Here is a 288,358-nt window from a genome sequence, read left to right as displayed (position 1 = left end):
CCTTCTTGAATGGCCGTTCTCCACTTTGATCAGCCACAGGCTATGAGTTGGTGGGGACGTTTGACCTCTTCAGGAATGCTTTGAGGATATTTCACTATCCTCCTGGGAGACTTGGGAGTTCTGAGTAGAGCGGTTGCTTCTGTAATCTGGGGCGAAATTCTCCGGTATTGGCTGGAGGTGCCCCGCCAGCTGGCATGGAAACGACATTGCCGGGCGGCGCATGCGCGGGAGAGTTAGCGGCGCATGCGCTGTGGAGGGAGTCTCTTCCGCCTCCGCCATGGTGGAGACTGTGGCGAAGGGGGAAGGAAAAGAGTGCCCCCACGGCACAGGCCCGCCCGCGGATCGGTGGGCCCCGATCGTGCGCCAGGCCACCGTGGGGGCACCCCCCGGGGCCAGATCGCCCCGTGCCCCCCCCCCAGGACCCCAGAGCCCGCCCGCACCGCCTTGTCCTGCCGGTAAGAGAGGTGGTTTAATCCACGCCGGCGGGACAGGCATTCTAGCTGCGGGACTTCGGTCCATCCAGGCCGGAGAATCGCGGGGAGGGGGGGGCCCGTCAACCGACGCGGCGCGATTCCCGCCCCCGCCGAATCTCCGGTGCCAGAGAATTCGGCAACCGGCGGGGGAGGGATTCATGCCGGGTCGGAGAATCTCGCCCCTGGTGTCAGACATATGAATTTCATGTCCCTCCTGGGAGAGCTGGTTTTGAGGCATTAGTGCCTCCATACTAGGAATGTTGCCTTGGGAGAAGACACTGCTGTTTCATTGCCACTTTCATTGCCACTGAATTTGGAGGATCTTGCAAAGGTACCGTTGGTGGTACTTCTCCATTGCTTTGAGGTGTCTGCTGTAGCTTGTCCAAGTCTATGAAGCATACAGGAGCGCAGGGATAAGTGCAGCCTGTTAAACCATGACCATAGTCTCAGGTTCAAGATCCTGGTCCTCAAATACTCTTTTCCTCAGTCATTTGAAGGCTGAGCTGGTACGTTGGAGGTAATGATGAATTTTGTCATCTATGTCTGTCTTCATCAAGAGGAGGCTCCCAAGTTATGGAAAATTGGCCACATGTTGATCTTGATCAATGAGGGGTCATGTTTTGCTGTGTGGACTGGTTTGAAGAGGCCCTTGATTTTCAGCGTGTTCAAAGAAAGGCTCATTTTCTCTTGTGCTTCGGAGAACGAATAACACTGACCTGGAGCTCAACTTCTAAAGTGGGTGCACATCTGCACTCTGAAGTTGGAATTATTTTGGTTTTGGATTGAAAGTGGCGTAGATTGAATAGTTTCCCATTTGTTCTATAAATTATATCCACATCTGTGGGTAGTTTTCTGGAGGAGAGGTGCAATGTTGCAATGAGGTAGATGAGTCTAAAGTAGTAGTACATTATATACAACATTGCATTAATCTCTACCTAGAATATTCCTTGTTAGACAACCAATTCTAGACTTCCCGCATCCTATGTATACAATAATTGAATTTGAACTCCATGCACTTTCCTTCTTCTGAGTCTGAACCAATCATCCCTGTCACAAGACTAGCACATTATTAGGATTACATTTTTATATTCATTTAAGATTCAAGAACACTTGGATAATTTCTCCTCTTAGCCTTCTTTTGCTAAAGTTTTTTCAACCTATCCGCATAGCTGAAATAAACTAGGTATCCGTTTATGTCTGCACTCACTTCAATGCCTGAATACCTTGCTACATTATGGCAACCTGCACTGTGTAGCTGCGGAATATAGTTCCCTACAGATTTGTGATTATCTACTACGGTCTGTGGCTTCAAGGTAGAGCTGGAAGCGTTCTTTGAATATCTTCTAGTTGGCCCCTAGGTTACCGGTGATGCGGAGCGGCGGCGGCGGGCGGACGCTGTCCATTTTGCAGGATGACTGTATGCTGGTGGAAGGCAGGTCCCTTGAAGGTAGGTCTAAGAAGTTCTAACATCCCTCAACTACTGGTACCATGATGTGTTGGGTGCTCTGGATCCATGGAACACATACAGGTCACCAACACATAAAATAGTACAACACTATTTTATTAAGTTAGAAACTGTTGAACATAGTTTCACTGTGGGTTAACACAATGTTAGATTAAACTAAAGACCTATGCCTGTCTGAACCAGTCTATGCACTCAGCACATGGTGAAGATCTGTGCTGTAAGCTGTAAGCTCTGTCCTTCTGAGAGGCTGCATCCCGAATGAGCGGGAACTCTGATGCCCTCTGTCTTTAGTGAGTGTGCTCTAACTGGTGATTGGCTGCGGTGTTGTGTGTGTTGATTGGTCTTGCTGTGTGTCCATCAGTGTGTGTGGCTGCACCATGATATACTGGTGTATATTATGACAGACAACATCCACTGCCCTTCCTTCATCAACCATAGGCTGGATTTTCCGATCCCCCGCCGGGTCGGAGAATCGCCGGGGGCTGGCGTGAATCCCGCCCCTGCCGGTTGCCGAATTCTCTGGCACCAGATATTCGGCGGGGGCAGGAATCGCGGCGCGCCGGTTGGCGGGCCCCCCCAGGCGATTCTCCGGCCCGCAATGGGCCGAGGTCCCGCTGCTGTCAACCCACGCCAGCCAGCATGGATTGAACCACCTTTGGGACGGCGGGACACGATGGTGTGGGCGGGCTCCGGGGTCCTGAGGGGGGGCACGGGGCGATCTGGCCCCGGGGGGTGCCCCCACGGTGGCCTGGCCCACGATCGGGGCCCACCGATCCACGGGCGGGCCTGTGCCGTGGGGACATTCTTTTCCTTCCGCCTTCGCCATGGTCTCCACCATGGCGGAGGCGGAAGAGACCCCCTCCACTGCGCATGCGCGGGGATGCCGTGAGCGGCCGCTGATGCTCCAGCGCATGTGCCGTCCGGCAATGTCAGTTTCGCGCCAGCTGGCGGGGCACCAAAGGCCTTTCCCGCCAGCTGGCGGGGCGGAAATCAGTCTGGCTCGGGCCTCGCCCCTCAAGGTGAGGGCTCGGCCGCTCAAGATGCGGGCCTGTGCCGTGGGGGCACTCTTTCCCTCCGCACCGGCTGCTGTCAACCTCCGTGATGGTCGGTGCGGGGAAGAACCCCCCTGCGCATGCGCTGGGATGACGCCAGTACACACTGGCGCTCCCGCGCATGCGCCAACTTGCGCCGGCCGGCGGAGGCCGTTCGGCACCAGTTGGCGTGGCGCCAAACACTCCGGCGTCAGCCTAGCCCTTGAAGGTGCGGAGGATTCCGCACCTACGGGGCGGCCCGAAGCCGGAGTGGTGCACGCCACTCCTCGGCGCCGGAGTAGCCAGCCCCGCCGGTTCGCAGAGAATCCCACCCCATCTTCCTCATTTTCTCAAAAAACTTGATCAAATTAGTGAGACACGACCACCCCTTCACAAAACCATGCTGCCTCTCGCTAATTTGTCTACTTGCTTCCAAATGGGAGTAAATCCTATCTAGAAGAATCCTTTCCAATGATTTTCCTACCACTGACGTAAGGCTCATAGGCCTGTAATTTCCTGGATTATCCATGCTACCCTTCTTAAACAAAGGAATATCATTAGCTAATCTCCAGCCCTCTGGGACCTCATCAGACAGCCGAGGCCAGATTCTCCGTGTCTGAGGCTAAGTGCGGAGGATCTGTGGCATTTTACGTGGAAAGAAATTGGCGCCGCTCCCTCAACGATCCTGCAGCCGGTGAGGGGCCCGCAGCTGCGCCGCATAAAACGCCCGGTCTCCACGAAATAAATGGCTGGAGAATGGCCGAGTGGTTGGCTGCGCACGTGCACGGTGACGGCCTGCAGTGGTCGCGCTGTAAAACATTGCGCCGGCTGTGCGTGGACCCGACCTGCCAGATAGTGCCCCACTGGCCGCCCCCTGGTCACCCCCTGGCCACCTCCCACCAGTCCTCCCGCCCTCGTGGAAGCCCCCTCGACAGACAGCACGACTCCCACCTGACTGTGGGGGCGCTAGACACAGTCCACAGCCGCCACGCCAGGTTCCCGCATGGCTGAAATCATAAGTGAACCATGCCGGCAGGAGGTCAGCCCATCGGGGGCGGAGCATCGCGGAGGGCCTTCAGGTGGCACACTGAGGCCATCCTAATAGCATCAGCCACGCGCTGCGATGATGCAGTTTCGGAGTGGGCGGAGCATACAAAACCTGTGTCAAATAGTCACCGCCCCAATTCCGGTGTCAAAAGGGATTCTCCGCCTGATCACCAATTATGAAATCGTCGGGGAATGGAGAATTCCGCGCTCTGTGTTTCTTTCAGTGCTATGATTGAGTGATAAATATTGACCAGCAATATAGCATGCAGCGAGCAGTGCACAGGATGCTGAGATATCACAGAACAAGAACACAAGGAAATTGATGGGATTTTATGACAAATACAATGATGAGCTTCGGTTTAGAACATAGTACAACGAACTGTACAGCACAGTACAGGCCCTTCGGCCCACGATGTTGTGCTGGCCACTTATCCTCATCTAAGATCAACCTAACCTACACCCTGTCATAATATACACCAGTATATCATGGTGCAGACACACACTGATGGACACACAGTGGGACCAATCAACATACACAACACTGCAGCCAATCACCAGTGAGAGCACACGCACTATAAAGACAGGGGACATCAGAGTTCCCGCTCATTCGAGTAGCAGCTAGCTAGGAGCACAGAGCTCACAACCTGCAACACAGACATTCACCATGTGCTGAGTGCATCAACTGGTTAGGACAAGGCAAAGGTCTTTAGTTAAAGCTGGTATTGTATTTACCCACAGTGCAAGTATGTTTAAATAGTTAACCTTTTAATAAAATAGTGTTGCACTACTTCAAGTGTTGGTGACCTGTATGAAATGAATATCACTTATTGTCACAAGTAGGCTTCAAATGAAGTTACTGTGAAAAGCCCCTTGTAGCCACATTCCGGCGCCTGTTCAGGGAGGTTGGTATGTGATCCAGAACACCCAACACATCATGATACCAGGAGTGGTTGCATACTAGCACCTCTTAGACCTACCTGCAAGTGATCTGCCTTCCGCCAGCATTCCGTCATCCTGTAACATGGACAACATCAGCCCGCCGCCGCCGGTGCGCATCGCCGGCAACCTCGGGGCCAACTGGAAGATTTTCAAACAGCGCTTCCAGCTCTACCTCGAAACCACGGACAGGGAGGGCGCCTCGGACACCAGAAAGATTGCTCTTCTCCTCTCCACGGCCGGGGACCATGCCATCCATATTTTCAACTCTCTCACCTTTGCAGACGACGAAGACAAGACGAAGTTCAAGACAGTTCTCCTCAAATTTGACACTCATTGCAGTATAGCGGTGAATGAAAGTTTTGAACGTTACGTGTTCCAGCAGCGTTTGCAGGGTAAGGACGAACCTTTCCAATCCTTTTTAGCGCACCTCCGCATCCTTGCGCAATCTTGCAACTACGGGCCCACCTCCGACTCCATGATACGCGACCAGATCGTTTTCGGTGTTCAGTCGGACCCCATACATCAGCAGCTCCTCAAAATAAAGCAACTAACCCTAGCGACCGCCATCGAGACCTGTGTCCTACATGAAAATGCCACCAGTCGATTCTCCCATAGACAAGCGGCTGAAACGGGGCGGCAAGGTCCCCACGAGGCGGAATGGGTCCAAGTGATTGAACACCTCCAGGGCCTCAGCCTGGATGAGGGCAGCCATTTCGCGTGCTTTTCGTGGACTCCTGCACTTGTACGCACCAAACGAGGGGACGGCTACATGGAGGAACGTAATGCACAGGCGCGTACCACGCAGGAACGCACCGCGCATGCGCGGTGGCGCAGCGAATGTGCTGATGTCACGACGTGCGGCAACCGTGGCACCGCCCATTTAAAGCGGCAATACCCCGCAAAATCTTGACAATGCCTACGATGTGGAAGACTTGGCCACTATGCTGCCTGCTGTCGAGCAGCTCAGCCTTCCAATTCATATTGCTTCAGCCAGCCTCGCAGGAATGTTCGGGCAATTCAACCCACGGTCACCAGGTCCGATTCCGACCTCCCACACAGCAGTGACACCGAGGACCCGAAGGCACCTTTTCGAGTCGGTGTCATGACGAAAAACAGGCTGACCCCGAAGCAAAGACTCCAACCGCTGTCGGTATACAGCATCGATCCAGACGGTGAGTGGTGTGCCACCCTGACGGTCAACCGGTCCCAAATACGATTCCGCCTGGACACCGGTGCCTCCGCCAATCTCATGGCGTTGTTAAATCCTCAAGCATTAGTTATTTTATTAGACTTGCAAGTCTTTCTCAGTTCACAGCAGTACAGATCACCTCTCTGCTCTCTGTACCTCCGGAATCAAGTGAGGCTATCAGACAAAGAGCTCTGTACTGATACATTCAAATGGCATCAAGTTTCACATACTCGACGCCCATAGGTCATCCTATGTCCCTCCTGACCTGTTTGATCTATTCTGATTGGCTCACTTCCAATCCCTTCCTCTGGCCCCTATTACTCAGCATCACTCTGGTGGACACACCTCTTCCTGCTTTTCCATGCGGTCTGAAATCCTTTGTCTGTGAACTATCCAGAATTAAACTGGCCTATCTCCTACATTACATTAACTAATATCTCTAAAGTAACTATTTTATATCACATTCGTCAGCGTGGTCTGCTTTCCAAAGCTTTTGTGTCAAACCAACCATTCTCCCATCGGCCTGCCAGCTATTGGACTACAATGGCAACATCATTCCTGCTACCGGCTCATGCCAACTCGAAGTGACGCACAAGTCACAAAAAGTCTTCCTTCCTTTCGCGATCATGGGCTCCTCGAAGGACTCTCTGCTTGGCGCACAAGCGTACAAATTGCGAAACCTCGTTCAAAGAGTTCACTCTCTCTCTCCTGATGATACGCCTGCCTTCCAGGATGCTGACTTCAGGGCGCAACTCAACGCCATCATCGACTAGCACCGCAACGTCTTCGAAGGCATGGGCACGCTCCCATAAACGTACAAGATCATACTCAAACAAAACGCCATGCCTGTGGTGCATGCACCTGCGCAGAGTCCCAGCACCCCTCAAGGACCGCCTCAAGCAGCAGCTGCAGGACCTCCAAGAACAAGGAGTGATCTCCAGAGTTACGGAACCAACCGACTGGGTCAGTTCCATGGTGTGCGTAAAGAAGCCTTCCGGCGAGCTCAGAATCTGCATTGATCCAAAGGATCTGAATCGCAACATAATGAGGGAGCATTACCCAATCCCCAAGCGCGAAGAGATCACATGCGAGATGGCTCGGGCCAAGCTCTTCACCAAATTTGACGCCTCGAAAAGATTCTGGCAAATTCGACAAGACAGATCCAGCAGGAAACTGTGTACCTTTAACACCCCTTTTGGCAGGTATTGTTCCAACAGGCTGCCGATTGGGATCATATCGGTGTCAGAAGTATTCCACAAGATCATGGAACAAATGATGGAAGGCACTGAAGCTTTTCGAGTCTATGTTGACGACATAATCATTTGGTCCACCACCCCGCAGGAGCATATCAGTCGTCTCCAGCGCGTGTTCAAACGCATACAGGACCAGGGCCTACGCCTCAACAGAGCCAAATGCTCCTTCAGCCAAATGGAACTCAAGTTCCTAGGGGACCACATCTCCCAGTTGGGTGTGCGGCCGGATGCAGACAAGGTGGCTGCCATCACAGCCATGAAAAAGCCAGAGGACAAGAAGGCGGTCCTCCAATTTCTGGGCATGGTCAACTTCCTGGGGAAGTTCATCCCTAACCTCGCCTCACATACCACAGCTCTCAGGAACCTGGTCAGGAAGATGACAGACTTCCAATGGCTTCCTGCCCACGAGCGCGAGTGGAGAGAACTTAAAACCAAACTTACCATGGCCCCGGTATTGGCCTTTTTTGATCCAGCGAAAGAGACAAAGATTTCGACCAATGCCAGCCAATCTGGCATTGGGGCAGTGCTCCTGCAATGCTTGTGAGGCATAACCTGCCCCTCACAAAGCCATGCTGACTACCTTTAATCAAACTATATTTTTCTAAATAATCATAAATCCTATCTCTCAGAATTCTTTCCAATATTTTTCTCACCACAGACGTAAGACTGATGGGTCTGTAATTCCCAGGGATTTCCCTATTCACTTTCTTGAACAGGGGAACAACATTCGCCTCCCTCCAATCATCCGGTACTACTCCAGTGGAGAGTGACGACATAAAGATCAATGCTAATGGCGCAGCATTCTCCTCCCCCGCTTCCCATAGTAACCTTGGGTATATCCCGTCAGGCCCAGGGGACTTTTCTATCCTGATGCTTTTCAAAATTTCCAGCATATCCTCCTTCTTAATATCAACCGTTTCGAGCCTATTAACCTGGTTCACACTGTTCTCACGAGCAACAAGGTCCCTCTCTCTAGTGAATATTGAAGCAAAATATTCATTTCAGGCCTCCCCTACGTCCTCAGACGCTAGGCACAAGTTCCCTCCACTATCCCTGATCACCCCTACTCTCACTCTTATTTCCCACATAAATGTAGAATGCCTTGGGGTTTTCCCTAATCCTTCCCGCCAGCGCTTTTTCATGCCCCCTTATAGCTCTCCTAAGTCCAATTTTGAGTTCATTCCTGGCTACCTTGTAACCCTCTAGAGCTGTGCCAGATCCTTGCTTCCTCAACCTTACGTAAGCTTCCTTCTTCCTCTTGACTAGAAGCTCCATTTCTCTTGTCATCCAAGGCTCCTTCACCTTACCATTCCTTCCTCGTCTCAGTGGGACAAAACTATCCAGCACTCGCAGCAAGTGCTCCCTAAACAACCCCCACATTACTGTTGTGCCTGAGAACTTCTGTTCCCAATTTATGCTCCTCAGCTCCTGTCTAATAGCAGTATAATTTCCCCTCCCCCAATTAAATACCTCCCATACCATCTGTTCCTATTCCTCTCCATGACTATGGTAAAGGTCAAGGAGTTGTGGTCACTGTCACTGAAATGCTCTCCCACCGAGACATCTGACACCTGGCCTGGTTTGTTGCCAAGCACCAAATCCAATATGGCCTCCCCCTAGTCGGCCTATCTACATATTGAGTCAGGAATCCTTTCTGTACACACCTGACAAAATCTGCTCCATCCAAACCATTTGCACTAAGGAGGTTTCAGTCAATATTAGGGAAGTTGAAGTCACCCATGACAACAACTCTGTCACTTCTGCACCTTTCCAAGATCTGCCGTCCAATCTGTTCCTTCATTTCTCTGCTGCTATTGGGGGTCTGGTGCAGGAGGGAAGGCTTCAGATATGTAGATCATTGGGATACCTTCTGGGGAAGATGGGACCTGTACATGAGGGAAGGGTTGCACATAAACAGGAAGGGCACCAATATCCTGGGCGGGAGGTTTGCTAGAGATCTTTGGGAGGGTTTACACTGGAAAAGTTGTGTCAAAGACAAATGAGATCTGATCATCAAAATAGTTTGGGCTCACCATGCATTCGTCAGATGGATGTTACAATTGCCTCATCCATCAGGGACAAATGAAACCAAAACTTAGGCGAGTGCAGGTTCACAGAGCAGAGCCTTTAAACTCCATTGGAATGGTAATATTTTCTGTCAGCCTGCCTCCTTTTACTTTTCGTAGCCGCAGAACCATTTGCTGTTTTCTCCTTTGGTTTCTGCTCCTCTTCTGTCTTCCTCTTGTCAGAAGGGAATTGCTAGAAGGATCTCCTTGTGAAGACAGCAGCCCTTGAAATTTCAAGTTTGTATAGATGTTACAGACACTTTGTAAAATTATCTAAGAAATCAGAAGCCACAAGACTTCCGCTTGTGACCATGGAGTGATTGGTCACATAAAGGGTTGTTCCTATTCAAAGTCACAGAAAAGGGCTCTTTTTACCCAGATCTGGGTGGGATTTTGATGAAAAGGTGTAGGTGAATGTTGTGGGGTAGTTTGCCCCTGGAAAGATATGTCTTCTGATCACCGGACCCGGCAGGAAACAGTGAGAGGTTTGCCTGGAAAGTTGAAAGAGTCTTGTGCTTCACAGACAGTCTCTTCCAGCATGCAGGCGGGGGAGGGGCAAGCTGTAAGGCCCCAGATACAGGAACTGATGACTTTTATCAAGGAGGAATACCATAAACAGAGGAAAGAAATGCATGAGGATCATGCAAAGGCCATTACAGAAGCTGTGGCATCCCTGAAGAGTACTTTGGAGCGGATGGAGAGGTGTTTGGAGGTGCAGGAGTCGCAGATTCGGGAGATCGAAGGAGTGATCTCGGACCACAGCGATCGTGTGGTGGCTCTGGAGGCGGAGGTGGGGCTCCGAGGAGACCTTTGAAAAACGCTGAGGGCAAAGGTTGAAGAGCAGGAGAATACCTCGAGAAGACAGAACCTGCGAATAGTGCGCCTGCCTGAAGGCGTGGAAGGTGCGAGTGCCACGAGGTACGTCTCGAGGATGCTGGCGGGACTGGTGGCAGAAGGGGTGCTAGATAAGGCACCTGAAGTGGACCGAGCACATAGATCTCTGAGGCAAAAGCCTAGAGCTGGGGAGCCGCCGCAGGCGGTGATCGTGAGGCTCCATAAATTTGTGGAGAAAGAGAAAGTTCTACGGTGGGCCAGGGAGAAGCGTAGCTGCGACCTGGTGGGAAATAACGGCCGGATTTATCAGGACATTGGAGCCGAGTTGGCAAAATGGCAGGCAGGGTTCAAAAAGGCCAAGGTGGTGCTGTACCGGCGGCTGATCAGGTTTGGGGTGCTCTACCCGGCGGAATTATGGGTGACGTCCGGTGGCCGGGAGTATTATTTCAAGACCCCAGAAGCAGCCGAAGACTTCATTAAGGAGCATAAACTGGGGGAGAACTGAGTGGAAAATGGTTGGGAACCGGGGTGCTGGCACTATGTAATCGGGAGCATGTTTGAAGTGGGTGTAGGGGTTGGGGGATTTTTGCCTTTTTTTGTTGTGGGGGGGGGAGTTCTGTTCAATGTTGAGATTGTAAAGAGTTGAGGGTTGAAAAGTTTATGTGGGGATGGATGTTCCCATTCCCCCCTCCTGTTTTATGGGACTGTTTGTGTTTAACATCTGTTTGTTTGCTTTTGGAGAAGGCTACCTGGAGTTCAGGAGAAGTCCTTGTTTGGGTGGGGGAGGGTAAGGCCAGCAGGAGGCCTTCTTCTTTGAGCTGAGGAGTGGGGGGCAGCCGCGCTAGCAGGTTATGCTGGTGAACGGAAGTGAGGTGGTGGGGCAGAAGGCCAAGAGGGGTGGCTGGGGGGAGGGGGGAAAGGGAAACTGCGGGGGGAAGAAGGGGAAGGGGAAATGCTGGGGGGTGGGGGTGGTTTCTGTGACGCGGCAGGGGGTGAGAGATGACATGGTCAAGGGCGAAGAAAGGGGCCATCTGGGATGGGATAGGTACAGAGTGGAATTAAAGGGGCAGGAGTTAAGTGGGGAAGATGAGGGACGGTAGAGGGGATTGGAGGAGCAAGCGTCCGGTAAGGTTGGTAACGTGGAACATCTGGGGACTGAATGGGCCGGTTAAAATGTTGCGGGTGTTCGCGCACCTCAGGAGCTTGAAAGCGGGGGTTGCCTTTTTGCAGGAGACACACATCCGTGTGAAGGACCAGGTTAGGTTAAGGAAGGGGTGGGTCGGGCAGATTTTTCACTCGGGGTTTGATTTGAAATCGAGGGGTGTGGCGATTTTAATGAGCAAAAAAATGGGATTTGTGAATGCGAAGGAGGTGAGGGATCCAGGTGGGAGATATGTGATTGTGAGTGGGGTATTGGAAGGGGCACCAGTAGTGTTGGTAAATGTGTATGCCCCAAATTGGGATGATGTGGGTTTTATGAGGGGTTGCTGGCAGCAATCCCGGATTTGGCCACCTACCAGTTGATCATGGAAGAAGATTTTAACTGTGTCCTGGAGCCGAGGGTGGATAGATCGAGCCCCAGATCGATGGGTAGGGTACGAATGGCAAGGGAGCTGGGGGGGGGGTTATGGAGAGGATGGGTATGGTGGATCCATGGCGCTTTCAGAACCCAGGGGAAGGGAGTATTCCTTCTTTTCACACGTCTATAAGGTGTATTCGAGGATTGATTACTTTGTAGTGAGTCAGGAGATTTTGGTTGGGGTGGAGGGGGCAGAGTATGTGGGGATAGTTATCTCGGACCATGCACCCCACTGGCTGGATATTCGGTTCAGTACGGAACAAGAGCAGAGGCCGGGGTGAAGGTTTGACTCGGGGTTGTTGGCGGATGGAGGTTTTTGTGATATAAGGCGGTATTCTCCCCTACCCGGCAGGGCGGGGGGTCCTGGCGGGATGGAGTGGCGTGAACCACTCCGGTGTCCGGCCGCCCCAAAGGTGCGAATTTCTCTGCACCTTTAGGGGCCAAGCCCTCACCTGAGGGGCTAGGCCCGCGCCGGAGTGGTTGGTGCGCCGCCGACTGGCGGGAAAGGCATTTGGCGCCACGCCAGCCGGGGCCAAAAGGACTTCGCCAGGCGGCGGAAGTCTGCGCGGGAGCGTCAGCGCCTGCTGACGTCATCCCCGGGCATGCGCAAGGGGGGGTGTATCTTACACGTCGGCCATGGTGAAGGCTGTGGCCGAAGAGGAGGGAAAAGAGTGCCCCCATGGCACAGGCCCGCCCGCGGATCGGTGGGCCCTGATCGCGGGTCAGACCACCGGGGGGGCACCCAGGACCCCGGAGCCTGCCCGCGCCGCCTAGTCCCGAAGGGAAGAGAGATGGTTTGATTCTTACCGGCGGGACAGGCATTCCAGCAGCGGGACTTTGGTCCATCGCGGGCCGGAGAATCGCCAGGGAGGCTCGCCGACCGGCGCGCCGCGATTCCCGCCCCCACCGAACATCCGTGCCAGAGAATTTGGCAATCGGCAGGGGCGGGATTCACACCAGCTGCAGAGACAGGCTGCATCCAGGGAAATATTGAAGATCCGGACTGGGGCTGGGGATGTGGTGTCAAAGCCAGGGAAGATAAATGACGCATTTAGAGAGTATCACCAGGGACTTTATGAGACAGACCCAGGAGGAGAGGAGGGGGACATGGGGTGGTTTCTGGACGAGCTGGAATTTCCCCAGGTGGAGGAAGCAAAGAGGCAGGCGTTGGAGGAGCCCCTAGGGCTGAGGGAGGTGCTGGATAGTATCAGGGGTATGAAGTCGGGGAAGGCCCCTGGGCCAGATTGGTACGCGGCAGAATTTTATAAGGAATTTACAGCGGACCTGGCACCACATCTGTTGGGGGCGTTTAATGAAGCACTGGAGAAGGGGGAGGTGCCGGAGACGATGAAGCAGGCAATAATCACTCTAATCCCCCAAAAAGTGAACGATCCAGTGGAATGTGGGTCGTATAGACCCATATCATTATTGAACATGGATGTGGAAGTATTGGCTAAGTTGTTGGTGGGGAGGATGGAGGATTCTGTCCCAGGGATGGTTGCAGAAGATCAAACAGGCTTTGTGGAGGGTAGGCAGCTCGTGAGTAATATAAGACGGCTGTTGAATGTGGTGATGAATCCGTCAAGAGCTCTGGTACCGGAGGTGGTGGTGTCCATGGACGCAGAGAAGGCAATTGATTGGGTGGAGTGGCGGTACTTGTTCGAAGTTTTGGGAAGATTTGGGTTTGGGTCGAAATTTGTGGCATGGGTGCGGTTGCTTTTGTGGCATGTGGGTCGAAATTTGTGGCATGTGGCGCCAAGAGCGAGGGTCAGGACGAATGATATCAGCTCACGAAGCTTTGACTTACACAGGGGTACGAGGCAGGGGTGCCCGCTGTCGCCGCTGCTGTTTGTGCTGGCCATAGAGCCATTGGCGATGGCTCTCAGGGGGTCGGCAGAGTGGCAGGGGATAATGAGAGGACAGAGGGAGCACGGGTGTTGCTCTATGCCGATGACCTGTTGCTGTATATTTCGGATCCGCTGGAGAGTATGGGAAGGATTATGGGCCTACTGGGGAGCTTTGGAGGGTTCTCGGGATACAAGCTGAATGTAGGGAAAAGCAAGGTATTCCCGCTGAATGAGCTGGCACAGCGGGCTAATTTAGGGGGATGTCATTTACGGGAGCGAGGGATAGGTTTAGGTACTTGGGGATTCTGGTAGCGAGGGAATGGACGGGGCTCCATAAGTGGAACTTAACAAAGCTGGTGGAGGAGGCCAGAGAGGATCGTAAGAGGTGGGATACACTGCACTTAACATTGGCGGGGAGGGACCAAGTGGTGAAAATGAATATTCTGCCAAGGTTCTTGTTTATCTTTCAGGCTCTCCCGATCTTTATACCAAAGGCCCTTTTTCGGAAAGTGGACACAATCATCTCTGACTTTGTATGGGCAGGGAAGATGCCGAGGGTGGGGAGGACCCTGCTACAGAGGCAGAGGCAGCAGGGGGGGTTGGCGTTGCCAAACTTGCTTCATTATTATTGGGCGGCGAATGTGGACAAGGTGCGGCAGTGGTGGGAAGGAGAAGGGGTAGAGTGGGTTAGGATGGAGGAAGAATCTTGTAAGGGGTCTAGTTTGAGGGCTATGGTGACGGCAGCATTGCCAATGGCTCCGAGTAGGTATTCAGGGAGCCCAGTGGTGCAGTCCACAGTGAAGATATGGAATCAGCTGAGGAGGCATTTTAGGGTGGAAGGGATATCGGAGCTAACGTCGCTGTGCGAGAATCATGGGTTTGAACCGGAGGGGGGGGGATGGATAGTATATACAGGAGGTGGAGGGAAGTGGAGTTGGTCAAGGTGAGGGATTTGTATTTGGAGAAAGGATTCGCCAGTCTGGAGGAGGTAAGGGAGAGGGGAGAGCTGCCGAGTGAGTTCAGGTATCTACAGGTTAGGGACCTTGCATGAAAGGTCTGGAAGGGGTTCCCTAGATTGCCAGGATACACCCTGCTGGAGCAACTGCTGCTTCTGGATGTGGAAGGGGAGGGCAGAATTGGGGATATATATAAGTGGCTGGGGGAGCAGGGAGGCGAGCGGGTGGTGAAGATCAAGGAGAAATGGGAAGCGGAGTTGGACATGGAGATCAACCGGGGAGTATGGAGTGAGGCACTGCGAAGGGTAAACGGGACCTCCTCTTGTGCAAGGATGAGCCTGATACAGTTCAAGGTGGTGCACAGGGTGCATATGACTCGGGCGAGAATGAGTGGATTCTTTCAGGGGGTAGCAGATGAGTGTGAGAGGTGTGGGCGGGGGCCAGCAAATCATGTGCATATGTTTTGGGGTTGTGAAAAATTGGGAAGATTCTGGGCAGGAGTGTTCACGGTCTTAGCCAGGATAGTGGAGGAGGGAGTGGACCCGGACCCTTTGATGGTGATATTTGGGGTTTCAGAGAAGCCGGAGCTCATGGAGAGGAGGAAGGCCGATGTCCTGGCCTTCGCCTCTCTGATTGCACAGCGACGAATTTTGCTGGAATGGCGGTTGGCATCGCCACCAGGGGTAGCAGCATGGTTGTGTGACCTGTATGACTTCCTGCGGTTAGAGAAGATAAAGTATGAGTTAAGGGGCTCAGCAGGGGAGTTTGAGTAAAGGTGGGGGATGTTTGTGACCGTGTTTGAGGAGCTGTTCGTCGCAGGAGGATGGGGGTTGGGTGATGGGGAGGGGGGTGAAAAAGGGGAAAAATCTGTACAAACTGTGTAGTTGATTGTTGGGAAGAATGTTTCCTGGGGTGTTTATTTGCTGTAACCTCCTTTGATACAAGTTTGAATAAAATGTGTTTAAAAAAAAATCAGAAGCCACAATAAGCTACAGCTGGATTTTCCTGCTATCTTTGCAGTATTTTCAGCGAGAAACTGTAGTATCTATTCCCTTCTGACCTGTGCATGCATGGTTTGTTGGTGGGTTGAGGAAGTAGTGGAGCCGCCCTGATTGACATGAAAATGACCTGTGGTATCCTGAGAACATTAATTGAGCCCTGTTTAAGTATTACAGTTCGAACCCTACCTATTTCTGGTGGGAGCGCAAATCAGGGTATTGCTTGAAAATTAGAACAGACAGAACCCCCAAGCTAAGTTGTTGGTTTATTCCTCCTTATTTTTGTATTTTCCACCCTATTTTGGGGGCACAGTGACATGAAAATCGGCCCCACTAAGTTCAAATGACAGCCAATAGTGGGCCTTAAAACTCTGAACTCAAACCAGCGTCTTTATAATTTCCAATAGCTTCCAGGTTTTACCCTGTTGTCTCCTTTTTTCAATTTATCTGAAATTTAGAAATCTTTATTGTGTGCCTTTCCATTTTCTTTCAACAAAAGATCTTAGTCATAATCCTCTTTTACAAATTAAATGTTGAATGTAGTTGGTTTGATATGCACTACTTTTGTTCCATCTCTAATCATCATGTTAAATAAAATGTTTTTAAAAAGCTTCTACTCATTGCTGTAGGTTTAATTAAAAACGGTGCTATCTTTGCCATCAACATTCCATGATTTATTTTTCACATAAGCCTGTTCTCACTCGGTGTCTGGTTGCAAGGGTGAGGACTATTGTAAAAGTGGAAGGGTATTGACGTGACTTAATCAGGACAGTTCCTTCGGTTTGCTTGGTTAGTTAACAGGAATAATGTTTCAAAATCTGCCAGTAATGACTTCCTTTACCAGTCTAATTGTGTTTATTGACCGATGGAGAATTGTTGTGTGGCAGCTTTATGCTCATCTGTTTTCTTCTTAAGGGAAGGAAAGGGGAAGATAGGGGAATTAAGGCATGCCGAACTTTTCCTCAAAATGTTTATGCAGTTTCTGCATTTGCTTGAGCTTTAATTGTAATATTACACAATATCTATCTACTGCAAACACAAACTCTCCACCAACTCTGAAAGGTGACCACCAATATCTAACTGAGAATTTTATAGTGATAAGCTTTATAGTGATAAGTTTTATATTTTAAGCCATTTGTAGAAAATTAAGTTAATTCTTTTTGATCAATTATTATGAGACTGCATCCTGAATGTGTATAAATTTAAAAAGCACTCAATTTGGTATTGAAAACAGATTAATTCAGTAACAAAAATAGAATTTCTGTGAAAAGTGCAATGTAGATGCTTTTTGGGAGATCCAACTTGATTGGACGTTGGCAGTTTTCTGCAGATGAATTGTACATGGTTTGTTTAATTTATGCCCAGAATAACAAATCTTGCCATTTATCTTAAATTCCATTTGTACTGCTTCACAGAGGTTTAAAGTCAGGCAATGAAGAAGGAAAGACTTATTTTGGATTTGCTATCCGAGGGTCAGGTACACACAGATTCCAACTGAGCCTACTGCATTCCCTAGGTCTTACAGCGCAGACCAGATACAATTTCAGCATGAGAGATCGCTCTTGTTTTGGTAAAAGCGTGACTTATTTTCATTAGTTAATCACTTGGGGCTTGATCAGAATTCTTTATTTCTTACTCCCAGTGGTACGCGCTGAGGATGTTTAGATTTTATATGTTGTTGAGGTGCCCAAGGAAGAATCAGGGCAACTGCTAATATATATGATGAACCATCATACATGGAACGAGGAAGAAAGTGGTGACATTAACAAAACTCTTGTGGTGCTGAGAATGCTAAACAAGAATTCAACATATGGAAAATTTCAAACATTTGAAAACACCTTCATTTATTATGATAAATATATATATATATATATATTGTTCGGACAAAAGAAAATGTAGGGCAAACTTTCTGGATATTTTAGAATTGATATATAATTTTAAAAATCTGAACACACACACACACAAAGATAAATTTACATGGTTAAGGGAAAGTTCCCTGTTATTCTCTCCCCTTCATAGGGGTGGCATGGTGGCGCTGTGGTTAGCACTACTGCTTCGCGGCACCGGGGACCCGGGTTCAATCCCGGCCCCGGGTCACTATCTATGTGGAGTTTGCACATTCTCCCCATGTCTATGTGAATCTCACCCCCAAAACGCAAAAAGATGTGTAGGGTAGGTGGATTGGCCACACTAAATTGCCCCTTCATTGGAGAAAAAGAATTGGGTACTCTAAAAAAAATTTTAAAGCAAGTTTTTCTCCCCGACATACTCCACTCATACTGCAGTCAAGCAGATTGACAGGTGACATGTTTGCAGGTAGCCGCACTGCTGCTCGGAACTGATTGTGGAATGTATTTGAATGTGTCTAGAGGTGACATTCCTGTTGCTTTTCCCTTTCCAGGTGGACTGTCCATCCACCTCCGCTTGGGGACTCCTTGCATTATTCGAGTGGGATCAAATCGCCATCCCACCAGTCTATCTCCCAGCATGCTTTTTAAAAATTATAATGCTGGAAATACTCAGCAGGTCTCGCAGTATCTGTGCACAGAGAAACAGAGTTAATGTTTCAGGTCATGGCCTTTCATCAGAACTAGGAAAGTTTAGAAATATAAAAGGTTTACAGGAGGTTAAATGGGGGAGAGTGGAAAAATACGAAAGGGGCGGTCTGTCAAGGGTAGAAGATGGATGACATTAAATGACAAGAATTGTTACGGCAGAAGCCAAAAGGGAGGAGTAATGGGACAAGAAAAGAAACAAAACATGGATCCAGAGGAGGTGTGCATTGCAGAATTGTGAAGAGCTGCGTCCCAAAGCAAAAATGTCAAAACCGAGGTTGAGACTGACACTTGCAAAGAAAAAGAGACAAAATATAAGAACAGAAAAGGAGAATACATTGACATATTCAGATCTATTCTGATGTGTGTCTAACCCCAAACTCCCACAATCTATTGTTCCAAGTCCACTCCTGTGGGTCACTCCTTATTCAACGAACTGTATAGGTACACCCATCCCTTGCTATCAGTGCAACCCTCACACCACCAACTGACAATCCACAACTAACACTGAACTTAATTTGATGTCAAACCTATCACTCACAGTGCCCCTCACCAAATATTATCCATCCACCCACTAACATCCAGTAAAATGTGATACACCCCCCTCCTTGGCGGAGAAGAGAGTGCAGACCCTTTGAGATAGGCCGAGCCCCAGCCGGCCTGTCGATTAGAGATGGAGAGATGGGGGCCTTCCAGCTACAGGATTAAATATCATGCAGCCGCATGGCATAAAATACTCACTCTTGTTGATTTGATGGAAGCAGTTATTGAAATATGCTTCATAACAATTTACGCCTTGCCACTTCATACTTTGACAGTTCAAAACCATATCCTTCATCTCCCATCCTCCAAGAGTTGGTGCAGAAGGAGGAGGAAGAATCCTCAGAGGAGGTCACTCAATTTGAAGAACCAGCGTAACAGGACTTGGGAAAACAGAGCAACCAGATACATATACCTCGGTGCAAGCAGCAAAACAGGTTGTTGTGTACTCAGCTCATGGCTCACACATCACAATTGGGACAAAAGGTGGTGAACGCAGGGACAGCGCTGCCGAGGTTTCCATTGGAGTGCGACACTCCAAGCTTTACTCAGCCAGACACAGATGCTGAACATCGGGGGCACTCAACTAAAGAGGATAATTCTGGAGCAGCAGAAGAAAATGTTTGAGCTGCGGTCAGCCTTTCCATCCACACTGCACTCTGTTGGAGAGAGATTGGGGGGGTCCGACTTAAGCATGTGTGGCATGGTGTCGCAAGGTTTGTAATGCTGCCTGTATCCATGAAAAGAGTGGCCACCTGCATGGAGGTTCAACAGTGACTATCAAATGAGTGCATACCTGCTCTCATAAATTACTTGCACTCTCTGAATGCCACTTTAATCAGGATTGATAAAACCCTTCAGCACATTACCAATCTTCAGCAAAGAGTTCTCCAGCTTATTGCTAAAAGTGTGAATGGGTCATGTTGCTACCACAGTGTGTCTTTAACCCGTATGCGGTGGACAAATGACTACAAGTTGACTTTGTTTTAAATCAAATAGTATTTATTCACTCACAAAATGGTACAGTTAATCAATAACACCATCAACACTAGTTATTCTACAGAGTACTAAAAGTTATTACTGGACCTTAACTTAACTTAAAGTGACTAGCAAGTACCAGACAGATAGTGGCGCCTTTATCTGTGTGCTGACTCCTGTAGTCCTCAACATCCGGTCCATGGTCTGGTCTGGCTCTAGCTCTGGCCTTCCTTCTGTTGGTAGCGTGATGGTCCTCCTCGTGGTGGCCGGTGAAGATCACCATTGTTTCGTTTCTGCTGCAGAGAGAGATTCTAAGGTGGTGCATCTGCTTGGATTTTGTACCCTTTTGGGTGGTCTTTAGGTCATTGACAATCAATTGATCAGGGCTTGATCACCCTGATCGATCAAGTCCAATCAGGGGTTGCCACATCGAATTTGGGGTGGACACTCAGTGGCCATGCCGGCTAGTGTTGGGGGCAGATAGGTCCTTCCAAATAAGGAGTTTAGGTGCCGCTGTGTCTGATAAACAAGTGTGATTGACAGGATAGTTCTATTGTTCCTGGGATGGCCTGGAGATGGCCTTTTTCCTGTGCTTTGTGATGTCTAGGTTGCAGCTTGCTCATTGTAGCGCACAAAGACTCACGAGAGACGAATAGAGATGAAGTCGATGAGGCTTTATTGAGCGTGACTTGTTCCCCGCAGTTCAGCAACAGACTGGCCTGCGGGGGAGAACTCCTGGTTCTTATACTCCGCCTTCAGGGCGGAGCTAGAGGTCAACAGCCAACCAGGACCCGGGATCTGTCAGCCAATGACATCACGGCTTCACAGTCCCACATGACACCTAATGCATACTACCACATTCACCCCTTGTTAAAAATGAACCCGGCGGGGAAGTGCTTCGCATGGTGGTCGAGGTTTACAAGGCTGGTCCTGGGAGGAATAACTTTTGCATGTCATCACAGTATGTACAGGGTTTTTTTTGTTTTGAACTATTTGCAGTATTCGTAAGAGGGAAAAAAGGGAAAAAATTCTCGTTAAAGTCCACAACATTCTAGTGTTACACCGATGCCACAAGTCGGTCGGGCGGTCTGGTCGTCCTTGTCGATCGCCTCAGCCCCGGTGGTGGTGGTGCTTGTTCCAGTGTTGTCGCCTCCGGGAGCTTTACGGTTTCTGCTTCAGCTTCACTTCTGGTCGGACCTGGGAGGAGGACCGATCCTCCCGGGAAGGGGGCTGTCGCGGGGTGCGCCGGTGGCAGGGAGGGGGTGATTGGTGTCGGGGGGGTGTGCGTGTTGCCGGCGGGCGCCAGATCTCGCAGGGAAACCGTGTCCTGTCGGCCGGCGGGGTACTCCACGTAAGCGGACTGTGGGTTCGCGTGGAGGAGGTGAACCCTCTCGACCAACGGGTCCGACTTGTGCGCCCGCACATGTTTCCGGAGCAAGATGGGTCCTGGGGCCGCCAGCCAGGTCGGCAGCGACGTTCCAGAGGAGGACTTCCTGGGGAAGACAAGGAGGCGCTCATGAGGCGTTTGGTTAGTAGTGGTACACAGTAGCGACCGGATGGAGTGGAGGGTGTCCGGGAGGACCTCCTGCCACCGTGAAACTGGAAGATCCCTGGACCGTAGGGCCAGTAGGACGGTCTTCCAGACCGTGCCGTTCTCCCTCTCTACTTGCCCGTTCCCCCGGGGGTTGTAGCTGGTCGTCCTGCTCGAGGCTATACCCTTGCTGAGCAGGAACTGGCGCAGCTCGTCACTCATGAAGGAGGACCCCCTGTCGCTATGGACGTATGCGGGGCAACCGAACAGTGTGAATATGGTGTTAAGGGCTTTAATGACTGTGGCCGCTGTCATGTCAGGGCAGGGGATGGCGAAGGGGAAACGGGAGTACTCGTCCACCACGTTCAGGAAGTACGTGTTGCGGTCGGTGGAGGGGAGGGGCCCTTTGAAATCCAGACTGAGGCGTTCAAAGGGACGGGAGGCCTTGATCAGGTGCGCACTATCCGGCCTGAAAAAATGCGGTTTGCACTCTGCGCAGATGTGGCAGTTCCTTGTGACTGTACGGACCTCCTCCACGGAGTAGGGGAGGTTGCGGGACTTTATAAAATGGTAGAACCGAGTGACCCCCGGGTGGCAGAGATCCTCGTGGAGGGTTTGGAGACGGTTAATTTGTGCGTTGGCACATGTGCCGCGGGATAGGGCATCGGACGGCTCGTTCAGCTTTCAGGGACGGTACAAGATCTCATAGTTGAAGGTGGAGAGTTCGATCCTCCACCTTAAGATCTTGTCATTTTTAATTTTGCCCCGCTGTGCATTATCGAACATGAAAGCTACTGACCGTTGGTCAGTGAGGAGAGTGAATCTCCTGCCGGCCAGGTAATGCCTCCAATGTCGCACAGCTTCCACTATGGCTTGGGCTTCCTTTTCCACTGAGGAGTGGCGGATTTCTGAGGCGTGGAGGGTTCGGGAGAAAAAGGCCACAGGTCTGCCCGCTTGGTTAAGGGTGGCCGCTAGAGCTACATCGGAGGCATCGCTCTCGACCTGGAAGGGGAGGGACTCGTCGATGGCGCGCATCGTGGCCTTTGCGATATCCGCTTTGATGCGGCTGAAGGCCTGGCAAGCCTCTGTCGACAGAGGGAAGGTCGTGGTCTGTATTAGGGGGCGGGCCTTGTCTGCGTACTGGGGGACCCTCTGGGCGTAATATGAAAAGAACCCCAGGCAGCGTTTTAGGGCTTTTGAGCAGTGAGGGAGGGGAAATTCCATGAGGGGGCGCATACGTTCGGGGTCGGGGCCTATTATCCCATTGCGCACTACATATCCCAAGATGGCTAGCCGGTTTGTGCTAAAAACGCACTTGTCCTCGTTGTATGTGAGGTTCAAGGCTTTAGCGGTCTGGAGGAATGTTTGGAGGTTGGCGTCGTGGTCCTGCTGATCGTGGCCGCAGATGGTTACATTGTCGAGATACGGGAACGTGGCCTGCAACCCGTGTTGATCAACCATTCGGTCCATCTCTCGTTGGAAGACCGAGACCCCGTTTGTTACGCCAAATGGGACCCTTAGGAAGTGGTATAATCGCCCGTCTGCCTCGAAGGCTGTGTACTTGCGGTCACTTGGGCGGATGGGGAGCTGATGGTAGGCGGACTTGAGGTCCACGGTGGAGAAGACCTTATATTGGGCAATGCGATTGACCATGTCGGATATGCGGGGGAGAGGGTACGCATCTAGCTGTGTGTACCTGTTGATAGTCTGGCTATAGTCTATGACCATCCTTTGCTTCTCCCCTGTCTTTACTACTACCACCTGTGCTCTCCAGGGACTATTGCTGGCCTGGATTATGCCTTCCTTCAGTAGCCGCTGGACTTCGGACCGAATGAATGTCCAGTCCTGGGCGCTGTACCGTCTGTTCCTAGTGGCGACGGGTTTGCAATCCGGGGTGAGGTTTGCAAACAAGGATGGGGGCTCAACCTTGAGGGTTGCGAGGCCGCAGATAGTGAGTGGGGGTATTGGGCCGCCGAATTTGAAAGTTAGGCTCTGCAGATTGCACTGGAAGTCTAATCCCAGTAATGTGGGCGCGCAGAGTTGGGGAAGGACGTAGAGCCTGTAGTTTTTAAACTCCCTCCCTTGCACCGTTAGGGTCACTATGCAGAAGCCTTTGATCTGTACGGAGTGGGATCCTGCAGCTAGGGAAATCTTTTGCGCACTGGGACGGATGGTCAAAAAACAGCGTCTTACCGTGTCGGGGTGGATGAAGCTTTCTGTGCTCCCGGAGTCGACCAGGCATGGTGTCTCGTGCCCGTTGATCAGCACCATTGTTGTCGTCGTCTGGAGCGTCCGGGGCCGTGCTTGGTCCAGCGTCATTGAGGCCAGACGTGGTCGTAGTGCTTCAGCGTCTTCTTCGAACCCCGTGGAGCCGTCGATGCTGGGGTCCATTGTTGCCGTCCAAGATGGCGGCGGGGGTGAACAAAATGGCCGCCCCCATGCATCGCACATGGCTGGGGGGTCACAAGATGGTGGCGGGGGTGGACAAAATGGCCGCCCCATGCATCGCACGGGGCTGGGGGGTCCCAAGATGGCGGCGCCCCTCCTCCCCTCGTGGTGGCCGGGACCCAAAATGTCGCACATGGGGCGCTGGGGGGGTTGGGGAGCGTTAGAAACGCGCAGGGCTCCTTGTTCTCCGGGGACAGCGGTGGCCGGGACCCAAAAGGGCTGCGCCTGCGGGTCGTACATGGGGCGCTGGGGGGGGGGGGGGGGGGTTGGGGAGTGTTAGAAACGCGCAGGACTCCTTCTTCTCCGGGGACAGCGGCGACCTCCCGGGACCGGCACACAGCCTCGAAATGGCCCTTTTTCCCGCAGCTTTTACAAATCGCTGCGCGGGCCGGGCAGCCCTGCCGGGGGTGTTTCGCCTGGTCGCAGAAATAGCAGCGGGCTCCCCCGGGACGACTTGGCGTCTGAACCGCGCAAGCCTGTGGGGTGGGAGGGGGGGGTTTGTCGCGGTGGGGGTCCATGGAGCCCAAGGGGCTGCCACGCGGTCGGAGCCGTACGCGCGGGCGTTTCGCGCGGCCACATCTAGTGAGGCTGCAAGGGCCCGTGCCTCTGAGAGTCCTAGCAACTCTTTTTCTAAAAGTCTTTGGCGGATTTGGGGAGAGTTCATACCAGCCACAAACGCATCACGAATTAACATGTCCGTGTGTTCAATCGCGTTTACCGGCGGGCAGCTGCAGGCCCGTCCCAAAATTAGCAGCGCGGCGTAGAATTCGTCTAGCGATTCTCCGGGACTTTGCCGTCTCGTTGCGAGTTGGTAGCGTGCGTAGATCTGGTTCACTGGGCGAACATAGATGCTTTTTAGTGCTGCGAACGCCGTCTGGAAATCCTCTGCGTCTTCTATGAGAGGGAAAATTTCCGGGCTTACCCTCGAGTGCAGGACCTGTAGTTTCTGGTCTTCTGTGACCTGGCCGGGGGCCGTTCGGAGGTATGCTTCGAAACAAGTCTGCCAGTGTTTAAAAACTGCTGCTGAGTTCACTGCGTGGGGGCTGATCCTCAGGCATTCCGGGATGATCCTGAGCTCCATAGTCCTTTAAGCACGCTTAATAAATTGTAGCGCACAAAGACTCACGAGAGACGAATAGAGATGAAGTCGATGAGGCTTTATTAAGCGTGACTTGTTCCCCGCAGTTCAGCAACAGACTGGCCTGCGGGGGAGAACTCCTGGTTCTTATACTCCGCCTTCAGGGCGGAGCTAGAGGTCAACAGCCAACCAGGACCCGGGATCTGTCAGCCAATGACATCACGGCTTCACAGTCCCACATGACCCCTAATGCATACTACCACACTCATCAATGTTTATTTAAACTGCAGTCTGCTTGTCCTTCAACATGGCCAATTTTCCCAACATCCTATGCAGGACGCCATCTTAGATGGTCATTTGGCCACAGTCATGACAAGGGAAGATGGAGAAAAGGGGACATGGAAAAGGGACCTCTACTCAAAGGGCACCCATTTCTCACCACCCCAACTCCTCACCCCTGTCAATGCCCCAAGTACTGCTTCCTCTCCCAATGGCTGAGTCTGCCCCCATCACAGGTGCGGATCTATGGCGGGGCCCTCATGGGCTACAAAGCGCAGAGGATGTTCATCAAGGGCATAACTCAGGAGAGGAATCCAAATCAGCTGAAGCTACAGAAGTAGCAGAAAAGGGAAGAGTAAAAAGTTTTAGTTACACAGGGATATGCACATAGACATTTAATGCAATTTCAGATTGTTAAGTTTCTGTTTAATTTTTCCTTAAAAGTAAATTTATTTGTGGTCTCACTATCCATTTGTCCACTTTTTGCCTGTTGTCTGACAGGTGATTTTCTCACTAATGATGAATGGTAGAGTAGAAGATGAGCAATGGTGTCTGTAACAGAGATGCTTTGTTGGCTAAAGGATCAACTTGGCCTAAGGTATGGAGCGGGTCAAGTGGGTTCAGAACTTAGCTGCACGATAGCGTCACTGCTTCAATCTAACTGAACAATGCCAGAAAAAAGCCCCCCTTGCCATTCTGTGTAGCTGTGTGTGCTGCTGATGGAAGCCTTGCCACATCAAGTCCTCCTGCTCCTCGTATTTCTGCTCCCTCTGAAGAGGAAGATGTAACAGTGTGCTCAGCAGCTTCCTCCATCAGTCCTGGCTGAGGCACTATGTGGTACATGGTACAGCACACCACTACCATTTTTAATACCCAGCTGGTATGCACAGATCTATTCAGGCACTAAAATTGCATCTACAGCATCTTGATTGCTCGCTTGATGACAACATTTGTGATAAAATGGCTTGGACCATGTTCTTCCTGAGCCACATTTTCTGGGCTCCTAACGGTGTCATCAACTAAATCTTCAGTTGGTAGCCCTCGTTCAGAAGGAGCCATGCTAACACTGTTTCAAACTGTGAAGAACTCAGTGAGCCATAAGTGACGCAAGACAAAAACACAATGGCAGCTCCCTGGCAATCTTACAATTATGCACAAACATGAAGATATTTTTGTTATTGCTCCCAGGTTGCACGTGGATAAAATGGAATCCCTTGCATTTGATGAATATTCCTGAGTGATCAGGGCACCTTGACTGCCACTGTGTGGAGCTGATGACTCCCTGGACTTGTGGGCAAGATTCTACAAATATTTCCTGCAAATCGTGTGAAAGGGCAAGAGGTGGATATATTAATGTCTGTTGCGGCTTTGCCTCCACTGGCAATGCTTGCCCATCATGGCAAGGACTTGGCAGGCGGCCTTCATTCAAGAGATTGCAAATGCCAGCAACCACCTGCACAATACCGTGAGCCACATGAGGCACTGGTGCTTAGATGTGTCCAAGAATCTGATCGTCTATCTATAAATGGCACAGTGGAACAGTGGTCAGCTCTACTGCCTTACAGCGCCAGGGGTGATTTTGACCTCAGGTGACTGTCTGTGTGGAGTTTGCACTTTCTCCCCATGTCTGTGTGGGGTTCCTCCAGATGCTCTGGTTTCCTCCCGCAGTCCAAAGATGTGCAGGTTAGGTGGATTGGACATGCTAAATTGCTCCTGAGTGTCCAAAGGTTAGGTGGTGTTGCAGGGATAGGGCAGGGAAGTGGTCCTAGGTAGAGTGCTCTTTCAGAAGGTTGATGTAGACTCGATGGGCCGAATGGCCTCCTTCTGCAGTGTAGTGATTCTATGATTCTATGAAACCTGTTCTCCTGCCTCTTGCAAGCTGCATCTCTCTGTCCATCCCCTCTCCCCTGTATAGGGGTTGCTCAGTGAGGAGAAGGTTGCTGCTATTGCTGCTGCCCCTGGTGTTCTTGTTGCATCTGCTGTGAATGGTGCTGCCGAGGCCCAAGACACACCTATATAAGTGGGACCCATCCTGCATAATGGAAGGTAGATCAGATGCTCAAAACTCCACATGGTAGAAATGATCTCCAAAGCATTGGAAGCCACCTCCAAGGTAGTGATAACATGCTTTCATACGGTAACTAGACGGCCCGGTTTGGCCTGGACAGTCCCTGCTTTACATGGAAGGTCCTGGTGCCCCAACCAGGTTTCTCATAGTTGCACAAATGTCATCCATTAATTACACCTCAAGGATGTGTTTGAGTGCTTTTGTGTGGGTGTGCTGACGTAGGTGGTAATGATTCTCCCAAATCCTGAGGGGTCTGCAGTATTTATGGTGTGTGCCTCATGTATGGCACTGGACTTTGATACAAGTGCAGAACTTTAAAAGTCACCTCACTAATGTGATTTGTTTTTACATTGTGATGCACAGAGGTTTCTGAAATGTTACATTCAGTTACCATGGGCTGGATTCTCCCATCCCCCCAGCCACATGTTTCTCAGCTGCACACCGTTCGCTGGCAGAGGGATTGCATCTTCCCGCCGCTTGTCAGTGGGATTTCCCTTTGTAACCCACCGGGAAACCCGCAGGCGGAGATGCACTGCCGGCGGGAAAAGTGAATCACAATGACTGAGAATTCCGGCCTTTAATCAGCTAGTGTGGATTACTCATCCATCACTATTACTTTTCTGTGACCAACTCAGTGCTGTTGCCATTGTAAAAACATTATTGCAGAAGCAGGTCTTAATTAAAATTTTAGTGCTGTGTTGATGACCATAACAATAGAAACATAGCATTAAATCCCGAAATTAACACAGTTAATGAAGGTATCATAACCCTCATTGTCCGGAGCCACCCTGAGTGTCAGAAGTATTCTTAATTGGCATAAAGGTGTGAAACACAGGCTGGGTTTTGGAATGTCATTGGGATAAACTTCTTTGGAATGCTCCTTCTCCATGCTATAATTTTGCTGAAAGTTCCTTACAAAAGTAAATGTGATATTCATCGTAATTCTATCAAAGTTACCCTTACAGACCTGAAGACACTGCAAGGCGATTCCAGGCTATAGTATTGTAAAGTTGATGGCTAAAGAAAGGGAACTTTTATAGTGGTGTATACTTCTGGGTGGGAATTTACTGACAGGACTTTGCAGCACAAAAGGAGATAATTTAGTTTGTTACACTGATCCCTTGTCATGTGAGAGTACCTTTGAGAAATGGGTGTTTATAAATGGGTGTGTATATAAATATCTGTAGTGAGAGTACCTTTAAGAAATGGGTGTTTACTACTGCAGTGATGTCAGAGAGTGGGTGGAGCTGGGCTGTCTGTCAGCTTTTTACTTTAGTTTTTGAGCAGGCTGCATGATGTGTTTTATTTTCAGTGTTGGAGCTGAAGCCAGACCAAGCAAGCGTACTGCTGTTCTCTCTGCCATCAAAAGACTATCTCTTACTCATTTGGTAATTTTCAGAATTATAAATGTTTTCAGTAGTGACTTTAACCTGATGTGCTTCTGATAAAGGTTTTGTTTTTAAGACGTACGGATGTTAAAAAGGGAGGCTTAAAGGTTTACTTAGTGTTGTAGTCTTTGGGGGTTGTATTTGAATTGATAGTTGCTAAGATGTTCACTGAATGTTTTAAAAAGGTTAACTTGAGTTCATCGAATTAACATTGTTTTGTTTAAAAAATACTTTTCCATTTCTGCTGTACCACACCTGTAGAGTGGGCCGTGTGCTCCCCATACCACAATCTAGCAAAAGTTGTGGGTCAGGTGAACTCCATGATACACTTTGGGGTTCTCTAAACCGTGGCCCATAACAAATTGGAGGCTCGTCCGGGATAAAAGTCTATCTATTGGATTGGCTTAGTGAGCTTAAAGACAGTTGTATTTCAGTTTAAGTAGGGAGTGTGTTATGGACAATGGCTCTATCAGAGGCTCAGAGTTTTGGGGGGTGGAGAAGATCACACGCAGTGCCTTATGGACAGAGACTAAAAGCAGACTGTTAGATTTGGCAAAAACATTGCAGTTAACATTACTGACAAAATGAGAAAGGATGAGGGTCATTATGGCGGTGGCTAAGCATTTAAAGTTGCCTTAGACACAGTTTGACTCATAAGTAAATGGCAAAAATTCAGTTACAAATTAAACAAATGGAAAATGAGAAAGAATTAAAGCAGCTTAACTATGAAAGAGAGGAAAAAGAAAAAGAGAGAGAGCGGAAAAAGAAAGAGAAAGAGATAGAGTGGAGAAGAAAGAGAGAGAGGAAAAAGCAACAGAGAGAGAAGAAAGGAGAAAAGAAAGAATAGCCCTAGCAAATCACCGTGAATGAATATGATTTAGTGGCCATTACTGAAACATGGTTAAAGGATGGTCACGACTGGGAGTTAAATATCCAAGGGTATCAAACTATTCGGAAGGACAGAGTGGATGGTAAGGGAGGTGGTGTAGCTCTGTTATTTGAGGATGACATCCGGGCAACAGTAAGGGATGACATCGGTGCTATGGAGGATTATGTTGAATCCATTTGGGTGGAAATCAGGAATAGTAAGGCGAAAAAGTCACTGATAGGAGTAGTCTATAGGCCACCAAATAGTAACATTATGGTGGGGCAGGCAATAAACAAAGAAATAACTGATGCATGTAGAAATTGTACAGCAGTTATCATGGGGGATTTTAATCTACATGTCGATTGGTTTAACCAGGTCGGTCAAGGCAGCTTGAGGAGGAGTTTATAGAATGTATCCGCGATAATTTCCTAGAACAGTATGCAATGGAACCTACGAGGGAACAAGCGGTCCTAGATCTGGTCCTGTGTAATGAGACAGGATTGATTCAGGACCTCATAGTTAGGGATCCTCTCAGAAGGAGCAATCACAATATGGTGGAATTTAAAATACAGATGGAGGGTGAGAAGGTCAAATCAAGCACTTGTGTTTTGTGCTTAAACAAAGGAGATTACAATGGGATGAGAGAAGAACTAGCTATGGTGGACTGGGAGCAAAGACTTTATGGTGAAACAGTTGAGGAACAGTGGGGAATCTTCCAAGCGATTTTTCACAGTGCTCAGCAAAGGTTTATACCAACAAAAAGGAAGGATGGTAGAAAGAGGGAAAATCGACCGTGGATATCTAAGGAAATAAGGGAGAGTATCAAATTGAAGGAAAAAACATACAAAGTAGCAAAAATCAGTGGGAGACTAGAGGACTGGGAAATCTTTAGGGGGCAACAGAAAGCTACTAAAAAAGCTATAAAGAAGAGTAAGATAGATTATGAGAGTAAACTTGCTCAGAATATAAAAACAGATAGTAAAAGTTTCTACAAATATATAACAAAAAAGAGTGGCTAATGTAAATATTGGTCCTTTAGAGGATGAGAAGGGAGATTTAATAATGGGAGATGATGAAATGGCTGAGGAACTGAACAGGTTTTTTGGGTTGGTCTTCACAGTGAAAGACACAAATAACATGCCAGTGACTGATGGAAATTAGGCTATGACAGGTGAGGACCTTGAGAGGATTGTTATCACCAAGGAGGTAGTGATGGGCAAGCTAATGGGACTAAAGGTAGACACGTCTCCTGGACCTGATGGAATGCATCCCAGAGTGCTAAAAGAGATGGCTAGGGAAATTGCAAATGTACTAGTGATAATTTCCCAAAATTCACTAGACTCTGGGGTGGTCCCGACGGATTGGAAATTAGCAAATGTGACACTACTGTTTAAAAAAGGAGGTAGGCAGAAAGCGGGTAATTATAGGCCAGTGAGCTTAACTTCGGTAGTAGGGAAGATGCTGGAATCTATCATCAAGGAAGAAATAGCGAGGAATCTGGATGGAAACTGTCCCATTGGGCAGACGCAGCATGGGTTCATAAAGGGCAGGTCGTGCCTAACTAATTTAGTGGAATTTTTTGAGGACATTAACAGTGCGGTGGATAACGGGGAGTCAATGGATGTGGTATATCTGGATTTGCAGAAAGTCTTTGACAAGATGCCACACAAAAGGTTGCTGCATAAGATAAAGATGCATGGCATTAAGAGGAAAGTAGTAGCATGGATAGAGGATTGGTTAATTAATAGAAAGCAAAGAGTGGGGATTAATGGGTGTTTCTCTGGTTGGCAATCAGTAGCTAGTGGTGTCCCTCAGGGATCAGTGTTGGGCCCACAACTGTTCACAATTTACATAGATGATTTGGAGTTGGGGACTAAGGGCAATGTGTCCAAGTTTGCAGACGCCACTAAGATAAGTGGTAAAGCAAAAAGTGCAGAGGATACTGGAAGTCTGCAGAGGGATTTGGATAGGCTAAGTGAATGGGCTAGGGTCTGGCAGATGGAATACAATGTTGACAAATGTGAGGTTATCCATTTTGGTAGGAATAACAGCAAAAGGGATTATTATTTAAATGATAAAATATTAAAACATGCTGCTGTGCAGAGAGACTTGGGTGTGCTAGTGCACGAGTCGCAAAAAGTTGGTTTACAGGTGCAACAGGTGATTAAGAAGGCAAGTGGAATTTTGTCCTTCATTGCTAGAGGGATGGAGTTTCAGACTAGGGAGGTTATGCTGCAATTGGAAAGGTGTTAGTGAGGCCACACCTGGAGTATTGTGTTCAGTTTTGGTCTCCTTACTTGAGAAAGGATCCCTGCAGTCAGTGCAGGGATCCCCTGCGGTCGTTCCTCTGAGTAACAAATAGACCGCTTCGGATACTTGTGGGGGGGGGGGACTTACCAGGGGTAAGCCATGGGGTATGGGCCTCTGGCACGGAGTCTGTCCCTGTTGCTCAGAAGGGAAGGGGGGAGAGGAGCAGAGCATTAGTAATTGGGGACTCGATAGTCAGGGGCACAGATAGGAGATTTTGTGGGAGCGTGAGAGACTCACGTTTGGTATGTTGCCTCCCAGGTGCAAGGGTACGTGATGTCTCGGATCGTGTTTTCCGGGTCCTTAGGGGGAGGGGGAGCAGCCCCAAGTCGTGGTCCACATTGGCACTAACGACATAGGTAGGAAAGGGGACAAGGATGTCAGGCAGACTTTCAGGGAGCTAGGATGGAAGCTCAGAACTAGAAGAAACAGAGTTGTTATCTCTGGGTTGTTGCCCGTGCCACGTGATAGTGAGATGAGGAATAGGGAGAGAGAGCATTTAAACACGTGGCTACAGGGATGGTGCAGGCGGGAGGGATTCAGATTTCTGGATAACTGGGGCTCTTTCTGGGGAAGGTGGGACCTCTACAGACAGGATGGTCTACATCTGAACCTGAGGGGCACAAATATCCTGGGGGGGAGATTTGTTAGTGCTCTTTGGGGGGGTTTAAACTAATGCAGCAGGGGCATGGGAACCTGGATTGTAGTCTTAGGGTAAGGGAGAATGAGAGTATAGAGGTCAGGAGCACAGATTTGACATCGCAGGAGGGGGCCAGTGTTCAGGTAGGTGGTTTGAAGTGTGTCTACTTCAATGCCAGGAGTATACGAAACAAGGTAGGGGAACTGGCAGCATGGGTTGGTACCTGGGACTTCGATGTTGTGGCCATTTCGGAGACATGGATAGAGCAGGGACAGGAATGGATGTTGCAGGTTCCGGGGTTTAGGTGTTTTAGTAAGCTCAGAGAGGGAGGCAAAAGAGGGGGAGGTGTGGCGCTGCTAGTCAAGAGCAGTATTACGGTGGCGGAGAGGATGCTAGATGGGGACTCTTCTTCCGAGGTAGTATGGGCTGAAGTTAGAAACAGGAAAGGAGAGGTCACCCTGTTGGGAGTTTTATTTATAGGCCTCCTAATAGTTCTAGGGATGTAGAGGAAAGGATGGCGAAGATGATTCTGGATAAGAGCGAAAGTAACAGGGTAGTTATTATGGGAGACTTTAACTTTCCAAATATTGACTGGAAAAGATATAGTTCGAGTACAATAGATGGGTTGTTTTTTGTACAGTGTGTGCAGGAGGGTTTCCTGAAACAATATGTTGACAGGCTAACAAGAGGCGAGGCCACGTTGGATTTGGTTTTGGGTAATGAACCAGGCCAGGTGTTGGATTTGGAGGTAGGAGAGCACTTTGGGGACAGTGACCACAACTCGGTGACGTTTACGTTAATGATGGAAAGGGATAAGTATACACCACAGGGCAAGAGTTATAGCTGGGGGAAGGGCAATTATGATGCCATTAGACGTGACTTGGGGGGGATAAGGTGGAGAAGTAGGCTGCAAGTGTTGGGCACACTGGATAAGTGGGGCTTGTTCAAGGATCAGCTACTGCGTGTTCTTGATAAGTATGTACCGGTCAGACAGGGAGGAAGGCATCGAGCGAGGGAACCGTGGTTTACCAAGGAAGTGGAATCTCTTGTTAAGAAGAAGAAGGAGGCCTATGTGAAGATGAGGTGTGAAGTTTCGGTTGGGGCGATGGATAGTTACAAGGTAGCGAGGAAGGATCTAAAGAGAGAGCTAAGACGAGCAAGGAGGGGACATGAGAAGTATTTGGCAGGAAGGATCAAGAAAAACCCAAAAGCTTTCTATAGGTATGTCAGGAATAAGCGAATGACTAGGGAAAGAGTAGGACCAGTCAAGGACAGGGATGGGAAATTGTGTGTGGAGTCTGAAGAGATAGGCGAGATTCTAAATGAATATTTTTCGTCAGTATTCACTCAGGAAAAAGATAATGTTGTGGAGGAGAATGCTGAGCTCCAGGTAAATAGATTAGATGGCATTGAGGTACGTAGGGAAGAGGTGTTGGCAATTCTGGACAGGCTGAAAATAGATAAGTCCCCGGGACCTGATGGGATTTATCCTAGGATTCTCTGGGAGGCCAGGGAAGAGATTGCTGGACCATTGGCTTTGATTTTTATGTCATCATTGGCTACAGGAATAGTGCCAGAGGACTGGAGGACAGCAAATGTGGTCCCTTTGTTCAAAAAGGGGAGCAGAGACAACCCTGGCAACTATAGACCGGTGAGCCTCACGTCTGTAGTGGGTAAAGTCTTGGAGGGGATTATAAGAGACAAGATTTATAATCATCTAGATAGGAATAATACGATCAGGGATAGTCAGCATGGCTTTGTGAAGGGTAGGTCATGCCTCACAAACCTTATTGAGTTCTTTGAGAAGGTGACTGAACAGGTAGACGAGGGTAGAGCAGTTGATGTGGTGTATATGGATTTCAGCAAAGCGTTTGATAAGGTTCCCCACGGTAGGCTATTGCAAAAAATACGGAGGCTGGGGATTGAGGGTGATTTAGAGATGTGGATCAGAAATTGGCTAGCTGAAAGAAGACAGAGGGTGGTGGTTGATGGGAAATGTTCAGAATGGAGTACAGTCACAAGTGGAGTACCACAAGGATCTGTTCTGGGGCCGTTGCTGTTTGTCATTTTTATCAATGACCTAGAGGAAGGCGCAGAAGGGTGGGTGAGTAAATTTGCAGACGATACTAAAGTCGGTGGTGTTGTCGATAGTGTGGAAGGATGTAGCAGGTTACAGAGGGATATAGATAAGCTGCAGAGCTGGGCTGAGAGGTGGCAAATGGAGTTTAATGTAGAGAAGTGTGAGGTGATTCACTTTGGAAGGAATAACAGGAATGCGGAATATTTGGCTAATGGTAAAGTTCTTGAAAGTGTGGATGAGCAGAGGGATCTAGGTGTCCATGTACATAGATCCCTGAAAGTTGCCACCCAGGTTGATAGGGTTGTGAAGAAGGCCTATGGAGTGTTGGCCTTTATTGGTAGAGGGATTGAGTTCCGGAGTCGGGAGGTCATGTTGCAGCTGTACAGAACTCTGGTACGGCCACATTTGGAGTATTGCGTACAGTTCTGGTCACCGCATTATAGGAAGGACGTGGAGGCTTTGGAGCGGGTGCAGAGGAGATTTACCAGGATGTTGCCTGGTATGGAGGGAAAATCTTATGAGGAAAGGCTGATGGACTTGAGGTTGTTTTCGTTGGAGAGAAGAAGGTTAAGAGGAGACTTAATAGAGGCATACAAAATGATCAGGGGGTTGGATAGGGTGGACAGTGAGAGCCTTCTCCCGCGGATGGATATGGCTGGCACGAGGGGACATAACTTTAAACTGAGGGGTAATAGATATAGGACAGAGGTCAGAGGTAGGTTCTTTACGCAAAGAGTAGTGAGGCCGTGGAATGCCCTACCTGCTACAGTAGTGAACTCGCCAACATTGAGGGCATTTAAAAGTTTATTGGATAAACATATGGATGATAATGGCATAGTGTAGGTTTGATGGCTTTTGTTTCGGTGCAACATCGTGGGCCGAAGGGCCTGTACTGCGCTGTATTGTTCTATGTTCTATATGTTCTATGTTCTATGTACTGGCACTGGAGGGTGTGCAGAGGAGATTCACTAGGTTAATCGCAGAGCTGAAGGGCTTGGATTACGAGGAGAGGTTGAGTAGACTGGGACTGTATTCGTTGGAATTTAGAAGGATGAGGGGGGATCTTGTAGAAACATATAAGATTATGAAGGGAATAGATAGGATAGATGCGGGCAGGTTGTTTCCACTGGCGGGTGAAAGCAGAACTAGGGGGCATAGCCTCAAAATAAGGGGAAGTAGATTTAGGACTGAGTTGAGGAGGAACTTCTTCACCCAAAGGGTTGTGAATTCCTTGCCCAGTGAAGCAGTAGAGGCTCCTTCATTAAATGTTTTTAAGATAAAGATAGATAGTTTTTTGAAGAATAAAGGGATGAAGGGTTATGGTGTTCGGGCCGGAAAGTGGAGCTGAGTCCACAAAAGATCAGCCATGATCTCATTGAATGGTGGAGATGGCTCAAGGGGCCAGATGGCCTACTCCTGCTCCTAGTTCTTATGTTCTTATGTTCTAGAACTAAAAGAAAGAGAAACGGAGATACAGATCAGGGAAAAAGATAAAGAGAGAGAGTTTGAACTTCAGAAAATGGCCAGAAAACATGACAGTCAGTTAAAATTGGCAGACGTAAAGGGAAGCGTACAGTTGGATGAGAGTGATGAGGATAGTGAGAAAGAGCGTCTAGTCGAAGGCTTGGTGGGAATCTATTTAAATATGTCCAAGCATTGCCAAGGTTTGATGAGAAGGAGGTAGAAGCCTTTTTCATTTCATTTGAGAAGGTGGCTAAACAAATGAAATGGCCACAGGAGATGTGGGTATTACTGATTCAAACAAAGCTGGTAGGTAGGGCTAGTGAAGTGTATGCATCACTACCGGAGGAGGTATCTGAGATGTATAGGGAGGTGAAAAAATCCATCTTAGGTGCTTATGAACTAGTGCCTGAAGCTTACAGACAAAGGTTTAGAAATTTAAGGAAAGAATTTGGTCAAACATACATGGAGTTTGAAACAGAGTAATTTTGATAGGTGGATAAGGGCTTTGAAAATGGGCCAAACGTATGAAGCTCTCAGAGAAATTATACTTTTGGAGGAGTTTAAAAATTCAATTCCTGATGTAGTGAGAATTCATGTGGAAGAGCAGAGGGTTAAAACTGTGAGATTAGCAGCAGAAATGGCAGATGATTATGAATTAGTTCATAAATCAAAGCTTGGTTTCCGACATCAGTTTCGGCCTGTGAGGGATAGAAACTGGGGACATGAGAAATACTCAAGTGGTAAAGGTGAAAATGATCTGATGGGAGATAATAAGGAGAGTGTACCTCAGATTAAAAAAGAAATCCAGGAGGGTGGAAAAGAAATCAAAAGTTTCAAATGTTTTCACAGTAATAAACAAGGCCATGTAAAGTCACAGTGTTGGTGGTTGACGAAAAGCACTGGGAAGGCTGATGTGGTAAAACAGGATAAGACAGTAGGGTTTGTTAAAGGGGGAAAAGAAAGCCCAAGTGAAGCGAAGGAGGTGCAAAAGATTGTACAGACTGATGAAGAGGTGATTGATAAGAAGGTGCCAGATCTCTTTAAAGAATTTCCTTGTGTGAGTAGCTTACTCATGTGTATCAGGAGAAGCAGGTAAAGAAGTCACAATTTTAAGAGATACGGGAGCTAGTCAATCTTTAATGGTTAGAGATGAGGAGTTATGTAGTTTGGGAAGAATGTTGCCAGAAAAGGTGGTAATATGTGGAATTCAGGGTGAGAGGAATAGTGTTCAATTATATAAGGTAAGGTTGGAAAGTCCAGTGAAGAGTGGTGAAGTGGTAGTAGGAGTAATAGAGAAACTATCTTGTCGAGGAATACAGTTTATCTTGGCTAATGATATAGCTGGATCGCAGGTGGGAGTGATGCCTACTGTGGTTGATAAGCCAGTGGATAATCAGACAACTGAAGTGTTGAAGGACGAATATCCTGGGATTTTTCCGGATTGTGTAGTAACAAGGTCACAAAGTCACAGGTTAAGATAAGAGGAGAAATCAAAGACTGAAGATGAATTTGAAGTGCAATTATCAGAAATGATTTTTGATCAGATGGTTGAAAAAGAACAAGAACAGGTGGAGGATGAGGCAGATATTTTTAGTTCAGGAAAATTGGCGGAGTTACAACAGAAAGATGTAGAAATAAAACGGATGTATCAGAAAGCATACACGGAAGAGGAACCTGAGTGTATACCAGAGTGTTATTACCGTAACAGTGATGTTTTGATGAGAAATTGGAGACCTTTACATATGCAGGCGGATGAAAAGTGGGCAGACGTTTATCAAGTAGTATTGCCGGTATGGTATAGAAAGGAGGTGTTGCAAGTTGCACATGAGGTACCAGTGGGAGGTCATTTGAGAATAAGGAAAACTCAAGCTAAAATCCAGAAACATTTTTATTGGCCTGGACTACATAAAGATGTAGTTAAATTTTGTCAATCATGTTACACATGTCAAGTGATAGGTAAACCTCAAGCAGTGAAACCTCAAGTAAAACCAGCGCCATTAATACCCATTCCAGCATTTGAGGAACCTTTCACAAGGGTCCTAACTGATTGCGTAGGACCACTTCCTAAAATAAAAAGTGGGAATCAATATCTTTTGACGATAATTGATGTGTCTACTAGGATTCCAGAGGCCATTCCAGTCCGTAATATTACTGCTAAGAAGATTGTGGAGGAGTTGCTTTAATTCTTTACTAGATATGGAGTACCCCCAGAAATACAATCGGATCAACGATCAAATTTTACTTCAAGGCTATTCAAAAAAGTTATGGATAGCTTAGGAATAAAACTATTTAAATCAACTGCGTACCATCCAGAATCGCAGGGAGCGTAAGAAAGGTGGCATCAGACATTAAAGACAATGTTGACGGCTTATTGTCAAGATTATCCAGAGGATTGGGATAAAGGAATTCCATTCGTACTATTTGCAATTAGGGATGCACCTAATGAGTCAACCAAATTTAGCCCTTTTGAACTAATTTTTGGTCATGAGGAAAGAGGACCACTTAAATTGATGAAGGAAAAATTGGTGAGTGAGAAATCAGTAATTACATTATTGGATTTTGTGTCAAATTTAGGGAACGATTAAATAGAGCAGGTGAATTGGCGAGACAACATTTAAAGGTTTCACAAAATGTGATGAAACGGGTAGCGGACAGCAAATCCAAAGTTTGTAGATTTGCCAGTGGAGATAAAGTTTTAGTATTGTTACCAGTGGTAGGTGAGCCTCTAAAAGCTAGGTTTTGTGGACCTTATCAGATTGAAAGGAAATTCAGTGAGGTGAATTTTGTGGTAAAAACACCAGATGGAAGGAAGACTCACCGAGTGTGTCATGTGAATATGCTTAAAAGGTACTTTGAAAGGGAAGGAGAGAAAAAGGAGGAGGTTTTAATGATTCTAACTCAAAGTGACGGACCAAATCCAGATGACTGTGAATTTGACATACCACAAATTAAATTGGAAAACGAGGATGTTCTTAAAAATTGGGATCAATTGTTGAGTTACTTTCCAGAGGAAAAGCAGACTGACCTGAAAGAGTTATTTATATTACATGGGCAAGTTTGTGGAGATAGATTGGGAAGTACTAAAATGGCTATACATGATGTAGATGTGGGGAAACCTGTTCCGATCAAACAACATCCATACAGACTTAACCCTTTAAAATTGGCACAGGTTAACAAAGAGATTGAGAGTATGCTGAAAAATGGCATAATTGAAGTGGGTTGCAGCCAATGGAGCTCACCCATTGTGATGGTACCAAAACCGGACGGTACCCAACAGTTATGTGTGGACTATAGAAATGTTAATGCAGTTACAAGAAAGGACTCTTATCCTATCCCATGTTTGGAGGATTGCATTGAGAAAGTGGGACAATCAGCTTTTATTTCCAAACTGGATTTACTTAAAGGTTACTGGTTATTTATCCGAAAGGGAGAAGGAGATTTCAGCTTTTGTGATTCCAGATGGTATATACCAATTCAAAGTTATGCCATTTGGCATGAAAAACACCCCAGCCACATTTCAACAGTTAACTAACAAAATTGTTTCAGGATTATCCAATTGTCCGGTATACATTGACAATCTGGTAATTTTCAGCCAGACATGGACAGAACATTTGAAACATCTGATGCAGTTATTCAATCGACTTCATAGAACATAGAAAAATACAGCACAGAACAGGCCCTTCGGCCCACGATGTTGCGCCGAACCTTTGTCCTAGATTAATCATAGATTATCATAGAATTTACAGTGCAGAAGGAGGCCATTCGGCCCATTGAGTCTGCACCAGCTCTTGGAAAGAGCACCCTACCCAAGGTCAACACCTCCACCCAACACTAAGGGCAATTTTGGACACTAAGGGCAATTTATCATGGCCAATCCACCTGACCTGCACATCTTTGGACTGTGGGAGGAAACCGGAGCACCCAGAGGAAACCCACGCACACACGGGGAGGATGTCAGGAGGCGGGTTTGGTGATAAACCGAGCCAAAAGTGTATTTGGAAAGGCCCAAGTCACTTTCCTTGGCCATACAATCGGACAGGGTGTTGCTAACTTTCCGGTTGGTTCAATTGCTCTGTTTTACTACCTTTGCTCTCGAGTCGCCAGGTATCATTATGATGCCGCCATGAGGATCAAGTCCAAGTAATGATCAATAACCCAATACACCGATTAGTAAGATTCAAATCAAAGCACATTTATTATACACAGTAATCGCTATTCATGCACAAATTCTACGTCTAAGCTACTTCTATAACTAACAGGCCTATACTTAACTTCGGACTGGCCCACCAGGTCAGGGGAACAAATGGCCTTTCGTTCGGGTTCTGTGTCTGCGGGATTCGAAGTTGGTATGGATTGGTAGCTAGGAGCACCTATCTCATAGCGAGCGTTGAATTAAGACTTACTTCTTTCGGTGGTCACTGCACCGGTCACGGTCAAAGTTGGTTCGCGTTGCTGGGTGACCCGGGCAGGACGAAGAGAGCAAATTGAACTTGGGGGCTTAACTTTATAGTCCCCAGGGGCTTCCCGCCTTTCGGGGCGGACCATGTACATGGTTCTAGGTGATTGGACTTTGTTCCAATCGCTTGGTTCGATTTCTCCAATACTGGAGCGGTTCCCTGATCGATGGGCGGTCTTGAGGTGTTTGTTAACCTCTTTTGTGTTGGCTCCTGCTGGCGCCGGGGAGTCTGGCTTAGTTTTGTGTGCCCCAAATGTTGCTATTGTTCCCGGTGATTGCTCATTAGTATGTAGATGGCTGCTACATTATTATGCTGATGGTCGCTGGTATCGATGCTGTCTGGGCTTTTGCAGAGTTAAATACACAGCAAACCAGCACCTGCTGGTTTCTGCCTGTGTTGGCTGAATTTCCCTTCAGCCTTTGCCGTTCGCCATTTTAAATCGGGAGTTGGCCAATTTAGGTGGCTACAAGGGTCGAATGATCCCACGGGATGTGAAAACAAAAGTTATTGGGGAGTTTCCGATACCCTCAACACGACAGGAAATAATGCGATTTCTTGGTATGAGTGGATTTTACCGGAAATTTGTACTCAATTTTTGCAGTGTGGTTGCTCCACTGACGGACTTGCTCAAGAAGCGTACCAAATTCCAGTGGACAGCGGAGTGTCAACAGGCATTTGACGGCCTGAAGGCTGTGTTAACCACTGCTCCTATGTTAGCCATCCCAAATTATACGAAACCATTCAACGTGGCAGTTGATGCGAGTGATGTGGGTGTAGGTGCGGTGCTTCTACAAGACGACGACGAAGGGCTAGAGCGGCCTATTGGTTATTTTTCAAAGAAATTGAATTCTCACCAGAAAAAGTATTCCACGATTGAGAAGGAGACTTTGAGTTTGGTGCTGGCTTTGCAACATTTTCACATTTATGTGACCAGCAATCCGTCTGACGCCTTTATATATACTGATCATAATCCGTTGATGTTTTTGGAGCGATTCCGGAATAACAATGCACGGCTGTTTGGCTGGAGTTTATTGTTGCAGCCATTTCATTTAAAAATGGTACATGTTGCAGGACGAGAAAATGTGATAGCCGATGCTTTGTCATGAATGTGATGAACAGAAGCACTTTCAGTTGGAGGAAGAAAAACAAAAGAAAAATGGACTATATTATTGTACCTGTTTGCGAGTGGGTTTTTTTTAAACAAAAAAGTATATTTACTGTGTACATTTCTTCAAGTATAGTGAAAAGGTGAAAAATGAAACTATCTTGAAGTTGATAGTTTTTTTTTCTTGGAGGAGGTGTCATGTGAGAGTTAAGAAATGGGTGTTTATAAATGGGTGTGTATATAAATATCTGTAGTGAGAGTACCTTTAAGAAATGGGTGTTTACTACTGCAGTGATGTAAGAGAGTGGGTGGAGCTGGGCTGTCTGTCAGCTTTTTACTTTCATTTTTGAGCAGGCTGCAGGGTGTGTTTTAGTTTTGTTTTCAGTGTTGGAGCTGAAGCCAGACCAAGCAGGTGTACTGCTGTTCTCTCTGCCATCAAAAGACTATCTCTTAATCATTTGGTGATTTCAGAATTATAAATGTTTTCAATAGTGACTTTAACCTGATGTGTTTCTGATAAAGGTTTTGTTTTTAAGTCGTATGGATGTTAAAAAAGAAAGCTTAAAGGTTTACTTAGTGTTATCGTCTTTGGGGGTTGTATTTGAATTAATGGTTGCTAAGATGTTCACTGTATGTTTTAAAAAGGTTAACTTGAGTTCATAGAATAAACATTGTTTTGCTTTAAAAAATACTTTTCCATTTCTACTGTACCACACCTGTAGAGTGTGGGCCGTGTGCTCCCTATGCCACAATCTAGTAAAAGTTGTGGGTTAGGTGAACTCCATGATACACTTTGGGGTTCTCTAAACCATGGCCCATAACAGCCTGCTCACATAGTTTCATTCCCAGTTACCTCTTCTAATAACCTTAAATATTGTGCTTTTCAAATGTATATTCATTTCACTTTTAAAAGTTATCATGGATTCTGCCTCCTCCTCCAGTGTTTCTGGTGTAGCAGTCCTTCTGAATAAAAACATTCTGCTCACCTCTCTTTTCATTCTTTTCCAAATAATTTAAAATGTATGCTCTCTGTAGCTAACAAGTCACCAAACAGCGGGAATGTGATTCTTGATTTACCTGAAATCTCCCTCCCTTATCTCCTCCTAACCTTCAATGAAATATGTAACTCAGTAAATGTTCATACTTGTGAAAAACCACTAACTGGGGTAGGAAGTTTTAAAATCCTTGGTCAGAATGATAGGAGGTCACACTTCATTCTGGAGTGGAATTTGCAGCTACCATTCAGTGTAGTGATGGACAAGTAGCTTCAAGATGGACGAGCTGGAAACAAGGCTCAAGGTGCCATATCTCCTCAGGAATGGAGCAAATCATTTTGTTACTTTAGAAATACATAACATGGTAACTGGTATTTGAATATATCACTGTGTCGCTCGTGCACTATCTAACTAGACTCTTCATGCCTAACAGAAAAAAAGTACACTTTTTTTTAATGAAGACAGCCTCTTTAAACTATGCAGCTGCATGTTTTGTAATACTGTGCTTGGTTGGTTAACACTTTACTTGAAAGGAATGTGAACAAGCAGATACCAACACCTCAGATAATATTTAATATTAGAACTAAGATGAGGAGCAACTCTTCAATTTTGACTGATTTTATACACAATAGCCCCGAATGTGCAGCATGTGTACGTGTGTGTCTGATGTGGGGTAGGGGAATGCGCTCTTCAATTTGGTTTTGATTTTGTACATAGTAGGAATGGAGCAGGAGGAATTTAGGTTAGAATCACCTGGTTAGCGTGGGGAGGATGCATCCGACGATGACTACGATTGATCAGCGCACTTGCCATTTTGCGGTGGAGCCTTTTCACCTTCTGGTGCCGGCTCCCGCAGTGACGAGCAAAATTGGGTGGCCAATTCCAGCGAACATGAACTTTTCTCATCATGAACTGCTGGGAGGTGGGGGTTAACATTACTGGGAGGAGGAGGGTTAACATTATTTGGAAGGGGAAGGAGGTGGGGAAGGGGGAACATTGCCCTGGAGTGAGGGGGTGAACATTGCCGTGGGGAGGGGGGGGGAGGAGGGGGGGAACATTGCCGGGCAGGAGGGCGGGAGGAGGGGGTGAACATTGCAGGGGGGGGGGGGTGAACATTGCGGAGGAGGGGAGGGCGTGAATATTGCCGGTGGGTGGGGGAAGGGGTGAACATTGCGAGGGTTTCAGGAGGTGAACGATGCCGGTGGGGGAGGGGGAGGTGAACATTGCTGAGGGTGGGGAGTGGGTGAAAATTGTCGGTGGGGGGGGGAGGGGTGAACATTCCCGGGAGTGGGAGGGGAGGGATTGGGGAGGGGGTGCATTAACATTGCTATTGGGGTTACATTGCTGGGAGGGAAGGGGATAAACATTGCTGGGCGGGGGCCGGGGTGTGGTGGTGTTTGAGCATTGCCAGGGAAGGCAGAATAAACATTGCTAGGGTAAGACGGTGAAAATTGCTGGGGGTAGTGGTGAACATTGCCAGGGTGGGAGAGTGCAAATTGCCAACGGCGGGGTACATACATTGCTGGGCATGCCATTTTGTTTTGACATTCCAGCTTATTTACTGAGAGTTACATTGGTTTTATACCTGTAACTTGAGTAAATCCATGTAAAAACCGGGGTAGGTATGGTGCAAACAGTCCAAGTCTCCATGGTTCCAATCATCTGATCCCACTCTTGCAGTAATTGCAGAGCAGTCTGGCAGAGTAAAACCAGAAATTTGGGCGGGATTCTCCACTCCCACGCCGAAGTGCCCAAGCCGTTGTGAATGCTGTCGAGGTTCACGACGGCGCGAAACGGCCCCTATCCCGACCGATTCAGGGCCCGATAATGGGCTAGGAGCGGGGCCGTGTCATTTACATGCGCCAGGCCTTGGCGCCGCGTAAACGCAGTGCCGCATACTTGACGCGGCCGGCGCCGCATAACTGCCGTCACCCGCGCATGCGCGGGTGGTCCGGCGCCAACCCGCGCATGCGTGGTTGCCGTCCTCTCCGGGTCCACCCCGCAAGGAGATGGCAGACGGATCTTGCGGGGCTGCGGAAGAAAGGAGGTCCTCCTTCAGAGAGGACGGCCCGACGATCGGTGGGCACTGATCGCGGGCCACCCCACATTTGAGGTACCCCCCGGTGCAGGATCTCACTCCCCCCCCCCCCGCAGGCCGCCCCCCCAGCATTCCTGCGCTGTTCCCGACGGCAGCGACCAGGTGTGGACCGCGCCGGGGGTAACCTGCCGTTTTGGGCTGGCTGCTCGGCCCATCCGGGCCTGAGAATAGCAGGGGTGCCGGAGAATCGCCATTTTGGGTGTCTCAGGCGATTCTCTGGCCTGCGGCCCACGGAACTTGACGGGGCCGTTCCCGCCGCTTGGGAGAATCGCGGGAAGGCGTCGGGCCGGCGTCGTGGGAAAATTTGGCGGCCTAGGCGATTCTCCCAACCGGCGCGGGAGTGGAGAATCCCGCCATGGAAGTTTAAACTTCCCACATAAGGGGCGTCATTCTCCGCCGGCGGGAGTCTCCGTTTTGCCGGCGCCCGGGGGTTTCCCGACGGCGTGGGGCTGCCCCACAATGGGAAACCCCATTGACCGGCCGGTGTTACGGAGACTCCCGCCGGCCGGTCGGGGCAGAAATGTGGCGGGGCGGATCGGAGAATTTCGCCCAAGAATTCTCCCAAAACGGCGCGATGTCCGCCGACTGGCGCCCAAAACGGCGCCAATCAGACGGGCACCGCGCCGCCCGAAAGGTGCGGAATGCTCCGCATCTTTGGGGGCCGAGCCCCAACATTGAGGGGCTAGGCCGACGCCGGAGGAATTTCCGCCCGCCAGCTGGCGGAAGCGGCCTTTGTTGCCCCGCCAGCTGGCGCGGAAATGACATGTCGGGGCGGCGCATGCGCGGGAGCGTCAGCGGCCGCTGAAAGTTTCCCGTGCATGCGCAGTGGAGGGAGTCTCTTCAGCCTCCGCCATGGTGGAGACCGTGGCGGAGGCGGAAGGGAAAGAGTGCCCCCACGGCACAGGCCCGCCCGCGGATCGGTGGGCCCCGATCGCGGGCCAGGCCACCGTGGGGGCACCCCCCGGGGTCAGATCGCCCCGTGACCCCCCCGGACCCCGGAGCCCGCCCACGCCGCCTTGTCCCGCCGTTCAAAAGGTGGTTTAATCCACGCCGGCGGGACAGGCAGTTTATCGGCGGGACTTCGGCCCATCCGGGCCGGAGAATCCAGCGGGGGGGCCCGACAAACGGCGCGGCCCGATTTCCGCCCCCGCCGAATATCCGGTACCGGAGACTTCGGCAACCGGCGGGGGCGGGATTCACGGTAGCCCCCAGCGATTCTCCAACCCGGCGGGGGGTCGGAGAATGACGCCCAAGTACCGTGAATGTAAGCACTTTGGAACTTCCTCAGGATCCCAATGCACTTCAGTGATTTAAGTTGTGTCAGAGACCTCTCCACATATCAGAGGATTTGGGCCCATGCCTGTAAGGCCTTCACAGAAAAGTTCCAATGGAAAGCCTGTAGGTGCTTTATCTGGCAAACCTCGAAGCACCCCACCCCAGCCACATCATGCTATAAATTTTGGAGAAAGTCCTGACAAGATGCTGGTCTCACTGGAAATCCCAACGGATTTTAGTGTACAGACAGGAGTAGGAAGCTTGTACATTTGTCATACAAAGAACCACACACACACGTGGTGTAGTGGTTAGCACTGCAGCCTACGGCTGAGGATCCGGGTTCGAATCCCGGCCCTGGGTCACTGTCCGTGTGGAGTTTGCACATTCTCCCCGTGTCTGCGTGGGTTTCACTCCCACAATCCAAAGATGTGTAGGTTAGGTGGATTGGCTACACTAAAAAAATTGCCCTTTAATTGGAAAAACAATAATTGGGTACTCTAAATTTAAAAAAAAAAGAACCACACACAGAAGGCAATGATTCTAAGATTGATGGCAACTTGGTTAGCTACAAACCAGTGAGGGAGCAGCATGGAAGAACACCTAAACATTTTTAGACTTGTGCCAGACTGTCCTGTACAATTCTCGCCCCTGACGTTGTGGCATGCTGTTGCTTCAGGGCTCGTCTGGCCTCCTCGGATGGTAACCGCAGTAGCACTAATAATGGAAGGATATTTCCAGGAATTAAGATGGGACCAGGTCAACGATAATGTAAATATGAAAAACCTGACACACCACACTTACTGTCAAGAATGGGTTTGAAGAGAAACAGTTTCCTTTTTAGGAAAGATAAAAATTGAAATTTATTTACTGACAGGCTGTAATGCGAATAGGTTGTAAGAAAAAAGAAGGGGATTATGTAGAAGGAAAGAAAACCGGCAGACCTACAGTAGAAAGGTCACTTTTCTGTTGCTCAATGAGCAACGATTGTCGTGGTCGCATTTCACTGGAGATGCAAAGATTGGTATAGTTTTGCTCACCAGCTGTTCTGTCTTCCACATCTCCATTCCGTGCCTAACCTCCTCTGATCCAAATGCTTTCATCATCAATCATTAAGCAAATTCTCCCCAAATTATTGACAATCACATTCTTAAATTTTCAAATCCTTTAAGCAAGTAGCCCAGAGGCCAGTACGCTGGAGTTCAGCTTTGACTGTGTACTTAACTGGGGAATTTGCTGTGAGTGAATTCAACACAGTGAGGGAAATCTGCTATTCTGGTGTCTTATAAGACAAGGAGTGGCCCGGTGGAAGCTGCGAGAAACAGCAACGGCTGGAAACTGAGGGCTGGAGGCATTAATTATGTGAGCAGGTCGGTAATTGTTCGGTTGAGCTTTAAGGTTTTATTTTTTAAAAGGGAGACAGGCATTTAAACTAGTACCGATAATATGGAAACACTGTATTAAATTTACAGTTCAATTAGTTTAACTGCTTAATATAATTACAAATTATTGTTGAGTGATATTTAAAACCTTGAAACCATAATTGGGTAAACGAAATACAATAAAGTTTGCAGCACGGGTGATGTGTTGCATATATAGCATGTGGGAGCAATGTGCTGGATACAAGTGTGATTCACTGCAACCATATCTGCAGGAAGTGCCTGCAGCTTGAGGAACAGCAGCTCAGAGTTGAGTCTGAGCTTTGGACACTGTGATGTATCAGGAAGGGAGAAAATTATCTGGATTCTTTGTTTCAGGGGGCAGTCACACCCCTTTGGTTAAACATTTCAAAATCTGGCCCATAGGCATGACCCACAGTTTGGGAAGCCCTGCTCTAGATCATCCAGTCACCACGCACTTGAGCTGTGAACTCAATGTCACTCAACGGTCAACAAAATTATGGGCGCGATTGTGGTGGTATGTATTAGGGATAGTACGGTACCTGTGAAGCCGAGAGGCTATTGGCTGACAGGTCCCGGGTCCTGGTTGGATCTGCCGCCTGCAGGCTCCACCCTGAAGGCAGAGTATAAGAGCTCGACTTCTCCCAGCAGCCACACTCTGTAATTGAGCTGCTGGGGAACAAGTCTTGCTTAATAATAGCCTCGATTGATTTCATCTCTTCTCGACTTGAGTGAGTAATTGTTGCGCTACACGCGATTTACTGGATTGGATTGGATTGAATTTGTTTATTGACATGTGTACCGACGTACACCGAAAAGTATATTCCTGCGTGCAACTCAAACAGGTCATTTAGTACAATGAAAAAACCCACACCGTAATAGGGCAACACAAGGTACACAATGTAAATACATAGACACAGAGATCAGGTGAAGCAAACAGGAGCGTAGTATTAATCAGGTCAGTCCACAAGAGGGTTGTTTAGGAGTCTGGTAATAGCGGCGAAGAAACTGTTTTTGAATCTATTTGTGTGAGTTCTCAGGCTTTTGAATCTCCTGCCCGATGGAAGAAGTTGGAAGAGCGAGTGAGCCGGGTGGGAGGGGTCTTTGATTATGTTGCCCGCTTTCCCAAGGCAGCGGGAAGTGTAGATGGAGTCAATGGATGGGAGGCAGGTTCGTGTGATGGACTGGGCGGTGTTCACAACTCTTTGAAGTTTCTTGCAGTCTTGGGCCGAGCAGTTGCCATACCAGGCTGTGATGCAGCCAGATAGAATACTTTCTATGGTGCATCTGTAAAAGTTGGTAAGAGTTAATGTGGACATGCTGAATTTCCTTAGTTTCCTGAGGAAGTATAGGCTTTGTTGTGCTTTCTTGGTCGTAGCGTCGACATGGGTGGACCAGGACAGATTTTTGGTGATGTATGCCTCGGAATTTGAAGCTGTCAACCATCTCCACCTCAGTCCCGTTGATGCAGGCAGGGGCGTGTACAGTACTTTGCTTCCTGAAGTCAATGACCAGCTCTTTAGTTTTGCTGGCATTGAGGGAGAGATTGTTGTCATTTCAACACTCCACTAGGTTCTCTATCTCTCTCCTGTATTCTGACTCATCGTTGTTTGAAATCCGATCGACTACAGTTGTGTCGTCAACAAACTTGTAGATGGAGTTGGAGCCAAAATTTTGCCACACAGTCGTGTGCATATTGGGAGTTTAGTAGGATGCTAAATACGCAGCCTTGCGGGGCCCCAGTATTGAGAACTATCGTGCAGGAGGTGTTGTTTATGCTTAAAGATTGAGGTCTATGGGTCAGCAAGTCGAAATCCAGTTGCAGAGTGAGGAGCCAAGTCCTAGGTTTTGGAGCTTTCATATGAGTTTGGCTGGGATTATGGTGTTGAAGGCGGAACTGTAGTCAATAAATAGGAATCTGGGGCGGGACTCTGTGATCCCGAGGCTAAGTGTTGACGCCGTCGGAAACACCATTGAGAAACGCAACGGCATCAACACGGCCTCAGGATCAGCAATTTTGGCCCCTACAGATGGCCAGCACGGCACTGGAGTGGTTCACTGGAGCGGGATCCGCGCATGCGCAGTGGCACCGGCGCCAACGTGCGCATGCGCATTGGCTTCCTTCAATGCACCGGCCCCGACGCAACATGGCGCAGGGCTACAGGGGCTGGCGTGGAAGAAAGGAGGCCCTCAGCCAGAGAGGCCGGCTCGCCGATCGGTGGGCCCCGATCGTGGGGCAGGTCACATCGGAGGCCCCCCTGGGGTCGGACACCCCTCTCTCCCACAGGCCGCCCCCCGACCCTTCCACGCCGAGTTCCCGCCGGCTGAGAGCAGATGTGGACGGCGCAGGAGGGACTTGGCTTTTTTACGACGGCCGGTCGGCCCAACCCGGGCCGAGAATCGGCGGGCCGGCCGCGTACAGTGGCCCCCGACCAGCGCCGCGCCAACCATGCGGGCGCCAATGATGTTGGGGCAGTGTGGCACGATTCGCGCCGGTAGCGGGGATTCTCCGACCCGGCCCCGGGCTAAGAGAACCCCCCCCCTGATGTAGGAGTCCAGGGATGCACGCAGGGCCAGGGAGATGGCTGCTAAGGCAGTCGACAGCGGTTTAATGGCCACATCTCACCAGAACAGAACGGGGCACGGCCGGTAGATTCCGGGAGAGGCCTCTCCTGCAATTTCTGACTGTCATTACACTTTGTGAAATCTAAAGAGATCTCGTGAGATGTCACGATTTGGATCCCACCCACAATGGCGGGACCCAGACTCGCATAGCTAAAAGGGCATTAAACCTCACTTGGCCATGCCGCCACTGGATCGAACAGCCACCCAGCATCTATCAGCCTCGCTAAGGAGACCCCAGCCGGGCACCGTTTAGCATTGGTCCCATTAACAGGGACAAGGTGGAACGGCACTTGGGGGGTTCTCCCAGGTGAATGGAGCTCCCTGTTGTTGGTATCTGGGCTGGGTGGCACCCTTTGCTGGTGCCACCCAGGTACCTTGACACTGCCACCCTAGCAGTGCAATTCAGGTATCATTGGTGTCCAGGTGGCATTGCCAGATTGGCAGGATACTGCCAGCATGTCAGGCTGGTCGTGCCAAGGTGCCAGGCTGGCATTTTGCACATGCCAGGAATCAGGCCCGGGGATGCCCTGCCGATATGTGTTGGGGTGATTGGGAGTATTCGGAGGTTTCGGAGGTCACATCGGGGGGGGTTTGAGAGATTGGGGCACCATTTTGATTTCTTCCTGCTCATCAGAGCTCCTCAGTGCAGGACATGCGACTAAGTGTGGCCGCGGCGGGGCGCTTCCCACTGGGCGCCGAAAAAAGAGTGCCGTAGCGCCAGGAATGACCCCTTGATGCCCACCCATTTTTTTTTAGTTAAATCGCGCCCTATAACTTACATTTATATACTGTCTTAATGTACAAAAATTATCCCAGCATTCACAGGAGTGCTGTCTCAGCACTGCAAATTGTGAGCTTTCCATAACCCTGCAAACCTTGCAGAAGTGGGCACACTAAGAATGAGGTGCATTGAAGTTAATATATTAAAATGAGTTCATATGCAATGTTCCCTTTTTTCTGCTTTGTTTGACATACCTCTAGATAACAACAATAATTTTCATTTTCATAGGGCCAATAATGTGAACAAATGTTCCAAGGTGAAATCTCAATAGGGCTTTTTCATGATCAAATGAGCAGCGAGTTGCAATGAGCCTCCAGGCAGATCAGCAGCTGCATTCCTACAACCTGTAAGAACCATAACTAAACACCATTATACCTTTTTGGAGCCTTCACGACTGTAGGTCACAACCAGCAATCCCAACCAATTTCTGGATAATAGTAAATTCTGAGCATGTATTCACCAATTTCATTTCCTCTGTCTTCAAATTTTCCCTTTTAGTTGGTGATTTAATTTTTTTTACACTATTTTTAGCCTTCTCCATCATGAAACTCTTCCAGGTCAGGCTTCTAGAATTTTTCCTTTGAGCTCTATGAATTCTCCACATTGGCCTCTCTCCAAAGTATTACGATTTTATCCATCTCATTGGCTCCATCAGATTCACTATTTTAGTTGTTTCGACACAGTCCCGTTCCTTCAAACCCCAATACTAATTGTTGTTCACCGTGAGGCCCAAACCCTTCTCTCTGGTTCCCTCTCTTACCCCCGGGTGGCATCTCCCCGCCTGTTTCCATGTGGATTATCATTTCATTTATCCTCTGTTTTATTGGCCAGTGTTCATTTGATGACAATTTTTAACATCTACATTCATGAATATTTATTAATAGAATCATTTATAGTTGTGAATGATTCGCAAATGTATTTATTAATATGATCATCTGCAACAATTAATAACAAGCTTTAAAAAATTCCAAATCATTACTACTTTTTCATTTAACCATCTTTAATATTTGATTTAAAAATGCTCAATATATGAATATTTTCATATTCATATATTTAAATAAGTTCATTATTTAATTTTTTTGAATGTTCCTTAATAAAGGTAGATTTGTGTTTCCAAGATTATCTGACACCAATCACGTGACTAATAGTGTGATATCATCACTTGGGACAGAATGCAGTTAAAACATCAGCACCATCGACAGCTCCAACAGGACGTGAGCTACAAATGAATACCAGACTGCATCCTCTGCCGTTCCATGGGCAATGTTCAGGGAGATTGATTAGTCATGTGGCTGAAGAGGATTAGTAAAAGTTGTCACCAGGGAGAGTGTGAAGAATGGTATCGGTTTAGAAACAGAAGGTCACGCGACGAGGAAATGCTTGCACAATATCAAAGAAAGAGACCATGAATAAATAAGGTGGTTGCCTCAACATTAATTTGTTTGAAAAAGCTTTGCCAACTGAACAAGGGAACACTGATAATTTTGGCACTGATTTCCTCAGAAATATATAAACCAGGAATTCTATAAGGAAATGAAGTGGGTTAAAATGGAGGAGAATTATCATTGGAGTCCAGTGGGGTGAGGCAGTCCCGAGACCCTTCCTAGTGGCTGTAGATCAAAAAATCCGCAAATACTGAACAGGAAAGGAATGGTCTCAATGGAGGAGGCAGAAAACATTTGGAAAGCTAAGGATAGATTCTCTTTGAATTCACACTGGAATTTGTACAACAATAATAATAATCTTTATTATCACAAGTAGGCTTACATTGCAAAGAAGTTACTGTGAAAAGCCCCTAGTTGCCACATTCCAGCGCCTGTTCGGGAACACAGAGGGAGAATTCAGACTGTCCAAATTACATAACAGCAAGTCTTTTAGGACTTGTGGGAGGAAACCCACGCAGACATGGGGAGAACGTGCAGATGCCACCCAAGCCGGGAATCGAACCTGGGACCCTGGCACTGTGAAGCCACAGTGCTACCGTACTGCCTGTACAAGGAAGTCAGCAGGTAATTACAGGATTTTCTGTTCATTCATTTTTGAACTGAAAGTCGATTGGGACTCGATTACCTTTGTGGTCAAATGCCTGAGATGTCCTCCCAACGTATGAAACTTCTGACAAGAGAACAGGCTCATGAAATCTGCTGATACAGACCCTCCAGATTATATATTGCTATTGGCAGAAATGGAGGAAGATATGGAAATCAAGATGGTAATTATTTGCAAAATTAGACAATGGGTTAAATTGTTGTCTTTGCCACCTGGCAGTAGTCTTACAGAACAGCATGCCAGCTCTCTGGGATATAGAACCCATCAGATTTTCATTTAACTGATTTCATCACTTCTGCTCCCACTGGCCCCCATGCTGTGAATTTTTAATTTTAATTCTTAAATCCCTTTCTGTTCTTTCCACCTCCCTATCTCTGTAACCTCATCCATTCCAACACCTTCTACTTTACACTCTTCATTCCAATAATTCGGGCCTCTTGTGAATCCACCCTCCCTTCACTCCATCGATGGCGGTCGTGTCTTCAGTCATTTAGGCCTTAAGCTCTTGAATTTATTCCCTGCAACTATCCTCCTTTAAGACATTCACATATTGATCAAGCTTTTGATCACCCCTCTAATATATCTACTTCTTTTCAACTGTGAAGCACTTTCAGATGCTTGGTTATATAAAATAAATGTAATAAAGATTATTATTATTAAAAGTGCATTATCATCTTTGCGAGGGGAATTGATTACAAAAGTAGGGAGGTTATGCTTCAGTTATACAGGGAATTGGTGGGATTCTCCGTTGGCTGAAGGCCAATATCGTGAAACGCGATTGGGTGGAGAATAGATTCCGCCGCTAAAATCGTGGAGGGTGCCGATTTGACGCCAAATCGCAATTCCCTGTCATCTCGACAGCGGCATCAATGCGGTCTGGAACACACGTACAGTAGACATGTATGCATACCATTAGCGGGGCTGCCCTGGTATTCTCTGGGGCCTTCGGATGCTCCACCTCCGATGGGCAAAGTTCCCAACGGCGCAATTCACTTGTGCTTTTAAAAATCGTGAAACTGGCGTCATGGGAGGGAGAGAGAAGGGATATAGGAAGTGCCCAACATCGCCATAGTTTAGTGACAGCTACATCACTGGCTGGGGGACACTGCCAGGGCTGGGGGGGAGTAGCGGGGGGTGGCCAGGAGGTGGGCTGTGGGGTTGGGGTGGATGGACACAGAGCACCATTGCCACAGCTGGAAAGACAGCCATGCAGCTGTGCACACCGTTGACAGCCCACTGTGAACGTAGGGCCATGGGTCGTATTGGTGTCCTCCCCAGGACACCCCCCTGGGCTCCCACTGGCCCCAGCCGACCAATCAGCTGTATGGGCAAGCTCCAGCACACCCAGTGCCTTCTTGTTGTCTGGGATGAGTGTGTGTTGGGAGCGTACTGTGTATATGTGGCTGCAGCTTGACAGCCTCCTGAGTGTCAATCACAGACCCGGCAAATCCCGCATCGTTTTCCATTGGAATGGATTATGCTCCACGTGACGCCGGTGCTGCCCCTCCACAGTCGCTGAATCGGTCCAGGCGTGGTGCAGGTTTTGCTGTCGTGAAAGTTCACGAATTCTGTGTCGGCATTAACACTCAGAAACAAAGAATTCCGCCCCATATCTGGAGTATTGTGCACAGTATTGGTCTCCTTATTTAAGGAAAGATGCAAATATATTAGGAGCAGTTCAGAGAAGGTTTACTGGACTAATAGCAGGCAGGTTGATTTGAGAGGAAAGGTTGGTGAGTAGAAAATCCTGAGGGGTACTGACAGGGTGGATGTGGAGAGGATGTTTCCTCTTATTGGCAAATCTAGAACTAGGGGTCACTGTTTAAAAAAATAAGGGGCGCAATTCTCCCCCAAAATTTCAAATTTTATTTGTGGCGGGTTTTTCAGGGGGTTTCCCGCTGACCCCGGCGGCGAGTTCACCACCGCTGTGGTGTAAGTTGTTCACCTTTTCCCAAAGCTGGAGGCTAGACGTCCTGGTCCTCCTGGTGCTCACAGCCGCCGCCACCTCGTCCCAGGCAGCACTGGCTGCCCTGTGACTGACCCTCCGGGACCCTCGGGGGAGCAGCTGATTTCACCACTTCTACTGCCACTGGCCCCCATGCCTTGAATTTAAAATTTTCACCCTTAAATCCCTTTCTGTCATTTCCACCTCCCTATCTCTGTAACCTCCTCCATTTCAACACCCTCTACCTTACATTCTTCATTCCGATAATTCGGGCCTCTTGTGCATCAACCCTCTTCACTCCATCGTTGGCGGTCGTGTCCTGAGCCTATTCAACGTTAATTGGTCCACTTAACGAGGCCCCACGGGCTTCTTGCCTCAAATGAAGGCTCGCCAGCTGATTCGCCGGGATCCTGCTCGCCAGCCCCCCGCTAACAAGGTCGAGCAGCACTTAAGCTGCACTTGCTCCGCCAACCCCAGCCAGCTTGCAACAGTGGCACCCAGGAGATTTGGAAATGCAGATCTGGGCTGGCTCTTAGACATAATGGAGGCCAGGAGGGATGTCCTGTTCCCTCGAGGGTCCCGGAGGGTCAGCCATAGGGCAGCTAGTGCTGCCTGGGATTAAGGGGCACCGGCTGTGAGTGGCGAGAGTGAGACCAGGAGGACTGACCTCCAGTGCAGGAAGAAGGTCAATGACTTACGCCGGGCTGCACAAGTGAGTAGACAGCAATGCCTCACCCCAAGACCTTTCTGCCCCAACGTGAGCATCCTCCCCCAATGCCCCATGTGACCCCATCCTTCCCTCCACACCCTCTCCCTTCAACACCCCCAAAACCTTTCATGCATACCCCCTCTCCCTGCAACCCCACCAATCCTTTCTTCACATCCCACCCTCCCTTCAATTCCCCCAACCCCTCCTTCATACCCCCTCCCACCACTGTGAACACGCGTGTGGCTAACAATGCCCTCTCTATGTGTCCTCAGGAATAGCTCTCCCACAATCACCAGGAGAGGTCTCAGACTGGCGGCAGGGGGCCGGACATAAGAATCGGCACCTCCTTCGAGGAACGGCCCCTGGAGTTGACTGGGGTGGCCGAGGTCAGAGCTGTTAACAACACGCAGGCTGGCGGATGCTGAAGAGGTGAGGAACAACTGGGCCACAGCCAATGGACCTGCCAAACGTGATTTGGTATTGCCTTACTGACTGACCCATCACTCGCACTGACCACATGTCCATTCTCCCGCAGGTCCTCCAGCCGACGGCTCCGGCCCATTCCGGGTGGCCCCCTCTCCAGCCTCCCAGGAGCACACCTCGGAGGAGAGCGCTGAGGAAGACACGTTTGAGGTCTCACATCTGTCAACCCCACCCTCCACCGGCATAGTTACACACACCTTGGTGGGAAATGTTTGTGGTCAGGCGTCTGGGGCACAATCTGGTGAGCACCTCGCTGCTCCTGAGGCAGGAACCCCCAGGCGAGACAGCAGTCGGAGGTCTGCTGGATTCCAGGACCCAGCTGGGTTCCAGCTTGATGCTGAGCCTGTGGAAGAGGTCACCCCGGAGCGGATGGAGACATTAGCATGCGGATGAGGCATTTAGAGGAAGATGTCAGCTACATTCGAGCAGGTCCATAGCCACTTGGAGGACTCTCAGAGGCTACGGGCACGGGAGATGGCGCTGGCAATGCGTGGCACCGAGGCCAACACTGCTAGGGTGGCGACAGCAGTGGAGAGCTTGGTGCGTACCTTTGGCACTATTAATGAAGTGTCCAAGGCGTCGCGCAGTCAGTAATGGCCATGGCTGAAGGTCTTGGCAGAGTCACCGACTCGCTATGTGATGTGACCCAGTACCAGGCTGACATTGATGAGGTTCTGTGGGACATGTCCCGCTCTCAGATGGGAATGGCCGAGGCGCTGAGGAGCTTGTCCCAGTCGCAGGTGGGCATTGCTGACGGGCTGCAGAGCATGGCCCAGTCACTGAGGAGCATCGCCAGGGTGTCAACACGATGGTGCAGAACATGGGGAACCGCCAGGGCTGGCAGAGCCACATGATTCAGAGCAGCCGTGGCTCAAACCACCGCCCCCCGTCCAAGATAAACCCCAGGCCCTATGGGCACCTAGTGGGAGGAGGTGGTGGCGGGTGCCAACCCAGATCCATCCCATGGAATGGTGACTGTGGCCTCCAGCTCCCCTGGATTCCAGCCCTCTGATGAGGCCGCGTCTCACGGCCAGCAAATGGGATTGGGAGTGGCACGGCTGTGCATGTGCCGTTGACTAGTGAGTCGGGGTCCTCTGGCCCCAGAGCCCCCAGAGGACACCTGCCAGGGGCAACAAGGTAAGCAGCTGATGAGCATCCTGGGGAGACACCCAGACGTAGTGGTAGAGCTAGGAAGGCTAAGCAATTTGAGGATGAAGGCAATGGGTGAGAGGGGATGGGGTGGGGATGTAGATAGTGGGTGAGGGGAGAGGTGGGGGCAGGAAGGGGGCAGCACCATCAGGAGAGTGGGGAATTGTTGCGCACAATAAACACCCTTGTGCCCAACTAGTTTGATGCCTCTGTCACTTTCTTCTGCAATGTGGGCTGACGTCTGAACCCATGGCCCATCTCTCCAGGCATCCCCCCTCCCTGTGGCACTCACCCACCCTTTGGCCATTGCCATGACCCCGGGGATGTGTCCCATCCCCTGGGTGTTTAGATGTTGGCTTCTGCGTGTGTGGTGTTCCCTCCCACAGCGTTACAGCACAGTGTCCTGGCATCAAGATGCGATTGGGATGCTAGGCATTGACTCCCACATGCCACATGGCCCGCCCACCCACGGGAAACCACTTGGGATGTGTGAAGTGCTCACTAAACCACGATTGCCAATTCCCTATTATCAATAACATTTAGCCACACGGCCAAAGGCTTCGGCAGTCGATGGGGATTATGGATGGTTGGTGGTGCAGACGGCAGGTGCAAGGATTGCCCAGAACGGGTAGACACGATGCAGGGATTTGCATGGTGGTGCCGTGCACGGTTTTTCCACAGCGCCTGCTCCCCACCCTCCCATGGCGACCCATCCTGGCGAAGGGTCCCCCACCCCCAGCCGAGCACTGGGGTGGCAGGCCCAGCATTCCCGGGCTCTTTGCCTGGGAGCAAAGATGGCTCCTCGGCTCCCCACAGAAGCACTTCTGCCAGGGTCATGTTTTTCAAAAGGACTAATCAGTACCAGCGTGACCACTTGCTGGGGAGGCTGCTGAATCATGGGCAGCCATTGGATATAGGGTGGCTCCCGTTAATTGTTTGGAAATAAGGTTTAAGTGGTGATAATTGGTTTCTCGTCACGCTACGGTGAAATCCTGATTTCACCTACAGGAACGGGCAGTTTGCATGGTGGCGCCTGGCACGGTTCCCGTTCCCAACCTCTCCCGCTATTCACCAGCCTCATTTCGCTCGAGCGGGAGCGCAAAGAGGCCGGAGAATCGCGTCCAGACTTTTTTTTTAGCACTGGGGACTGAACTCAAAGATTGGGCCGCCATTTTGAAAAGGTGCCGTGACCTCTAAGTGAGCTTGTGGATCCTCCATATCCCCCACACATGGGCAATGCACCCCCCATACGTATAATAATAATAATAATCTTTATTAGTGTCACAAGTAGGCCTACAGTAACACTGCAATGAAATTGCTGTGAAAGTCCCCTAGTCGCCACACTACGCTGCCTGTTCAGGTACACAGAGGGAGAATTTAGAATGTCCAAATCACCAAACAAGCACATATTTCGGTATGTGTGGGAGGAAACTGGAGCACCCGGAGGAAACCCACGCAGACACGGGGAGAACGTGCAGACTCCACACAGACTGTGACCCAAGTTGGGAATTGAACCCGGGTCCCTGGCCCTGTGAAGCAACTGTGCTAACCACTTTGCTACCGTACCGCATATGGGCACTACCCTACAAACCCCAAAGTGAGGACACCCTGCTTTGAGGGCCCATGGAGGTCCCCCAGCTTCAGGTCCCCTCATGAACTCTTACAGGACCCACACCCGCAACCCTCCCCCCCCCACCCCCCAACCTCCCAGAGGCCCCTACTTACCTGCCCCGCACACCCCCACCCTTGAAAACCCACCACACTTCTTTAGGCCCCCCCCTCCCGAGTGCCTAAACGCTTGGCAGTGCCACTCTGGCACTTGGGTACTCTTGCCATGCCACCCTGGCACACAGGCAGTGCCACTCAGCCACCATGGCAGTACCCAGACAGTGCCCCTTCGAGCTTGGCAGTGCCACCCAGGCACCTTGGCAGTGTCATGATATGCAGACATGCAGATAATGATATACAGACAGGCACAGACAGGCAGCTAATGAACACAGAGAACAGGACATGACCAATGAGCAGGCAGGACACTCAGGGTTGGTATCTCACTATAAAAGGCACAAGGCACTCACACTCCACCTCTTTCCACTGATGAACATCTACAGAGTGAGTCAGGGTTTATGTACAGTATCACACCCCCAGCATGTGGCTAAGAGCTAGTCTGGTTCAGTCAGACAGAGTAACCACACTTAGGTTAGCAGAGTCGAAGTCATAGAGAACTGTGCTAACTGTGCTACTGGTTCAATAAATCAGATTGAACTAACTTCAAGGTCTGGAGTATCTTTTGGTTAAAGCTACATCCAGTTGCAACCTGTGTTATCCCAGAGTACATAACACATCAGGCTGTACCCAGGCAGTGCTCCTGCCAGCCTGGCAGTGCCAGAGTGGTAGTGCCAAGATGTCAGCCTGGCAGTGTCAAGGTTCCCACGTTCCAGGGAGAGGGTCAGTGAGTCATACTGCACTGTCCCTGACCCCCCCCCCCAGGGGTCTCCGATAGCCCGGCAGACCCCCCCCCACCCTCCCTGACTGCCATTCCGCCCGGTCCATGTTTGCGTGTACCACTACTGAAGGGATGTCTGCCTTCAGCCTCACTGGGGAGGCTGGTGGATCCCAGGTAAGTTCGCCGAACCACACATCTCTTGTGGCCGTGTTTCGGACTTGGACGCCTCGTGGAACTTGGGGGAATCCTGTGAGGCATGAAGACTTCCGGACAGGCAGTGAGAAGGCTCTCCTGGCATTCACCGGCTGCACTGTGCTCGAGTGAGAGTACAACACAGCCAGTGGATCGCGCATAAGGGATTGTTAATTTATTACAGAGATGAGGAGAAATGTGTTCACTCAGAGGGTCGTGAGTCTCTGGAACTCTTCCTCAAATAGCGTCAGAAGCAGAGGGTGCGAGCTGACCAACATAAAACAGAGTGAGGGGCAGCGTGGTAATGCAGTGGTTAGCACTGCTGCCTCATGGCGCAGAGGACCCGGGTTCGATCCTGTCCGTGTGGAATTTGAACATTCTCCCCGTGTCTGTGTCAATCTCATCCCACAACCCAAAAAGATGTCCATGTTTGGTGAATTGTCCACACTAAGATGCCCCTTTAATTGGAATAAAAAAGGACTGGGTACTCTAAATTTATTGAAAACAAAATAAGACAGAGAGCCGTTCTGGGCAGGATTAGCGGGGTTATTGCTGGCGCTTATAGTGCCTGCAATGACCTGCTATCTATCAACACTCTGTCTTGTTTTCATGGCTCGGTGGAGAACATAGCGGTGAGTGGAGCTCCTCAGTGAAGGAAGGGGCCAGGATGCCATTTTTAAATGGTGCCTCGATCTCACAACCCCCTGACGCAACCCACGGACCCTCCGAATCCCAACTCACCTATCAGTGGTCCTCGGGTCACCCGCACCCCACTACATCAGGGGGCCCTGATGGCACTTCCAATGTGCCAGGCTGGCAGCTCCAAGATGCCTCGGTGGCACTAGAAGTGCCAGGGTACCCCTCTGCTCGGAGGCCCTCTCTCCAGGAGCATCGATCGCCTGGGAGACCCCTAGGTACTGTTCTGCCTGGTCCCTGTCTGTGGGGACCAGTATTGAACGCCGCCCAGCTGGGGTCTCCCTGGCGAGGCTGGTAGATGCTAGGTGTCTGTTCGATCCAGCTTCTAAGCTGACTTCACACTGCAAGACTGGATCCTGCCCACTGTGACGTAACGGCTGTTGGGAAGCCCGTGGAAGGCCTCGCCCAGCATCTACCAGCCGCATTGCAACCCCGTTCGGGGCCAACGTGGCCAGTTGTTCATGCACAGAGTCTTTGGCTGAGATTTTCCAGCCTCCCTGCTGCATGCTTCCCGACGGCAGAGGTGGCTCCCCATTAGCCACTGATGGGATCTTCCATTCCCAATCAGGTCTCGAACGTTTTATATAGATCTCCCACCTTGCCACCGGGGAACTCTCCGCGGAGAGTCGGCTTCGGCTGGACCGGAATATCCTGCCGTGGAAAGGGCAGGATACTCCTGTCTTCTGAATATTTTAAAGACAGAGCTAGATAGATACTTGATGAACAAGGAGGTGAAAATTTATCAGGGACAGGGGGGAATGTGGACTGAAGTTACAATCAGATCAGCCATGATCTTATTGAGTGGCAGAGCAGACGCAAGGGGCGGAGTGGCCTACTGCTGCTCCTAATACGTATTTCTTTGCTCATATGTATCGATTGGTGCTGAGTTATCAGCGAGCATTGGCAAAGTACTTAGTGCTTTTGACAAACTAGATAGAATATGGAGAAATGTTAAATACGCCTCAAAATAGAGATCCAACTGTATAAAGATATATCTTTTTAATCCACATGTGGCACTGAAATCTATGACAAATATGGAAGAAAGTTAACACATCTGATATCAATTTATTTTCAAGTTAATCAAAATTGGTTGGATAGATGAAGTTATGAATGAGCTGGTCAGAGAAGAAAGAAAGCAGCTTTGCCAGTAAACCAACTTGTGAAGTAACAAACTTGGCAACTACATGTTACTTCACCTAATGTGAATGTTGGCAAACATTAAGGGACAATAATCCAGATCAAAATTTATTAACATTTGGAAAAATGTTGGCTGATCAATGAAAGTCAGCATGAATTTGTTAAAATCAAACATGTTTTATTAATTTGGTTGAGTTCTTTGATGAGGTGTAATGGAGATGGTTGATGAGGGAATTGTGGTTGATGTTGTGTATATTGACTTTCAAAAGGCTTTTGATAAAGTAACAGGATACAGGGTACAGGATATTTAAGAAGGACAAGGAGCAAGGAAACTATGGAGGGGTGGCTTTGTTAATTAATTATGGTATCACACAATGCAGAGGAAGGACTTAATTCAACAAACCAGGATGTGGAGATGGTTTGGGTACAGATGAAAAATGGTAAAAGCAAGGAGTCACTTGTAGGAGTCATGTACAGGCCCCCTAATGGTAACCATATGATAAAGCTGAACATAAAAGAATAAATAATTAGAGCTTGACAGAAAAATACAGCGATAATCGTGGGAGATTTTAATTTACGTATAGAGTGGCAAAGTCAGAGATGGGCAAAGCCTAAATGGGTGCAGAAGAAAAATGTTTTGAATGTTTTCTGCATAGTTTCTTCGACCAACATGTTCTGGAGCCAACCATCGAGCAGGCTATACTGGACCTGGTATTGTGAAACAAGATGGGAGTAATTAATGATCCCATAATGAAGGTGCCCCCTCGGTAGCAATGATCATAATATGATTGAATTTTACATTCAGCTTGATGGTAACAAGAGTGGATCTAAGACTAGTGCTTTAAACTTAAAATGTGCAATTTTGATGGCATAAACATCAGCTAGATAAAATGAATTGGAAACTAAGTTAAGGGATAGATCAATGGAGATTCAGTGGCAAACAGTTAAAGGGATATTTCAGAATGGATAGAATAGATACATTCCAAAGAGTAAGAATAAGTCCAAGGGATGGACTCATCACCCATGCTTAATTAGAAAGGTTAATGATAGTATTAAAGCACTAGTCCTAGACCCACTCTTGTCTCCATCAAACTGAATGTAAAAAAAAGCATATTATTGTGCAAAGACAGGTGGCAGGTCAGAAGATTGGACAGAATATAAGAAACAGCAAAGGATGACTAAAAGATTAATAAAGAGGAAAAATCTCGAGGACGAGGGAAAGCTACCCAGAAACATAAAAACAGAAAGCAAGAATTTTTGTCTATATTTTAAAAAGAAAAGAGTTCACAAAGTGAGCATTGGTCCGATAGAAAGTGAGACTGGAGAGTTGATCTTGGAAAACAAGGAGATGGCAGGTGAATTGAACAGGTATTTTGTAGTAGTCCTCACTCTCGAGAATGCAATTAACATCCCAGAAACAGTTCTAAACCAAGAAATAGAAGGCAGGGAGGAACTCAGGAAAATTGCAGTCACCAGAGTGGTACTGAGCCTGTTAAGAGCCTGGGAAACTGCAGGTCAGTTAGCCGAACCTCTGTCGTAAGAAAAATGTTAGAAGTTATTATTGAAGCAGTTCTAGCAGGGCACTTGGATAAGCTTAAGGTAATCAGACAGAGTCAACATAATTTTGTGAAAGGGAAATCATATATAATTAACTTATTCAAGTGACACATAGGGCAGGGGTGGTGTGTGTGGGGAGTGAAGTTCCTGAGACTAAGTGTTGATGCCGGCGCAGGATTCGTGTAATTCCACAACAGCAAAACATGCGCCGAACCTGAACCGATTCGGCGACTGTTGAGGGGCTAGCACTGGCACCATGTGGAACACAATCGCTTCCAATGAGAAGCAGTGCGAGATTTGCCGGATTTGGGATTGGCACTCAGGAGGCTGACAAGTTGCAGCCACATATACACACTTCACTCCCCACACACACCATCCCAGCCAACAAGGTGGCAGGAAGGCGCGCGGCCCCACAATTTATGGACACAAAGCTGAGCACCCTCTTGGATGCAGTGGAGGAGAGGCAGGCCACCCTGTAAACCGGCCCAGGAAGGAGGATGCCAGGCGCCGCCGTTCGCCATGCCTGGGCTCAGGTGGCAGAGGCGGTCAGCGCCGCCAACAATACCATCTGGCCTTCAGTGCTGTAAAACAACTGCACTACCTCCTCAGGGCAGCCAGGGTGAGGAGGCAGCACTGTGCACATAGCATTAACCCCCATCCCACACCCCCGTAACCCTACCCCCGCCCACGTGGCAGGTGGCTGAACCTCCACCCTGCACCACATGTCTGGATACCATACCGGGTACCCTGACACACTGAGGACATCAGCTACCCACCCCTTGGGCTGCATGCACCGGACAGCCTAAACTGTCATTTTCTGTTCCAACCCTGCCCCAGGAGAAGGCCACCCATTACTGCTGGGAGCAGGGCAGACTGCCAGGCCTCGACGGCCCAGACGAAAGGGAGTTCGCCAGGGTTCAGCTCAGCCACGGGCAAGGAAGTGAGACCCCGCTGAGATGTGGTTCCCCCTATCATATGACCTCACCCATCCTCACCCCCACACGACCTTCAACCTCACCCCCATGTGCACCCTCACCCCCAACCTCACCCCCCCTACCCTCACGCCCACACCACCCTCACCCTCATCCTCACCCCACACCACCCCGGCCTGCGGTCTAATCATGCGTCTTACCTTGTGTCTTGCTGGTGATGGGACAGGTCCATCTGGTGTCCCCGCCCCCAGCCAAGGCCACAGCCGGAGCCACCTCTCTCCCTCCCCTTGTGCCGAACAGTGATGAGAAGAGCAGCATGGATGGCAGCCGTCAACCAGTGACTCAGAACAATCTGGAGCTTGGGCCAGAGGATGACACTGATTTCCCATCACAGCTGTCTCCAACATCCCAGAGACACTTACCTCAGATGGGCATTTTTTATCATAGAATTTACAGTGCAGAAGGAGGCCATTCAGTCCATCGAGTCTGCACCGGCTCTTGGAAAGTGCATCCTACCCAAGCCCACACATCCACCCTATCCCCATAACCCAGTATCCCCACCCAACACTAAGGGCAATTTTGGACACTAAGGGCAATTTATCATGGCCAATCCACCTAACCTGCACATCTTTGGACTGTGGGAGGAAACCGGAGCACCCGGAGGAAACCCACGCACACACGGGGAGGATGTGCAGACTCCGCACAGACAGTGACCCAAGCCGGAATCGAACCTGGGACCCTGGAGCTGTGAAGCAATTGTTCTATCCACAATGCTACCGTGCTGCCCCGTGAAGAGGCTCCTGGGACACTATCTGGTGCGCACCTCACAGCTGATCCAGTACATCGGATGGATGGGCAGTTGGAGGACTGGCCAACCCTAGGAACTAGCTACCATCTAGACGGGTTTCGGCCTTCTGGAAGATTGTGGAGATGCAGTCGCAGAGCCAGGGGCTACATGAGGGGTTGTTGGTGAACATCCATCAGTCTCAGGTGCAGTTGGATGAGTCCAAACATATGCAGGAGCAGAAGGTGGCCCCGACCATGTATGCCACCCAGACCGGCACCGCATGGATAGCATCTGCGGGGAATGTCTTGCGTGCGAGGGTTTTGGCTATGGATCAGCATCTCCAAGGACTGGGGCATTCTGCACAGGCGCTGGCTGAGGCCCAGGACAGGGTTGCACGTCACAAGTAACCATGTGCCATGGCCACCTGGAAATTGCAGCGGCGCTTCTGAGCATGGCCCAGTCTCAACGGGCTGAGAACGTCGGCGACATTGCCCAGGCGTTGCCCGATGTGGCGCAGACACAGAGGGAGGTGGCCCAGTCCCAGAGGAAGATGGCGCAGTCACTGGCTGATGTGAGACAGATCCAGAAGGTGTGGCACAGTCAATAGGTGATATGGCGCTGTCCCAGATGGCGATGGCCCACTCCCTGTGCTCCATGGCCGCAAGCATGCAGACCCTGGTCGAGGCTAGAGCGGCCATCCAATTCTGGTAGCGCCAGATGGTGGGGCGCCTCAGGGATTAGCTCCACCAGCAACCCCATCCCACGGAGTAGCCCGGCTCCATCGGGCACCCCGAGGGATGAGAAGGTGATTGGGTCATGCTGGTGACTCCTGCAGGGGAGATGCCGGAAGACGGCAGCACCCCGGACTCCCTCCTCCTGTCCCTGATGCATCAGGTGGGCAGTGGGCAGAACAGAGCAGCACTAGGCCACCTGGAACGCCCGAGCAGCGGCTAGGCCCATCCAGGCCGGGTCGCCCTAGAAGATGCCCGCCAATGGGGACTCAGGTCACAGGGCAGGAATCACAGCAGGCCACCTCCACTCCTGATGCACTGTCTGGAGTTCCACCTAGGCATAGTGTTGGGACCTGTCAGGCCAGAATGTTCGACACCAGTTACGTTGGCATGGATGCAGGACATAGTTTAGTTGTAAGGGCTAAGGCACATATCTTTAAATATTTGTACACATTAAACAGCTGTTAATGCTGTTACAACCTGCCTTGGTGCTCTGTCAGATGGGTGTGGGAGGTGGGTAGGTCTCGTCTGGCCAGAGAGGGGGTGTGGTGTGGGGGGTTGGGAAAATGGGCAGACTTTGTGGGTGGCCTGGGCTTTCCCCCCCCCCCTCCCTCCCTCCCCCAACCGACTCCCGCAGCTGGGGGTGGGGGGGGGGGGGGGGGGGGGTGGCGTCTTGAACATGTCAGGAATCGTTGTGTGTACCAGAACAAAGGCATCGTGCACACTGCCTGGGTATCGAGTAGATGTGCGTGATGCGCATCTGATGGGTCACATATCAGCTGCAAGTTCATCGAGTAGAACCTCTTTCGGTTTGTGCAGAGCAACCTGTCATCTTCAGGTGCTCGAAGGGGGCCATGCATCCCATCGATTACCCTCTGGTCCAGGGGAATCCCATCGATGGCGGCGAACTCCGCTGCCCAGGCATCCTGGTGGACTCAGTCCACATTGAAATGGATATATTGTGCCACCTGGGCATTTCGGGTCTCCGTGATCGCACAGATGCACCTGTGCACCGAGGTCTGTGAGATTCCGGACAGGTCCTCACTCGCCGCCTGGAAGGACCCTGTTGCGTAAATGTTCAGGGCAACCATCACCTGGACGGCCACCGGGAGCGGGTGTCGTCACCCATACCCCCACGGTGCCAGGTGTGCCATCTTCTAGCAGATATGTTGCACTGTCTCCTTGCTGAGCCGGAGCCTTTGACGGCATGCCCGGTCTGGAATGACAGGTGCTGCCGGTACACACAAGGCCTTACGCAACACCTTCTTTGCACCTCCATTTCTGGTGTTTTATTTGTGTCCTCATTTGTGAAGACAGAACCAAAGTATGTATTTAGCTGCTCAGCCATTTCTTTGTCCCCATTATAAATTTCCCTGTTTCTGACTGTAAAGGACCTTACATTTGTCTTACCAATCTATTTCTCTTCACGCACCGATAGAAACCTTTACAGTCATTTTGTATGTTCCCTGCAAGCTCACTTTCGTACTCTATTTTACCCTTCTTAAACTATCCCTTGGTCCTCTTTTGCTGAATTCTAAATTGCTCCCAATCCTCAGGCCTATTGTTTTTCTTGGTTAATTTGTATGCTTCTCCCTTGGTTCGAATACCATCTCTGATTTCCCTTGTAATCCCTGGTTTGGACACCTTTCTCCTTTTCATAGCCAATTTGGACCTCGTATTGTTGTAGTTTTTTAAATTAAGATTCAGGACCCGAGTCTCAGAATCAACTACTTCACTCTCCAGCTTGATGAAAAATTCTATTATATTATGGGCATTCATCCCTTGATTGGCAATGATTCTGTTCTCATTATACAGTACCCAGACTAGGGTGACTTGTTCTCTAGTTGGTTCCTCAACATATTGGTCCAGAAAGCCATCCCACATACACACCAGGAATTCCTCCTTTACGGCATTATGAAGAATTTGATTTTGCCCAATCTATATGCAGATTACTATCACTCATAATTACAGATGTTCCTTTATTGCAGGCCTCTCTAATTTCCTGTTTATTGCCATTCCCAACATCACCACTACAGTTTGGGGTCTATATGCAGCACCCACTAACGTTTTTTTCCCCTGCTCGACCCATATAGACTCCACATTGTCGGAGCTAATATCAATATCCTTCCTCGCTATTGCATTCTTTTCCTCCTTAACCAGCAATGCAAAACCATTGCCTTTTCCTTTTTGTCTGTCTTTCCAAATAATGAATACGCCTGGATGTTCAGTTCCCATCCCTGGTTACCCTCCAGCCACGTCTCCATAATCCCAATTATATCATACCCGTTTGCATTTTCTGCGTGATTAATTCATCCGCTTTATTGCGAATGTTCCACGCAATAAGGCATAAAGCCTTACTTGTCCCGTTCCCAATATTTTTTACTGTGGTCCTGTTTGAACCTGCTTATCACATTTCTTGCTCCCCTTTCTGTCTTTTGTTTTTGTCTGTGATTCCCCCTCCTCTGACTCCTTTCTTAGGTTCCCATCACATGCTTTTTTCGCTTGAACCTTCCCCAGCCACTCTAGCAAATACTCTCCCTAGGACATTAGTCCCGGTCCTGCCCAGGTATAATCAGTCCAGTTTGTACTGGTCCCACCTACCCCAGAACCAGTCCCAATGCCCCAGGAATCAGAAACCCTCCCCCTCACACCATCGCTTCAGTCACGTATTCATCTAATATTCCTGCTATTTCTACTCTTTTTCAAAATTTAGAGTACCCAATTTTTTTTTTCCCAATTAAGGGGCAATTTTTTTTTAACATTTAGAATACCAAATTCATTTTTTACCAATTAAGGGGCAATTTTGCGTGGCCAATCCACCTACCCTGCACATTTTTTTGGGTTGTGGGGGCGGAACCCACGCAAACACGGGGAGAATGTGCAAACTCCGCACGGACTGTGACCCAGAGCCGGGAGTGAACCTGGGAACTCGGCGCCGTGTGGCCGCAGTGCTAACCACTGTGCCACCTGGCTGTCCTATTAAGGTGCAATTTAACGTTGCCAATCCACCTAACCTGCACATCTTTGGGTTCTGGGGGTGAGACCCACACAGACATGGGGAGAATGTGTAAACTCCACACGGACAGTGACACAGAGCCGGGATTCAAACCCGGGTCCTCAGCGCCGCAGTCCCAGTGCTAAACACTGCGCCACATGCTGTCCCTTGTTCTTTCTACTCTGACTAACATGTGGCACTGGTAGAAATCCTGAGATTACAAATTTTGAGGTCCGGCTTTTCAACTCTCTTTCATCTCCCTATATTTTGTTTTTAGGACCTCATCCTTTTTTTACTGATGTAGTTTGTACCAATGTGTACCACGACCACTGGCTGTTTACCCTCCCCCTCCAGAATTTCCTGCATCGCTCCGGGAATCCTTTGCCCTAGCACCAGGGAGGGAGGCAACATGCCATTCTGGAGTCTTGTTTGGTGACCACATAAACGCCTATTTATTCCCCTCACAATTGAATACCCTATAACTTTTGCATTCCCACACTTTTTACTCCTCCCCTCTGCAGCAGAACCAAACATGGTGCAATCAATTTGGCTGCTGCTGCTTTCCTCTGAGAAATAATTCTCAACAGTATCCAAAGTGGTACATCTGTTTTGCAGCGGAATGGCCTTAGCATTGAGAGGGAGGAGGTGTTAGCAATTTCAGCAGATGTAAAAGCGGTTACTGCAGTCCATGCCCAAATGCAGCTAGATCGTGACAATATCCAGGCTTGGGCTGACAAGTGGAAAGTAACATCTGCGCCACACAAATGTCAGGAAATGACAATCTCCAATAAGAGATCATCAAACCATCACCCCTTGACATTCAATGGCATTACCATCACTACTGGAGGTTACCATTGATCAGAAACGGAACTGAACTAACCACATAAATGCTGTGACTAATAATAATCTTTATTTTTGTCAAAATTAGGCTTACATTAACACTGCAATGAAGTTACTGTGAAAATCCCCTAGTCGCCATACTCCGGCACCTGTTCGGGTACACAGAGGGAGAATTCAGAATGTCCAATTCACCGAACAGCACGTCTTTCGGGACTTGTGAGAGGAAACCCACGCAGACACGGTGAGAGAATGTGCAGACTCCGCACAGACAGTGACCCAAGCCGGGAATCAAACCTGGGACCCTGCTGCTGTGAAGCAACCGTGCTAACCACTGTGCTACCATGCTGCCCTCCTTCGTGATACTTTGTCAAACATTATTTTCTCATTGACTCAATAAGCAAAATATCTGTACCAATTCACCAAAATATAGATCAGCAAAGGTTCCACAGAAAGCCACAGGGTGGAACGGTGGTACAATGGTTAGCACTGCTGCCTCACATCTCCAGGGTTCCGGGTTCAATTCTGGCCTCGGATGATGAATGTCCAATTCACCTAACAGCATGTCCTTCGGGACTTGTGGGAGGAAACCGGAGCACCCGGAGGAAACGCACGCAGACACGGGGAGAACATGCAAAATCCACACAGACTATGACCCAAGCGGGAATCAAACCCAGGACCCTGGCGCAATGAAGCAACAGTGCTAATCACTGTGCTACCGTGCTGCCCGACAAGAGCAGGTCAGAGGTTAGGAATCTTACGGTGAGTTACTCACCTTCTGACACCACAACGCCTGTCCACCACTCACCAGGCAGATGTCAGGAGTGTAATGGAATACTCCCCACTTGCCTGGCTGAATGCAGCTCCAACAACACTCAAGAAGCTCAACACCACCCAAGACAAAGCAGCCCGCTCGATTGGCACCCCTTCCACAAACATTTGCTCCCTCCACCACAGTGTGTACAATCTACAAGATGCACTCCAGGAACTCACCAAGGCTCCTTAGGTAGCACCATCTAGAAGGAGAAGAGCATCATAAAACTGGGAACTCCACCACCTGGAGGTTCCCTCCAAGTCACTCGTCACGCGACATGGAAATATATAATTGGTCCTTCACTGTCGCTGGGGCAACATCCTGGAACTCCCTCCTTAACAGCACTGTGGGTGTACCTAGACCACATGATTGCAGCAGATCAAGAAGGTGCTCACTACCACCTTCTCATGGGAAATTAGGGATGGACAATAAATGCTGGCCTAGACGCCTACATCCTGAAAAATTGAATTTTTAAAAAAATTACCAGGCCCAGATGAGATGTATCCTAGACTGCTGTGTGAGGCAAGGGAGGAGATTGCAGGGGCACACAATCAAATTTTAAAATCCTCTGGCCACAAAATAGGTGCCAGTGGACTGGAGGACAGCTAATGTGGTACCATTCATTATTCAAGGAGGGGAGTAGGAAAAAACAGGTAATTACAGGTTAGTGAGCCTAACTTCAGTAGTAGGGAAATTATTGGAAAAGATTCTGAGGGACAGAATCAATCTCCGCTTGGAGAGGCAAGGATTATTGAAGGATAATGAGCATGGGGAGATCATGTCGAATAAATTTGTTTGAATTTTTCAAAGAGGAGACTAATTGTGGTAGATGAGGGCAGTGCAGTTGATGTAGTCTACATGGACTTCAGTAAGACTTTTGACAAGGCCCCGTAAGGGAGACTGATCAAGAAGGCAAAGTCTATGTGATCAAGGGTAATTTGGCAAATTGGATACAAAATTGATTTAGTGGCAGGAGGTAGGATGTGATGGTCGAAGGATGTTTTTGTGACTGGAAGCCTATGTCCAGTGCTGTAGCGTAGGGATTGGTACTTGTGGTTTGTCGTGTACATTAATGATCTAGATGTGAATGTGTGGGGGGGGGGGGCATGATCAGATTATATCAAAATTGGTGGTGTGGTAAATAGCGATGAGTAAAGCCTTGGATTACAGGATGGTTAAGGTGGGTTGGACAGGTCGGCAGAACAGTGGCAAATGGAATTTAATCCTGAAAAGTTTGAGGTAATGGATTTCAGGAGGACCAATAAGGGAAGGGTATACACAATAAATGGTAGGATGCGAGCAAGTACAGAGGGACCTTGGGGTGCATGTCCAAAGATCCCTGAAGGCAGCAGGAAAGGTAGATAAGGTGGTTAAAAAGGCATATGGGATACTTGCCTTTATTAACTGAGTTATAGATTGTAAAAGCAGGGAGGTTATGATGGAACTGAATAAAACATCCATTAGGCTACAGCTGGGGCACTGTGTGCAATTCTGGTTTCACACTATAGGAAGGATGTGATTGTATTAGAAAGTGTGCAGAGGAGACTCACTACGATGTTGCCTGGACTGGAGCATTTGAACTATGAAGAGAGGCTGGTTAGGCTGGGGTTGGTTTCCTTCGAGCGGCAAGGCTGAGGGGGGACCTCATCGAGGTGTACAAAATTATGAGGGAGAGGGATAGGAAGAAGCTTTTCCCCTTAGCAGAGGGGTCAATAACCAGGGGCATAGACTTAAGATAAGGAGCAGCGGGGTATTTAAGGTAAAGGTTTTTCACCCAGAGAGTGTTGGAAATCTGGAACTCACTGCCTGAAGGGATGCTAGAGGCAGGAACCCTCACAATATTTAGATGAGCACTTGAAATTCAATAGCATACAAGGCGACAAACTAAGTGCTGGTAAATTGGATTAGGATAGGTGGGCATTGCAGACATGATGGGCCGAAGGGCCTCTTTTTGTGCTGTAAAATTCTATAACTGTTTAATTTATGGGAGATGTAAGGGATGTAGGAACTTGGTGAAATTGCAATCACTGGGGAAGCAGTATTGAGTAAATTGATGGCGCTGTGGACTGACAAGTCTCCAGATCCTGATGGACTTCATCCTAGGGTCTTAAAATAGGTGGTTAATGAGGTAGTAGATGCATTGGTGTTAATCTTCCAAACTTGGCTAGGTTCTGGAAATATTCCATCAGACTGGAAAGTAGGAAATATAACCTCTCTATTCAAGGAGGGAGTGTTTAGGAAAGGTGTTAGAATCGATCAGTAAAGGGATTATAGCTGGGCACTTAGAAAGCTCAAGGTAATTGGGAAGAGTTAGCATGGTTCTATGAAAGAGAAATCATGCTTAACCAATTTACTAAAGTTCTTTGAAGAAGTAACATGTGCTGTAGATAGAGGGGTGCGTGTGGACAGACTGCACTTAGATTTGTGAAGGTGCCACATCAAAGGTAGTTGCAAAAAATAAAAACTCATGGTGTACGGGATAACATATTAGCCTGGATTGAAGATTGACTGGCTGGGAGAAAAGAGAGATACATTAATGAGTCTTTGTTTGATTGACACAATATGTTGAGTGGAGTCCCTCAGGGGTCTGTGCTGGGCCTCCATTTTTTTACAATTTACAATAATGAGTTAGATGAGGGGAGTGAAGGCATGGTAGCTAAATTTGCAAACAACACAAAGATAGGTAGGAAAGAATGCTGTGTAGAAGGCATGTGGAGTGTGCAAATGGATATAGATAGGTTGAGTGAGTAGGAAAAAAAATAGTAGATGGGAGTATAATGTGGGAAAATGTGAAGTTGTTCATTTTAGTTGGGAGAATAATAAATGACTCAAACTGTTGTAGTCTTTGGATTACTCTTCTGAGTTGTGGATGCTCAGTTATTGAGCATATTCAAGAGAATGGTGGGATTTGGGGTTTTAAGAGGAATAAGGGATATGGGAATAATGAGGTCCTGTGGCATTGAGGTCAAAGATAAGCCATGGGCGGGATTCACCGCTATCCCGCGGGGCGGGCTGTACCGGCGCCGAGGAGTGGCGTGAACCACTCCAGCGTCGGGCCGCCGGGAAGGTGCGGAATCCTCCGCACCTTCAGGGGCTAGGCAGGCGCCGGTGGGGTTGGCGCCATGCCAACTGGCGCCTAAGGCCAATGCCAGCTGGTGCAAGCTGGCGCATGCGCGGGAGCGCCAGCGATGCTGGTGTCATCCCAGCGCATGCGCAGGGGGGGTCCGTCTCCGCGCCTGCCATGGCGGACCGTTACACCAGCTGGCGCGGAAGGAAAGAGTGCCCCCATGGCACAGGCCCGCCCACGGATTGGTGGGCCCCGATCGCGGGCAAGGCCACAGTGGGGCCCCCCTGGTGCCAGATCCCCCCGCGCCCCACCCGAGGACTCCACAGGCCGCCCGCATAGCCAGGTCCTGCCGGTAAGGACCTGGTGTATTTCACGCCGGTGGGACCCACCAAAAACGGGCGGCCACTCGGCCCATTGTGGGCCGGAGAATCCCCGGCAGCCGGCCGTCGGCGTGGTGGGACGGGATTCACGCCAACCCCGCCGATTCTCCGGCCCGGCGGGGTTCAGAGAATCCCGCCACATAGTCTTGCTGAATTGTGGAGCAGGATCAAAGGATCAAATGCCCCACTCCAGCTCTTATTTTTTTAATGTTCTTCCGTAGCCAAAAACTGGGAAATTGCAAAACAAATAGTGTTGGCCCTGTGCATGTAAGGCACGAAATACAAACGTTTACATAAAAAGAATGATTTTAATAAATTTTACTCCAATCTGTATTTTCCCAAAATCCAACTGTATACCAGGTTTTTAGGTTGTGCAATACAACATGAAGCAGCATATCAATTAGTTAACTTAAACACTGTAAGAGAATACCTCAGTAGAGTGATTCATCAAGAATGCTCTGAAGTGATATATCTTTTAACAATATGTGAGCTATTAAGTGAACATCTCAACATGAAGTCAATTAAAGTGATAAAAATATGGTTATTTTTTAAATCTCAAATGTGTTTTTTTTAAATATTGAAAGCAAACATTTCCTTTGGAGAGTAAGCAAAATATATCCATCCAGATTCTTTTACAGCTGACACAAATGACAAACAGATATAAACACATGGAAAACTAAAGTTGATGCGCCAAATTTCTGGCATAAGTGCTGGTGTACAATGTCATACTTGGATCGGCTGAATTAGTATTTGGGGTGAAACCAGTTACACTGAGACTGTATCCCCAAACTGCATATTTCTGTTGTGGAGGGTGGGGCAGTGGTATTGTCACTGGACTAATAATCCAGAGACCCAGGGTAATGCTCTGGGTTCAAAACCCACCACGGCAGATGGTGAAATTTAAATTCAATAATAATCTGTAATTAAAAGTCTGATGATGTGTATGAAACCATTGCTGATTGTTGTAAAAACCCATCTGGTTCACGAGTGTCGTTCTTATCTGGTTTGGCCAGGTGACTCCAGACCTACAGCAATGTGATTGATGCTGAACTGCCCTCTGAAATGGCCACTCAGTTCAAGGGCAGTTAGGAATGGGCTGCTAGCCCAGCCAGTGACTCCGATAAACAACCTTTCAAAAATCTCATATTCTGTATCAGCGAGTAGCTTTCTCAGTAATCAATGAAGTGTCACAGCGATCAGTTCCAGGACCGTATCTCTTCACAATATATACTAATTATTTGGAGGAAGGCACCCAGTGTACTATGGCCAAATTTGTAGATGATACAAAGGTGGGAGGGAAGGCAGGTTGTAAAGAGGATATAAATAGCTTACAGAAAGATATTGACAGGCTTAAGTGAGTGGACAGAAAATTGGCAAATGGAATTCAATATGGGAAAATATGAGATTATTCATTTTGGAAGAAAGAATGAGAAGACAGATTATTATTTAAATGGAGAGAGATTGCAGAAAGCAGCAGAAAGGGACGTTGGATTCATGAAACCCAGAAAGCTAGTGTACAGGTGCAGAAGAAGGAGGGCAAATGGAATGCTGGCTTTTATTTCAATGGGGCTGGAATATAAAAGTAAGAAGGTGTTGCTGCAACCATATAAAGGTACTACTGAGGCCTCATTTAGAATACTGTGTATCGTATTGCTTCCCTTATTTAAGGAAAGATATATTATTGGAGGCAGTACAGAGGAGGCTTACTAGGATGATCCCGAGAACGGAGGGACTGCTATATTACATATAAACAGGTTAGGTCTGTACTCCTTGGAGTTCAGAAGAATGAGAGGTGAATGATTGAAACATATAAAATTCTTAAGGGGGTTAGACAGGGTAAATGTTGGGATGACGTTTCCACTCATGGGAGTGTAGGACCAATAAGCATAGTCGCAGAATCAGGGAGTTCTCATTTAAAACGAATTTGAGGAAGAAATTCTTCTCTCAAAGAGTGGTGAACCTTTGGGATTATTTTACCCTCGGAAGCTGTGGAGACCCAGTCCTTGAACATTTTCAATGCTGAGATCAATAGATGTTTAACCAATAAGGGAATTAAGGGTTATGGAGAGAAGGCAGGAAAGTGGACTTAATGAGCATTAGATCGACTTCCGATGGCGGCATGTAGGAGGAGGTCGCACGTTGGCGGGCTCCTGCTCGAGACTTGATTATTTTGGAGTTTGATGCCCGGTCCCCGGGGCAATTCTTGATTAAATAAGTGCAGGAAGAGATAAAGAAGAAAGAAGTCCAAATCCCAAAGAAAAACAGCCGTGAAAAAGGGGACTAAAGAAGGTTCGCCGTTGAGTGGAAGGGTTGGCTCAGGAACTGGAAGGAAGACGGAGGCTGGGTCACTGGGTGAGGCCGCACTGCTCACGGCAGAAAGGATGACCGAAGCGATGGCTGTGGAACTTGAAAAACAGTTCACAAAACACATGGAAGCGATGAAGAAGGAGATGGTGGCGTAATTGAAAGTGTTGGTGGAGGAAGCGATTGCCCCGGTGAGGGTGGCGGTATCGAGAACATCGGCCGAGTTGCGAGAGCAGGGTGAGACACCGAAGGAAGTGGAAGGGGCATTGTCGCAACACAGTGATCAACTCACCTCGATGGGTAAGGAGTTGCGGAGGGTGATAGAGACCAACAAGGGTCTGCGAGCCAAAATGGAGGACCTGGAAAACAGGCGGCAGAATCTGAGGATCGTGGGTCTGACCGTAGGGGTGGAGGGCCCGAGGCCGACGGAGTATTTTGCCACGATATTGGCGGAGCTATTGGGGGAGGGGGAAGATCCCTCTCGGTATGAACTGGATCAGGCTCATAGGTCGTGAAGGCCTATACCAAAGGCGAGTGAGCCATCAAGAGTAGTGATATTTGTTTCTGTAGGTCCCGCGTGAAGGAGAAGGTCCTGTGCTGGGCAAAGCAGAAGCGGGTGGTGCAGTGGGCTGGAGCTGGTATACGCATATACCAGGACTTTACTGTGGAGTTGACGAGGAGGAGGGCGGCCTTTGGCCGAGTGAAGACAGCACGGTGTAACAGCACGTGCAATGCGGCATAGTGTACCCAGCTAAGTTGAGGGTAACCTACAAATCCAAAGACTTTTATTTGAGACGGTGGAAGCGGCAGAGGTGTTTGTGAAGGCAGAAGGACTGTGGCAGAATTGAGAAATGGGACCGAGGATTGGTCTTGTACTGAGGGCAGGGGGTTGGGAGGAGTGTATGTAGCTTTATTTTTTCACTGCCTGTTGTTATATGTACTAAATGAGTCGACGTTGTCTATTTGAACAAGGTAATAGTTGGGATTCTCTTTTGCAATGATGGTTCTTTGGGGCTTGTGTGTTTATGCTGGGCTTGTGTGTTAAAGGGGATTTCTTTTTTTTCCTGGGACCGGGTAGGGGGGAGGGGATGGGAGGGGAATGAGGCCCGGGCAGGGGACTCCAGATTGGCTGGTGTGAGCCGGCCAGTGAACGGGAGTGAGGTGGGGGGAGGGGCTGCGGCCATCAGAGCCTGGTAGAACAGGTTTTGTTGAGCCTAGCCGGGGTGAAAAGTTGGGGGAAGGGACTGATACTGGGTGAGGTGTTTTCGAGAGGAAGTAGAGGGGAGGAATCTGGGATGGGGGTGGGGGTTCTACAATTCATGGGCGTCATTTATTGTACACTTTCGGGGATTGGATGGCCTTGAATATTAGCGGGAGGTGCGCGGGGGGTTGGGGGGGGGGGGGTGGACTATATATGTTAATTGTGACTATGGGCGATTCCTGATTCCTTTTTTAAAGATTTGATGTTTATATTGTCATGCGGGCTTTTGTTTGAGGATTGGTGGGAGGATGGGATCGTTGTTGTTGAGAAGGGGATTGACATTGTATTAATTACCGTTTACTGTTTGTTGGTGGGTATAAATTTTGACGAAAATGTGAAAAGGGAGAATTAAACAAAAAATGAGTATGAGATCAGCCAGAATCTTATTAAATGATGGAGCAGGCTCGAAAGGCAGAATGGCCTACTCCCTGTTTCTATTTCTTATGATCTTATTTACCGGTGAGTCTTTATGTGGCGATTCTCTCTCTAGTGCAAGCAAGGTAAATTTTGTTTCAAATGCTTAAGAATTTGGTCTTTTCAGTTCGAGCACAAGCTCCCAGCTGTATTCCAATCAAATGGCCTATGGCTCTGCAGCACCAGCAGTTGTACATTTAAGTGATGCCAACTTCTGGAGCTACACCCAGTTTGTGAAGAAGAGGGCTAATGGAGGCTGGACTGAAGTTAATTCAGAAGTAGCAGCAAGGCCTGTCTGGTCGGCTCCAGCGAGGCGAGTGAGGGGATCGGGGGTGATGGGTTTGAGAGGCCAGAAAGAGGGTTAAAGGTGGGTCTGATCTCAGGGGATGGTGCCTCTAATGGGCACAGGGGACCCTCCCCTCCCCCGAAGGAGTACCTTCCCACCCTCCAGTACAAGATAAGAGCTCATGATATTGGTGATGACATATAAATAAGGATAGAGGATTGGCTAATGTGGTGAATGTATTACTGCTACCATTCACCATTGTAATTGCATTACATTGTATTGTATTATGTTGATGCCCTTGTGGGCTCCGCCTGTGGCTCCACCCCCTCGGGGGAGGTATATAGAGCTGCAGCCTGTAGGCGGCACTCAGTACAGAGCAGTCGCAGGCAGGCAGTATTCTAGCTGATTAAAACCACTGTTCACTTCAACTCTCCGTCTCGTGTGAATTGGTGGTCGCATCAATTTAATCAGCTAAGATATCGCTATGGAAGCTGCCCTCAAACCTGATCGACTGGAATTCGACCCACAGGCAGCTGAAGCCAAAGGAATTTTTTCGCACTGCCCCGCTGTTTTGAGGCCTACCTCACTGCCTCCTCCTCGCCCACTGTCACCGAGGAACAGAAACTGAGTTTCCTCCACGCCCGGGTGAGCCACAGAATCTCCGTGATCAAGGAAGCGACCACGTACGCAGACGTGGTCGCGATCCTGAAAAGGCAGTATGTGAGGCCGGTGAATGAAGTGTTCGTGCGGCATCTCCTCACCACTTGTCGTCAATTCCCGGGGAATCGCTGGAGGAACCTACGTGATCTGAAGGTACTCGCTCGAAACTGCAACTACAAGGACGTCACAGCCTCGCAGCACATAGAACTTGCCATCTGGGACACCTATGTGGCTGGAGACCGGTCCAACTACGTCAGACAGCGCTTGCTCGAAAAGGGCGGCCTCGACCTAGAAGAAACTGTGCGTTTTAGAGCCTCAATGCTTTCCCCACCGACCACGCGATCCCCTCGTGGACACCCGACCAGAGGGTGTCCCAGGCCTGTGCCGTGTGGCTGCCCGCCCAACCCGGGGGGCTGCCCTGCTATTTCTGCGGTCAGAACCAGCACCTCAGGCAACTGATCGCCAGCGGGGCGAGGTAGAAGTCCGACCCGGCAGCAGCAGCCTTGCAGAGGAGCCGCTTGGCAATGTGAACGCCCTTCTCCGCCTTTCCATTGGACTGGGGATGCAGAGGGCTGGACGTCACGTTGTGAAGTCATACGAAGCAGCAAAGGACGGCCATTCATGGCTGGCAAAACAGGGCCCATTGTCCGACATGACAGTCATCGGAATGCTGTGGTGAGCAAAGGTGTCTTTGCAGGCCCTGATGACAAATCGTGCAGGCGTATGACTTCTGGGTAGTTTGAGAAGTAGTCAACTATGATGACATAGTCCATGCCGAGCGCGTGAAATAGGTCGACACCCACCTTCGCCCAGGGGGACGTCACCAGCTCATGGGACAGAAACGTCTCAGGAGGTTGCGCCGGCTGAAACCTTTGGCAGGTTGTACAGTTGAGCACCATGTTGGCAATATCGCCAGTATACCGCCCCTCGAGCCCTCCGCCTGCACTTCTCGACCCCCAAGTGGCCTTCATGTAGTAAGTCGAGAACCAGCTGGCGCATGCTGTGCGGAATCACAATCCGGTCCAGCTTCAGAAGGACACCATCAATGATGCTAGGTCGTCTCGTACATTGTAGAATTGTGGGTACTGCCCCTTGAGCCACCCTTCAGTCATGTGGCACATCACACGTTGTAGAAGGGGGTCAGCCGCAGTCTCACGGCGAATGTGGGCCAGATGTGCATCAGTAGCTGGCAGATTGGCCGATGTGAAAGCCATCTGTGCCTCGACCTGACATACGAACCCCTCCGCATCTGGCGGCGTGCTCACTGCTCTGGATAGGGCATCCGCCACGATGAGGTCCTTCCCTGGAGTGTAGACCAGTTGGAAGTCGTACCTCCTGAGTTTAAGTAGGATGCGCTGGAGGCGAGGGGTCATCTCGTTCAGGTCCTTGTTTATTATGCTGACCTGGGGGCGGTGGTCAGTTTCAACCGTGAACCGTGGAAGACCATAAACGTAATTGTGGAACTTATCTAAACCAGTTAGCAAGCCCAGGCATTCTTTTTCGATTTGCGCGTAGCGCTGCTCTGTGGGGGTCATGGCCCGCGATGCATAGGCCACTGGGGCCCATGATGCCGTGTCATCCCTCTGCAGGAGCACTGCTTCAATGCCGGATTGGCTGGCATCAGTTGAGATTTTGGTGGCATGAGACGTGTCAAAAAACGCCAACACTGGTGCCGTAGTGAGCTTGCGTTTGAGCTCCTCCCATTCCAGCTGGTGTGTGTGTTGCCACTGGAACTCTGTGGATTTTCTGACGAGGTGGCGCAGAGTCGTCGTGTGGGAGGCAAGGTTGGGAATGAACTTCCCCAGGAAGTTGACCATGCCAAGGAAGCGTAGGACAGCCTTCTTGTCGGCCGGCTGCGGCATGGCTGTGATGACGCTCACCTTGTCTGCATCCGGACGGACCCCTGACCGGGAGATATGGTCCCCCAGGAACTTCAACTCGGTCTGGCCAAAGGAGCACTTGGCTCGGTTGAGGCGCAGGCCGTTTTCCCGTATGCGGGCAAAAACGCGTTGGAGACGATATATGTGCTCCTGCGGTGTGGTGGACCAGATGATGACATCGTCCACATGTACGCGCACCCCTTCGATGCCTTCCATCATCTGCTCCATGATTCTATGGAAGACTTCGGATGCCGAGATGATGCCAAATGGCATCCGGTTGTAGCAGAACCTGCCAAAAGGGATGTTGAAGGTACATAGCTTTCGGCTGGACGGGTCCAGTTGGATCTGCCAAAATCCTTTAGAAGCATCCAGCTTCGTGAATATCTTCGCCTGGGCCATTTCACTGGTGATCTCCTCCCGTTTGGGTATGGGATAATGTTCCCCCATAATATTATTATTGAGGTCTTTGGGGTCAATACAGATGCGGAGCTCGCCAGAGGGCTTCTTGACACACACCATGGAGCTGACCCATGGCGTGGGCTCCGTGACCCTGGATAGGACCCCTTGGTCCTGGAGATCCTGCAGCTGCTGCTTGAGGCGGTCTTTAAGTGGCACAGGAACCCTGCGAGGTGCGTGAATGACCGGGGTGGCGTCCGGTTTGAGGCGAATTCGGTAGGTTTATGGCAGTGTTCCCATGCCTTCGAATGCCGCCTGGTTGTGGGCGAGGAGGGATTGGAGCTGTGCATAGAACTCTGCATCCGGGAAGTCAGACGTGCCGTCTGGAGAGAGAGAGAGGATTTGTTGCACAAGGTAGAGTGCCTTGCATGCCTGTGCGCCCAGCAGGGAGTCCTTCGATGAGCCAACTATCTCGAACGAGAGTGTGGCCGTGTGTGTGTTGTGTGTCACCTGGAGCTGGCAGGATCCCATGGCCGGGATAACGTTCCCGTTGTAGTCGACCATCTTGCACCCGGATGGCTGGATTGGTGGTCTGACCTTTATGGCGTAGAAGGCTGAGCATGCTATGAGGTTGGCGGAGGCGCCAGTGTCCAGGCGGAAAGTGATCGGCGATCGGTTGACTGTTAGGGTGGCACTCCATTCATCGCCCGGATTGATAGTGTTGACCCGGTTCACATCAATGACCGCAACCCGGAAGGCGTCTTGGTCATCTGTGTTGTCGGTTTGGATGCCGTGATGTGGAGGCTGAATGGTCCGCACGTTCCTGCGAGGTTGTCGGAGATGTGCAAGATCAACAGGTTGAGCCGCTCGACAGTAGGCAGCGTAGTGGCCCATCTTGCCACAGCGTAGGCATTGTCGGGTTTTAGCAGGACATTGCCCTTTTAAATGTGCAGCTCCACAGTTGTCGCACGTCATGACGTCATGGCATTCATTACGTCACTGCGCATGCGCAGTTCGGTCTTGCGTCGGGCGCGCCTGCGCAGCACGTCCCTCAGTGTTGCCGTAGGTTTTGGCGCGCACAAACGCGGGAGGCCTGAAAAAGCGCGCGAAACGGTCGCCCTCGTCCGGGCCGCGGGTCGGGAGAAACTCGATTGCCTGGACGCGTTCGGCCTCGTGGGCGGCCTGGCTTGCCGATTCGATCGCGTGGGACCCTCTCCGTACCGATTCGGTCGCCTGAAATTGGGCATATCTGCTAGTCGCATTCTCATGCAGGACACAGGCTTCAACTGCAGATGCTAAGGTCAGGCCTTTAATTTTTAGAAGATGCTGGCGTAGGCCACTGGAGGCAACGCCAAAAACGATCTGGTCCCGGATCATGGACTCTGAGGTGGTGTCGTAACCGCAGGACTGTGCGAGTATGCGGAGGTGCATCAGGAAGGACTGAAAGAGCTCATCCTTACCTTGCAGGCGCTGCTGAAAGACATACCCCTCAAAGCTTTCGTTGACCTCAATGTTGAAGTGCTTGTCGAGCTTGAGGAGGACCGTGTCATACTTAGCTTTGTTCTCACCTTCCGCGAACACCAAGGAGTTGTATACATTGATGGCGGCTGACCTGCGGTAGTGAGGAGCATGGCAACCTTTGTTTCGTCCGAGGCGCCCTGTTTTTCATTGGCTTTCATGAAGAGTTTGAAGCGCTGCTTGAAGAGCTTCCAATTTGTGCCCAGGTTCCCAGCGACTTGCAATGGCTGCGGTTTGTTGCGGGTGTCCATGGCTCAGGATGGCAGCTTTGCCGGTAGGTATCGATTCACTCCTGGTATCATGAGGTGTTGGCTGCTCTGAGGTACAGACGAACCAACGCGGTTGCGATTGGTACAACGCAGTTTTATTCCATTTAACTATTTATACATCAGACTTGGTACTCAGCACGTTGTGACTGTGTGAGTGTCTTGCTATGAGGTCCTGGCCCTGTGCTGTCTCCAGATGGACTGCCCAGGAAGTGTCGTGTTTCTTGTCTTATACTGTGTCTGCTCTTGTCTGTGATTGGCTGTCGTGTTATGTGTGCTAATTGGTCCGTTGGTCTGTCTATCATTATGTATGTGTTATGATGTATATGTTTGAATATCATGACAGTCATGGTAATCAATTTCCTTTAGAATATGCAGTAAGCAGGACTTTAAGAACTGGGTTTGCCAAGCAGAGGCAGAGGAATCTGGAGAAGCTGCTAATGGAGTGGAGCAGTAAGGAATCTCTCTTTCTTAAGTTAAGTAAAGCTCTATCTCTATAGTCTAAAAATCCAGCATAAGAGATAGTGACCATCGGGATCCTCCCCCAACTGGCAGGCAGGCCGTACCGGCGCCAAAGTGTGGCGTGTACCACTCCGCCGTCGGGCCGCCCAGCCGGCGCGAATTGGCGCATGCGCGGGAGTGCCAGCATGTTCTGGCACATGGGCAGAAGCGCTGGCGTGATCCCAGCGCATGCGCAGGGGGTTTCTTCGCCGCTCCGGCCATGGCGGAGCTTTACAGAGGCCGGCGCAGAGGCAAAGAGTGCAGATCGTCCGCAGATTAGTGGACCCCGATCGCGGGTCAGGCCACTGTGGCCCCCCCCACCCCCCTCAGGGGTCGGCCCCCCGCGCCCCCCGGAGGACTCCGCAGGCCGCCCTCAGAGCCAGGTCCCGCTGGTATAGACCTTGGGTAATTGGGTAACACGGCCGAAAACGGGCGGTCGCTCGGCCCATCGGGGCCCGGAGAATCGCTGGGGGGGGGGGGGCCACTGCCAATGGCCTCCAACCGGCACAACGTGATCCCTGCCCCCCCACAAAAACTGGCGGCGGAGAATTCGGCAGCCAGCGTAGGAGCGGCAGGGCAGGATTCACACCGCCCCCCCGGTGATTCTCCGACCTGGCGGGGGGGTCGGAGAATCCCGCCCAGTAGTGAGTCTCCATCAGAAAGAACTTCAGGAGAAAGTCATCAATTTTTGGAACACGAATCATGGGTTAAAAGAAAGGAAATGTCTCCAGCAAATGCAATTACATGGGCTTCAATTCAACTCTGGGATTTTAAAGGAGCCAGCTAACTTAAACCGGACGCAATGCTTAACAATCAATGCCTCAAGGACAAGCAAAAAGGACTTATTCATATATTCTTTTAACTTTTTATTTGGACTCTAATTTTCCTTACTTCTGATGTCTGTGTAAGTAACGTTGTGTTGTTCATTATCTTTTCCCTTGGGTTTAGTAGCTATTAAACTCACTCTTCCTTTAACTCAAGAAACCCTTGAGAGTGGTTCCTTATTGTTCACTGCAAAGATTGTCATAGAAAATACGTTTGATTTAAGGGGCGGGATTCTCCGCAATCGGCGCGATGTCCGCTGACCGGCGCCAAAAACGGCGCGAATCAGTCCAGCATCACGCCGCCCCAAAGGTGCGGAATTCTCCGCATCTTGAGGGGCCGAGCCCTCACCTTGAGGGGCTAGGCCCGCGCCGGACTGATTTCCGCTCCGCCCCAGAGATTCGGCGGGGGCGGGAATCACGTTCCGCCGGTTGGCGGGCCCCCCCCCCCAGCGATTCTCCGGCCCGGATGGGCTGAAGTCACGCTGCTGGAATGCCTGTCCCGCCGGCATGGATTAAACCACCTCTTTTAACGGCGGGACAAGGCGGCGCGGACGGGCTCCGGGGTCCTGGGGGGGGGCGCGGGGCGATCTGGCCCCGGGGGGTGCCCCCACGGTGGCCTGGCCCACGATCGGGGCCCACTGATCCGCGGGCGGGCTTGTGCCGTGGGGGCACTCTTTTCCTTCCACCTTCACCATGGTCTCCACCATGGCAGAGGCGGAAGAGACCCCCTCCACTGCGCATGTGCGGGGATGCCGTGAGCGGCCGCTAACGCTCCCGCGCATGCGCCGCCCGGCAAATCCATTTCCGCGCCAGCTGGCGGGGCACCAATGGCCTTTCCCGCCAACTGGCGGGGCGGAAATCAGTCCGGCGCGGGCCTAGCCCCTCAAGGTTAGTGCTCGGCCCCCCAAGATGCGGAGGATTCCACACCTTTGGGGCGGCGCGATGCCGGACTGATTTGCGCCGTTTTTGGCGCCGGTCGGCAGACATCGCGCCGATAACGGAGAATTTCACCCCACATTTTGCAAACTTATTAGCATTTTTTGAGGATGTAACTAGCGTGGTAGATAAAGGAGAACCAGTAGATGTGGTATACTTAAATTTCTTAAAGGCATTCGATAAGGTGTCACACAACAGATTACTACACACGATAAGGGTTCATGGAATTGGAATGCAAAAGTAAGGAAGTTTTGCCACAGTTATACAGGGTGTTTATTGAAACTACACCTGGAGTACTGTGTGAAATGTTGGCCTCCATATACTTGCATTGAAGGTGGTACAGTGAATGTTCAGTAGATTGGTTTCTGGAATGAGAGAGTTGTTCTCTGATGAGAGAAGTAAATTGATTCAATATTCTTCGAAGTTTAGAAGCGTAAGTGGCGATCTTATTGAAACATACAGACCGGGATTCTCCGAAATCCCGGCCAAGTGTTGACACCGGCGTAAACACAGGAGTGGTGTACACCTGGGTCAACAGGTCTCCTTGCCCAGCAATTCAGCGTTCTTCAGCGCGCTGCTCCGGCACCGAAAGGCGGCCCTGCACGCCCAGCGCGTGTCCGTGCATGCACACACCGGCCGTGTCTGCGCCGGCGCTGAGTAACATGGCGGAAACCTACAGCGGGCCCGCGCGGAAGGAGGTAGGCCTCCTCCAGATCGCGGGCTCCCGCCAATCGGAAGCCACCGATCACGGACCTGGACCCCATGGAGGCCCCCCCCAGAGACAGATCCCCCCACTCCTCCCACCAGGACGTCCACTGCGGCTGCGGGTCTGAGCTCCTGCCAGGTGGTACCAGGTTGGAACCACGCCGGCGGGACTCGGCGGAACTCGGCGGGAGTTTGGCCGGTCGACCGTGGAGAATCGCCACGGGTGCCTTTTTCAGCAGCCCCCAACCGGAGCCACAGCTACCGCACAGACGCAATTGGCGAAGATACTCCAGTCATCGGAGAATTGCATCCCGGCGTCGGAGCGGCGTGGCGGGAATTTCCCGCATCCACGGCGATTCTCCGACCTGGTGCGGGCTCGGAGAATCCCGCCCACAATGTTTGGGATGAACTCAATAGGGTTGCTGGTTGTTTTCATTGGTTGTTTTCCCTGGCTTGGGAATCTAAAACATGAGAACACAGTCTTAGGATAAGGAGATGATCATTTAGGACTGAGATGAGGAAACATGGGCAAAATTCTCCGGAAACGGCGCGATGTCCGCCGACTGACGCCCAAAACGGCGTAAATCAGACAAACATCGCGCCGCCCCAAAGGTGCGGAATGCTCCGCATCTTTGGGGGCCGAGCCCCAACATTGAGGGGCTAGGCCGGCGCCGGACGAATTTCCGCCCCGCCAGCTGGCGGAAAAGGCCTTTGGTGCCCCGCCAGCTGGCGCGGAAATGACACCTCCGGGCGGCACATGCGCAGGAGCGTCAGCGGCCGCTGACGGCATTCCCGCGCATGCGCAGTGGAGGGAGTCTCTTCCGCCTCCGCCATGGTGGAGACCGTGGCGGAGGCGGAAGGGAAAGAGTGCCCCCACGGCACAGGCCCGCCCACGGATCGGTGGGCCCCGATCGCGGGCCAGGCCACCGTGGGGGCACTCCCCGGGGCCAGATCGCCCCGCGCCCCCCCCCCAGGACCCCGGAGCCCGCCCGCGCCGCCTTGTCCCGCCAGTAAGGTAGGTGGTTTAATTTACGCCGGCGGGTCAGGCATTTTAGCGGCGGGACTTCGGCCCATCCGGGCTGGAGAATCGAGCGGGGGGACCCGCCAACCGGCACCGGATATTCGGCGGGGGCGGGATTCACGCCAGCCCCCGGCGATTCTCCGACCTGGCGGGGGGTCGGAGAATCTCTCCCCATATCTTCATTCAAAGTTTTGTGAACCTTTGGAATTGTCTCTCAATTGTGGAATACATATAGGTTGCCATAAACAAATATTTGGACTCAAGGGATTTGGAAATCAAAGGATATGGGGCGTGTATAGGTAGGAAAGTGGGTTTGAGGCTAAAGATCAGCCATAATTGTATCGAAGAGCAGTGCAGGCTTGACCATATGGTAATAAATGGTTTGACTATTCCAGCAGGGACAAAGTTCCAAAAACTTTCCCCCCCATATCCAACCCCACCCCACAATGTTTCTTTGAATCACCTTGCTTTGATCGCCTCTTGTAGGCCTTATCTTACCGTTATATTATGAAGTTTATCTGTATGTCTCCTGAACTTTTTGAGCTTTACTAATGTTCTGTCAGGTTAAACCAAATCTGCCAACTTAAACTTCCCTCAACCAAAATCAAACGTGTTGCTCCATTCAGTAATGGCTCTTATTCTGTTCAATTGTTCAGAGCAGAGTTGATGCGTCAGCTCTCTTGAAACTCCATCAAAAATTTGTCAACCATTCCGCCTGCATCCCTGATCATCCTGGTAATTCATCTAATCATCGACATCTTTTTCTCACATTCTATCCCAAATTTCATCCAGTATCTGTATCCTCACTTCTGATCTTTTCTGATCACTGTTTTGTATTTACCTCTTGCAGAATCAAAATCAAACTCTTTAAATTAGTCCCATCTTGTTTGGCACTGTAAGTCTGCCAATTGGACAGCCGTCAAGAATTCTTTGCTGCCTTTCCCTGGTCCAACTGCTGTTTTCACTCCACTGACACTCATATGTGCCATTGGAACAGCAGTTATCTAGCTGGCATGTAACTATACCTCACATTTTCCTCTGTAAAGCCTACTAATAAATTTGACTTCTGCTCTGTTGTCTACCACTTGCACCTAGGCCAACTTTATCTCAATTATGGCTTTTGTAAATCCAAAATTTGTTTCGAAATGTAACTTTGTTGATAAGAAAAATGTGAACTCCTGTTTTACTTCCACAGCCACTTGTACTGTTCCTTGCTAAATGGGTCTTAGAAATTAAACACAATTGTTAATTAAAGATGAAACTGAACTTTATGTTGCACTTTTCTCCTCTAAAACTAACTTTTATCCCCGGTTTATTTTGGACAAAGGGGCATGGTCTAAAAATTAGAGTCTGGTCTTTGAGCAGTGATGCCGGGAAATACTTCTCTACACAAAAGGTGCCAGAACGCTGACACTCCGGGTTGGATTCTCCGCCTCGCCATGTCGGAAATGTGAATCGCGATCGGGTGGAGAATCGGGCGCCCGGCAAAAATTGAGGTTCACGCCTTGTGATGATTTGGGTGCCATGTCCCGGTCCCTCCCTGGAGGTGAGGTTTAACACCCGCGATGCTGGGGGCATGCAAAAATGTAATTTGCATGCATTTAAATGTGATTAGCGACTTGAAAACTTCATGCTCCGTCCTTCCGCGATGCTCTGTCCCTCTCAGGCGGAAGTCTCATGGGCACGAATTACTACAAGTATTTACAAGTGGAGACTGGGCGCCAAAGCTGCGGGAGTGGGAGACTAAAAAACACTGAAAAACAGTTGCAAAATGTCAGGTATGCTCTAGTTGGCTCTCCGAGTCTGGGGAAGTAGTCTAGGGAGCAACTTGATGCCGGGTCTGTGGTCTCAGCTGCCCCCTCAGGATTGGGGTGGCCTGGCTCAGACTGCCATTGTTGCAGTCTGTCTTTTAAACAGACCCCTTTAGTGCTACTTATAGGCTCCTGGCTGCTCACACTGCTGAGTGCCGCATGCATCCTTTGAATGCTAAGTAGCTTACGGCTATCTGAGAGCCTACCCAGGCCGCCCTCCTAGACACTCTCATACCCCAGCTGTATCATCAAGAGGAAGGGTATGGCTAAGCTCAATCAGCGGCCTAACAGGTGTTGGTGTGAGACGTTTTAGTTGCTTTGAAATGAAGAGTCTAAAGTTCTGTTCCTTTTTCACCAACACATTTATTTCATTCCAACAGATTTTGCACAAAACGCTAACTACACATCACCCAACAGAGGCCACCTGAAGTCCCTTTACATATCAGTGTCAATTAATGGATACTTAACATAAACGAGACAACTAATTGCAATGTCTCTTAGCCCATTACTTAACAGTCTCCCCTTCCTTGGAGAAAAAAAATAATTGGGTGGAAACAAAATTACAAGAAACTCAAAAATACACACATGATTCCCCCCCTTTTTTTCAGTTTTTTTATTTCACGAGAAAGAAAAACAAAACAGTCACAGAAAGAAGCGCCCTTCATTAACAATATCCAAAAGTTTCTGTGAACTCGCCCCTCTTTTCGTAAAACAGTCTGACAGTTGATAGCTGCTGTCGACCCATTTAATTTTTGTTATTTCCCCTCTGTCCAACATCTGCTTCAAACTTGCGATGTCTATCCGTAACCTCTTTTCATTGACACTTTTTGTAGATTGCACATTTTCCCACAGGGATTTATTGTCAATGTGACAGTCAATTGGTATATTACCCAAATCCTCTAATCCCAAAATGTTTGTCAATATCTGACTTATATAAAAGGCCATATCCACCACCTCTACAAGGCTTAATGTCTCAGCAGCCAAAGTGCTTTTTTACCACTCTTCTTATTTTCTTTGTTTCCCACCCAAGTGGGCAACATTTACGACTGTTCCCCAAAATTATAAAACCTCCTGCACTTGAAACCACATCACATAAATTTGCGTAGGACGCATCACTATAAACTATGAGTTTCAAGTGCCTAAGGTCACCTAAAACCGGGAACTTGAAAACACACTCCTGCATTTTTAGTTTGGCCAATGCTTTATTTGCTCTTATTATGTCTTCCACTTTGGGATCATTCATTTTTGTACTGAACTCTAAGACATCAAAACTCACTTCCGGTCTAGTCTGTCTACCTAACCAGTTCAGTTGCCCAATTAAACTTCGCAGTTGCTCTTTTTCTATCTTTGAAACCATCGCGTCTTTTTGTGAAACTTGGCCACGACTAATTGCTATTGCGCTAATGCTTTCCAAATAAGATTGCTGACGTAAAGTTGCCCCTAACTTAGTCTGTCCTATTTCCAGTCCAATATATTTAAATGTACCGGAAGCCTGACTTTCAACCTGAATTCTTTCCTCAAACCAGAGATTACAATAGCTTCAAAATCACTAGTCCTACCCCACATAAAATCATCGACATGCACCATAAAGATGCCAGAAAGATTTCCTATATAGTGCCAGTAAAACATTGCCGGATCTGCTTTCAACTGGCAACAGCCTAACTTTAACAAAACTGTCCTCACCGAAAAATACCAGACTCTAGATGCATCATTTAATCCATATACACATTTGTTCAACTTCCAGAATACCCCTTCTGTGTTAGCTGCTTCTTTAGGAGGACGGAGAAAAATGTCTCTCTGGAGCTGATGCCCCTGCAAAATGGCAGCTTTCATATCTATAGATTTGCATTCCCATGTCTTTGTGGCTAATAGAGCCAAGAAGATCTTTAAAATAACCTTTCTTGCTGTAGGTGACTCTACCCTTAAATCCTGATCTTCTAAGCTTTCTTCAAATCCCCTTGCCACAAGCCTGGCCTTTGCCTTATAAGTTCCATCCGGAAGAACCTTTTCCATGCAAATCCACCTGTGGGATAGAGCTCTTTGTCCCCTATCCGGTACTTCTGTGTACACCCCAAATTCACTCCAGCTATGCAGTTCTTGCTGTTTAGCATCTTTGATAACTTTTTATCTAATTTATTTGAAGCCACCAAAATCTCACGTGCATGTGGGCTTCTACTCCTGTTAGTATTCGTAGTCTTACTCATGTTCCGAGATCTTGATAAACTACGTCCCTTCTCCCGCCTGGGATCTCCTTCTGCTGTGGGATATCCTTTCAATAGTTCTCGACCTTTTCCTGCAGACCTGTTCTCTATCCGATGTACTATCTGAACTGGCACTGCGTTTCTGTGCCCTCCATTTTTGAACGTCGTTTTCCCAATCCATTGTCTTGACTCCTTCCCCTGAATGCTGTACATTCAACCAATGTTTATACTTTCCAGTGGTCTTCCCTGCTCTACTAATAACAGTTGCATCCTTCCATTGACTAGACCCTTCAGGCAAGTATGTCACTTTTGTATCAACTTTTGGCAGTTGCCCTTTCGGAAAAATGGCCTGTTCTAATTCATCAGAAGTGTTGTGTTCCTCTACAGAAACCCTATCTATATCAGTTAACTGGTCCTCATAGTTCTGTAACACATGTGTACCAGATGACTCTGGTTCCTCGTCATGTCTGTCTGCTCTGTCTAAATTTGAAAATTTGTAATCTGTACCCATTATCCTTGATGAATGTACCCTAACAGTTTGATTACCATGTTGCAAAATAATTGTTTTGCCATCTATGTATATGATCTTCCCTGGGCCTTTCCATTCATTAGAATTGTCTCTCTCATAGTATACCATGCCTCCTTGCTGAAAAATGGCATCTAATGGACATACGTTATGTCTTAAAGTTCTGCGAATTTTTTCAGAGGCTTCTGCTTCCAAAAAAGCTTTTCTACTGCTATGTAATGCATTTAAATGTTCAGCAAAACCAGAGCTAATTGTAGTCCCCTCCCAAGCTGGAGGCTGGTCATCCAAAATGGACGGGATTTTAGGATTTCTACCAAACACCAATTGATAAAGACTATAGCCCCCAACCATCTGCAATGAATTTTTTGCATGTACCGCCCATGCTAAAGCTGAATTTAGCCTGCAATTTGGTCAATCTGCCAAATTTTTCAGAAGCATGTCATCGATGACTGCATGATTTATTTCACAGACACCATTACTAATTGGGCTTTCTGCAACCGTATTCATAACTCTGATATTCACGTTTTCACACATATCCCTAAACTCATCATTAGCAAATTCTCCCCTATTGTCCATAAGGAATTTTGCCGGTGGACCCATTCTTGTCCCTATCCATTTTTCCACGATTTGATCCAGAATTACTCTCTTTTCTTTACTTCGTACAATTGCTGATTGACTAAATCTGGTTTCTAAATCTACAAAATGCAAAATAAATATATTATTTGCTTTATCCCAGATCTTAAGGTCCATGGCCACAATGTTGTTAAAATCCCTGGCCAAAGGTAGGGTTATTATCGGCCGTGCTGGTGTCCTTCTGTACTTCCTACAAACTTCACAGCGGTCACGAACCGGTTCTATCAGTTTAGTATAGTCATCATCCTTACCCCTGCGTACTTTAATAAATTTTTCAGCCTCCGAGGAGACGGATGTGCAAATTGCCTATGCAGTTTTAATACCACAAGCAGGAGATGTGCAGCCACTGTCCAATACAGCACAGTTGAAGGATTCTGCAACCAACACTCTCATTACCGGGGTAAAACTGCTTGTCAATAGGACGATGCCTTCTTTCTGGTCACTATCTTTTTCCTCTTCTGACTCTTCCATGTCATGTGTCGCTTCAAACACTCTATCATAACGAGTTGGACAGTTGAAAGCATAATGGTATTGAGAGTCACATCGAAAACATCGATTAACATACCCCGTGCATTTCTGGGGTTCATCTTCCTATTGTAGGTTCTAATTGGGTTTCAGTCTTCATAATTTCCTTGTCTCGGTCTCCTTCTATAGTCTTGAGCCCTATTCGTAGCCATACGATTTTGCCATCCTGTTAGTAGTGTATATTCCATATTCTGCCTTATTGCAGGCTGACCTATTTGGGTCATCAGAGCCATCGGAATCGAAGGGCAGCATGGTAGCATTGTGGATAGCACAATTGCTTCACAGCTCCAGGGTCCCAGGTTCGATTCCAGCTTGGGTCACTGTCTGTGCGGAGTCTGCACATCCTCCCCGTGTGTGCGTGGGTTTCCTCCAGGTGCTCTGGTTTCCTCCCACAGTCCAAAGATGTGCAGGATTGGCTATGATAAATTGCCCTTAGTGTCCAAAATTGCCCTTAGTGTTGGGTGGAGTTACTGGGTTATGGGGATAGGGTGGAGGTGTTGACCTTGGGTAGGGTGCTCTTTCCAAGAGCCGGTGCAGACTCGATGGGCCGAATTGCCCCCTTCTGCACTGTAAATTCTATGAATTTTTCCCCAGAATCTTTTGTAAAGCTTTTGCCATCTGTTCGAATAAGGTATCCTTATCAGTAAACTGAACTCCTGTCAAAACTGGGAGCCTATCCATGTTGCTCACTCTAGCACAGTCAAGTAATTTAAAGGCCAACACAGACTGTGGAAATTCCAGGTTGTGTTTCTGCAGCCTTTTATATAGTCTGCCAAATTCCATTATATAGTCTTCCATGGAGATATCCTCCATTTTCAGGAACTTATCAAAATCCGACCATGCTCATACACACTTAACAAGTCATCTTTCTTATAAATCTTATCCATATAATGTAATAAAGTCTCCAGACCTTCTCCTGAGTCTAACTCTTCCAATTCCAGCTCAGAAAGTACTTTGTTTCGGATTTTACTGCTATATGGTAGAGAAAGAGCCAATGCCATACCTTGTTTTCTCTTTCCCAAAACAGTTACCTTAGTCCACATAACGACTGCACTTCTCCATTGGTCGTACAATTCCCTTTCAGAAAATAAGGGAGGATAGTCATATCCAGTCATCTTTATCCTCGGTTCAGCCATATATCCCTTTTTTTCTTTTCTCACTCACTTCTTAGTTTGATCTGGAAAAGTTGTATCTTTCAACCCTTCACATTTACACAGCAACCATCCTCTGCTACCAATTGTTAGATGATTTAGTTGCTGTGATATGAAGAGTCTAACGTTCTGTTCCTTTTTCACCAACACATATTTATTTCATTCCAACAAACTTTGCACAAAACTCTAACTACTCATCACCCGACAGAGGCCACCTGAAGCCCTTTTACAGATCAGTGTCAATTAATGGATACTTAACATAAATGAGACAGCTAATTGCAATGTCTCTGAACCCATTACTTAACAGTTGGCACTCCTCAGAAGTGCTGCCCCCACTGCAAAGGAAGTAGGTGATCATCAGAGCTCACCCAAACAAAAGATAACTGCTCTGTGGCCTCTGGAGTCCTCCTTGTTTCTCTGCCCCTCTCAGGGCAGAGGCCTCACTAGTCACTTCCACCACCCTGGATCACCAGCTGTCTCCTCCTGGTGAGGCTGGCAGCGCTGACTGCCTCTGCCACCACCTCCCAGGTGGTGTTCCAGAGGGTGAGCTTGAGTCTGCCGCACACTCTGGAGGAGAGGGTGTCCCTTCGCTCCTCACTGGCATGGAGCTGTGGGTCCACCTCGGACTCCCGATATTGGGAGGCAGGTCTTCTCTGAGCCATCTTGGTGGCTGCAGTGAGTATGTAGCAAGTGGAGCGCTTACAAACAGCTCCAGCTACCAGGCTCTTTAGCGTTATCTCTGGCCCCAACAGTTAGAACATCCACTGGGCTGGGAATTGCTCTGAATTCATGCTGGCAGAGTGCTGGCCATTTGCATGTCCTGACTCTCTTACTGAATAGCACCCCCAACTGGAACACGAGCCACACTGAAAACACTTAAGAAGTGATTCAGCGACTCCCAAATCGTGATCTCGCGCTGAGTGGGCGTTGGTTTCACCCGGCACCCGGGTCTCACCCGCCCCAACTGGGAGGACTAGCTAGGGTACTGTTTAGTGCTGCCCCTCACCAATATAAATGAGGCGTATTGGCAACTGGGGGGATCTCCCAGGCCATTGGAGACCCCTAGGTACTCATGGGCAGGGCAGGTTGTCACCTTGGCATTCCTTGGCACCAGGTTGCCTGGCATTGCCAGCCTAGCATCATGGCAGTGCCACCCAGGCACCCAGCAGTGACATCCAGGCACCCTAGTAGTGCCACTGCACCCCATGCCACCCGGGCATCCTGGCAGTGCCACCCTGACCACACTGATGGAGTCCTCCATCTCCTTCTACTTTGGAAGTTATTTTCTGTGATACTATCTCAATGGAAGCTTCTATTCATTTTTTAATTATGTATCATTATGAAAGCTGTGGCTTAATTCGTAATCACCAATAGGATTTTAGTCATGACAGTTTCATGAATGATCTTGTTACCTGTACCATTGGAGTCTTCTTGGACATTGTGGTGAATGGTGGTCATTTCATTAGATGCTACCATAGTTAGGGTGGCCAGATCATCAAAGGTCAAAATCAAAACTGAGACACATTGAAAAATCTTGGGAAGGCAGAGCTGGTTTAGCACAGGACTAAGGAGCTGGCTTTTAAAGCAGACTTAGGCAGGCCAGCAGCACGGTTCAATTCCCTGTACCAGCCTTCCCGAACAGGCACCGGAATGTGGCGACTAGGGGCTTTTCACAGTAACTTCATTTGAAGCCGACTTGTGACAATAAGCGATTTTCATTTATTTCATTTCATTTATTCACATGATCAGTGACATGTATGGTGACCGATGGCAGGAGTTGGGAGGAGCGCAGTTAAAGGTAGGCCATTTGAAGACATCTCCCAGAATATGTCCAGTCAGAGTTGGCAATCCTATTAATTATGAAGCACTAATTACCCAATTACTGAAGTCAGGAGTAACAAATCACAGTTTCAATGACATTTCGGCCTCACTTTCTTAAAGAAACAGAACAAAAGCTTTGTTTGTCTGAGCCAGAATCGTCTGTTCCACTCAAATTTAGCATGGCCACTTCACACTGCAATGCACAATGATATGGCCAATCTCCATTTAAACCTCATCTATTTTCATTTGCACACTGGGTTCTAAGACTAGACGGTTTCAGCCAGAACCTGTATTTTAATCCAGCAAATGTGCTTCAATGGCAACACGGTGACACAATGGTTACCACTGCTGCCTCATAACACCAGGGACCCGGGTTCAATTACGGTCTCGGGTGACTGTATGTGTGGAGTTTGCACTTTCTCCCCATGTCTGCATGGGTTTCCTCCGAGTGCTTTGGATTCCTCCCACTGTCCAAAGATGCGCAGGTTAGGTGAATTGGCCATGCTAAATTGCCCCTTAGTGTCCAAAGGTTAGGTGGGTTACGGGGTTCCAGGGATGGGACGGGGGCGTGGACGTGGGTGGTGTGCTCTTTCAGAGGGTCAGTGCAGACTTGATGGGCTGAATGGCCTCCTTCTGCACTGTAGGGATTCTATGATTCTATGAAGTGTGGGAGATTTTGTTTGCGCTCAGACTGCAGGCAGGAAAGCACGTAATCTTTCAATTAGAAGTTTGGTTGAGCATGCCACAATTCAGCAGCATGGTAGCACACGTGGCTAGCACTGTGGTTTCACAACCCCAGAATCCCAGGTTCGATTCCCCACTGGGTCACTGTCTGTGCGGAGTCTTCACGTTCTCCCCGTGTCTGCGTGGGTTTCCTCCGGGTGCTCCGGTTTCCTCCCACAGTCCAAAGAAATGCAAGGTTTACGTGGATTGGCCATGGTAAATTGCCCTTAGTGTCCAAAAAGGATAGGAGGGGTTATTGAGTTACGGGGATAGGGTGGAAGTGGGGGCTTAAGTGGGTCGGTGCAGACTCGATGGGTCGAATGGCCTCCTTCTGCACTGTATGTTCTATGTATGTATCTATGTAATTCAGCCAACTTGCCTGCCACCTTCCGCAGGGCTGATTGGTGCTTTACTGATGGGCCGCCTGACTACATCAAATGCGGCTTGAAGTTGTCAGCCAGCACTGTCAATCTTCTTTCATTACCCAGATGCTGATTCTCTCCTGGCTCCAGATGCCGGTGGGAAGGTTTCTGCACATGCGAGAGTCACTTGATGGTTGGCGAGCATGTGGCATTCCGATTCCCAGCATCTGCCTACAGTAAATGGAATGTGAGGGGTGGGTTAAAGGGGAGGGAACTCAGGGGAGCTGAAAACCAGGACATTTGAGCAATTTGGAGAAAACTGCTGAGGCACTGGGACAAATTTATGGCAACTGTCCCGGCAAAACCAGGACGCATGGTCAGGCAATCTATATAGTGCCCGAAAGAGTCTAATACACACATCCTTTCCAAATTTTCTTTTACCCAGAGACCATTCATTTCCCAGATGCAAAGCAGATGAAAAAGGGCCAGTGATTTGTAATGGCCATTTCGTTGCCTTTGCACTTTATGGGATTAAACCACATGGGCCCAGGTGCATGAATTTTTAAAGGCCTGCAGCGGGACTTTAAAAGGAAGTGATGACAGCTTCAGTAGTGAAAGGTTCAGTAGTTCTGAGAAAGAAAACTTTTATAATGGTTACAGCACAGCAGCAGGCATTATTTATTGAATGCTTTCATTTCAATATCTGGCAGAAAGTGAAATAAAAGTATGTCAAACCTACTTCCAGTTCCCGGAATTGTTCATAGATATTCAAAATAGCCACCTGCTGACTATGCTAGCTATTTTGGGTGGGCAGGCGCAGCTCTTCGTAATCGATTGATTCTCCAAGTTTCTCCACCTCCGTTGCATCTGTTCTGCTGATGCCACCTTCAAAAATGACACTTCTGACATGTCTGATGTTTTTCATTAATCCAGGTTTCCCCCTGTTACGGACACTTGGTCAACTCTCAACACTGGCTAAGCGACTGCACCAGAGTCATAACTATTTTACGTTTAAGGCGGTGAATCATAGAATCATAGAATTTACAGTGCAGAAGGAGGCCATTTGGTCCATCGAGCACCGGACCTTGAAAAGAGCACCCTACTTAAACCCACCCCATCCCCGTAACCCAGTAACCCCACCTAACCTTTTTTGGACACCACCATGGCCAATCCACCTAACCTGCACATCTTTGGACTGTGGGAGGAAACCGGAGCACCCGGAGGAAACCCACGCAGACACAGGGAGAATGTGCAGATTCTGCACAGACAATGAACCAAGCCGGCAATAGAATCTGGGACACTGGAGCTGTGAAGCAACTGTGCTAACCACTGTGCTACCATGCTGCCCCGGTGCAGAAATATCAATTCATTCCAGGAATGATAATGTAAGAAATAGGGCTTGGTTATTTTATAAGCAAACTTTATTGAAACAAAAGAAAATAAAACAATATTTAAACGTTTAAACTTCGAACCTAACAATTACAGATTACATGTAGTTTATTAACCTCAACACACTAGTTCCTATTCAACAGCACTTTAACAGATCATGCAGCTCTCATGCCTCTCATACAGGCAGACAAAGGCAATTCTTGCATTTATGAAGCAATTTTTCTTCTGTTATGGAAATTCATTCTGAACCCTTTTCCCAAGCCTGCCTCGGTGGCACTTTCATGACCTCTCTAAGTCGATTTCCAAAGCCTTCTCCCTTCTACCTGTTCAAACAGGATTCTTTCTCTCTATCTCTTTAGGTTTCACCCAGCCCCTCAAACAATGTTTCTCTCAGGTTTCCAGATGTGAACATATCATCGTTATCTTGGCTGTTTGATTGCCCACTCCCATTTATACTAAAGAACAGAGCCATGCTACTGATGTGCAACTAACCTCCAATTGACGGACAAAAAAGCCATCTGTAATGAGCTAATAGCTCGTCAGACCCGAGTGTTCTGAAGAACAATGGATCTGAGGCATCCTGGGCGGGATTCTGCGGGAATCGGCGGGACGGGCAACTCCGGCGCGAACGAGTGGCGTGAACCACTCCGGCGTCGGGCCGCCCCAAAGGTGCGGAGGATTTCTCCGCACCTTCAGGGGCTAGCCCGGCGCCAGAGTGGTTTGCGCCGCGCCGGCCGGCAGGGAAGGGGATTGGCGCCACTCCAACTGGCACCGAAGGCCCTCTGCCAGCCGGCACGAGTTGGCGCATGCGCGCGAGCACCAGCGTGTGCTGGCGTCATCCCAGCGCATGTGCAGGGGGGGCTCATCTCCGCATCGGCCATCGTGGCGGACCACAGCAGCCGACGCGGAGGAATAGAGTGCCCCACGGCACAGTCCTGCCCGCGGATCAGTGGGCCCCGATCACGGGCCAGGCCACCATGAGGGCACCTCCCGGGGCCAGATCCCCCAGCGCCCCCCCGAGAACCCCGGAGGCTGCCCGGGCAGCCAGGTCCCGCCGGCAAATACCTGGTGTAATATACGCGCGACACGGGCTGGAGAATCACCAGGTGGGGGGCCGGCGCCGGAGAATTCGGCAGCCGGCGGGGGCGGGATTCACGCCGCCCCCCGGTGATTCTCCGACCCGGCGGGGGGTCAGAGACTCCCGCCCCCTGTGTATTCCGACTAACAAGTTTAAGTCTGACTGGGACTATGTAAATCAGCCAGATGTGGGCATATTTCTCTGATTCCGTGTCAACAGTTTTTTCCCCCCACAGTTCGCTTAACCCCTAAATTGCCTGCTCCATCTTAGATCTAATTTCTGGGCCCAAGATCCTAATATTTCCCTCACATAACACTCCGCTCCTGTGATTGACAGAGCACTCAAACAGGTTCAACCCATTTTCAGCACCTCTGCCCTCACCCCTTCCCTCCCATCACAGAACCATGATAGGGGCAGCATTTGACAGGGACTGCTCTCTCTGTGTCACTCTGGTCCACTCTTCCATCAACCCAAACTCCTAATCCCCTCCCCATGGCACCTTCTAATGTAATTGCAAAGGTGCAACATTTGCCCTTTACCTCCTCCCTCCTCATCATTCAAGGTTTCAACACTCCTTTCAGGTGAAGCAGCATTTCAGTTGCACCTCCTATCATTTGATCTACTGTATTCGCTGCTTCCAACATGATCTCCTTTATATCGGAGAGACTAAACGCAAACTGGATGATGGCTTTGTGCAACACTCGGCCCACAAGCATGAACCCAAACTTCCTGTCGCTTGCCACTTCAACTCAGCATCTTCTCCCATGTCCACATGTCCGTCCTTGACCCACTGCAATGCTCCAGTGAAGTCCAATGCAAACTTCAGGAGCTTCTGATGAAGCATATTCCAAAGCTTAGGACTCAACATTGAGTTAAACAACTTTAGACTGGGACCTTTCTCCTCCATGATGACGCCTTTTTTATCCCAAACACTTTTTGTCCCAACACAAATCCCCCACCTCTCCTGCCGCAATGCACCACTAGTTCTTGAGTTTTGCTTTCTTTGAGCACTGACCTTTCTTCTCCTATTAACACATTCTGATAGCTTACCTTTATGCCACTATCAACACCTCCTCTAGCGCTTCACATTGCCGTTAACACTTCTTCTGTCATGTACCCTACAAAGACTGGATTCTCCATTCCTGAGCCTAAGTGCTGATGCCATACGACGGAAAATTCGGCGCCACACCCGCACCGATTCCATTACCGGTAAGGGGCTAGCACCGGCACCGCGTGGAACACCCGCAGAACACGTGAAAAATGGTGAGGGAATCGGCGAGTCCATGATGGACACACGCAGGGCTGACAAGCTGCAGCCGAGCGTGTACTATACACCCCGCACTCTCGCGCCGATCGTGCCCGAAAAGATGAAGAAAACAAAGGGACTGTAGCTGAAGTAACCAAAAGCAGCAGCGCGGTTGAACCTTTTCTCACTATATATATATTGAATGTAGCCTAATGTGTTCCTGTTTTGAAGGTGGGTTAAATCTTTTGGATGTTAAAAGGAGAGCTGAAACGATTACTTAGTCTTTGGGGGTTATTTTTGAATTAATGAATGTTAAGATATTCAATGGTTGTTTTAAAAAGGTTAACTTGAGTTGATAGAATAAACATTGTTTTGTTTTAAAAAACACTTGTCCATTTATGCTGTATCACACCTGGAGAGTACGCCGTGTGCTCCCCACACCACAATCTATTAAAAGTTGCGGGTCAGTTGAACTCCATGCTACACTTGGGGTTCTCTAAACTCTGACCCATAACAGAGCCAAAGGTTATCAGAGGGTGGTGGGAATATCCACCATGATCCTATTGAACAGCAGGTCAAGCTTGAGGGGCCATAGCCGACCCCTGCGCCTAATTTGTATGTAAAATGGTGATTTGGATAATCAGGATCAAGTTCTGTCTCAAAATCAAAATGAGCAGCAATTCAGTAGTGTACTGAATTTAGTTAGTTGTACTGGTCTTACTAACAGCTCCTTTTTCTGGTCAATTGTGGTGTTTGGGACATGAAAATCATCTCCAAAAACTTCTAAGATGCCTGCACCAAAAACATTCTATTAGCTTTCCTAATTTCTAACTGTATCTGTATACAAGCTTTTTGTGATTCATGCACTAGGACACTCAGATTCCTCTGCACATCAGGGGCGAAATTCTCCGTAATCGGCGTGATGTCCGCCGACCGGCACCAAAAACGGCGTGAATCAGTCCGGCATCGCACCGCCCCAAAGGTGTGGAATCCTCCGCATCTTGACCGGCCGAGCCCTAACCTTGAGGGGCTAGGCCCGCTCTGGACTGATTTCCGCCCCGCCAGCTGGCGGGAAAGGCCTTTGGTGCCCCGCCAGCTGGCGCGGAAATGACATTGCCGGGCGGCGCATGAACGGGAGCATTAGCGGCCGCTCACGGCATCCCCGCGCATGCGCAGTGGAGGGAGTCTCTTCCGCCTCCGCCATGGTGGAGACCGTGGCGAAGGCGGAAGGAAAAGCATGCCCTCACGGCACAGGCCCGCCCGTGGATCGGTGGGCCCCAATCGCGGGCCAGGCCACCGTGGGGGCACCCCCCGGGGCCAGATCGCCCCGTGCCCCCCCCTGGACCCCGGAGCCCGCCCTGCTCTGCCTTGTCTCGCTGGTAAGAGAGATGGTTTAATCCATGCCGGCGGGACAGGCATTCTAGCAGCGGGACTTCGGCTCATCCGGGCCAGAGAATCATTGGGGGGGGGGGGCCCGCCAACCGGCGCGGCGCGATTCCCACCCCCGCCGAATATCCGGTGCCGGAGAATTCGGCAACCGGCGGGGGCGGGTTTCACGGCAGCCCCCAGCGATTCTCCGACCCGGCGGGGTGTCGGAAATCTCGCCCCAGAACTCTAAATCTCTCACCATGGGCGGGATTCTCCCCTACCCGGCGGGGCGGGGGGTCCCGGCGGGATGGAGTGGTGTGAACCACTCTGGCGTCGGGCCGCCCCAATGGTGCGGATTTCTCCGCACCTTTAAAGGCCAAGCCCTCACCTTGAGGAGCAAGCCACGCGCCAGAGTGGTTGGCGCGCCGCCAGCCGGGGCCGAAAGGACTTCACTGGGCGGCGGAAATTCGCACATGCGCGGGAGCGTCAGCGGCTGCTGACATCATCCCCGCGCATACGCGGGGGGGGTTCTCTTCCGCGTCGGCCATAGTGAAGGCTGTTGCCGAGGCTGAGGGAAAAGAGTGCCCCCACAGCACAGGCCCGCCCGCGGATCGGTGGGCCCTGATTGCGGGCCAGGCCACCGTGGGGCACCCCCCAGGGCCAGATCACCCCGCGCCCCCCCCCCCCCCCCCAGGACCCTGGAGTCCGCCCGCACCGCCTAGTCCCGCCGGGAAGAGAGGTAGTTTGATCCTCGCCGGCGGGACAGGCATTCCAGCAGCGGGACTTCGGCCCATCGTGGGCCGGAGAATCGGCGGGGGTGCTCACCGACCGGCGTGGCGCGATTCCCGTCCCCGCCGAATATCCGGTGCCGGAGAATTCAGCATTCGGCGGGGACGGGATTCACGCCAGCCACCGGCGATTCTCCGACCCGGCGGGGGGGTCGGAGAATCCCGCCCCTGATATTTGTGATGTGGAAATGGCTTCAGAACATTTTAGCAGACAGAAGCCATTTCCACCTGTTTTGTGCCTTTAAATCACTCACCCAATTTCTCTTCCCAGAAATTGCCTGATCTCATTGATATATATTATAGCGAGGCTGAATAGCCCTGCCGCTCTGAATTTCTTACTTTTATTCTATAAATGCACTTTGGGGAGATGTATATAGTACAGTCACCGACACAGGCAAAGTGAATGTTGTTGGAGAAGGCAGAAGTTCCAGTTTTCTCCTGGCCTCAGTTAGGCTGAGTGCTCAATCTGTCTCAACAATTTTGTGATGACCACTTTATACAGTCTTGTACAGAACTACTGGAACAGATCTAGCAACCAGTTGTGAACGATAACATTTAAATAGCTGCAGTGTGCAGTTATTTGTCTGTTGCTCCATTGCTGTGCAATTCACATGGTAAAGGAGAAGATCCCACAGTATCTACAATCGACTATATAATGACATTCATTTCTCCTTGGAATGTTACAGAAAGAGAACATCAATGGCCAGTTTTACAAAACCACACATTTCAGAAATAAAGCTTCAGTTGCCGAAAGGGCACACCTAGCTTTTGAATGTGCGTTCCCCATAATTTGTCATCAATTAATTTTAATTTCCTCATATTCCAGTGGATGAGGCACAATGCTGAGACAATAATTTGTGACACTTGCCCCTTGATATTATATCATAATCAAGAACACACGTGGCACACTCACAACGCAGAACAACACTACTGATAGCCCAACGTCACTCTCGATAAAGGGCTTGACAGAAAATAAAATTGACAAATCACATTGCGCATAAATAAGTGGATCTCTGATGCTGCCAGAAGAAAGATAAATTGGGCAGATTATTTTTAATTTTAGTTTATGGCAAGGAAATCTGCAGTCTGCTCTAATTTTTAAACAAACGTGTCTAACAGTTGTGAGCTAGGGCTGGTGCTGCGGGCCATGACTGCAGTGTGTGAAATTCAGCAAAAGAGTTAGCAGGAAGAAATCAGTATATATTAAATTGAACCATAAATAAAAACCATAAAAGGCAGTGGGCGCATTTGAATGTTTGTGAGAAGAAAGACAGCCAATGACTCCTAGGTGTCTGCAGTCAGTTCACAGTGCACTTCAAAAGGTTTTATTTTGTTTTGTCTGTGCTTCTGCACCAAACGTTAACGTAAAGCAGAGTGGAGTTGTGAAGTGATTGGTATGAGTCAGTGATCTGCATATCAAGAAGTTTGGGATGAGACTTTTCTCGCACAAATGTTAGATGTGAATAAACAATAAACTGCAGGAAGACGTGGAAACATGATTGAAGGAGAATGATAAAATTACAAGATAGCAATTGAAGACAAAGAACAGGATGAAAGAGGAAATTTATACAACCAGGAGATTCTTAAGAAATCCTTTAAACTTGACCAGCCCTGGCCAGATAGCTTTACATGTAAGGTTCTTCTTCCTTTTGTAAAAGGAGGCATACATTGCCTCATTCCACTTTTCTCCATAGTTCTCTCTAGTTTCCTAGTTTAATGTTGTTTGTACCTAAACTAGAGAGCAAGGCATTAGCATTTGAAATGTCAGTGCATTCTTAGTAGAGATGTTAATTCTCCATTTTGTTTTAAATAGGTTAACATTTTTGCTGAAGTATGAAAGCCATGCAAACATTATGAAGAATTCAGCATTTGTCTGGTGATATTGCTATCAGTAACTTCTCAGTTTATGCTTTTAATGTTGAGCCAAATTTGAATAAAAATTCTAAAGTGGGGGCTTATTCAATGCTGCAAAAGTAATAACATACACTGTCCTCTGCCACTACATGACATTACAGATTCACACTGGCTTTAATATTCTTTTGACTTTGCACCTCCAATCCTCATCAGGTTGGCCTGCAGATGCTCTGCACTTTACGTGAATAGCAATCAAACAAGTCTCCACCACCACACTGCTGCGCTGAAATTTAACAACATTTTACAGCTCATAAATAAAAAACAAAATACTGTGGCTGCTGGAAATACTTTTTAAAACCCTGGAAATACTCAGAAGATCATGGAGTAGCTGTGCAGGAAGTTAGTCCATTAATATTTCAATTTTTAAATTTCTTTCTCAGGAGTCCTCAGAGAACTGCTGTTGTTCATGGTACTATTTTCCTGATTTGTTAAAAAAGAAAAGGACATTTCATGATAGAGGTTAATGAAGAAAATGAAACTTCCCTCACTGATTTTAGTAAGCACGGCCTCCAAAAAGAATCATACTCCTTCAGTTTTTCTACCCCTTCTTTTATGACACCTTTGTTTCCTGCTTTCCCGTTCCTCTTGTCTGTCATTTAAGATCTATATTGTCTACTAACTGCCAAAACCTTATGCTGACGTTGTCTGCAAAAGGAGCCTCAACACTTATACTCATGTTAGGTTGTACAAATAGATCTTGCTGTTATAATAATTGTACAGACCCTGAAGGAAAGTCGGAGGGAAACCAACAGCATCGCGGTAGTCTGTCCCACAGCTATAACACGCTGAGCAGCGGCTGAATTGTTTAACAGTGGAATTTCCATCCCTCAGTGGGAGGAACATGACTTCCCTGAATTCTAATCAACTGTCGCTTGATACAGAGAATCAGCCATGATCATATCGAATGGTGGAGCAGGCTTGAAAGTCTGAATAACCTACTGCTGCTCCTATTTTCTATGTTTCTACAAATTCTGAAATGCATAGGGATCTAGGTGTTTTCATGCATGAGTCACACACAGTTAATATGCGGCTACAACAAGTAATTAAGAAGGCTAATGAAATGTTAACATTTATGGTGAGAGGGATTGAACATCAGAACAAGGATGTTAAGCAGGTATTGATGCAACCACATCGACAATACTGTGTGCAGTTTTGGTCTCCTTAATTAAGGAAAGATGTAAATGCATTGGAGGTGGTTCAAAGGAGGATTACTCGATTGATGCCAAGAATGAGCATGATGTCTTATGAGGAAAGTTTAGACAAATTGGACTTGTTTCTGCTAATGTTTAGAAGAGTGAGGAGTGACTTGATTTAAGCACATAAGATCCTGAACAGTCTTGACAAGGTGGGCGTGGAAAGGATGTCTCCACTTGTGGGTGAGTCCAGAACTAGGGGGCCTGTTTTAAATTAGTGGTTGCCCTTTCAGGACAGGGATGACAAGACTTTCTTTCTCTCAGAAGTTTATGCGACCTTTGAACCCTCTGCCTCAGAACGCAGTGGAGGTGGCAGTCACTGAATGTTTCTAAGGCAGAGGTAGATAGATTCCTTTTAGTCAAGGGGATCAAAGGTTATCAGGGGTAGATGGGAATGTGAAATTCAAAACACAAACAAATCAGCCATGAACAAATTGAATGAAAGAGCAGGCTCAAGGGGCTGAATGACCAGCCTCTGTTCCTATTTTGTATGTTCGTATATATGTTCATTGAGTCTATTAACCATTTTTATAAAAAGAATAAATTCTTTAAAAAAATAAAATAATAAAAATAATAATAGTACAGATGAAACAGCTGTTTCTGAAAATAGTGAGCTGGATTCTCCATTCAGGAGACTATGTTCTGATTTGCACTCACGCTGGGAACAGCGCCCAGAGATGATTTACTATCCCTTGCCATACAAATTTCTGCATGACAGGGATCACAATCGATTTTCTCATGGATCCGACTATAGGTGCAATTTGGATGTCTGGATTGTTTAATTTTATTTCCCTTCAAGCTTGAATGGGTTAGGGTTAGGGTCTCACTTCCTCTTTTTCTCAACAGAAAGCACTTCACAGCTTTTGATGTGGTCAAGACTGTCAATCATAGCATGATATTAAACATTGCAGTTAGTTTCACAGCAGGGTACTTGAGATCCATTCAAGCATGAAGGGAAATTTCATTAAGAAATCCAGACATCAGGCTGTCTGGAAACTGTCAATCACAACCTAGTGAAAGCTATTTCTCAATGATGTGAATAAAAGCCTTGTAGATCAAAGGATCTGAGGGCTCTAAACCCTGGTGATGTGGTTTTCACATTCTAGGAATTTACAGCTGCTGCTTTCTCTGCCTCAGGCACAGGGACAAATGAGTTTTAAAGCAATTTTTTTTTTTCACTGTTTCTGTCTGGACTGTTCTTTAGCTTCCAGGCAGGGGACTATTATCAAATGTTTCTGTTATGGGGTGTCTCTTTTATGGGGGTCTCTGGTGGGGGTCACTTGTGTTGGTTTCTGTTATGGGGTCTCTGGTGGGAGGATTAGATGAGTGGTCTGGTGGGGGAGTTTGGTGGGAGCGGCCTGGTGGGGATGGGATTTGCATTGTTGGGTGAAGGGGGACCGCTGATAGACTTTGAGGGCATCTACTTAAAGACTTACGCCCTTGTCCCACCACAAGATCACCCATGCCAAGGCCACCCTGACATACATCTGCACCAATCCACGTCCACCTGTATCCTGACCCAGAGGACCTGAGAATTATACAAGCATGGAGAATCCTGTGTCCAGTCCATTAACCTTAATTCTGCCACCAGTGGGGGACCGGAGCATCGGAAACGGACTGGCACCATCCCCGTTTTTTTGACGACGCTGGATTATCCTCCCGATCGCGGTTCTCTCTACCGGCGAGGATAACGGAGAATCCAGCCCAGCATATTAAACTGTAATGCTACATTCATGAGGAGAAGGATTAGGGTTGGTGGGGGAATTGTGGCAGAATGGAGTGGACAAGATACTGAATTATTGATTTTTTGGGAAAGCATCATATGCTCCAATAGCTCTTCCTAGCAAAGGTTTTTGAAGACCTGGAATGTTACACCACTAATTAAATGTAATGAGAAGGGGAAGAAGAAGTAATCTCTGACAATGAAACCTTTGGCCCTCAAATTAATAATTTTATTGCTTTACACTTTGCAACTTTCTCCCTTATTGTTGATCACAGGGTAATGGGCAGAATTTTGGGGTAGGATAAAATTGAATGGATGGAATGGCCCCCGGTCTCCAAATATAATCCAGGAATTTTCTCTGGGTGTGGTGTAGGATTGGGAGGTGGATGGGGGTGGGTCAGGGCGGTGGTGATGGTGGGGGATCACAGTAGTTTCCTCGTTTGATATCGTTTGTACTAATCTAGGGAGAAAGACATTAGCATTTGAAATACCAGTGCACTCATATGCCATTTGTCTTAGTAGAGGTGTTAATTTCCCATTTTGTTTTACATAGGTTAACATTTTGGCTAACTTCACTATAAATGCAGAGGAAAACCTATTCCTGCACATCAATAGAAGTTCCACTGCACTCTTGGTGAAGTTATGAGTACAGCCCTAAGGACATTAACTGCAGAAGGTTTCTTCTGCAGTTCTGCTTTGGCCTTTCTTCAAGACATTGAGCTGAGCCGTGATGGGGTAGGATTCCACGGACTCCAAACACCCTGCAGCACCTCATTCCGACTGAGAGGCATTTGAGGCTAACTATAATTGTGCAGGATAATAATAAGCTAAACCGCAAGGGTGCCAAGTTAGAGCTTCTATCCTCATCAATAAATAGACATGAGATTTCCCAGAAATGTAAATATTTTACAAAAGTAGTTTTGAATCATTTTGACAGGGAGCCACTTTATAAACCTACAGTCAGTGGGATCAACTAACTCTTACCACACTGGTAAAAAGATTCATTATAAAACATTGCTTTGGTTATTTTCCAACAGTTGCAATTAATTACAAAAAGAAAAACATTGTCCAATTGTCTATTTTTCATCTCAACAAATTCCTTTATTACGTACGTCATAATACGGTGACTAACCATACCCAAAAAACTGAGTCCATTCTCAATTACTGTTGTTCAAAACTTGGCATAATTCTAGAAAGTATGACATTTCTGTAACAACAGTAAGATGTATGATAACTGTGACCTTTCACTTTGCTGCTGTAAATCTCCATGCAGACTCTGAGTACTCCAGCAACTCATTTACTGTAACATTGCAAGAGGAAAGATGTTTCTGTTTTCCTTCAGCACTTCAAGTAATGCTTCACTGCTCCAGGAAGGTGAGAAAAAAAGACTCCCATTGTTGCAGAAAAATTCCACAGTGTCAGAGATCTAAAACGTTAGTTGTTCAGGTATCATTAAAGAGTTTGGGATCAGCGTGCTGAATTCTGTCAGATAGGCCCCAGGGTATGAAAATACACTGACTGCGTGGAAGAGCTTGAATACCATTAAGGTGTTGTACCATCTGTTTACACACTATCATCAGCACTTGTTCACTTTGATCATTCTAGCCAGCAAGTGTCAGGGACACAAATTGTACTACAAAAGGGCAAAGGCATTTTGCTCCAAGGGCTGTTTTTAGGTATATATGAAACCATTTTGTCTTTTGAGGATGGTGTGAAGTTGAAGAGTGTTGAAGAGTATGCTATTGTTGTTGAGACAGGAGCAGTCAATGATCAATGGTGCACTTGTTACTCGCCCACAGACTGCATTTGTGTCAAGTGTTGAATCTTTATCCTAGATAATAGTTGTATACAGGAATTCTGCAACAGACCCCCTCTCAAAGTAAGTAGCTATGCAAAGGCATTTCATTCCAGTGAAAACAAACAGGCAGCGAAACAACCTGCCTATTATGTGTCATATTGTGCACAGGGAACTAATAATGACATCCTCCAGACTCCCTGGTTTGAATTGAATCTTGAGGCAGCAGCATACAGCGGATGCTCCTTTTCGTCTTGCATGTTGAATCAGAAAAAGACTTGCTGTTCTTGGCAGGTCACTGTTTATGTTTCCAGCCCCATGCAGCTTGTGAAGGGTGCCACAGTGATCCCTAGCTACAATCACACAGGAAGAACTGTGTAATGCCACAGGATTACAGGGCATACATTTCTGCAAGAGGGATTAGTCTCAAATGGGTGTTTGGAAATTGGATGTGAATCCCTTTTCACTGGATGATCACCAAATTACAGTGCTGCAAGATCTGTTTGCTGTTTACGTGAATTTAGTTCAATTAATTTAATTCTGAATATATATGTTCATATAAATCCCTGACTAGATACGTGGTATATATTCTATGTGATTGGCTCAGTTACATTAAATGGGTGATTTAACTAAGGCACAATGTGGCTTTTCAGCAAATGATTCTTTTTTTGATAAATTTAGAGTACCCAATTCAGTTCTTCCAATTAAGAGGCAATTTAGCGTGGCCAACCCATCTACCCTGCACATCTTTGGGTTGTAGGGGCGAAAGCCACACAAACACGGGGAGAATGTGCAAACTCCACACGGACAGTGACCCAGAGCCGGGATCGAACCTGGGACCTCGACGCCGTGAGACAGCAGTGCTCGCCACTGCATCACCATGTTGCCCCACAGCAAATGAATCTTAAAGCAACATTTTGATTTTGGAATTTATCCTTCAAAGGCTGAATTAATTATGATTTCTCACTTGTTTTATTTGTCTTTGACTTGAATTTTGGTAGCAGGTTTTGGCTGCTGCTATTAAAAACCTGTTGCCATGATTTTGAGGAAAGAATGAGTTTGCATCTGAATCCTCAAAATTCACTAAATTGCTCCTTTGCATGTTTTTGAGTGTATGTCTGTGCTTCCCTTGCTCTTTAAATGATGTGCTTTCTTTCTTTATAATGTCTTATTTGTTCATTAATGTTTGAATGCTTTTGTTTACCAATTGAGTGAGAGCTGATCTGCTTCTTCATAATTCCTCTCTAGTTTCATCGGAGTTTTCTTTACTAATATATATTTTCCTCTCCCTTTTATAATTATACTGATATTCTTGTCCACCTCATATGTTTCAGTTTTGTTGAAGGGCCTGTACCTGAAATTTTAACTGATCTGTTCAATCCACAGATTCTGTCCAGCCTATCAATTGTTTCTGGGATTTTCTGTGATGTTTTCCCAGGTCTCTCGTATTTGCAGTATTTCATTTTTTGTTTATATTAGAATGTTAGTGATGTTGGGTGAGGGACAACTTGGGCTAAGATTGCTTCATCCTCTTTGAATGGAGCCACAATAAATTTTATGTCAGTTTAAATGGCCAGATGAGGGGCGTTATTCTCCGACCCCCCGCTGGGTCGGAGAATGGCCGTTGGCCGCCGTGAATCCCGCCCCCGCCGAAGTCTCCGGTACCGGAGATTGAGCGGGGGCGGGAATCGGGCCGCGCCGGTTGGCGGGTCCCCCCGCTCAATTCTCCGGCCCGGGTGGGCCGAAGTTCCGCCCAGAAATTGCCTGTCCCGCCGGCGTAAATCAAAGCTGGTATTTACCGGCGGGACCAGGCGGCGTGGGCGGGCTCCGGGGTCCTGGGGGGGGGGGGCGTGGGGCGATCTGACCCCGGGGGGTGCCCCCACGGTGGCCTGACCCGCAATCGGGGCCCACCGCTCCGCGGGCGGGCCTGTGCCGTGGGGGCACTCTTTCCCTTCCGCCTCCGCCACGGCCTCCACCATGGCGGAGGCGGAAGAGACTCTCCCCACTGTGCATGCGCGGGAAACTGTCGGCGGCCGCTGACGCTCCCGCGCATGCGCCGCATTTCCGCGCCAGCTGGCGGGGCACCAAACGCCATTTCCGCCAGCTGGCGGGGCAACAAACGCCATTTCCGCCAGCTGGCGGGGTGGAAATCCCTCCGGCGCCGGCCTAGCCCCTCAATGTTGGGGCTCGGCCCCCAAAGATGCTGAGCATTCCGCACCATTTGGCCGGCGCGATGCCCGTCTGATTGGCGCCGTTTTTGGCGCCAGTCGGCGGACATCGCGCCGTTGGGGGAGAATTTCGCCCATGACCTTGGTTTAACATCTCGGGCGACATTCTCCGACCCCCCGCCGGGTTGGAGAATCGCCAGGGGCTGGCGTGAATCCCGCCCCCGCCGGTTGCCAAAGTCTCCGGCACCGGATATTCGGCGGGGGCGGGAATCGCGCCGGTTGGCGGGCCCCCCCCGCTCGATTCTCCGGCCCGGATGGGCCGAAGTCCCGCCGATAAATTGCCTGTCCCGCCGGCGTAAATTAAATCACCTACCTTACCGGCGGGACAAGGCGGCGTGGGCGGGCTCCGGGGTCCTGGGGCAATCTGACCCCGGGGGGTGCCCCCACGGTGGCTTGGCACGTGATCGGGGCCCACCGATCTGTGGGCGGGCCTGTGCCGTGGGGGCACTCTTTCCCTTCCGCCTCCGCCACGGTCTCCACCATGGCGGAGGCTGAAGAGACTCCCTCCACTGCGCATGCACAGCAAACTGTCAGCGGCCGCTGACGCTCCCGCCCATGCGCCGCCCGGAGATGTCATTTCTGCGCCAGCTGGCGGGGCAACAAAGGCCATTTCCGCCAGCTGGCGGGGCGGAAATTCCTCTGGCGTCGCCCTAGCCCCTCAATGTTGGGGCGCGGCCCCCAAAGATGCGGACGCACCTTTGGGGCGGCGCGATGCCCATCTGATTGGCGCCGTTTTGGGCGCCAGTTGGCGGACATCGCGCCGTTTCCGGAGAATTTCGCCCCTCATTCTGAAATGCACCATCTCCAACAATGCTGCACTTTTTCAATTTATCAATTTATCTCTGAAGTGTCAACCTCAATTATATGCTCAAGTCTAATTTGAGTACGGTTGAAACCCCAAAGTTTCAAACTCAGAAGGCAGCTCTGCCATTAAATCAAGTTGATGGGCGAGATTCTCCGACCACCCGCCGGGTCGGGTCGGAATGCCGTCAGCGGCCGCTAACGCTCCCGCGCATGCGCCGCCCGGAGATGTAATTTCCGCGCCAGCTGGCGGGGCACCAAATGCCTTTCCCGCCAGCTGGCGGGGCGGAAATTAGTCCGGCGCCGACCTAGCCCCTTACGGTTGGGGCTCGGCCCCCAAAGATGCGGAGCATTCCGCACCTTTGGGGCGGTGCGATGCCCAACTGATTTGCGCCGTTTTGGGCGCCAGTCGATGGACATCGCGCTGTTTCCGGAGAATTTCGCCTGATATGTTTATATTTTTATTTGGACACAGGGAGCAGGCAAAGGGTAATGAAATATAAAACATTTTGCAGAAGAGAATATGGAGCAGAGCAAATCAACAGAAGCATAGCAATCAATTTTCATCCTGTTCACACACAATGGCAGAATTTAATGGCAGCAATGTGGGTCCCAGCGGTGGACCCAGAGTTGGTGGCATTGCTGTTTGAGATAGAAGCGGCCAGCTGAACACAATTATCTGACGGCCAGCTAATTAACAATATAGAAGTGTGGAGTTTGGCAAATCAATGGAGGCATGCAGGAGAGCACCAATCAAGGCATCATGTGGTCGGAGCACAGGTGCTGGCAACATTTGTCAATGGGAAACAAACCTGTCGGCCAATGTAAGGACCCACCACCTGAACAGACCAACAAACATCACCTCCTAGTCTGACAGTCGTCAGCTCCCAGACTGACACCATTCATCTTCCAGACTGACACCATTCATCTTCCAGACTGACACCATTCATCTTCCAGACTAAAACCTTTCATCTCCCAGAAAAACAACCTTCAACTCCCAGGCAAACAACCTCGACCACCAACAATAACAACATTCACCACCTAGACCAACATTCTTCATCCCCCAGACCAACATTCTTCATCTCCCAGACCAACAACCTACATCTCCCAGACCAACAACCTTCATCTCCCAGACCAACAACCTACATCTCCCAGACCAACAACCTTCATCTCCCTACCAACAACCTTCATCTCCCAGAACAACAACCTTCATCTCTCACACCAACAACCTTCATCTCCCAGACCAACAACCTTCATCTCCCAGACCAACAACCTTCATCTCCCAGACCAACAATCTTCATCTCCCAGACCAACAACCTTCATCTCCCAGACCAACAATCTTCATCTCCCAGACCAACAATCTTCATCTCCCAGACCAACAACCTTCATCTCCCAGACCAACAACTTTCAGCTCCCAGACCAACAACCTTCATCTCCCAGACCAACAATCTTCATCTCCCAGACCAACAACCTTCATCTCCCAGACCAACAATCTTCATCTCCCAGACCAACAACCTTCATCTCCCAGACCAACAATCTTCATCTCCCAGACGAACAATCTTCATCTCCCAGACCAACAATCTTCATCTCCCAGACCAACAACTTTCAGCTCCCAGATCAACAACCTTCATCTCCCAGACCAACAATCTTCATCGCCCAGACCAACAACCTTCATCTCCCAGACCAACAACCTACATCTCCCAGACCAACAACCTTCATCTCTCAGACCAACAACCTTCGTCTCCCAGACTAACAACCTTCATCTCCCAGACCAAAAACCTTCATCTCCTAGACCAACAACCTTCATCTCCCAGACCAACAATCTTCATCTCCCAGACCAACAACCTTCATCTCCCAGACCAACAACCTACATCTCCCAGACCAACAATCTTCATCTCCCAGACCAACAACCTACATCTCCCAGACCAACAACCTTCATCTCCCAGACCAACAACCTACATCTCCCAGACCAACAGCCTTCATCTGCCAGAGCAACAATCTTCATCTCCTAGACCAACAACCTTCATCTCCCAGACCAACAACCTACATCTCCCAGACCAACAATCTTCATCTCCCAGACCAACAATCTTCATCTCCCAGAACAACAGCCTACATCTCCCAGACCAACAACCTTCATCTCCCAGACCAACAAACTACATCTCCCAGACCAACAACCTACATCTCCCAGACCAACAACTTTCATCTCCAAGACCAACAACCTTTATCTCCCAGACCAACAACCTTCATCTCCCAGACCAACAGCCTACATCTCCCAGACGAACATCCTTCATCTCCCAGACAAACAGCCTACATCTCCCAGACCAACAACCTTCATCTCCCAGACCAACATACTACATCTCCCAGACCAACAACCTACATCTCCCAGACCGACAACCTTCATCTCCCAGACCAACAACCTTCATCTCCCAGACCAACAACCTACATCTCCCAGACCAACAACCTTCATCTCCCAGACCAACAATCTTCATCTCCCAGACCAACAACCTACATCTCCCAGACCAACAACCTACATCTCCCAGACCAACAACCTACATCTCCCAGACCAACAACCTACATCTCCCAGACCAACAACCTTCATCTCCCAGACCAACAACCTTCATCTCCCAGACCAACAATCTTCATCTCCCAGACCAACAATCTTCATCTCCCAGACCAACAACCTACATCTCCCAGACCAACAACCTTCATCTCCCAGACCAACAACCTACATCTCCCAGACCAACAACCTTCATCTCCCAGACCAACAACCTTCATCTCCCAGACCAACAACCTACATCTCCCAGACCAGCAATCTTCATCCCCCAGACCAACAACCTACATCTCCCAGACCAACAACCTACATCTCCCAGACCAACAACCTTCATCTCCCAGACCAACAATCTTCATCTCCCAGACCAACAATCTTCATCTCCCAGACCAGCAATCTTCATCTCCCAGACCAACAACCATCATCTCCCAGACCAACAACCTACATCTCCCAGACCAACAACCTACATCTCCCAGACCAACAACCTACATCTCCCAGACCAACAACCTTCATCTCCCAGACCAACAACCTTCATCTCCCAGACCAACAACCTTCATCTCCCAGACCAACAATCTTCATCTCCCAGACTCGATGGGCCGAATGGCCTCCTTCTGCACTGTAAATTCTATGATTTAAAAAAAAATTCTCATTCTAATTTGGTTAATTTGACTCTGATATGTTTTTCAACTGTGGTCTGTCTCTGCTTCTGCAAAACCTATTACATTCCCATCACCCTTGCTCTCTCCAAACTCTGCCAGCTCCGTGTCCACACAAAATTACATTGGAATTTTCATTTTCACTTTAAAATCATTTCACCTTATTTACCTCAGGAGCGATTCACCTCCTCATCGCGCCCAACTTGGTGCCGGGATGAGGCCATTTAATCTCGCGAGAGGTCTCTTGTGAACTAAACCAGGACTTTACACAAGTTCATTATAACTTCCTTACTTTTGTGGTTCACATCCCTATTTATTTATTTATTTAACTCATTTACAGGATTTGGGTATCGCTGGCAGGGCCAGCATTTATTACTCATCCCTAACTGCCCTTCATTTCAGAGGGTATTTGCTGTGGAACTGAAGTCACATGTAGGCCTCATCAGTTCATGGCAGCAGATTTCCTTCTCTAAAGGGCAGATGGATTTTTAGCCAATCGATTTAATTCCAGATTTTTTAATAGTATGCAAATGTCACCATCTGTCATGGTGGGATTTGAACTCAGGTCCCCAAATCCCGCCCTGAGCATCTGGATTACAACCACCACGCCACCGTCTCCTCTATTCTACATACACTTTATTAACTGTTTTCACTGCCTGTCCTGCCACCTCTATTGATTTGAGCATATATACCACCAAGTTCCTCTGCTACTGCACTCCCTTTAAAATTGTACTCTTTACTTTATATTGTCTCTACTTGTTCTTACTGTCAAAATGAATCACTTCACACTTGGCTGCATTAAATTTCATCTGCCATGTGGCCACCCATTCTAACAGCTTATCTATGTCCTCTTGAACTCTACCACTATCCTGCTCACATTTCACAGTACTTCCAAGTTTTGTGTCATCTGCAAATTTTGAACTTGTGCCCTGTGCACCAAAGTCTATGTCATTAATATAGATCAAGAAAGGTAGTGGTCCCAACACCCCATCCTCCTTCAATCCAAAAATCAACTGACCACCACTACTCTCAGCTTTCTGTCACTGAGACAACTTTGTGTCCATGCTGCCCCTGTCCCTTTTATTTAATTGGCTTCAATTTTATTGACAAGTGTTTATCGAATTGCCTTTGGGAAGCCCTTGCACACCTCAAAACAACATGACACTTGTCAACCTCTCTGCTACCTCATCGTAAAACCTTAAGCACCTGAACCCATAATTGAGGCTGACATACTGAGGTAACTTGTAACAGTTGCTGCTTTCAACCTCTGTCTGAGGCAGCAGAGGGGAATCCATGTTTTGGGTGGGGGGGGGGGGTGGTCTGTGTTGGGTGGGTCTCTGATGGAGGGGGTCTCTGATCTGGGGTTCTCTGATGACAGGGTCACTTAAATGGGGATCTCTGATGAGGGGACCTCTGTTGGTGGTCTGATGGGGGGGTCCGATAGGGGTGTCACTATCGGGGTGTTGGAGGTTTAATGGAGGGTCTGATTGGAGGTCTCCAATTTGAGGATCTTTGGTATTAAAAGAAAGTTGCATAGTTGGAGGTGGTTCATTTCAGAGTGAGATGCCAAACTTGTAACTTGTAACTTGTTTGGAGTCTAGACAGGAGTTTTGGGGTTCGACGCAGAGAACTTGAGATGCATTCAAGTGTAAAGGGAAATGAAAATAAACAATCCAGACACTTGGTTGCCTGGAAGCTATTATTCTGTCAAATGCAGTCTACTAAAAGCTATTTATCTTTGAAAGTGAAAAGAAGCCCTGCAGATCAAAGGATCTGAGGGGCTTTAAAACCTTGTGATATGTTTTGGCTTTCTATGAAGCCTAGGTAACTTGTAACAGTTGCTGCTTTCAACCTCTGTCTGAGGCAGCAGAGGGGAATCCATGTTTGGGGGGGGGGGATCTGTGTTGGGTGGGTCTCTGATGGAGGGGGTCTCTGATATGGGGTTCTCTGATGACAGGGTCACTTAAATGGGACCTCTGTTGGTGGTCTGATGGGGGGTCCGATAGGGGTGTCACTATCGGGGTGTTGGAGGTTTAATGGAGGGTCTGATTGGAGGTCTCCAATTTGAGGATCTTTGGTATGGGGTCTCTGTTGGTGGTTTGATGGGGGGTTCTTATGTGGGGGTCTCTGTTAGGGTTTAATGGGGGGGTCTTATTGGGTGCCTGAGGGGCTGGGAGTGGGATGGGCAGGATGTTCAATTGTGGCAGGGAAGAGGGACTCTTCGATTGGCTTTGGGGCCACCACTTACGTCCTTGACCTACAGCGGGTTCCACCATGTCAGGGCCATGCTTGAAAATACTTGCACCAATCCACGCCCTCATAAATCATGGTTGAGAGGGCCGGAGGCATGGCGGCATGGAGAATTGAACTTCCAGCCCATTCATCAGATGCAAATGGATTCAAATCACCCATTTGCATCCTCCTGCCATCATGGGGCCTGTAGCTTGATGATGCTGCCGCCGGGCGACTGGAACATTGGAACAGATTTGACGCCCTTTAACCCAATGCTTGATTCTCCACTGCACCGTGAACCCCGCTGCCAATGGTGGGCAGCAGACAATCCATCCCCTATTTACTTCAATCCACTCTGAATAGTAATCAATAGCAAGAAGAATGGTTTTCCCCTAAGTTCAAATAGGTCCATTCCCAGGCACTCCCAAGGCTTGATGGAAAAGTAGGATGGTGGTTCTTTTTGTTCTTGGCTGTTTATAGCACAAGTAAGACAGAAATATTTTTTTCTATAGAGTGAATAACGCCTGGCCACCAAACTGATTGCTGTGCTCTCGCATGGATTTTTGCTATTCCCAGATGACCTGAGTGAAGTCTTTGAAGAATATCAAGCTGTGATCTTTTCTGTATGTTAATTCTCTCGTTTTGCAGAAAAATATTAATTTCTCCCATTCTTAGTGAAACATTGGACAGTGAAGCACAAGTGACATAAAGGCAAGCTGCTCAGTACTCTCAAGCTGGGGTTTATACATGACGGGACTGCAGGTCAGGGCTAGGTTGCAATGCTGTAGCCCTAATTCTCTGACCCACGCTCCTTTCGAACACACATCCTTGTTGGGTCATGTGGTTGGTGATTTTGCTCTTTAGCCTTTTATGATGTGGGAAAAAGCTATCAAAGTACAGCATAGAGATGTTTAATTATTTCTGGATTTAATTTTACCTGAGGTAACTTATTTTTTCATTGTGCTGCACTAGACGCATCATATCAAACATACCAACATATTGAAAGTATTAAATTGACATAAGAGCCCAAAGCTCCATGTAATGAAGGCATCTCGTCTTACAGTCTGGTTGAATTTAGTTTGAATCAAAATGAAATACTGGTTTTACAATTGGAGCAGACATATTGATTGACAAGTCAGGCCTGCTGGTCATGAATGATGGGTCAAGCTTGCAGTTCATACTCAAAGCGGCCTATCTACAAAATTATGCAGAATTTTTTTCCCTTTAACGTTTTCTCAAAAAATAAGGCCTGGATTTATCTCTGTCCCAAATCTGACAGGATAGTGACAGGAGAAAATGGGGAAATGCGATTATTAGTGTCTCTCTGTTCCAACCTTAATGTTCCTCCCCCCACCCGTCCATCAATTCCATTGGGGATTATCACCAGCTGCCCTTTTGCAAGCTGGATTGTCCAAGTTACAGCAGGCAGGCAAACCATGCCTTTTCCTTACTTTAAACCTGAGGGATTTCCAGAGACACCTGGTCACAATCCTTGGGGCAGCGATGGAAGGACCTCAATGCTCTTTTTGGAAGGAAAGTTACCTCTCCCTTTCATCTGTCCTTACTCATATGCCTTAGGCTAAATTGTGAAAACTACTGATTCCTCTTTTATTTCTGAATAATTAACTTGCCCTCCTTCATCAGGTGCTGTGACAGCAGAATGTATTGTGGACAGGGTGGCACGTGGTGCAGTGGTTAGCACTGGGACTACGGCGCACACTATTCCCAATGATCTCAAGTCAACTCAGCCTGAACTTTACTCCCCCCTATACTGCCAGGCCCCCACTGTAATTTCCATCGAGCAATTTGGAAATGAGCAATCAATAACGATTCCAAGAAGGACGGAGCTGAGGAAATACAGGTTGTGGAAGGGTGATAGTATGCCTCAGCATTCAATTTGCCTGATGTCTCAACCTTTGTCATCGTTAACCTGGAGCAGAATACCAGAGGAAAATCTGGGCCCTCGTGACATCACTAATCCTGCCCCAGAATGCTTAAACCCATTTGTTAATAATTTGTAATAATTGTAACACTCCTGAAGAATCTTTTGTGTATTTAGGAGTGTATGGTGACTCCCCAAATTATGCTGTCAGCATTAGTCTGAAAAGGTATCCATGTCAGATTCAATCCGGTGCATGGTTGGCAGCATATCTGCCTGTGTAAGATTGATTTAAGAATACGTCAGTGAAATGGTTTGTCTCCTTGAAATTTAATCAGATCTTAAACAAAATTCATTGTGTATTGGATTTCAAGTTGAACTGCTATTAAATTAACCCAGTCCCACCCAGGACATTTTCTTTTACTGAGAACCAAATGACCACTTTCAGCTGAATACTATCAGCATACTTGGGTGAATAGCCCTTTTTACAGCAGGTTTGGGCAGAATTGATCTTGATTTTACATTTTCCTGAAGCACAAATAGAAAGAGTTTGTGGCAATTTGAGGTCAAAAAAGTGAGGAATGTTGGGAAAGAATCATTTTGGATGCAATTTAGTGCAAAATTTGGGGTAGTTTAGTGGATCCATTGGCCCTCGGAACTGAGTCAAAACTCCTAAAACCTATTTCAAATAGGACCTTACAATTAGCAGACTAGGAAACTTTCAACCATCAAACTGGTTCCATTATAATCAGCATAAAGGAGAATTGTGCCTATGTGACTGGGCACCATATTGTGTGGTGTAGTTCGAATTGGTCAAGGATGTGAAAAGGCTATTCAACTCCTTTACATGGGATGAATCAAAAAATTATGTTTGAAGTTAAATAAGTTAAGTTTAGGTAGTTACACGCATGTTCTGCTGCTTTCTATAATGGTTTGTTCCTGCATGCACACTATTAAACTTTTAGCTTTGCATTTGCAATGACGCTGTGAAGCCACAGTGCTATCCACTTGTGCAATGGTAGCACACCTGGATAGCACTGTGGCTTCACAGCACCAGGGTCCCAGGTTCAATTCCCTGCTGGGTCACTGTCTGTGCGGAGTCTGCACATTCTCCCCGTGTCTGCGTGAGTTTTGCCGGGTGCTCCGGTTTCCTCCCACAGTCCAAAGACGTGCAGGTTAGGTGGATTGGCCATGATAAATTGGCCTTAGTGACCAAAAAGGGTTAAGAGAGGTCATTGGGTTACGTGGATAGGGTGGAAGTGAGGGCTTAAGTTGGTCAGTGCAGACTCGATGCGCCGAATGGCCTCCTTCTGCACTGTATGTTCTATGTTCTAGTCACAGAAACACAAATGCTATTGATTATTTTGGGTGTTTTAAAAGCATAGTAGATTAAGAACGTAAGAACTAGGAGCAGGATTAGGCAATTCAGTCCCTCGAGTCCACTCCGCCATTCAATACGATCATGGCTGATCTCCTCTTGGCCTCAACTCCACTTTCCTGTCTGTTCTCCATAACCCTTCAACCCATTACTAATTAAAAATCTGTCTATCTCCTCCTTAAAAATACTCTATGTCCCAGCATGCACTATGACCTCTCATTCTACATGGCCCTACAAGAAGAAACATCCGCTCTATGTCTACTTTTGTCATCTTATATACCTCAATTAGATATCCTCTCATTCTTCTAAACTCTAGAGAGTAGAGGCCTAAACTGCTCAATCTCTCTTCATAAGACAAACCCCTCATCTCTGGAATCAATCTAATGAACCTCCTCTGAATTGCATCTAATACAACTACATCCCTCAAATAAGGGAACCAAAACTGTACACAGTACTCCAGCTGCGGTCTGACCAATATCTTGTACAGTTGCAGCAACATTTACCAACTTTTATATTCCATTCCTTTAGCTATAAAGGCCAAATTCTATTTCCCCTCCTTATTACCTGCTGAACCTGTATACTAGTTTTATGCGATTCATGCACGAGGACACCCAAACCCTCTGCACTGAAGCATCTGAGGTCTGTCTCCATTTAGATAATTTTCCTTTCCATTTTTCCAACCAAAATGGATAACCCCACAGTTATCCACGTTAAACTCTATCTGCCAAATATTGGCCCACTTACCTAACCTATCTATATCCATTTGTAAATTTCTTATTTCCTCATTATTATCCAACCTATTTTAGTGTCACCTGCAAATTTGGCTATAGTACCATCAACCCCTGCACCCAAAACGTTAATAGGTACTGTTAATAGTTGGGGCCCGAGGACTGAACCCTGTGGCACCCCACTAGTTACATCTTGTCAACCAGAAAAAGACCCATTTATCCCGACTCTCTGCCTTCTGTTCACTAGCCAGTCTTCTATCCAATCCAATAAATTACCCCTACACCCATGTGACCTTACCTTGTATTAACCTTTGGAGTGGCACCTTATCAAATGCCTTCCGTACGTTTGGATATACTACATCTACAGGATGCCGATTATCCACTTGGCTTGTTACATCTTCAAAGAACTCGAGCAAGTTAGTCAAACACGATTTACCCTTCATAAAACCACGCTGACTCTGATGGATTGCATTAAGTAACGTGATGCCATGATGGAATTATTCACCAACTAGTGTCATGGGCCAGGGTTTAGAGAACCCCAAAGTGTATCATGGAGTTCCCCTGACCAACAACTTTTAATAGATTGTGATATGGGGAGCACACGGCCCACTCTACATGTGTGGTACAGCAGAAATGGAAAAGTATTTTTCAAAAGCAAAACAATGTTTATTCTATGAACTCGAGTTAACCTTTTTAAAACATAGTGAACATCTTAGCAACCATCAATTCAAATACAACCCCCAAAGAATACAACATTAAGTAATTCTTAATAACTTCCCAAACAACATCCAGAAGACAGAAGAAACGCCTTTCAACAGAAGCACATTAGGTTTACATTCACTACTGAGAACATTTATAATTCTGAATTCACCAAATGATCAAGAGATAGTCTTTTGATGGCAGAGAGAACAGCAGTACACCTGCTTGGTCTGGCTTCAGTTCCAACACTGAAAACGAAACTAAAACACACCCTGCAGCAAACAGCCTAAAACGAAAGTAAAAAGCTGACAGACAGCCCAACTCCACCCACTCTCTGACATCACTGCAGTAGTAAACACCCATTTCTTAAAAGTACTCTCACTACAGATATTTATATACACACCCATTTATAAACACCCATTTCTTAAAGGTACTCTCACATGACACAAGAGAGCAAAACCAAGAATAATTATAAATGGTGCCCAGGATGACAACACTTCAAAAATCTGTATCAAATGTAATCTCTAAAATTAACACCACCTTCTCAAGGGCAATTAGGGATGGGAAACAAATTCTGGCCTAGCCAGCAATGCCCACAGCCCATCAAAGAACAATGGAAAAGATTCAACAGTCAAGTACATTTGCTGAAAGAATTTGACATTGATTCTGCATTGCTAGGGCTTTGAAAAGTTTTATTTTAATACACTTAATAAAACATTTTGGGCATTTTGCAATTTTGCAGTATTGAAAATGCATTGGACATCTACTTTGAGAGTACAGGTGAGCATGAAAGACTTCTGAAACAACAATTCTTGAATGCTTTGCTTTATTGATTTAATTTACTTTTAACACATTCTATAGTATTTATTGCATTAATATCTAGGCCTATCGGGCCGATGCCAATATTTTTGGTGCATAACCATTTGCTTTCAAGAGTTCAAGGTGGACTTGTTTTTTCTAAATCTGTTGCTGATTATTCCTCTGTTCATATTCAATGGGAAGCAAACTAAGCAAAATCTTCCTTTCATATCATCCTTCCATGTCCGATGACCCTTCAACATTCAAATTCTTCAAATCAGTAAAACAAGAGGTCAGCATAATTTGGAGAAGGAGGTATTAGCATAAGTAGGACAACACAAAACAAAGCAGCTCCTGTTGTAGAGCTGCATAGCAGTAACTATACCCAGCTGGCTACCAACCAGCTTTTCACCCGGCAGAAATAAATCATGCAGATAACTTACTCACACCTGGAAAATAACTCAACAGCTGAACTCCATAAGCAGTTGTCATTGCTGGATTTGTCAATAAAGCTTTTGTCAGCGCAGAATTTGCTGACCAAACATCAGTTCCATGCTAATGCACCAGGGTAATGATTTGTCCTGTTGTGTCACTAGGTGTGAACGACACCAACATCACCAACTCTATATATGAGGCTTGAATTGTAGCTTTGTAGGTCAACCGCAATAATGTTGGTGAGACCACTGGAGCAGAACTCCTACAGCTTGTGGGTTGGTGAAGCTCTGCTTTCATTTGTACCACAGTTATGTAACAGCGTTTCCACCAGAGGGAGTCTCGACTCCAGTGGCGGTGGAGCTATGGCGTAAACATGTAGAAGCGGCTTTACCTTTTCAAGGGCAGTTAGGGTGGGCAATAAATGCCAGCACTGCCAGTGACACGCATATCCCGTGAAACAATATGAAAGAAAGGTTTAATGGGAAGTTTGCATTGGTTGGCAATATAGTAGCTCTAAATTTGGTTCTTCCTTGTTTCTCCCTTATCAAATGATTGTGATAGCAGGACTGGTGGCACAATGCTTTGAGTTTAGAAAGGAGAAGTTATAGCCCTATCTTCCAGAAAGTAAAGCTTTAAAATAAGGCAGAAATTAAGCCACGTTTTGGATTCTTTGTAAAATGAGAGCCATGCCACTGCAATAAGTAAACAAAGTAACTATTTAACCAAACCGGCTTTTACCGGTTGGAAGGATTTTGATTGAATTCTCTTGAGTTCAAATATATCATTTTTCTATCTTCAGTTGTTCTGTTAGACTTGAGGGGTGCTGTTTGACGTAAATTGAAAACAAAATCTCTCCACCAGGAGATATTGGCCACAAAATTCAAGAAAAACATTTTGCTGAAGGCATTTGGTGTGAGCGTTAGGAATGTGCGCCAGGAGGCATATATGTGGGCACGTAGAGCTTGACATCAATTTGCTGCCAGTGCTGTCAAATGGCCATCTTCTGCAGCCAGAACTGCAGCCTCAGAGTACAGCTAGGACCACATTGCCAGGCACTGTGAAGGGGATCAAGGCCATGAACATTTAAGCTGGAGCTGGCAATGTTTGCAACATCTCTCAGTTTGCTGTCTATTGGAGGTCATTCAGGTTGTGTGGAGAGGTGATAGCATTTAATTCCATCTTGTCAGAGTGAAGCAGGCAGAACAGGTAGCTAAAGTAAACATTGACCCCTTAGAAGCAGAGACAGGAGAAATTATCATTGGGAAAGAGGAAATAGCAGAGGCTTTCAACAAATATTTTTTGTGTCTGTCCTCACATTCGGAGACATAAGCTAAATATCAGAAATAGAGAGTAGCATAGGGGTGAATAAGAGTGAGGAAATAAAGGTAACTCGTATCATCAAAGAAAGTATACTGGATAAACTCAAGCGGCTAAAATCTGACAAACCTGTTTGACAATTGCATTGAGTTTTTTGAGCATGCAACTTGTAGAGTCGATAAAAGGCAACCGTAGAAGTAGTTTCCTTGGATTTCCAAAAAGCATTCGAAAAGGTCCACACAAAGGCTTAATACACAAGGTAAGGGCTCATGGAGTTTTTTTGGGGGAAGGGCAGGGTGGAACGAGGTGATATATTAGCACAGGTGAAAGATTGATGAGTGGACAGGAGGCAAAAAGATGTTGGGGCATTTTTAAATTGTCAGGTTGAAAATGGTGGTGAACTGCAAGGATCAGTGCTGGAGCTTTAGCTAATTACAATTATATCAATGAACTTAGATGACGAGACAGATAATAATGTATCTAGGTTTGCTGACACTACAAAGCTCAGCAGGATTTCAAGCTGTGATGCAAACATAGAGTCTGCAAAGAGATATGGACAAGTTAAGCGAATGGGCAACAAGGTGCCAGATGTGGAGAAGTGGGAGATTGTCCACTTTGATCTTAAGAATTGAAAAACAGAATGGGTGGGATTTACTGTGCAACCCGCAGAGTGTTTCGCGGTGGCAGAAGGCTGCCCGCCATTGGCCACCGGCGGGATCTTCTGGTCCTATCGTTGTCAACGGGATGCACCCTCACTATCGTGAAACCTGGTTCCTTTTATGTCTCTCATAGATCCCATACCTGCTCCCTTACCACCACCACCCCAACCACCCCCCAACCCCCCTATTCCAACCACCACCTATTTTGGCTGTATTTGCTTCCCAGGTGTTGCAGGATGTTCTTTATGCGGTGGAGAGAGGTATATGGAAGCCAAGAATGTTGTATGTGGCACCCATTTTAAAAACTGATGGATTGGCTGGAGTGGATGATGCACAAGTTCTTTCAAAGAGTTGTTGTTACACTGTTATGGGCCCCTCATGTGAAAGATGCTTATCTACATTTGTGCTACAATATACAATGCTATCAGCATCTATAGGATTTAAAGTCTTAAATCATATGACTCGCAGGATTTTCGGTAGGGTTTGATTATGGACATGCTGGCATTTATGTGAGAGAACCAGGTTATGAATCATTCATTATCATGCGTGTTTTCAATATTATGAGGCCCATGTGAGAGTCTCGGCCAGATGAATGTGACTGATTCAAACTCATTGATGTTGATTCTCCCCCTTGTGGGGCTCGACAGTCCTTTGAGTAATTGTCGAGTCAATGTATATTGTTCTTTTGTTGGAAGTTGCTCACCAGGAACAGGCTGATGGCAATTGTGATATTGGAGGACCTTATGGGAATCCATTTTGCGAAGGAGATGTCTGGTGATGATCCTCTCCTGCACAGAGCCAGCCCTGGCGACATGGCCATGCCTCTCAGCTGGCTTACCATTGGTGGCGGCCTCACCCTCAACTGGTTCTGAATCATCAGAATGGACAGGGGCTTCCTCCTCCTCTTCATCTTCCTCGTCCTCCGAGGTTGGAGCTCTGCCCATGGCCTCATCGTCATCGATTTCGGGGCACCTCCACTGTAAAATGTTCTGCAGCATGCAGCACACCGTAAGGGGAAAATTCGGGACAACGGATCAAGACCATAAATCATGGCTGACACTGTACCGGAAACAGGCAGGCAAGGGGTTAAATCAGATGGGTAGCACAGAAAGACCACATTCAAAAAGCACAGACACAGATCCTATCAGGACAATAAAGTATTCCCAATCAATACAAAGCCTGCATTTAACACCTCGTTATGAAACCCGGAACATATCTCATCTGCCACGCAAAAGCCATCACCATTTAATCTAGTTAAAGGAAGCTCTATTGTGAACCTAAATAAATCCTATTAAAATGCATGGTATTGACGTCAGAGCCCGGAAGCCCGTGAAAAACTATGAATGAATGAGATCATGAATGAATGGGCTGTGAAGTGGGAACCGGTAATGGCCCACTGAAACAAACCTACGATAAAACCTTCATGAATAAGCCCGCCAAGAATCATGTCTGCAGGGTAAACCTGTAAATATGCATGAACCCAAAAGCCCGCCAAAACTTGTAAGAAATCTGTACTATATAAGATAAAGCCTTTCTGTATGTATTTTGAGTTCAGTGTGGACCGTGCTGTCTTTTAACGCCGGCCCGCTGTTCTTCCTGGAGCTTCAGACAATAAACCCTGTCTTGCGATTCAAACTTCTGACTCAGGCTGACTTTTTCCCTGCAACAACACCATGACTATTCTTGGTACCCTTGCTGGAGCATATTGCAGAAGTCCTCCTGAGTGAGCAAGGCACTTGAAGTACCACTTTTAAAAAACAAGGCCTGCTCGATGATTATCTTTGTGACCAGATGCCTGCTGTTGTAGTGGTACTTTGCCTGTTTGTGGTTTCTAAGGAGGGTCATTATCCAAGTTCCCCTGTCCCTGAGAAGACAACCACAGATCTGTGTCGGTGTTGAAACAGCTGAGGGAGTTGGGAATTCTTTAGTATGAAGATGTCATGGCAATTGCCAGGGAAACTTACACACACATGTGAAGGAAGATCACTAACCACCTGGACATTAAGTGAATGAAAGGTCTTCTGGTTGACAAAGCTGCTGCATGTTGAGTTGGGGGCCAACATGGGTGCAATCAATAACACCCAGTACCTAAGGGAAGTTTGGACAAAGGTTATGGTTCTTTGCATCTGATACACCGAATCTAAAGCGGCTTTAATATACTTCCTCACAGGAGCAAACAGGGCATTAGTTACAACTATTAAGTCTATATGCCACTGGCTAGGGTATGCCAGATAAGTTCAGACCTGGTCTTACCAGGCTTAGAATGCACACTTCGGGTTACACACGCTTCGGCTACCAAAACCTGATGATTTAAATGCTAAGCTGCCTCTGTGAACCATACATGCACGAAACATCACCCCAGTGAAAATATGAAGTGTTGTGTACGGTTTCCCGGCTCATCACAGATGGTGAAAATCAGGCCTGACATTTTGTTTCCCTTGAGTGGGGAATCTAGAACATGGGGGCATGGGTTCCAGATAAGGGGCTGATCATCCAGACTGAAATGAGGAGAAATTTATCCATTTAAGGGTTTGGAAATCTTTAGAATTCTTTACCCCAGAGGGTTGTAGATGCTCCATCTTTGAATATATTTAATGCTGAGATAGGCAGATTTTTGGTCTCTCAGGGAAGCAAGGAAGGAGTTCAAACCCAAGGTCAACAATAATCATCTTGAATGGCGGAGCAGGCTTAATGCGCCGTATGGTCTTCTCCTCCATGACTTTGAATGGCCTGCAGTTTTCCCTATTCCATTGACAACATAATAATAATAAAAGCAAATTACTGCAGATGCTGGGATCTGAAACCAAAGAGAAAATGCTGGAAAATCTCAGCAGGTCTGGCAGCATCTGTAGAGAGAGAAAAGAGCTAACGTTTCGAGTCCGATGACTCTTTGTCAAAGCTATAATAATAATCTTTATTGTTACAAGTAGGCTAATTTTAACACAGCAATGAAGTTACTGTGAAAAGCCCCTAGTTGCCACATTCCGGCGCCTTTTCTGGTACACTGAGGGAGAAGTCAGAATGTCCAAATTACCTAACAGCACGTCTTTCGGGACTTGTGGGAGGAAACCAGAGCACCCGGAGGAAACCCACGCAGACACGGGGAGAACGTGCAGACTCCGCACAAACAGTGACCCAAGCCGGGAATCGAACTTGGGACCCTGGCAATGTGAAGCAACTGTGCTAACCACTGTGCTACCGTGCTGCATATATGTTGCTTTGCAGGTACCATATGTCAACTCAGAGATGTATTGTAGCCCAAAGGGATTCCATGTCCAGCCTGTGTGTGCCCATGTCCAGGTCAATGTCCGTTATCATGTTTGGAATCATGATGTCTCCATTCTATGGCAGACCAAATTGCTAACTGCATTTAAGCCATCATGACACAATAGCTACTTGGTGACAAGGGATATCCACTGAGCACATGGCTCTTGCCTCCAGGCTGCAAACCACACAGCACAAATAAGATTTCCAAACCAAGTTTATAAATCAAACTATGCCACATTGCAGACAAACTAATAGCCCTTATGAATTACCTTTGTACCTGTCTTCTGTGTGGCTTTGTCTGTCCTAGTGCTTCTACCCAGTGCTACTCCAGTGGCTGCAGTATGGTGGAAGGCATCTGACTTTCATTGTGACAAAAGCCAATGGCCTTGCAGGATGGCCTCAAGCAACTCTGAGCCTAGAAACCTGGCTTCAGGCTGCACCATCTCCAGTGTGGCTGGCTGGCTGACAGGCTGGCAGGAAGGAACCAGCAGTGGCAGATTGGAAGGAGTGAGAAAGTATTGTCATCTTGAGGGAGAAAAGGAGGTTTATGCCTCATGGAGCCACTGCCTTTTTTCCGGGCCAGCACCACGGTAACTCTATCACTATGTTGGAGGATTGATTGCTGTATTGCAGTGAGGGCCCGCAAGCCCCTTTGAACGCTATTATCAACAATGACAATGGTTGCAGTCTGAGCTTGAATGGCTTCAGACTGAGCTTGCACTGCAGCACTCATGTATTGGGTGTTGTTTGTCTTGTGCTGAAGTGGAAGTTGACATCTCAGCCATTAGACACTAGATCATGGTTGGGTCTGCAATATGTGCAAAGGTTGGCTACCACCCCCTGGAAGAGATTGGCTCCAAGCTCTGTGTAAGGCCAGTGCAAGAATGGGGTTAGTTTCTTCCATGTACCTTGACATTGGCTGCAGGCGTTCTGGCAGCTCTGCCAATGTGCCAAGTATTTTAGTGTGCGTGTCGCTACAATCTGCTTGGGGACTGTTCATGTTTAAAGGAGAAATCTGAACACTAGCAATTAAACTGAAAGAATGACGCGATAAAATTTCACATTTTAAACAAAAACAAACAGTAATGTACAATCAGGTGAAAATAAACAAAGTAGCCACGATCAGCTGAACACAACATATATAAAGATTTATGAACTCAGTTCTACTTTTTTTACCCCACCCCCACAAGAGTTTCCCTATATTATGAAGTCTTGAAGATCCATTCAGTTTTCCTGGGACCATTGTACAAGATATGCCACAGCCATTTGGAATTTACTTTAATTTTCCTTATCATTTCCACTATTCTTCAAAGGTATAATTTTAGAGGAATGCTTCCATTACCTTTTTGGTTATGCGATTCTGCACAATTTCCCTTACGGAGCTCATGGGAAGAATTCTCCATCCCGCCAGCCCTACGTTTTAGCATGGCGCGTCCCCGCTGGCAGCAGGATTCTTCATTCCTGCAGCCGACTAATGGGGTTTCCCATTGTGGCCACCTTACGCCTTCGGGAACTCGGCGCGTGTGGGTGCACTGCCGACAAAGCGGAGGATCCCACTGATGGAGATCCCACAACATAACTGTGGATACCTCAGCTCCTTTTTCAGGTTGTTGGCAGTTAGCCAACTGCCTTTGCACATCTTTTAAATATACCTCTGTTGACCACTTTGGGCTCTGTGAGGACAGCTGTAGATTTCTTCCTTTAGCTGCAAACTAGAACAAATCTTCCAGCTGTTGTTGCTCATGACTTCCAAACCGAGATAGAGCCCCATCCACAGTTCATGCAGTGAACAGTGAAATTAGTATTTTGCCTGCTTGAAATGCTGAACTATCACCTCCTGTTAACTCTCTCAGCAAGGTGAGATGTATTCTACACCAAAGCTACAACTGCCTCTGTTTGTCCTCCAAGCGGAGTTGCTTGTTTCTGTCAGCAAACACACACAGATAAATAAAACAAAATAGCTTTCATAGAATCATAGAATCCTTACAGTGCAGAAGGAGACCATTTGAATCACCGAGTCTGCACCGACCCTCCAAAAGAGAACCCCACCTAGGCCTACTCCTCCATCCTACCCCATCACCCCACCTAGCCTTTGGACACTAAGGGGCAATTTAACATGTCCAATCCACCCAATCTGCACATCTTGGACTGTGGGAGGAAACTGGAGCATCTGGAGGAAACCCACACAGACATGGGGAGAAAGCGCAAACTCCACACAGACAATGACCTGGTCAGAATCAAACCAGGTCTCTGGCACAGTGAGGCAGCAGTGCTAACTACTGTACAACCATGCCACCCCAGAGCTCTACCCAAGGCTCCACCCTGAATCGTTAACTCTGTACCAACATGGCATGTTTTGGCTTGATTCCACCAGAAATACAACAAATTGTTTTACCTTTAACATAACTCTTTGATTCTGTAACCTATGTATAATTTATATTTCTAATGAAGACAGGGTAATATTTCCCAGATTTATAGCACCTTTACAAAGCCAAGATCAGGTACCTGCTGTTTATAATCATATAACTCTATCTATTGACCTCTGAAGTCAACATAATCCAACTGTTTTATGTGTAATAAACTTGAAGATTATTTGAATTGCATTAACTTCAGGGTTGCTTACCAGTTTCTAAAGCAAATGTCCATAGTTTCTACAATTAAAACTTTAATTCCTAAAACTAAAATGGATGTTCTAAACCATTATGCAATATCAGCAATTTTCTGAAGCCCACCCCATCAAAGTTCTCATCTGAATTCCCTGCAACGGTACTTGTGTGCGACCTTGCCTTTAAAGAAAATGAATACCTGTGGGATCCTTGTCCCCTGCAATGGCTGGAAGCCCCTATTTCTCAGTCTCGCAACATGTGCAGATCCCACCAGTTAATCCTGCAAACAGCTGGTGGTTGCATGAGAGCAAATTAAGCTATTTGTTCATCACTGTCTTCCTGCTCTTTCAACCCTTTCTCCTCCATTACTATCTAGCCCGATAGCAGTTCCTGGGCATCTGAAAGAAGAAAGGCATAAGGTTTTGGTTGTGGTGAGGGAAGTAGGGTGAAAGTAAGAGATACATGACTACAGTGTTTGGAATTTGTGAATGAGAAGGGATTGTGGGATGAGGGGCAGGAGGGAAATGGGAAGGAGGATTAATTGTGAGCACACTGTTATCTTCTCTGATTTTACCCTGCCACTGACTTCAGCACATGGCTATATAATATCCAGCACTGTCTCCTCCATGAGGGTAAGGGCAGAAATCCATGCCTGTCCCCCATTAGTTAGCTGCTATTGCCTCTGGTTATGCATAGCCTTTTCCTGCAAGAACACGGGAAAAACGTCAGTGAGTCTTATGCAATGTGCTGATGTGCCTGGTGCGATTGAATAGCCTATGTGCAAGTTGTGAGATGTGGGTGGGGGCCTTACAGAGTGCTACGTAGGTGATGGGAAAGTAGTGCACTTACATATATATTAGGTATGAGGCCTGTCATAATATACATCAGTACATTAGCATTGTGGTAGCATAATTGCTTCACAGCTCCAGGGTCCCAGGTTCGATTCTGGCTTGGGTCACTGTCTGTGCGGAGTCTGCACATCCTCCCCGCGTGTGCGTGGGTTTCCTCCGGGTGCTCCGGTTTCCTCCCACAGTCCAAAGATGTGCAGGGTAGGTGGATTGGCCATGATAAATTGCCCTTAGTGTCCAAAATTGCCCTTAGTGTTGGGTGGGGTTACTGGGTTATGGGGATAGGGTGGAGGTGTTGACCTTGGGTAGTGTGCTCTTTCCAAGAGCCGGTGCAGACTCGATGGGCCGAATGGCCTCCTTCTGCACTGTGAATTCTATGATTATCGTGCAATCACATACACACACTGATGGACATGCAGTAGGACCAACCAGCATACATAACACCGCAGCCAATCACCAGTGAGAGCACAAGCACTATAAAGACAGGGGACAGGAGAGTTCCCGCTCATTCTAGCAGCAGCCAGCTCAGAGCACAGAGCTCACAGCCTGCATCACAGACATTCACCATGTGCTGAGTGCATCACCATAGCTAGTGATAGGAAAGGGTCCACAGTTAAGCTGGTATTGCTTATACCCACGTTTACAGTATGTTAGCATAGTTGAACAGTTAATAAAATAGAGTTACACCACTTCCAGCGTTGTTGGCTTGTTTGTGAACCAGAACACCCAACACGACAAGGCCTGCTTGAGATAGTTGGTAGCTGAGCTTGCAGGGGCTGGGGGGCTGTAGTAACTTGAGCAGGGACTGGGGCTAGTGGCACATTTGGTGGGATGTGTCATTTGAAGATGCATTCATCGATACATTGACCAATCAAGTGGGTCGTCGAATTCTTGCAGCATTTGGGTGGTTTGCTGTCAGCCTTCACAAATGTTGGCCTGACCCCTGTGGATAGATAACACCTCTCCTCCTGTTAATCTCCTGCAACAAGGCTTTCAGTGTAGCATCTCAAAGTCTTGGAGCTCGCTCCCTGCCATACTGCACCATTCCTGTATCTTTCCCATAGCAAAGCCATGTTTTCAATGTCTTTCAGCACTTGCTCTAGCCAAAATGCATCTCCCATTTAAGATCTTCTAGCATTAAATAATTCCGGCTAGCTTGAAATTGTGCTAATATCTCATGATTTTGTGCCCCTGCTGAGGCATCAGCCACTCAATAGCCACTTAGCATTGACTGCATGCTACAATAATTTAAATTAGCACGCAGCATAAAGTCTGTCTGCTGTCTGCACGGGAAGCAACAGGTATGGTTTAATCATGCATAATCATGCTCGCACTGAATTTCTGAGGTGTCAAAGTTCCCGAACCCTTGTGGGGGTGAGACCCATGCAGACACAGGGAGAATGTGGAAACTCTACCCAGACAGTGACCTGGGGCTGGGACCGAACCGGGTCCTCAGCGCTGTGAAGCAGCAGTGCCAACCTCTGTGCCGCCCCTGTTATGAACAATTTTCAACCAGATTAAACTGTTGCCACAAAATGGAATGAACATAGCTTGCATATTATTTGTCTCATGCACTGCAATTGCAACTTCACATAATTTGAAACTGCACTAGATGCATTCCTGCAGAAAATAAATTAAAGTTTATTGCTTTTGCTCAATTCACACCTATTTTCCTTTGATTCATTGCCTTATGTAAAAGGGCTTTCAGAGTTTGGGGGCAGCTTTCCAGCAGCAGTTGGAAACACCTGTACGTATCCTCCATGGCCTTGCCTTCAGGCACCACATCACAATAGCTAGATCATTAACAGTATCACATATAGGTTAGGGAGAGGTACTTATTTTCAATGACCTTTCTGCACATCAAGCCACACTCAACCCCCTTCTGCTTTGCTGCTGTTCCACAGAAATCAGACAAGTGCTTGCAAACACTTTGGGTATCACTTGACAACATTCTTAGTGACACTCATCTGCCAAAAGGAATCTATTAATCTGTCTCCAATGCAGCATAAAGCACAAATCAATCTTACCACCGACCACCCTCATTGTTAAATGTATCATTTACAATGTACACCGCAATGAATTCCATATTTTTCTTTGAAACTTGCATGTTGCAAGAACGAGTTTGTAAGCTGTAAGTTCACTGTAAAATTAGATGGTTTTAATGTACAATATATGGGCAAAGATATATATATATCATAATAAATTTGAGACCTGGAATATTAAGTACAGATGTACAATATACATTGCAAATGTAAGAAGGTACTTGTGGGAGTGGTTTATCGGCCACTGAATAGTAACCACAATGTAGGAAAATGTATCTAGGAAGAAATAATGCAGGCTTGTGAGAAAGGTACGGCAAAAATAGTTTGTAATTTTAATATGCATGTAGATCGGATAAGTCAGATTGACAACTTGCCAGACCTAGGGTTTATCATCGAGGAGTCTCCTATTTACAAATGAACATACGAACATTGAATTAGGAGCAGCAATAGGCCACTTGGTCTCTCGAGCCTGCTCCGCCATTTTATAAAATCATCGCTCATCTGATTGTAACTTCAACTTCACATACCTGTATATCCCTAATAATCTTTCACCCTCTCGTTAATCAAGAATCTATCTAGCTCTGCCTCAAAAATGTTCAAGGACATTGCTTCCACTGCCTTTTGAGACTCACAACCCTCAGAGAAAGAATTTCTCCTCATCTCGGTCTTAAATGAGTGACTCCTTATTTTTAAACAGTGACCCCTAGTTTTAGATTCTTCGACAAGAGGAGATATCCATTTCACATCCACCCTGTCAATAACCCTCAGTATCTTAAAGGTTTTGATCAGAAACCGATGGCACAGAGGTTAGCATTGCTGCCTCGCAGTGCCAGGGACCCGGGTTTGATTCTGACCTCGATGATTGGCGGTTTGGAGTCTGCACATTCTCCCCATGTCTGCGTTGGTGCTCCAGTTTCCTCCCACAGTCCAAAGATGTGCAGGTTAGATTGATTGGCCATGCTAATTTGCCCCTTAGCATCCAAAGGTTAGGTGGGGTTACAGGGAATAGGGCAGTTGATTGGGCCTAGGTAGGGTGCTCTTTCGGAGGGTCGGCACAGAACTGATGGGCCGAATGGCCTCCTTCTGCACTGTCGGGATTCTATTCTATTCTAGTCTATATTCTATTCTAAGTTGCCTCTTATCCTGCAGAACTCTAGTGGATACAAATCGAACCTCTCCAATCTTTCCTCAGAAGACAACTCACTCATTCCTGATATTAGTCTAGTAAACCTTTTCTGAACTGTTTCCAATGCATTAACATCTTTCCTGAGGCTAGTACTGTACACAATACTCCAGATGTGGGCTGAGATTCTCCATGTGAGTCCGCCTCGCTACCGGTACCAGCTAGAACTTAGAATGTGTCACTCAGCCAAATCTCCATTCACTGCAGTGGGAACGTAAAATCCCACCGCATGAATGAATGGAGAATCCCGCCTGTGGTGTCACTGATGCCCTGCACAACTGAATCATAACCTCCCTCCTTTTGTAATTGATTCCCCTCACAATAAACAATAACATTCTATTAACTTTCTGAAATATTTGCTGTACCTCTATGCTAGCCTTTTGTGATTCATCCAATACGACACCCAGATCCCTCTGTACCGCAGAGCTCTGCAATGTCTCACCATTTAGATTAAAACCTTTGTCATTTTTCCTGCCAAAATGGATAATTTCACATTTGCCCACATTCTGTTCCATTTGCAGATTTTTGCCCACTCACTTAACCTATCTGTGTCCCTTTGTAGCCTCCTTATGTCCTCTTCACAATTTACTTTCCTACCTCTCTTTGTGTTGTCAGAAAATTTAGCAACCACACTTTTTCCACAATAACCTTTGATGTGGCACCGTATCAAATGCCTTCTGGAAATCTAAGTACAGTACACCCACTGGTTCCCTTTTAGACACAGCACATGTGACTCCTTCAAAGAACTCCAATAAATTGGGTAAACCTGAGTTTCCTTTCACAAAACCATGTTAATTCTACCTGATTGAATTTTCCAAGTGTCCTGCTATGACATCATTATGATGGTTTCTAACATTTTCCCTCTCATAGATGTTCGGCTAACTGGCTTGTAGTTTCCCACTTTGTGTCTCCCTCCGTTTTTGACTAAATGAGTGAGGCAATGCCGGGGAACACGTGGCTGAGGCCGGACATAGCCCATTTTCTGCACTGAGGAGCTCCACCCACCGGAGCTCCTCAGTGTAGCGAGAGATCGGGTTACCATTTTTAAATGGCATCCATATCTCTGGAGCCCCCAAAGTGACCCCCGGCTACCCCAAGCCCCAAATCACTATGGGGTGGTCCCCATGCTAACACCGGCGCAGGGCAGCCCCCCAGCCGGAACTCCACCATGCAAAAAATTCCAGCTTGGCACCCTAGCAGTGCCAACCTGGTATCCTGGCAATGCCCCTGCCAGCTGCCAGTCCACCTGAGCAGTTTGGCAGTGCTAGGCTGGAACCCAGATGGCACTGTCATGGTGCCCGGGTGGCAACAGCAGTGCCAGAGTACCACCCTGCCCAAAGGGCATGCACTTGAGGGCCTCTGAGTCCCCCACAAGTGCCGTTCCATCTGGTCCCCATTTCTGGAGACCAATTTTTTTTTCAAGAAAATATACTTTATTCATAAAATCTATACTAAACATTACAGAACATTTTGAATTGTCTTGACTGTACATTTCCATCAGAGTTACACATTCCCTTGACTTTCTTCCATTCAATTTTGATAACATTACACACATATCGCTCTTTACGTTACAATTCCTTCTTAAACATTTACATTGTCATGGAGACCAATACTGAATGGCATTCTCCCGAGATCTACGAGATGAAGGAGATGGATCCCATGCTTCAGGTACCTTGGGAATCAGCACATTAATGTGAGACTAACTGTCTCACTTTAATATGCAGATTTTCTAAAAGGTGATCCCGCCATCACAACTTCTCCCGAGATCACGTTAGATCTCGCGAGGCGTCATGAGCCGGATAGATCCGGGGAGCGGGGTCTGCCAGCTTCTATCAGCCATGCTGCGCCACTGTGAGCTGCTTTACGGATGCAGCGTGGCTGTAAAAGCATGCCCATAGTCATTTTTTGGGTGAATTACACCCCTGGTCTCTGCTTCCTCTGACATCTGCGGAGGTGTATCTGTGAGGTGTTCTCCAGAAAGTGATCCTGAGTCTCACGTTGAGCTATGCCCCACTGAGGTGAGTGTCTCTATACTGGTGGAGAGTGCGCATAAGGCCTGTGACGATTCTTTCAGAGTTTCCTTTACAGCTCGGACAGCTGCTCGGCTATCTTGTGGACCAGGAAGTGCTGGAGCCCAGGAAAAAGAGAACAGAGTTTCAGTTGATGAGTACGAGCTACATAAGGTTGCTGGGAGAGTCACTGTGATTGTCAGGATTTGATGAAGTGATGGAGCTGTGATCTGTACTGGATTGCTGGGAGAGGTCGATCTCCCCTTCCCCACAGGAACAATCCCGGTCCTCATAGCCAGCTCAGCTGCCGCCTTCTTCAACTCAGTGAGGGAAATGATGTCAGCTGCCCCTCCCCCGCTCTGCGATCTTTCCCACCTCTTGTGTGCCAGCCTAGTCTGTATGAACACAAAAGAAAGGCAAGTGATGAGAAGGAATGGAGCAGAGTTTGGATAAGATGCATGTATATTTATTTATTAGTTAATTTAACCAATATTTCGCTAGGAATGTCAATTGAGAACCAATTTTTATTTACAGTAATGACCTGACCAGGAAGCTAACGCTGCAGCAACAAAAAATACTCAATACAATTAATTTAAACACTAAAACCAATAAAATACTAATGGACACTACAGATAATTGACAGTTTAGCAAATACAAGTATCATTCAAGCCTTAACACTTTGGTGAAAGACATCGACGGAGATAAATTTAATTAGCTTTGTTGTTTATTCATGTTTGTTACTCGTTGGTACAATGTCACTTTAAGGACATAGAACATAGAGTGCAGAAGGAGGCCAATCGGCCCATCAAGTCTGCACCCACCCACTTAAGCCCTCACTTCCACCCTATCCCTGTAACCCAAAAACACCTCCTCACCGTTTTGGACACTCGGGGAATTTAGCATGTCCAGTCCACCTAACCTGCACGACTTTGGACTGTGGGAGGAAACCGGAGCACCCGGAAGAAACCCACGCAAACACGGGGAGAACGTGCAGATTATGCACAGACAGTGACCCAGCAGGGAATCCAACCTGGGGCCCTAGCGTTGTGAAGACACAGTGCTAACTACTGTGCTGCCCTCTGATCATATGACATATTGATGACATCATCGAAGGTTTGGTCGACGAACAGCCAGACTATCTTAACAGCATGTTGAGTAAATTCCTTTCCAATAAAGCTCATGTTTGTTTGTACCTTCATGATCTACTAGCGTATCCATTAAATACACCACAAAGAAAACTGCCGACGAGGAGGTTAATCCACAGTGTAAATACCTGGAAAAGAACCCCCAAAACCCCAAAAAGTAAGAAAAATCGACAATCAGTGCTATAGCCATTGCAAAATGATCAAGAAGATTGAAACATCGCTCCACCAAAGCACCAATGGAGGGGTGCCGAATAATAGGAGCAACCATTGAAGGAACTGATATATAAACAAAGATTCCAATGAATATAGTATCAAAAGAAGCTTGCCTCATGCTCTGCCTGGAAAGTTCTCGAATAGTGCTCTTTCTATTGTGAGTTCCAATTAAAGTAGCAATTACCTGCAACAATTAATTGAGAGCCCCTTGTAAAACAATGACAGGAACACGCTAAGCTCAGGGTTACCTTGTTTGAAAGGGAACAAAAAGAAGCGAAGCAGCGCGAAAAACATTGTGGCACATTTGTGCTAACACAAACCATTCCATCGTAAATTGGCAGGGGCTTTTGGCACATGGGATTGTATAATGAAAGCACGAAGTGCTGAAACTCATACACTGAAAGATTAAAATGTTTGATCCAAGTGAACAAATTTTGACACAACTTTCCTGAGCACAATGGGGAGGAAAACTTTTAACCACCGGCGACGTCTGGTGCTACAAGAAAAACCAGGCTCGAAAACGTATGGTGAGATTGGGGAAGCATTGCAGGGCAATTTCTCATCAAAACCCTTGGTTATTGCCAAGCGTTTCAGGTTCCACAAACGTAACCAGCAAGAAGGTGAATCAATCACACAGTTTGTAGCTACTTTGACGAAATTAGCTGAATACTGTGAATTTGGAGATGTCATGAATGACACCATTAGAGACAGACTTGTGTGTGGGTTAAGAAGTAAAGCTATCCCGAAAAGGCTCTTAAAGGAGAGTAACTTAGACCTAAAGAAGGCTTTAGAAGTCACAATCTCTATGGAACTAGCAGCTGAGGAACTGCAAAAATCAAGCTGGAGCACTAAAATTCATGAAATAACAGTTGAAACAAAGTTCAAAATTGCCATTAAAGTGCAGAAACTGGGCAACTAATTGCTGGAGTAAAGATGCAACATGAAAGAATTGTGGTAAAAAAGGGTACATTGAACATGCGTGTTGGAGAAAGAAACAACAAACTTCAAACAATAATTATAAAAATAATTATAACGAGCAAGAACCAAATACACCAAATGAAAAATTGAATCGAGGGAAGAGTATCCACCTGATACAAAAATGGTGTGAACTGTCATTGAACGTCCTAGCCACTGCAGGGACAACATACTGTTCTAGAAGTGCTGGAATCTGGAATGAAAGAGAAAATGCAGATCTGGCAGCATTTGTAGAACATAGAACATAGAACATTACAGCGCAGTACAGGCCCTTCGGCCCTCGATGTTGCGCCGACCTGTGAAACCACTCTAAAGCCCATCTACACTATTCCCTTATCGTCCATATGTCTATCCAATGACCATTTGAATGCCCTTAATGTTGGCGAGTCCACTACTGTTGCAGGCAGGGCATTCCACGCCCTTACTACTCTCTGAGTAAAGAACCTATCTCTGACATCTGTCCTATATCTATCTCCCCTCAATTTAAAGCGATGTCCCCTCGTGCTAGACATCACCATCCGAGGAAAAAGGCTCTCACTGTCCACCCTATCTAATCCTCTGATCATCTTATATGCCTCAATTAAGTCACCTCTTAACCTTCTTCTCGCTAATGAAAACAGCCTCAAGTCCCTCAGCCTTCCCTCATAAGATCTTCCCTCCATACCAGGCAACATTCTGGTAAATCTTCTCTGCACCCTTTCCAATGCTTCCACATCCTTCCTATAATGCGGCGACCAGAATTGCACACAATACTCCAAATGTGGCCGCACCAGAGTTTTGTACAGCTGCAACATGACCTCATGGCTTCGAAATTTAATCCTTCTAACAATAAAAGCTAACACACCGTACGCCTTTTTAACAACCCTCTCAACCTGGGTGGCAACTTTCAGGGATCTATGTACATGGACACCGAGATCTCTCTGCTCATCCACACTACCAAGAATCTTACCATTAGCCCAGTACTCTGTCTTCCTGTTATTCCTTCCGAAATGACTCACCTCACACTTTTCTGCATTAAACTCCACTTGCCACCTCTCAGCCCAGTTCTGCAGATTATCTATGTCCCTCTGTAACCTGTAACATCCTTCCGCACTGTCCACAACTCCACCGATTTTAGTGACATCTGCAAATTTACTCACCCATCCTTCTACACCCTCCTCCAGGTAATCTATAAAAATGACAAACAGCAGGGGCCACAAAACAGATCCTTGTGGTACACCACTAGTAACTGGACTCCAGTCTGAACATTTCCCATCAACCACGACCCTTTGTCTTCTTCCAGCTAGCCAATTTCTGATCCAAACTGCTAAATAATCCTGAATCCCAAGCCTCCGTATTTTCTGCAATAGCCTGCCGTGGGGAACCTTATCAAACGCTTTACTGAAATCCATATACACCACATCAAGTGCTTTACCCTCATCCACCTGTTTGGTCACCCTCTCAAAGAACTCAATAAGGTTTGTGAGGCACGACCTACCCTTCACAAAACCGTGTTGACTATCTCTAATCAAATTATTCCTTTCCAGATGATTATACATCCTATCTTTTATAAACCTTTCCAAGACTTTGCCGACAACAGAAGTAAGGCTCACTGGTCTATAGTAACCGGGGTTGTCTCTACTCCCCTTCTTGAACTAGGGGACAACATTTGATATCGTCCAGTCATCTGGCATTATTCCTGTAGACATAGATGACTTAAAGATGAAAGCCAAAGGCTCAGCATTCTCCTCCCTAGCTTCCCAGAGAATCCTAGGATAAATCCCATCCAGCCCAGGGGACTTATCTATTTTCACACTTTCCAGAATTGCTAACACCTCCTCCTTATGAACCTCAAGCCCTTCTTGTCTAGTCACCTGTATCTCAGTATTCTCCTCGACAACATTGTCCTTTTCCTGTGTGAATACTGGCAAAATATATTCATTTAGCACCTCTCCTATCTCCTCGGACTCCACGCACAACTTCCCACTACGGTCCTTGACTGGCCTTACTCTTACCCTAGTCATTCTTTTATTCCTGACATATCTATAGAAAGCTTTAGGGTTATCCTTGATCCAACCTGCCAAAGCCTTCTCATGTCCCCTCCTGGCTCTTCTTAGCTCTCTCTTTAGGTCCTTCCTAGCTAACTTGTAACTCTCGAGCACCCTTACTGAACCTTCATGTCTCATCTTTACATAAGCCTCCTTCTTCCTCTTGACAAGTGTTTCAACTGCTTTGGTAAACCACGGTTCTCTCGCTTTGACCACTTCCTCCCTGCCTGACAGGTACATACTTATCAAGGACATGCAGTAGCTGTTCCTTGAACAAGCTCCACATTTCCATTGTGCCCATCCCCTGCAGTTTTCCTCTCCATCCGATGCATCCTAAGTCTTGCCTCATCACATCATAATTGCCTTTCCCCCAGATATAACTCTTGCCCTCCGGTATACACCTATCCCTTTCCATCACTAAAGTAAACGTAATCGAATTGTGGTCACTATCACCAACGTGCTCACCTACCTCCAAATCTAACACCTGTCCTGGTTCATTACCCAGTACCAAATCCAATATGGCCTCGCCTCTCGTTGGCCTATCTACATACTGCGTCAGGAAACCCTCCTGCACACATTGGACAAAAACGGACCCATCTAAAGTACTTGAATTATAGCGTTTCCAGTCAATATTTGGAAAGTTAAAGTCCCCCATAACAACTACCCTGTTACTTTCGCTCCTATCCAGAATCATCTTTGCAATCCTTTCCTCTACACCACTGTTGAGGGTCCTGACCACAACTGTAGGTGGGAAATCACGGTTGAGGAAGAAGGAACACATTTTCGAAGCACCATTTTGGAAAGTGGCATCATTGGAACAAATGCGACGGAGGCGAAGGAGTTGAGCGAAAGGGATGGAGTCCCTACAGGGTGTAGGGTGCGAAGAGCTGTAGTCCAGATAGCTGTGGGAGTCAGTGGGCTTGTAATGGATATTAGTGGATAGTCTATTGCCGGAAATGGAGACAGAAAGATCAAGAAAGGGAAGGGAAGTGTCTGAGGTGGACCAGGTGAAAGTGATGGAGGGATGGAAACTGGAAGCGAAGCTGATGAATTTTTCCAGGTCCGAGCGAGAGCATGATGCGGCACCAAAATAGTCATTGTATCGGTAAAGGAGTTGTGGGAAGGGGCCCAGATAGGCCTGGAACAAGGAATGTTCCACATACCCCATAAAAAGGCAAGTGTAGCTAGGACCCATTCGGGTACCCATTGCTACACCTTTGCTATCACATATTGTTATAGGTTCATTTACTAGATGGGCAGCTGGTGAAAATGGAGGTGGGCACTGGCCTAGCTATTTCATTGGTACCAGGGAAATTATGACATTTACCAAGAGAAACTATAACATATACAAGAGAAACTATGGCATATTGGCTTAAAATTCTTAAAGATAACACCTAAAACATATACCAGGGAAGTAGTACTGTTGAGGGGCTGTATCATGTGTAATTGCGCATTTAAACAGAGAGATTGCACACTTGTCCCTACACGCCATCTGAGGTAACTATCCAGCCCTAATGGAGAGGACCTGGCTGGAGAGAATAAAGCTAAACTGGGCCGAGATGAATCTCATGTAGGAGTCCGAAGCAGGTCTACCAAAGATCTTAAAGAATCATGCCATCACCTTTACTGGAGAGTTTGGAAGCATGAAAAACATCTCAGTCAAGTTAAAGATTAAAGACAAAAACCAAGCAAGCAACTTGAAGGCTAGGTCAGTGCCGGAACCCATCAGGCGCAAGGTCTAGGTAGAATTAGAGAGGCTTTTCAAACCCATTCAAGTAAGTGATTGGGCCACCGCCAAAGTACCCGCGATGAAGAAAGATAGTTTGTTCTGACTATGTGGTGATTTTAAAGTCACTATCAATCTGGCACTCTGCCTTTAATTGATGATTTATTTCCTGGGTGACTGGAGGCCAGCATTTCAATAAAGTTAAAATGAATCAAGCTGATCTCCAGATAAATGTAGATCTAGATTCATAAACGTTTTTGACAATTGTGACCCATAATTGCCGATTCAAATATAAAAGACTTCAATTTGGCATCACGTCTGCACTTGCAATATTCCACCATCCCATGGATCATATTCTAAGCGGATTAGAAGGACTCCAGCCCGGATGTGGGTCGGCGCGGGAGAACCCTTCGGGGAGTGCAGCAGTATTTGTGTGTATGATTAAACCTTTCCTTTTGCCTCCAAACATTCGTTCCTTGTGGTCACTCTGTTCGGATTCAACACTGGCGACAAGGGTAAATTGGAGCTGCCGGTGGCGCCAATTTCTTCGAACGGCCCACTTTGCAAGGGCCTCAGGATGCCACACGTTGGAAGCTCGAAACTTTTGATGCAGGTATGGATGACTGGACCCAATATGGGAAATGAATGCAGTATTTTTTTTCGAACTAACACCATTATCGGAGTCGAGCGCCAGACAGACATCCTCCTCGCAGATTGTGGAGCCACCGCTTACACCTTATCCTCAGATTTAAGAACCTCACCTACCTCGATGCACTGGATATAGGGAGCTGGATTCTCCATTTTGGGACTAGGTCCCCACGCCGTCTTTTATGCCAGGCAAAATGGCGTCATGAGGCCACAGATTCCCCGTTTAGATGGGGGCTAGCAGGCAGCCATCGTAGAGCTCGCAGCTCCAGCTGGCGATACGGCCCCTTGCATTTCTGGGTCAGAGGCTATGCATGCGCACTGCTGCGGCCGGGCAGTGCTACATGGCGGACTCAGCCCGTGGACCTGGACCAGCAAAGGCTCACAATTAATTACGGGAAATTCATCACGAACGTGGCGACTTTGCTGGCCGCCTTACACTGACTGTTGAAGAAGGGCCAACTGTGAGAATAGTGTCATCCACATCGGGCAGCTTTTGCAGAGATGAAAAAGTGAATCTCATCCTCATGGTTGCTGACCCATTTCGACCCCGCCAAGCCGCTGATACTGACCTGCGATGCATCAGGTGATTTTGGCCCACAAAATGGATGACTGCACAGAACCGCCAATCACATTTGTTTCTCCGATGCTCGGCATCCTACTCATGGGATGACAACTTCGCACGCACCTGGCCTTGGTACTGCTGGACATTGGCGGGACGGTACGCAGCCAGGATCGGTCCGAAGAGTATTCAGGCCAGCGGGCGATTCTGCAACGTTTTTCGCTGGGCAACATGGGGCATGTCAGGAATTACAGCGATGGATTCGCATGGGTTCCAGGTGTTAAAGCAGACAGGACCGTTACAAGTGCAGGGCTGGGAGTCCAACAGACACATGGACTACCTTTGCAGTTGCTTTCCGGGGCTCGCCGACCCCCTCCCAGATGTGCCTGCTCCACCGACCCCTTCGCCCTTTGCGTTAGCACAAGCACTGGCCCTGCAGGTCCAGTACTCCCAGGACATGGAGATGACGGACGCAGCAACCTCGAATTCTGATCCTGTGATGAAGACACAGCTGATGGAGATTACCGATGACCAGTGCAAAAATGCAGGCACAACTATGGGGCATCACCTCGACGCTCAGCTCGGAAGTGACGTTCCCTCGTGAGTCACACCGGACCCTGCATGGTCAGCACCCCTGAGCATCCGCCCTGGTCAAAGCGAACCAGGATCCTTCACGGCATTCGGCCGCAGCGGACGCCACTCAGGACTTAGGGGAGAGGAGTGTTACAACTCTCACGGAGGTCACAGTGTGTGGACCATTAGGTCCCCGTGACCTCAGCGAAATATGAACTTCCCCGTTAAAGGGAAGCCTGACTGGTATAAAAACCCTGGTCCAGATGTGGGTCGGGGTGGGAGAACTCTTCGGGGAGTGGAGTAGTATTTGTCTGTGATTAAACCTTTCTTTTTGCCTCCAAACATTTGTTCTTTGTGGTCACTCTGCTCAGTTCCAGGCCTGACATAAATGAAGGCTCTGCCATCAATAGTGGGAGGAAGGGAGCAGAGATGCAGTAATGGCTAGAATTGATAGACTAAAAGGTGCAGGACAGAATATAAGGCTGGACAAGATCACAGAGGCAGGCTGCAGCAAGGTTTTGGAGGAATTAAAAATATGGACCTTTGTGTTAAAATCAGCAAGGCTAGCTCAGTTTTGGATGTTGATTGATTGATTGATATTTATTGTCACATGCACCAAGTACAGTGAAAAGTATTACTGATGCACTGTCAATTACCACGAGATGAGAATGGTGGAACAATCGAGGCTTTATTGAACAAGATGTTGTGCCTCCTGTAGCTGGAACCAGAATGGCTGCAGCACCGGAGAGCACACACATTTATACGCCACCTGCTGGGCGGAGCCAGCAGGCAGGGATTTATCATCGTACCTCTAATATACGGGCAGTGCCATAATACATATAATATTAACTAGTGGTGTTCACCACATTCACCCCCTGTTAAAAAAAGAGTCCGGCGGGGGTGGTGGAGACATTACAAATTATGTCTGTCGGGGGCCTTGACCCTCCTCTGCGATCGCCTCAGTCCTGGTGGTGATGTGGGCACCGACCTGGTCACCTGCGACTCCAGGAGCGTGTTGTCCTCATCTTCGTCACCCCTGAGTGGATCCAGTGGGAGGACGGATCCTGCTGGGGTGGGGGTTGCGGTGAGGTTCACTGGAGGGAGGGTGAGTGTGCTGGGGTGAATGAGGCAACCGGGGAGGGAGGGCGGTGTCAGGTCGGGGGTCGTGGGTCGGGACCCAGCGGGTACCAGGTCCCGGAGGGAGACTGTGTCTTGGCGTCTGTCGGGGTGTGCCACGTAGGCATACTGCAGGTTTGCATGTAGGAGGTGGACTTTTTTGACCAAGAGGTCCGATTTATGGCACCGCACATGCTTCCGGAGGAGGGCGGGTCCAGGACCTGTCAGCCATGTTGGGAGCGAGACCCCGGAGGTGGAGTTCCTGGGAAAGGCAAACACACGTTCGTAAGGGGTCTCATTAGTCGTGATGCAGAGGAGCGATCGGATGGAGTGGAGCGCGTCGGGGAGGACCTCCTGCGGGAGACCGGGAGATTTTTAGACCGCAGGGCCAGCAGGACGGCCTTCCAGACCGTTCCGTTCTCCCTCTCCATCTGCCCGTTTCCCCGGGGGTTGTAGCTGGTTGTCCTGCTCGAGGCGATGCCCTTGCTGAGCAGGAACTGATGCAGCTCATCACTCATGAAAGAGGATCCCCGATCGCTGTGGATATAGGTGGGGAAACCGAACAGAGTGAAGATGCTGTGCAGGGCTTTAATTACCGTGGCAGAAGTCATATCGGGGCATGGGATGGCAAAAAGGGACCGGGATTACTCATCAATTACGTTCAGGAAGTACGCGTTGCGGTCGGCAGAGGGGAGGGGCCCTTTGAAGTCCACGCTGAGGCGTTCAAAAGGGTGGGAGGCCTTCACCAGGTATGCTCTATCTGGCCGGTTGTATTCTGTGCAGTCTTGGCAGTCTCTGGTGACGGTCCTGACCTCCTCAATGAAGTAGGGCAGGTTGCGGGCCTTGACAAAATGGAAGAACAGGGTGACCCCCGGGTGGCAGAGGTCATAGTGGAGAGCCCGGAGTCAGTCCACTTGTGCACTGGCACATGAACCGCGGGATCGGGCATCAGGGGGTCCGTTGAGCTTCCCCGGGCGATACAGGATCTCATAGTTATAGGTGGAGAGCTCGATCCTCTACCTCAAGATCTTGTCATTTTTGATCTTGCCCCGCTGTGTATTATTAAACATAAAGGCAACCGACCGTTGGTCAGAGGAGAGTGAATCTCCTGCCTCCAATATCGCACAGCTTCCACAATGGCTTGGGTGCCGAATATCGGAGGGTGCGGGAAGAAGGTCACGGGTCTGCTCGCCTGGTTGTGGGTGGCGGCCATAACTACGTCTGATGCATCGCTCTCCACCTGAAAGGGGAGGGACTTGTCGACCGCGTGCATCGTGGCCTTGGCGATGTCCGCCTTGATGCGGTTGAAGGCCTGGCGGGCCTCAACCGTCAGGGGAAAAACTGTGGACTGAATGAGTGGGCGGGCCTTGTCCGCATAATTAGGGACCCATTGGGCGTAATAGGAGAAAAACACCAGGCATCGTTTCAGGGCCTTGGGGCAGTGGGGGAGAGGGAGTTCCAGGAGGGGGCACATGCGGTCGGGGTCGGGCCCTAGGACTCCATTTTCCACTACGTAGCCAAGGATGACTAAGCGGTTGGTGCGGAACATGCATTTCTCCTTATTGTATGTGAGGTTAAGGGGTTTGGCGGTCTGGAGGAATTTTTGGAGGTTTGCGTCGCGGTCCTGCTGATCGTGGCCACAGATGGTGACGTTATCTCGGTACGGGAAGGTGGCCCGCAGTCCGTACAGGTCAACCATTCGGCCCATCTCTCGCTGGAAGACCGAGACTCCATTAGTGACGCCGAAGGGAACCCTAAAGAAGTGATAGAGGCGGCCATCTGCTTCGAACGCAGTGTATTGGCGGTCCTCCGGGCGGATTGAGAGCTGGTGGTAGGCAGACTTCAAGTCTACTGTGGAAAAGACTTGATACTGCGCAATCTGATTGACCATATCAGATATGCGGGGGAGGGGGTACGCGTCGAGCTGCGTGTACCAATTGATGGTCTGACTGTAGTCAATGACCATCCTGTGCTTCTCCCCAATCTTCACTACCACTACTTGAGCTCTCCAGGGGCTGTTGCTGGCCTCAATTACCCCTTCCCGCGGAAGCCGTTGGACCTCCGACCTGACGAAGGTCCTGTCCTGGGCACTGTACCGTCTGCTCCTAGTGGCGACGGGTTTGCAGTCCGGGGTGAGGTCCGCAAACAAGAAAGGTGGATCGACCTTGAGGGTCGGGAGGCCGCAGACGGTGAGGGGGGGTAGGGGTCCGCCAAATTTTAAAGTCAGGCTTTGGAGATGGCTAACAGGGCAGCGCAGAGGTGTGGGAGGACGTAGAGCCGGACGTTGCTGAACTCTACGTCCTGGACGGTGAGGGTCGCAATACAGTGCCCCCGGATTTCCACAGAATGGGATCCGGAGGGCAGGGAGATTATCTGGGTGATGGGGTATACCGGGAGGGAGCAGCGCCTGACCGTGGTGGGGTGGATGAAGCTCTCTGTGCTCCCGAAGTCAAAGAAGCAGGTCGTCTCGTGCCCATCGATCTTCACTGTCTTCGTAGCAGTCGCAAGGTTGCGGGGCTGAGACTGATCCAGGATGATAGAGGCGAGCTGCGGAAGATGCTGGTAGGTCCCGGGCTGATCAGCTGTGGCGGAGGTAGCGGGGGGCGACGAACAGTCAGACGGGCAGAGGTCCTGAGGCGCGGTCCAAAATGGCACCGAAGATGGTAGCGCCCACGGGGCAAACATGGCAGGCGGCATCAAAAATGGCGGTGCCCATGGGCCGCACGTGGCTTGCGGAGGGGAAGATTGCGGCACCCCTGGGTTGCACGTGGGGGGTGTAGAAATGCCAGGCCTGGAAACAGCGGCGACCGACCGGGCCTGGCAAACAGAAACGAAGTGTCCTTTCTTCCCACACCCGTTGCAGGTCGCGCTCCGCGCCAGGCGGCGCTGCCTGGGGTATTTGTTTTGTCCGCAAAAATAACACTTGGTGCCCCCAGAGTTGGCTGGCTGTCGCACGGCGCAGGCTTGTGGTGAGCTGGAGTCGACAGCTGGTGGGGCCCACAATGCCCACGATGGTACCACGCGGTCGGGAGCGTAGGACTGAACGTTACGGGAGGCCACTTCTAACAAATAAGCGAGTTGTCTAGTCCCCGCAAGATCGAGCGTACCCCCTTCCAATAGCCACTGGTGGACGTACGCAGACTTCATGCCCGTGACATAAGCGTCTCTAATTAAAAGTTTGGTGTGCTGGACTGCCGAAACTGCCTGGTAATCATAGTTCCTACCTAGGATCTGCAGGGCACGCAAGAAATCATCCAGAGTCTCCCCGGGGAGTTGCTGTCTCGTGGCCAGGATGTGCCTGTCGTACACTTGATTCACCGGTTGAACGTAATGTTCCTTCAGGAGCGTCATCGCTTCGGAGTAGGTGTGTGCATCCGGGATGAGGGGAAAAATGTCAGGGCTCACCCTTGAATAGAGGACTTGGAGCTTCTGTGAGTCCGAGGGTTCTTCAGCGGCTGCTCTGAGGTAGCCTTCAAAGCAGGCTAGCCAGTGATCGAAGGTGGACTGGCGTTGGCTGCTTGAGGGCTCAGCTGCAGGCGATCAGGCTTGATGAGGAGATCCATCGTTTAAAAATCTTGCTTAATAAATTGATGTACCGTCAATTACCACGAGACGAGAATGGTGGAACAATCGAGGCTTTATTGAACAAGATGTTGTGTCTTCTGTAGCTGGAACCAGAATGGCTGCAGCACAGGAGAGCAAACCCTTTTATATGCCGCCTACGGGCGGAGCCAGCAGGCAGGGATTTACCCTTGTACCTCTACTATACGGGCAGTGCCATAATACATATAATATACCACTAGTGGTGTTCACCACACTTACATGGTAGACAAAAGAATAATCGACAGAGTACATTGACAGTGGTGCATCAACAAATAGTGATTGGTTACAGTGCGGAACAAGGCCAAACAAGAGCAGGATAGGGCCTAGTGAATAGTTTCTTACAGGGAGCAGATCAGTCCGAGGAGGAGTCGTTGAGGAGTCTAGTAGCTGTAGGGAAGAGTCATGCCAGGACATGCGAGGTTTGGAGGATCCTCAAACCTCTAAGAAAACATAGAAGACCGTTATTCGTAATTTTATATGAAGTGGAAAAGAGTTTTAGTAGGTCAGATAAGAGAGAGTTCGCAGTTTCTGAATAATAAAAGAGAGAAGGCTGGCATGGAGGATGTTGGAATAAGGAAGGCAGAATTTCATTGAAATGCATTTGGACAGCAAGGATTAATTACTTCGAAGAAATTGATAGAGAGAAATTGGGCAGAGAGGTTCGACCTCAAAAAAGATCTCTGTCTGTCCTCCGAGTGATTTAAATAATCCCTGCTTGATTTTCCTTTGAGTTCTGTACCAGTCGATTCTCCATTGCCAAAGTGTTATTGGAGAAAGTTTACCCTTATGAAGTAACAACATGTGGGTTGCAGCAGCAGTGGCAATATGGTAAAGATAGAGGTGAATGTAGTCATGGCAATGAGTGGTCTCAGTGCTGGATCGGATGTGGAATTTGAAGCTTTGTGTAATTTGGTATGCAGGAAATCCTGAGGGGCTACGGAGGGATCATCGAGCAGGTGGGATAGTTTTAGTAAGACCAAAAATGAGGCAATCCAACAAAATTTGTAAAATAGCTGATTCATGGAGCGGGATTCTCCATTTCTGAGATGTTGATGCTAACGCAGAATTCATGGACTTTCGCGACAGAATAACTGGCGCCACACCTGCACTGATTCCCCTACTGCGAAGGGACTAGCACTGGCGACACATGGAACACAATCGATCCTAATGAGAAACGGTGCTGTATTCGCCGGTTTCACAATTCACACTGAAAGGTTGACAAGCTGCAGCCGCAGATGCACACTGCACTCCCCACACACACCATCCCAGCCAACAAGATGGCAGCGAGGAGCGGAGCCCCGAGGTTTACCGATGCCGAGCTGGAGACCCTCTTGGACGCGGTGGAGGGGTGGCGGATGACCTTGTACCATGGCCAGGGAAGGACGCTGACAGTTGCCGCCGTTCACTGTGCCTGGGTGCAGGCGTCAGAGACCATGTAGGCAACACCGTCCGGACGGGCCAGCAGTGCTGGAAAAAACTGCACAACACCCTCAAGGAAACCAGGGTGAGTAGGCAGCATTGTGCCCCTGACAGTAACCTGCATACACACCCGTACCCCAATCCCCCCCCACCCCCACCACCCTGCCCCTCATCCCCAGCCCCCCCACCCCCACCCACCAGAATGGCCAAATCCCCACCCTGCATCGCATGCCAGCACCCATACCGGCCGCCCTGGCCGGATGCCCTTGCCATTGAAGCCACCAGCTACCCACCCGCTGGGCTGCATGAATCGGACTGCCTAACATTGTCATTTTCTGCAACCCCCCCCTCCCCCTCAGGAGAAGGATGCGCACAACTGCAGGGAGCGGGAGAAGAGGAGGGGGACCTGGGGCCCCTAACCGTGGCCGAGCAGAGGGCCCTGGTCGTGGCCGGTGGCTTGCAGGAACGGGAGGTCGCCGAGATGGAGCCCGGCCGCGGGTGAGAAAGTGAGATCCTGCTTAGTTGCGGTTACCTGTGTTAACCACCTCCCAACCCCCCCATCACCCTCACCCCCATACTACCCTCATGCCAAAACCAACACCCCCTTACCCATACACCCACCCCCACTCCCCCCCGACCCGCGGTCTAGCCATGCATATTGTGTCTTGCAGGACCTGTAGGTGATGGGGTGGGTCCATTTGGTGTATCCCGCTCTCAGCCAGTGCCACAGCCGGAGCCCCCCCTTGAGCTGAGCAGTGATGGGAGCAGCTTGGACACCAGCCCTCTGCCCAAGACTCAGGAGACCCCGGAGCTCGGGTCGAAGGATGGCACCGATTTCCCGCCACACCTGTCTCCAACACCCTCCACCATCTCAGAGACACTCACGTCGGTTGGGCAAGTTAGTGGAGAGGCTCCTGGGACTCCATCTGATGCACACCACACAGTTTACCTGGTACAGCAGGTGGAGGTAGGATCACCCAAGGGGGTGGACAGTCGGAGGGCAGGCCGACCCCCGTAACCAGCTGCCATCCAGATGGGTCTCGAGTTTCTGGAACGGACAGTCCCATCCATACTGGAGATGCAATTTCAGAGCCAGGGACTACGAGGGGTTGTCGACGAGCATCCAGTACCCGTAGGTTTAGAGTCCAACTGCGTGCCGCAGCAAGAGGTGGTGCCAAATATGCGTGGCACCCAGGCCAACACTGCATGGGTGACGTTTTCAGTGGAGGCATTGGGGGGTGGGGGGGGATGGTTTCGGCCATGGATCAGCATGACAAGGCCTGGGCATTCTGTGCAGGCACTGACCAAGGCCCAGGACGGGGTTGCCACCTCACAGGCGACCATGTCCCAGAGCCACCTGGAAATCGCAGTGTCGCTCCTGAGCATGGCCCAATCACAGCAGACGGCATTGCCCATGCACTGGCCAACGTGCGCAGACACAGAGGGAGGTGGCCTAGTCATTGGCTGATGTGACAGAAACCCATAGGGTGGTGGCACAGTCGCAGCGTGATGTGGCACAGTCCCAGACATCCCCTGGCCAGCCGCCTCCTCCATTCCCCCTCCCCCACTAGCTGGAGGCGATCGGAGCATCCCGTGCGCATTGGTGCTGCTGCACACGTCATGCGGCCTCCCGTGCCCGCCTGCACCCCATGTCCTGCCTATCCTTATCCTCCCCCACACCGTCCTCGTCGGACAAGGCCAGGCATTCCTCCTTCTCCTCCAAGACATCACCCCTCTGCTGTGCAATGTTGTGGAGGACGCAGCAGGCCCCCACAATGCTGCCGACCCTCTCAGCATCATACTGGAGGATCCCTCCAGAGCAGTCCAGGCACCTTTAGGAACCACATCTTTAGGAGGATGAAGCACTGCTCGATCACATTTTTGGTTGTTTGCTGGGCTTCATTGTAGCGGGCCTCCATGTTGGTCTGTGGCCTCCAGATAGGTGTCATCAGCCACGACCGCAGTGGATAACCCCTGTCGCCTCAGAGCCAACCCCCAGCTGGGGGATGGGGTGTTTTTCGAACATGTCAGGAATCTTCGAGAGTGCCAAGATGAAGGCGTCGTGCACACTGCCTGTCGCACACGATATGCAGCTGATGGTCACATATCAGCCGCAAGTTCATCGAGTGGAACCCCTTTCAGTTTGTGTACATTGGCCTGTCATCTGCAGGTGCCCGTAGGGGGACTAGCATCCCGTCGATCATCCCCTGGACCCAGGGCATCCTGTCGATGGCGGAGAAGAATCCCGCGGCCCTGGTGGGCTCGGTTCACATTGAAATGGATGTATTGAGGTGCCTGAGCATTTAGGGCCTCCATGACGGCATGGATGCACCTGTGCACCGAGATCTGTGAGACCTCAGACAGGTCCCCACACGGCGCCTGGAAGGACCCCATTGTGTAAATGTTCAGGGCGGACCCTTACCTTGGTGTTCTCCCCCATAGCACCCTGGTGCCAGTTGTGCCATCACCTGGAACATATGCTGCATTGTCTCTCTGCTGTCAGAGTCTTCTACAGCATGCCGGGTCCGGCATCAAATGATAGGCGGCGCCGGTACACATGCGGCACCTCCTTGGCACCTCCTCCTCCTAGGCTTGTTGGGCAGCTGGCTCTCCAATCTGGGCAGCTGCCACGTGCTCCTCTGCTGCCCACTCCGCTGCTGCAAATTCCTCCTCCTCCTCGATCTGCGCGAGCATGTACAGACGCAGGGCATCTCCCAGGGCTACGGCGAATAGCAAGAAGACCACCATTGCTGGTTGAATTCCAATATCCATTGACTGCAGGGGGTGAAAGGTCTACATGTTAGCATGGTGCGTACCCCTGCCCAATCAGGTGCACCGGGCTAAATGGTGGCCCCAGTTGGGACTGCGGGCTCCGCCACCACATGCCCCTCCCCCCTCCCCCCCCATCCCATATCGCTGGCCCCTCTGGCGGCCGACACTGTGGAACCTCTGGCCTTGTCGCCTGTCCCTGATGCCAAGGGCAACATTGGCTGGCATTGCCCCCGCCAGGGGTATGCACCACAGCCCCCATGGGGGCTACTGTGTGTTGCCCTGGGTGGACAGCCAGCGGGTGGGGGGGAGGTGTGGTGGGGGGGGCTTGTTTGGAGGGTGGGATGCAGGGGCCAGGGTGGGTGGTTCATGGGTGCGCAGCAAGATAGCTGCCTTGCAGGCCATGGTAATGGTGGTCCATGCCTGGACACCACCTCAGTGCTAAGGGGGGGTCACTCCGGCCCATCTGTCCGTTCCCCTCACCCTCCCAACTTCCGGCCCTGGTAGGGTCCCCCCATCCCAGCGAGCCCAGCCAGTGACCAGCCTGACAGCCCTCAGTCGCTCTTCTCCATGTCCTACCTCCCCTCTCTCTCCATCCCTCAGCAGCCACGACGGCGGTTTCATGATTTTTAAAAGCACAAGTGAACTGTGTTTTCAGGAACTCGGCCCATCGGAGGCGGAGTATCGCGGAGGCCCTGGAGAATACCGGGTTGGGCCCGCTAGTGATGTGCAAGCGGTGTTTACTGTGTGTGTGTACCGGAACGCATTGCCATCATTGTCGAGGCGTCAAATCGGCACCCACCACGATTTTGGCATCATTCCCCACGCAATCGCCTTTCCCGATTTTGCTGTCGGCCAATGGAGAATCCCGCCCATGCTGTTTTCGAGTAGCCTTCAAGGGACAGTTGGTTTGGCTGCCTACTGGGGAGAGCACAGCAGCGTGAGCTCCATCCCAGTGGAATGTCAAAATTGCAGCCGGATCCTACGTCTTAAGACCCCAATTTTTGCCAAGATTACTGGCTGCCGAAATTGAAACCAGCTTGAAAGTCACATCAAGCACAAAATCAGCCACAAGTTTTTTTTTAAATGTCGACCTTCTGCTCATGATGGAAAATACTCCTGGTTTTCACAAATCAGTGGAATATATGTGTGCTTGTTTACCATTCTCCTCTGCCGTACAGGTTAGTGCCTACAAATAGGTGCCAGGAGCTATGGCACTAATGCGTATCCTGCTCCTTCCCCCTGCAATTGAATCAAAGCTGGGACCCTGAACTAATGAAGGATCGGAGCAGCGTGACAACCCAACTCAGCACATTGTGAATTCCAGAAGATGCACCTACCATTAGAAATGACCCAAGTGATGTGTTGGGTGCTCTGGATCCATGGAACACAGACAGACCACTAACACTTACAATAGTGCAACACTATTTTATTAAGTTCGAAACTGTTGAACATACTTTCACTGTGGGTTAACACGATGTTAGATTAAACTAAAGACCTATGCCTGTCCTAACCAGTCTATGCACTCAGCACATGGTGAAGATCTGTGCTGTAAACTGTTAGCTCTGTCCTTCTGCATCCCGAATGAACGGGAAAACTGATGCCCTCTGTCTTTATAGTGAGTGTGCTCTAAGTGGTGATTGGCTGCGGTGTTGTGTGTGTTGATTGGTCCCGCTGTGTGTCCATCAGTATGTGTGTATCTGCACCATGATATACTGGTGTATATTATGACATCCCCCCTTTTATAAAAGAATATATGTGTGTGGCAATAAATAATGTATGGTGAGAATGTTACGTGTGGGGTGCGAAGACATATTTACAGGACTACGTACATGAGAACTAAGCGATTAACATGGGAAGGTACCTGGTGCAGAGAAGCAGTATGCAACAAGAATAACGAGATCAACACTATATACAAACCAGGGAAACGATCAAACAAAGCAACGAAACAATTCAGAGAGTCTATAAGTCCGCAAAGTTCATAAATTAAGTCTCTGAGGTGGGCGACGAATTCTGGTTGACCGCCTCAAGGGTGGGTCAAGAGCCGCCGGTTCAGGACCGGGCTGGACTGCGTCAGAGTCAGGGGAATGCAGAGTGACAGGGAGCTCTGCATAGTCCGTGGCAGGGTCAGCAAGAGGACGAGGCGACAGTGAAGGATCATGTGGCGAGCGTGGAATGAGACGAAGGGCGCATCGATTGTGGCGCAGAATACAGCCATCCAGTCGATGAACCAGGAACGAGCGGGGGGGCCACCTGCCGAAGGACAACAGCGGTTGCAGACCAGCCACCATCCGGAAGATGGACATGGACATTGTCATCTGGAGCCAGAGCAGGGAGTTCAGCTGCATGGGAGACATGAGCCGCCTTGTGCTGTGCACGAGACAGCTGCATCCGGCGAAATACCGGAACGTGGTTGAGGTCTGGGACATGGATGGACGGCACCGTCGTACTCAGGGTACGACCCATGAGTAACTGGGCTGGCAACAGGCCAGTGGGGCGGAGCAATAAGCCAGCAACGCAAGGTAGAAATTGGACCCAGCATCGGCAGCCTTGCATAGGAGCCGTTTGACTATATGTACTCCCTTCTCCGCTTTGCCTTTGGATTGCGGGTACAGGGGACTGGATGTCACATGGGCAAAATTGTACCGCCTGGCAAAGTTGGACCATTCCTGGCTGGCGAAGCAGGGGCCATTGTCCGACATAACCGTGAGCGGGATGCCGTGTCGAGCAAAGGTTTCTTTACAGGCCCGAATGACTGCAGACGAGGTGATGTCGTGCAACCGTATCACCTCCGGGTAATTCAAAAAGTAGTCCACGATCAGGACTTAGTCTCTACCCAGCGCGTGGAACAGATCGCTGCCCACTTTGGTCCATGGTGACGTGACCAACTCATGGGGCTGCAGGGTCGGCTGGAAGCGCTGACAAGTGAGGCAGTTGAGCATTGTCTTGCCTATGTCCTCATTAATGTTGGGCCAGTACACTGCCTCTCGGGCCCATCGGAAGCACTTTTCCTTGCAAAGGTGGCCCTCCTGCAGTTGTTCCAGGACAAGCTGGCGCATGCTATGCGGGATGACAATGTAGTCCTGTTTTAGAAGAACCCTGTCTACTACCGGCAGATCATCTCTGACATTATAGAACTGACAGCATTGGCCCTTGAGCCACCCGTCTGTTAGATGGCGCATGACACGCTGTAGCAAGGGGTCAGCCGCCGTCCCGCGGCAAATTTGGACGAGGCGTTCATCCATGGCAGGTAGACTGGAGGCCGCGAATGCCACATGGGCGTCAACCTGGCAGCCAAATCCCGCTGGGTCACATGGAGTGTTGAATGCCCTGGAGAGAGCGTCAGCAATGATGAGGTCTTTGCCTGGGGTGTATACCAGCTGGAAGTCATATCGCCGGAGCTTGAGCAGAATACGCTGGAGGTGAGGCGTCATGTCGTTTAAGTATTTCTGTATTATATTGACCAGCGGGCGATGGTCGGTCTCGACGGTGAATTGAGGAAGTCCATACACATAATCGTGAAACCTGACCGGTGTGGTTAAAAGGCCCAGGAACTCCTTTTCTATCTGCGCGTAGCGCTGCTCCGTGGGGGTCATCGCACGTGACGCATATGCAACGGGGGCCCATGATGAGGCCTCATCACGTTGAGGGAGCACTGCCCCAATGCCGGATTGACTGGCATCGGTCAAAATTTTGGTCTCCTTTGCTGGATCAAAGAAAGCTAAGACCAGCGGGTTCCCCCCGGCGCCTTCCACACCTGGTCGCTGCTGTCGTGAGCGGTGCGTGAACGCTGGGGGGGGGCGGCCTGTGGGGGGGCGAGGGGGGATCATGCACCGGGGGGTACCTCAGATGTGGGGTGGCCTGCGATCGGTTCCCACCGATCGTCGGGCCATCCTCTCTGAAGGAGGACCTCCTTCCTTCCGCGGCCCCCCCAGATCCGTCCGCCATCTTCTTGCGGGGCGGTCTTAGAGTGGACGGCAACCACGCATGCGCGGATGACGCCCGTTATGTGGCGCCGGCCGCGTCATCTATGCGGCGCCGCTTTTACGCGGGCGCCAAGGCCTGGCGGGTGTAGACGACGCAGCCCCGATCCTGGCCCATTATCAGGGCCTGAATCGGTCGGGACCGGGGCCGTTTCGCGCCGTCGTGAACCTCAACGGCGTTCATGACGGCGCGGCCACTTCGGCGTGGGAGTGGAGAATCGCGCCCGTGGTATGAGAGGCAAGGTTCGGGATAAATTTCCCTCAAAAATTGACGATGCCCAGAAATCGGAGGACCGCCTTCTTGTCTTCTGGTGTTTTCATAGCTGTGATGGCAGCTACCTTGTCCGCATCCGGCTGCACACCCAGTTGGGAGATGTGGTCCCCGAGGAACTTGAGTTCCGTCTGACCAAAAGAGCATTTGGCCCTGTTGACGTGGAGGCCATGCTCATGTACACGTCTGAATACGTGCTGGAGGCGACTAACATGTTCCTGCGGGGTGGTGGACCAAATGATTATGTCATCGACATAGACGCGAATACCTTCAATGCCTTCCATCATTTGTTCCATGCAGAAATGATCCCAAACGTCATCCTGTTGTAACAATATCTGCCAAAGGGGGTATTAAATGAGCAAAGTTTCCTGCTGGATTTATCGAGCTGGATTTGCCAGAATCCTTTTGAGGCGTCGAGTTTGGTGAAGAGCTTGGCGCGAGCCATCTCACATGTGAGCGCTTCGCGCTTGGGAATTGGATAATGCTCCCTCATGATATTGCGATTTAGATCCTTGGGATCAATGCAAATTCTCAATTTGCCGGAAGGCTTTTTTTACACACACCATGGAACTGACCCAGTCGGTCGGTTCCGTGACTTTGGAAATCACTCCTTGGTTCTGGAGGTCCTGCAGCTGCTGCTTGAGGCGGTGCTTAAGGAGTGCAGGGACCCTGCGAGGTGCGTGCACCACAGGAGTGGCATTCTGTTTTAATAAAATCTTGTAGGTGTACAGGAGCGTGCCCATGCCCTCGAAGACATCGTGGTACTGGTTGATAATGGGGTCGAGCTGCGCCCTGAAGTCAGTGTCCTGAAAGGCAGACGCGTCAGCAGGAGAGAGAGAGTGAACTCTCTGAACTAAGTTCAACAGCTTGCATGCCTGCGCGCCAAGCAGGGAGGCTTTCGAGGAGCCCACGATTTCAAAGGGAAGGATGGCTTTGCGTGACCTGTGCGTCACTTCAAGTTGGCATGAGCCGCTGGCAGCAATGGCATTGCCATTATAATCTAATAGCTGGCAGGCTGATGGCAGGATGGCTGGTTTGACACAAAGGCTTTGGAGGTCAGGCCCACAATGAGATTGGCGGAGGCACCAGTGTCCAGGCGGAATCGTATTTGGGACCAGTTGACCGTCAGGGTGGCACACCACTCATCGTCTGGATCGATGCTGTATACCGATAGGGGCTGGATTCTTTGCTTCGGGGACACCCTGTTTTTTGTAACGATACCGACTCGAAAAGGCTCCTTTGGGTCCTCGGTGTCAATATTGGGTAGTAGGTCCGCATCGGACTCGGTAACCGTGGGTTGAATGGCCCGGACATTCCTGCGAGGCTGGCTGGAGTGATATGAGTTGGCAGGCTGAGCTGATCTGCATAAAGCAGCATAGTGGCCAAGTTTGCCACATCTCAGGCATTGTTGGAATTTGGCAGGGCATTGCCGCTTTAAGTGGGCGGAGCCACAGTTGCCACACGTTGTGGCGTCAGTACGTTCGCTGCGCCACCGCACATGCGCGGTGCAGTCGTATGTGGTGCACGCCTGCGCAGTGCGTTCGTCGACGTCGCCGTCCCTTCGTTTGGTGAACACAAGCGCGGGAGTCCGCGAAAAGCGCGCGAAATGGCTGCCCTCATCCAGGCTGAGTCGCTGGAGTTGCTCGATTCCTTGGACCCGTTCTGCCTCATGGGGACCTTGCCGCGCCGCTTCAGCTGCTTGGATGTGGGAATACCGACTAATGGCGTGTTCGTGTAGCACGCAGGTCTCGATGGCGGTCGCTAGGGTGAGCTGCTTTACCTTGAGGAGCTGCTGGCGTAGGGGTTCCGACTGAACACCGAAAACGATCTGGTCGCATATCATAGAGTCGGTGGGCCCGTAATTACAGGACTGCGCAAGGATGAGGAGGTGGGTGAGAAAGGACTGGAAATGTTCATCCTTACCCTGCAAACGCTGTTGGAATACATAGCGCTCGAAACTTTCATTCACCTCGATGTTGCAGTGAGTGTGAAACTTGAGGAGGACCATCTTGATATTTGATTTATCTGCACCATCAGCAAAGGTGAAAGAATTGAAAATGTGGATGGCATGGTCCCCGGCCATGGATAGGAAGAGAGCGATCTTCCTGGTGTCTGAGGCATCTTCCCGGTCTGTGGCTTCAAGGTAGAGCTGGAAGCGTTGTTTGACTATCTTCCAGTTGGCCCCTAGGTTACCGGTGATGCGGAGCGGCGGCGGCGGGCGGACGCTGTCCATTTTGCAGGATGACTGTATGCTGGTGGAAGGCAGATCACTTGCAGGTTAGTCTAAGAAGTTCTAACATCCCTCAACTCCTGGTATCATGATGTGTTGGGTGCTCTGGATCCGTGGAACACATACAGGCCACCAACACTTACAATAGTGCAACACTATTTTATTAAGTTAGAAACTGTTAAACATACTTTCACTGTGGGTTAACACGATGTTAGATTAAACTAAAGACCTATGCCTGTCCTAACCAGTCTATGCACTCAGCACATGGTGAGGACCTGTGCTGTAAGCTGTAAGCTCTGTCCTTCTAGGAGGCTGCATCCCGAATGAGCGGGAACTCTGATGCCCCCTGTCTTTATAGTGAGTGTGCTCTAAGTGGTGATTGGCTGCGGTGTTGTGTGTGTTGATTGGTCCCGCTGGGTGTCCATCAGTGTGTGTGTATCTGCACCATGATATACTGGTGTATATTATGACACCAAGCATTGAAGAAATGGGAGGTTTAGCAGTTCATATAAATATAGGGGTTTATATTTGGGGCACCAAATGCAGCATAAATAGTCTCAACGTAACTAGGGAATCTCAAAATTCAGAAAAACTTGATCAAATTGTATAAATTGTGCTTCCCTGGCAATGATGGCACTGGTATGTCGCCTGAGAGAGACGTGTGGAAGGTCCCTCTGTTCCTCAGAATGAGCCTGTGCCATGAAAGTTGAGAGCTGTGCAAATTTTTTCTGTGATTCAGAGCTGAGGGTGCCGGCTGACAATATGGCTCCAGCAGCAAAAAGGAACATCTCGCAAGCTTCCTCAATGAAATGTAAAGGCTTGAGACAGAGCTCCTTGGGGGGGGGGGGGGGGGGGTATTTAGATGGTCTTGCTCTCCTGTGATGCTGCCATTTAATTTGCCTTCTCTTACAGCTTTCCTCCTGCTCATATTCCTCCAATTCCTCCATGATGTACATCATATAAAGTGAAATTCCCAATGGAAAACTTGTCGCACAGTTCTCTGTGCACGTTTAGTATTTGTTTTACATTAAAATAGAATTTGAAGACTAAGGCAGAATGGAGGGAAAGACTTCCTGGGTGTTGCAGTTAAACCTTTTTCTGCAGTGAGTCCCAAGATATCCTCAAATATTTCCACAAACGTTCGCAACAGTTCCTGCCTTGACAAACAAATCCTGCATTAGCTGCAGCTTTTAAATGTGCACATGTTCCCAAGCATGGATGGGACAACAGAAGTCCAGGAATGGAGATCTTGATGGTGTTTTGCCCCCACCTGTCATTTGCATATCGTCATCACAGTGAGGGACGGTGATTCTTCAAAGGACGTCGAAGCCTAACGGAATTTACAACATTGCCCAACTGCAACGGAACCCCAATCTATTTTCCCCCTCAGAAATTCCTACATCCACAATGGCATAATTACTGATTTATCACTTTCTCCAGAGCAGAAATTTTGGGGGTTCTATTTTCTAAGGTAAAATGGATAATTGTTTGAAGCAGTGGACAGTACAGGATTATGGGGAGAGAGAGCAGAGCAATATGATTAACCTTGGATTGTTCGAACAAAGAGCTGGCACAGACAGCGTGGTCCAAATGGCTGGGGTCTGTGCTATAAACTTCGATGGTAGGAAAATATAACCTGTTGCACTAAATTCATAAATTATTACACAAAGACCATTGACGCTTTTACTGAATTGGAGAGTACTATTTACATTTTATTATAATTCTCTGCTGTTAATCTGAATTATTGTCACAAGTAGGCTTCAAATGAAGTTACTGTGAAAAGCCTCTAGTCGTCACATTCCGGCACCTGCTCAAGGAGGCTGGTACAGGAATTGAACCGTGCTACTGGTCTGCTTTAAAAGCCAGCTCCCTCGCCCTGTGCTAAATCAGCCCCTGATACCTTCATCTTCTCTTTTGCCCTAGGGAGAGCTGTCACTTGTATTTTATACATTTTTCTCAAGTTTGGTTGAGTGATCTAGATTTTCTAATCATTTTCTTCTCATTTCTCTCTTTGAGCTTTTGATTAATGATGGGATTTTATTCCATAGGAGCACCTGACCAATTGTACCTCAACCAAGCTCCATTCTACCCTGGTAATGACCTTGTGAAAAATTATTTCATAGGATGTCATTGGGCAACACGGTAACACAGTGGTTAGCACAGTTGCTTCACAGCTCCATGGTCCCAGGTTCGATTCGCGGCCTGTGTCACTGTCTTTGCGGAGTCTGCACATTCTCCCCGTGTCTGCATGGGTTTCCTCCGGGTGCTCCGGTTTCACCCCACAGTCCAAAGATGTGCAGGTTAGGTGGATTGGCCATGATAAATTGTCCTTAGCGTCTTAGTGCCCAAAAAGGTTGGGGGGTTATGGGGATAGGGTGGAGGCGTGGGCTTAAGTGGGGTGCTCTTTCCAAGGGCTGGTGCAGACTCGATGGGCCAAATGGCCTCCTTCTGCTCTGTAAATTCTATGTGAGCATTGTTGGCGAGGCCAGTATTTGTTGCTTATCCCTAATTGTCCTTGAGAACATGGTGATGAGCTGCCTTCTTGAATTGCTGTGCTCCAACTGATGTAGGTACACCTACTGTGCCGTTAGTGGGGGTGGTGATGAGGGGCGGGGGGGGGGTTGCGGGGGAGTTCCAGGATTTTTTTCCCAGCGATGGTGAAGGCATGGTGAAATAGTTCCAATTCAGGATGGAGTGTGACTTGGAGGAGAAGTTGCAGGTGGTGGTATTCCCATGTGTCTGCTGCCCTTGTCCTTCTAGGTAGTAGAGGTCTCATGTTTGGAAGGTGCTGCATTCTTGGCGTGCTACTGCAGTGCATCTATGCGGTCGGTATGGTGGCACAGAGGTTAGCACTGTTCCAGGGACCCAAGTTCAATTTTAGCCTTGGGTGACTGAATGTGTGGAGTTTGCACTTTCTCCCCTTGTCTACGTGGAGTTTGCACTTTCTTCGCTTGTCTAAGTGGGTTTTCTTCGGGTGTTCTGGTTGCCGCCCACAGTTCAAAGATGTGCAGATTAGGTGGACTGGTCATGCTAAATTGCCCTTAGTGTCCAAAGGTTAGGTGGGATTATGGAGATGGGGCAGGGGAGTGTGACTGGGAACCGAAGGTAACAATTGACAGGGTCCCGGAACCTTCAGACACTAAGCTCAATTGGGGTATCCTCAGTGTTGAACAGCTGATATTAATTAACTCAGCTCAGACTAAGGAATGGTCCTGAGGTCTTCCTGGTCTTAATGATCCAGTGAAATAGCTAACAGTTCACCTACTGAACTATTCGTGGAGTCTATAACTCATTCCTAATTTACATTGTTTTTGATTATCCAACTGACCTCCCTCCGCACCAACCCCCCCACCCCCCACCCCCACCCCTCCACCATGACATCAAATACGCCTTAAAATTCTGCCTCATCTGCATCCAGTTCATGCCAAACATTTTCTGGACTCAGTGCAACTATGCAATCGAGAAATCCAGCTGGTTGGTTTGTCATTTGTTCAGCACATGGACTGCGACAATTTTTTCTTCTCTGCTCACATTACTTCAACATGAAGAATTTTTCAGCAAAAGCAATTACAGGTGGTTCAAATTAATCAAAGTATTTGAATGCGGGAGCGATTGGCACATGGGTATTTGTAGTAACAGAGTCCCCTGTGCCTGGCATGCTCCTCATTATAATGATTTGTCACAGATTTTCGAGGCAGTCACTATGACATGTGATGTGGACTTTACTGTGCATTTAAATGTACCTAGTAGAGAAAGGAATATTTTTAACAATAACTTTATTAGAAGTTGATTGTTATTTCAAGTAAGCCACGACCCAAACGCAATGAAAACATGAGGATCAATCTCTTTGGCGTTCTGTATGTTAGTGATTTGATGAAACATTCATAAAGACGATATACTTTTATTTTCTATGCATGAAGGAAAAGTTTGATTGATAACTTAATTTCTTACTTAATGGACACATGTAAAACTAACAAAATAGACTTTCAATATCCTGTGTTTAGAAATAGTAACAATGCAGTTAGATGAAAATTAGAATCTTCATGTAAAAATATTGATAGAATTAGAAACAGATAGACATCACATAACTGGTGCTATGATTCTATGATCACCAGGCCACAGTGAACGGGGCACAAGAGGATTCCTGTGCTGAAACCGATAGGCCAAGACCTACTCAATGAACAGATCTCAGTATATTGCACCTGTGTCAGCTGTATTGAAGTTGGTAGCACTCTTTCTAAGTCAGCAGGTTGTGGTTTTCTTCAACACAAATATTGCAGCTAGCACTCCGGTGTATTCTAAGGGAATGCTGCGCTGTCAGGGATGCTGTCTTTTGTACGTGACGTCAAACTGAGGCAATTCTGTCCACTTATGTGGATGTTAACGTGTATGTGGAATGCACTTGCAGCAGCTCACAATGTTGCTGTGGAGGCAGGATGGAGCATTCTTGCCAATTGGTTCTGCATTAAAGTCAGCTTTAAAATGTCTAAAGGTCAAAACGTGTCTAATTTTTTGTGATTTCTTCTTACTTAGTTTTAGATCAATTTGAAAATTGATCTTAGTTTTAGATCAATTTCAAAATGAGGTCCAAAAACAGGCATTAGGTCCCTTTGTGACTAAGTCAAGTTCCTAACATCTGTTTTAGGCTGAGACCAGCGATGTCTCTGGAGTTCCCAAACCAATGTCATAGATCATAGAATTTACAGTGCAGAAGGAGGCTATTCGGCCCATCGAGTCTGCACCGGCTCTTGGAAAGAGCACCCTACCCAAGGTCAACACCTCCACCCTATCCCCATAACCCAGTAACCCCACCCAACACTAAGGGCAATTTTGGACACTAAGGGCAATTTATCATGGCCAATCCACCTAACCTGCACATCTTTGGACTGTGGGAGAAAACTCCGAGGAGCACCCGGAGGAAACCCACGCACACACGGGGAGGATGTGCAGACTCCGCACAACCAGTGACCCAAGCCAGAATCGAACCTGGGACCCTAGAGCTGTGAAGCAATTATGCTATCCACAATGCTACCGTGCTGCCCACCTGTGGTATCTGTTTCCAATGTTATCTGAGCACAAGAACTTTGTCCCCTAAATTGGCATCTGTGCCCCCATTTTCCAATGGAAAACAGGTATAACGTGGTACAGTTTTATCCTATTATAGATGGTTGGGTTCCCTGGATTAAATTTCTGAAATTTAAGAAAGTCAACCAGTTGCCTTAATTACATGACTGGTTGCTGAAGTTCTACATACAGCGGATTAAACTTTCCCCTATGGCAGAGTTTACCACTGGTTATGTGTTGAATTACATTTGTTGCTGTGACTGCATCCTTTTTCCCTGGGTGAAATTCATTATAATATTGTGGACCCACTCCAAACATGACTTGTACCCTCTATGGGAGGAATAGAGAAATCTGTTGCTGCCCGTTCACCTGGCTGAAGCAACTGGAAGGAGCACAGCAGCCATTTTGCAACTGAGACCAGGATTGGAATTACAGGCCGACGAGAGAACCAAACAAAAGCAATCAAGCAGATCCAGCGGAAGGAAGTGGCTTTAGCATTAGTGCCATATCTTCAAAACCGAAAGAAAGACTTCCATTCATATCATGCCTTTCACAAGCTTGGTCCAAACATGGGCAAAAGAGCTGAACTCAAGAGTTGAGATGAGACTGACTACCCTTGGCATCAAGGCAGTATTTGACTAAGTGTGGAATCAAGGAGTCCTAGGAAAACTGGAGTCAATGGAAATCAGGAAAAAGTTCTCCACTGGTTGGAGACATACCTAGCACAAAAGAAGATGGTTATGGTTGTTAGAGGTCAATCGTCTCAGTCCCGGAATATCATCTGAAGAGTTACTTGCCTAACCACCTTCAGCAACTTGATCCATGACCTACCCTCCATCACAAGGTCAGAAGTGGGGATGTTCACTGATGATTGTACAATGCTCAACATCATTCACAGCTCCTCATATACTGAAACAGTCCCTGTTCATAGGCATTTCCAGACAATATTCAGGCTTGGGGTGATAGTAGCAAGTACATTAATGGCAGACAAGTTCCTGGCAATGATCATCTCCAACAAGAGAGAATCTAACCATCTGCCTTTGACATTCAATGGCATTACCATCACTGAATTCCCCACTATTAATATCCTGTGGATTACCATTGACCATAAACTAAACTGGACAAGCCATATAAATATGTAGGTGCAAGAGAAGGTCAGAGATTTGGAATTTTGTGGCGAGCAAGTCACCTCCTGACTCCTCACAGTCTGTCCATCCCTTACAAGGCACAAGTCAGGAGTGATAGAATACTCTCCATTTGCCTGGATGACTCTGCTCCAATAAGACTCAATAAGCTCAACACCACCCAAGGCAAAGCAGCCCATTTTATTGGCAACCTATCCAACATTCACTCCTTCCACCACCAATGCACAGTGGCAGCAGTGTGTACCATTTTCAAGATGCACTGCAGCAAACCATCAAGTCTGCTTTGACTATACCTTCCACAACTGCTATCACAAAGGAAAATGGCATGCGAACAGTACCTAATGCAAGTTCCCCTCCAAGACAGACACCATCTAGACTTGGAAAAGTATCGCAATTTCTTTACTGCTGTTGGATCAAGATCCTGAAACTCCCTCCCTAACAGCATTGTAGGTGTACCTTGTTACAACACCCAGTGCTAGTGCACGGTCAATTCCAGCCCCACTTGACCCAGAGTCGCAACACAATTGAAATTATTAATTCTTAGAAAATATCCAACGTCTTTGGTCTTTGGCTGTGCAATAACTACAGTCGTCATTTTTCTGAATTTAAATACACTTAATTTTTATTAATAAGCATAATTAAATAGGCAGCAAATACAACTGGTTATCTAATTCGTAACCCTCCCTTCTAACCCGCCCCTCCTCTACACACACACAAGACAGACAAACACAGGGGAAAGAGGGATGTAACAAAAATAATACGAGAAGTAAGAGGATAAAAGTCTCTGGGTGCAATCTAACGGAAACGTTTCCAAGTGTGATTGCGAGTGGGAATTGCCAGATGTTTCCCGATGGCCAACCTGGCGAGGCTGTCATCTAATGTTAATTAGGGCACATTATGATGCAGCGATAGTCCAACAGGTGCATTACTGATCAGATAAGTCCCAATGGCTACGGGCTCAGGAGATGGTGCCAGCAATGCATAGCACCTAGGCCATCACTGCTAGTGTGGCAGACGCAGTGGAAAGCCAAGGTGTTCTCTTGGGCCTATGGAGCTCAATAGAGCTGCCCATCCATCCATAGGTGACCCCCAGGTGACCCCCAGGGCCCTACTGTCATCGACCGGGAGGAGGGAGCACTGGAGGATGAGTGCTCCCTCCTCCCAGTCGGGGAAATGGTAGTGGTCAGCAGCTCTCCCGTGTCCCCTCCTGCTGACAACTCCCTGTCTTGGGGTAAGCAGGCAGAACAGGGTGGCACAGCAAGATATGTGCCACTGCATAGGCAGATGGGGCCCTCCAGCCCCAGTTCCACCAGGAGGCACCAGCCAGGGGCATCAAAAGTGTGGTAAGCGGCAGGTGGCCTCCACCTCTGATGTACAGCCCGGGGACATACCTAGACATAGTGGCAGAGCGGTCTAGGCATTGGAACTACATTTTAAGTACATGGGCTTTGTTGTACCAGGTCTCCGCATCAGTCACCGGCCTCCTTACTGGTGACATTAGCCAGATCCTATCAGCAGGTACGCCTTATCCCCCAAGAGCCGTCCGGTTATCCTGCAGTGTCCCTTGAAGACAGCAGGGATCTCCAACTGCCCGAGGATGTAGCTGTTGTGCACAGTCCAGGGAAGCGTGCACACACGTGCATGATTTTCAGGTGGTGGTCGCACACAAGTTGGATGTTCAGGGAGTGAAACTCTTTCCTGTTAATGAAGGGTGCACCCGGAACGCCTGGTGCGTGCATGGCGACATACGTGCCATCCACTACCCCGGGGCATCGTGGCGATGGCAGAGAATCCTGCTGCTCAGACATCTTGGTGGGCTGGGTCCAGGTCAAAGTTTATATAGTCAGCTGACCGGCAAACACAGCATCCATGAGTTCAGCATTTGTGGGCTGTAGCTTATGAAATGGCACACATGAGCTGTCGCCTTGAGCCTCTGTGGACACTGCGGCTGCCACCTTCTCCAACGTCTGGCCGCCTGGACCGCTGTGAGGGCAGCTGCTGCGGGGTCAACAATATCATCCATACTATCATATCTGGAAGGAATTGGGGAAGGTGTGGGACTGACAATCAGTTACAGCTTCCACCCTGTTCCCCTCTAATCCCCCGAGCTACCCTGCCTCTTACATTCCCTGCCATCTCACAGGGTGCCATCCAATGACTCACTTGTGCTGGGAAACCGTGCCTTGCACACGCACCCCTGGCCACAGCACGGGGCCCTGGGCACCGAGCCCCGGACCCCCCCCCCCCACCCCCGGGAATGGAACTGGGACCAGGCCCGGGTACACCCGCCCGATACATACACCCACCCTCTGGTTGTGGGGGTGTCCCCAGTCCTGCAGCCCAGCTCTAGGGTGTTTGGTTGTTGGCTATTGGCCCTGCGGTTGTGCAGCTTCCAGTGTTCAGGCAATGATTTAGGGCTGTGAAGCCTGATTGGGGTGCCAGGCAGTCGCACCTGCCTGCAACATGGCATGTCTACCCATAGGAATCACTGGGAGCTGTGAACGGCTCACATCACTAACATTGCCAATTCCGCATTAGCGGGAGTCCTCAGCTGTGTGACCACAGGCCATGGTCAGTGGGGTTTAAAGTGACCTGCATCCTATTACCACGGGCAGGGCTCTGACCTGGGGGCGTTTGGTGGGACCGACTGGCAGAAGCTGCAGTCACCCGTGATGTGCAGAAACACGATCTGGGGGTGGCATGTCGGACCCACAGGCACTGAGTCCACCGCCCTACCCCCTGCCCCCCAGCCCAGGGACAACCCCCATCATTGGGAGCCGACCCCCACCCCCCAGAGCACTGCCATGTGCCGGGGGACATTAGGGAAGCGTGCTCAGCACCTCTCCGCTCATCCACACACTTACCCTTTGGTCTTTGTAACTCCTTTATTCAAAAAGGGAGGGCGACAGAAAGCAGGAAACTACAGACTAGTTAGCCTAACATCTGTCATAGGGAAAATGTTAGAAGCTATTATTAAGGACATTACAGCAGGGCACTTGGAAAATGTTGGGGTAATCACGCAGAGTCAACATGGGTTTGTGAAATCATGTTTAACTTATGTATCGGAGTTCTTTAAAGAAGTAACAGATGCTGTGGATAAATGGGAACTGGTGGCTGTACTGTATTTAGATTTCCAGAAGGCATTAGATAAGGTGCCACATCAAAGGTTATTATGAAAAATAAAAGCTCATGGTGTAAGGGGGTCACATGTTGACATGGCTAGAAAATTGGACAGCTAGCAGGAAACAGTCGGCATAAATGGATCATTTTCTATTTGGCAAGATATAGTGAGTGGTGTGCACAGTGATCAATGCTGGGGCCTCAACTGTTTACAATTTATATAAATGATTTAGATGAAGGGGCCAATAGTATGGCTGCTGAATTTGCTGATGACACAAAGATAGGGAGCATAGTAAGATGTGAAAAACCCCCACAGGGAGACTACAAGGAATATAGATGGTTTAAGTGAGTGGGCAAAGACCTGGCAAATGGAGTATAATGTAGAAAAATGTAAAATTGTCCATTTTGGAAAGAAAAATAAAGCATATTACGCAAATGGTGAGAGATTGTAGAGCCCAGAGATGCAGAGGGATCTGGGTGCCTTGGTGCATGAACCACAAAGGCTAGTTTGCAGGCATAGCAAGTAATTAGGAAAGCTAATAGAAAGTTATTTATTGTGAGGTGAATTGGACACAAAAGTAGTGAGGTTATGCTTCACTTACACAGGGCATTGGTGAGACCACATCTGGAGTACTGTGTACAATATTGGTCTCTTTACTTAAGGAAAGATGTAAATGAATTGGACACAGTTTAGAGAAGATTTTCTAAACTAATACCTGGATTGGGTGGATTATTTTATGAAGAAAGTCTGGACAGGATAGGCTGATATCCATTGGAGTTTAGAAGAGTAATAGGTGATTTGATTGAAACATATAAGCCTCCTTTCAGATGTTCCTTGAAACAAGGCCCCTTATTAAATCCCATTGTGTTTTGAACAGGTAACCATACAACCATTAGCATCACTGGTAAGTAGGAGTCACAAATAGCTCTGCCTTTGTCCATACCTGGTTAGGGCAGATGTCTCGTCTGTTAACCCATTGTGTTGGCTTGGCTGAAGTGTTTATAGAATGCATGGAGTGTTACATTCCAGGGGTTTAATCTGCTATCCTTTGTCGATGTTCAAACTGCATATTAAAACTGCTCAGAAACTTCCAAAACTACCAGCGGCAACCATTTTATAAAACCAGCGAATTGTTCATTAAAAAAATTATAAAATAGCCAGGCTGATGTTGATATATACATATATATATTTCTCGCTGACTCCAGACAGAACACTATCAAAGTAAATAACCTCACACTCCCTACATTGTGCTCCATCTGTCATCTTGCTGCCCACTCACTTAACTTGTATCTCTTTGTGACATTTTTGTGCTCTGTTCACAGCTTATAGTCTCAGCTAGCTCTATATCGCAGTAAATGTATGTACATTACTCTTGGTCTCTTCACTAAATCATTAGTAAATGACTGAGTCCCCAACACTAATCCTTCAAGCACACCATTGGTTACAGCCTGCCAATTTGAAAATGTCCCTACTTTGGATTTGTTTATTGTCACGTGTACCGAGGTACAGTGAAAAAGTATTTTTCTACGAGCACCTCAAACAGATCATTTAGTACATGAAAAGAAAAGAAAAGAAAAAGAAAATACATAATAGGGCAACACAAGGTATACAATGTAAATACATAGACACTGGCATGGGGTGACGCATACAGGAGTGTAGTATTAATCAGGTCAGTCCATAAGAGGGTCATTCAGGAGTCTGGTAACAGCGGGGAAGAAACTGTTTTTAAATCTGTTCGTGCATGTTCTCAGACTTTTGTATCTCCTGCCTGACTTCTGCCTGATGGAAGAAGTTGGAAGAGTGAGTGTGCTGGGTAGGAGGGGTCTTTGATTATGCTGCCCGCTTTCTCCAGGCAGGGGGAGGTGTAGATGGAGTCAATGGATGGGAGGGAGGTTCGTGTGATGGACTGGGCTGTGTTCACGACTCTCTGAAGTTTCTTGCGGTCTTGGGCCAAGCAGTTGCCATACCAGGCTGTGATGCAGCCAGATAGGATTGTTTCTGTGGTTCGTCTGTAAACGTTGGTAAGAGTTAATCTGGACATGCCGAATTTCCTTAGTTTCCTGAGGAAGTATAGGCGCTGTTGTGCTTTCTTGGTGGTCGCGTCGACGTGGGTGGACCAGGACAGATTTTTGGAGATGTGCACACCTAGGAATTTGAAGCTGTCAACCATCTCCACCTCGGCCCCGTTGATGCTGACAGGGGTGTGTACAGTACTTTGCTTTCTGAAGTCAATGACCAGCTCTTTAATTTTGCTGGCATTGAGGGATAGATACTCTTTGTTTCCTGTCTGTTAACCAAAGACAATAATAACTCATATGTATATAACACTTATAACGGAATGAAACATACCATGGCTTTCGCAGGAGTATTATAAAAAAGGGCATGATATTGAGCCACACAAAGAAATATTGGCTGAAATCTTCTGTTCTCGCTCGCGACTGGGAATTGCCGGTGCCGCAGAAAGTGAATGGTGTTTTGGCGGGAATGTCAAATTTTTCGTTCTTGCTCGCGACAGATCCTGCCATGGATGAGACCGGAGAATCCCGCCCGTTAGGTTAACTGGTAAAAGCTTGGTCAAAGAGGTAGATGTGTCTTAAAGGAGGAAAGTGAGGCAGAGAAATGGAGAGGTGCGGAGAGGGTATTCCTGAAATTGGGACTGAACTTCGTGGAACAGTTAAAATTGGGGCCAATTAAGAGGCCAGAATTAGAGGAGAACAGATATCTCAGAGGGTTGTGTGGCTGGAGTAAATTTACAGAAAAAGGGAGGGCTAGGGCCATGGAGGAACCTGAAACCAAGTATGAGAATTTTCAAAAATATTAATTTACGAGATGGGGGCTTGACTGGCCAGGCCATAATTTATTGCCCACCTCTAATTGCCCTTGACAAGGTGGCGGTAAGCTGCTTTCTAGAGCCGCTGCAGACCCTGTAGTGTTGGTACATTCATAGGGCTGTTGAGGAGGGAATTCCAGGATTTTGACCCAGTGACAGTGAATCAAGGCATTTTATGACCGAGAACATATATAGGATAGGGGATACTAGAGTGATGGGTGAAGGGGTCTTACTGCGAGTTTTGGATGACATCAAGTTTACAGAGGGTAGAACGTGGGACAAAAGGCAACCAACCAATCCTCGATCCACATTACTAAATTACTTTCAATTCCATGGGCCTTTATCTTGCATATTAACCTTTTGTGTAACACCTTATTGAATGCATTTTGGATATCCGAGTATTATACTTGTGACAAATATATTTTAATGATTATTTCAAGTGAGCCACAGGTAGTTGTGGTGGTGGGGGTGGGGTGGGGGGGAATGGCTGGAAAGGGTGGTTGGGATTCATTTGCGTGAAGCAGGTTGGATTGTCATCACAGATGGAGGAAATTTCTCTCAGATACGAGGATTTGAAACTCAAGCTCCTTATTTAACTTCCTCCACCTTGAATCCATCATAAAATGTGTGGTAGTCCAGAGGAAAATGTGAGCCAATGCTTTTAGGCTGTGTACTTCATGAGGCTTTCTTCAGGAAACAGATACAGAACATCTGTCAGGAAATTCATTGGAACCGCTTTCACTCCGCCAGCATTGCTTTGCTGGAAGTTACTGAAATCCAGTTTACATGCTGAAAATGGGGTTTCCACTGAATTTTCACTGCAGTAATGAAGGCACAGCCTCATGGAGTTTACTGTCCATCTTTATAGGTGACAGGATTGCTAAAGTTATAAATTGAAGCTCATAAGGTACAACCACACATCAGGACAGCAGTGCAGCAATTAATAATGGGCGATTCTTCCAAATTGTTTCTAAGTGTGGAGTGAGACTGTCACGACAATACAACATCAATTGATCAACTTAAGGAGGCCCCATCGGCTTCACGCTGCAAACAAAGGCTTGCCAGCTGATTCGCCGGGACCACCCTCGCCAGCGCCCCCCCCTCCCGCTTACAAGGTAGAGCAGAATTCGCCCCCCCCCCCTCCCCACGAGCCTGCACCTGGCACTACCCCCACCCAACACCATGCCGTGCGCTGGCCCACCCATGATGCACCCTCTCCAATCCCCTCCCCAAAACATTCTCCCCCACCCTGATGTGTTGGGTCCTGACACACAGGCGAACCAACACGGTTGCGAATGGTACAACGCAGTTTTATTTCATTGAACTATAAACATAGTAAACTCTGGCATTCAGCACATGGTGAACCTCTGAGTGGCTGGCAATCAGGTCTGTGCCCTGAGCTCTCTCCTGCTCGAGTGCCCAGGAAGTATCGTGTTCCCTGTTTTGTACTGTGTATGCTCTTGTCCGTGATTGGCTGTCGTGTTGTGTGTGTTGATTGTTCCGTTGATCTGGCCATCATTATGTGTGTATGTATGTGCTGTGATGTTCACCTGAATATCATGACATCCCCCCTTTTTCACAGGATTATGTGCCTACCTGGTTATAAATAGAGATGTGTACTGAGTGTAGCTAAATGTGTGCGTGTGCAATATTTACAGCATGTCCATGGGGTTTAACTATATACAAGGGGCGATGTCGGGTGTGACTTAACAACGAGGTTGTACCATAAACAAAGAACGGGGAGATGTTGAACTATAAAGCAAATTCCTGTAACGATAAGAACATAAACATATTAATAAAGTGGTTGCATGAGTCCAATGTATAAACAGTCTCATAAGTCCAGTCTAGTAGGTGGGTGACGAATTTGGGTTGACCGTCAGGGTGGCACACCATTCATCACCCGGATTGACCGTGTTAACTCGGTTCCCATCAATGACCGCAACACGGAAGGCGTCTCGGTCATCTGTGTCACCGGTCTGGATGTCGTCTGGGCAAGATTCGTAATGGGGAGGCTGAATGGTTGTGTGGTCGGAGTTGTGGAAGATCGACAGGTTGAGCCACTCGACAGTAAGCAGCGTAGTGGCCCACCTTGCCACAGCGTAGGCATTGTTGGGTTCTCGCGGGACATTGCCGCTTTAAATGTGCAGCTCCACAGTTGCCGCACGTCGTGACATCATGACGTTCGTTGCGCCACTGCGCATGCGCAGTTTGGTCTTGCATCGGGCACGCCATCGCATCACGTCCCTCAGTGTTGCCGTAGGTTTTGGCGCGCACAAGCGCGGGAGGCCTCGAAAAGCGCGCAAAATGGCCGACGTCGTCCGGGCCGTGGGCCGGGAGGAACTCGATCGCCTGGACCCGTTCGGCCTCGTGAGGCACCTGGCTCGCCGATCCGGCCGCGTAGGACCCCCACCGCGCCAATTTGGTCGCCTGAAATTGTGCATAGCGGCTAGTCGCGTTTTCGTGCAGGACACAGGCTTCGATTGCGGAGGCTAAGGTGAGGCCTTTTATTTTTAAAAGCTGCTGGTGTAGGGTGCCCGAGGCGACCCCAAAACCGATCTGGTCCCGAATCATGGAGTCTGAGGTGGTGTCGTAACCGCAGGACTGCGCGAGGATGCGGAGATGGGTAAGGAATGACCTTGCAGGCGCTGCTGGAAGACATATCTCTCGAAGCTCTCGTTGATCTCGACGTTGAAGTGTTGGTCGAGCTTGAGAAGGACCGTCTTATATTTGCATTTGTCCTCGCCTTCCGCGAACACCAGGGAGTTGTAGATATGGATGGCGTGCTGCTCTGCGGTGGTGAGGAGGATGCCGATCTTTCTGGTGTCCGAGGTGCTCTCTCTTTCGTTGGCTTCCAGAAAGAGCTGGAAGCGCTGCTTGAACAGCTTCCAATTTACGCCGAGGTTCCCAGCGACTTGCAGTGGCTGCGGTGTGTTGACGGTGTCCATGGCGCAGGATGGCAGATTTGTGGGTAGGTGTCGATTTACTCCTGGTATCATGATGTGTTGGGTACTCTGACACACAGACGAACCAACACGGTTGCGAATGGTACAACGCAGTTTTATTTCATTGAACTATAAACATAGTAAACTCTGGCATTCAGCACATGGTGAACCTCTGAGTAGCTGGAAATCAGGTCTGTGCCCTGAGCTCTCTCCTGCTCGAGTGCCCAGGAAGTGTCGTGTTCCCTGCTTTGTACTGTGTATGCTCTTGTCCGTGATTGGCTGTTGTGTTGTGTGTGTTGATTGGTCCGTTGATCTGGCCATCATTATGTGTGTATGTATGTGCTGTGATGTTCACCTGAATATCATGACACACCCCACCCGAAGACCGCTCCCCAACAATGCCTCTTCTGCGCCGCTGAACCATGTGTGAGGCAAATGAAAACCCTCTCTGTGACGCCGCAGGAGAAGCTGTCCCACAACCATCGGGAAAGGCCCAGGCTGGCCATTGGGTGCCAGACATCAGAATCCTCAGCACCTTTAAAGAACGGGCCCTGGAGTTAATGGGATTGGCCGAGGTTTAGAGTGGTCACCAAAGCAAAGATTGGCACATGCCGCAGAGGTGAGGATCCACCAGGCCCCACCCAGATGGGCTGTCAAACGTGTGTTGATGGAATAACCCATCCCTCCCATCCGGGGTTGTCCCCCACCCTGACTTCCGTGAGACCACCTCACAGGAGAATTCCGAGGATGCAACCATCGATGCGTCACAACTGCCATCCCTCCACCAGCGCAGAGACACGCACCTCGGTGGGCAACGTTAGTGGACAGGCTTCTGGGGCACAATCTGGTGAACACGACAAAGTTGCTGATGCACGTCAGGTGGAGCAGTAACGCCCAGACAAGTTGGCAGTCAGAGGTCTGCTAGATCCCAGGACCCAGCTGGGTCCCTGTCAGATGCAGAGCCTCTGGAACAGGTTTACCCGGAGCTGATGCAGACAAAAGGGTGCAGCCGTGATATTCAGAGGGAGAAGTCAACGACCCTCCAGCAGGTCCATAGCCGATTGGAGGAGTCCCAGAAGCTACGGATGCAGGAGATGGTACCAGCAATGCGTGGCACCGAGGTCAATACTGCTAGGGATGGCAACCGCAATGCACAACATCGGCAGAATGATTGAAGGAGTCCAAGGCGTGGCAAAGTTAATCATGGCCATGGTTGAGACCCTCGGTAGACTGTCCGGCTCGATGGGGGGTGTGACCCAGTACCCGATGGAACTTGATGAGGCGCTGCGGGACATGTCCCGGTCTCAGATGGGAATAGCCAAGGTGCTGCGGAAACATAGAAACATAAAAGATAGGAGCAGGAGAAGACCATTCGGCCCTCCGAACCTGCCCCGCCATTCGTCACGGATCATGGTTGATCGTCCAACTCAATAACCTAATCCTACTTTCTCCACATAACCCTTGATCCCATTCGCCTCCTGTGCCAGATCTAGCCGCCTCTTGAATGTAGTCAATGTCTTAGCCTCAGCTACTTCCTGTGGTAATGAATTCCACAGGCTCACCACTCTTTGGGTGAAGAAATGTCTCCTCATCTCTGTCTTAAATGGTCTACCGCAAATCCTCAGACTGTGACCCCTGGTTCTGGACACACCCACCATCGGGAACATCCTCCCTGCATCCATCCTGTCTAATCCTGGTAGAATTTTATAAGCCTCCATGAGATCCCCCCTCATTTATCTAAACTCCAGCAAAAACAATCCTAACCGAGTCAATCTCTCCTCAGACATCAGTCCCGCCATCCCCGGAATCAACCTGGTAAACCCCCGCTGCACTCCCTCGAGAGCAAGAAAATCCTTCCTCAGAAAAGGAGACCAAAACTGCACACAATATTCTAGGTGTGGCCTCACCAAGGAACTGTTCCACAGTCTATAGAATCCTGGAAGATGACCACCAAGCATCTACTATTTCTAGAGCCACTTCCTTAAGTACTCTGGGATGTAGATTCTCAGGCCCTGGGGATTTATCAGCCTTCAATCCCATCAATTTCCCCAACACCATTGCTCTACTAATATTGATCTCCCTCAATTCTTCCCACTCAACAAATCTTGGATTCTCCAGCATTTCTGGTATCTGATTTGTGTCCTCTTTTGTGAATACCAAAGACAAAGATTGTCCCAGATGTATTGCCGAGGCATTACAGAGCATGTCCCAGTCACTGAGCAGCATCGCCGAGGGCTTCGGCACCTTGGTGCAAACATTGCTCAGCCACCAGGGTTGGCAGAGCCAGATGACGCAGCGGCATCTGGGGCTCAATCCAGTTGTCCCTCCGTCCGAGGTGAACCTCAGGGCCATATGGGCACCGACCGAGAGGAGGGGGCGTGGGGTGCCTACCCAGACCCATCCCATGGATTGGGGATGGTGGCCACCAGCTCCCCTGGGTTTCACCCCGCTGACGACACCACATCTCACAGTCAGCACGCGGAGCTGCGCGGCACGGATGTGCATGTGCCGCCGTCTTGTGCGCCAGGACCCTTCGGCTCCAGAGCCCCAGATGACGACCGCCAAGGGCATCGAAGGCCACGGAACGTGTGAAGCAGCTGGCAGCATCCACCTCTGGTGTGCATCCTGGGACGCAGTGGTAGAGCAAGAAAGGCTAAACCGAGGATCACTGAGGGCACTGGACGAGGAGGTGGGGGATGGGGATAGGGAGGGGGTAAGGGGGGCAGTGTGCATTGGGGGCTGTGAGGGGGTGATGAGGAGAGTGGGGTGGGACCATTGGGAGAGTGGGGCAGTGTTGGACACATGAAACATTAAAAACCCTTCTCCACAACCAGTATTACACGTCTGTCACATTCCTCCGCTATGCGGGCCGACCTCTAAAACCCGAACCCTTGCCCCATCTCCCCAGGCATGGGGGGTGGTGGGGGGGGTGGTCCTTCCTGGTGATGGGTGGGATCCAGCACTCAGAAGAAAGGCGGGGGCCAGACTATGCCATAGGTGAGGAGCACCAGCGTCAGCTCTCTGCAGGTTATCACCCCACCCACCCCCTGCCCTCGACAGTGACTCACTGACGGTACCGACACAGTCCCAATACCCTGGATAGATGTTGGGGAGAGTTTAAACTAATGTGGCAGGTGGATGGGAACCAATGCAGGAAGTCGGAGGGAAGTAAAACAGGGCCAGAAACAAAAAGCAGTAAGGGGGAAAGTGCAAGGAAGAGAAGCCATAGTCAAAAATCAAAAGGGGCCACAGTACAGAGTATAGTGACTGGGCAGAGTGTGAAAGGGGAGCTGGTCAATGTAGGATTGAGGGTGTTGTACCGAAATGCGCGCAGTATACGGAACAAGATAAATGAGCGTGTTGCGCACATTGAAATTGGCCGGTACGATGTTGTGGGCATCGCAGAGACGTGGCTGCAAGTGGATCAGGGCTGGGATCTAAATATCCAAGACTATATGTTCTATCAATAGGACAGGCAGATGGGCAAAGGGGGCGGGGTTGCATTGTTAGTAAGGAATGAAGTTAAATCGCTAGCAAGGAGCGATATAGAATCAGAAGGCACAGAATCTCTGTGGGTAGAGTTGAGGAATCGCAAAGGTAAAAAGACTCTGATGGGAGTTATGTACAGGCCCCCTAGCAGTAGTCAGGATGTGGGGCAGAAAATAAACCAGGAGATAGAAAAGGCATGTAAAAAAGGCAATATTACAGTAATCATGGGCGACTCCAATATGCAGGTGGACTGGGAAAATCAGGTTGGTAGTGAATCCCAAGAAAAGGAATTTGTGGAATGTCTGCTTTTTGGAGCAGCTTGTGACAGAGCTTACTAGGGAACAGGCAATTCTGGATTTGGTGATGTGTAATGAGGCAGGTGAAGGAACCTTTCAGTTTGAGAGGGAGAAGCTGAAATCAGATGTAACGGTATTACAATTAAATAAGGGTAACTACAAAGACATGAGGGAGGAGCTGGCCAGAGTTGATTGGAAAAGGAGCCTAGCAGGGAAGACAGTGGAACAGCAATGGCAGGAGATTTGGGGGGTTATTAGGGAGGCACAACAGAAATTCATCCCAAGGAGGAGGAAACATGCTAAGGGGAGGACAAGGCATCCATGGCTGACGAGGGATTTCAAGGACAGCATAAAAGCTAAAGAAAAAGCATACAAAGTAGTGAGGATTAGTGGGAAGCCAGAAGATTGGGAAACCTTTAAAAGCGAGCAGAGGACAACTAAAAAAGCAAGAAGGGGGGAGAAGATGAAGTATGAATGTAAGCTAGCTAGTAATATAAAAGAAGATAGGAAGAGTTTTTTTCACTATATAAAAGGTACGAGAGAGGCAAAAATAGATATTGGACCACTGGAAAATGTGGCTGGAGAAGTAATAATAGGAAACAAAGAAATGGCAGATGAATAGTTACTTTGCATCAGTCTTCACAGTGGAAGACACCAGTGGGATGCCAGAGCTCCAGGAGAACCAGGGGGCAGAGGTGAGTGCAGTGACCATTACTAAGGAGAAGGTTCTGGGGAAACAGAAAGGCCTGAAGGTGGATAAGTCACCTGGACCTGATGGATTACACCCCAGGGTCTGAAAAGAAATAGCTGAGGAAATTATGGAGGCATTGGTGATGATCTTTCAGGAATCACTGGAGGCAGGAAGGGTCCCAGAGGACTAGAAAGTGGCTAATGTAACACCACTGTTTAAGAAGGGAGGGAGGCAGAAGATGGGAAATTATAGGCCGGTTAGCCTGACTTCGGTCATTGGTAAGATTTTAGAGTCTGTTATTAAAGATGAGATCGCGAAGTACTTGGAAGTGCATGGTAAAATAGGACTGAGTCAGCACGGCTTTGTCAAAGGGAGGTTGTGTCTGACAAATCTGTTCAAGTTCTTTGAGGAGGTAACAAGGAGGTTAGACAAAGGAGAACCAGTGGACATGATTTATTTAGAATTCCAGAAGGCCTTTGACAATGTGCCGCATAGGAAACTGTTAAATAAGTTGAAAGCCCATGGTGTTAAGGGTAAGATCCTGGCATGGTTAGAGGATTGGCTGACTGGCAGAAGGCAGAGAATGGGGTAAAGGGGTCTTTTTCAGGATAGCAGCAGGTGACTAGTGGTGTGCCTCAGGGGTCTGTGCTGGGACCACAACTTTTCACAATATACATTAATGACCTGGAAGAAGGAACTGAAGGCACTGTTGCTAAATTTGCAGATGATGCAAAGGTCTGTAGAGGGACAGGTAGTATTGAGGAAGCAAGGGGGCTGCAGAAGGATTTGGACAAGCTAGGAGAGTGGGCAATGAAGTGACAAATGAAATACAATGTGGAAACGTGTGAGGTTATGCACTTTATAAGGAGGAATTTAGGCATAGACTATTTTCTAAATGGGGAAATGCATAGGAAATCAGAAGCACAAAGGGACTTGGGAGTCCTTGTTCACGATTCTCTTGAGATTAACATGCAGGTTCAGTCGGCAGTTAAGAAGACAAATGCAATGTTAGCATTCATGTCAAGAGGGCTAGAATACAAGACCAGGGAGGTACTTCTGAGGCTGTGTAAGGCTCTGGTCAGACCCCATTTGGAGTATTGTGAGCAGTTTTGGGCCCCGTATCTAAGGAAGGATGTGCTGGCCTTGGAAAGGGTCCAGAGGAGATTCACAAGAATGATCTCTGGAATGAAGAGCTGGTTGCATGAAGAACGGTTGAGGACTCTGGGTCTGTACTCGTTGGAGTTTAGAAGGATGAGGGGGATTTTATTGAAACTTACAGGATACTGCGTGGCCTGGATAGAGTGGACGTGGAGAGGATGTTTCCACTTGTAGGAGAAACTAGAACCAGAGGACACCATCTCAGACTAAAGGGACGATCCTTTAAAACAGAGATGAGGAGGAATTTCTTCAGCCAGAGGGTGGTGAATCTGTGGAAGTATTTGTAACAGAAGGCTGCGGAAGCCAAATCACTGAGTGTATTTAAGACAGAGATGGATAGGTTCTTGATTAATAAGGGGATCAGGGGTTATGGGGAGAAGGCAGGAGAATGGGGATGAGAAAATATCAACCATGATTGAATGGCGGAGCAGACTCCATGGGCCGAGTGGCCTAATTCTGCTCCTATGTCTTATGGTCTAACACAGGTCCTGGGAGGGTGGGAAAATGGGGGGTGGGGTGTATAGCTTTGATGGACGAGGCCACATTCAATGTGAAGCAGGCGTGTATGAGGGCCTCGCTGGCCTTCCGGGCTTGCCGGACCCTCGACACTGCCACCTGCTCTGCATCTCCCGGCTGGTCCTTTGGTTCCACCCCAGGATTGTTCTCCAGCCACAGCTGGTCTGGCACCTCCCCACCATCCTCCTCATCGTCTTCCTCCTCCTGCTCGGAGGTGGCCACACGTTTCTCATCTCCCACCACCAGCGCATCGCCCAACTGCTGTGCCAGGTTGTGGAGGACGCAGCAAACCACCACAAAGCGGGTGCCCCTCCAAGGGGTGTACTGCAGGGCACCACCAGAGCAGTCGAAGCATCGGAACCGCATCTTGAGGTGTCTGATGCACCGCCCAATGGCAGCCCGGATAGCCCCATGGGCCTCATTGTATCAGGTCTCCGCATTGGTCTCCGGCCTCCGTACTGGTGCCATTAGTCAGGTCCCCAGCAGATAGCTCTTATCCGTCAAGAGGCAGACGGTCTTCCTGGGGTGTCTGACTGTCCCAGGATGTAACTGTCAGACAAAGACCCTGGGAAACGTGCACTCACGTGCATGATCCTCATGTGGTGGTCGCACATGAGCTGTATATTCAAGAAGTGGAACTCCTTCCTGTTAATGTCAGGCACTCACAGATGGCCTGGTGTGTGCAAGGTGACATGTCTGCAGTCTATCAGCCCCTGGACCTGGGCATCCTGGCGATGGTGGAGAATCCTGCTGCCCGGGCATCTTGTTGGGCTTGGTCCCTGTCAAAGTTTATATAATTTTCTGGCTGGCAGAATGCATCTGTGGCCTGTTGGATGCATCTGTGGGCTGAGGCCTAAGAGATGCCACGCAGGTTCCCGCTCAAGCCCTGGAAGTATCCCCAGGGGTAAAAGTTCAGGGCTGCTGTGACCTTGATGACCACGGAGAACGGGTGTCCTCCTTCTCCTCCATGTGGTGCCAAGTCCGCGAGGACATAGCACAGATGCCGCACCATCTCCTTGCTGAGGTGGAGCCTCCTTCGGTACGCGCTATCCATCAACTGCTCAGACTGACCAGCAATGGATCATCACGGGCCTCACCCTCTAGTTCTAACCCTGATGGGCAGCCAGGCCCTGAGGATGTGGGGTTGGTTCCAGCATTTGGGCCGCCGCCTCGAGTCTCTGTCAATGCTGCTGCAGCCGCCGTCTCCAGCGCCGAGCCGCCGGCTTGCCAGCAACACCACTAATCAGGCCCAATGACTAAAATCGGAGTCCATACCGTTCTGTAAGGAATTGGGAGAGGGTCTTAGATGGGCAATCAGTGATGGCTCCCACCCTGGGACCCTCCATTCCCTCATTGATCCTCCCATGCCCCTCCCCCCACTCACAGGACCCCAGAATCTGTACCCCTGAGACCTGCACATAATGTTAACTGGGCCGGGCACTGGACACACCCTCTGACCGCATGTGCCCGGTGCTGGGACCCATCCCCTGGGTGTTTGGATCTTGGCTGCTGTATCCATGGTGTCGCCTCCCACAGTGTTCAGACAGAGTGACCAGGCACCGCATCAGATTGGGATACTAGGCATAAACTCCACATGATAAATTGCACGTTCATAAATTGCACGTTCACCCATGGGAATCCACTTGGGTTGTGTGAAGTGCTCACTTAACCACGATTGCCAGTTCCCCAATAGCAATAGCCTTCATCTGCACGGCCAGAGGCCTCCGTGGTCAGTGGGGGTTATGGGTGGTCGGTGGTGCAGACAGGCAGGTACAAGGGTTGCCCTGGAATGGGTACACATGATCCAGGAGTAGGCATGGCGGAGCCACGTGCGGTTGCCACCCCCCAACCCGCCCCAGCAGAGCACCCCCCTCCCCCAGCTCCGACCATCCCCACCCCCCCATGGCGCACCACCCCAGCTGAGGGCGGACCTCCTCCCGGTTTCCCCCCCACTCCCTACCGAGCACTGGGCAGCAAGATCAGTGCAACCGAGCTCTGTGAGCAAAGATGGCTGCTCACCTCCTTGCCTCCCTGCAGCAGCCCTTCCTCCAGGTTCACATTTATTAATTGGCACTAACGTGACCACTTGCTGGGATGCCGCTGGACCACACGAGGCCTTTGGATATGGGGTCGCTCTCATTAATTGTATGGAGATTGAGCTTAAGTGATGATTATTGGTTTCTCGCCACGCTATGGCAGGATCCCGATTTCACCTACAGGAGTGGGCCGGTTGAATTGTAAAAGGTTTGACGCCCGGCATGATTTTCATTTTTGACCCCTCCCGCTAATCACCAGCCTTGAGACTTCCGCTCAAGCCCAATGAGGCCACTGAATCGTGCTCAATGACTAAAATCATCATGACTATTAAATGAAAAGCTCAGTACAAAAGCAGAAGATGTTGAAGCTAAAGTAGGCAAATGATGAGTGAGTCACAGAGATAGCAGAGAAAGAAAAGATTTTAAGGAGCATTACCCGCCTCAATGTAATAAGTAGTAAAGCTCTCCCAGGGAGTCTTCCAGCACTGTTACCATTTTATCTTTTTCCGATTTTATTTTGTAAGTACCAAATTTCCAATTCATTAACATCAAAACCAAAAGAGCTCCCGGACACACAGAAGAGGAGAGTGTCACACATTGTCAATTCGGAGATCCCCTGTGTGTGTGACAGTGTTACAGGGAGCGCGATTCTCCGGAAACATTTCTAAGTGTGTTAGTGAGCGGGAATTGTCCCGAGTTTCCCGGTGCTCCGCCCAGCGAGGCCGGCCAGGCTATTCAACCTTAATTGATCGACTTAACGAGGCTTCACTGGCTTCTCGCCCCGAATGCCGGTTCACCAGCTGATTCGCCAGGACCGCGCTCGCCAGTCCCCCTGCTAGCAAGGTCGAGCAGCATTCGCGCTGCACTTGCTCAGCCAACCCCAGCCAGCTCACAACAGTGGCACGAGGAGACCGGCTCCAAGATTCAAGGATACATAGATACATAGAAGGTAGGAGCAGGAGGAGGCCTTTTGGCCCTTCGAACCTGCTCCGCCATTCATCACGATCATGGCTGATCATCCAACTCAATAGCCTAATCCTGCTTTCTCCCCAAAGCCTTTGATCCCATTCCCCCCAAGTGCTATATCCAGCCGCCTCTTGAATATATTCAAAGTTTTAGCATCAATTACTTCCTGTAGTAATGAATTCCACAGGCTCACCACTCTATGTGTGAAGAAATGTCTCCTTATCTCTGTCCGAAATAGTTTACACTGAATCCTCAGGCTGTGACCCCTGGTTCTGGACACACCCATCATTGGTAACATCTTCCCTGCACCCACCCTGTCTAGTCCTGCTAGAATTATAAGTCTCTATGCGATCACCCCTCATTCTCCTGAACTCCAGCAAGAACAATCCCAGCCTAATCAATCTCTCCTCATATGACAGTCCCGCCATCCCTGGAATCAGTCTGGTAAACCTTCGCTGCACTCCCTCGAGAGCAAGAACATCCTTCCTCAGAGTAGGAGACCAAAACTGCACACAATACTCCCCAAGGGGGGCCTCACCAAGGCCCTGTACAATTGCAGCAACACATCCCTGCTTCTATACTCGAAACCTCTCACAATGAAGGCGAACATACTATTAGCCTTCTTTACCGCCTGCTGCACCTGCATGCTTACCTTCAGCGAATGGTGCACAAGGATACCCAGGTCCTGCTGCACACTCCCCTCTCCCAATTTATAACCATTCAGGTAGTAATCTGCCTTCCTGATTTTGCTTCCAAAATGAATAACCTCACACTTATCCAAATTATGCTGCATCTGCCATTGGTTTGCCCACTTGCCCAACTTGTCCAGATCTTGCTGCATCCTCGTCACAAATCACCCTCCCACCTAATTTGGTATCATCTGCAAACTTTGAGATGTTACATTTTGTTCCCTCATCCAAATCATTAATATATATTGTGAATAGCTGGGGTCCCAGCACCGATCCCTGTGGTACCCCACTAGTTACTGCCTGCCAATTTGAAAAGGACCCATTAATCCCTACTCTTTGTTTCCTCTCTGCCAACCAGTTTTCTATCCACCTCAATACATTTCCCCCAATTCCATGCGCTTTAATTTTGCACAATAATCTCTTATGTGGGACTTTATCAAACGCCTTCTGAAAGTCCAAATACACCACATCGACTGGCTCCCCCTTGTCGACTGTACTGGTTACCTCTGCAAAGAATTCCAACAGATTTGTCAAGCATGATTTTCCCTTCATAAATCCATGCTGACTCTGACTTATCCTGCCACTGCTTTCTAAATGTTCCGCTATAAAGTCCTTGATAATGGATTCAAGCATTTTCCCCACTACCGATGTTAGGCTTACTGGTCGATAATTCCCTGCTTTCTCTCTACCTCCCTTTTTGAATATCGGAGTGACATGAGGTACGCTCCAATCTCCAGGGACAGTTCCCGAGTCTATAGAATCCCGGAAGATGACCACCAATGCATCCACTATTTCCAGAGCCACCTCCTTAAGCACTCTGGGATGCAGATTCTCAGGCCCTGGGATTTATCCGCCTTCAATCCCATCAGTTTTCCCAGCACCATTTCTCTACTAATGTTGACCTCTCTCAGTTCTTCCCTCTCACTAAACCTTTCATTCTCCAACATTTCTGGGATCTGATTTGTGTCCTCATTTGTGAAGACAGAACCACCTCCTCCTTCAACGCTCCCTCCACCCCAACCCCTCCCCCCCCCCCCTCCCCCCACAACTGTGAACCACGCGTGTGGCTAACAATGCTCTCTCTGCGTCTCTGCGTATCTTAGGAAAAGCTCTCCCATAATCGGCAGAAGAGGGCCCAGACTGGCGGAGGGCTGCCGGATGAAAATCTTCACCTCCTTCGAGAAGCGGACCTTGGAGGTGAATGGTGTGGCTGAGAACAGGGCAGTCACCCAACGCGGAGGCTGGCGGATGCCGCAGAGTTGAGGAACCACCAGGCTCCACCCAAAGGACCAGTTAAAGGTGAGTAGTGATTGCCTTACTGACTGACCCGTCCCTCTCACTGACCACATGTCCATCTTTTCGCAGGTCCAGCAGCCGTCGGTGCCGGCCCATCCCGGGCGGCCCTCTCTCCTGACCCCAAGGAGAACACCTCAGAAGAGAGCTCTGAGGGTATAAATGTTGTAGTCGCAGCACAGTTGCCATCCCCATTCTCTACCAGCGCAGATACACACACCTCGGTGGGTATATTAGATGTCAGGCTTCTGGGGCACAATCTGGCGAGCACCTCACTGCTGCTGATGTACATCAGGTGGAGGCAGGAACTCCCAGGCAAGACAGCAGTTGGAGGGCTGCTGGATCCCAGGACACAGCTGGGTCCCAGCCTGATGCTGAGCCTGTGGTACAGAGGTACCCAGAGCTGATTGGGATGTTAGGGTGCAGCCGGGACATTCAGAAGGAGATTCAGCGGCACTCCAGCAGATCCATTGTCGCTTGGAGGAGTCCCAGAGGCTACGGGTGCAGGAGATGGCGGCGGCAATGCGTGGCACCGAGGCCAACACTGCTAGGGTGCTGGCCGGAGTGGAGAGCCTGGTGCACGACGTCGGCACCATAATAATAATAATCTTTGTTAGTGTCACGAGTAGGCTTACATTAACACTGCAATGAAGTTACTGTGAAAAGCCCCTAGTCGCCACATTCCCACACCTCTTCGGGTACACAGAAGGAGAATCCAGAATGTCCAATTCACCTAATAAACACGTCTTTCGGGACTTGTGGGAGGAATCCAGAGCAACCGGAGGAAACCCCCACAGACACGGGGAGAACATGCAGACTCTGCACAGACAGTGACCCAAGTCGGAAATCGAACCTGGGACCCTGGCACTGTGAAGCAACAGTGCCTTCCCCTGTGCTACTGTGCCTCCCCAAAACAATCGCCCCCAGCTTGGACTCGACCCCACGACCCTGAGATGAAGAGCCCTATGCTCTACCGAGTGAACTAGGCAAGCTCATGAGTGAAGGTGTCCAAGGCATCGGGCAGTCGGTGACGGCCATGGCTGAGGGTCTTGGCAGACTCACTGGGGAATGTGACCCAGTACCAGGCTGACCTTGATTAGGTTCTCTGGGACATGTCCCGCTCTCAGGTGGGAATGGCTGGGGCACTGCAGAGCTTGTCCCAGTCGCAGGTGGGCATTGCCACGGTGCTGCAGAGGATGTCCCAGTCACTGAGGAGCAACGCTGAGAGCATTGACATGATGATGCGGACCATGGGGAACCGCTAGGGCTGGCTGAGCCAGGTGATGCATCCTGGGGAAACACCAAGGCGTAATGGTAGAGCGAGGAGGGCCAGGCACGTTGAGAATCACTGAGGGCACCTGGGAAGGCTGGAGGGGGTTGGGGAGGGGGTGGGGAGCAACATTATCTGGAATGGTCTATTGTCCAGCACATGAAACAGCTTTTGGCACAGTCATTATGATACCTCTGTCACTTTCTTCCGTAATGCAGGCTGAACCCTGGATCCTTTGCCCATCTCTCCAGGTAACCGCGCCCCCCCCCCCCCCCCCCCCCTCACCCACCCTCGTGTCGTGGACATGTCCCCAGAGCTATGCCGCATACCCTGGCTGTACGGATGTTGGCTGCTGTGAGTGTGATGTTGCCTCCCGCCATGTTTAGGCAGTGTTGAGGCTTCAAGGTTTGATTGCAATGCTAGGCAATGACTCCAACATGGCCCACCCACTCACCGGAATCCACTTGGCATGTGTCAAGGACTCACTTATCCACGATTGACAATTTTCTATTAGCGATAGCCTTCAGCTGCGCAGACAAAGTCCTCAGCATTCGGTGGGATAGGCAGGCAGGAACAAGGGTTGTCCCCGGAATATGGTTGAGATCCAGCGTTTGGCACGATGGTGCCGCGAGCGATTGCCCCCCCAGTTGCCCCCCGAGTGCCTCCCTCCCCCCCCACCCTCCCATGGCAGTGCACCCCTGCGGAGGGTTCCCCCACCCCCAACCGAGGGTCCTCCATCTCCCCTCCGAGCACTGGGGTGTCAAGCTCAGCGCCCCCGGGCTCTTTGCCTGTGAGCTCCTGTGAACTCACCTCCTCAGCTCCTCACAGAAGCCTTCAGTCAGGTTCACGTTTTTGAAAAGGAGGACTAACCAACGCCAGCGTGAACACTTGCTGGGGAGGCCGCTGAATGACGGGAGGCCGTTGGATAAGGGGTGGCTCTCGTTAATTGTATGGAAATGGGGCTTAAGTGATGCTAATTCGTTTCTCGCCGCGCTATGACTAGATTCTGATTTCATTTTCGGGAGCAGGCCGGTTGCATTGCAAAGTGTTTGGCACTTGGCACGGTTCCCGTTTTTGGCCTCTCCCGCTATTCACCGGCCTCATTAAGCTTGAGCACAAGTGTAATGAGGCTAGAAGATTGCGCGCAGGATTTTTTGAAGGAAATGAACTTCAAGGCACAGTTGACTATTAATTCCCCTGGAACATGTGAGCTGTTGGGGCCATGCAGTATTGGGTGCATCTGTGCCACCTTTTTCCTGCTGATTAAAAACATCTGTATGCAGAGTTCTGATCCAGGTACAGAGAATCATAGTATGGTTACAGGAGACCATTTGGCCTGCCGTGTCTGAGCTGGGACTCTGCAAGAACAACACATCTAATGCCACTCTCCTGGATTTACCCTGTAGCCCTGCAAAACGTTCCTCTTCAGATGATGATCCTATCGTCTTTTGAATGCCACAATTGAATCCATCTCCAGCACATTCAGGCAGTGCATTCCAGATCATAATCACAAGCTGCGTTAAAAAAAAGCTTGTCCTCATGTTGCCATTGCTTCTTTCACCAGTCTCCTTAAACCGGTATCTTCTGGTTCTTGATCCTTCCGCTTGTTTCCTCTTTTTGTTAATGTAGGTGTGAGGGAATGTGGTAAACCACTGTGTTCCTATATTAAGGGTTGTACGGTAGAACCTGCACTACAGGTTCACCTGGGCCCCTGCATGCTAGCTCCACCCAGGAGCCGGGTTATAAATAGGCGTGGCCTTCAGCTCGCAGCCATTTCGTCAGCTGCTGTAGGAGGCCACACTTCAGATACTAATAAAGCCTCAGTTTGAATCCAACCTTGTCTCCAGCCAAATTGATCGTGCCTCAGGGAATTCCCAGGTGGCTGAGTGAGCCTTTACTCTCGCCTGAGCTATGTGGCATCCAACAGTTGCTCCTCCTTCACTTCATCAAAAATACTTCAGTGAAGGGATTCCCAGATCCACAATCCAATGTGCCAATAATATGTGCATCCCGGAAAATGTGAATACTAAAACACTCGAGCAATGAATTGCCAAAATGGACAAAAATCAAAAAAATCTGGAATGCAGTATAAAATACAGCAATTTAATATTCCCTTTAAATTCACTTCCATGTATAACACAGCTTCTAGCAAACATAAATTCCTGTGGGTTTATGACCCAATTCCATTGAGGCACAGACGGATTCCAAGAAATTGTTAGATTTCTAAATGATGGTTAAATTTTGCAGCTAAGAAAATTGTGGGCACTCCCAGCAATATATACAGAACTGGCTGATACACTAAATGGCCAGAGGTGTTGTAATTGAACTCTACGCATAGTTCTGATTGGTTCTGCCCAATTTATATCCATTCGAGGTCTGGCAATAATCTTAGAAATCTGTCTCAAAATGTATCCTGCTTTCATTAAAGATTATCTATTCATTGTATAAGTCAAACAGTCTTCCTAACAGCATACACAATATTTGAGTTTACGACTTGTATTCAAACGTTGCTTATTTAAATGTGCTTTTGTAGAAAATTGATAAGGAGACAGAAGCACAAAATAATGTTTTGGTGAAAAACCACACCCCTAATTGACTTTACCTCGCGGACTGCGGGGTTGGATTCTCCGTCCCGCCGTGCCACATTTCTGTTTCAGCACGCCGAGGGGATGCTCTGCAAAACGGAGCACCCCGCCAGCGGAGAATCCAGCCCCCAGGTCACTTTACACAATTCCAGTTTATTCTTTATTTTTACATAATTCCCACTTCTCCTTTTGGCACAAATAGCATAAAAAAGACTGACTTTTCATTTTTTAGCAGTGGGCATAAAAAGAAACTGCAAAATCCAGCAATTTATAGATTAAGTGCAGATCTGAATGTTAATATAAGAATGAGTTCCTTAATATCAAAGTTTACATTCAGCAAGACAAAATTACAATAAGCAATTTGGAGATGACTTTTGGAAAGCACCAGAACATATAAATCCATAATTAACTGCCTTCCTGTTTCTAACATTGGTTGTTCTTTATTTGATATCACCTACTATTTCATTGAGTTTTGTTGGTACAATAATGGGCTGAATTTTCATTCTGGAGTGGGACCCCGAGATGGGGCAATTCTGCCTCCCCCAGCCTGCATGTGTTATAGACATGCCCACCACTAGTTTGAAATTGGGAGCCAATTAAAGATCAGGGATTGAGATATCCATCAAATCAGGGGCAATGAGCAGAAACACGACAATGGAGGGCTGATTGACAGCTCTGCCAACCGAGGTGGAAGATGCTGATCTAAATGTGGAAACAGTAAGGTGAGGTAAAGTCGCCATCGTCCCGGATAACCATAGGCTGCTTTCCACTTTCAGGGGGAGAGCTGACTGGTTGTGGTTTAACATGATGATCACCACACCTCAGGGAAAGGTTGAGTAGGTGGGAAACAGTAAGGGGGAAGGCAAGGTAAGTTTATTTTTTATCTTTTAAATGGCCAGAGCTGCCTGGGAATGAATCTGGCGAGGCAACACGGTCCTGGCCAATCTGGCATGCCTGCATTGCTCACTGGAAGTCCCAGTCTACAGGGTCTTAATAGGTCCCTTAATTAAATTAACTTTGAGGTAATTGGCTGCGCATCGCTCACTGATCCCTCTCTGACCTGGCCTCTTTGAAAGTGACTCAGGGTCAGGATCAAATTAATGGCCTGCCAACCTCCAATCTGGATTCCAAGCCTAATTGAAAACGCAGGCCAATATTTAATTTCAACCTCTCTTTCCCCCTCTTTAGTAGAGATAAACTGTAATCTCTCGCATAATCACATTAATTGTTTGAGATAGGGGTTGTTATGAATGCAAGGTTTTTTAAGATGGTGATGTTATGGACCCTCGCTTTCAATTTGAAGTAACACACAGGATGCCTTGGAAAATGTGGGATAGTGTGTATTGGACTCTGCTTGGCAACAGGCTAGGCGGTGGTTGTCGGGTGAGGCCTCCCGCACATCCCTGCAGCCATGACGCCTTGTGGGATTTACCCAATGTGGTAGTCACCACTGTTGTAGTGTATATACCGCATACGAGGGGTATTACGGTAAGGCCCCTGTACTACAGGTATGGGGGTAGATCCCTGCCTGCTGGCTCCACCCAGTAGGCGGAGTATAAATGTGTGAGCTATCCGAGCTGCTGCCATTTCGGCAGCAGCTGCGGGAGGCTACATATCTCTGTGTAATGAAGCCTCGATTACACTCTACTCTCGTCTCGTCGTAATTGATAGTGCATCACCCAGGTCCCACGAGGCGGCGTGACCAGAATCCTGCCCACAATGACCATGCGCACTTAAGTAGTCTTTTAACCTATTTAAGCTTATTTACCAGCAATCTACCAGCCTCTCACGATCTATCAGCCTCTCCAGGGAGGCCTCAGCCTGGTGGCGTTCAGTACTGGGTTCGCACAAAAATAGCCCAGGCGGAACAGCACCCGGGAGTCTCCTGGGCCATCGGATGCACCTGGGTGGTCATGGGCACCCTGGTGCTCCCCCAGAAGTGGGCATCTTAGCACTGCCTACCTGACACCTTGGCACTGCTAACTTGGCACTGCCACAGTGCCCATGTGGCAATATAAAGCCAGCAGGAGCCATGCTGGCAGTAACAAGGTGCCTAGGTGGACTGCCCTTATGAGGTGGAGTGCACAGGTTTGAGGACCCCATATTGGTAAGTCGGAGCATTGGGGGGGGGGGGGGGCGGCGGTCCAGATGCCAGGATGGGGTTTCCTGGCACCTCGATCTTGTTCTGCACCGGCAGGCTGAGCTGGTTATTGCAGGAACTGAGCCGAAGCGCAGGGTCGGCGCACGCTCTTCGCTGATGCCCAAGAATGCACCAGCAGTGGGCGAGACAAAGAAAGGTGAACGACCACCCCCCGATCAAGGAATCACCGCATTATTGGAGCATATCGAACCCAGTGATTGGAAACAAGTCCAATCACTTGGGACCAGGGTCAAGGTCCGCCCCGAGAGGCGGGAAGCCCCTGGGAACTATAAAAGATAGGGGCCAAGTTCAGATCGACCCTTCTCTCCCTTCTTCTCCTGCTCGCAACCTTCGCAAGAACCATCGACCAGCAACCGTAAGTTTGACTCCAGCGATCGCTACCCGATAGAGACTCCTAGCCATCAACCTGTATCAGCCTTTGAATCCCGCAGGCCAGACCTAATTCGATAAACCATTCGTCTCCCTGACCTGGTGGGCCATTCCCAAAAGTTAAGTATTGGCCAGTAGTGGTAGGTAGTGATCTAGAAAGTAGGATTATTGTGTAAGTATTCATTGCTGTACATAATAAATGACCGTTGATTTTAATCTTACTAAGCGGTGTGCTGTCTTATTAATCATAACTCGAGCTTGAACCATGTGGCGGTATCAGAAAGATACCTGGCGACTCGTAAGCAAAGGTGACAGAATTAGAGCTAATAAAACTAAGGCTAATAAGAGCAACAAATTGGCAACGCTGGTGGGACCTAATATAGAAGTGGCAAACCACTCCGGGAGAACCCAAGAAATTTGAATTTGAATCCAATTGGAAACAAAAACCACAAGTGTTCAAGCGGTTCTGGTTAATAATTCACAATTTGGAAGTGTGTGTATGCATGCGTAACTAACAGGGTTATAAGGCAAAACTGATAGATTTTGTTGCGTCAAAACTGTCAGAAGTCGGTATTTTCGGAAATTAGTGCAAGCCGTACCCGCATCTACGACACCACCTTAGCCCCCTGTTCCAAATTCGACCGAAGCAAGCAGATAAGAGAGATGGCCATGCAGGCAATGCAGCGCCTCATGAACCCCGAAGAATTTGCGGTCGCAGCGACCAGCAGCATTAAAGTGGGACAGTGTCCCATTTGGGAAGCGGAAATTCGGAAATTTCTCCAGGGCAAAGGATGGCCCATGTGGAATGATTTCTGTAATAATGACGACTCAGGTCCCGGAAGTATAGGGCATACTTGGTGGGAGAACATGAGTGAAATCCACAAAAAGAATTTAGCAAAAGCTCGCAAGCCGATGGCAATTGTGTCCTGTCTGGCACAATTGCGAGGCACAGAGGAGGTCGTCAGGATGCTCCGGAAAGAAATAGAAGGCATACATCGTATGAGTAAAATCGATGTATGCGAGGTTGAGAAAGAGAACCTGGAATTAAAAAGGAAATTAGCGGCAAAGGACGAAGAGGTGGCTGACGCCAAACGGGGTCTCCAGTCTTGTCTGGTGCATTTGAGTAGTTTCCAGTCCCAGTATGAGAAGGCTTATCAGGACACGCAGCGTGCAGTCCTGGTGAAGAAAGAGACAGAGAAGCAGGTGGAGACGCTACAGAAGCAATGTAGTGATCTCAAGGCAGCCTTGAGAGCGCTCCACGCTGCAACCACGGAACAAAGGCAGAGCACCATAGACCATGCGAAGTGCCGAAAGCAAATTGCAGACCTGCAATCACTGCTTTCTGTCCAAAAGGGATTCCAAGAAACCTTTGGGGAAAGTTTAGAAGAGGAAGACGGCCCTGATTGGGAAGAATTGCAGGAGACAGCGCAGAGATATGTTCAGGGAACATGTGCGCAGGGAAAGCCCCAAAGGAGGAAAGCACCCCCACACAGCAGGTAGTTCAGGCTCCCATGAACCCTGTAACAACCCACCGCACAGCCACAGCAGACGAGGCGGAATTCCTATATTCCACCCTCCTCACAGTGACCCAATTATGGGACGCGTGTGCGAAAATCACACCGTTCCTCCCCGCTTCAGACCTACACCATTTCTTTGCCACCGTCAGATACCAGGCGACCTTGTACGGGCTGGATGAGAAAGAGCAGGTAAAGCTCATGGTCCTAAGCTTAGACCCATCGGTAGCAGCAGCCCTTCCCGACCCACAGAACGTAGGAGGAGGCACCCTTGCAGAAATGCATACCGCGATCCTAGATGCGATCGGGTATAACCGGGGTGACCCCGTGGATGGCCCAAATAAGTGAAGACAGAAGAAGTCTGAACACCCCACAGCGTTCGCAGGCGCTTGTGGATTCACTTTGAAGCCGTTTTCGGAAACGTAGGCCGTGCCCATTTGTCCTCAGACAATATGGCCAAATGGACCCGCACCCTTATCTCCCATGCCACAGAAGCAGGATAGAATGCCTGTAGTAATTATGACCCCTCGGAGGAGGCTCATAATGAGAAGTGGGTGGTAAAAAGATTGTCCCGCGTTTGGAAACAGTCTGCTCACAATAAACCTGCCGCTAAAACCCCCAAGGAAAAGCAAGCCGCCGCAGACGTGCAGGCAGTAAGAACCACTCTTCACAACCCCGCCTGGGTGAACGAGGGAAAGAGCAGCCCCCCAGCAAAACCGCAAGAATGTTACAACTGCGGACAGTTGGGACATTTTGCCAAAGAGTGCAATGCCCCTAAAAAGCCACAGAGAGCCCAACAGGCAGGCACTCTCAGTAAGAAAAAGGCAGAGCCCATACATAGCGTTAGCGCCCGGTCGGATCAGACAGACTTGACCGGAACGGATTGACGGTGTACAGGCTCCCCCAGTTGGGTCTGCGATACCCTTTGGGATAGGTCAGGATGACCCGTAGTCGCAGCGAATATTCGGGGACAGCCGATCGAGCTTCTCTGGGACACCGCACCAACTTAAATTCCTCCACCCTTGGTCAGGACACGTGGCCCACTACAGCCACTATCACCCGAGGCGGCTTCACAGGCCACACACAGCAGGGACACATCACAGCCCCTGTACCCTTCCAAATCGGAACCATTAACACAAAACACCCCATAGTTTTAGTTGACCTGCCCCAAACAGCAGAACACATTTTGGGAATTGACTTTATGAATTCCCACCACCTATCTTTCGATCCAGTCAACCAGTGTGTCTGGAAGATGGCGAAATCCGCTAGAGCCCCCACAACCTAAGATCGGTAGCCTCAACTAATAATGCTCCGATTTGGCCAGTAAGAAAGCCCGACGGATCATGGCGCTTGACCATTGATTATCGGGAACTCAATAAAGTCACCCCCACAGCAGCCCCCACCGTAGCAACAAGTCCCGAGACCATGCTCAAACAGGGACTCCATGCCCGATATTTCACGGTTTTGAACGTCAGTAATGGATTCTGGTCCATTCCATTGGCAAAGGCGTGCCAGTATAAATTTGCCTTCACTTTCAGAGCGCAGCAGTACACGTGGACATGCCTGCCACAAGGCATCCACAACTCCCCCTCCATTTTCCACCGACAGCTGGCAAATGGACTAATGAAATTTTCTCGCCCCGAATGTCTGGTACAGTATGTAGATGATCTACTGGTGCAGACAGACACAAAGGAAGAGCACATTGAGCTTCTGTCCGAACTCCTGGAATTACTACATTCCATTGGATGTAAACTCAACCCCAAAAAGGGCCAGATATTGGAAGAGAAAGTGGTATATTTGGGTACTATTATCACACACGGCAAACGCGAGATCGAGCACAAAAGAATTGACTTGATCGCTAAATTGCCCCTTCCCCAAAACGTTTCAGCCCTCCTGTCGTTTTTAGGACTGGTTGGCTACTGCCAAAACCACATCGACGGTTTCGCCAGCAAGGCAGCGCCCCTCTCAGACCTCCTAAAGAAGGGAGCCCCCTGGGAGTGGCTTCCACAGCATACGGATGCTGTGGAATCATTAAAACAGGCGCTCATAGCCGCCCCCACACTACAAGTTCCAGACCCGCTTTCCCCTTACGCCATCGAGGTAGTGACCACAGACCGCACCCTCTCAGCCGTGCTCCTGCAGGAACGGCATGACCAGCTAAGACCCGTGGCTTATGCCTCCCGAATTCTAGATGCTGTGGAGCAGGGATTCTCAGCCTGTGAGAGGCACCTGCTCGCAGTTTTCTGGGCAGTCCAGTACTTTTCATACATTACCGGACTGAACCCCATCACCATTTTGACCGAGCACACCCCCACCCAACTTTTACTAGACGGACGACTTAAAGACGGTACCGTCAGCCAGATACGCGCTGCTAGGTGGACCTTTCTCTTACAAGGACGGGACATCACAGTCAAACGGACCAAGACTCACACATACTTAGCGGACAATTTACAGTACCCCGGAATCCCCCATGAGTGTGAAATCATCTCGCCCCACCATAATACAGGCCCATTTATAGCTAAAACACCCCCCAGAGAGGGAGTTAGAGAACCTAGTGGAGTGGTGTAGCGACAACAATCTCTCCCTCAATGCCAGCAAAACTAAAGAGCTGGTCATTGACTTCAGGAAGCAAAGTACTGTACACACCCCTGTCAGCATTAACGGGGCCGAGGTGGAGATGGTTAGCAGTTTCAAATTCCTAGGGGTGCACATCTCCAAAAATCTGTCCTGGTCCACCCACGTCGACGCTACCACCAAGAAAGCACAACAGCGCCCATCCTTCCTCATGAAACTAAGGAAATTTGACATGTCCACATTGACTCTTACCAACTTATACAGATGCACCATAGAAAGCATTCTATCAGGCTGCATCACAGTCTGGTATGGCAACTGCTCGGCCCAGGACCGCAAGAAACTTCAGAGAGTCGTGAACACCGCCCAGTCCATCACACGAACCTGCCTCCCATCCATTGACTCCATCTACACCTCCCGCTGCCTGGGGAAAGCGGGCAGTATAATCAAAGATCCCTCCCACCCGCTTACTCACTCTTCCAACTTCTTCCATCGGGCAGGAGATACAGAAGTCTGAGAACATGCACGAACAGACTCAAAAACAGCTTCTTCCCCACTGTCACCAGACTCCTAAATGACCCTCTTATGGACTGATTTCATTAACACTACACCCTGTATGCTTCATCCGATGCCAGTGCTTATGTAGTTACATTGTATATGTTGTGTTGCCCTATTATGTATTTTCTTTTATTCCCTTTTCTTCTCATGTACTTAATGATCTGTTGAGCTGCTCACAGAAAAATACTTTTCACTGTACCTCGGTACACATGACAATAAACAAATCCAATCCAATCCAATCCATCTCAGAGCCCCCCTCACCCGGACACATGTGACCCCATTAGGATCGATGTGGATGGATCTTCCACAGTCTTGGGTGGGCAACGCATAACAGGTTGTGGGATTTATGTGGAGGACGCGCAGGGACGCGCCCTCGAGGAGATAGCATTAAAACTCCCCGGACACTTAGGCGCGCAGGCAGCAGAGCTTGCGGCCATCGCCTACATTGTAGAGCACCCAGACTCCTTCCCCAGCCCAGCAGACATATACTCAGACAGCCTATATGTCTGCAACAGCCTCACAGAATTTCTGCCCCTCTGGGAAACAAGAGGATTTGTTTCCGCGGATGGGTAACCCCTCCCCTCAGCCCCATTACTCCGCCACATTCTAGAGAAAGCCAAGGACAGGACCTTTGGCATTATAAAAGTCCGTCACCACCATTGTTCCTTCCCCCCTGGAAATGTAAAAACCGACGCACTGACTAAGGCAGGATCCAGACATGGGTACTTTTGGAAACACCCCGAAAGCGCGCCAGTGAGTGCGCCAGTGAGTGCAGTTCAGGTCACGCAGACTAGGATCGAGGATCTAGTAGAGGCCCAGAAGCAGGATAGCGCTCTCACTGAGATCGTGAAAGGGAAGTTTCCAGCCTCATACGAGAGGTACAGAAATACGATGACCACGCATGACGGTGTGGTGTTAAAGGACACCCTTTATGTAGTTCCTGAGCAGGATAGGTACCAATTAATCTGTTTATTCCATGATGGTCAAGGACACCAGGGAATCGATCCCACCGCAGCCCACCTCAAACAGCTTTGTTGGTGGCCACGTCTCAAGGAAGATGTATCCCATTACATTGAGAATTGCCTCATCTGCGCACAGAACAACCCAGATAGATATGCCAAAAAGGCACAACTCAGCCACACCCGACCCGTTAACGGCCCCTGGACTAACCTCCAGATCGATTTTATAGGTCCATTGCCCCCTTGCAGGAATGGCTATAAATATGTTCTGGTGGTCATAGACACTTTTACAAAGTGGGTGGAAGCATTTCCAGCCCGCACCAACACCGTGAAAACCACAGCCAAAATCCTAACCCACCACATCTTTACAAGATGGGGACTCCCCCGCAGTATTGAATCGGACCAAGGTTCTCACTTTACGGGACGGGTCATGCAGAACGTCGTCATGATATTTGGCATAACCCAAAAATTTCACATTGCGTACCACCCACAATCGAGTGGTATAGTGGAGCGCATGAATCGGACCCTAAAAACTACCCTCCGAAAAATGGTCCAGCAGAACAACACCACTTGGGATTCTGTCCTCCCCTTTGCGCTGATGTTTTTGCGTAACACTGTTTCCACCTCCACAGGTTACACCCCACACACCGTCATGACCGGGCGCCCCATGAAAGGGACAGAATTCTTGTTAGGTCTAGACCTGACCAGCCCTGAAGTTACGGTCCTCACCCACGAGAAAGCCGTTGAGCAATTAGTCGCTAATGTAAAAACGGCTCAGTTAGCAGCCGCAGTTAAATTGGGCACCAAAAGGAAACAGAGCAAGGCCTGTTTTGATAAGACAGTACATGCAATGGAGTATGATATAGGACAACAAGTGATGTTGTCTGTATATAACCCCAGCACATTTCTGTCTCCAAAATACTCAGGTCCGTACTCCATTATGGATAAAGTAAGCCCATCAGTCTACAAAATAAAATACCCAAATGGTAAGACTGCCTCGTTTCATATTAACCAGTTAAAGGTTTATGGAGCACAGTCAAACCACGCCCACCACGTCATGCTTGACGCAGCAGACCACACCCCGCCCACAGCCAACGTAACCAGACCAACCCCCACCACGTCCAGCCCAGACACGGACTCGCCCCCGACTCCACCCCCAAAACCTACACTCCGCCCCGGAACGCCCACAGACTGCCGCAGCAGAGACAGCGACTGTGACTCAGATGATTGCCACAGCACGCCTCCCTACTATCCCCATACAACCGGACCCACACCCAGCGACTCCGATTTCGACTCCAGTGATCCCTTCATGATCACTTTTCTAAACAAACCCCACCACCGACCACCGAACCACACGGACGACCCCGACTTTGTCCCCACACAACTCGACGAAACTCATTGGCACCGCGACAACTCCTGCAGACTCGTCCGAAACGACGAAAGCAACCCCAACTCACACCACGCAGCCCTCTCAACATTAATTCACTCCAGAGTTTGGCACCCGGGAGAAGGTGATGACCTCGGGTCTGACCCCCAATCCGCCAACCCCTTTGCGACCCTGTTCGCAACAGAGAACTGAGGTGTCCACATGATGATTTAAAGGAGACACTTAGGAGAAGTCTTGTCCTTCCTGATGGAACCTGCAGGATGTTTTATGTTGTTCGTTCGTTTGTTTAAGTGTTGTTCGTCCGACAGGAGAATGTTTCTCACTGTCACACACCCATTCACCTGAAACTTCTGAGCTCTTGCCCTCAGAGACCCACCGCGGCCAGACGCTTGTTCAGCGGAATCAACTTGTCCACAGATACCCGGTCACCAGACCAGACGCTTGTTCAATGGAACTAGCTTTGTCAACAGACCACACGCTCGTTCAGAGGAACTAGCTTTTCGTCAGACGCCCGTTCTGATTTGAGGGTAGAATCACAGCAGCAACCTCACCACGATGACATTTATGCCCGTTCTTGTCGGTTGCTCAGGCAGTGGAGAAACGGCGTGAGACCCGCCCTGCCTGGGGACCCCCCCCGTTGGTCAAACACGCTCGGGTAGGGGAGATACGGCATTGGTAGCCGTCCTACCCGGGGACTCCATCCAAATCTTACCCAGCGCGGCCCATACGCACCTCATTTGACATTTTCATTTCAAAAAGTTTTTTTTTTTTTTGGCGACCTTTAGGTTGCTGCCATATGCTATTTACATCCTAGAACATTGGGATGGTAAATCAGCACTGGCCCCTCACTGGGAAGTGTGCCGTGTCCTAAAATTTGTTTTGAAAAAAAAATGAGGGAGTCACACATAGTGACCAATTATAAGGGTATAATTGGCACCAAAAAAAGGACAGACACACTAACATACCGGATATTATACCAAGGTAGTTACAGACACTATGCTTGCTTTACAGAACTCCAGAAGCTCCAGGACCGGAGAAAACAGAGAACACAAAGAAAGAAAAGAAAGAGGACAGCCATGAGGACTTCTTTCACCGTGCTCAACATCTTTTTTACAAACATTTGGTTGCGCAGGAACGCGGACCCCATTACTCCAAACCTCCCTGCCGTTAATGTTTCACTGCTCCGCAGTACCCAAAGCCCAGTCACCAGCGACACTGCATCTTCCTGGTGTGACAGGTTCATAACCTGGTACTCCATGTCTTACGTAATTGAAGCACTGTTAGCGTTGGCGATACTCTGCTGTGCAGTGCAGACTATGCGCCTCTGCAAATGGAGGAGAGCGCACCGCGCTCGAACCCCGGTATATCGGATCCGATCCACTATATTCGGGTATGACCAGACCCCCGACCCCCGCGACCTATAATACAATAATAAAGAACATGCACTTGCGTTTTTCTGTAAATAAAAAAATGTACAAAACCTCCATATACAAAAAAATGTATGATCCTGAGCTTGACTGCCAAGTCAGGAAAGAGTATATTGAATGTTATGATTGTTGTTGTATGTTTTAGGAAGATAGGATAATGCAATGTGTCATGATATTCAAACATACATCATAACACATACATAATGATAGACAGACCAACGGACCAATTAGCACACATAACACGACAGCCAATCACAGACAGGAGCAGACACAGTATAAGACAAGAAACACGACACTTCCTGGGCAGTCCATATGGAGACAGCACAGGGCCAGGACCTCATAGCAAGACACTCACACAGTCACAACGTGCTGAGTACCAAGTCTGATGTATAAATAGTTAAATGGAATAAAACTGCATTGTACCAATCGCAACCGTGTTGGTTCGTCTGTACCTCAGAGCACCCAACACCTCATGATACCAGGAGTGAATCGATACCTACCGGCAAATCTGCCATCCTGAGCCATGGACACCCGCAACAAACCGCAGCCGTTGCAAGTCGCTGGGAACCTGGGCACAAATTAGAAGCTCTTCAAGCAGCGCTTCGAACTCTTCATGCAAGCCAATGAAAAACAGGGCGCCTCAGACAAAACAAAGATTGCCATGCTCCTCACTACCGCAGGTCAGCACGCCATCGATGTATACAACTCCTTGGTGTTCGTGGAAGGCGAGAACAAAGCTAAGTATGACACGGTCCTCCTCAAGCTCGACAAGCACTTCAACGTTGAAGTCAACGAAAGCTTTGAGAGGTATGTCTTTCAGCAGCGCCTGCAAGGTAAGGATGAGCTCTTTCAGTCCTTCCTGGCGCACCTCTGCATACTCGCGCAGTCCTGCGGTTACGACACCACCTCAGAGTCCATGATCCAGGACCAGATCGTTTTTGGTGTTGCCTCCAGTGGCCTACGCCAGCAGCTTCTAAAAATTAAAGGCCTGACCTTAGCATCTGCAGTTGAAGCCTGTGTCCTGCATGAGAATGCGACGAGCAGATATGCCCAATTTCAGGCGACCAAATCGGCACGGAGGGGGTCCCACGCGATTGAATCGGCAAGCCAGGCCGCCCACGAGGCCGAACGCGTCCAGGCAATCGAGTTTTTCCCGGCCCGCGGCCCGGACGAGGGCGGCCGTTTTGCGCGCTTTTTAAGGCCTCCCGCGTTTGTGCGCGCCAAACCCTACAGCAACACTGAGGGACGTGCTGCGCAGGCGCGCCCGACGCAAGACCGAACTGCGCATGCGCAGTGGTGTAACGAACGCCATGACGTCATGACGTGCGGCAACTGTGGAGCTGCACATTTAAAAGGGCAATGTCCTGCAAAAACCCGACAATGCCTACGCTGTGGCAAGATGGGCCACTACGCTGCCTACTGTCGAGCGGCTCAACCTGTTGATGTTCCACATCTCCGACAACCTCGCAGGAACGTGCGGACCATTCAGCCTCCACATCACGACATCCAAACCGACGACACAGATGACCAAGACGCCTTCCGGGTTGTGGTCATTGATGCGAACCGGGTCAACACCATCAATCCGGGCGATGAATGGAGTGCCACCCTAACGATCAACCTGAATTCATCGCCCACCTACTAGACTGGACTTATGAGACTGTTCACACGTCAAACTTTTGCAACCACTGTTTTATAACATGTCTCTGTTTTATCATTACAGGCCTCGTTTGATCGTTCCAAATTTCCACGTTGTTCTTCTTTTGTTATGGTACAACCTCGTTAGCATGTCACACCTGACATCGCCCCTTGTATATAGTTAAGCCCCATGTACATGATGTAAATATTACACACACACACACACCTTTAGCTGCACTCAGGACACATTTATATTTATAACCACGTAGGCACATAATCTTGTAAAAAAAGGGGGGATGTCATGATATTCAAACATACATCATAACACATACATAATGATAGACAGACCAACGGACCAATTAGCACACATAACACGACAGCCAATCACAGACAAGAGCAGACACAGTATAAGACAAGAAACACTACACTTCCTGGGCAGTCCATCTGGAGACAGCACAGGGCCAGGACCTCATAGCAAGACACTCACACAGTCACAACGTGCTGAGTACCAAGTCTGATGTATAAATAGTTAAATGGAATAAAACTGCGTTGTACCAATTGTACCAACGTGTTAGTTCGTCTGTACCTCAGAGCACCCAACACCTCACAATGTTTGATGAGTATAGTGTATTTAGGTAAAATTAGAGGTTCCAAGTTTTTATTTTGTAGATGCATGCCCCTGCCTGACATAGCGCCCTTAGAATTGTTTAGGTAAAAGTTTTTGTGCATAGCTAGGGTCAGAGGAGTGGCCATGTAGGAGGTGACCCCCCCCCCCCCCTGGGTCAGGGAACGGAAAGTACAAAATTTAGGTGATCCTTCACGCTTCGCGTTAGGATCACAAGTAGGGAATGTAGCCACCTAAAATGGCTGATTCCCGATTAATTTGGCCAAAACCCGATGCAAAATGGCTAACCGAAAAGGCTGATGGGAAAAGCAGCCAACAGGGCACAAACGGACAGCTGCAGACAGAACAGCGTATTCGGCTCTGGGGAAGTCGGCCCAGATCGATACCTGCGACCATTAGCAGCACATCAACACAGACATCTGCAGTTTAATCGCCTATTCCCGGGAACAATTGCAACATATTAGCAATTGAATGCCGATCCAGACCTCTCGGCGCCAGCAGTGGGCGAGACAAAGAAAGGTGAACGACCACCCCCCGATCAAGGAATCGCCCCATTATTGGAGCATATCGAACCCAGTGATAGGGAACAAGTCCAATCACTTGAGACCAGGGTCAAGGTCCGCCCCGAGAGGCGGGAAGCCCCTGGGACCTATAAAAAGATAGGGGCCAAGTTCAGATAGACCCTTCTCTCCCTTCTTCTCCTGCTCGCAACCTTCGCAAGAACCATCGACCAGCAACTGTAAGTTTGACTCCAGCGATCGCTACCCGATAGAGACTCCTAGCCATCAACCTGTATCAGCCTTTGAATCCCGCAGGCCAGACCCAATTCGATAAACCATTCGTTTCCCTGACCTGGTGGGCCATTCTCAAAAGTTAAGTATTGGCCAGTAGTGGTAGGTAGTGATCTAGAAAGTAGGATTATTGTGTAAGTATTTATTGCTGTACATAATAAATGACCGTTGATTTTAATCTTTGAAAGCGGTGTGCTGTCTTATTAATCATAACTAGAGCTTGAACCACGTGGCGGTATCAGAAAGATACCTGGCGACTCGTGAGCAAAGGTGACAGAATTAGAGCTAATAAAACTAAGGCTAATAAGAGCAACATGATGTGTGTGGACATTGTAATGTGTATGTGCAGATGCAGCCTCCCGAGTATCAATCTGGGACCTGGTGAATCCCGCACCGCTTTTCATTGGAATCGATTGTGTTTTACATGGTGCCGGTGCTAACCCCTCCACTGTCACTGAATCGATCCAGGTGTTGGCTTCTATCCTTATTATTATTAATGGCCACAATATGCGAATGCGTTCTGTGTATTGTGCAAATGACCACACAACCAGTATTTTAGTACAATTATTGTTTATTATCAAACATAGGATTAGTTCAATACTTAATAACTTACACGCTACTACAAATTAGACTATATCTAGCAGTTCAAATGACCTTTACTTACCTTCCAAGTGACCGGCTCTGTGTAGGTTATATAAGGCTTTTATCTAGTTCCCCATGTGTGGCGGCTGGAGGTCATCTGGTGCGTCTAAGCTGAGTGTCATCTTTCAGGTGGAGGTCGCGGGTCCTTGAACTTGGCTGGTCGATTTGCTGCAGTTGGTACACAGATCCCGGTCCCAAAAGAGACAGAATGTTGGTCGCGCAGTTCTTCTTATCCTCCGATCTTTCGCGCTCTTTTGGGAGGTCCCAGGTAGGGATCCAATGGATCGATAGGATTTCAATCACCCTGATCGATTCTGGCCAATTAGGGGTGGGTACCTCGATAGCTGGGCAGGTCCTAGTTGTTATTGTCCAAGGCACGTAGGCACTCCCAAATAAGGCAAATAGGCACCCCTGTGTCTGTTACTCATGTTAAGTTTCCATCTGAAGCCCATTGTCCTGGGGAGACCTGTGAGTGGCCTCTAGCAGGTGCAACTTTCTGCATATATCTGAGTTTGTTGTTTGCAATGTGACAGGCTGTGTCCTGCGTGTGCCCCAACATGACCACAATTCCCATCATCCTTTGCAGGTGCCCATTTTAGATGGTCACAGATCCATCTTCTTGAGCATGGTGGATCACAGACTCGAACCAATCCCTGGCCTGCATCCCCAGTCACCTGTCGGTCAATTCAGGTCATACTCTACTCTAACCAAAATATATCACACAATCTTACCTAATCCATTATTACATACAGTTCATCAAAAGTTAATTCATTATTAACTACAAATTTGATTTTAAATTAAATTCATTTAAAGCATTTCTAAATTAAATTCATTTCAAAGACAGTTCATTTCTAAGCTAACCTGATCTCATGCTGCTTGCTTATACATCAAACTTATTTACAACACAGAAATTTTAAAGCAGTAGCACCACCTTTCATACTACCTATCCTAAACATTAACACAAAGGCACAAATGGCTCATTCCAGCAACGGTTGTTTACATTCGTTCATGAGGTATAAATTTTCAGGGTATCCTCTATTGAATTCCAAAAAGGGGAGCTCAGACTGTGTATATCTGTGGGTGGGAAACTCTTGCCTTCCACCTGCGGAGGTGGAATGTGAGGATGCCAATATATATTACTGCAATCACGAGGAGGACTTCGGCTAGGTGGGAGATGAGGCCTATTAGGGGGTGGTTTTGAAGGCTGGGGTTCCAATGTCCAATTTCTAATGTCGCCCCACCAGGAGGCGGTCTCGGTTTCTAACAGCTCTCGGGTGATATCCTGGGTGTGATGTGTGGTGTTTGGGGCTGGCTTAGGTCCTGTCCTGATTTTGTACAGGGCTAAGTTACCCTTAGTGAGTGTTCCGGAGCATTTTTGTCCAATTCCCAATCCTTTTTCTAGGCTTTTTGCTAAACATCCAATTTCAGGACACCCTTCATTTGGAAATTCCCCACAATCCCCTTTTCCGGTGGTGCTGATATAGCATTCTGATGTGGTCCCATTGGGCCTTTTGTATATTTCCCTTGGGTTGTTACACCCGAATAGGATGCTTCTGTTGGGGTTTATCCATAATGTACCGTCCTCACATACCCCTGCACCAGGTGGTGCAAACCATAGATACCCTGAATATAAAGAGTTCATATTATCCTGTGCTCTGGTAGCCGTTGACACCATAAAGGTGATGAAGATGCTTGTTCCTGAATTCATCCTGTGGTTTTGTCTGTCCTCTATGTAGTTCTAGAGAATTTGTGGTGATGTGCATCACTGTATATACACAAGGGGTTAATGTAAATACATTACAACTAAGTAAACACTAGAGGGAGCACCAGAAATGTCATGACATGCAGACAAACATGAACACATAGAATAGGACACAACCAATGGGCAGTCAAGACACCCAGAGGTGAAACTATCACAAGGCGGCATTACACAACCCATATATAAAAGGACAGGGCACACATGCTCTGTCTCATTCCACAGGCTTAAAGAGTAGGACAGGGCCAGATCAGAAGCATCACGCACACCACGTGGCTTAGAGCAGACTGGTTAGTTAGACTGAGTTCCTATAGCAAGATTAGCAGTAGAGTCGAACTCATCGAGAACTGTGCTAATGGTTCAATAAATCACACTAAACTTACTTCAAAGCCTGGAGTATCTTTTGGTCAAAGCTGCATCGATTGCAGCCTGTGTTATCCAAGAGTACATAATACATTATGGTACCAGTAGTGCCTGTTGAATCTATATAGTTCAACTCAGCAAGATCCGTGACTACCAGCAACAGCACCCAGGCAAGATGATCGAGATTCCGGTTTCTCAGCAGCCCAGGTACGATGGCAATCTCAGTGCCAACTGGCGTGCATTCAAGCAGAGATTTGAGATCTGAGGCAGGGTTGCTGGGAGAGGTGAGTGCATATTTAAAAGAGACTTAAGTTCCTGGAGCAGGCCACAGGCTGCAGGGTTGCTGGGAGAGGTGAGTGCATATTTAAAAGAGATTTCAGTTCCTGGAGCAGGCCACTGGCTGCAGGGTTGCTGGGAGAGGTGAGTGCATATTTAAAAGAGACTTCAGTTCCTGTAGCAGGCCACAGGCTGCAGGGTTGCTGGGAGAGGTGAGTGCATATTTAATAGTGCTGAGTTTGCCGGTCAAGTGGCAGTTGGAGACTCCGGTTCCTGGAGCGGGCCTATTGGCTCATTGGAAATCAGGCAGGGTACAAAAGGTGTGGCAGGAGTGCCTTTAGACACGGAGTGCTGATTGGAACAGAGTGCATCTGAGTTTAGGTGAGTGACTGAGTGCTGATTGGAACAGAGTGCATCTGAGTTCAGGTGAGTGACTGAGTGCTGATTGGAACAGAGTGCATCTGAGTTTAGGTGAGTGACTGAGTGCTGATTGGAACAGAGTGCATCTGAGTTTAGGTGAGTGACTGAGTGCTGATTGGAACAGAGTGCATCTGAGTTTAGGTGAGTGACTGAGTGCTGATTGGAAGAGAGTGCATTTGAGTTTAGGTGAGTGACTGAGTTCGGGTGAGTGGCGAGAGCGGGCTGTGTTTTTGTTGGTGTTCGGGTTTACCCTTGAGGTTCTATAAAAAATGTTTTTTAAATTATTTAAATTAATTAACTAGTTGAATATGGCTGGACAGGTGATGTGCTGTTGCTGTATGATGATGGAACTGGTGGATCCCATTGAGACCATCAGTGACCACATCTGCAGCAAGTGTTGGCTGCTCGAGGAACTTCGGCTCAGAATTGATGAGCTGGAGACCGAGCTGCACACACTGCGGCACATCAGGGAGGGGGAAAATTACCTGGACGCTTTGTTTCAGGAGGCAGTCACACCCGGTAGAATAAGTACTGTTAATTCGGTCAGTGGTCAGAGTGGTGTGACTGCAAGGGAGGCAGGTAGGGGGATTCTGAGTTTAGGAGTTGAGGAGCCTCAGCCCTTGACCTTGTCCAACAGGTATGAGGTACTTGCTCCCTGTGTGGATGAGGAAGAGGGCTGTAGGGAGGATGCGTTGACTGACCACTGCACCGTGGTACAGGAAGCCAGTCAAGAGGGGGGAGCAAAAAGACAAGTGGTAGTTGTAGGGGATTCTATAATTAGGGGGATTGATGGCATCCTTTGTAAGCCAGATCGTGAGTCCCGCATGGTATGTTGCCTGCCCGGTGCCAGGGTGAGGGACATCTCTGATCGGCTTGAAAGGATTTTGGAGAGGGAGGGGGAGGATCCAGTTGTTGTGGTCCACTTTGGGACTAACAACATAGGTAAGACTAGGAAAGAGGACCTGTTTGGGGATTATCAAACACTACGGACTAAATTAAAGAACATGTCCTCCAGGGTTATAATCTTTGGATTGCTACCCGAGCTACGTGCCAATTGGCATAGGGTTGAGAAAATTAGGGAAGTTAACACGTGGCTAAAGGAGTGGTGCGGGAAAGAGGGATTCCATTTCATGGGGCATTGGCATCAGTACTGGGGCAGAAGGGACCTGTACCGTTGGGACGGTCTTCACCTGAACCATTAGCGAATAGGATAAATAGGTTGGTCACAAGGACTTTAAACTAACAAGTTGGGGGGAAGGGAAGGGTAAAGCTATGGACAGTATAATGTTAATGGAGAGCAAGGCAGCAGGTTACGTGACAGGTTATTATGTAGAGATATGGATTCAAAGACAAGGAAAATTAGGAGAAAGGGTAAGAGGAAAAATAATTTGCGAAAAGTTACTGATCAAGGTGTTAGGATTCATAGCAAAGACATAAAAAACAGCATAAGTGTACTTTACCTGAATGCTCGTAGTATACGGAATAAGGTGAATGAGTTGATGGCGCAAATCATCGTGAATGACTATGATTTAGTGGCCATTATTGAAACATGGTTAAAAGATGGTCACGACTGGGAGTTAAATATCCAAGGGTATCAGATTATACGAAAGGATAGAATGGACGGTAAGGGCGGTGGTGTAGCTTTGTTGCTTAAGGATGGCATCCGGGCAATAGTAAGGGATGATATTGGTGCTATGGAGGACAAGGTTGAATCAATTTGGGTGGAAATCAGGAATAGTAAGGCGAAAAGGTCACTGATAGGAGTAGTCTATAGGCCACCAAATAGTAATAGGATGGTAGGGCAGGCAAGAAACAAAGAAATAACGGATGCATGTAGAAATGGTACAGCGGTTATCATGGGAGATTTTAATCTGCATGTCGATTGGTTTCACCAGGTAGGGAAAGGCAGCCTTGAGGAGAAGTTTATAGAATGTGTCCGGGATAATTTCCTGGAGCAGTATGTAATGGAACCTACAAGGGAACAAGCGGTCCTAGATCTGGTCCTGTGTACTGAGGCAGGATTGATTAATGATCTCATAGTTCAGGATCCTCTTGGAAGGAGCGACCACAATATGGTGGAATTTAAAATACAATTGGAGGATGACAAGGTAAAATCAAACACCAGTGTTTTGTGCTTAAACAAAGGCGATTACAATGGGATGAGAGAAGAACTAGCTAAGGTAGGCTGGGAGCAAAGACTTCATGGTGAAGCAGTTGAGGAACAGTGGAGAACCTTCCGAGCGATCTTTCACAGTGTTCAGGAAAGGTTCATGCCGACAAAAAAGAAAGACGGTAGAAAGGGGAAAAATCGACCGTGGATATCTAAGGAGGTGAGGGAGAGTATCAAATTGAAGGAAAAAACATACAAAGTGGCAAAAATTAGTGGGAGACTAGAGGACTGGGAAGTCTTTAGGGGACAACAGAAAGCTATTAAAAAAGCTATAAAGAAGAGTAAGGTAGACGATGAAAGTAAACTTGCTCAGAACATAAAAGCAGATAGTAAAAGCTTCTACAAATATATAAGACAAAAAAGAGTGGCTAAGGTAAATATTGGTCCTTTGGAAGATGAGAAGGGAGATTTAATAATAGGAGACGGGGAAATGGCTGAGGAGCTGAACAGGTTTTTTGGGTCAGTCTTCACAGTGGAAGACACAAATAACATGCCAGTGACTGATGGAAATAAAGATATGATAGGTGAGGACCTTGAGATGATTGTAATCACTAAGGAGGCAGTATTGGGCAAGCTAATGGGGCTAAAGGTAGACAAGTCTCCTGGCCCTGATGGGATGCATCCCAGAGTGTTAAAAGAGATGGCTAGGGAAATTGTAAACGCACTAGTGATAATTTATCAAAATTCACTAGACTCTGGGGTGGTCCCTGAGGATTGGAAAGTAGCAAACGTGACACCACTGTTTAAAAAAGGAGGTCGGCAGAAAGCGGGTAATTATAGGCCAGTAATCTTAACTTTGGTTGTAGGGAAAATACTGGAATCTATCATTAAGGAGGAAATAGCAGGGCACCTGGAGGAAAATTGTCCCATTGGGCAGACGCAGCATGGGTTCATAAAGGGTAGGTCGTGTCTGACTAATTTGGTAGAATTTTTTGAGGACGTTACCAGTGCAGTAGATAACGGGGAGCCAATGGATGTGGTATATCTGGATTTCCAGAAAGCTTTTGACAAGGTGCCACACAAAAGGTTGCTGCATAAACTAAAGATGCATGGCATTGAGGGTAAAGTGGTAGCATGGGTAGAGGATTGGTTAATTAACAGAAAGCAGAGAGTGGGGATAAATGGGTGTTTCTCTGGTTGGCAACCTGTAACTAGTGGGGTCCCTCAAGGATCAGTGTTGGGCCCGCAGTTGTTCACAATTTACATAGATGATTTGGAGTTGGGGACCAAGTGCAATGTGGCAAAGTTTGCAGACGACAATAAGATGAGTGGTAAAGCAAAACGTGCAGAGGATACCGGAAGTCTGCAGAAGGATTTGGATAGGTTAGGTGAATGGGCTAGGGTCTGGCAGATGGAATTCAATGTTGCCAAGTGTGAGGCTATCCATTTTGGGAGGAATAACAGCAGAATGGATTATTATTTAAACGGTAAGATGTTAAAACATGCTGCTGTGCAGAGGGACCTGGGTGTGCTGGTGCACGAGTCGCAAAAAGTTGGTGTGCAGGTGCAACAGGTGATTAAGAAGGCTAATCGAGTTTTGTCTTTCATTGCTAGAGGGATGGAGTTCAAGACTAGGGAGGTTATGCTGCAATTGTATAAGGTGTTGGTGAGGCCACATCTGGAGTATTGTGTTCAGTTTTGGTCTCCTTACCTGAGAAAGGACATTTTGGCACTGGAAGGAGTGCAGAGGAGATTCACGAGGTTGATCCCAGAGTTGAGGGGATTAGATTATGACGAGAGGTTGAGTAGACTGGGACTGTACTCATTGGAGTTTAGAAGGATGTGGGGGGATCTTATATACACAATTATGAAGGGAATAGATAGGATAGATGCGGGCAGGTTGTTTCCACTGGTCGGGGAAAGCAGAACTAGGGGGCATAGCCTCAAAATAAGGGGAAGTAGATTTAGGACCAAGTTTAGGAGTAACTTCTTCACCCAAAGGGTTGTGAATCTCTGGAATTCCTTGCCCAGTGAAGCAGTTGAGGCTCCTTCTTTAAACGTTTTTAAGAAAAAGATAGATACCTTTCTAAAGAATAAAGGGATTCGGGGATATGGTGTACGGGCTGGAGAGTGGAGCTGAGTCCACAAAGATCAGCCATGATCTCATTGAATGGCGGAGCAGGCTCGAGGGGCCAGATGGCCAACTCCTGTTCCTAGTTCTTATGTTCTTATGTTCTTATATGGTAGCATCCGACCTAGATGGCGTGGCCGATGCTGAGAAGATAGATCTTCTACTCACCATTGCGGGTGAAAGTGCAACAGAAATCTTCAACTCCTTCAAGTACTCCAAAGAGCAGGACAAGAGAGACTTCCAGACAGTCCTGGACAAGTTTGAAAACTACTGCGAGGTAAACCCCCAAAAAATCGGTAAATCTGGCACCTATACTCACCACGAGGCAAAGGTAGGCTTGCAGCAGAGGCAAGCGGCAGTTTTGATTGGCAGCCATCTTGCGCAAGGAGCCGCACATGTGCAGTTCCCCAGAAGACGCGAATTGGCAAAACAGTGTTTTGCGCATGCGCGAGAAGCCTTGCGAAAAGAGCGCACAGTAAAGGAAAAACGATTTGCGCATACGCAATACATTCCCACGCTCTACGTCACAAGTGTCATGACATCAGAGGCCCCGGACCATGCCCACTTAAAGGGGAAATGTCTGAAAATAGTGAAAAAAACTTTAAAGCCAGAAAACACAATTCTTTCACCTGGAACGACAGCACAATGCCTACACTTCGACCAGTAGCTGAAAGTAACCTCCACAGAACCCTGCAACAAGCAGTTAGCACCATCCTAAGAGATGATTTAGTCCTTGAAGACTATGACTCAGGCGATTATTTCACCATTGGACGTGGCGACCTCAGTACTTAATCCGAACTGCAACGAGATGTGTTGTACATTGAAGCATCCGACACAGTCATGGACGAGTTCTTCGGATTTGAGGATCCTCAGCCCAGGATAGATGACATCCCGACCCATAAGTACAGGATTCTGCTGCGGCCTGAAGCCAAGAGACAGAGAGCGGTACAAGCCCATAGAGAGCGGCCTGACGCCACACCAGTGGTCCATGCACCACGAAGAGTCATCCGACTCACACAGAGACTGATGAAGGACTCCACAGCGAGACCATTACATGACTCCGTTGAGAGTGCACAGATCGACTCCACAGCAAGACCACTGCACGACCCCACACAAGGAAAGATGCCAGACTCCACAGAGAGAGCGATACAAGCCTCCACAGTGAGCTCGTTGACAGACTCCACGATGGAAGCAACGCAAGACTCCAGAGCGCAGTCCTTGCATGAACAAGACCATGAAGATCTAGCAACCTCATCTGAGCAACCAGATACAAGTCTGCCACGCTCAAGTGCACAGCTAGTCGACTGTGACAGTCTACCACGTTCACCTGAACAGCAAACAGACTATGACAGTCTACCCAGATTATTTGAGCCACCAGAAGAAGACTCTGATTGTCTACCCAGCTCATCTAACCGACAAGAAGACACTGAAGGACTACCCACTGTATGTGCGACAAGTGACAAATGCCTCACAATTCCCATACAAGATGTGCGACCTCTCAGCGAGACTGACAGATCTTAGCCAGTATGTATAGAGGCACTCGACAATCAAAGTGAGGCTACTAGTGACTCCAGTGACTCCACGTTAATTCAAACCTCATCTACAAGAACCTGAAATGACTCCAGGTGAAGAGCATCAAGAAACCAAAGGTGATTCAGGTGAACCAGAAGGGGCTCCATACGGGGAGCATCGACAAGCCAAAGATGATTCTAGTGAACGGGACATGACTCCAGACGGGGAGCGCCGAGGAATCAGAGACGGCACTCTCAATGAAACAGCAGATGCCACAATGGACGCTGACACAAGTGACTTTGTGAAGGACTCAAATTCTCCACTTGGTGTGGTCATTGAGTGCAACAAACACAACAACAAGCACAATAATGACAACAACAATAGAACAACGACTGGTACGACATGGTACAACTCTGCAAATGCAGGACACTGTGACAGCACAGTTCAAGACAATGGCAAGTGTGCAGGCAAACCATGGCATGATAACGCATCTTACAAATTCACGTTTGCTCCACTACAAACAAGCAGACCAGCTTTCAAGGCAGCTGACATACTGCATCAATATCGCAAACACAGACACCAGTCCAGACAGGAAAGATGACATCAAGAGTCGCTACCACAAGCATCGAAAAAAAAAGGGTCCAAATCAGACAACAAAGTGATTTGGCCATTTGAAAACCTCCTGATGACTTCTTGGTTACGTACACACAGGGACACTGATGGCGTTCACAAGGAAGTGACAACATCAACATCGACACTTCATTAACTAAACAAGGAAGCCACTCGACCGTATAAATTCATGGACTTTTGGACTCATAACTATTATTTGGTATTGTCTCATCCTCAATGTCACCATAACCATTCTTTGATCGTGTATCGTCATCACAGTCATCAAACTGTACATTTCATCGCTTATTTAGCTGTTTTTGTTCAATTTTTCATGAACACTGTACAGAAAATATGTAACTCGAAAAAAGGGGGGATGTGGTGATGTGGATCACTGTATATACACAAGGGGTTAATGTAAGTACACTACAACTAAGTAAACACTAGAGGGAGCACCAGAAATGTCATGACATGCAGACATACAGCTAATGAACACATAGAGTAGGACACGACCAATGGCCAGTCAAGACAACCAGAGGTGACACTAACACAAGGGGGCATTACACGAACCATATATAAAAGGACAGGGCACACATGCTCTGTCTCTTCCAACAGGCGACACTTAGAGAGTAGGACAGGGGCAGATCAGAAGCATCACACCCACCATGTGGCTTAGAGCAGACTGGTTAGTTAGACTGAGTTACTATAGCAAGATTAGCAGGAGAGTCGAACTCACAGAGAACTGTGCTAATGGTTCAATAAATCACATTGAACTTACTTCAAAATCGGGAGTATCTTTTGGTCAAAGCTGCATCGAGTTGCAGCCTGTGTTATCCCAGAGTACATAACACATCAGTATTGTGTTATTATCTTTATGTTTAACATCTGTATTTATTACTCTTTCTCTCTTATTCCAATTACCCGTTATTATTGTGTTGATTTTCACTATGCGTGACTCCCCCATTTTGTTTTAAATAAGTTTAGGAGAGAGACAAGAAATGCAAAATAAAGTGCAGGAAATTAAGTATGCGTGTTTCTCACAGCCTGTCTGGCCGAGGCTTAGAGTGGTCGAACACTTTCTTCGACCAGTCTCCATCTTGATCACAACCATGTGTGCTTGAGGAATTTCAGGGCGGCCTGTTTTATACAATTTCGTCTGGGAGTACAGTGGAATTCATTACGGCAGAGAAGTTCCAAACCTGTGAGGGCTGACTTTTAGGACAGCCCGTGTTTCTATAGCAGCAGTGATCAACAACCATTGTGTCTTAAGTGTAAATAGCATGTGGGAGTGACCCAAAGGTGCCTGGAAAGAAAAGGTGGAAGAGGCAAGGGTTTAGAGCGGACAGAGCATTGTGGGAAATACATTCTTAATCCCACAACCAACCAGACAGTATAGATCAGACTTGAAGAGAAGATTAGGACCTGCCCAGGTCTATGTCGTGTGTAGAAAGCCATTCCAGATAATATGAAGGTGTCATGAGGTGCGGATGGGCCGCTGCGGGTGACCAATGCGTGGGATCCCCGGGTACGGTGGGGGAAATGACGTTTCTCCACTACCCAAGCGTTACATGACCATTTCGGAATCCCCAGGCAGGGTGGGGATTAGTGCCGTGTCTCCCTACCTGAGTGACCATAACGAACAGGACAAATTTGTAATCATGTGGATTCGTTTCCATGGGGATTGCACTTCGATAAGGCAGCATACTTATATGAGTTTGATGCATGCTTCTATGAGTTTGATCAGCTGTGTGAGACGATTCGGCGTCGGGCCAACGTAAGTTAAAACCATGGCGTGAAGAGAGAAATCGAAGAAGAAGATGAAGTAGGAGGGCAGGCTCCATCAGAAATTGGCCACCTTAATTCTGAGTAGGCATCAGCTTTTCATCATCTGGTCACTTCAGATATTTGCTTAGAACAGTGCATGCCTCAACTGTTCTATTAAAATGCCCAGGAGAGGCTCATCCACTGAATCATCTGCCTCCCCTGGCCGCCAGATTCACGTCTGCAGATTCATGACATTACTCGGGTTGTACGCTGTGTTGCTCTGTGCGACATCTGCTCTTACCAGTCTGTGCATAGGATCATGGTACCATAGCAGAGTGTTGGGCATTTGGCGGAGTGCAGGGTGGTCATGGTCTGGGGTCAGAGAGGTGGACGCCATGCTACTAGGGGTGTAAAGAAAAATCGGTGTTGTGCCCCAGTCAGCCATGGGGCCTAAGGAAACCACGTTGCTTTCTTGCGAAAGGTCAAGCAAGTACTCTGTTTCAAGTGGGTTGCCAGGTTCGCTATCCTCAGAAAGGGTAATCATGTTGATAGGGTCGCTGTCCTCAGAAAGATCAAGCCAGTCGCTAGGGTTGCTATCAAGATCAAGCACGTCGTCGTCTGAGTCAAGTTCAAGTGTGGCACCTGCATGTGAGGGCAGGGCAAAGGGAAGGGTGTCGTCATGAGGGGGGAGTAGTTGGCGGGGTGTCGTCGTCAACTCCCATTGATCTGACTCAATGCTGCGTGGAAGACCCCAGCATGTGAATATTTGATTGGTCAGGATTTTAGTTGCAGCTTTTGCTGTGTTCGTGCGGGTGGGAAAGGCTTCCACCCATTTAGTAAACGTATCAATGATGGCCAGAATATATTTGAAACCATTTCTGCAGGGTGGGAGGGGACCAATGTAATCGACTTGAAGATTTGTCCAGGGGCCTTCTACAGATTAGGGTTAGTCCCTTCTTAATTGTCCCTTCTTTGCATAACGATCGGGATTGTTTTGAGCACAAATGAGGCAGTTCTCAACATAACGGTGATGTCGCTTTTCAATTCAGGCCACCAGCACAAAGTTTTTAAATGGGCAATGGTAGTGTCTATTCCCTAGTGTCTGTGTCCGTCATGAAATTGGTATATTAGCTGGTTTCTGTCCTGGCTGGGGACCACATAAATTCCCTCCTTTAAGACTATGCCATCCTCTATAGTGAGTGTGTTCTTCCATAAGTGGCTGGGTAGGTGCCATTTGAAACTTGTTTGAGGGACTTGTTTGCATTTTGGGCTTGGGACAGATATGCAATATTTGTCTGGGACACCTGGATTGCATGCATTTGCTCACCTTTGGGTGGCTGCCAGAAGTGACCATTGCAGGCTCCAACTTTAGCTAAGGCGTCTGCCTTGCAGTTACTGGGTGGGGAGGTGCGGTGATGGCTTTTAACTTTAATTATGACGTATGTGCGGCCAGTGGTTTCCTTAAGGATGTGTTTCAGTAAAGGAGCTGAGGGTAAGGGTTTTCCGCCGGCGGACACAAAACCACAAGCTTCCCATAGGGGGAGGAATTCAGTCAAACTATTGCAGACATACAAGCTGTCTGAGTGTATGTCCGCAGGCATTGGGAAAGACTCCGGGTGGGCGATTACATAGGTTATGGCTGCAAGTTCTGCGGCTTGGACTCCTAGGTGTCCTGGCAATTTTAAGGCTACTTCTTTCAGTGAAGGTCTCTGTCAATCCTCCCAAAAAAATACCGTATCCAGTTATCCTCACATCATCCTCAATAGTGGAGGAGCCATCTACATAGATTGTAAATGTGTCCCTTGATTGTTGGGGATCTGGTTTCTTGCTGCCTGCTCGTGGCTGTAGTGACCTGGGAATAAAGGATCCTGTGTGCTGTTTTGCTGTAATGATCTGGCACTCATGTGGGGTCCCTGCATATTGTAGTTGGCTGCTAAAAATGTGGGGACCTTGGTGCGCTTTACAGAGATGTCCCTGCCTTGCAGTAGTAGTGCTGCTCTAACCTAGCTAACTGAACCGTCTTTAAGTCTGACATCTAATAGAAGCTTAGTCGGGGTGTGCTCAGTGAGGGTTGTAACTGGGTTGAGTCCCGTAATGTATGCAAAGTATTGAACTGCCCAAAAGACTGCAAGCAGGTGCCGTTCACAACCAGAAAGTCCTTGTTCTACGGTGTCTAAAACTCTGGAAGCATATGCTATGGGCCCTAATCTGTCATGGTGTTCTCGTAGGAGTACAGCTGAAAGGGTTTGATCAGTAGCTGCTACCTCTATGGCATATGGCAAGTCAGGGTCCGGGACTTGTAAAGCAGGGTCTGTCGCTAAGGTGCGCTTTAAATTATTTACTGCGCCTGTGTGCTGTGAAAGCCAATTCCAGGGGGCGTTCTTTTTCAGGAGTTCTGAGAGCAGGGCAGCTTTAGTGGTAAATCCATCAATGTGATTCCTGCAGTATCCTACCAAACCGAGGAATGATCGGAGTGCACTTACATTAAGGGGCAGGGGCAATTTTACGATGGCGTCAATGCGCTTCTGCTCAATTTCCCTTTTGCCATGGGTGACGATTGTCCCTAAATAAAGTACTTTGTCTCCCATGATTTGCGCTTTCTTGGGGTTGACCTTGCAGCCGATAGAGTGGAGCAGGGCTAGCAGTTCAGCTAGCAGAGCCACATGCTCGTCTTTGGTGTCGGTTTGCAGAAGCAGGTCGTCCACATATTGTATCAGGCACCCCTTGGAACGCAAAAGCAAATTTATATTGGCAAGCTCAGTGTAAGGGAATGGACCAGAAACCATTGCCAATATTTAGCACAGTGAAATATTTCGCTTGCACCCTCTGTTTAAGCATGGTGGCAGGACTCGAAGCAATGGTGGGAGCTGTTAGAGGGGTCACTTGATTTAATTCACGATAATCAATTGTGAGCCACCATGAGCCATCTGGTTTCTTAACTGGCCAAATCGGAGCATTGTTGGTAGATGCTATGGGTCGAATTACATCTTGCGTTAATAAACTGTCAATCATCTTTGCAATTTCATTCTCCGCCTCCTGGGGAAAGCCCTATTGTTTCTGTGGTTTGGGGTCTAGACCTGTAATCATCACCTTTCCTGATATTTTCTCGCAATCATGCTTCTGCATAGCAAAGACTTCTTTGTGTTTGGTGAGCACCTCCCTGATGGCCGGATCAGAGCTAATCGCTAAAGGATTAAACCAGTATTCTCCCACTGAACAGATCCAATTAGCGTAATCACCCACTGATAGTGTGATAGGAGCTCTTGTTATGGTGGACATTTGCGATACACACGTATTTACGGGGTCAAATGAGGGTCATTGGAGTTCATGAAATCCATTCCTAAAATGTGTTCTGCAGTGGGGGGTAGTTCGACCAAAACGACAGGATGATTAGTGGCTATAGTTCCAACATGGACAGGTATAGGGGCTGTAATGTATCCTTCTTGCGTGTGCCCAGTAAATCCGCTAAGTGTGATGGTGTCCGTGATCGGCCATGGGGTTTCAAGGTGCAGGGTGGATGAATTTAAAGTGGTCCATGAGCCCCGATGTGTCCCAGAGAAAATCAATAGAATGACCCCGGACTTTGCCTGTGACTACTGGGCTCCCGAAATTATCCCAGCGTGTATCACAGACCCACGTTGGAGAGGCCGGTCACCGTCAATCGAGGGAGTTATATGCAAGATCATCTACACGGGCGTTTACGCTATGCATGGGGCGAGCGTTGCCTTCTAGCTGACGTGGTTGGCGGTCGTGAGCGGATTGTTCACAATTATAACATGACCCTCAGGGCGCGTAAGGTGGACCCGGTGCTCTGGTGTACTGTTCCCTTGGATATTGTTCCCTTGGATATTGTACCTCTCCACTGTCCTCATTTATCCATACAGGCCCCTGATTAGTCCTAATTGGGTGCATGGCACCTTCCAGGCCATTCTGTTGTATTTGTTCCTGCAGTGACTGTTCCCATGCTCTAGATAAACATCTGAGTACCCATGCTTCATTATGTGCCTGCTCTGCAAGGTCAAAGTTTGCGCAAGCCTTTCTACCTGCTTCTGTGGCATGGGAAACTAAAGTGTGGCCCATTTGGTAGTGTCTTCATCATCTACATTAACGGGATTTAAATCTCCAAATATGGCTTTGAAATGTATCCAGAGGTGACCAGCAAAGGATATTCCCCCTTCCTCTGTCTGCATTTATTTAAACCATCTACAGGATTGCCTTTATCATCACCAATGACAGTTAATATGGCTTCCTTCATTTCGCCTAGGATCCCCTCTCCTACATTTTGGGGCGCAGGTAGAGCTGATCGTACAGACTGGCCAAAGCTCATAACTATTAATTTTACCTATTCCCGTTCAACGAAACCAGACATAATTTTCTGTTGGCGAACCTCTCCAAAGAAGCAATGCAGGTCCGCAGTAGGCTGGTGGGCACGTTTAACATCTGTGATTTCCCTGTTCTTAGAGGCTAACTTCTCCAGGTGTTCCTCATCTTTTTTTCTTATTCTCCTCCTCCTAACTGACTGCTAACTGACTGCGGAGCGTCTCCAAGACCTCCTCAGTTCCTCTTAACTGAGCCAAGTAGCACACTACGGCCATTGGCTTTTTAAACTTTGTTACATTCTTCTGGTAAATCTCGCATAAATCATCCCACCAAGTTTGTCCTTTCTTCCCTGGATCTGACTCGGTGTTCGCACAGACATTTGCCCATGGGGGCCATCCTTTCCCCTTTAAGTATTTCCTCAGTACATCCTCCCATATGGGACACTTCTCAGACATGTTGACTACCTCTACCTCAGTTTGCTTTGGATTCACCCTTCTCTAACAGTTGCGCTGCCATTTCCTCACTATTTAATTTGGAACAAGGGAGTAGGGAGTCGATCGAACAGTGGGTACGGCTTATGGCTATGTTCCTGTTCAACATTCCTCTGAACTTGCGTGCAAATTTGCTGAGTTTACTGCATCCTACCCTGTTAGTTTTGCATGCGGTTAGTATACACTACCAAAATTCGGTTATTTGCCAATACGGAACTCACACTTGTGGTTCAGTTTTCCTTTTTACCAATTTAATCAAAGTTGTGGATCTTTCGGAGTAACAAAGTCACTTCTAGTCAAGTCCCATCTGGGTCGCCAATTTATTGACTTCTATCTTTATTACTATTAATCACCATAATATGCGAATGCGTTCTGTGTATTGGACAAATGACCACACAACCAGTATTTTAGTACAATTATAGTTCATTAGCAAACATAGGATTGGGTCTATACTTAATAACTTACACGCTACTTCACATTAGACTATATCTAGCAGTTTAAATTATCATTTAAACTGCTAGATATAGTCTAATGTGAAGTAGCGTGTAAGTTATTACTTAACTTCCAAGTGACCAGCTCTGTGTAGGTTAGATTAGGCCTTTATCTGGTTCCCCAATGTGGCAGCTGGACGTTGTCTGGTGCGTCTAAGCTGAGTGTCGTCTTTCAGGTAGAGATCGCGGGTCCTTGAACTTGGCTGGTTGATTTGCTGCAGTTGGTACACAGATCCCGGTCCCACTAAGAGGCAGAATGTTGGTCGCGCAGTTCTTCTTATTCTCCGATCTTTTGCGCTCTTTTGGGAGGTCCCAGGTAGGGATCCAATGGATTGATAGGATTTGAATCACCCTGGTCGATTCTGGCCAATTAGGGGTGGGTGCCACGATAGCTGGGCGGGTCCTAATTGTTATTGTCCAAGGCATGTAGGCACTCCCAAATAAGGCAAATAGGCACCCCTGAGTCTGTTACTCATGTTAAGTTTCCATCTGAAGCCCATTGTCCTGGGGAGGCCTGTGAGTGACCTCTAGCAGGTGCAAGTTTCTGCATAAGTCTGGGTTTGTTGTTTGCAGTCCACACAGGCTGTGTCCTGTCTGTGTCTCAACCTGACCACAATTCCCATCATCCTTTGCGGATGGCCATTATAGATGGCCACACAGGTTTGGCGCCAGTTTTGCTGTCATGAAAGTCCAAGATTTCTGCCTCGGCATCAACACTTAGGGCTGGATTCTCTGATTTTGAGGCTATGTCCGGAGCATGTGTCTAGTCTTACGATGGAAAAGGTGTTGCCGCCCTGCGCCGATGCTCCGCCTGGTGGGGGGCTAGCAGCCGCACCACGTAAAACTCCCGGCATTCCCGACAGAAATGGCCGGAGAATTGCTGGGTCCATGGCTGCGTATGTGCACGCCGTCAACCTGCAGCGGTCATGCCTTGCAACATGGCGCTGGCCGCACGCGGGCCCAGTCTGCCAGATAGTGCCTCCCTGTAATCCCTTTCGCCACCCTCGGACCACCCCCCAACAGTCCCCCCAGCCCCCGCCGAACCCAACCCGGCCAGCGGAATGGCTCCCCCACCCCTCAACTGTGACAGCGCTGGACACAGTCCGCAGCCGCCACGCGAGGTTGACTAAAACCAAGACTACAAGTGATCCATGCCGTCGGGAAGTCGGCCCATCGGGCCGGAGCATCGGGGGAGGGCCTTCAGGTGACGTCCTGAAGCCGTCCCAATGGCGTGTGCCGTACTCACTGATGATGCCATTTTGGAGGGTGCAGAGCATCCGAAAACAGGCGCCGCCCCCGATTTCAGCATCCAAAGGGAGTCTCCGCCCAATTGCCGAATGTGACTTTGGTGTCAGCAAGCGGAGAATCCCACATTTAGTTTCAGAAACGGGGAATCACGTCCCTGATCTCTTTCTGGATGTTTGATGGAGATTAATTGTAAATGGTGGTAAAGAACTTCAATGATCCCTGGTGAAGAGCTTGTCATCTGAGGAACAGTTGAGGACTCTGGGTCTGTCCTCGTTGGAGTTTAGAATGACGAGGGGGGATCTTAGTGAAACTTACAGGATTCTGCGAGGCCTGGATAGCGTGGATGTGAAGAGGATGTTTCCACTTGTAGGAAAAACTAGACCCAGAGGATACGATCCTTTAAAACAGAGATGAGGAGGAATTTCTTCAGCCAGAGGGTGGTGAATCTGTGAAAAGCTTTGCTGCAGAAGGCTGTGGAGGCCAAATCATTGAGTGTCTTTAAGACATAGATAGTTTTTTGATTAATAAGAGGATCAGGGGTTATGGGAAGAAGGCAGGAGAATGGGGATGAGAAAAATATTACCCATGATTGAATGGCGGAGTAGACTTGATGGGTTGAATGGCCTAATTTTGCTCCTATATCTTATGGTCTAACGGAGTCCTCTCTTAAAGAGGTTTAGCGAAGGGGCTGTTTAACTTGGCGCAAAAGACATTTCTTCCCTTCTTATCTGTAATTGAATTTGACCTCATATAGTTGCACTTCTAGAAAGTAAATCACAAAACAATTTGTCACCTTTATCTACCTGTGTTCTAAGAATTGCCTGCAGTCGATGCAAGTGCTTCCTGTTTAGCTTTGCCCCCATCGTTTACATTTTCACTCTTGGAAAAGAAGATGGACCAGAGTTTATTTCTCAATACCCTCACAGTTGTTTACATCGCCAAGATACTGCAACAATGGTTTACTGTTGTCTGTCTAACAGCTGCACTGGCAGTGTTGGGAATCAGGAATGTACACAGCTAAAGAAACTATGAAAACAATGTGCAGACTGCTGTTTCACACCTTACATGCAGCCGCTGTTAACTCTTTCCACACCATGCACAAAATGCCACTGATATATGTAAAGGGTGCCTTGGATGGAAAAAAAGTACCTCTAGTTGCTTTCTAACAATAAATATTCAGGTCTAAGCACTGCTGGCTGAGCAGCACTTAAGCGTCGGCGACTGGAATCTGTCAGCAGCCCAGTTGTGTACTTGATTGTTTCCTGCAGGCCAAGTTATCTACTGTAGCTCCTCATGATCACACAGAGTTCCCCATGACAAGGCGTGGATTAAAGCAAGGATTTTAATGTTTTTATAATAATAATAATTTTTATTGGTGTCACAAGTAAGCTTACATTAACACTGCAAGTTACTGTGAAAATCCCCTAGTCGCCAAGCTCTGGCGCCTGTTCGGGTACACAGAAGGAGAATTCAGAATGTGCCATTTTCCATTACCACTCATCATGATGTACATTTGATTAATTTTATGTTATATGCATGTATCAGAAGCAAGTAATTAATGTAGCCACACTCCCAGAGGACGATAGGGTCCCAGAGCCAACACTGCCCTATAAGAGAGAAAGAGAGAGAGCTGTCTGGTGATTTAACCTGAGGGTCTCCACACCTCAGGCAAGGGGCAAGGTTGAGAGAGCGGGGCCTTCATGGATAACCTCAGCCGCTATGTGAATTGGACTGTTGCTGTTGGTGTGGCTCAGCATCACAAACCAGCTGTCAAGCCAACTGAGCTAACCAACCCCAGTTATCAGTTATTTAATTGATAGCAAACATGTAACACAATCACAAATGGCTAATGTGGGTGGGATTTCTTAACTTAATCAAACTTTTAAGCAAAATTAGATGTATACAGTGAATGGTAGAACCCTCAAGAGTATTGACAGTCAGAGAGATCTAGGTGTACAGGTCCACAGGTCAATGAAAGGGGCGACAAAGGTGGAGAAGGTAGTCAAGAAGGCAAACGGCATGCTTGCCTTCATTGGCCGGGGCATTGAGTATAAAAAGTGGCAAGTCGTGTTGCAGCTGTATAGAACCTTAGTTAGGCCACACTTGGAGTATAGTGTTCAATTCTGGTCGCCACACTACCAGAAGGATGTGGAGGCTTTAGAGAGGGTGTAGAAGAGATTTACCAGGATGTTGCCTGGTATGGAGGGCATTAGCTATGAGGAGAGGTTGAATAAACTTGGTTTGTTCTCACTGGAACGACGGAGGTTGATGGGCGACCTGATAGAGGTCTACAAAATTATGAGGGACATAGACAGAGTGGATAGTTCGAAACTTTTTTCCAGGATAGAGGGGACAATTACTAGGGGGCACAGGTTTAAGGTACGAGGGGCAAGGTTTAGAGGAGATGTACGAGGCAAGTTTTTTTACACAGAGGGTAGTGGGTGCCTGGAATTCGCTGCCGGAGGAGGCGGTGGAAACAGGGACGATAGTGACATTTAAGGGGCATGTTGACAAATACATGAATGGGATGGGAATAGAGGAATACGGACCCCGGAAGTGTAGAAGATTTTAATTTAGACGGGCATGGTCGGCGCAGGCTTGGAGGGCCGAAGGGCCTGTTCCTGTGCTGTACTTTTCTTTGTTCTTTGTTCTTTTACTTTAGGTCATTGATTTGCATCGCATAATCAGTGAGAAATACCATGTAAAGTTGCAGAGATCACAAACTATGTTGTGTGACAAAAGCACTGAACCCATGTCATTGATTTTTCAGGCTGTCTTTAGTAGCGATAATATTTTTTACCAGGGAAAAAATGTTAAGGTTCTAAATCAACCCAGATTAAAATATTAATCTACGATTTTCTCAAATATGTGAAATGAATTTTACTCTATTCAGATTTTTGATTTGATTTATTACTCAATGTTGCTGAAGGTCTTACTTTGGCATCAGCTCATTCCAGTTCATTGTTGTTGGATGATACCAGATGGTATGGTTTACACTTATATAAAATGAATGGGATACATCCAGAAATATAACCACAGTAAATGGCTTACAAAATTAACAAAGCGTTGTAACTTCCCCGGAGAGGCAATTTACATATGTGATTTTTCGAGGGGGAAAGGGGTGTGGGGTACATCCATTGTGGGAGTGGGGGGGGGGGGGGCTGGATATTTATCATGTTTTATATAAGTATTGTTCCCTAGCCCTTAATGCCAACCTGTGTGCTTCACCCATGCTAACTTTTTAGATAATTTTTTTTATTGGGTATTTGAATAAAGTATATTTACCGTTATGTACACAAAATAGAATACACACATATATACATAGAGGAGAAGGGAACACGCACAAAAAACAAAACAAACAACAACAACAAAAGAGTTAGAATAAAATAACTGGCAGGGTATTATGTGCTAGCTCAACAATAGCAGTTCTGTACAATTGGCAGTATTGTTTTTAGCACAAAAGTAGGCATCTGTTTGTGGGGAGGGTGGAAACTGGGGGGAGGGATAGATATTCATTTGGGTGCCGGGGAAACAATTACAGAACAATTACAGAGGACAATACGCGAATGGATCTGTTGTTGGTGTTGTCCCTTGCTTCTCCCGGACAGTTTTCGCTGCTGTTGTCGTCTCGTGATCACCTCCGCTTCAGCCGTTCGTTCTGTCTTTCGCCCGGATTTTCCTTGTTCTCTGCTCCTGTAGATGTCAAGTTTGTTATTGTTTCCCGTGCCCTCCTTCCGGCTGTCATTCCCTTGCCTCCCCCCCACCTCACGGCTTCCCCTCTATTGTTCCCTGTCTCCTCTTCCACTCCCTCTCCCCCCCCCCCCTTCTCCTGTGGTTCGCCTTTCTTTTCTCTTAGGTTTAGCTGCTAACGCCCCCCCCCCCCCCCCCCCCCCCCCATCCCCCTTCGGTCTATCCCTCCCTCCCCCACCTACTTTCCCCTGATTCTTGGCTACCTGGCTATTCTTCTGCTTGTTTGTTGGCCACAAACAAATCCCGAACAATTGGGTGAATGGCTCCCACGTTCTGTGGAAGCCGTCGTCTGACCCTCGGATGGCGAATTTTATTTTCTCCATTTGGAGAGATTCTGAGAGGTCGGGCAGCCAGTCTGCAGCTTTGGGTGGTGCTGCTGACCGCCAGCCGAACAGGATTCTATGGCGGGCGATCAGGGACTACAGGCAAGGACGTCCACCCTCCTCCCCAGGAATAGATCTGGCTGGTCTGAAACCCCGAAGACCGCCACTTTCGGGCATGGCTCCACCCTCATCCCACCACTTTGGACATTGCCTCGAAGAAGGCTGTCCAGTATCCCCCAAGTCTGGGGCAAGACCAGAACATGTGGGCGTGGTTGGCCGGGCCTCCTTGGCACCGTTCACATCTATCCCCCACCTCCGTGAAGAACCTACTCATACGAGTTCTTGTTAAGTGGGCTCTATGTACCACTTTTTGTTGCGTCAGGCTGAGCCTTACGCACGTGGAGGTGGAGTTGACCCTGTGCAGTGCTTCGCCCCAGGGTCCCCACCCTATTTCAATCCCCAGGTCCTCCTCCCATTTCTTTCTTGTTGCGTCCAGTACGGTGTCGGCCCCTTCTACCAGTCGGTCATACATGTCGCTACAGTTTCCTTTATCTAGGATGCTTGCGTCCAGTGACTCTTCCAGTAATGTCTGTCGTGGCGGTTGTAGATACGCCCTTGTCTCCTTTCGTAGGAAGTTTTTGAGTTGTAGGTACCTTAGCTCGTTCCCTCTGGCTAGCTGGAATTTCTCTGTCAGTTTGTCCAGTGTTGCGACCCTGCCGTCCGTGTATAGGTCCCTGACTGTCAGTGTCCCCCCGTCCTGTCTTCACCTTTTGAAGGTGGCATCAGTCAGTGCTGGTGTGAACCTATGGTTGTTGCAGATGGGAGCTTTACCCGACATTCTGGTCAGGCCAAATTGCTGCTGTAGTTGGTTCCAGGACTGGAGGGTGGCTATCACCACCGGGCTGCTGGAGTGTTTTTTGGGTGGGGATGGGAGTGCCACGTGGCGAGGGCCCGGAGGGAGGTCCCCATGCAGAACACCTCTTCCACGCACACCCACTCGGCTTCTGGCTCCTTGATTCATCCCCTTATTCGCTCGGCCGTCGATGCCCACTGGCAGAATTGTAGGCTTGGGAGGGCTAGCCCCGCCCTGGATTTTGTTTTTTGTAGGACCTTCTTTGGGATCCTAGCATTCTTCCCCCACCCCCCATACGAACGCCATGGTTAATTTGTCTAGTGCTTTGAAAAAGGCCTTGGGGATGTAGATCAGAATGGATCTAAGTAGGAAGAGGTAACTGGGCAGTACGTTCATTTTGATCATCTGAACTCTCCCCACGAGGGAGAGTGGGAGAGCGTTCCATCTTTGCAGGTCCTTTTTTACTTCCTCTGTCTGACTGGTAAGGTTCCATTTGTGAATCGCTTTCCAGTCATGGGCTATTTGAATCCCCAGGTAGCGGAATTTGTGTCGGGCTTGTTTAAACTGCAGTCCCGTTAGTGTAGCCCGAGAAGGCGCCAAACTCTTTCAGGAGCGCGATGTTTCCGTCCATGCTGCATTGTGGGTCCAAGATGTAGAGGAGCAGGTCATCTGCATAGAGTGAGACTCTGTGCTCTCTACTGCCACTTCGGATCCCCCTCCAGCTTTTTGCTTCTCTGAGAGCAATTGCTAGTGGTTCGATCGCTAGAGCGAACAGCAGCGGGGACAGTGGGAATCCTTGTCTGGTGCCGCTGTGCAGCTGGAAGTATCAGGAGTTGGTGTTGTTTGTCCGTATGTTCACCATGGGAGCGTTGTATAGGAGTTTTACACAGGAGGTGAATCCTGTTCCAAGCCCGAACATCTATGAGGTATTTCCATTCTGTCGAAGGCCTTTTCTGCATCGAGGGAGACGATCACCTCTGGTGTTCTCTCCCCGGATGGGGTCATTATCACGTTTAGCAGGCGCCTGATATTCGAGGTTAGCTGTCTACCTTTGACAAAGCCCGTCTGGTCCTCTGCGACCACTTCTGGTACTCAGTCTTCTAGCCGTTTGGCTAGGATTTTGGCCAGTATTTTGGCATCTGCGTTCAGCAGTGAGATGGGTCTGTATGACCCACATTCCGTTGGGTCTTTGTCTTTCTTAGGTATCAGCGAGATTGAGGCCTGTGCTAGCGTAGGTGGCAGTGTGCCCCTCGCTAACGAGTCTGTGAACAACTCCCGCAGGTGCGGGGCCAGTGCTGTCACAAATTTTTTGTAGAAGTCTGCCAGGAACCCGTCTGGTCCCGGCGCCTTCCCCGGCTGCATGGAGCTAATGCTGTCCATGATCTCTCCCAGTGCTAGTGGTGCTTCCAGGCCCCGTTTTCTGCCTTCCCCCACGACTGGTATGTCCAGTCCATCAAGGAACCGTTTCATCCCAGACTCCCCCATTGGGGGCTCTGAGGTGTACAGCCCTTGGTAGAAGGCTTTGAAGGTTTTGTTAATCTTTTCTGGTTCTGTTTCTAATGTGCCTCTGGTATCCCTGATTTGTGCAATTTCTCTGGTGGCTGCCTGCTTTCTCAGCTGGTGTGCCAACAGGCGGCTGGCTTTGTCTCCATGTTCGAATAGGGTCCCACATGCCTGGCGGAGTTGGTGCACTGCTTTCCTGGTGGAGAGTTCCCTTGTAGCTCTTTCCTCTCTGCCAGGAGCTCAACGGTCGGGGCCTCGGAGTATTTACGGTCTACCTCCATTATGGAGTCAACCAGCTGCTGCCTAGCCACCCTTTCCGCCCTATCGCTTCGAGCTTTGAAAGTGATAATTTTCCCTCTTACTATGGCCTTTCGCGCTTCCCAGAACGTGGAGGGTGAGACCTCCCCGTTTTGGTTGTTCTCCGTGTACTCTGCTATGGCCTGTGATATCTTTTTGTTGAAGGCCTTGTCTGCTAGTAGGGCAATGTCCAACCGCCATGTGGGGTGTTGGGCCCTGCCCGTCTCCAGCCTCACGTCCATGTAGTGTGGACCGTGGTCGGATATCACTTAATCTTTTTAATCTTAGGTGTCCTAATGCTCCGTCTAGGTGGTTTCCCAGGCGTATCCCGTCCTGTGATCTGGGTCCCCTTTGGTGGCCGTCCTCTGGAGCAACGGGCCGAGATGGGCCCAGCAGTCTTCTGGTCATAAGTAGTGTCGTACCACCCTGTTCTGTCCACTGCCCAACGGATGCACCAGGGACAGGTGGGGGTGATTCAGAGACGCTGCAGTGTTCCAGCATCTTTCCGATGGGAGTCACTGGCCCTGACCAGGTACTGTCAGCTGCAGCCTGGGCCTCGCGAAGGTAAGGTCGACACTCCCTGAAGCAACACATAATCTTCTCCTTGCAGTGCTTCCTACTCGACTGCTGCACCTATGCTGGAGGCACAGTGAAAAATCCACTTACATTTGTGAATGGGATTTCCACTGATCTTCTGCCAACTTCAGGATTATGGAAGGGGTGTGGTTCCAAGGAAATATACTTTTCGGAAATATTGGATGTAATTTAACGGAAAAATTGCTAAGTGTAATTTTGGATGCAATTGACATGGGCCGGGATTCTCTGAGCATCCACGCCGAAATCACGAGGACCCCTATTGGCAGCAGGAGCTGTGGGGCGCATGCCGGGGCCCTGCTGTCCCTCTTGAAATCGGAAAATCACTCCGGACTTTTTGAAAAAAGTCTGGAGTGATTCCCGCCCGTTTTCCGGCAGGCATGGGCACGTAGCCCCATTTCTGGAGAATCCCGGCCATGGTGTTTTTTGATGGCCGCGTTGGTGAGATGGCAGCACATATGTAACGGCACTGACGTGTCCGAAATGTGTCCCCACGAGCTTCTTGCCATTACTGGCTGTCCGCTATCTGATTCGCCAGACTTACACTTCAGCCTCTCGCCGCTAACAACGGGGAGCTGCTTTTAAACGCTCCCTTGCCACTCACTCCCAGAAAGACTCAAACATGGCAGTGCACCGACCTGCTCCTCACTTTGGAGCTGCCAACCTGGCCAGGCTTCTGGAGCTGTGGATGCGAGATGTGACATCCTGTTCCCTCAAGGGGGTCGGAGGACCAGCAGCAGGTTCACCAATACCGCCTGGGAGGCAGTGGCAATGGCTGGCATTGCGGGCAGCATAACCAATGTCCAGTGTCCAATGTCGGAAGAAGACCAACAACCTCCACTGAGCTACAGTGGTAGGTCACCACCTCACTCCTGGCATCAGTTCCACCTGCCACCACTTAATTCCCCAACCACAGTTGAGGATCCACTGCCCATGAAATGAAAAATGAAATGAAAATGACCTGTCTCAAGTGAGCTGCTCAGGTCAGACAAAATGATCCCTCCCTCTGACTGACCACATATCCGTTGACTCGCAGCATCCCTGGGGCTGAGCCTTTCCGAGTCAACCCCAGCCCCGCCATCCAAGAAATAACCTCAGAGAGAGCACTGAGGAGACCACCAGCAATGTGTCACAGCTATCACCGTACCTTCCAGCAGCGCAGGGCCACACACCTCAGTGGGTGACATTAGTGGACAGGCTTCTGGACACAGTCTGGTGAGCACCACACAGTTACTGATGCACATCAGCTGGAGACAGGAGCATCCAAAGGAGACAAGACAGCAGTCGGAGGTCTGCTGGATCCCAGGACTCAGCTGGGTCCCAGTCAGATGTCATGGTAACTTCATTGTAGTGTTAATGTAAGCCTTCTTGTGACAATAATTAAGATTATCATTATTATTATTAGATGCCGAGCCTCTGGGCAATGTTCTCCCAGAGTTGATGCAGGTGATAGGACACTTTCGTGACATTCCGGAAGGGATGTCAGCGACATTCCAGCAAGTGCCAAAGACTACGGGTGCAGGAGATGATGCCAATATTGCATGGCACTGAGGCCACCACTGCCAGGGTGGTGTCCGCAGTGAAAAACCTGGAGCATGACATCCGCGTCTTGAATGGTGGTGCCCAAGGCATGCTCAGTCTGTGATGACCATGGTTGAAGGCGTCGACATCATAGCCCAGTTGCTGAGGGACATATCCCAGAAGCACGGCGGCATTGCCAAGGCACTGCAGATCAAGGCCCAGTCACTTTGAACCATCGCTGAGGGCATTGAAACCAAGGTACAGACATTGGGGAGCCGCCAGGACTGGCAGAGCCAGATGATTGAGACGACTCTGGATCTTACACCAGTTGCCTCTCAGTCCCATGGAGTTTCCCAGGGCCCTACGGGCATTGCCAGGGAGAAAGAACCACTAGAGGCCAACCCGGGGCCTGCCACCAAAGAGACAACGGCGATCTCCAGTTCTTCCGAATCTCCCCTCCTGAAACTGGCGCATCTCAAGGGCAGCGGGCGATGCCTGTAACACCGGTAAGTCGGCTGAGGTCCTCCGGCTCCAGGCCCTCCAGAGGGTCATCGTAAAGGGCATCAAATGCCACAGGACATGGAAAGAAGCAGGCTGCCTCTACCTCTGATGGGTATCCCAGGGACACACTTAGGTGTAGCAGTACACCACAAAAGATCAAGGAGAGAGAGGACGGCTGACCGGACAGTCTCTTCTTGATCTTTTGTGAAGGGGGGGGGGGGGCTGTAGAGCACAGACCCTAGGATCGATGGGGAAGTGGGAGGGGTGAAATTGGGGGGGGGGGGGGGGAGGGGGAATTTGGGGAAGGAAGGAATGGAGTAGGGGGATGGGGGAGAAGGAGGGAAATGGGTGGGAAGGCGGGGAATGTGTGTGGGGGGGGGGAGATTGGTGGGTGGAAGGATTGAGGTGGGAGGAGTGAGCTGACAGACAAAATCTCATCCTATGAGAATCAGGTTGGGATGAGGGTCATACTTGGTCTCTGGCCTCCGCACCGGCATTATCAGCCAGGACCTCAGCCGGTACCCCTTATCCCCCAGAAGCCAACCCGTCATCCTGTGGGGATCTCTGTGTGTCCCAAAATGTAACCATCATGCACACTCCTTGGGAAGCGTCCTCACACTTGCATGATACGGTGGTGGTGGTCGCACACTAGTTGAACATTCAAGAAGTGGAACCCCTTTCTGTTAATGATGGGCATTCCCTGATGCCCCGATGCATGCAAGACAATGAGCATGCCATCTCTTGCCCGCTGAACCAGATAGTGGCAGAGAATCCTGCAGCCTGGGCATCGTGGATGGCCTGGTCCAGCTCAAAGTTGATATATGCTGATGCCTGGGCATAGTGAGCATCCGTGACCTCATGGATGCACTTGTGGGCTGTAGCTTGTGAAATGCCTCACTAGTTCCCCCCTTGAGCCTGGAATGGTCCGGTTACATAAAAGTTCAGGGCTGCGTGGACCTTCATGGCCACCGGGAGCGGGTGTCCTCCTCCTCCATGGGTTGCCAAGTCTACGGGGATGTGGCACAGGTACTGCACTGTCTCTTTGTTGAGATGGAGCCTCCTGCAACTCATGCTGTCCATCATATCTTTGAAAGGCAAACGATGCTTGTACACCTTGGGCCTTGTTGGCCTCCCCCTCTGGGTTCCTCCTCGGCCTGATGCGTGGTTGGATTTTCAGGCTGTGTGGTGGTCCCCTGCACATGAGGTGCATCAACGATGCTGCCTTTTCCAGCGCCTGGCCATCTGGGCTGCCACCAGCAATGTGAGGGCAGCCTCTGTCGGACCGGCAACAGCAGCCATATTATTATATCTGTAAGGAATTGGAGAAGGAGAGAGAGACCGACAATCAGTTAGGGCTTCCACCCCGGGACCCTCAAATCCCCCAAGCCTCCCCCACCCTTATGTGTCCCACCTTCTTTCAGAGTGCCATCCACTGAGCCAGATGTGCTGAAGAACCTCGCTCTGCACGCTCACCCCCGGCCCTCAAGAGCCCCTAGACCCCTGACCATTTCTGGAAACATTAGGGAGACTGTACTCAAGTCTGTACCAGGTCCCTAGTCTACACCCTTTGGTTGTGAAGATATCCCCAGTGCTGAAGCCCAGCTCTGGAGTGTTTGATTGTTGGCTGCTGTCTCTATGTTGCTGAGGCTTCTACAGTTCAGGCAAACTGTTCCGGCTTCAAAGTTTGTTTGAAATGCGATGCAATAATCATCGTCTAGGACATGGCACGTGTAACCACGAGAAGCCACTTGAGAATATTGTGTTTATTAAAAGGTCAACAGGAACAAAGATTTGAAAATCAACTACGTAATATTCCACATATCATACTAACCATTAAACAAGGAAAAATAACCGTTCTATATTGGTACCAATACAAAGCTATACCAGCTCATTTTCACACAAAAACAAACACGCAGTATCGCCTCTCGCAGGTTCCTCAACAGAAACGGAGGATAAGCCTGAGAATGTGTAATCATGTCCATAACTTTGTTGTAGAATTGATCTGTCCATCAATGTGTGTCTTGTTCCATTCAGTGCCATTCTCCACCCAGGAGCCGCAGCTGTGCTGGCCCTCCCACACGACCCAATCTCACCGGAGCCAAATCTTGGCATCCACGTATTCCACGAGCGCTCAAGGTGCAGCTGAACATCCTTGACTTCCAGCATGTGTAACCCACGGTGATGTTCCAGTTACATGCAGCATTCACCACATCAGAAACAAAAGCATTAGCAATCTATGAAAGCATTTTGTCAACAACGTCAACAGGTGGCCCATTTGGATCAATGTCGCGCACCAGGTCCCACAGCATTCTCTTGTTTCAAACCAAATTTTCTTCTAGAATCCTGAGCTCGAGGACCCAAGTATCTGAGAAAAAATAGTCCTTCTTTCGGGCTACAAAAAAGGAAGGAGACAGCAACAGCACCTTCACTAGCCTCACAGCCTCAACAGCAGGCATTTGCAACCACCAGCAGGAGCAAGCAGCAAACACAGCCTGCAGCTATGAAGTGCTCTCACCACTAACAAGGCCAATTCCTCATTAGCATTTGCCTTCAGCTGTGAAGCTAGAGGCTGCTCATGGTCAAAGGGAGTTAAAGTTATCTTCAGCATAGAACCAGGATCAGGGCTCAGTCCTGAAAGTGTTTGCTAGGTCAGACAGGTAGCAACTGTAGTTGCCCTGATATGGGTCTCCACAATATTTAAAGATGGCCTCACAGACAAAAAGCTCCTCAATGACCACTGCCAACCATTCCCCTCCCCCACCCGGCCCAGGGGTGACCACTGACCTGGAATGCTTCCATCCTCTGACCAAACCAACCCCCTGAGGGAACCCCTCCCCCCTCCCCCAGAGCACTGAGCCAGCTACGCCGGTGCACTTGAGCTGCATACCAGAAAATGGAAATGGCTGCTCACCTCCTCAGTTCCCCTCAGCAGCCATTGTGCCACCATCATGTTTTAAAATGGAGTACTGAACAGCAACCGCATGATTTCTAGCTGGGGTGCCAGTTAATTCCCGGGAAGCTGTTACATTCAACTTCAATCTCGCTCATGAGATAGAAATGAATGCAAATGAGGGTTAATGTTATGCTTGTCATATTTGGGAGAGATCAGGAACTCATCATCGGGATTGTGCCAATTTGATAGTAAATTGATTCATGCGATTTTGACCTTTCCTGTTATTTAACCGGCGTGCCCAGATCCATGCCGGGTGCAACGTGGTGGTTAAATTGCACCCATTGTTGCACAATAAGGTGGGAGGCAAATCCTATGATTATGCTGTCCTTCCGAACACACCAGGACGGTACCCAAACCAAGCTCACCTCTCACTAACGTTCAGCAAACCAACAGCCTAGTCCTGGGAGAGTTAAAATGGTCCTGGAGGGGATTGCTTTGGGGTGGGAGATGGGGGAGGGGGGCCCTTGGGAAGTGGCAGAGGGGCCAGCAGTGGGTTGGAGTATTTTGGTGTGTCTCAATTTTGCATGGTTAATTCAGGATCCATTCACTTTGCCACAAACGTTGCATTGCGGTGCAACCATTTCAGCATTTATGACTGAGTTTACAAAGGACCCTGCTCAAACATGCCTAACTGAGAGTGACTGAAAAAACAAGGAAAACATACCAGTTAGCAAATGCTTTATGATCTAAACTGGAAAACTGTAAGCATATTTACATTTAGTAGCGCTAAATGTATTTTGTTTCACATTTGCTCAATGGCTTGGACTTAAAGTGGCAAATTTTTGAGAAATATGTTTATAGACAAATTCAATGTTGTAATGACTACCCAAAAAAGATAAAGACCTGACGGAATGTGGATCATACAGACCCATTTCACTGCTGAACGTTGGTGCGAAAATACTCGCAAAGGTCCTGGCCAAAAGGCTGGCGGGCTGCGTACCAGAGGTGGTCGCAGAGGACCAAACAGGTTTTGTCAAGGGTAGGCAGCTCACAACGAACATCAGGCGGATGCTGAACGTAATAATGACCCCCTCCGGGGCGAGAACACCAGAGGTGATCGTCTCCCTGGACGCAGAAAAGGCCTTCAACAGAGTTGAATGGAGCTACCTCCTCGAGGTACTGGAACAGTTTGGGCTAGGAGCGGGGTTCACCGCCTGGGTGAGGCTCCTGTACTACGCTCCCAAAGCGAGCGTCCAAACTAACACCACCAGCTCTAAATACTTCCAGCTACAGAGAGGAACAAGGCAGGGCTGCCCCTTGACCTCACTCTTTTTCGCACTCGCGATCGAACCCCTGGCGATAGCCCTGCGGGATGCAAAAAGCTGGAAGGGAATACGGAGAGGAGACAAAGAGTCTCACTCTATGCAGATGACCTGCTCCTCTATGTCTCGAAGCCAAAAGATAGACTGAAGGCAATACTGCAAATAATGAAAGAGTTTGGAACCTTCTCGGGCTACAAACTTAACCTGGGCAAAAATGAGGCATTCCCAGTGAACCCAAAAGGGGGAGGGATGGGCAGCACAGTGGTGCAGTGGGTTAGCCCTGCTGCCTCACAGCACTGAGGTCCCAGGTTCGATCCCGGCTCTGGATAACTGTCCATGCGGAGTTTGCACATTCTCCACGTGATTGCATGGGCTTTGCCCCCACAACCCAAAAGATGTGCAGGCTAGGTGGATTTGTCACACTAAATTGCCCCTTAATTGGAAAAATTGAATTGGGTACTCTAAATTTATGGGAAAAAAAGGGGGTGGGACAGAGTTGAAGGGGTTCCCGTTTAAAACGGCCCAGAACAGATTCCGTTATCTGGGGATCCAAATAGCCAGAGACTGGACACAGATCCACAAGTGGAACCTGACCAGCCTGGTGGAGGAAGTAAGAAAAGACCTTCAACGGTGGGGCTCACTCCCACTCTCCCTGGCGGGGGGAGTGCAGACGATCAAGATGAACGTACTGCCAAGGTTCCTCTTCCTGTTTAGATCCATCCCGATCTTCATCCCCAAGGCCTTTTTCCAAAATGTAGACAGGTGAATCATGTCGATTTCGGCGGGAGAACAGCTGGTGAGTCAGTTTCAGCGGGAGCAGTGCGGAAGTGGCTGCTGGGAGGTAAGTCTGTCCTTTAAAAGCACTTGTCTTTGCAGGGGCAGGCCAGTCGATTTCGGTGGGAGAACAGCTGGTGAGTCAGTTTCAGCGGGAGCAGTGCGGAAGTGGCTGCTGGGAGGTAAGTCTGTCCTTTAAAAGCACTTGTCTTTGCAGGGGCAGGCCAGTCAATTTCGGTGGGAGAACAGCTGGTGAGTCAGTTTCAGCGGGAGCAGTGCGGAAGTGGCTGCTGGGAGGTAAGACTGTCCTTGTCCTGTCCACTTGTCTTTGCAGGGGCAGGCCAGTTGATTTCGGCGGGAGTGGAGCTGGCTGGTTAGTCAATTTCAGCAGGAGCTGAGAATTTTTTTTTTTTTAAATTAGTGTTTTAGGCGGGAACAGGAAGTCGACCCGCGGACGTCTGGGAAGACCCTCACCAATAAATTCTGGTGGAGAGGAAACCCGAGACACGACACGTGTAGTGTCTCCCACCCTCCCTCCTCCTCTAACCTAATAATAAAACCCATTGGTCTGAGGTAAGTACCATATTTTATTATATTATTATTATTTTTCATAAAAAATTTAATTTAGTTGTTAGCCAGATCTTGGTAGAAAGTTAGAGGAATGGCAGGGAAGGGAGTGCAATGTTCCTCCTGCAGTATGTTTGAGGTGAGGGATGCAGTAGTGTCCCTGCTGATTTTACCTGCAGGAAGTGCTGCCATCTCCAGCTCCTCCAAGACCGAGTTAGGGAACTGGAGCTGGAGTTGGAAGAACTTCGGATCATTCGGGAGGCAGAAGGGGTCATAGATAGCAGCTTCAGGGAATTAGTTACACCAAAGATTGGAGATAGGTGGGTCCCCTGCGGTCGTTCCCCTGAGAAACAAGTATACCGCTTTGGATACTTGTGGGGGGGGGGGACTTACCAGGGGTAAGCCATGGGGTACGGGCCTCTGGCACGGAGTCTGTCCCTGTTGCTCAGAAGGGAAGGGGGGAGAGGAGCAGAGCATTAGTAATTGGGGACTCTATAGTCAGGGGCACAGATAGGAGATTTTGTGGGAGCGTGAGAGACTCACGTTTGGTATGTTGCCTCCCAGGTGCAAGGGTACGTGATGTCTCGGATCGTGTTTTCCGGGTCCTTAGGGGGAAGGGGGAGCAGCCCCAAGTCGTGGTCCACATTGGCACTAATGACATAGGTAGGAAAGGGGACAAGGATGTCAGGCAGGCTTTCAGGGAGCTAGGATGGAAGCTCAGAACTAGAACAAACAGAGTTGATATCTCTGGGTTGTTGCCCGTGCCACGTGATAGTGAGATGAGGAATAGGGAGAGAGAGCATTTAAACACGTGGCTACAGGGATGGTGCAGGTGGGAGGGATTCAGATTTCTGGATAACTGGGGCTCTTTCTGGGGAAGGTGGGACCTCTACAGACAGGATGGTCTACATCTGAACCTGAGGGGCACAAATATCCTGGGGGGGAGATTTGTTAGTGCTCTTTGGGGGGGTTTAAACTAATGCAGCAGGGGAATGGGAACCTGGATTGTAGTTTTAGGGTAAGGGAGAATGAGAGTATAGAGGTCAGGAGCACAGATTTGACGTCGCAGGAGGGGGCCAGAGTTCAGGTAGGTGGTTTGAAGTGTGTCTACTTCAATGCCAGGAGTATACGAAACAAGGTAGGGGAACTGGCAGCATGGGTTGGTATCTGGGACTTTGATGTTGTGGCCATTTCGGAGACATGGATAGAGCAGGGACAGGAATGGATGTTGCAGGTTCCGGGGTTTTGGTGTTTTAGTAAGCTCAGAGAAGGAGGCAAAACAGGGGGAGGTGTGGCGCTGCTAGTCAAGAGCAGTATTACGGTGGCGGAGAGGATGCTAGATGGGGACTCTTCTTCCGAGGTAGTATGGGCTGAAGTTAGAAACAGGAAAGGAGAGGTCATCCTGTTGGGAGTTTTTTATAGGCCTCCTAATAGTTCTAGGGATGTAGAGGAAAGGATGGCGAAGATGATTCTGGATAAGAGCGAAAGTAACAGGGTAGTTATTATGGGAGACTTTAACTTTCCAAATATTGACTGGAAAAGATATAGTTCGAGTACAATAGATGGGTCGTTTTTTGTACAGTGTGTGCAGGAGGGTTTCCTGAAACAATATGTTGACAGGCCAACAAGAGGCGAGGCCACGTTGGATTTGGTTTTGGGTAATGAACCAGACCAGGTGTTGGATTTGGAGGTAGGAGAGCACTTTGGGGACAGTGACCACAATTCGGTGACGTTTACGTTAATGATGGAAAGGGATAAGTATACACCGCAGGGCAAGAGTTATAGCTGGGGGAAGGGCAATTATGATGCCATTAGACGTGACTTTGGGGGGATAAGGTGGAGAAGTAGGCTGCAAGTGTTGGGCACACTGGATAAGTGGGGCTTGTTCAAGGATCAGCTACTGCGTGTTCTTGATAAGTATGTACCGGTCAGGCAGGGAGGAAGGCGTCGAGCGAGGGAACCGTGGTTTACCAAGGAAGTGGAATCTCTTGTTAAGAGGAAGAAGGAGGCCTATGTGAAGATGAGGTGTGAAGTTTCAGTTGGGGCGATGGATAGTTACAAGGTAGCGAGAAAGGATCTAAAGAGAGAGCTAAGACGAGCAAGGAGGGGACATGAGAAGTATTTGGCAGGAAGGATCAAGGAAAACCCTAAAGCTTTCTATAGGTATGTCAGGAATAAGTGAATGACTAGGGAAAGAGTAGGACCAGTCAAGGACAGGGATGGGAAATTGTGTGTGGAGTCCGAAGAGATAGGCGAGATACTAAATGAATATTTTTCGTCAGTATTCACTCAGGAAAAAGATAATGTTGTGGAGGAGAATGCTGAGCCCCAGGCTAATAGAATAGATGGCATTGAGGTACGTAGGGAAGAGGTGTTGGCAATTCTGGACAGGCTGAAAATAGATAAGTCCCCGGGACCTGATGGGATTTATCCTAGGATTCTCTGGGAGGCCAGGGAAGAGATTGCTGGACCTTTGGCTTTGATTTTTATGTCATCATTGGCTACAGGAATAGTGCCAGAGGACTGGAGGACAGCAAATGTGGTCCCTTTGTTCAAAAAGGGGAGCAGAGACAACCCCGGCAACTATAGACCGGTGAGCCTCACGTCTGTAGTGGGTAAAGTCTTGGAGGGGATTATAAGAGACAAGATTTATAATCATCTGGATAGGAATAATATGATCAGGGATAGTCAGCATGGCTTTGTGAAGGGTAGTTCATGCCTCACAAACCTTATTGAGTTCTTTGAGAAGGTGACTGAACAGGTAGATGAGGGTAGAGCAGTTGATGTGGTGTATATGGATTTCAGCAAAGCGTTTGATAAGGTTTCCCACAGTAGGCTATTGCAGAAAATACGGAGGCTGGGGATTGAGGGTGATTTAGAGATGTGGATCAGAAATTGGCTAGCTGAAAGAAGACAGAGGGTGGTGGTTGATGGGAAATGTTCAGAATGGAGTACAGTCACAAGTGGAGTACCACAAGGATCTGTTCTGGGGCCGTTGCTGTTTGTCATTTTTATCAATGACCTAGAGGAAGGCGCAGAAGGGTGGGTGAGTAAATTTGCAGACGATACTAAAGTCGGTGGTGTTGTCGATAGTGTGGAAGGATGTAGCAGGTTACAGAGGGATATAGATAAGCTGCAGAGCTGGGCTGAGAGGTGGAAAATGGAGTTTAATGTAGAGAAGTGTGAGGTGATTCACTTTGGAAGGAATAACAGGAATGCCGAATATTTGGCTAATGGTAAAGTTCTTGAAAGTGTGGATGAGCAGAGGGATCTAGGTGTCCATGTACATAGATCCCTGAAAGTTGCCACCCAGGTTGATAGGGTTGTGAAGAAGGCCTATGGAGTGTTGGCCTTTATTGGTAGAGGGATTGAGTTCCGGAGTCGGCAGGTCATGTTGCAGCTGTACAGAACTCTGGTACGGCCGCATTTGGAGTATTGCGTACAGTTCTGGTCACCGCATTATAGGAAGGACGTGGAGGCTTTGGAGCGGGTGCAGAGGAGATTTACCAGGATGTTGCCTGGTATGGAGGGAAAATCTTATGAGGAAAGGCTGATGGACTTGAGGTTGTTTTCGTTGGAGAGAAGAAGGTTAAGAGGAGACTTAATAGAGGCATACAAAATGATCAGGGGGTTGGATAGGGTGGACAGTGAGAGCCTTCTCCCGCGGATGGAAATGGCTGGCACGAGGGGACATAACTTTAAACTGAGGGGTAATAGATATAGGACAGAGGTCAGAGGTAGGTTCTTTATGCAAAGAGTAGTGAGGCCGTGGAATGCCCTACCTGCTACAGTAGTGAACTCACCAACATTGAGGGCATTTAAAAGTTTATTGGATAAACATATGGATGATAATGGCATGGTGTTTTGGTGCAACATCGTGGGCCGAAGGGCCTGTACTGCGTAGTATTGTTCTATGTTCTATGTTCTATGCCGTTTGTGTGTGTGGGGGGGGTAAGAGCCTGCGAATTCCCAAACCGACACTGCAAAGAGGAAAAGTCAGAGGGTGCCTGGCTCTACCGAACCTACAATACTACCACTGGGCGGCAACGGCAGAAAAAGTGAGGGGATGGGTCCAAGAACCCGACACAGATTGGGTACAAATGGAGGAGGCATCCTGTAAAGGAACGACCCTCCGGGCCCTGGCCACAGCAACACTCCCATCCTCCTCAACCAGATACACAACGAGCCCAGTGGTAGCGGCCATGCTGAGAATGTGGACCCAGTTGAGACAGCACTTCAGGGTCACCAAAATGTCCCCCATGCCCCCCATCTGCGGCAATCACAGATTGCCCTCAGCCATGCTAGATACCACCTTCAAAAGATTGAGGCGGGACGGGGGCACATTGACGGTCGGAGACTTCTACGTAGGGCACAGACTGGCGACACTAGACAAACTGACAAGGAAGTGGAAACTAGCAAAAGGACAGGAATTGAGACACCTCCAAATAAAACACTTCCTCTGCAAAGAGACGGTAGGGTACCCGGGGCCCCAGAAAGCATAATACTAGAGGACCTGACAGGCACAATCAGCGAGAAGAGGGGGCTATGTGGGAAAATATACGCACAGCTACTGGACAGAGCTCGATCACCACTGGACGAGACCAGACAAAAAAGGAGGACGAACTGGGGACAGAGATAGGATGGGGACTCTGGAGCGAAGCACTGAGCAGGGTGAACTCCACCTCCTCCTGCGCAAGGCTAAGCCTAATGCAGCTCAAAGTGATGCACAGAGCGCACCTGACCAGAACCCGAATGAGCAGGTTCTTCCCGGAGGTGGAGGACAAATGTGAGCGGTGCCAGAGGGTCCTGGCCAACCACACCCACATGTTTTGGGCTTGCCCCAAGCTTGCTGGGTTCTGGACAGCCTTCTCCGAGGCAATACCCAGGGTTGTGGGGGTGAGGGTGAAGCCATGCCCAATAATGGCAATCTTCGGGGTATCGGAGCAGCCAGAGTTACACATGGGGAAGGGGGCCAACGCCCTTGTTTTCGCTTCCCTAATCGCATGCCGGAGAATCCTGCTTGGCTGGCGATCGGCAGCACCACCCACAGCTGCAGACTGGCTCGCTGACCTCTCGGAATTTCTCCACCTGGAGAAGATGGGGGAGGGGGGCCATTGGGAAGTGGCAGAGGGGCCAGCAGTGGGTTGGAGTATTTTGGTGTGTCTCAATTTTGCATGGTTAATTCAGGATCCATTCACTTTGCCACAAACGTACGCCATCCGAGGGTCAGAGGAAGGCTTCCTGGATACTTGGGGGCAGTTTGTCGGCCTGTTCCAAAACCTGTTCGATGCGAGCAACGAGGAGTAAGCCAGGGGAAAAAAAAAGATGAGGAACTAAAGGACTGTGCAACCTGGGGTGGGGGGGTGAGGAAGATGGGGAAACCACAAGAAAAGTGGAAGGGTGCTGAAGGCAATGGGGGGTGTGAGGGTGGAGGGGGGGGGCAAGGGGGGATACCATAGACCGATCCAGAGGGCCACAAAATGTACGTACAGTTAGTCAAACGAAGGACAAATCAAACCTCTCTGTAAAATAAAGCAAATTAGCGCGGGCAAGAAAAATGTAATGTATATCATGTTTATAAATATGAGAAAAGCCAATAAAAGATTTTCCCCCAAAAAATATTGCATTGACAAACTCAATGATGCTTCAACCAAATGAAGAGTTTTTTTGTTGCATTTACATAATTAAATATGTCAACATCATGCGTGTCAGCTTTCACACGTTGGGCATGGTGCCATGTCAACAGACCTTGTTTGCAACATGTGATAAATATAGAGACAAGTGAGGGCCTAATTGTTTACTGGGATGGCATCATTTAATCATATGTGTATATATATATATTATATATCTATATAATTTGAGGTTTAAACATTATTTACATATATTCAATAAAGATTTCAGGAAGTTTATTCAAAATTTTCTTTTCATGTCATGTGACATGCCACCACTGATTTGTTCATTCTTCAGCGTCTGCATGTCATGAATGCTCATGAAGGCAGCAGTGGGTTAGCCCTGCTGCCTCACGGCGCCAAGGTCCCAGGTTCAATCCCGGCTCTGGGTCACTGTCCGTGTGGAGTTTGTGCATTCTCCCCGTGTTTGCGAGGGTTTTGCCCCAACAACCCAAAGATGTGCAGGCTAGGTCGATTGGCCACGCTAAGTTGCCCCCTTAATTGGAAAAAATGAATCGGGTACTCTAAATTTATTTTTAAAAAATGAATGCTCATGAAAACAGTTGCTTGCTGCCCCATCCTGTCAGCCCTTCCAATTTTGCGTCACGCCAGCATGAATTATGCCGGTCTAAAACCCAATCGCTAAAGAGTGGCATGCACAATGCAGTCCTTAGTTCACCAGAGACTTCGATGTGAGTGCAACAACCTTTCTGCCATTGTCCTGCGCTGCTCCTGATGCACTGTTCACCACTCGGTCAGGGCAGACTGGATCTTGTCCTCCATCTCCATGCCAAGCTGGACTTTGTAGCCACCTAAATTGGCCAACTCCAGATTTAAATGGCGAACGGCAAAGGCTGATGGGAAAGTCAGCCAACAAGACAGAAACTGGCAAGTGCAGGTTTGCTGTGTATTAAAACTCTGCAAAAGGCCAGACAACATCGATACCAGCGACCATCACCATAACAATGTACCAGCCATCTGCATACTGATGAGCAATCTCCGGGAACAATAAGTAACATTTTGGACACACAAAGCAAAGCCAGACTCCTCGGCGTCAGCAGGAGCCAACACAAAGGAGGTGAACGAGCACCTCAAGACCGCCCATCGATCAGGGAACCGCTCCAGTATTGGAGAAATCGAACCAAGCGATTGGGACAAAGTCCAATCACTTGGGACCAGGTACAGGGTCTGCCCTGAAAGGCAGGAAGCCCCTGGGGACTATAAGAGTTAAGCCCCAAGTTCAAATCGCTCTCTCTTCAGCTCTCTTCACCTCTTCGTCCTGCCCGGGTCACTCAGCAACACGAACCAACATTGACCGTGGCCGGTGCAGTGACCACCGAACGAAGTAAGTCTTAATTCAACGCTCGCTACGAGATAGGCGCTCCTAGCTACCAATCAGTACCAACTTCGAATCCCGCAGACTCAGAACCCGAACAAAAGGCCATTTGTTCCCCTGACCTGGTGGGCCAGTCCGAAGCTAAGTATAGGCCTGTTAGTTGTAGAAGTAGCTTAGACATAGAATTTGTGCATGAGTAGCGATTACTGTGTATAATAAATGTGCTTTGATTTGAATCTTACTAATCGGTGTATTGGGTTATTGATCATTACTTGGATTTGAACCTCGTGGTGGTATCATAAAGATACCTGGCGACGAGAGCAAAGGTAATAAAACAGAGCAATTGAACCAAGGAGAAAGTTAGCAACAACTTCATGGACAGCATCACAACAAAGGTCAGAAGTTCAGCCAGGGGTCAGTGCAAGGTGAGGCTGGGAGTGTGGGTGGCCTGATGGAGATAAGAGGGCAATGTGAAGGGAAGGTTGTGCAAGGAGGTGGGGGTGATGAAGGAAAAGGCTCACGATGGCAGGCAGAGCAGAAAGGAGGTGGATGAAGAAGACAAACAATGGAAGACAGGGGGCAAACCAAAGAGAAGGAAGCTGAATCCCAGCAAAATTGCATGAAAAGCTCACAAACAAGGGGGTCAAAGGGATACCACATTAGTTACTGGAAGGGGATGCGCAAAGGCTCTAGATGCAGTGGGTAGAGGTCCAAGTAGGGCACGGGCACCTCACAGGTGATGGACTCAGGGGGCGGGTGGTTGAATCGAGGAACAGAATTCTTCTTGAGATTGCTTGTCTTTTCCTTCTGGGTTACTGACATCCTGCCCAGCCTAGTGAAGACAGATGTGCTGGACAGAGTGATACGAGTGTGCTAGACTGGTATTTCAATACCGTGCCAGAACCTTTGAACCCGCTAGCTGATGGCAGACAGACAAATCAGCTGCCAGCCTGCCAGGAGAGTATGTGGGGAAATTGCCAATGCATAAATAATGAGGTTCCAAGAGCTGAATCTAGTGTGGGATCCTGCCATTCTGACCAGTCGGAAAGGCACAGCTGGAGCTGCCCGTCACCGCATTCAGTCTTAAAAATGACTTATTTTTAAACAGTGACCCCTAGTTCTAGACTCTCACACAAAAGGAAACATCCTCTCCACAACCATTGTTTCTATCACAGAAATTAAGGCCAATACTGTAACATACCCAATATTTTTATACATTGCTCTGATGAACAAATTTAAGAACTTGCATTTCTATTGTCATTGTGATGTGTGTTGGAATTTCAGATGTATTGTTATTCATATATCTGCTGCAGTGCAGGTTAAAAACCAGGGTTAGTGTGTGTTTGACTGCTGCAGTCACGTTTAATCCTAGTTTGAAAGACACAAAGGCTTTGGGAATCATGAGTACAATGAAGCCATTGGAAAAGGCTCAGGCAAATGCATTTTTGTATGGATTAAGGGAGATTCCCTTTGAAGTTAATCAGATTTCATCTTATAAGATGATGTCATTACTGTGTGGAGCTAAGTTATCAGACATTTTGCAGAAAACAAGTGAGTGGAGTTCTAGATGAAGCTGTGATCAGAGTTTGCTCTCATTGCAGTTCAGTTGAAACAGATTAACAGTCTTTCCAAGCACTGCAGGCTTGTCTGAGGACAAAGGAGAGCTGAAACAAACTGAGAAGCATTTTCTGAAGGCATACAGCCAGAATTTCTGCATGGGTCTGACAGGATTCAGGTCTTTTCTTCAAAGCAGTGGCACAAGATCTTTCTTGCTCAAAGGACATCTCTGTACAGCAGGTATTCCTCTGTTCTCACGACATTTAAGTGGATTGAGAGCTAAGGACCGGGATTCTCCCCTACCCGGCGGGGCGGGGGGGTCCCAGCGGGATGGAGTGGCGGGAACCACTCCGCGTCGGGCCGCCCCAAAGGTACGCATTTCTCCACACTTTAGGGGCCAAGCCCTCACCTTGAGGGGCTAGCCCCGCGCCAGAGTGGTTGGCGCGCCGCCAGCCGGCGGGAAAGGCATTTGGCGCCACGCCAGCCAGGGGCGAAAGGACTTCGCCAGCCGGCGGAAGTCCGCGCATGCGCGGGAGCGTCAGTGGCTGCTGACGTCATCCCCGCGCATGCGCAGAGGGGGGTGTCTCTTATGTGTCGGCCATGGTGAAGGCTGTGGCCGAGGCGGAAGGAAAAGAGTGCCCTCACGGCACATGCCCGCCCGTGGATCGGTGGGCCCCGATCGTGGGCCAGGCCACCATGGGGGCACCCCCCGGGGCCAGATCACCCCGTGCCCCCCCCCCAGGACCCCGGAGCCCACCCGCACCGCCTAGTCCCGCCGGTAAGAGAGGTGGTTTGATTCTGGCCGGCGGGACAGGCATTCCAGCAACGGGACATCGGCCCATCGCGGGCTGGAGAATTGCCGGGGGGACCCGCCGACCGGCTCGGCGCGATTCCCGCCCCCGCTGAATATCCGGTGCCGGACAATTCTGCAACCAGCGGGGGCGGGATTCAAGCCAGCCCCCAGCAATTCTCCGACCCGGCGGGGGGTCGGAGAATCCTGCCCAAGATGTTTTTTCTTTTTCTTTGAGTGGAAACAAATATAGCAGGTATTGCATTCACTAGAGCGGCACGGTAGCATAGTGGGTAGCACAGTGCTTCGCAGCACCAGGGACCCGGGTTTGATTCCCGACTTGGGTCACTGTCTGTAGTAGGTCTGCATGTTCTCCCCGTGTCTGCATGGGTTTCCTCTAAGTGCTCCGGTTTCTTCCTACGAGTCCCGAAAGACCTGCTTGCGAGGTGAATTGGACATTCTGAATTCTCCCTCCATGCACCCGAACAGGTGCCGGAGTGTGGTGACTCGGGGATTTTCACAGTAACTTCATTGTAGTGTTAATGTAAGCCCACTTGTGACACTAATAAAGATTATTATTATTGTTACTATTATTATTATTGAGTAGCATTATTTAAGGGGTAATTGTAAATTACTTTCTTGGTGTGATGTTAAAGATATTTTAATACTGCGTTAGTAATAAAGTTTGTTTCAATATACCATATCCGTATTGTGTGTGAAATCACTCCTGGAGCAAGGTCTCCTTTCCTCACAGTATTACAAAATTAAAATAACATATTGGTGTTTTTGTCCAGTATCCTATCTACCATTGGGTTCTGGCCTGGGGTCGGAATATCATTTACTGGCTGCCGAGCACATGGAATATTTTCAGTATGTGAAAGACGTTTTATAATACAAGTACTTTGGGCAGCACAGTGGCGCAATGGTAGCACTGCAGTCTCACGGCACTGAGGTCCCTGGTTCGATCCCGGCTCTGGGTCACTGTCCGTGTGGAATTTGCACATTCTCCCCGTGTTTGCGTGGGTTTCGCCCCCACAACCCAAAGATGTGCAAAGTAGGTGGATTGAACACGTTAATTGCCCCTTAATTGGAAAAAATGAATTGGGTACTCTCAATTTAAAAAAAATAATAAGAATACAAGTACTTTCTTTGCTTCCTCAACCATATGTAATGCTTTTCATTTAATTTAATGGATGCCGTACGCACTTTACAAGTGTGAAAAACAGTTATTGCAAAATAATTATGATAGATTATTAAAGAGATAGGCTTTGAGGAGACGTTTTGACAGTGGTGAGGGAGAGTGGAGAGTGTCAGGACAGGGTTGCAGAGTAGGAGGATAAGATTGTTGAATGTTCTGCCACTGAAGGAGCAGTGAGCAGGAGAGGCAAACAGGAAATACTGCAATGCATCCAGAGAAAATCAGAATGTGTATGAATGAAAGTAGCCCTTCAATAGATCACAGAAGTGGCACAAAGTGAAGATATGGAGATATGTGAAAGCTAGGCTGAGGGTTTCTAATGCAATGTGTTGGGGGTGGAAGTGACTGTGGCACAAACCTAATGCAGGAAGGAGGTGAATGATTAAGATTTGGATGAATCAAACTCCATTGTAGATGGAGCTTATTTATGCGCTAATGAGGATGAAATGGGGCATCCAGGAAGTCAAGTCTGGGGGAAATAAAAGTGTCTGAAGTAAGGATAGAGGTGGAAGTATGTAGTTTTGGTAACAGAGAAGGAAGTAGAGTTTGAAGATCACATCAGAGCCAAACAGAGAACTGAGGTCACATCTCATCAGGTTTATCCTGAGTGGGCAGCTGAAGAGGTGAAGGGTACAGAATGGTGTTGGGTAGGAAACATACTTTTTAATTTGTTCTCAAGTTGTGAGCAATATTGGCAAGGTTTCATTTGTTTCTTATCCCTAGTTGTCCTGAAAACTGCTGCATTCCTTGTAGTGTCAGAGCTTCACAATGTGGTCAGCAAAAATGAAGGATGGTAATACATGCCAAAATAAGGGTGGAGTGTGACTTTAAAGGAATTGGGAGGTGTTTATATATGTTCTTTGTTGATGGTAGAACACAAAAGGTAGGACTAACATGAATGAATTGCTGCAGTGCATCCAGTAGATATCCTTTCCAAATGTTCCCCTGACTTGTTTCCCATTCTCTACGTACATTTCAAGTAATTGGTAACTTTGCTGCCTGTATCCTTGCCTTCATTAAGCTCATCCATACTCTTATCCTCATTGACCTACACCGTGTGGTAGTATCAGGTATTGCAGTACCCGAGAGGTTGTAGACCATTGGGTAAACCTAGGAGTTTACCATTGGCTGTTTGGTATGTAGCTCCGCCCTGACAGGCGGGGTATAAGAACAGGTGCTGTCCCAGCAGCCCTCATTCTGTACTGAAGCTGCTGATGAACAGAGCTAGTCTATTAAAGCCTTCAGTTATGTTACAGCCTCGTCTTTGAATTTAATTGATCGTGCATCAATTTAATAGACTACTCTTAAGCTGAAAGAATGGATCTCCGAATCAAGCCGGAGTGTCTACAACTCAGCCCCCACGCGGAGAACTCGGCTGCGATTTTTAAGCACTGGCTGGCGTGTTTTAAAGGCTACCTCGAGACGGTCGGAGGCACCCCCTCAGGAGAACAAAACTGCATCTCCTGCGCTCGAGAGTAAGCCCTGGAATCTTCTCCCTCATCAAGGAGGCGGAGGACTATGATGATGCGATTGAACTGTTAAAGGGACATTATATACACCCTGTAAACCAGGTCTATGCACGTCACCTGCTTGCAACTAGATGGCAAAGCCCCGGGAAATCGCTGGAGGACTTTTACCGTGTGCTACTGGTACTGGGCAGAAACTGTGGCTGTCCGCAAGTTTCGGCCAGCGAGCACATGGAACTTCTAATCCGGGATGCCTTCGTAGCAGGTATGGGCTCCTCAGAGATCCGCCAAAGACTCTTAGAAAAGGACACCCTGGGACTGAGAGAGGCACGGGCCTGGCAGAGTCCATGGATGTCGCCTCCAGAAACGCGCAGTCCTATGCGCCCGACCGCGTGGCGGCCCCCTGGGCTGCGTGGCATTCAGCAACGGCAGCCCCACTAACCTTCCCCGTGTCCCCGCAGGCCTGCGCTGTAAGGTGGCCCGCTAACTCCGTTGGGCCCCGCTGTTTCTTCTGCGGGCAGGCACAGCCCGGCCCGCACCTCCACCTGCAAAGGGTGCAGCAAGAGGGGCCGTTTTGTGGGCGCCTCAATTTTGTCCATCCCCGCTGCCGTTTTGTCCATCCCCGACCACCATGTGCGATCCATGGGAGAAGCCACCTTGGAAGGGGCCCCAGGCCCCCAACACAACCCGCAACTGCTCCATCTGGCCTCGGTGACGCTGGACCAAAATCAACATCGGACACCCGTGACTGCAACGACGACGGTGTTCATCAACGGCCATGAGACGTTTTGCCTGATCGACTCTGGGAGCACGGAGAGCTTTATACACCCCGACACGGTAAGGCGCTGTTCACTTGTACTCACCCTGTAAACCAAAGAATCTCCCTGGCCTCCGGGTCACACTCAGTGGAGATAAAAAGTTTCTGCCTAGCAGACCTCACAGTCCAAGGCAGGAAATTCAACAATTTCCACCTTTATGTCCTGCCGCACCTTTGCGTGGCTACACTCCTGGGGTTGGACTTCCAATGTACCTTGCAAAGCCTGATCTTTAAATTTGGCGGCCCTATACCACCCCTTACTGTCTGCGGCCTCGCGACCCTTAAGGTCAACCCGCCTTCCCTGTTTGCGAACCTCACCCCGGATTGCAAACCCGTCGCCACCAGGAGCAGACGGTACAGTGCCCAGGACCGGACCTTCATCAGGTCAGAGGTCCAAAGGCTACTGAGGGAAGGGGTCATTGAAGCTAGCAACAGTCCCTGGAGAGCTCAAGTAGTGGTGGTGAAGACCGGGGATAAACATAGGATGGTCATTGACTACAGTCAGACCATCAACAGGTTTACGCAGCTGGATGCGTACCCTCTCCCCCGCATATCCGACCTGGTGAACAGGATCGCGCAATACAAGGTCTTCTCCACGGTGGATCTCAAGTCCGCTTACCATCAGCCACCCCTCCACACTAGTGACCGCAAGTACACTGCCTTCGAAGCAGATGGGCGGCTCTACCAATTTTTAAGGGTTCCCTTTGGTGTCACTAATGGGGTCTCGGTCTTCCAACGCGAGATGGACCGAATGATTTACCGGTAGGGCTTACACGCAACGTTCCCGTATCTGGATAACGTCACCATCTTCAGCCATGACCAGCAGGACCACGACACCAACCTCCGCAAATTTCTCCAGACCGCGTAAATCCTTAATTTAACGTACAATAAGGATAAGTGCGTATTTAGCACCGACCGCCTAGCCATTCACGGCAACGTAGTGCGAAATGGAGTTGTAGGCCCCGACCCTGAACACATGCACCCCCTTATGAAGTTCCCCCTCCCTCACTGCTCCAAGGCCCTGAAGCGCTGCCTCGGGTTTTTCAGTTATTATGCACAGTGGGTCCCCCAACTACGCAGACAAAGCCCGACCCCTAATCCAGTCCGCAACCTTCCCCCTGTAGACGGAGGCCTGCCAGGCCTTTTGCCACATCAAAGCAGACATTGCAAAGGCCACGATGCGCACCATCGACGAGTCCCTCCCCTTTCAGGTCGAGAGCGATGCATCCGACATAGCTCTGGCCGCCACCCTCAACCAAGCAGGCAGACCCGTGGCCTTCTTCTCCCGTACCCTCCATGCTTCAGAAATTTGCCATTCCTCGGTCGAAAAAGAGGCACAAGCCATAGTAGAAGCTGTGCGACATTGGAGGCATTACCTGGCTGGCAGGAGATTCACTCTCCTCACTGACCAACGGTCGAAGGCGTTCATGTTTGATAATGCACAGCAGGGCAAGATAAAGAACGACAAGATCTTACGGTGGAGGATAGAACTCTCCACCTACAACTATGAGATCTTGTACCGTCCTGGGAAGCTAAATGAGCCTTCTGATGCCCTGTCCCGCGGCACGTGTGCCACTGCACAAGTGGACCACCTCCGAGCCCTCCACGAGGCCCTCTGCCACCCGGGGGTCACACGTTTTTCCACTTCATTAATACCCGCAACCTGCCCTACTCCATCGAGGAGGTCAGGACAGTCATCAGGGACTGCCAAATCTGCGCGGAGTGCAAACCGCACTTCTACCGGCCAGAGAGGCCGCACCTGATAAAGGCTTCCCGTCCCTTTGAACGCCTCAGCATGGACTTCAAAGGCCCCCTCCCCTTCACCGACCGCAACACGTATTTCCTGAACGTGATTGACGAGTACTTCCAGTTCCCATTCGCCATCCCCTGCCCCGACATGACCGCAACCACCGTCATCAAGGCCCTCCAGGGTATCTTTACACTGTTCGGGTTCCCCGCGTACATACACAGTGATAGGGGGTCCTCCTTTATGAGCGACGAACTGCGTCAATTCCTGCTCAGCAAGGGCATCGCCTCAAGCAGGACGACCAGTTACAACCCCCGGGGAAATGGGCAGGTAGAGAGGGAGAACGGAACGGTCTGGAAGACCGTTCTACTAGCCCTACGGTCCAGGACTCGCCCCATCTCCCGCTGGCAGGAAGTCCTCCCTGAGGCCCTCCAGGCCATCCGGTCGCTGCTCTGTAAAACTACCAATCAGACACCTCATGAACGTCTCCTTGTCTTCCCCAGGAAGTCCTCCTCCGGGACCTCGCGCCCAACCTAGCTAGCGACACCCGGACCCATCCTGCTTCGGAAGCACGTATGGGCGCACAAGTCGGACCCGTTGGTCGAGAGGGTCCACCTGCTGCACGCTAACCTCCAGTACGCCTACGTGGCGTTCCCTGATGGCCGGCAAGATACAGTCTCCCTCTGGGACCTGGCACCCGCCAGAACCCCATGCGCACCCGAACCTAGCAAGGTTTCTACTTTCTTTATAGATTCAAGATAATTTCAACTGTGTAGTAAAGACGTGCCAGGCACTCACTAGTTTTAACAATAAAACAATCCTTTACTTCAGCGGAGAGAGAGAGAGTTCCTTCTTTGTTCAATGTTTAATCACCTTCTGCCCTGCTCTCTAAGAAGCATTCTGCAGGAACCAATCACTGATTGTTGTCGGGAAGGATTACTGTCCATGGCCAACTCACAGATTGCCAGCCAGCCAATCAAACCAACTTCCTGAAAAGATGGTTATAAAGATTCCCTCAGCGCTGATGAGTCTGTATTCTCCTCTCCAAAAACAAATCCTGGAAGAGACCTGACTAGCAAGCTGCCTCAGCTTAAGTCCACTGCTTCAAGGCACGTCCAAAAATAATAAAATAAAACAAAACAAATGGGCACAAAAGGAAATCAAAAGGAAGGACGCTAACAACTCTAAGAGAGGTGTTTTATAGATGCGAGGTGCCGTTGTATATATTGCAGCCTCAGTGTACCATTAATGGAAGTGTCATTTACAGAGTCCAATCAGAGGGGTGCTAATATGAGGGATGCTCTGCCCTGGATAGTGTTGTTGTGGCTGCATATATCTAACATTCCATCACATTCCTAATTTGAGCCTAGGTGAGAGGTGTTCAGGAGTCAGAAGGTTATCCTTCTTTACAGAATAATCAGTCCTGCTTTTCTAGTCACACTCCTGGGGCGGGATTCTCCGATAATGGGGCTAAGTGTTGACGCCGTCGTAAACGCCGGAGCGTTTTACGACGGCGTCATCTGGCCCCTAGGCGCAGCGATCCTGCGCCGTCTTGGGGGCCAGCACGGCACTGGAGAGCCTCACTCTACTCCAGCTGCCGATACAGGCGTCAGCACGGGCGGTGCCGGTCCACGCATGCACGTGGGTTGCCTTCTCTGCGCCGGCCCCCAGGCAACATGGTGGAGCCCTACAACGGCCCGGCGCGGAGGAATATAGGTCCTCCCCCGGGAATAGCCCGCCCGCCGATTGGTTGCCGCCGATCGCGGGCCTGGCCACCGTGAAAAAAAGATTGGGCTGGATGTAATAATTCCCTGCAGGCATGTTTGAAGGGCGGGGGGAGGAGAGGGGAGCTTGTAAGATGCATCATGTGGCCTTCTCTCTGCCTTTTCCTTCATCCCCAACTGATCTCCCATTTTATAATGGGCGGGACATCCTTCAGGCAGCCTGCTGTTCTTGGGCATATTGAGGCCCTTAAGTGGCCAATTAAGTGGCAATTGTGGAAATAAAGTGGTATGCTGGTAATGTCATTGAACTAGTAATTCAGAAGCTGAGGCGAATGCTCTGTGGATATAAGATCAAATCCCACCACAGCAGCTGGTGCAATCTGAATTCAGGTCGATAAAATCTGGAATTGAAAGCTAGTCTCAGAAATGGTGACATGAAGCTATCATTAGTTGTCGTAAAACCCATCTAGTTCACTAACATCCTTTAGCGTAGGAAATCTGCCATTCTTGCCTGCTCTGGCCTACACGTGACTCCAGATCCACAGCAATGTGTTTGACTCCAACTGCCCGCCATAATGTCCAAGCAGGCCACCCAATTCAAGGGCAATGAATTATTTAATGAGATATGACACTCACATCCCATGAAAGACGGAAAAACAATTAATAACCGCATAAGTACCTCATTCCGCCTCCACTGCCATTTTACCTGCGTCAGGGGGTTGCCCATGCCAATTTGGTAGCCTGGCAGTTTTTTATTGTGTGGCTGGTGTTGGCAAGGAAGGAGAGCTTAGGTGTCCCCTTTGCCTATTGGAGGCAGCCCATCCACGGTCATACCCCTCTTTGACCCTCACACCTGAAGTATTAGGGTATCTGGCATGACAAATGCTAATGGGGCACTGGGAAACAGTATTGTCCATGGTGTGATGTCCATGGAGAGACATATGACCTGAGACTAATATCAGTTGTGGACTGGACAGAGACCAGTGTAGAATCAAGCATGGAGTTAGCTCATAGCTTGGGTTATGCCCTGTATATATGTACATAGTTATGTGTTACCAATAAACACTTAATGTTCAACCATACACCACTCAGAATCTCTTTGTGAGACCTACTGAACATACAGTGTATAACATGGTGGCAGCTAATGGAAAAACCCAGAACCTCAGGGAATCTGGAGTAGAAATTCAAAAGCTGGAAAATTGAATGGGGCACGTTTCTTTTAAAAAAAAAATTTTTTCATTCTCCTCCTTTTTCACATTTTCTCCCGGATTTGCACCCACAAACAATAAACAATAACCAGCAACAGATATGTCAACCCCCATAACAATAACAACGCTCCCATCCTCCCACCAACCCCCAAACATCAGCCTGTATGTTTACATAAACAAATGACAAAAAGGAATCAGGGATTACCCATAGTCACCCTTAATATCGCAGCCCCCCTCTCCCCCAACCCTCCCACCCATCCCCCCCCAACTAATGTTCGATGTTATCCAGTTCTTGAAAGTGCATAAGAAATTGTGCCCATGACTTGTAGAACCGCTCCGAGCTTCCCCTCAGTTCTAACTTAACCTTCTCACGGGTCAAGTTTTCCAACAGGTCCCCCCGCCACGCCAGGGCACAGGGTGGAGAGGCTGCTCTCCATCCCAGCAGGATCCGCCTTTGGGCGATCAACGAGGCGAAGGCTACGATATCTCCCTCCGCACCCGTTTCCAACCCTGGCTGGTCTGGCACCCCGAATATGGCCTCCCGGGGACCCGGGTCCAGATTCATGCACACCGCCTTGGAAATTACCCTAAAAACTTCATTCCAGTACTCCCCTAGCTTTGGACAGGACCAAAACATATGAATGTGATTAGCGGGGCCCCCCCGCAATGCTAACACACATCCTCTACTCCTTCAAAAAATCGGCTCATCCTCGTCCTCGTGAGGTGCGCTCTATATACCACCTTCAACTGTATCAGCCCCAACCTCGCACATGAGGTGGAGGCGTTCAGTCTCCGGAGCAGAATGGGGCACATTTTGACCTGACTGAAAGCACTTGAATTGAAGACATAAGGGAAATCACTTGAAAGGTGTGTCGTGTTGGGTGTTCCGATATACAAACAAACCAACACGGTTGTGGATGGTACAACTCTGTTTTATTATTCTGTACAATAATTACTATTAACTTCTGGCTGTGGTTCGTACTTCACCAGCTAACCTGTGGACCCAGCCCTAGCACTATCTTAGTGAGGCACTCAGCACATGGTGTATGTCTGAGTGGCACGCTGTGAGCTCTGTGCTCTGAGCTGTCTCCTGGTGGAATGAGCGGGAACTGTGGTGTTCCCTGTTTTATAGTGCGTGTGCTCTCACTGGTGATTGGCTGTGATGTTGTGTGTGTGTTGGTTGGTCCATCAGTGTGTGTGTGTGATTGCACCATGATATGTTCATATGGATATCATGACAAGATGCTCAATTGCAGAATTGGAAACAGGAAGGCAGAAGAAAAAACTCAACTGTGCAGCTGAGGACTTTGTAAGATCTTGTGAAGGGCCATTGAGAATGCTCACAGTGTGCAGAGTCAAAGGACCTCGCAGAGGTGAGCAAAACATTCAGTTCCAAGCCAGGCATAGCTTAAAAAGCTTCATTGCTATAAAAAAAATTCAGAGCAGCCCATTTCTGAAAGCACCATGGCCAGCCTGAGTTCTGAATCAGCACCACACCATCAGGCTGAGCTCTTTAAAAAAAAAATATAGAAGCAGAAAGTTAAAAACCTCAGCCCAAACTAGGAATCGATTGAAAGATGATCCTTTGATATCACAGGGAAGGCCAAGAATAGTTGATAACGCCATTGCCGTGGGTGCCCACCAATACGCGCCGAGCACAGGAAAGTTCTTTGAAAAAGAATAGTCACTGTGGTGCAATCTTCAAAGTCTGCATAGCATTTAAGGCTGTACTCACCTGAACTTTAAGGCAACTTTGGACAGCAAATCCAATTGAACTGATCAAAAGGCTGAACCAAACACAAAATTGGAGACTTTGGCTGAAAAGATTCTAACGTTACACGTTAGCTTCAGGATTAGATAAAAAGACAAACGCTGAATAAATGAAGGCGCTACTTTATTCAGTCAGTCCGATAGCCAATGATATTATTACAAGGCAACTAATAAAGAGTTCCTCATGTAAATTTAAGAAGTTCTAAAATCATTTGATACATTTTTTTTTAAAAAGCACCAAAGTTTAGAGAGAGTAAAATTCAACAAGCACATGGTTAGCACTGTTGCTTCATAGCTCCAGGGACCTGCGTTCGATTCCCAGCTTGGGTCACTGTCTGTGCGGAGTCTGCATGTTCTCCCTGTGTCTGCGTGGGTTTCCCCCCGGGGGCTCCGGTTTCCTCCCACAAGTCCCGGAAGACGTGCTGTTAGGTGAATTGGACATTCTGACTTCTACCTCAGTGTACCTGAACAGGCACCGTAGTGTGGTGACTCGGGGATTTTCACAGTAACTTCATTGTAGTGTTAATGTAAGCCTACTTGTGACACTAATAAAGATTATTATTATTAAATGTGTCCAACAGTTTAGAGAAATGGTTGACTCTTTTATAAATTAATTATACAAATTGACGGAAGACTGTGATTATGATGACCTTAACTCAGAACACTTAAGGGGTAGGTTTGTAGTCAGGCTGGCTGATGATGCCCTTCCGGACAGAATATAGGCAAAGGAAGATCTGATTCCAGAAAAGGCCATCCAGATAGCCAGGCAGTCTAATCCACCAACAGCACTGATCCATTTTATGTGGCATAGGCAAGCCATGGTACAGAGCAAACCCAACTATGCAGGTAGTAAAGCAAAGAAGGGGCAGAAAGACTCCAGGCCAAGGAACGCAACCCAAACAGATTATAAAAGGCTGGGCGAAAATGTCAGCGCTGTGGAGCCAAACAGCCTCACAAAGTTTAGCACAGTGGGCTAAACAGCTGGCTTGTAATGCAGAACAATGCCAGCAGAGTGAGTTCAATTCCCGTACCGGCCTCCCCAAACAGGCATCGGAATGTGGCGACTAGGGGCTTTTCACAGGAATTATTATTAAGTGTAACAATGTACTAGAAACATCATCACCTCCCAGTTCCTTTTAAAGTCCCATGCCAGCCCTACTTTGAAATATTTTGTTATTCCTTCACTTATCATGGCCACATTATGGAAGCCCTGATACTGCAAATAATGCAACAGTTTCAGGACAATTAGGGTTGAGAATAAGAATGAAACTGTGCCAACATTTCTCATATCTTGAGCACAAATTATGTCATGTTGGTTACTCAAAGCTTTTCAGTGTGTTGTGTGCCTCCATGTTAACTAATTTTCTGTTTTTAACTAATGTAAGCCATGTTTCTGTGGCCTCAGAAAAAATTGACAGGGAAAAGGAGACAAGAAATGCTGGATCTACAGGGTAAGTGCTGCTTGTGAGTAGGATTGTTTTCGCCAGGCTCAACAAACTACTCTGTAAACGACCTCATGATCTGTCCAGATACCCAACCCACAATCATCAATGTCATGAATTATCGTGCCCACCAACCCACCCCAGTACCCCCCACCCCAACCTCCTGACCACACTCAATCCCCTCGGGATCTCTCCTCTATTACCGCCACACAGCTCCTCGCTCCTCCGCGACATCCTTCCACAACAGCATCCTTCCACAACAGGCTTCCTGACTGACAAGCAGAAAACCCATCAATTAGCCTTGATGACTGGAGGAAAAATTAAAAAGATGACCTGCATGACATTCTACAAACTCTAATTTCAAGTTCCCTATTTAAAACTCCTCCCGCATTTTCTCTAAGGGTGGTGAAGACGATTGCGGTGGTCAAGCTGCCAAGATCCTCGGGACACACCGGCTCTGAGTCGCCGGTCGTTGCTGCATGTGTCCGACAGGGAGTACGCGACTTCCCTCCCGACAGGGAATCTTCTTCTAAGTATATGTGGTAGTATCAGGTATTGTGGTACCTAAGAGGCTGATGACCATTGGTTACACCCAGGAGTTTACCATTGGCTGTTGATATGTAGCTCCGCCCTGACAGGCGGAGTATAAGAAACGGTGCCGTCCCAGCACCCTACACTTTCTGTACTGAAGCTGCTGGGGAACAAGTTCTAGTCGATTAAAGCCTTCAGTTATGGAATCACTTTGTCTTGAGTGTAATTGATCACGCATCAATTTAATCGACGAGACTTAAGCTGGAAGGATGGATCTCCGAATCAAACCAGAGTGCCTTCAACTCAGACCCCACGCGGAGAACTCGGCTGCAATATTTAAACACTGGCTGGCGTGCTTTAAAGGCTACCTCGAGACGGCCGGAGGCACCCCCTCAGAAGGACAGAAAATGCATCTCCTGCGCTCAAGGGTCAGCCCTGGGATCTACACCCTTATCGAGGAGGCGGACAACTATGATGCCGCGAACTGTTAGAAGGACATTATATCCACCCTATAAATCAGGTCTACGCACGTCACCTGCTTGCAACGAGACGACAAAGCCCCGGGGAATCGTTGGAAGATTTCTACCGGGCGCTACTGGTGCTGGGCCGAAACTGTGGCTGCCCGCAAGTTTCGGGGAGCGAGCACACGGAACTTTTAATCAGGGATGCTTTCGTAGCAGGTATGAGCTCCTCAGATATCCGCCGAAGACTCCTAGAAAGGGACACCCTGGGACTTAGAGAGGCATGGACCCTGGCAGGGTTCAGGACGTTGCCTACAAAAACGAGCAGTCCTATGCACCCGACCACGCGGAGGCCCCCTGGGCTGCGTGGCACCCGGCAGCAGCAGCCCCACAGACCTCCCCCCTGACCCCGCAGGCCTGCACTAAGAGACGGCCCAGCACTGCTAACGCCGCCGGGCCCCGCTGTTTCTTCTGCGGGCAGGCGAATCATCCCCGCCCCCGCTGCCCGGCGCGCACCGCCGCCTGTAAAGGGTGTGGCAAGAAGGGCCACTTTGTGGGGGTCTGCCAGGCCTGCACGTGACCGCGGTCTCCAGCGACTCCGGACTGCCGCGGCAACCCCCCCTTCAGGCCCCGACCGGCCAGCGCTCACCGCCAACCCCCTATCCTAGGGCCACATGCGACCCACGGGCGTGGCCATCTTGCCCCCCGGACACCACGCTGGACGGGTGGGTGCCGCCATTTTGTCCATCGCCGCCGCCATCTTGTTCATCCCCAGACACCATGTGTGACCCATGGGTGACGCCATCTTGGATGGGGCCCCAGGCCCCCAGCACGGCCGACTACACGCTGCCCGATCAGAACTCGCAACTGCTTCACCTGGCCTCGGTGACACTGGACCAAAGTCGACCCCAGACACACGCAACAGCTACAACGATGGTCTTCATCAACGGCCACGAGACGTCTTGCCTGATTGACTCTGGGAGCACGGAAAGCTTTGTTCACCCTGACACGGTAAGGCGCTGTTCACTTGTAACCCACCCTGTAAATCAAAGGATCTCCCTGGCCTCCGGGACACACTTGGTGGAGATAAAAGGGTTCTGCCTAGCGAACCTCACTGTCCAAGGCAGGAAATTCGACAATTTCCGCCTGTATGTCCTGTCGCACCTCTGCGCGGTTACCCTCCTGGGGCTGGACTTCCAATGCCATTTGCAAAGCCTGACCTTTAAATTCGGCGGCCCTATACCTCCCCTTACTGTCTGCGGCCTCGCGACCCTTAATGTCGACCAGCGTTCCCTGTTTGCGAACCTCACCCCGGATTGCAAACCCGTCGCCACCAGGAGCAGACGGTACAGTGCCCAGGACCGGACCTTCATCAGGTCAGAGGTCCAAAGGCTGCTGGGGGAAGGGTCATCGAAGCGAGCAACAGTCCCTGGAGAGCTCAAGTAGTGGTGGTAAAGACCGGGGAGAAGCATAGGATGGTCATTGACTACAGCCAGACCATCAACAGGTTTACGCAGCTGGACGCGTACCCTCTCCCCCGTATAGCTGACCTGGTAAACAGGATCGCACAATACAAGGTTTTCTCCACGGTGGATCTCAAGTCCGCCTACAACCAGCTACCCCTCCGTAATAGTGACCGCAAGTACACTGCCTTTGAAGCAGATGGGCAGCTCTATCAATTTTTAAGAGTTCCCTTTGGTGTCACTAATGGGGTCTCGGTCTTCCAGCGAGAGATGGACCGAATGGTTGACCGGTATGGCTTACGCGCAACGTTCCAGTATCTGGATAACGTCACCATCTGCGGCCATGACCAGCAGGACCACGACACCAACCTCCGTAAATTTCTCCAGACCTCGAAAATCCTTAACCTGACAGACAATAAAGAATAAATGCGTGTTTAGCACCGACCGTCTAGCCATTCTAGCTAGCTACGTAGTAATGGAGTTATAGGCCCCGACCCTGAACGCATGCGCCCCCTTATGGAGTTCCCCCTCCATCACTACCCCAAGGCCCTGAAGCGCTGCCTTGGGTTTTTCAGCTATTACGTACAGTGGGTCCCCAACTACGCAGACAAAGCCCGACCCCTAATCCAGTCCACAACCTTCCCCCTGTCGACGGAGGCCCTCCAGGCCTTCAGCCGCATCAAAGCAGACATTGCAAAGGCCACGATGCACGCCATCGACGAGTCCCTCCCCTTCCAGGTCGAGAGCGATGCGTCTGATGTAGCTCTGGCGGCCACCCTCAACCAAGCGGGCAGGCCCGTGGCTTTCTTCTCCCGTACCCTCCATGCTTCAGAAATTCGCCATTCCTCGGTCGAAAAAGAGGCACAAGCCATAGTAGAAGCTGTGAGACATTGGAGGCATTACCTGGCCGGCAGGAGATTCACTCTCCTCACGGACCAACGGTCGGTTGCCTTCATGTTCGACAATGCACAGCGGGGCAAGATTAAAAATGACAAGATCTTGCGGTGGAGGATAGAACTCTCCACCTTCAACTATGAGATCTTGTGCCGTCCGGTGAAGCTAAACGAGCCTCCTGATGCCCTATCCCGCGGCACTTGTGCCACTGCACAAGTGGACCGCCTCCGAGCCCTCCACGAGGACCTCTGCCACCCGGGGGTCACTCGTTTCTTCCACTTCATCAAGACCCGCATCGCTGCCCTACTCCATCGAGGAGGTCAGGACAGTCACCAGGGACTGCAAAATCTGCACAGAGTGCAAACCGCACTTCTACCGGCCAGAGAGGGCGCACCTGATAAAGGTTTCCCATCCCTTTGAATGCCTCAGCATGGATTTCAAAGGCCCCCTCCCCTCCACCGACCGCTACACGTATTTCCTGAACGTGATTGACGAGTACTCCCGGTTCCCATTCGCCATCCCCTGCCCAGACATGACCACAACCACCGTCATCAAGTCCCTCCAGGGTATCTTTGCACTGTTCGGTTTCCCCGCTTACATACACAGTGATAGGGGGCCCTCCTTTATGAGCGACGAACTGCGTCAATTCCTGCTCAGCAAGGGCATCGCCTCGAGCAGGACGACCAGTTACAACCCCCGGGGAAACGGACAAGTGGAGAGGGAGAACGGAACGGTCTGGAAGGCTGTTCTCCTGGCCCTACGGTCCAGGAATCTCCCAGTCTCCCGCTGGCAAGAAGTCCACCCGATGGCCCTCCATGCCATCCGGTCGCTGCTCTGTACAACCACAAATCAGGCACTTCATGAACGCCTCCTTGTTTTCCCCAGGAAGTCCTCCTCCGGGACCTCGCTCCCAACCTGGCTAGCGACACCCGGACCCATCCTGATTCGGAAGCACGTGCGGGCGCACAAGTCGGACCAGTTGGTCGAGAGGGTCCACCTGCTGCACACTAACCCCCGGTATGCCTACGTGGCGTTCCCTGACGGCCAACAAGATACAGTCTCCCTTCGGGACCGGGCGCCCACCGGAACCCCACGCGCACCCGAACCATTACCCCCCACCCCCTCCCCCTCCCCCCACAGCAGTGGGAGGGGTCAGTACTCCCGTCGCTCCTGCCTAGGCCCGCCCACACACCGACGCCCCCTACAAGCGCCCCCCCCCCCGTGTCAACCGTTTGCCCCAACAGCGCCGCCTAGGGATGACGAAGTTGCCAGGGAGGTCGAAACCACGCTCCTGGAGTCGCAACCACCGGGACCCCCACCAGAATCACCACCGAAGCCCAGACACTCCAGAAGGACGACCAGGCCACCCGATCGACTGATTGCTTCGCTGTGACTTTAACTGTGAACGAACACTTTGTAAATATCCTCGGCTGCACGGTACCTCCATACCTGATCATACCATGTTAAAGGCGACTGTTTCCACTGACCACCACCCCCGCCGGGCTCTTTTTTAATAGGGGGTGAATGTGGTAGTGCCAGGTATTGCGGTACCTAAGAGGCTGATGACCATTGGTTAGACCCAGGAGTTTACCATTGGCTGTTGTTACGTAGCTCCGCCCTGACAGGCGGAGTATAAGAAACGGTGCTGTCCCAGCAGCCTTCACTTTCTGTACCGAAGCTGCTGGGGAACAAGTTCTAGTAGATTAAAGCCTTCAGTTCTGGAATCACTTCGTCTTGAGTGTAATTGATCGCGCATCAGTATGCAACTCAGTAAACATCAGTGGCGGAATTCTCCGTAAGTGTTGACGCAGGGCAGGATCGTGGACTCCCGCGACAGAAAAATTGGGCTGTCCCTGGACCAATTCAACCACCGTTGAGGGGCTAGCACCGGCGCCATGTGGAACACAATCGATTCCAATGAAAAACGGTGCGGGATTCGCCGGGTTGTGATTGACACTCAGGAAGCTGACAAGCTGCAGCCATTTTGACACACTTCACTCCCCACACACACCATCCCACCCAACAAGATGGCAGCGAGGAGAGCGGCAACCCATTTCAAGGACGCCGAGCTCGAGATCCTGCTAGGTGCCATGGAGGAGAGGTGGGCGACCTTGTACCCCAGGCCAGGAAGGAGGCTGCTGGCCATCGACATTCCCCGGGCATGGACGCAGGTGCAGAGGTGGTTAGCACCATGTGCAACACGGTCCAGACCAGCCAGCAGTGCATGAAAAAACTGAGGCATAGTCCAGGTGTGGCCGAAGTGGCACATACACAGAGGGAGGTAACCCAGTCCCAGACGGAGGTGATCCGCTCCCTGTACTCCATGGCCACGAGCAGGCAGACCCTGGTCAAGACAACAGTGGGCCTCCAGGATTGGCAGCGTGCACACTTCCCTGGTATCAGGTGCAGACGTGCATGGTGCGCACCTGATCGACACACACCACCTGCACGTTCATCGAATGGAACCCCTTTGGGATTATGAAGACCGGCCTGTCACCTGCCAGTGTTGTGGGGCGATATGCATCCCGTCAATCACCCCCTGGATCTGGGGCATCTCGGTGATGGTGGCAAACCCCACTGGCTTGGTAGCCTGGTGGCTCGGTCCACATTGAAAAGGATGTATTGTGCTGATGGGGCATATAGGGCCTTCGTGTTGGCACAGATGCACCATTGCACCGAGCTCTGTGAGATACCGGACAGGTCCCCACTTGGTGCCTGGACGGTTCCCGGAGCAGGTGTCCTCCCCCATTCCCCCGCGGTGCGACATATCCGGCAGATATATTGGACTGTCCCCCAATTCAGTGTCTTTGAAGTCATGCCCGGTCTGGCAGGTCCTCGAATGACAGGTGCTGGTAGTACACGTGAGGCCTCATGCAGCACCTCCTTTGCCTCCTCGGCCTGTTGGGCAGCCAGCTCTCTATCCTCAGCAGCTGCTTCCTCTCCCTCCAGGGCAGTCTTTGCCTCCTCCTCAAGCAGCACCAGCTCATACAGCCGCTGTGCATCCCCCAGAACTGCGGCAAATAGGATAAAGGCCACCATTGCTGGTTGTATTCCAATATCCATTGTCTGTAGAGGGTGAAAGGCCAACTGAAAACCATAAGACCATAAGACATTGTGGTAATCCACTGTGTTGCTATATTAAGGGTTGTACGGTAGAACCTGCACTACAGGTTCACCTGGGCCCCTGCATACTAGCTCCGCTCAGGAGCCGGGTTATAAATATGCGTGGCCTCCAGCTCGCAGGCATTTTGTCAGCTGCTGTAGGAGGCCACACATCTGATACTAATAAAGCCTCAGTTTAGATTCAACTTCGTCTCCAGCCAAATTGATCGTGCCTCAATTTATTAGTATCAGATTCAGAAGATGGACCTCCGGATTAAACCAGATCGACTGCAGCTGCAGCAAGCGACGCCAGAAAGGACTTCCAGCACTGGATAGCTTGTTTTGAAGCGTATATCAACATGGTGCCGACCCCTGTTCCAGAGGCTCAGAAGATCCAAATATTGTACTCCAGACTCAGCTCCAAAGTCTTCCCGCTGATCCAGGATGCGCCCAATTACGCTGTTGCTATGACTCGACTCAAAGAAAGTTATGAGCAGAAGACGAACACACTCTTCGCCAGACACGCGCTCGCAACGCGTACTCAACTACCTGGTGAGTCAATCGAGGACTTCTGGAGGGCCCTGATCCCACTAGTGCGGGACTGTGACTGCCAGGACGTTACAGCTAAGGAGCACTCAGATCTCCTTATGAGGGACGCTTTTGTAACTGGGATTGGGTCCGATGTTATCAGGCAGCGGCTCCTAGAAGGGGCCACACGCGACCTCGCAGAGACTAAAACACAAGCGCTTTCCATGACCTGTCGCCCTGCGCAATGTGCAGCCCTACGCCCCCAACCGCATGGCCCACTCCTCCTACGCTTCATGGGCCCCACAGGCAGCCGCACCAGCCAGGACGCTACCCACCCAATACGCCTGCGCTACGTGCCAGCCAGTGATCTCTGGGGGCCCCGATGCTATTTTTGCGGCCAACAAAGTCACCCCCACCAACGCTGCCCGGCCTGCGCTGCCTGCCCTTTGTAAGGCCTGCGGGAAGAAGGACCACTACGCAATGGTGTGCCAGGCCCACTCAGCGGCAGCGGTCGCCCCCAACCCCCCCGGTCACGGACAATGGGCTCCGCTATCCTCCCCTCCTCCCCAGGCCTTGTGCGAGCAATGAGCGCTGCCATCTTCTCCCCCACACAACACGTGCGTTTCATGGGCGCTGCCATCTTGCTCCACCCCCTCAACGTGCGTTCCATGGGCGCCGCCATTTTGTGATCCCCAGGACCTCCGGGCGCGGCCATCGTGTCCATCCCGCAGCACATGGAGACCAACGGCATTTCAGGACCCCAACTCAGCGGCCGCCTCACTACCCGACGATCAACCACGACTCACATCCATGGCAATCGACCAGTCCCGACCACATACGCGGAAGTCAACGGCCATGTGACCTCCTGCCTACTGGACTCCGGGAGGACCGAGAGCTTTGCACATCCAAATACGGAAGTCCACATCCGGGGTATCGCTCCCAACTTGGATCACATCTCCGGGAACCGTGCTTCTCCGTAAACATGTGTGGCTCCACAAGGTGGATCCGTTGGTGGAAAGGGTGCACCTGCTCCACGTAAACCCACAGTACGCCTACGTGGCGTTTCCCGACGGGCGCCAGGATACCGTCTCCCTTAGGGACCTGGCACCAGCAGGTTCCACCCCCACACCACCCCCATCGCCTCCGGCGCCACCCTCCCCTCCCCCGTCACCCCCATCACCCCCCCTAGGACTGTCCGTCCTCCCCCTGCCCACCCCCGTTGATTAAGAGGATTTTGGTACGCTCCCGGAGTCAACTTCGACCACGATAGCACCAACATTGCCGGCTCCACTTTGTTGATCTCAGAGGACGATCAAGGCGCCGGACCGGCTGAACCTCTGACCGGCCCACCGGATGATCAGAGACATTTTTTTTACTGTTCTGTAAATATTAAAGATTGCAAATTGTATATAGTTATCCAGCACCCCTGCCGGACTCAATTTTAACAGGGGGTAAATGTGGTAAACCACTGTGTTCTTATATTAAGGGTTGTACGGTAGAACCTGCACGACAGGTTCACCTGGGCCCCTGCATGCTAGCTCTGCCCAGGAGCCGGGTTATAAATATGCGTGACCTCCTGCTTGCAGCCATTTCGTCAGCTGCTGTAGGAGGCCACACTTCAGATACTAATAAAGCCTCAGTTTGAATTCAACTTCGTCTCCAGCCAAATTGATCGTGCCTCAGACATAGGAGCAAAATTAGGCCACTCAGCCCATCGAGTCTCTCCGCCATTCAATCATGGCTGATATTTTTCTGATCTACATTCTCCTGCCTTTTCCCCATAACGCCTGATCCCCTTAGTAATCAAGAACCTATCTATAGGGGCGGCATGTGGCGCAGTGGTTAGCACTGGGACTGAGGCGCTGAAGGACCTGGATTCGAATCCCAGCCCTGGGTCACTGTCCGTGTGGAGTTTGCACATTCTCCCCGTGTCTGCGTGGGTTTCACCCCACAACCAAAGATGTGCAGGTTAGATGGATTAGCCATGATAAATTGCCCCTTAATTGGAAAAAAAAAATAATTGGGTCCTCTAAATTAAAAAAAAAAAGAAAAAAAACCGAACCTATCTATCTTTGTCTTAAAGACATTCAGTGATTTGGCCTCCACAGCCTTTTGCGGCAAAGAGTCACACAGATTCACCTTCCTCTGGTTGAGGAAATTCCTCCTCATCTCTGTTTTAAAGGATATTCCCTTCAGTCTGCTGTGTCCCCTGGTTCTAGTTTTTCCTACAATTGGAAACAACCTCTCCACGTCCACTCTATCCAGGCCTCGCAGTATCCTGTAAGTTTCAATAAGATCTCCCCACATGCTTCTAAACTCCGAGTACAGACCCAGAGTCCTCAACCGTTCCTCATACGACAAGCTCTTCATTCCAGGGATCATTCTTGTGGACCTTCTCTGGACCCTTTCCAAGGCCAGCACATCCTTCCTTAGATACGGGACTCAAAACCCAATGGACTACATGGTTGCCCTGGTTGGCGTTGCGGACTCTGCCCCCGCATGGCTCCTCCACTCTTGGCACCCCTGGCCCCCTTGGTGCCTGGCACCGAGGGGGCCTCTGGCCCTGGCGCCCTTCCCTGCTGCTAGGAGTATCATTGGCTGGCACTACCCTTGCCAGTGGTACACTGCTTGGCCCTGTCTGGCACCCCTCTGTGGGGCTACTGTGGGGATAGCCCTTGGGTGGATCGCGTACAGCCCTGCCAACCGGTGGTGGCCAGTTGGGGGGGAGGGGAGCATTTGTGAGGGAGGGTGGGGGTGATGGTTGGAAAATGGGGGCTAGAATTCGGGGGTGGGGGCACTCATATTGCCGGTGGCACTCTGCAGAACCAGGAGCCTAGGTGGGTGGTCAGTGGGTGCGCAGCAGATGGCTGCCTTGCTGGCCGTCGCAATGGGGTTCCATGCCTGGACACCGCCCAGTTACCTCGACCTCCCGCTTGTTCCCCATCGCCCGTTCCCCCCCCCCAACCGGCCCTGGCAGGCCCCCCCGCCCCCCCCTCCCCCCCCACCCCAGCCAGCCAGGCCAATGTTAGGACCGGCAGCCTAAGGTCACCTCTTTCCATGTCCTACCTCCTCTCTCTCCATCATCAGCCACGGGGCCTGTTTCCCGCTTATTAAAAGTGAACCTCACCATCGGGAACTCCCCCCCAGTGAAGGCGGAGAATCACAGACCTTCCGGAGAATACCGGGTCAGACCTGCCAGTGATATGCAAACGGTGTTTACTGTATGTGCGGAGTGGAATGCATTGACACCTCTGTCGCGGCACCGGAGATTTCTGATTTGGCATGAACCCGGCACCCGCCACCATTTCGACCTCAAAACCGATTCTCCGCCCAATCGCCTTTCCTGATTCTGAGGAGAATCCCATCCGCTGGGCTTAACTATCTGTTCTGTCCACAGGTGCTGGGTGACTTCACGTTTTTTCTCCTTTCCCTTCCTTTATTCAGGGTTCTGCTTGAATGTCAGCTTTTATTTCTTGTCAGGTTCTTCTCTGTATTTTGTCAGTTGCTTATATTAGAGATTTCACTCTGCTTAATTTGCATTCTTTTAGATCAGGGTTCAGAAAGTGTAAGTGCAGAGTTTAATCTTTTTGCAGAGTTTAATCTTTTCGGTACTAACATTAGCTCTTTTCCTATGTTTACTGCCAATAACATAATTAAGACCAGAAGTGACCAGCTCAGCTCTTGACCCCTTGTCCAAAAGAATCTCAAATTTCAGTTAGATTTGTAATGTGATTTTTTTTTTGCTGAATGTTGGGGGCAGTATTTCTGGATCACTGCGAGACATTTTTTATTCAGCACCTATTCGCAGACAAAGGATAAATATATATTATGCCAAAATATTAGTAATCCATGCACTGTTTATCTAACAGGGATCCACACATGCAGAAAATCAGCCTTGAATGTAAATCTGTCCCTATGCAAGTGGTTTCGCTAACCCAGTTTGCCTATTAGCAAGACCCAATAACAACTAGATTTCTAATAAATTTTTAGTTCATTGCTAAATTTGGATATTAATTTATATTGTGTTGGGCTTCATCCACTTCTACACTATTTCACAACCTACTTGCCAAGGTAGTAGATAACAGTTGTATTTACCACTTAAATTGCATCAGTTTAAAAAAAAATCTCAAACACAATCAAAATTACACCAAAGAATAGCTTGGAGTTTGCTATGGTAATGATGGCAAAACTGTCAGAATTGGCTGTCATTCTCCACTGAAATGGACAGCAACTTCAGGAGCTCAGGCATGTGCACAATAACAGAGATCTAGAAGTTACTATAAGTGAGCATATGATCCTTCATTGGATGCATTGGTAGATGTTTCTACAGTTATCTCCCTCACGGTTGAATTGATGAGAAGGACATCATCATCCTCAGAATGGGATAACACTTCTGCAGCTTTGCTGAGGAGCAGAGTGCAGGATGACCAAACTGCAAAGACAACAAAGTCTTCCAACAAAAAGTTGATCTAAGAGGGAAAAAAAGACTTCCAACAAAAAGTTGATCTAAGAGGGAAAAATTAAAAGAAGCGATCCTTGGAAAATCCTGGACTGGAAAGGAAGAATGCGAGACACTCTGAAGAATTTGTTGCTGCCTCGAAATACCCAGGAAAAGAGCTTCAGAAGAGGAATGATCATAAACTCCACGGAAGAGTATCACAGCTTTTTCATCCACTGCTCTATCAAAGATTGAAAAGGCATTGAAGATCCGAGATTTCAATGAACTTAAACAATAAAGGAAAAAAATTAACAAATTCATGTATCATCACCCAATGATATTTTGAGAGAACTGTTTACTTTCTTTAGCTGGTGTTTAACCTTTCTCAGTGTGATGGTGCTCCACCATGGGAAATTGGAAGAATTGTTGAGGATATTACTCATTAGACCATTATTCAAGAAGGGAGGAGGGGATAAACCAAGAAACTACAGTCTAACCTCAGTGGTGGGGAAACTATTGGAAGAAATTCTGAGAGACAGAATTAATCTGAATTTGCAGAGGCAAGGATTAATCAAGAACAGCCAGTGTGGTTTTGTTAAGGGGAGGTCACGGCTGACCAACTTGATTGAACTTTTTAATGAGGTGACCAGGTGGGTAGATGAAGGGCAATACATTTGGCATAGACTACAAAGAACAAAGAACAATACAGCACAGCAACTGGCCTTTGGTTCTCCAAGCCTGCACCGGTCATGATTTGGCCCAAACCCTCAGCACTTCCTTGTGCTGTATCCCTCTATACCCATCCTATCTATGTATTTGTCGAGATGCCTTTTGAACGCCATTAATGTGTCTGCTTCCACAACCTCCCCTGGCAACACATTCCAGGTACTCACTGCCCTCTGTGTACTTGGCAAGGCTTTTGATAAGGTCCCATATGCGAGACTGACAACGAAGGTAAGAGTCCATGGGATCCAATGAAATTTGGCAAATTGGATCCAAAATTGGCTGAGTGGCAGGAAGCAGAGGGTGATGGCCAAGGGGCATGTGTAGTGGGGTTCCTCAGCAATCGGTGTTGGGGCCATTGCTATTTGTGGTTTATATAAATGATTTAGACATGAATGTAGGAGGGTTGATCAGCAAATTCTTGGATGATACAAAAATTGGTAAAGTTGTAAATAGTTTGAAGGTTAGCCTTCGATTGCTGGAGAATATAGATGGGCTGGTCAGGTGGGCTGATTACTGGCAAATGGAATTTAATCCGGATAAGTGTGAGGTGATGTACTTGGGCAATACAGACCAGGCAAGGGAATACATGATGAACGACAGGACCCTGGGAAGCACTGAGGACCAGAGGGACCTTCTTGTGCATGTCTACTGGCCCATTAGGGTAGCATGGCAGGTGGATATAGTGGTTAAGAAGAAATATGGTATACCTGCCTGTATTAGCCGAGGCATAGAGTTTAAAAGCAGGGAGATTATGCCGGAACTGTACAAAGCGTTGTTTAGGCCACAGCTAGAGCATTGTGTGCAGTATTATAGGAGAGATGTGATAGCTCTGGAAAAGGTGCAGAGGAGATTTACCAGGAAGTTGCCTGGACTGTAGAGTTTTAGCTATGAAGAGAGATTAGGTAGTCTTGGGGTTGTTTTCCTTGGAGCAGAGGAGTCTGAGGGGAGACATAATGGAGATGTATAAAATTATGAGGGGCGTAGATAGAGTAGACTGGAAGAAACTTTTCCCTGGGTGGGGGAATCAGTGATTTAAGGTAAAGGCAGAGGATTAGAGGGGATGTGAGGAAAACTTTTCACCCATAGGGTGGTGGGAGTCTGGAACTCATTGGCTGAGTGGGTGGTGGAGGCAGACATTTAAAAAGTATTTAGATGTGCACTTGCGATGCCAAGGCATAAAAGGCTATGGTGCAAGTGCTGGAAAATGGGATTAGAATATTTTGGTGGTTGTTTTTGATTGGCGCAGACGTGATGGGCTGAAGGGCCTTTTCTGTGCTGCAGACCTGTGTCTCTATGACAAGACAGCACCTCCTTCTGTATTGGGATTAATATCCTGTAGACACTCAATTTGGGGACAAGGCTGTGTACAGGATTCTGCAGCTTCAGATGTGCTAAAGATTGTGCTGCAGTTTCTGTGCTGACCTCCAGCTCTGGAGGGAAGAAGGCTTTCAGCTGTGACTGATGTATGGGCAGCAATTGACTTCAACCTTGGAAAGTACCAGCTCTTTAACACTGTGATCCTCTATGAACTCTGACTTGGACTCAGGCAACGACTTTTCTGTGAAAGACTCTTCATGGACAACAGGAGGTAAAATAGCATAACATTGGTAGATTCGGTGAACCAAGATATGAATGCTGACCAGCCACTAAAAACACAGCTGGCTCCTCTAAAAAGACAACAGAGACTTCACAGGCATCCCTCTAGGACCTCAACCTCCAAGAGATCACTCAGTACTGCAACGGGTTATTCCTCATCACCTGCTAAGAAGAGCCAATTCATCTCCAACAGGTCTTCAACAGGATGGTCACTGACTGCTGCAGTGCCTTCTGTACCCGTCATTCCTGGCCTTACTTCATGAGTAACTAAGAGATTCATAACTTCCTTGTCTGCCCAGGGTCTAGTGGATGGTGTTTCTGTGAAATAAAGGACTTTACCTCGGAGTGTATAAACTTCCTCAGCTTTTCTGAATTTTCACAGCTTCTAAATGAAAGGTTGAAGATTGTTGCACGAAATAATCCCACCACCAGTGAACAGAATGCCGCCGAGAAATACGTGGCTGGGAGGCTGGAAAATCATTCCCAGACAGTCATTCAAATGATTGGCATTGTCTGCTCTGTCTTCGAAGTATATCAAATCACCACCCATAGGGCTGTACATTAATTGTGAAGAACATAGAAGAATCAACAATCTGCTACCCCTTTAACTAAAAGGAGCAATAATCCTGCCTTTGAATGGAATGCCTATGCCGCCTGGACCTTGTAGCTTGATGTCTGATGGATGAAGGGTCATTGATTGAAGCCAGTCGACGTTAGCTAATATGTTAACAGCAGCATCAGTATAAATTTTAAAAGTAGTCTTGAGGCCTTGAACTTGGACTGAACTGATCCAAGTCTGGATTACAACTATCAACTTCCACTAGACACTGTAATTTTGTCCTTTCCCTGACTTCCCATTTTTTGGCAGGAATGTGTTTCATAAAATACTTTCTGGTCTTCATTATCGATTAAAATTGGTTGATGTGCCGAAGCACCTGGAAGGTCCAGTTTTGCAGCGCTGGATGCATTCCATGTCCCCTGCTGTGCAGTCTTGCCATTTATACTGGGACTTTGCACCACAACACAAGCAGCTCAAAATGGCTGCTCGGCTGGATATTCCCACCCCTTTGCCTTGTTTGTCAAGCTTTCTTATGGGTGGGGCCACTGCCCATGGGTTTACTCAATCTATGAACTAATATGAAGCCTGGGACACATCCTGAATTATAACCAGATTAAATGCTCTAAACCCGGACTTCGTCGCTTACTGGAGCACTTGATTCAAAGTAAGATCATTTTTGGTCTGCAGAAAGTCAGAGAGTTTTTCATCCTGGGCAGCCATACTATGTAATCATGCATTAGCTTATCCTTCAGCGCCTTGGACCTGCAAGAACTAGCTAGGCACTGTAGGTCAGTTATAAATAATTCAGTCATTGCCCCAGGTCGGTGTGAACACTGGTTAAAACATGCTTATTCAATTAGCAAGTTTAACTTGGGCAAAATAGGTGTCAAAAGCTTTAAGAATTGAGTCAAAATTCACAGTGGACTCCTGCAGCCCTTACCTTAGGGGAATGTTGTGCGCTACTGGTCCTATGGCATAAAGAAAAGAACTAACTTGAAGTTTCTGTGAAGGCCTGCGGCTGCTCAGTACCAGAGAGAAAGTGGCATTCCTATAACTCCCATTGCTGACACCCCTGTGGGCCCTCGAGGAAGTCAAACAGGTGGGGCAAGGGCAGGGACTGCTCACCACATAGACTCATCATTACCTCTCTCTTCATCTTCTGCCAACATTTTACGAGCAGCTTTCAAAGGTTTCTTCACTCTGTGGTTCCTTTGATAACACCGATGTGTTTTTTACATTGTGTCTCCACTGCTGCCAACATGTTCTGAGGTGTGTCCTTCTATCTTGGACCCTACGCATGGAAGTTAGTTCGTTGGAGGATTGTAGACAAAATTGGTATCTCCTTAACGCTTGTTTATTAGTAATACATCTAAACAGGTTACAGAGTAGGTACATTGCTCGTCGGCATGATGCCAACCTCTCTCTCTGATGCAGCGGTAAACCATCATTTAACACTAAACCCCCCTTAACACTTTATACTACATAAGATAATAAAAATAATCATTTATAGAAAAATGCAAACTATAAATGTAAAGATATGCCACAGGATGGACATTGAACAGTGATCCTCAGTGAAGTCCTTTCAGACATACCAGTGCTGATGGAATGGCAAATAACTATTCTGGTCTTATTTTTTTTCCTGTCATATTGCACCAATTTTACTTAGCTTAATATTCATGTTCCTATTGTGGTCAAATACCAGACAATCATAGAAATCAAAAAAATATTTTTAAATCCGTTGAAGACTGACTCCTTCTAAGTGGAACACAGGTACTGACAATTCAAAAGTGGATAATTATATTAAAGATTTTTGAGTACGCTTCTTTTGCCGTTTCCAAGTACAAGATTTATAGGTAGGTGTGTTTCTTTAGCTCAGTAGCATTTCTGGTCGTTAAAGGATATCAATACATATCAGTACATTTTTCGTGAGATGCGGGGGTCATTCATATTCTTCTGGTGTGCCTTGTATCTCATTCTGCACCAGAAAAAATATTTACTGCCTTTCCTCACCAAGACACCTGTTGTTGCCATACAATTTTCTACAAAATACCTTGCAGCAGCTATTTAAATGGAACCTCGGAAGTCCAAAATGGGATCTCAAGGAAACTTGGATGGCACTTCGACCTTGTGATGGGAGTGAAATCAATTCTGCTGCTTTGAAAATGATGCTTGTCATTAGTTTTGGATAATGAAATGTTTCCAGTCCTCTACCTTTCCGTGTAATTGGTATTTTTTAAAAAAAAATTCTCCCTTTAATTATTTTGATGGCAGGAAAAACTACCACTTCTACAAGACGTCTTCACCGTATTATAGGCGGAATTATACGGCCCCTCCCGATGGTGGGATTTTCCGGTTCCGCCGTAGCCAATGAACTTTTGAGTGGCTTGCTGCATTTTATAGCCCTGCCCTTACCTCAACGAGGCTGTGAAAATTCCATCCTATATTTCATTCCAATAGTGTAATGTTGGCATAAAGAGTGGCAGATTCTTCATCTAAATGAGGAAACTACACAAACAGGACCACTCTGTATTCAATGCTAACCTGTCAATTCCTCCATACTCATCTCTCAACACTCCAAGCTTTCATGGCTTCCTGAAATGGGTGTCAATGCTTCTTTCATATAACATATCTGTGACTGAAGGATGAAGTTGGGTTTTGTCAACAACTGGAAAATGGTGTGTGTTCTCCTAGCTTTTTATTGTTCCATCTGCGATTTCATGATATAAATTAGGCAGATCAGTTAATCAAATATGCTTTGTTCATGATGATATTTGACTGTAAAGCAATAATACCTCAGTTGTATCTTGAAGAAGAGCTTTAGCATTTATTATGATACAATCTCATTCCTTGACATTAACCATACTCTAGCTCTAGCTTGAATGCAAAGGTTCTGCCCTTCAGTTTTACCCATACTGGTATTGTCGGCTTGCAGGAAGGAGCAGGGTGCAACTTGTTTATGTAAATCTTCTAACTTTCAAATACTAGCATGGCACTGGGCCTGACTCATGCCATTATCTCTTGAGAGATTATCAGACCACATAAGTAAGAGGAAGACCAAAATAATGAACTGGAACAAAGCTAATTTTGAGGGGATGAGAATGGAAATAGGGAAGGTAAACCGGGGGAAAAATGACAAAGAAATAAAACAGCAAGGTGATCAAGAGGGTTTATGAGAAATGTATCCAGCTGAAAGGCAATAACAAACTAGCGATTAACCAAAAGACTTCACTTCAGTCTTGAAGATTTGAAAGAGCTGTTTGTTGCTGCAGCCTAATTTGCAGCAAAGCTCCATAGCATGCACAGCTCTGACTATGCCAGGAAACATTACCACACTGCTCAATTTATACCACAGGTCTATTCCAGTAAGAGAAGGAAATTGTTTCCAGACCTACAATTTGTTGCCCATTTCTCTACAGGGCAAGTTACCAATACTGTCTAAAGCAGGGCAACACAATTTGTATATATTTTTCTAGACAGGTTACTGAGAGGACCATCAAATGTAAAAAAAAATCAGTGTATCCTCCAAGGTTATAGATTCTATTGCACATAAGAGTGTCAATATAAATCTTCCTACTACATCTGTATGAACTATAAAGGCTTCAACCCCCAAAATGGGCAATAAAGGTAAAACATCTTCCACATGATGTGACTTCTGCTGTCATGATGCATTTACACATTATCAGTTCAGTGATTCAGCTCTCCTCAATTTCAAAGGCATAGAGAAAATTGTCTGCTAGCTGACAACAGATATCTTCTCCTACCGTAGATTAGGACACTTTTCTACAGAGACTTCTTCTTTATTCTTTTATGAGATGTGGGCATGGATGGCGAGGCTAGCATTTATGGTACATCCCTAATTTCCTTGAGAATGGTGATGAACCACCTTCTTGAACCGCTGCAAACCATGTGGTGTAGATATACCCACAGTGCTGTCAGGGAGTTCCAGGATTTTGACCCAGAGACTGTGAAGGAATGGTGATCCAAGTCAGGATGGTATGTGACTTGGCAAGAAACTTGTAGCTGGTGTTGCATTTAGACCCCTTCTGCCCTTGTCCTTTTACATGGTAGAGGTTATGGGTTTGAATAGAACATAGAACATTACAGCGCAGTACAGGCCCTTCGGCCCTCGATGTTGTGCCGACCTGTAAAACCACTCTAAAGCCCATCTACACTATTCCCTTATCGTCCATATGTCTATCCAATGACCATTTGAATGCCCTTAGTGTTGGCGAGTCCACTACTGTTGCAGGCAGGGCATTCCACGCCCTTAATACTCTCTGAGTAAAGAACCTACCTCTGATATCTGTCCTATATATATCTCCCCTCAATTTAAAGCTATGTCCCCTCGTGCTCGACATCACCATCCGAGGAAAAAGGCTCTCACTGTCCACCCTATCTAATTCTCTGATCATCTTGTTTGCCTCTATTAAGTCACCTCTTCACCTTCTTCTCTTTAACGAAAACAGCCTCAAGTCCCTCAGCCTTCCCTCATAAGATCTTCCCTCCATACCAGGCAACATTCTGGTAAATCTCCTCTACACCCTTTCCAATGCTTCCACGTCCTTCCGATAATGCGGCGACCAGAATTGCACGCAATACTCCAAATGTGGCCGCACCGGAGTTTTGTACAGCTGCAACATGACCTCATGGCTCCGAAACTCAATCCCTCTACCAATAAAAGCTAACACACCGTACGCCTTTTTAACAACCCTCTCAACCTGAGTGGCAACTTTCAGGGATCTATGTATATGGACACCGAGATCTCTCTGCTCATCCACACTACCAAGAATCTTACCATTAGCCCAGTACTCTGTATTCCTGTTATTCCTTCCAAAATGAATCACCTCACGCTTTGCTGCATTAATCTCCAATTGCCACCTCTCAGCCCAGCTCTGCAGCTTATCTATGTCCCTCTGTAACTTGTAATATCCTTCCGCACTGTCCACAACTCCACCAACTTTAGTGCCATCTGCAAAGTTACTCACCCATCCTTCTATGCCCTCCTCCAGGTCATTTATAAAAATGACAAACAGCAGTGGCCCCAAAACCTTGTGCTGCACCACTAGTAACTGAACTCCAGGCTGAACATTTCCCATCAACCACCACCCTTTGACTTCTTCCAGCTAGCCAATATCTGGTCCAAACTGCTAAATCACCCTGAATCCCATGCCTCCGTATTTTCTGCAATAGCCTACCGTGGGGAAACTTATCAAACACTTTACTGAAATCCATATACACAACATCAACTGCTTTACCCTCATCCACCTGCTTGGTCACCTTCTCAAAGAACTCACTAATGTTTGTGAGGCACGCGCTACCCTTCACAAAACCGTGTTGACTATCTCTAATCAAATTATTCCTTTCCAGATGATTATACATCCTATCTCTTATAAACCTTTCCAAGACTTTGCCCACAACAGAAGTAAGGCTCACTGGTCTATAGTTACCAGGGTTGTCTCTACTCCACTTCTTGAACAAGGGGACAACATTTGCTATCCTCCAGTCTTCTGGCACTATTCCTGTAGACAAAGATGACTTAAAGATCAAAGCCAAAGGCTCAGCAATCTCCTCCCTAGCTTCCCAGAGAATCCTAGGATAAATTCCATCCGGCCCAGGGAACTTATATATTTTCACACTTTCCAGAATTGCTAACACCTCCACCTTATGAACGTCAAGCCCTTCTAGTCTAGTAGCCTGTATCTCAGTATTCTCCTCGACACAATGTCCTTTTCCTGTGAGAATACTGACGAAAAATATTCATTTAGCACCACTCCTATCTCCTCGGACTCCACGCACAACTTCCCTCTACTGTCTTTGACTGGCCCTACTCTTACCCTAGTCATTCTTTTATTCCTGACATATCTATAGAAAGCTTTAGGGTTATCCTTGATCCTACCTGCCAAAGACTTCTCACGTCTCCTCCTGGCTCTTTTTAGCTCTCCCTTTAGGTCCTTCCTAGCTAACTTGTAATTCTCGAGCTCCCTAACTGAACCTTCACGTCTCATCTTTACATAAGCCTCCTTCTTCCTCTTGACAAGTGTTTCAACTGCTTTAGTAAACCATGGTTCCCTCGCTCAACCACTTCCTCCCTGCCTGACAGGTACATACTTATCAAGGACACGCAGTAGCTGTTCCTTGAACAAGTTCCACATTTCCATTGTGCCCATCCCCTGCAGTTTTCCTCTCTAACTGATGCATCCTAAGTCTTGCCTCATCGCATCATAATTGCCTTTCCCCCAGATATAACTCTTACCCTGCGGTATATACCTATCCCTTTCCATCACTAAAGTAAACGTAATCGAATTGTGGTCACTACCACCAAAGTGCTCACCTACCTCCAAATCTAACACCTGTCCTGGTTCATTACCCAGTACCAAATCCAATATGGCTTCGCCTCTCGTTGGCCTATCTACACACTGTGTCAGGAAACCCTCCTGCACACATTGGACAAAAACGGACCAACCTAAAGTACTCGAACTATAGCGTTTCCAGTCAATATTCGGAAAGTTAAAGTCCCCCATAATAACTACCCTGTTAATTTCGCTCCTATCCAGAATCATCTTTGCAATCCTTTCGTCTACATCTCTGGAACTTTTCGGAGGCCTATAGAAAACCCCTAACAGGGTGACCTCTCCTTTCCTGTTTCTAACCTCAGCCATACTACCTCAGTGGACGAGTCCTCATCAAACATCCTTTCTGCCACCGTAATACTCTCCTTGACTAACAATCCCACCCCTCCCCCTCTTTTACCACCTTCCCTGAGCTTACTGAAATATCTAAACCCGGGCACCTGCAACAACCATTCCTGTCCCTGCTCTATCCATGTCTCTGAAATGGCCACAACATCGAAGTCCCAGGTACCAACCCATGCCGCAAGTTCACCCACCTTATTCCGGATGCTCCTGGCATTGAAGTAGACACACTTTAAACCACCTTCCTGCCTGCCGGTACACTCCTGCAACTTTGAAATCTTACTCATGACCTCACTACTCTCAACCTCCTGTATACTGGAGCTACAATTCAGGTTCCCAATCCCCTGCTGAACTAGTTTAAACCCTCCTGAAGAGCGTTAGAAAATTTCCCCCCCAGGATATTGGTACCCCTCTGGTCCAGGTGTAGACCATCCCGTTTGTAGAGGTCCCACCTACCCCAGAATGAGCCCCAATTATCCAGGAATCTGAAACCCACCCTCCTGCACCATCCCTGTAGCCACGTGTTCAACTCCTCTCTCCCGCTATTCCTCGTCTCGCTAGCACGTGGCACGGGGAACAACCCAGAGATAATAACTCTGTTTGTCCTAGATCTAAGTTTCCACCCTAGCTCCCTGAATTCCTGCCTTACATCCCTATCCCCTTTCCTACCTATGTTGTTGGTACCTATGTGGACCACGACTTGGGGCTGCTCCCCTCCCCCTTAAGGATCCCGAAAATACGACCCGAGACGTAGTGCTGCCAAATGAGTTTTGACGAATTGCTGCAGTGCCAGTTGTGATGGTACATTCTGTGGATTGGTGGTGGAGGGAGTGAAGGTGGTGGTTGGGGTGACCATCAAGTGGGCTGCTTTGTGCTGGATGGTTTCGAGATTCTTGAGTACTGTTGGAGCTGCACTCAAATAGGCCAAGTGATGAGTATTCCACCACACTCCTGACTTGGGCCTTGCAGGTGGTAGACATGCTTTGGAGAATCAGGAGGTAGATGGGTTGTTCACAGTAGAATTCCCAACCTCTGGTCTTGGAGCCACAGCATTTATATGGTTGGTCAAGTTTAGAATCTGGTCAATAGTAACCCCAAGATGTTGATAGTGGTGGATTGAATGATAGTAATGCTATTGAATGTCAAAGAGAGATGGTTAAGTTATTTCCTTTGGAGCTATTGCTCTTAGGACAGGGGTTCATATCCCACCACAGTAGCTGGTGGAATTTAAATTCAATTCAAATAAAATCTGGAATTAAAAGTAATATCAGTAATGGTGTCCACAAAGCCATCAGTTATTGTTGTGAAAACCAATATGGTCTGCTAATGTCCTTTAGGAAAGGAAATCTGCTGGTCTGGTCTATATGAGACTCCAAATCCACAGCAATGTGGTTGACTCTTAACTTCCATCTGAAATGGCCAAGTATGCCAAGGGAAATCAGGGATGGACAACAAATGCTGGCATTGCCAGCAATGCCAACATCCCATGAAAGAATAAATAAAAATAAAAATTGCCTCTCAACCTTTTAAACAGAAGAAAAGAGTGGATTAAAAAAAAGAAAAAAAGTTGAAAAGAACAGGAACTTAAAGAGGGCATACTTGTAACCCAGCTGTGTTTGAGAATTGTTGCATAGTCCCTTGCCAAGGTAATGCGTGGATGACAGTACACTGTAGAAATGCTGTGCTGCAGAATGGAGACTGAAAAGCAAGCAAATTTAATGGAATCAGAAAAAGAGGAAAAGAAGGAAAACATAGGCAAATGAAGATACTGCAACTACGAAAGGGGAAGTTAGTGGGTGAATGTTTTTTACTTGTTCATTTATTGTGCATCACTAATTGGTTCCTGAGAATGTAGTGCCTTGTTGAGCCATTGCAGTCCATGTTGGTGCTGATTGGCCGCCAGCTCCAGCAGTCCCGGCAGCACTGGGAGAGCTAGTGTGGGTGCTGCCGGGACTGCAAGCAGTCCCAAGAAGAAGGCCCATTGATCCCGGATCGAGGTAAGTCTGCGGTATTGGGCAAGGAGGTTTGGACCATTTAGGGAGGGCGGACAGTTGGGTGGAATGGTGGATTTTACAAAGCAGATGGCAATGCAGAAAGGGGGTAGTATCTTAGGGGGCTAGCCCTCGATGCGCAAAGGACACCCCCAAAGATAGTACTCCCACTTCCTTCCCGACGTTCATTATGCCTGGCAGATGATGGGAAGGCTTTAGTGAGTCAGGAGGTGAGTTACTCACTGCAAAATTCCCAGCCTCTGACCTGCTCTTGTAGCTTCAGAGTGTTATGTGACTGGTCCAATTAAATGTTTGGTTAATGGTAACCCAGGATGTTGATTGTCAGGAATTCAATGAAGATAGTGCTATTGAATGTAACCTGCTTTTAACGAAAGGAAATTATTAGCTGATATACTGCGTGCAATTCTCGCAAAAGAGAACAAAGTTCCTTAGCGAGCGCGCTTAGTTGCGTTATTCCCAGAGCTCGCAGTGCCAAGAAACACATGTCTATTCAACACGACTCATGTTGAATAAAGGGCCTGAACGGGGAAAATATGGCCAAGGCCGCACATAGCTCAATTTTGTACAGTGGGGAGATCCGCTCGCCGGAACACCCCATTGAAGCAAGAGATCAGGACGCCATTTTTAAATCTCCGAGGCCCCCCCGACCTCCCCACCAGCCCAAACGCACTATGGGAGGGCTGCTGGCCCCCATCCACAACCCCCAACACCTACGCCAGGCAACCCTGGCTCGACCACACATGTGCAAAAAATGCCAGTGTGGCACCTTGGCAGTGCCAACCTGGCACTGCCAGGGTGACAGGCTGGCACTGCCAGGATACTCAGGTGGCACCAGCAGTGCCAGGGCACCACCCTGCCCAAAGGGCATTAGGCTGAGGGCCTCCGGTCCCCTGGGAGACCCCCACGAGTACCCATCCATCTGGTCCCAGTTTGTAGCGAACCAGTGCTGAACGGCACTCGCCCAAAACCTCTGAGGTGAAGGGGATGAATCGCAAAACCTCAGGTACCTCGGGAATCTGTACATTAAAGTGAGGCTTACTGCCTTGCTCTAATATGCAGATTTGCCAAAACGTGATCCGGTCCATTGTGGGCAGCATTCACATTGCAACGTCTCGCGAGGTCACGTTGGATCTTGCGAAGCATTGTGAGCCACGTAGATCCCAGGAGTGGGGTCTCTGGATCTGTGCCGCGGCGAGCTGCTTTTTGGGTGCAATGTATCCAATGTGGATCTAAACATTGGGATCCCTTCTCCTAGCATACTGAGGAAAGCAGCTTTCTTCATCAAGGTAGAGCTTAACATTGTTTATTTGAAATATGTGCAGACTATGCATCTGACTGACATATTGCAAAGGCTGAGAAAGTACCAATGTCTTGAATACAAAAATGTGGAATAATTACAAAATCAGGCCCCAAATTTCTGTGTTATGCCCTCTTTTTAAAATTTTATTTTAAAATAAATTTAGACTACCCAATTATTTTTTTGCCAATTCAGGAGCAATTTAGCCTGGCCAATCCACTTATATATAGAATATAGAATATAGAACATACAGTGCAGGAGGAGGCCATTCGGCCCATCGAGTCTGCACCGACCCACTTAATCCCTCACTTCCACCCTATCCCCGTAACCCAGTAACCCCACCCAACTAAGGGCAATTTTGGACACTAAGGGCAATTTATCATGGCCAATCCACCTAACCTGCACATCTTTGGACTGTGGGAGGAAACTGGGGATCCCGGAGGAAACCCACGCAGACACGGGGAGAACGTGCAGACTCCGCACAGACAGTGACCCAAGTGGGGAATCGAACCTGGGACCTTGGAGCTGTGAAGCAACAGTGCTATCCACTTGTGCTACCATGCTGCCCTACAGCCCAACTTACTTTGCAAATCTTTGGGTTGTGGGGGTGAGACCCACGCAAACACCGGGAGAATGTGCAAACTCCACACGGGCAGTGAGCCAGGGCTGGGATCGGACCCGTGTCCTCGGTGCCGTGAGGCAGCAATGCTAACCACTGCGCCACCGTGCCACCCCCTGTGTTCTACACTCTATTGTGCAATCATCTTCTTTCGATATCAGCAAATGCTAAAAAAGATTTGGAACAAGAATTCCCTTTTTCTGTTTTCAATTAAATAGGTAATATTTCTGAAGGTACATTGGCTTTCTAGCCACTCTCCAGTCAATGCCACATTTTCAGTAAGTGTATGCAGTGATTCCTGTTCCTCTGATGTCAGTAAGAAGTTGGTCAAAAAGAACTGACATTACTATCCTCTATAGGTACAGAGCAGCTATGAATTTCTTAATACAGAAACGGCTCAGCCTATGTTCGTCCCCCTGGCAGTGAGAAACTGATGGCAGAGCTCAAGAACAGTCCACATATGGGTATAACAGGCAACATCCATAACTTCAGATGGTTCAAGTAGTATACATTTTAATATTCTTCAATAAAATGAGGAAGAGCAGACAGAGAGATGTTGCTGAAAACAGCGGGACTGGTGGTCTGGTGCATATGTTTAATGTAAGAAGCATAGCAGGTAAGGCAGATGAACTTAAAGCTTGGATTAGTACTTGGGAACTATGATGTTGTTGCCATTACAGGGACCTGGTTGAGGGAAGGACAGAATTGGCAGCTAAACGTTCCAGGATTTAGATGTTTCAGGCGGGATAGAGGGGGATTTAAAAGGGGTGGAGGAGTTGCGTTACTGGTTAGGGAGAATATCACAGCTGTACTGCGGGAGGACACCTCAGACGGCAGCAAGGCTATATGGGTAGAGATCAGGAATAAGAAGGGTGCAGCCACAATGTTGGGAGTTTACTACAGGCCACCCAACAGCCAGCGGGAGATAGAGGAGCAGATAGGTAGACAGATTTTGGAAAGGAGTAAAAGCAACAGGGTTGTTGTGATGGGAGATTTTAACTTCCCCAATATTGACTGGGACTCACTTAGTGCTAGGGGCTTGGACTGGGCAGAGTTTGTAAGGAGCATCCAGGAGGGCTTCTTAAAACAATATGTAGATAGTCCAACTAGGGAAGGGGCTGTACTGAACCTGCTATTCGGGAACGAACCTGGCCAAGTGGAACAAGTTTCAGTAGGGGAGCATTTTGGTAGTAGTGACCACAATGCAGTAAGTTTCAAAGTGCTGGTGGACAAGGATAAGAGTGGTCCTCGGTTGAATGTGCTAAATTGTGGGAAGGCTAATTATAACAATATGAGGCGGGAACTGAAGAACCTAGATCGGGGGCGGATGTTTGAGGGCAAATCAACATCTGACATGTGGGAGGCTTTCAAATGTCAGTTGAAAGGAATTCAGGACCGGCATATTCCTGTGCGGAAGAAGTATAAATACGGCAAATTTCAGGAACCTTGGAGAACAAGAGGTATTGTAGGCCTCGTCAAAAAGAAAAATGAGGCATTTGTCAGGGCTAGAAGGCTGTGAACAGACGAAGCCAATGTGGAATATAAGGAAAGTAGGAAGGAACTTAAGCAAGGAGCTAGGAGGGCTAAAAGGGGTCATGAAAAGCCATTGGCAAATAGGGTTAAGGAAAATCCCAAGGCTTTTTACACGTACATAAAAAGCAAGAGGGTAGCCAGGGAAAGGGTTGGCCCACTGAAGGACAGGGGAGGGAATCTATGTGTGGAGCCAGAGGAAATGGGCGAGGTACTAAATGAATACTTTGCATCAAAGAGAAGGAATTGGTGGATGTTGAGTCTGGAGAAGGGTGTGTGGATAGCCTGGGTCACATTGAAATCCAAAAAGATGAGGTGTTGGGCTCCTTGAAAAATATTAAGGTCGATAAGTCCCCAGGGCCTGATAGGATCCACCCCAGAATACTGAAGGAGGCTAGAGAGGAAATTGCTGATGCCTTGACAGAAATCTTTCGATCCTCATTGTCTTCAGGTGATGTCCCGGAGGACTGGAGAATAGCCAATGTTGTTGCTCTGTTTAAGAAGGGTAGCAAGGATAATCCAGGGAACTACAGGCCGGCGGGCCTTACGTCAGTGGTAGGGAAATTACTGGAGAGAATTCTTCGAGACAGAATCTACTCCCATTTGGAAGCAAATGGACGTATTAGCGAGAGGCAGCATGGTTTTGTGAAGGGGAGGTTGTGTCTCACTGACTTGAACGAGTTTTTCAAGGAGGTCACCAAGATGATTGATGCAGGTAAGGCAGTGGATGTTGTCTATATGGACTTCAGTAAGGCCTTTGACAAGGTCCCTCATGGCAGACTGGTACAAAAGGTGAAGTCACACGGGATCAGGGGTGAGCTGGCAAGATGGATACAGAACTGGCTAGGTCACAGAAGGCAGAGAGAGGCAATGGAAGGGTGCTTTTCTGATTGGAGGGCTGTGACTGGTGATGTTCTGGATGGATCAGTGCTGGGACCTTTGCTGTTCGTAGTATATATAAATAATTTGGAGGAAAATGTAACTGGTCTGATTAGTAAGTTTGCAGATGACACAAAGGTTGGTGGAATTGTGGATAGCGATGAGGACTGTCAGAGGATACAGCAGGATTTAGATCGTTTGGAGACTTGGGCGGAGAGAAGGCAGATGGGGTTTAATCCGTACAAATGTGAGGTAATGCATTTTGGAAGATCTAATGCAGGTCGGGAATGTACAGTGAATGGTAAAACCCTCAACAGTATTGACAGTCAGAGAGATTTAGGTGTACAGGTCCACAAGTCACTGATGGGGAAACACAGGTGGAGAAGGTAGTCAAGAAGGCATACGGCCTTCATTGGCCGGGGGATTGAGTATAAAAATTGGCAAGTCATATTGCAGCTGTATAGAACCTTAGTTCGGCCACACTTGGAGTATAGTGTTCAATTCTGGTCGCCACACTACCAGAAGGATGTGGAGGCTTTAGAGAGGGTGCAGAAGAGATTTACCAGGATGTTGACTGATATGGAGGGCATTAGCTGTGAGGAGATTTTGAATAAACTTGGTTTGTTCTCACTGGAACGACAGAGGTTGAGGGGCGACCTGATCGAGGTCTACAAAATTGAGGGGCATAGACAGAGTGGATAGTCAGAGGCTTTTTCCCAGGGTAGAGGGGTCACTTACTAGGGGGGCATAGGTTTAAGGTGAGAGGGGCAAGGTTTAGAGTAGATGTACGAGGCATGTTTTTTACACAGAGGGTAGTGGGTGCCTGGAACTCGTTGCCGGAGGAGGTGGTGGAAGCAGGGACGATAGTGACATTTAAGGGGCATCTTGACAAATACATGAATAGGGTGGGAATGGAGGGATATGGACCCTGGAAATGTAGATTTTACTTCAGACGGGCAGCATGTTCGGCACAGTCTTGGAGTTCCTGTGCTGTACCTTTTTTTGTTCTTGTTGTTTGTTGTTCTTAAAACTGCAAGGGACCAATTTGAGTTGGCAATTCAGTTTGGCACTCACCCTCGCTGGCTGACATTTTGCTAATCTTATCTCAGAAAGGCAAGTCTAAACAATCTACTGACTGAAACAGCAGTGACTGAGTCTGATTTGACAGGAAAAAAAACAGAGTCTTGTCTTGGGCACGTTTAGCAGAATGTTTCTCAGTGCCTGCTGTTGCCAATCAGCACCAGAGTCACCAGTAATGTTGCTCTTTTTAATGAGTGGAATACTATCCCACCAATTGGCACCAATAATGTTGCCAAATTGACTAGATATGGCAGTTATTAATGATAATATTGCTTTTCAGAGTCGCCAGGTATCAAATGATACCACCACAAGGCTTTACCGGATAACGATCAAAGACCAAACAACCAGTTAGTCAGTTCAAGTTCAAAGATAGTTTATTTAGACACAAGGATTACTTCAACATACAACATAAAACACTACAAGTTAAACTGCACCTAACAACTACAATAACCTATACTTAACTTCAGGGCAACCAGCTCTTTGCAGATGAACAAGGCCTTTGTTCAGATCTTGCGTGGCTGGGTAGAAGAAGTGGCTTCGTTGCTGCTGGGCTCATCCGTCTGGTAGCGATCATTGGTCTTGAACTTGTCTTCTGGTCATAATGCTACACTTGATTTTAGGCGTAGGCCGGGGCCAAGAGAGACCAAACACATGGCTGTGTCTCTTTTTATCCCTCTGGGATTCCACGCTCTTTGGGGCTGTCCATAGCTTTGGACCCAATAATTCGACAGGCTTCGGTCACTGCCTCCGATTTTGGCCAGTAAAAGCGCAGGTGCCTTGATGGCTGGGCGTATCCTGAGCGGTCATTGTTCTTGGCTGTTTGGGCTTTCTTAGCAAAGGGAGTGGCGCCGGTTAGTCTGCATCTGTATCGGTTGCCTGAGTGCAGTCCTTTTGTTCTGGGGAAATGGGCCATTAGAATGCAAACGAGCTGAGGGTTTCGATCGCGTCTAGCTATCTGGGTTGCAAATACACACACAAGCTCTGAGTGTGTCTGAGTCCTAGGTTTGCCATAATTCCCATGGTCCTTTGCAGGTGGCCATCTGAGATGGCTACACTGCAGTGTAGCTTAACTGCACACTTAAATATACAAATCAGGATTCTGTACATTGAGGGCGGGATTCAGATTGCAACGTCTCGTGAGATCTCGATAGATCTCGTGAGGTGTAATGAGTGTCGTAAATCGCGTGAGAAGCCTCTCGCAAGATTTATCGCCCTTGCCGCACCCTGAGTCAGGCGAGACGAGGCTGTTAGATCACGCACCCTGTGTTGATCGCATGTCTGACATGACAACATCCTTAAACCTTTGCTGTGTCTGATTGTGTTCAAGCTGACAGATACTATGATGTAAGATGAAGATTTCTTGGTTTTCTTTATCAATTTTTGTAATGGAGTAATGGTAAATCATTGAATACTGCTGAAGTTATACTTTCGAAGTACCATCATACGATTGTGAAACTGAGGAAATGATGCTTTAAGCTTACAAATTTAATCAAGGTTTTAAAAATGTATTTTCTGCATTGAAAAAATTGGACGTTTTACTAATGAGCAAGTAGAACCAGCAGAGCATTGTGTCATTTTTGTCAAGATAACATTACACTCAAGTGATTTACATCTTAATGAATCATCTCATTTTGTTGTGTTTCTAAACAGAGAGGTCCAAGACAATTAACTTTGTTTAAATCTATGAGAAGAGAGGTGTCAAAAGTAGCTGGAACAACAGCAAGTATTCTATATTCTATGTGAAGATGCGCAGACAGGGTGTGGTCAAAAGGACTCATTCCAATG

This window comes from Scyliorhinus torazame, chromosome 4, assembly GCF_047496885.1.
Source record: "Scyliorhinus torazame isolate Kashiwa2021f chromosome 4, sScyTor2.1, whole genome shotgun sequence".
Taxonomy (NCBI): domain Eukaryota; kingdom Metazoa; phylum Chordata; class Chondrichthyes; order Carcharhiniformes; family Scyliorhinidae; genus Scyliorhinus; species Scyliorhinus torazame.
Note: the sequence above shows the minus strand (reverse complement) of the source record.